Genomic DNA, 277,643 nt, shown 5'->3' on the forward strand with positions numbered 1-277,643 from the left:
AGTGAACTGCGGAAGACTATATACATAGTCGTGAAACTTGTCGATGCCAGTCAACAGGCCTAGGCACTCCTTCTCAATCTGCGCAAAGCGTTGTTCTGTGGGGGTCATGGCCCGCAACGCATAGGCGACCGGGGCCCATGATGAGGTGTTGCCTCATTGCAGGAGTACCGCCCCAATGCCAGACTGGCTGGCGCCAGTTGAGATCTTTGTTTCCCGTGTGGTGTCGAAAAACGCCAGTACCGCGGTGGTGGTGAGCTTGACCTTGAGCTCCTCCCATTCACTCTGGTGTGCGAGCAGCCACTGGAATTCCGTTGTCTTTATGACCAGGCGGCGAAGAGCAGTCGTGTGCGAAGCAAGGTTAGGAATAAACTTCGCCAGGAAGTTGACCATCCCGAGAAAGCGCAGCACTGCCTTCTTGTCTGCCGGTTGCTGCATGGCTGCGATGGCTGCCACTTTGTCGGCATCCGGCTGCACACCCGATCAGGAGATGTGGTCCCCCAAAAACTTCGCTCAGTCTGGCCATTTGGCTCGGTTAAGGCGCAGGCCCTGTATCCATGCAAAGACACTCTGGAGACGACTGATGTGCTCCTGCGGTGTGGTGGACCAGATGATAATGTCATCTACGTAGACGCATACCCCTTCGATGCCCTCCATCATCTGTTCCATGATGCGATGGAACACGTCGGAGGCCGAAATTATGCCGAACGGCATCCTATTGTAGCTGTATCTGCCAAATGGAGTGTTGAAAGTGCACAGCTTCCTGCTGGACTGATCCAGTTGAATCTGCCAAAAGCCCTTTGAGGCATCAAGCTTGGTGAATATTTTTGCCCGTGCTATCTCGCTCGTGATTTCTTCTCGTTTGGGTATGGGGTAGTGTCCCCTCATAATGTTGTGATTGAAATCTTTTGGGTCGATACAGGTCCGGAGCTCGCTGGAGGGCTTCTTGATGCACACCATGGAGCTGACCCATGGCGTTGGCTCCATGACCCGGGAAAGCACTCCTTGGTCCTGCAGGTCCTGCAGCTGCTGCTTGAGGCGGTCCTTGAGTGGTGCTGGGACTCTACGAGGTACGTGAATGACCGGGTTGGCGTCCGGTTTGAGCCGTATTCTGTACGTGTAGGGCAGTGTGCCCATGCCCTCAAAAACCTCCTGGTTGTGGGCGAGGAGTGAGTGGAGCTGTGCCCTAAAGTCTGCATCCGGGAAGTTGGACGTGCCTTCTGGAGACAGAGTGTGTACCGCCGAACGAGGTGGAGGACCTTGCACGCCTGTGCGCCTAACAGAGAGTCCTTTGAGGATCCTATGATTTCAAATGATAATGTGGCTTTGTGTGAGTTGTGTGTAACATCGAGCTGGCAGGGCCTCGTGGCCGGGATGACGTTTCCATTGCAGTCAACCAGCTGACAGTGCGATGGCAGAATCGGTGGTTTAACCTTCAAGGTCTGGAAGGCTGACCACGCGAGGAGATTGACGGAGGCTCCAGTGTCCAGGCGAAATGTGATCTGTGATCGGTTGACCGTTAGGGCGGCACACCACTCATCGCCCGGATCAATGCTGTGCACTGGCAGCGGCTGGTGGTTCCGACTTGGGGACATCCGGTTCTTGTGGATTACCGCAACGCGGAAGGGCTCCTGTCTTCGGTATCGCTGGTCTGCATACTATCTGGATATGACTCAGTGTAGGGGGGCTGAATCGCTCGCACGTCCCTGCGAGGCTGGCAGAATTGTTAGGAGTTGGCAGGGTGAGCTGCTCGACAGCAGGCAGCATAGTGGCCCATCCTGCCACATCGTAGGCATTGTCGCGCTTTGGCCGGACATTGCCGCTTTAAGTGGGCGGAGCCACAGTTGCCGCATGTTGTGATGTCATGGCGTTCGTTGCGTTCATTGCGCCACCGCGCATGCGCGATGCGGTCCTGCGTAGAGCGCGCCTGCGCATCACGTTCCTCTGCGTCAACGACCCCTCTTTTGGCGCGTACAAGCGCGGGAGGCCTCGGAAAGCGTGTGAAATGGCCGCCCTCGTCCAGGCCGCCGGCCGGGAGGCACTCGATTGACTGTACCCGCTCCGCCTCTTAGGACCCCTGCCGTGCCGTTTTGGCCGCCTGGATTTGGGAGTACCGGCTGGTCGCGTTCTCATGGAGGACGCAGGTCTCGATGGCAGTCGCTAGGTTGAGTCGCTTTATTTTAAGGAGCTGCTGGCGTAGGGTGTCCGAGATGACTCCAAAAACTATCTGATCCCGTATCATGGAGTCGGAGGTGGCCCCGTAGCCGCAGGACTGCACGAGGATTCGGAGGTGTGTTAAGTAAGATTGGAAAGGCTGCTGGAATAGGTACCTCTCGAAGCTCTCATTGACTTCCACGCTGAAGTGTTCATCGAACTTCAGAAGGACCGTCTTATATTTTGTTTTGTCTTCGCCTTCCACGAATGCCAGGGAGTTGTAGATGTGGATGGCGTGTTGCCCCGCCGTGGAGAGGAGGAGGGCATTCTTCCTGGTGTCCGATGCATTCTCCCTGTCTGTGGCTTCTAGAAAGAGCTGGAAGCGCTGTTTAAACAGCTTCCAGTTGATGCCAAGATTTCCAGCGATTCGGAGCGGCTGCGGCAGGCTGATGTTTTCCATGGAGCAGGATGGCGGATTTTTGAAAGGGTGCAGGTAGGTCTCACAGTCGCTGGTTAGCTTCCACTACGGGTATCATGTTGTGTTGGGTGTTCTGATGCACAAATGATCCAACACAGCTGTAGATGGTACAACTCTGTTTTATTGTCTAATCAACGGTAATAACTAACTACTGGCTTGGGTACGTGCTTCACCAGCTAAACTGTGGACCCAGCCCTATCACTATCTTAGTGAGGCACTCAGCACATGGTCTATGTCTAAGTGGCGCGCTGTGAGCTCTGTGCTCTGAGCTATCTCCTGGTAGAATGAGCGGGAACTGTGGTGTTCCCTGTTTTATAGTGCGTGTGCTCTCACTGGTGATTGGCTGTGACGTTATGTGTGTGCTGGTTGGTCCAACTGCCTGTCCATCAGTATGTGTGTGATTGCACCATGATATGCTGATCTGGATATCATGACAGTACAGATCCCTCTGCTCAGCCATAGTGAGGCGCCACAGGTATAGCGGTCCCCCTCCTGTCTCATCCTGCTCCCAGCGATTGTGCACAGCCTTATCCTGGGCGGGGCAGGTGGGGGAACAGAAAACGGCAGCGTTAGACAGTCCGATACATGCAGCGCAGGGGGTGGGCAGCTGATGGCCTCAATGGCCAGGGCACCCGGCCATGACGGCAGTATGGGTGCCAGCATGTGGTGCAGTGTGGGGGTTCGGCCGCCCTCCTGGTTTGGGGGGGTAGGGCTCCTGACGTGGGATGCGGGTTAGTGCCAGGGACACAGTGTTACTCACCCTGGCCACCCTGAGGAGGTTGTGCACTGCTGGCCAGTCCAGATGGGGTTACTGGTGGCGCTGACTGCCTCTGCCACCTGCACCTAGGCACGACAAAGGGCAGTAGCTGGCAGCCTCCTTCCTGGACCGGGATACAGGGTTATCCTCCTCTCCTCCACGGCGTGCAGGAGGGTCTCCAGCTCGGCATCAATGAAATGGGGTGTCGCTCTTCTTGCTTCCATCTTGTTGGCTGGGATGGTGTGTGTGGGGAGTGAAGTGTGTATACGCGGCTGCAGCTTGTCAGCCTCCTGAGTGTCAATCGCGGAACTGGCGTATCCGCCACAGTTTCTCATTAGAATTGATTGTGTTCCACATGGTGCCAGTTCCAACCCCTCAACAGTAGCAGAATCGGTCCAGGTGCGTTGTCAGTTTTGCTGTCGTAAAAGTCTACGAATTCTGTCTTGGTGTCAACACTTAGGGCGGGATTCTCCGATCATCAACGACGTAATTGCGTCCTGCGATCGGCGGAGAATCCATTTTTATGTCGAATTAGGAGCGGCGCCATTTTTCCGATGCGCTGCCACCTCAAAAATGGCGTCAAAAATGGATGTCACCTGAGGCCCTCCTCTGATGCTCCAGCCCCAATGGACCAAGTCCCCGATGGAGTGTGGCGCGTGTCCTCTCACTTTTCAGGAACCACATGTGGCAGCTGCAGACTGCGTCCAGCGCCATTACAGTTGGCGGGGGGGGGAGCCATTCCGCTGGCACAGGGGCTTTGGCGGGGGCTGGGGTGACTGGTGGGGTGTGGTCTGGTGGTGGCGAGGGGGGTTACAGGGTGGCAGTTTTTGGCAGGCCGGGTCCACGCGCTGCCGGCGCCATGTTGCATGGCGCGGCCGCCGCATGCTGCCACCGTGCGCATGCGCGGCCACGAACATGGCCATTCTGCGTCCCTATCAGCAGGTAAAGCCGGGGACTTTACATGGTGCGGCTGCTAGCTCCCACCAGGTGGAACAGAGGTGAGGGAGCGGCGCCGACATTTTGGTCGTAAGACCAGGCGGATCCTGCGGACATAGTCGCAATGTCGGAGGATCCAGCCCTAGGTTTTGTGTGTTCGTCGGGTGTAATTTAAACTCGAAGGGCTGGATTCTCCATTTCTGAGGCTAAGTGTTGACTCCAGTCGAGGATGTGTGCCGTTTTATGACAGGAAAAAAGGTGCAACAGCTACACAAATTCAGCTCCTTTAAATGGGCTAGCACCTTGGCAACGTGGAATGCAATCAATTCCATGGAAAACAGTGCCGGATTCGCCGGCTCTGTGATTGGCGCACATGAGGCTTACACGCTGCAGCCGCACTTAAGTGGCCCTTCCCCCCCACACACCATCCCAGTCAACAAGATGGCTGGAAGGACAGTAGCGCCACGGTTCAGGGATGCTGAGCTGGACACCCTCCTGGACGCTGTGGAGGAGAGAAGGATGACCCTGACCCTATACTGTGCCCGAGAGGAAGGCTGCCAGGCACCACCTTCCACCATGCCTGGGCACAGGTGGAGAGGCGATCAGCGCCATGGGCAACGTCATGCAGTGGCAGAAGAAACTTCACAACATTCTCAGTGCGGCCAGGGTGAGTTGGCTGCTCTGTGCCCCTGGCACTAACCCCGACCCCCACTCATCGGTAACCCGGCCTCTCCCCCCCTGGAGGATAGCCAAACCACCACCCTGCCCCACATGCCAGCACCCATGCCATCCGCCATGACCGGGTGCCCTGGCCAGTAAGGTCACCATCTACCCAACCCCTGGACTGCATGCGTCGGACCGTCTAACAGTGTCATTGTTTGTGTTTGCCTGCCCCCTTCCCAGGAGAAGGCCGCGTACAACCGCCGGGAGCGGGAGAAGACCGGAGGGAGACCAGCAGACAATGGTGTTTGGCATTCAACCAGCAATGGTGGCTGCCGTGGTGATGTGGCCACTCGGAGAGGAGGGAGAAGCTGCAGTAGTGGAGCGGGCAGCAGAGGACCGGGCTGCAGAGGAACGGGTTGCAAAGGGGCAGGTGGCGGCCGCACAGGCTGGAGGGCCGACCGCCCAACAGGTCGAGGAGGAGGAGGTGCCAAGGAGGCGCCGCATGAGGCCTTGTGCGGCCTCTCACCGTGCCCGAGCAGAGATCCCCGAACGTGCCCGGTGGCCCGGAGGAAAGGGATGTCGCCGGGGTGGAGTGCGGTCACGGGCAAGCAAGTGAGATTCCACTGAGCAGCGGTTGCCCATGACACGTATGTGGGTACCCCCCCCACCTCACCACCCTCACTCCCTCCCCCCACCCCCCTTCACCTTCCTCACCCCCTCGCCCCACACCGCCCTCACTCTCCATCCCCCCCCCCACCCCCACCCGGCCCGCTGTCCAAACATATATGTTGTCTTGTGTCTTACAGAACCTGCCGGAGATGGGGCCGATCCATTCGCAGTCCCCAGCCAGTGCCAGAGCACTGACGGAGGGAGCAGCTCTCCGCCCGAGACTCAGGACACCGTGGAGCTCGGGTTGGAGGATGACACTGACTTTCCGTCGCAGCTGTCTCCAACACCCTCCACCATCCCATAGACTACCACCTCGGTTAGGCACATTAGTGAAGAGGCTCCTGGGACACTATCTGGTGCGCACCACAGATCGCATCCAGTACAGCAGTGGAGGTAGGAGCAGCCGAGGGGCCGGACGGTCGGAGGGCAGGCCAACTCCAGGAACCAGCTGCCGTCCAGACGGGTCCAGGGCCTCTGGAACATCCAGTCCCAGCCACAGTGCAGATGCATTCAGAGACCCAGGGACTACAAGAGGGGATGTCGCCGGGCATCCAGCACCTGCAGGGGTAGGTGGAGGAGGCCATTTGAGTGCAGGAGCAGCGGGTGGTGCCGGCCATGTGTGCCATCTGGGCCGACACCGCATGGGTGGTGTCTGTGGTGGAGGCATTGGTGGTGACGGTTTTGGCTATGGATCAGCGTGCCTACTATCGCACTGTCTCTCTGCTCATCTGCAGTCCCTGACAGCATGCCCGGTTGGGCAGGTCCTCGAATGACTGGCCGCCCCGGTACGCACAAGGCCTCATGCGGCGCCTCCTTGGCACCTCCTCCTCCTCGACCTGTTGGGCGGCCGGCCCTCCAGCCTGTGCGGCCGCCACCTGCCCCTTTGCAACCCGTTCCTCTGCAGCCCGGTCCTCTGCTGCCCGCTCCACTACTGCAGCTTCTCCCTCCTCTCCGAGTGGCCACATCACCACAGCAGCCACCATTGCTGGTTGAATGCCAAACACCATTGTCTGCATGGGGTGAAAGGCCAAAAGGCCAACATGTTAGCATGGCACCCATACGGGCGTGTCACTGTGTTGAACCAGGGGCCAAGGTGGGTGGTCAGTGGGTACCTGTGCAGCGCCCCAGTCCTGTCCGGGGGGGGGGGGGGGGGGGGGGGGGGGGGAGCCCGCAATCACTCCACTCCATTTCCTATCTCCTCTCTCCCGCTCAGCAGCCACGACGCCAGGTTCACGATTTATGAAACCACAAGTGAACCACGCCATCGGGAATGCAGCCCATCAGAGGCGGTGAATCGGAGGCCCCGGAGCATAGGGTGTCAGGCCCGCTAATGATATGCCTACTGTACTTTAATGCTGCGCGGTGAGTGACCCATTTACACCATTTTCGGGGTGCCGGACCATCCGAGATGGCGTCAAACCAGCGCCTACCCCGATTTTGGCGTCGGAGGCTATTCTTCGCCCAATTGGGTTTCGCGATTTTGCCGTTGGCAAAGGGAGAATCCAGCCCGGAGTATCTTTTGGGGAATGCGCAAACATTAGGCTGGAGATTTCACACCATCTGTTCTAGAATTCTGAACTGTCTATCATTTTAACTTGGCCTGCCACACAGCATTACCTATTTTAAGGGAACATTCAGTGGAAATTACCTGTTCCAATATTTGTATGGTGGTCTCCAGAAAAGATTTTTAAAAGTTTTATTCGGAAATTTTCAGTGTCAGTCTCGGAATATTTCTTTTCAAATGTTCTTTGCCAATTCTCCCCCTTATCCCTTCTTTCCTGCTGGAATTGCTGATGAACTGCTCTAGAGTTCTTAGTCATTTCAGGCGATTCATCCAAGGAGTCATTATTCATGGCAAACCTTGGCAGTGAGGGCTAAAAGTGGGATCGTGTAGGTTTTCAGGCACAAGGATCACAATGCTCAGTTTCCCTGCCCCTGATCGAGATGATGCTGTTAGCATACAACCTTTATGAAGTCTTCTTATCAGCCTGATTGCAATGTGCTGTCCAGCTCTACATGCACTGCTGCCTGGCTATACGCTCAGCAGAACGCCGGTGTGTTGGTAGCACAAGTTGCAGCTCGCCTACATTTCTTAAAGTCAACCTGCCCCTGCTAAACAGGCGGTGCCCCCTGACTGTAGCAGGTGGCACAACTGCCTCCAAAAGTGTTTCTGAAAATTCATAAAGGGTACCAACAGAGCCCCTGGCCAGGGCACGTGCTGCTAGGTTCCCTGGTTCTGTGCTGGAGGCTTTAACCTTGGAGCTGAAATGGAGGAGAGTGCTCATAGCTGTTGGGATTCTCTGTTCCTGCTGGTAGTGCGCCTCCGTGGGTTACCCGGCGGCGTGGGGGTGCTTTCAATGGGAAATACCATTGACAAGAGGCGGGAGGAGACAATCCCGTCACCAATGAATGGCGTGCTGCCAAGAAACACACGGCGGTGGGACCGGAGAATCCAACCCTATATTTCCACTTGGGACACACTGTGAAGGGAATGGGAGCAGATGGCCAACAGAGGTCAATGCAAAAGGCAAGGCACCGAGCACCTGGCTGCAATGTCGGAAATGTCTCAAAGGCCTCGCCCGAGTGGTCACGGTCAGTGAGGCATTTTCAAATGTCATCTCCTTCCCGCCACACCCTCATCACTCATCCATTAGCAATCTCGTCATCAGGACTTGTAGTGATCTGTATATCTGCTGGTATATAAGGGGTTAACATCTGAAAGGAAGTGCTAGACAACCACTAAATGGCAGCACCAGATCTATGTCTATAAGCTACACTCAGAGGAGATTCCCAACTCTTCGTATCAGGAGGCATGAACAGTGTTCGAGATATCGCTTTGTAAGCAGGTGTAGTTGAACATTATATATACTTAATCTTATTTATCTAATCTTCAGTTATAGTTGTAGAAGAGTGAACAAACTCTTGGTTAATTTATAATCATTACTCAATAAACAGTATTTGCTTAATTTGAAGACTGAGAGTTTACTGAACATCAACCATCAGACCATTCTGGACGTAAGCAAATGAGTAACAAGATATTACAATAACGTAATAAAACAGGACTCAGGTTGAACTTTACACATACTTATGTCATGTGAGAGTACCTTTAAGAAATGGGTGTTTATTAGATAGCTGCAGTTATGTCAGAGTGTGGGTGGAGCTGGGCTGTCTGGCTGCTTTTACTTTCGCTTTGGACTTGCATCTACAGGGTATGTTTAGTTTCGTTTTGCAGATTGCAAGCTGCATCCAGCAAAACCAGGTGTAATCCTGATTTCTTTCTGCATGAAAGGAATGTTTTCAAATCACTTGCTAGTTTAATAGTGATAACTGCTCTCAGCAGTGAATTTAAACCTGATCTCTGTGTTAAAAAGGGTCTTTTGTCTTATGGATGTTAATAAGGAAAGATTAAGAGTTACTTAGAGAGTTCTTTAGGGGACTTATTGGTGTTGATAGTTGTTAAAATGCTTACTGTGGGTTTATAAAGTGCTAACTGGTTTCATAAATAAACATTCTTTTAATTTCAAAGTACTGTAGATTTCTGTTGCATCACACCTGCAGAGTAGGCCCGTGTGTTTCCCCATAACCACAATCTATTAAAAGTTGTGGGTCAGGTGAACTCCATGTTACACTTTGGGGTTCTCTAAACCCTGGTCCATAACACTTAACATTCCTGCAAGCTTCACACTCACAACTCGCAGCTTCTACACTATTCAGCTGTGATGGCCACATCACCCAAACAAATTGCAATACACTCACTCATATTCTTCCCTTTCTCTTTCAGGGTAAGATAGCACATAATAGTCGGCAGGAACAGAGAACCAACAGGGAACAGGCATTGACCCTTTGGAGGACCTGTTGCTGTGAATTATTGAATCGAGCAGTCTACAACCATTGCAATCAATATTGTTGAGAATATCCGGTCATGGTATATGCCTTATGCATCTTCTCAAAATCTACTTCACTCTTATTCTGCTCTCTGTCATGAAGTGTAAACTGCAAATGGTGAGACCATGAGCTTCTTGCTTTCCACTCCCTACCTTCATCCCAGACCACCCCTCCTGCATTTATGCATCAAGATTCTCAAGAACTTCCCCCTATAGGTTATTGCAATGTGCTTTCTGTCTGGTTTGGGAAACCAGAATAATCTGTCAATTTCTACATTAAACAGCAAACCTGGTGATATGGGAGTTATTGTTAGAGGTGCTGTGAACATTAGACATCAGCCAGAGCATTCAATGGGAGACCAGCAGAATCCCCGGAAAATGGAAGAGATCCAACGCAATCAAGCTTGCGCTGTTTCCATGGGTTTGACTTTTAGCCCCATATGGTCCAGGAATGTAGGTGGCTGGCACAGGAATTTGCATTGCCATCCTGCTTCATCGTGCAGTGAGCCATTTTGCCGGAGGCAGGCTGGGGGAGCAGGTGTCGCTGGACTCACTGCCTGCAAAAGGCAGTTACCTATTCAGCCAGTTAAAGGTTTATTAAAGGTATTATTGAAGGGCAGCTGGGATTTTCCAGTTGACCTCCTGATCCCACAGGTGGAGCATAGCATGACAGGCTGAAGGAGGCCTCCTCTCGCAGGGAAGGGAAGGCAAGCATTCCAAGCAGGCTAAAGACCGCCCCATAATCCATGGTAGAACAGCATCCACAGGTAGGCCTGTGGAGGGACTCTGTCCTCCTCCCTGGCTGTAAAAGCCATTTTCTTATTAAAGTTCGAAAAGTTGGAAGACGACGTTGGGGCCCACCCTCTCCTTTCACTTATTTGCCATGAAATCCTGCTGCTACTGTCAAGTTGGAAGGCTTCCTCTCGTGCCAACCTCTGACCCGGATTTCAGCATGGCAGTAAGGTTCGGATGCCTATAGGGAAAATCCTGCTTCATACGTTTCTTGTTGCCTCAGCCAGCCTTTTCCAAGGAAAATGATGGCGAAGTTACCTGAGAACATGGAGGTGGGGAAGTAATCAAGAAAGGCATTGGAACTGAATAGGATCACAGCTAGTGGGGGGGCCCTGATTGCTGGGGAAGTTAAAGGTTTGATTGGTGGGCCGGGGAAAGCATTCCGGCTCTTTCTGGCCCACAAGCAGTTCTTAAAGGACACTGATAATAATAATCTTTATTAGTAGGCTTACATTAGCACTGCAATGAAGTTACTGTGAAAAGCCCCTAGTTACCACACTCCAATGCCTGTTTGGGTATACAGAGGGAGAATTCAGAATGTCCAATTCACCTAATAGCACATCTTTCGCAACTTGTGGGAGGAAACTGGAGCACTCGGAGGAAACCCACGCAGACACGAGGACAACGTGCAGACTCCGCACAGATAGTGACCCAAACTGGGAATTAAACCCCGGGTCCCTGGCACTGTAAAGCAGCAGTGCTAACCATTGTGCCACTGAGATTTGTTCCATGCAGAAGTGCTCATCTGTCTCCAGCTGTTGCATTAAAGCTGGAATAGAGAAATAAAGGAGGTTCAAACCTCAGTAACATATTTAAATGAGGGTTCTACTTCTTGGAAGTAGATAAGAGATATTCTGTTCTTAACCAACCTCTGTTAATATTGGTTCGATGAAGGTTGGGGGATGGGTTGGAAGTTCTTTACATTCTTACTTCCCGCCCAACCAAAACCCACCATTTTGGCGAGGTAAAGGTCTGCCCACTGTTTCTGTGGTGGTTAATGTAATGTTGCAGGATTGGGGTGCAGAGGGAGGCATTGCATATCAGGCTTCAGAACCGTGTATACCGAACCCAGTGGAACAAGATCCGTTGTCTTTCTTAAGAGGCGCAGTAACTTCTGCACAGCCGACAATGGAATAAATAACATATGAATAGGTTAAGTGAATGGGGAAGAAGGTGACTGATGGAATATAATGGGGGAAAATGTAAAGTTATTCACTTTAGTAAGAAGAATAGAAAAATAGAATGATCTAAACCTTCAGTCAGCATTGGAATCATTGTGGCCAAGGCTGAATAGTCAGAGAATTGCCCACTCACCTGGCTGCGTTTAAAAGGGCCAGATGTCTGACCTTTCAGACGAAATCCCTCAGCACGGAGATCCATGGAGAGATGGGTGAAGGTGATCAGAGCAATGTACATGCCCCTTTTTTGGAGCACCACCTGTTGTATTCCGGTAAGCGTTTAAATGTCCAGGCATTCAATGAATGAGTATGGGTTAGTGAATGGATGAGTGAATGGGTGAGTGGGTGAATGGGTAGCTTCATGGGTGAATGGGTAGGTGGATAGGTGGGTGAGGTGGGTAGATGGATAGATAGTGAGGTGGGGTAGGTGGGTAGGTAGCTAATGTGGGTGGGTGAATGAGTGGATAGTTGGGCTGGGAGTGTAGTTGGGTGGCCAGGGGTCAGTTGGGCCGGGTCAATGAATAGTCATTGGGTCAAGGGATTGCCTGGAAATTGAGGAGTCAGGAAGTGTGTGTGTGTGTGTGTGTGGGGGGGGGGGGGGGGGGGGGGGGGTGGGGGGGGGGGGTGGTGATGTCAGTCAATTGTGGAGTAGCCTAGGTATTAGACCAGGTTTTACTCCAACATCTCCTGGGTAACTATCAAGGTACGTTGTCCCAAGTCTCTGACTCTAACTCAGGGGACATTCATGGAGAGATCTAGGCAGCAGGGAATGAGCCCATCTGGGTCAGATACCCAGGATAAAGGGATGAGCCACTTGGGCTGGAGACAGGAAAAGATCCCTTGACTCAAAGGGTTTGCGAATCTTTGGAATTCTCTACAGCATAGGGTTGTGGATGCTCAATCATTGAGTATATTCAAGGCTGAAATTCATTAAGGGATGAAGAGATAAATGGATGGACAGGAAAGTGGAGTTGAGGTCAAAGATCAGCCATAATTTTACAGAACGGTAAAACAGGCTCCTGGGTCCATATGGCTTACTCTTGCTCTTATTTCATGAGTCCTAATGTTCTCAAATGAGACAGAACGTTACAAACTAAATGGAAATGTCAAATTCTGTGATGCTGCTTTCAGTGATTGCCCATAACTAGATGCCATCTAATAGTAGGTTTTATTTGGTCTCTATGGTTACTAATGTGTTTAAAGTGACCAGTTGTCATTTCTCTCTCCTCAATTTAAGAAGGACATGACAAACATGTCATGACTTGCTCGTAAGTAAGGAAAACTATTATGTCTGCAGGCTAAGAAGCAAGCAGGTCATTACAATGATGAAACCCATCATTAACAATGGTTGTTTTTTAAAAAATTGGATGCAAGTTGGTGACAGACTAAGATAAATTAAACAACTATCCAGTTTGTTGATTTTGAATTCTGGAAACAGACAGTTTTCTGCTTGCTGCTTTCCAAATGAATTCACTGCCAAAAATCTTTTCTTCCATCAGCCCAAATCTGGACCTTTCCATTCTTTCTATCTAGGAGCAAGCAGACCAGTCCCACACGTATCCTGCTGCTGCATCCTATACATTTGGACGCAATTTCTTCCAGAGTCCACCCATAATATTGTTGGGCAATGTGAAAAGATTTATCTTCTATTCTGTTCGACTGGGAAAACTGCGACAGCTTCCATGTTGCTTTCATTTTACTTCAACTGCTCTTTTCTTTACAGCAATCGGTCTAGTAAGAATATAAAGTTTGTACGTAATTTGCATGAGATAGCCATTTAAATTTATTTTGTTACATTTTGGTTTAATTGTAACATCTGCTACTCATTTTTTTAGTCCAGTCCACATCTGTCTCTGGGCGATTTGCCAAAAATATTAACCTTCCAGTTTTCTTTCTGCTACATCAGATGAACAAATGGCTTAATAAATCACTGGATATTTTAATAAAAACAAATAATTCTTTCAATGTGGTACTTTTATGTGGCGAAACACTCCAACCATGCACTGTACTGCTCTCAGCGGCTTTGAGACAGGCAAGAGCTTTATGAGTTGCCAAGAAAGTTTCAGAATGTCTTTCAGCTCTCTGAAGCCTCATTCTCATTGCAGTTTAAATGACTGATGTTGTGGAGTAATGCATTCATTTTACTCCCGGACATCAGTAAGACAAAGGCCCAACTGACCTGGTTCTACTTTTAATTCTGCATAAATCTATTAGTGGTGTTGTCAATAATGGGGTGCAAAAGGTCCATGTCTGCAGCCTACATGAATATCTTACTAACACCTTTGAAATTTAAAATGCTGACCTTGGAGAAGTCGTGATCAGTCCTAACCATGGTAAATATCAGTACACAACTTACATAGAATTACAAAGCAGAAATGGACTACTTGGCTGGTTTTTCACCCAATAAGAAAATTCTGCTATCCCTTGTCACCGAACACTATCAGCATAACCTTTTACTCTTCTCCCTCATGTGCTGATCTAGCTACCTCTTACATGCACCGACACTATTTGTCTCAACTAATACTTATGGCAGTGATCACACATGTTACCTAATTCCTGGGTATGGAAGTTTCTCCTGAATTCCCTATTACATTTATTCATGACTGTCTTATATTTATAGACCTGAATTCCAGAAGTGGAAACACCTTCTCTGAGTCCAGCCTGTTCCTACCCTATCTCCATGAGATCATCTCTCAGTAAGAACCAAAGTCTGTTCAATTTTTCCTGACAGCTATAACTTCACAGTTCTGGCATTATTCTTGCAAGTTGTTTTTTTGCACATTCTCCAGTGCCTTTATGTCCTTTTTTAAACTTTTGTGAGAAAAATTGTTCAAAGTGTGCCAAGGGTGGTCTACACAATGTTCCATTGAAAGTTTAATATAAATTGTCCACTTTTCAATTCTGTCACTCTAGAAATAAAGCACAGTATTTTCTTTGTTTTTTCTTAGAGCCTTATTAACTTGTGTGTTTACAATTAATGATTTGTGTGTCTTTACCTCCCAGCTCCCCTTGCTCCTCTCTCATTTCGAGACAGAGACCGCAAGTCCCATCATGGCCACTAAATATTGCGAGAGGCCAAAAATGGGATTTGCACTGGTGAGATTTCAGAATGTGGTCTTCCTGGGCTCGTCTCGATGATGTGATCAGGTTCACACCCAGTAAAGGCGCGAACGTGATTAACATGAATTTGAATCCATTAGGATTGGCCAAGTGGGCATCTTCAGCACTCATCAAATCTTCCCACCCATCAGTCGTGATGTCACGCTGGAATGTATCACTGCAGCTCTTTAAAAATGGGAACCAGGCGCTATGACCTCCAAGAGGGATGGAGGAGGTGAGCACCACTGAGCACCAGGGAGTCCAAGGGGACAGAGAGGATACAGGGAGAACTTACCCTGGCAGAATGTAATGGGTCATTCTTCTTCTTGTGGCATTGCACCCTCCTCTTGTGGAGGCTGCTGGCACTGACTAGAGTGGCCAGCATCTTCCAGGCGGGGTTTGTCATCTTACTGAAGGGTCTCCTGCCAGCCTGACAGTACATTGTTCCCCTCTTCTCCTCTACAGAATCAACCAGACGTAAGAGGGCCCCCTCCTCAAAGTGGTGAGCAGACCTTTTCACTGCTATCCTCCTGACTTGACTGTGAGCTAGTGCTATGGAGCTGTTTAAATCTAGCACCCCCTTGATAGAATAGCTCAGATGATCCCCGGTCAGGTGAATCAGAAGGTTCCTACCACAGGTATGGCGTTTTACGTGTCGGGAATTTTTTTTCCCAAGTGCCTAAAAGTTGCTGTTTGGCCCACGAGGCCAGGGCCATCACGATTCGCACCGGTTTCTGCCCTGATACTGGCACTTAGCCCAATTTTATACTTGACCCCTGCTTAAATGATAGGACAAACCAACCCCACTCTGGTAGCTTGCTCTGCAGAGATTTAATGGTTAGAAGTCCATTTGGTATCGTTCTTACACAATCCATTGATTTCTTCCTGTATACCCTGTCCTACCATATAGCTGATTCGAAATCTTGGTCTTTCAAACCAAAATCATCTCTCACTAATGTGCTAATGACATCCTCAATTAACAGAGCTACCCCACCATCTTTTCCCGGATTCCTATCCTTTTGAAATGTCAAATACCCTCAGGGATCCGTCCTGGTGATCCAAATGTTTCTGATTTATATTTAGACCTGGATGAAGGGATTGACTGTATTGTAGACAAATTTGCCGATGCTCCAAAGATTGGTCGGAAATCAAGTTATGAGGAAGATACAAAGGGTCATTGATAGCTGGTGTGATTGGGCAAAAAATTGGCTGATGAAGTATAATATGGGAAAATGAGAGGTTGTCCATTTTGAAGGACGAATTAAAAAAACGAGTATTATTTAAATTGAGAGACTACAGAGAGCTGCACTACCAAGGGATCTGAGTGTCCTTTCACATTAAATGCAATGAAGTTAGCATGCAGTGATTAGGAAGGCAAATGACAAGTTAGTGCACGGGGTATGGAGTATAAAAGTAGTCTTGCTACAACTGCACAGGGCATTGATGAGACTACACCTCAAATACTCTGTACAGCTTTGGCCCCCTTACTTCAGGAGAGATCTACTTGAATTCAAAGCCATTCAGAGAAGATTCCCCAGAATAATTTCTGGGATGAAGGGATTCTCTTATGAGGAAAGATTGAACAGGTTGGGCCTATACTCAATGACGTTTAGAAGAACAAGAAGTGATCTTATTGAAACCTACAAGATTCTCATTGGGTTTGACAGGGGAGATGCTGAGACGATGTTCCCTTTTATGGGGAAGAAACAACTAGGGGGGCACAATTTCAAAATAAATTCCCGGGCTCCACCAAGGCCGATCTCAGCGTGACTAGACCGCGGGTGTTCGAGGCCTCGCCAGCGAAGCGGGAATGACCGAGCCAACCCCGGAGCGACAGGTACCTGCCCGACCCCACCGGAAGGTGAACCCAACCTCACCGCCCCATGAGACCAGACCGGCCCACGTACAACCCCCTCCAGTGAGCCTGACACAGCCACCATCATCCAGGACCCCTCCGAACGCAATCACTTACCTTACGCAAAGCCAGCCCTGCCATCCAAGAGCAGCCGCCAGCCCAGGAAGTAGGGAAAATGAGCTGGCCTGAAGGTGAAACTTAAATTATGTGGCTTCGAGACTCCACTCCCCAGCGTACTCCTGGCGAAAGTCCAAGCGATTGAGAACAAGCTGGATGACCTCAACGCTAGACTTACCTCCCAGAGAGAAGTGAGAAACTGCTGTGCGCTCTGCTTCACCGAGACATGGCTTACTCCAGCCACACCAGACTGCGCCATCCAACCTGAAGGTTTTTCAATCCACCGAATAGATCGCACGATGGCCTCAGGCAAGTCGAAGGGCGGGGGTGTTTGCCCCCTCATCAACACCTCCTGGTGCTAGGATGTGGTGTCCCCAGCGTGCCACTGCTCCCAGACCTAGAATACCTGACCCGTGAAGTGTTGTCCTTTCTACTTCCCATGTGAATTCACCTGTGTACTCATCACAGCCACCTACAGCCCACCCCAGGCGGAAGTGAAGAAACTATATTAATGAACTACATGCCATCATCAACAATCAAAAAAACACATCATCCCGAAGCCCTGACAATCATGGCTGGAAACTTCAACCAGGCAAACCTCAGGAAGGTCCTACCTAAACTCCATCAACATATCTCCTGCCCCACCAGAGGTGCAAACACCCTTGACCGCTGCTACATGAGCATCAAAGGTGCCTATCACTCCATTCCCCGACCATACTAGATCAACCTAGAGTCCCAGGCCAACGTTACTAACCCATGACGATTATGGCAGAGCCGTCACGAGATCACAGGCTACAAAGCAAGGCCTGCGGAATATCTGGGGCTGGAGCATCCCTACCCGATGAACTGACCAGGTTCTATGCCTGCTTTGAGCAGTCAGCCAATGCATCAGTGCCACCCGCCCCAACACGCTGGACACACCTATACCCACCATTACAGCCTCAGAAGTAAGAGCTACTTTCTTGAAAATGAATCCGCGGAAAGCGACGGGCCCTGGGCGAGAACTCAGTGTGCGCAGACCAGCTGGTGAGTGTATTCGCAGATATCTTCAACACCTCACTCCTCCGCTCCGAGGTCCCTACCTGCTTCAAGAAGACCACCATAATACCAGTACCAAAGAAGAACAAGGTAGCGTGCCTCAACGAATACTGACCGGTGGCCCTGCTGTCTGTTATCATGGAATGCTTCAAGAGGCTAGTTATGAGACGGATCAAGGCCAGCCTCCCAGATGGTTTCGATCCACTGCAGTTCGCCTACCCCGGCAACCGATCAACAGCAGATGCTATCTCTCTGGCCCTACAATCAACTCGCGAACATCACGACAAGGACACCTACGTCAGACTGCTGTTCATAGACTACAGCTCCGCCTTCAACACCATTATCCCACAAGACTAATAACCAAACTCTGCAATCTTGGACTTCACCCCTCCCTGTGCAGCAGGGTCCTTGACTTCCTCGCCAACGGACCGCAATCTGTCAGGATAGGTAACAGCACCTCCTTCACATTAGTCCTCAACACCGGAGCCCCACAAGGACATGTGCTCAGTCCTCTACTGTACTCACTTTACACTCACGACTGTGCGGCAAGATTTAACTTCAACTCAATCCGTAAGTTTGCGGATGATACGACTGTGATGGGTTGTATCTCAAACAACGATGAATCAGGTTACAGAAGGGAGATAGATCACTTGGTTGCATGGTGTATCGAAAACAATCTCTCTCAATGTTGGAAAGACCAAGGAACTGAACATCAACTTCTGGATACGTAGCACGACACCCCCCGCCCCCGTCTGCATCAATGACTCCGAAGTGGAGATGGTCGATAGCTTTAAGTTCCTGGGGGGTCACCATCACCAACAGTCTGTCCTGGTCCACTCATGTTGATGCAACAGTCAAGAAAGCACAACAACGTCTCTACTTCCTATGGAAGCTAAGGAAGTTCGGCATGTCAGCATCGACTCTCATAAACGTCTACAGTGCCAGAGAGAGCATCCTATCCAGCTGCATCACAGCTTGGTATGGCAACTGCTCGGCCCAAAATCGCAAGAAACTTCAGAGTGTGGTGAACTCAGCCCAACGCATCACACAAGCTTGCCATCCTCCCATTGATTCTGTCTACACCTCCCGCTGCCTCAGGAAGGCAGACAGCATTATCAGAGACCCCTCCCACCCAGGCTTTGCCTTCTTCCAGACCCTTCCATCAGGCAGAAGGTACAGAAGTCTGAAGACCCACACATCCAGACATAGGAATAGCTCCTTCCCCACAGCTACTAGACTCCTCAACGACTCCCCCTCGGACAGATCTATTCCCTGTAAGAACACTATTCACGACGCCCGATGCTGCTCTTGCTCATGTATTTGCTTTGTTTGGCCCCTTGTTCCGCACTGTAACCAATCACTGTTTGTTGATGTACCATTTGTCAATGTACTCTGTTGATTATTCTTTTTGTCTATTATGTACGTACTGTGTACGTTCCCTCGGCCGCAGAAAAATACTTTTCACTGTACTTCGGTACATGTGGCAATAAATAAAATAAAATAAAATAAAGGGTCTGTCATATAGCTCAGAATATGAGGAAGAATTTCTTCTCCCATACAGCTGTTAATCTTTGGAATTCTCTCCCTCAGAGAACAGTGGAAGCAGGATCACTGAATGTATTCAAGGCTGAGTTAAACAGATGTGTAATTGACAAGGGAGCCAAGGGACAGACAGCAACGTGGAGATAAAGCCACAATCATAGCAGCCATGACCTTAATGAATAACAGAGGGGGCTTGATGGGCCGAATGGCGTACCCTGCTTTTATTTGTAATGATGTTACGATCAATGTACATAAAATATGCACTACAACAACTCACCAAGCCCCCATCGGCATCACCTTCCAAACCACAAGCTGCACCATCAAGAAGGACAAGGATAGTGGACACATGGGGATGGATTTGGCAGTGCTCAATGGGATGAGGAAGATGGAGCAGAAAGTGCATGTTCCACCCAGTCCCTCCCCTGCCATAGCAACACAGTTGCTTCAGGAAGGGGTGCTCTGCAGCCAATCCAGCAGCTAGGTTGAGACATTAGGCAGGAGAGAGCTATGCTGTGAACTGGAAGTTGACTACAGCCACTCATTTAAAGGCCCCTTGCCCACTCATTTTCTCATTATTTATCATGGTTGACTAAAAACAGTAAATAAATAGTCTAATAACATACAAATGCTGCTAGCTTTACCAGCAGACTCGGCTGCTATGTACAATCAGTTTGCAGTCTTTACATCTGCCCTTATGCCACCTCTTCATACCTGGTGTAAATTACTCCCAAACGTTTATTTTTCTGACTACCAACGATTGGAGTGGGCAAAAAAAATACAGTACATTGGGCCTTTGACAAGCTCAAAATCTTACTCATCTTTTTTCAATATAATGGATGAGGTTTTGAATTTGACACCCGCACTGCAGTAATATCGGATATTGGTGTGATGACATTGGATTCTGACACAAACACATCTTGCATGTTTTACATAAGCATAGGGAGTGGCCTAATTTGTGGCCATAAAATCCAGACCATGGTAATACCTCCACCTGCAAGTTTCCTTCAAAGCCACACAATACCCTGAGTCGGAACTATGCCCCATCACCTCTGAGCTCTCCAGCATTGGATTGGGGGATTATCCCGAGAATGTACTGTGGAACCCGACTTGGAATTTCACCGTTAAGGGTTTGCACAGATGTTGCCCAGAAGCGCAAATTTCCTCTGGACAATTACCCCCTCCACCCCCCACGAACACTCATGGGATTCCCACCCCCACGGGACTCTCATCCCCACACCCATCTGAGGCCTGATCTGCCCTAACACAACCCAACTTGAGACAACTCCCCCACTCGACCCAAACCAAACACCCCATACAGACCACCTCCTGGCCCAACAACAAACCCCCCATATCGACCACCCCACAGGCCTGACCCGCTCGACTCTACTCCTGCCTCCCGTGGTCCACCACCAACCCCTCCAACCTGATAGCTGCCTCCCCGCCATGCCACCCCCAAGGTCTGCCCCCTCCACCCGTGATGATCCAAACAGGCCACTTTATTTATCTTACATCTAAGCTGTTAATTCTCAAAACTGAACATTGGGCTGGATTCTTGATTTTGAGGCTATGTCCGGAGCATGTATCTAGTCTTACGACCAGAAAGTTGGCATCGCCCCCGCACCAATGCTCCGCCCGGTGGAGGGCTAGCAACCGCGCCACGTAAAGCCCCGGCATTACCTTTTGGGTCGGTCTTCACAGTGGAAGACACAAATAACATGCCAGTGACTGATGGAAATGAGGCTATGACAGGTGAGGACCTGGAGAGGATTGATATCACCAAGGAGGTAGTGATGGGCAAGCTAATGGGGCTAAAGGTAGACAAGTCTCCTGGCCCTGATGGAATGCATCCCAGAGTGCTAAAAGAGATGGCTAGGGAAATTGCAAATGTACTAGTGATAATTTACCAAATTTAACTAGACTCTGTGGTGGTCCCGGCGGATTGGAAATTAGCAAACGTGACACCACTGTTTAAAAAAGGAGGTAGGCAGAAAGCGGGTAATTATAGGCCAGTGAGCTTAACTTCGGTCGTAGGGAAGATGCTGAAATCTATCATCAAGGAAGAAATAGCGAGGCATCTGGATGGAAACTGTCCCATTGGGCAGGCGCAGCATGGGTTCATAAAGGGCAGGTCGTGCCTAACTAATTTAGTGGAATTTTTTGAGGACATTAACAGTGCGGTAGATAACGGGGAGCCAATGGATGTGGTATATCTGGATTTCCAGAAAGCCTTTGACAAGGTGCCACGCAAAAGGTTGTTGCATAAGATAAAGATGCATGGCATTAAGGGGAAAGTAGTAGCATGGATAGAGGATTGGTTAATTAATAGAAAGCAAAGAGTGGGGATTAATGGGTGTTTCTCTGGTTGGCAATCAGTAGCTAGTGGTGTCCCTCAGGGATCAGTGTTGGGCCCACAACTGTTCACAATTTACATAGATGATTTGGAGTTGGGGACCAAGGGCAATGTGTCCAAGTTTGCAGATGACACTAAGATAAGTGGTAAAGCAAAAAGTGCAGAGGATACTGGAAGTCTGCAGAGGGATTTGGATAGGCTAAGTTAATGGGCTAGGGTCTGGCAGATGGAATACAATGTTGACAAATGTAAGGTTATCCATTTTGGTAGGAATAACAGCAAAAGGGATTATTATTTAAATGATAAAATATTAAAACATGCTGCTGTGCAGAGAGACCTGGGTGTGCTAGTGCATGAGTCGCAGAAAGTTGGTTTTCAGGTGCAACAGGTGATTAAGAAGGTGAATGGAATTTTGTCCTTCATTGCTAGAAGGATGGAGTTTAAGAGTAGGGCGGTTCTGCTGCAATTGTATCAGGTGTTAGTGAGGCCACACCTGGAGTATTGTGTTCAGATTTGGTCTCCTTACTTGAGCCTTACTGGCACTGGAGGGTGTGCAGAGGAGATTCACTAGGTTAATCCCAGAGCTGAAGAGGTTGGATTACGAGGAGAGGTTGAGTAGACTGGGACTGTACTCGTTGGAATTTAGAAGGATGAGGGGGGATATTATAGAAACATATAAGATTATGAAGGGAATAGATAGGATAGATGCGGGCAGGTTGTTTCCACTGGCGGGTGAAAGCAGAACTAGGGGGCATAGCCTCAAAATAAGGGGAAGTAGATTTAGGACTGAGTTTAGGAGGAACTTCTTCACCCAAAGGGTTGTGAATCTATGGGATTCCTTGCCCAGTGAAGCAGTAGAGGCTCATTCGTTAAATGTTTTTAAGATAAAGATAGATAGTTTTTTGAAGAATAAAGGGATTAAGGGTTATGGTGTTCGGGCCGGAAAGTGGAGCTGAGTCCACAAAAGATCAGCCATGATCTCATTGAATGGTGGAGCAGGCTCGAGGGGCCAGATGGCCTACTCCTGCTCCTAGTTCTTATGTTCTTATGTTCTTATGTACCTGCAGGTACGGATTGAGAACTGCTTGGTCCGTGGCCGCACATGAGCACGGCGGTGACATGCGGCGACCACGCTGTACAACATGGTGCCGACCACGCGCGGACCGGCCTGCCAAATAGTGCCTCCCTGTAATCCCCCTCGCCAACACTGGACCAACCCCCACCAGTCCCCCAGCCACTTCCGAAGCTCCCTGGCCAATGGAATGCCCACCCCCCCCAGACGATGGCGGCGCTGCACACAGTCTGCAGCAGCCACGCGAGGTCCGCGGAAACTATGAGCACACGCGACCGACGCCGTAGGGAAGTCGGCCCATCGGGGACAGAGCATCGGGGGAGGGCTTCGGATAACGTCCTGAGGCTTTCTCATTGGTGTGCGGTGCACTCAGCAGCGATTATGCCGTTTTTGAGGGAGTGGACATCCAAAAAACAGCGACGTCCCCGATTTTGGGGTAAAAACGGATTTTCTGACCAATCGTCGAACACGATTTCAGCATCAGCAATCGGACATTCCCTCCCATTACCTTCCAAAAGATATGGGGCGGGATTCTCTGGTCGCCGACGGCAAAATCGCATTCGGCGATCGGCCGGAGAATCCCTGCTCACGACCAAATTGGGAGTGGCGCCGCTTTCGCAATGTTCCGCCCCCTCCAAGGCGGCGTACCGAGAGCCTCAGGCTATTGCCTGAGACCCGCCCCTCGATGCTCGGCCCCCGACCGGCCGATTTCTTGAGGGCGTCGCTGACGTGTGGTCTCATCCTTCTGGAACTCCGCGTGGCAGGAGTTTCCAGGGGAAAGGTAAGAGGGAGAGTTCCCCTTTTCTTCCCCACCACTTGGCTGACCAAAGAAGGCATTTGAAAAAAAAAATGTTTTACCCTGAGCGCTGCAAATGTCAGGAATAGATAAATGTCAGGACTGTTCAAAGGTTTTCAGGGTCCGTTCGCCATGGGTGCAAATCTCATTATGGCCGCTAACTCTCATGAGAAGCCATAGAGGGGTTTGCGACACCGAGATCCCTGGTTGAGATCTTCCCCACCCCACCAGCGATATAAGAACATAAGAACGTAAGAACTAGGAACAGGAGTAGGCCATCTGGCCCCTCGAGCCTGCTCCGCCATTTAATGAGATCATGGCTGATCTTTGTGGACTCAGCTCCACTCTCCGGCCCGTACACCATATCCCCGAATCCCTTTATTCTTTAGAAAGGTATCTATCTTTTTCTTAAAAACGTTTAAAGAAGGAGCCTCAACTGCTTCACTGGGCAAGGAATTCCAGAGATTCACAACCCTTTGGGTGAAGAAGTTCCTCCCACACTCCGTCCTAAATCTACTTCCCCTTATTTTGACGCTATGCCCCCTAGTTCTGCTTTCCCATACCAGTGGAAACAACCTGCCCGCATCTATCCTATCTATTCCCTTCATAATTTTATATGTTTCAATAAGATCCCCCCGCATCCTTCTAAACTCCAATGAGTACAGTCCCAGTCTACTCAACCTCTCGTCATAATCTAATCCCCTCAACTCTGGGATCAACCTAGTGAATCTCCTCTGCACTCCCTCCAGTGCCAATATGTCCTTTCTCAGGTAAGGAGACCAAAACTGAACACAATACTCCAGATGCGGCCTCACCAACACCCTATACAATTGCAGCATAACCTCACTAGTCTTGAACTCCATCCCTCTAGCAATGAAAGACAAAACTCGATTAGCCTTCTTAATCACCTGTTGCACCTGCACACCAACTTTTTGCGACTCGTACACCAGCACACCCAGGTCCCTCTGCACAGCAGCATGTTTTAACATCTTACCGTTTAAATAATAATCCATTCTGCTGTTATTCCTCCCAAAATGGATAGCCTCACACTTGGCAACATTGAATTTCATCTGCCAGACCCTAGCCCATTCACCTAACCTATCCAAATCCTTCTGCAGACTTCCGGTATCCTCTGCCCTTTTTGCTTTACCACTCATCTTAGTGTCGTCTGCAAACTTTGACACATTGCACTTGGTCCCCAACTCCAAATCGTCTATGTAAATTGTGAACAACTGCGGGCCCAACACTGATCCTTGAGGGACCCCACTAGTTACAGGTTGCCAACCAGAGAAACACCCATTTATCCCCACTCTCTGCTTTCTGTTAGTTAGCCAATCCTCTACCCATGCTACCACTTTACCCTCAATGCCATGCATCTTTAGTTTATGCAGTAACCTTTTGTGTGGCACCTTGTCAAAAGCTTTCTGGAAATCCAGATATACCACATCCATTGGCTCCCCATTATCTACTGTACTGGTAACGTCCTCAAAAAATTCTACCAAATTAGTCAGACACGACCTACCCTTTGTGAACCCATGCTGCGTCTGCCCAATGGGACAATTTCCCTCCAGGTGCCCTGCTATTTCCTCCTTAATGATAGATTCCAGCATTTTCCCTACAACCGAAGTTAAGCTTACCAGCCTATAATTACCCGCTTTCTGCCGACCTCCTTTTTTAAACAGTGGTGTCACGTTTGCTACTTTCCAATCCTCTGGGACCACTCCAGAGTCTAGTGAATTTTGATAAATTATCACTAGTGCGTTTACAATTTCCCTAGCCATCTCTTTTAACACTCTGGGAAGCATACCATCAGGGCCAGGAGACCTGTCTACCTTTAGCCCCATTAGCTTGCCCAATACTGCCTCCTTAGTGATTACAATCATCTCAAGGTCCTCACCTATCATATCTTTATTTCCATCAGTCACTGGCATGTTATTTGTGTCCTCCACTGTGAAGATTGACCCCAAAAACCTGTTCAGCTCCTCAGCCATTTCCCCGACTCCTATTATTAAATCTCCCTTCTCATCTTCCAAAGGACCAATATTTACCTTAGCCACTCTTTTTTGTCTTCTATATTTGTAGAAGCTTTTACTATCTGCTTTTATGTTCTGAGCCAGTTTACTTTCATAGTCTACCTTACTTTTCTTTATGGCTTTTTTAGTAGCTTTCTGTTGTCCCCTAAAGACTTCCCAGTCCTCTAGTCTCCCACCTATTTTTGCCACTTTGTATGTTTTTTCCTTCAATTTGATACTCTCCCTCACCTCCTTAGATATCCACGGTCGATTTTTCCCCTTTCTACCGTCTTTCTTTTTTGTCGGTATGAACGTTTTCTGAACACTGTGAAAGATTGCTTGGAAGGTTCTCCACTGTTCCTCAACTGCTTCACCATGAAGCCTATGCTCCCAGTCTACCTTAGGAAATTATCCCGGGCACATTCTATAAAATCCTCCTCAAGGCTGCCTTTACCAACCTGGTTAAACCAATCGATATGCAGATTAAAATCTCCCATGATAACCGCTGTATCATTTCTACATGCATCCGTTATTTCTTTGCTTATTGCCTGCCCTACCATCCTGTTACTATTTGGTGGCCTATAGACTACTCCTATCAGTGACCTTTTCGCCTTACTATTCCTGATTTCCACCCAAATTGATTCAACCTTGTCCATCATAGCACCAATATCATCCCTTACTATTGCTCGGATGCCATCCTTAAACAACAAAGCTACACCACCGCCCTTACCGTCCATTCTATCCTTTCGTATAGTCTGATACCCTTGGATATTTAACTCCCAGTCGTGACCATCTTTTAACCATGTTTAAGTAATGGCCACTAAATCATAGTCATTCACGATGATTTGCGCCATCAACTCATTTACCTTATTTTGTATACTACGAGCATTCAGGTAAAGTACACTTATGCTGTTTTTTTATGTCTTTGTTATGAATCCTAACACCTTGATCAGTAACTTTTCGCAATTTATTTTTCCTCTTACCCTTTCTCCTAATTTTCCTTGTCTTTGAACCCATATCTCTACATAGTAACCTGTCACGTAACCTGCTGCCTTGATCTCCATTAACCATTATACTGTCCATAGCTTTACAATTCCCTTCCCCCCAACTTGCTAGTTAAAAGTCTTTGTGACCAACCTATGTATCCTATTCGCTAGAACACTGGTCCCAGAATGGTTCAGGTGAAGACCGTCCCAATGGTACAGGTCCCTCCTGCCCCAGTACTGATGCCAATGCCCCATGAAATGGAATCCCTCTTTCCCGCACCACTCCTTTAGCCACGTGTTAACTTCCCTAATTTTCTCAACCCTATGCCAATTGGCACGTGGCTCGGGTAGTAATCCACAGATTATATCCCTGGAGGACCTGTTCTTTAATTTAGTCTCTAGTGTTTGATAATCCCCAAACAGGTCCTCTTTCCTAGTCTTACCTATGTTGTTAGTCCCAACGTGGACCACAACAACTGGATCCTCCCCCTCCCTCTCCAAAATCCTTTCAAGCCGATCAGAGATGTCCCTCACCCTGGCACCGGGCAGGCAACATACCATGCGGGACTCTCGATCTGGCTTACAAAGGATGCCATCAATCCCCCTAATTATAGAATCCCCTACAACTACCACTTGTCTTTTTGCTCCCCCCTCTTGAATGGCTTCCTGTACCACGGTGCAGTGGTCAGTCAACGCATCCTCCCTACAGCCCTCTTCCTCATCCACACAGGGAGCAAGTACCTCATACCTGTTGGACAAGGTCAAGGGCTGAGGCTCCTCAACTCCTAAACTCAGGATCCCCCTACCTACCTCCCTTGCAGTCACACCACTCTGTCCCTGACCACTGTCCGAATTAACAGTACTTATTCTACCGGGTGTGACTGCCTCCTGAAACAAAGTGTCCAGGTAATTTTCCCCCACCCTGATGTGCAGCATCAGGTTCACACCCAATGAGCTGGATTCTCCGTTTTCGGGACTATGTCCTCACAACAGCGTCAAAACTGTAGACTTTCACCCCAGAAAAACTGGCGTGAAAGGGCCATATATTCCTAGCCCTGCTAGGTGGTGCACGCAGGGACCCGGCATAAATCTAGCAGCTTTTGCTGCAGATACGGGCCCCCGCACTTCCGGGTCTGAGGCCGCGCATGGCGGATCCTGAAAATAGACCCCCCGATTGGCAGCGTGCCTGACCCTGACATTGCCCGGCTACATAAAAGGCCCCCGCCCCTGACCAGGGCGGCCACAGACTGAGTCCACAGCCGCCACGGTAGTATCCCGGCCGGCAGGAACACACTAGATCCACGCCATCGGGACTTCGGCCGGTCAGGGGGGTAGAATGTTGGGGCGGGCCTCCAGCAACGGCCCCAGGTAGGTGCTGGGCGGCGCGGCTTACTCTCCGATTACGTCGCTTTTCAGGGCCCGCAGAATCGGGGAACGGGCGCCGGTCCCGATTCCGTGCAGGGAAATGGATTCTCCGCCCTGGTGCCGGCCGCAATTTCGGCTTCAGGGTGCGGAGAACCCAGCCCAATGACACCGCTCTTTCAAGTGAGAATAAGGAAAACATTGAGGGCGATTCTCCAGCCACATTACGCCCACGATGTAGGGAAAATTGTTGGAGAGCACCAAAACACGATTTATGCTGGGTGCAAATCAGTTTCCGATTCTCCCAGCCCACTTCAGCTGGTGTGATCAGGATCTCGAACAGAAAGGGCGAGAAATTGGTCACAGCCAAATTGCATTTAATTTTAATATCATTGGAAATGAAAGAGATTATTCGAGTTTAGGGAAGTCACCCGGATGTGTATCACCCGTGGTCCTTAAAAACAAAGACTGGGCAGCCTCAAGGTGTAGCAAGGAGGTGAGTATGCCTCGCCACTCACCTCCAGGGAGCACAGGGACACAGCAGCCGCTGACAAGATGCCATTGCTGGGGGGTGGGGGGGGGGGTTCATTCCAGGGAGATGAGAGTTGGGGGGCTTGGGCTAGAGGGCAAGTCAGGGGTTTCCCTTGGGATAGGGTCTCTTTAGGTCTGTGAAGCCTTGAAGCCTGATTTCTTTCACATTGAACACCCCATAATAGGGCAAAGTATAGCTGAAGCCTGTCTGTCCCAAAATCTTCTCACAAGACAGAGCCATTCAGCAGCTTGTTTCTTGAAGAAGCATTTCAATCCCCTTGATGTTTTCCCTTTGTTCTTGTTTGTTTACATTTCATTTCTCTCCCCTTGAAGTTTTAAGAGGCTCTGATGTTCCATTGTGGTAACATGCCTATTTTTATCCTTTGCTCTTGGTTGTTTACAAAAAATTTCACACCCCATCGACTTTTACAAGCCTCTTGATTGACAGCTGACAGCTATCTCAAAGGCTTAGTTTGTTTTTATAGTCCATTATCTCTGAAGCGCTTCCTCTTTTCAGCAGGTGTCCTGCCCAGGTGCTTTTATTCACAGTGGTTTTTTTTTTCTACTCTGAAGTGCTCCCTACAAAGAGCATGTGTGCAGTCTGAGAGCAATTTTTTTTAGACTGGCTCTTTTTCAACGTCTGATGCCTGAACAGCATGCCAGGTTGGCACTGCCATGGTGTCAGTGGGCAGTGTCTGATTGGCACTGCCAAGGGGCAGGCCAACAGAGGGACTGAAGGGTGGGGGAGCTTAAGGGATGGCCTGAAAGCTGGTGCGCCCTGAAGTAGGCAGGGGCTTTGTCAAACCCATGGAGGGGTGTCGCACACTTCGGAGGGGGAGGGGGAGGGGAGGGGGGGGGCCCTTCACCAGTGTTTATGGGAGTGCTGTAGGATTATTCTGAGATTGGACGCCCTTCAAAAAAGATGCCCCGATCTCTGAGAATCCAACTTTGCTGGTTTCTAAAGGTCACACACGTGAATCACCCTGGCTCCAAAATAATTTCTAAGTGTGGGTGGATTGCGATCTACGTCGCTCCGACCCACCCGATGGGAATCGCACCTCATTTTTTATTGGAGACCACACTTAGAAATGTTTTGGGAGCATTCTGTCCATTGCCTAGCCACTCGTTGACTAGTTTTGATGTACTGCATTGCATCAGCATCCATCATGACCACTCACTTTCAGCTTCTTCGGGCACCCACAGGATGTACCTCAGTCGACCACTTCAGTTCTGTTAAGACAAATGAGGCACCTGAGAAGTAGCCAGAGGTGCCTTTCATGCTGGAAAACAGTGGGTAGGCCTTTAACCTCACTGGAAGTGGTGCTATGCAAATATTTTTCAATCCCAAACTGTTTTCGGTGACAGATGTGTTAGTAATCGGAAGTCACAGAGGATGGGCAAAAGAATCAGAGGGGACATGTGTAAACCTAGTAAGCTGATATGATCTGGAATGGAATGTCTGACAAAGTGATAGAACCAGGGGCTGGATTCTCCGCAGCCCCGCGCTGAAATCGCGTTCGTCACGGGGGCGGAGAATGGCCGTTTATGAGGAAATCAGGACCGGCGTCGCTGAAGTGATTCTCTGGTCCCAGGGGAAATCGCTCAGGAATCGCTCGCGCACGATCTACGCGGCACGACTAGGGGGCCATTGACAGCGGCCCCCGCGATTCTCCGTGCAAAACTGGCCGAGTTCCCGACGGCGTGGTTCTAACCACGTATCGGCCGTCGGGAACCTCAGTTGATGGCTGCAGACTCAGTCCGCGGCCGCACTGGGTGGGGGGCGGGGGGGGGGATCGATCACCGGGGGGGAGGGGGCCTCATGGATGACCAGGGGAGCGATCGGGCTACATGGACCCATGGGCACGCGCGATCTCGTGGGGGCCTTCAGTTTGGATGACGGTCCGCGGTCCAAGTCCGCCATCGGGCACAGCGCGGCCACTGTAGGCCGCCGTGCGCATGCGCGGACTCCTGACCGGAAGTGTGGGGCCCCGTATCCGCAGCCAGAGCTGCGAGGAGCACTCCGGGGCCTGCCAGCCCCCTGCAAGGTAGGAGAATCACTCAGGACTTTCTTAAGGAAAGTGAGGACATAGCGCTATTTTTGGAGAATCCTGCCCCAGATTTAATAAGAACTTAAAAAAGAGAATTAAATAAATAATTATTCAGAAAATAAACTATGGAGCTATGAGAAAGGAGTAGAAGAGAGAGATTGATTGGAAAGCTCACCACAGAATCAACACAAGCATGATAGACTAAATGGCCTCTTTGTTTGATACATCATTCCATGACTCTATGATTGAATGCTTCTAATTCACTGTCTTCTGCCTCAAGCAATAATCTGTCAGATTAAAATCAAGGGCAGAAACAATAGATGACTTTTCTTCCTCTCTCGGAATTTGCGATCTAACTTGGGTGTCTTTCAGTTTTCAGTGGTCCAGTACCGGACAGACCATTTAATTCATCCACTTGTCAGCCACAGTCTGTGGTCAACTAACAGAAGACAAGGCTGTAGAAAGTGTTAGACGTTTTAATTGCTGTGATATGAAGAGTCTAAAGTTCAGTTCCTTTTTCACAAACACACATTTATTTCATTCCAACACCCTTTGCACAAAACTCTAACTATACATCACCTGACAGAGGCCACCTGAAGCCCCTTTACATATCAGTGTCAATTAATGGATACTTAACATAAATGAGACAACTAATTGCAATGTCTCTTAACCCATTACTTAACAGTCTCCCCTTCCTTGGAGAAAAAAAAAAGAATTAGGTGAAAACAACATTTCAAGAAACTCAAAAACAACACACATGATTTCCCCCCCCCTTTTTTTTGGACGAGAAAGAAAAAAAACTGTCACAGAAACAACCGCCCTTCATTAACAATATCCAAAAGTTTCTGTGAATTCGCCCCTCATTTCGTAAAACAGTCTGACAGTTGCGAGCTCCTGTCGACCCATTTAATTTTTGTTATTTCCCCTCTGTCCAACATCTGCTTCAAACTTGCGATGTCTATCCGTAACCTCTTTTCATTGACACTTTTTGTAGAGTGCACATTTTCCCACAGGGATTTATTGTCAATGTGACAGTCAATATGTATATTACCCAAATCCCCTAATCCCAAAATTTCTGGCAATATCATACCTATATAAAAGACCATTTCCACCACCTCTACAAGGCTTAACGTCTCAGCAGCCAAAGTGCTTTTTACCACTCTCCTTATTTTCTTTGTTTCCCACACAAGCGGGCAACATTTACCATTGTTCCCCAAAAGGAAAATTATAAAACCTCCTGCGCTTGAAACCCCATCACATAAATTTGCATAGGACGCATCACTATAAACTATGAGTTTCAAGTGCCTAAGGTCACCTAAAACCGGGAACTTCAAAACACACTCCTGCATTTTTAGTTTGGCCAACTCCTGTCAAAACCAGGAGCCTATCCATGGTGCTCACTCTCGCACAGTCAAGTAATTTAAAGGCCAACACAGACTGTGGAAATTCCAGATTGTGTTTCTGCAACCTTTTATATAGTCTGCCAAATTCCATTATATAGTCTTCCATGGAGATATCCTCCATTTTCCGGAACTTATCAAAATCCGACCATGCTTCATACGCACTTAACAAGTCATCTTTCTTATAAATCATATCCATATAATGTAATAAAGTCTCCAGACCTTCTTCTGAGTCTAACTCTTCCAATTCCAGCTCAGAAAGCACTTTGTTTCGGATTTTACTGCCATATGGTAAAGAAAGAGCCAATGCCATACCTTGTTTTCTCTTTCCCAAAGCAGTTACCTTAGTCCACATAACTACTGCACATCTCCATTGGTCGTACGATTCCCTTTCAGAAAATAAGGGAGGATCGTCATATCCAGCCATCTTTATCCTCGGTTCAGCCATATATCCCTTTTTTTTTCTTTTCTCACTCACTCCTTGGTTTGATCTGGAAAAGTTGTATCTTTCAACCCTTCACATTTACACAGTGTGGTAGTATGCATTAGGGGTCATGTGGGACTGTGAAGCCGTGATGTTATTGGCTGACAGATCCCGGGTCCTGGTTGGCCGTTGACCTCTAGCTCCGCCCTGAAGGCGGAGTATAAGAACCAGGAGTCCTCCCCCGCAGGCAGTCTACTACTGAACTGCGGGGGAACAGTCACACTTAATAAAGACTCATCGACTTCACTCTATTCGTCTCTCGGAGTCTTTGTGCACTACAATTTATTAAGCGCGACTAAAGGACTATGGAGCTCAGGATCATCCCGGAATGCCTGAGGATCAGCCTCCACGCAGTGAACGCAGCAGCAGCTTTCAAGCACTGGCAGACTTGTTTCGAGGCCTACCTCAGAACGGCCCCCGGCCGGGTCACAGAAGACCAAAAACTACAGGTCCTGCACTCGAGGTTAAGCACGGAGATTTTCTCTCTCATCGAAGATGCAGAGGATTTCCAGACGGCGTTCGCAGCACTAAAAAGTCTCTATGTTCGCCCAGTAAACCAGATCTACGCTCGCTATCAACTCGCAACGAGACGGCAAAGTCCCGGAGAATCGATAGATGAATTCTACGCCGCGCTACTAATTTTGGGACGGGCCTGCAGCTGCCCGCCGGTGAACGCAAATGAACACACGGACATGTTAATGCGCGATGCTTTTGTGGCAGGTATGAACTCCTCCCAAATCCGCCAAAGACTTTTAGAAAAAGAGTCGCTAGGACTCTCAGAGGCACGGGCCCTAGCAGCCTCCCTAGACGTGGCCGCGCGAAACACCCGCGCATACGGCCCGACCGCGCGGCAGCTCATTGGGCTCCGTACGCACCCATCGCGACAAACCCACCCCCCCCCCGGACACCCCACAGGCTTGCGCGGTTCAAACGCCAAGTCGCACCGGGGGAGCCCGCTGCTATTTCTGCGGCCAGGCGAAACACCCCTGGCAGCGCTGCCCGGCCCGCGCAGCGATCTGTAAGAGCTGTGGGAAAAAAGGCCATTTCGCGGCTGTGTGCCGGTCCCGGGAGGTCGCCGCGGTCCCAGGAGAACAGGGAGCCCTGCACGCCTTTTACGCTCCCCAACCCCCCCAGCGCCCCATGTACGACCCGCAGGCGCAACCACCTTGGGTCCCGACCACCGCTCTCCCCAGAGAACAGGGAGCCCTGCACGCCTTTTACGCTCCCCAACCCCCCCCCCACCCCCCGCGCCCCATGTATGACCCGCCGGCGCTACCACTTTGTGTCCCGTCCACCGCTGTCCCTAGAGAGAAGAGGGAGTCCTGCGTGTTCCTAACGCTCCCCAACCCCCCCAGCGCCCCATGTGCGACCCGCAGGCGCCGCCATTTTGGGTCCCGGCCACCACGAGGGGAGGAGGGGCGCCGCCATCTTGGACCACCCCAGACCTGTACGACGCATGGGGGTGGCCATTTTGTCCACCCCAGCCGCCATCTTGTGACCCCCCAGCCATGTGCGATGCATGGGGGCAGCCATCTTGTTCACCCCCGACGCCATCTTGGACGGCAACAACGGACCCCAGCGTCGACGGCTCCACGGGGTTCGAAGAAGACGCTCAACCATTACAACCACGGCTGGCTTCAATGACGCTGGACCAAGCACGGCCCCGATCGCTCCAGACGACGACGACAACGGTGCTGATAAACGGGCACGAGACACCATGCCTGGTCGACTCCGGGAGCACGGAGAGCTTTATCCACCCCGACACGGTAAGACGCTGTTCTTTGACCATCCGTCCCAGCGCACAAAAGATTTCCCTAGCTGCAGGATCCCACTCCGTACAGATCAAAGGCTTCTGCATAGTTACCCTAACGGTGCAAGGGAGGGAGTTCAAAAACTACAGGCTCTACGTCCTTCCCCAACTCTGCGCCTCCACATTACTGGGATTAGATTTCCAGTGCAATCTACAGAGCCTAACCTTCAAATTCAGCGGCCCAATACCCCCACTCACTATCTGCGGCCTCGCAACCCTCAAGGTTCAGCCCCCATCCTTGTTTGCAAACCTCACCCCGGATTGCAAACCCGTCGCCACTAGGAGCAGACGGTACAGCGCCCAGGACCGGACATTCATTCGGTCCGAAGTCTAGCGGCTACTGAAGGAAGGCATAATCCAGGCCAGCAATAGTCCCTGGAGAGCACAGGTGGTAGTAGTAAAGACACGGGAGAAGCAAAGGATGGTCATAGACTATAGCCAGACCATCAACAGGTACACACAACTAGACGCGTACCCTCTCCCCCGCATATCCGACATGGTCAATCGGATTGCCCAATATAAGGTCTTCTCCACCGTGGACCTCAAGTCCGCCTACCATCAGCTCCCCATCTGCCCAAGTGACCGCAAGTACACAGCCTTCGAGGCAGACGGGCGATTATACCGTTTCCTAAGGGTCCTATTTGGCGTCACAAACGGGGTCTCGGTCTTCCAACGAGAGATGGACCGAATGGTTGATCAACACGGGTTGCGGGCCACGTTCCCGTATCTCGACAATGTAACCATCTGCGGCCACGATCAGCAGGACCACGACGCCAACCTCCAAAAATTCCTCCAGACCGCTAAAGCCTTGAACCTCACATACAACGAGGACAAGTGCGTTTTTAGCACCAACCGGCTAGCCATCCTGGGCTACGTAGTGCGCAATGGGACAATAGGCCCCGACCCCGAACGTATGCGCTCCCTCATGGAATTTCCCCTCCCGCACTGCTCAAAAGCCCTAAAACGCTGCGTGGGGTTCTTTTTATACTACGCCCAGTGGGTCCCCCAGTATGCAGACAAGGCCCGCCCCCTAATACAGACCACGACCTTCCCTCTGTCGACAGAGGCTTGCCAGGCCTTCAGCCGCATCAAAGCGGATATCGCAAAGGCCACGATGCGCGCCATCGACGAGACCCTCCCCTTCCAGGTCGAGAGCGACGCCTCCGACGTAGCTCTAGTGGCCACCCTTAACCAAGCGGGCAGACCCGTGGCCTTTTTCTCCCGAACCCTCCACGCTTCAGAAATCCGCCACTCCTCAGTGGAAAAGGAAGCCCAAGCCATAGTGGAAGCGGTGCGACATTGGAGGCATTACCTGGCCGGCAGGAGATTCACTCTCCTCACGGACCAACGGTCGGTAGCCTTCATGTTCGATAATGCACATCGGGGCAAAATCAAAAACGACAAGATCTTAAGGTGGAGGATCGAGCTCTCCACCTTCAACTACGAGATCTTGTATCGTCCCGGAAAGCTGAACGAGCCGTCCGATGCCCTATCCCGCGGCACATGTGCCAACGCACAAATTAACCGCCTCCAAACCCTCCACGAGGACCTCTGACACCCGGAGGTCACTCGGTTCTACCACTTTATTAAGTCCCGCAACCTCCCATACTCTTTGGAGGAGGTCCGTACAGTCACAAGGAACTGCCACATCTGCGCAGAGTGCAAACCGCATTTTTTAAGGCCGGATGGTGCGCACCTGATTAAGGCTTCCCGCCCCTTTGAACGCCTTAGTCTGGATTTCAAAGGACCCCTCCCCTCCACCGACCGCAACACATACTTCCTTAATGTGGTGGACGAGTACTCCCGCTTCCCATTCGCCATCCCCTGCCCTGACATGACCGCGGCCACAGTCATTAAAGCCCTGAACACCATATTTACACTGTTCGGTTGCCCCGCATATGTCCACGGCGACAGGGGGTCCTCCTTCATGAGTGATGAGCTGCGCCAGTTCCTGCTCAGCAATGGTATAGCCTCGAGCAGGACGACCAGCTACAACCCCCGGGGGAACGGGCAAGTAAAGAGGGAGAATGGCACGGTCTGGAAGAACGTCCTACTGGCCCTATGGTCCAGGGACCTCCCGGTTTCACGGTGGCAGGAGGTCCTCCCGGACGCCCTCCACTCCATCCGGTCACTACTGTGTACTAGCACTAACCAAACGCCTCATGAGCGCCTCATTGTCTTCCCCAGGAAGTCCTCCTCTGGAACGTCGCTGCCGACCTGGCTGGCGGCCCCAGGACCCATCTTGCTCCGAAAACATGTGCGGGCGCACAAGTCGGACCCGTTGGTCGAAAGGGTTCACCTCCTTCACGCGAACCCGCAGTGCGCTTACGTGGAGTACCCCGACGGCCGACAGGACACGGTCTCCCTGCGAGATCTGGCGCCCGCCGGCAACACACACACCCCCCCGACACCAATCACCCCCTTCCTGCCACCGCCGCACCCCGCAACCGCCCCCTTCCCAGGAGGATCGGTCCTCCTCCCAGGCCCGACCAGGAATGAAGCCCAAGCTGAAACCGTAAGGCTCCCGGAGACGACAACACCGGAACAAGCACCACCACCGGGGCCGAGGCGATCGACACGGACGACCAGACCACCCGACCGACTCGTGGCGTCGATCTAACACTACAATACGTGGACTTTTAACGAGAACATTTTGTCTTTTTCTCCTGACGATTACTGTAAATAGTTTGAAAGAAAAAAAAACCTTGTACATACTGTAATAACATGCGAAAGCTTTCCTCCCAGGACCAGCCTTGTAAACCCTTACCACCATGCGAAGCATCACCCCGCCAGGTTCATTTTTAACAAGGGGTGAATGTGGTAGTATGCATTAGGGGTCATGTGGGACTGTGAAGCCGTGATGTCATTGGCTGACAGATCCCGGGTCCTGGGTGGCCGTTGACCTCTAGCTCCGCCCTGAAGGCGGAGTATAAGAACCAGGAGTCCTCCCCCACAGGCAGTCTACTACTGAACTGCGGGGGAACAGTCACGCTTAATAAAGCCTCATCGACTTCACTCTATTCGTCTCTCGGAGTCTTTGTGCGCTACACACAGCAACCATCCTCTGCTACCAATTGTTAGACGTTTTCGTTGCTGTGATATGAAGAGTCTAAAGTTCTGTTTTTTTTCCACAAACACATTTATTTCATTCCAACAGCCTTCGCACAAAACTCTAACCATCCATCACCTGACAGAGACCACCTGAAGCCCCTTCACATATCAGTGTCAATTAATGGATACTTAACATAAATGAGACAACTAATTGCAATGTCTCTTAACCCATTACTTAACAGAAAGGAATAAAACAAAGTTCTACTTTTCCCCACATTGTTGAAGAATATTTTACAATCGCATATTATCACAATTGTGGTAGTTATGAGTGATAGGAAGCCCTGGGATTGTAAGCCATGTTAAGTTAATTGGGAAAATAAATGATAGTGTGCTGGATGAGCTGCGATGCACCCAGGCTAACTTTTACAAGTTGATTTTCACAGCACTGGTGTAGTGAATATATTTAGCAGGTTGTAATAACCCTCACGAGACCCACGGGGACACCCCAATTGATCTTCCCATGGGACTCGTGAAATGTGAGCTCCCCAGATAGTAGGCCGAAGCCCAGCAGCTGGGTTTCATAAAATTACCTAATCAAAGCCGACCTGGACTAGGACTGGCAAGGTCAGAAGTCCTGATTGGGACATTTGGACTGTGAGTCATGTTGAAGCCTTTGGTTTGATGTTAAATTAAACTTTTAAAAATTAAGCCTGAACTAAATTAAACCAAAGACGTGCAGGTTAGGTGGATTGGCCATGGTAAATTGCCCTTAGTGACCAAAAAGGTTAGGAGGGGTTATTGAGTTACGGGAATAGAGTGGAAGTGAGGGCTTAAGTGGGTTGGTGCAGACCCGATGGGCTGAATGGCCTCCTTCTGCACTGTAAATTCTAAGTTCTATGTTCTATGTTTGAACTGACCTACTCGGGCCTCCTGTGCTTTTATACTGGTGATGAGGAAAACAACGGCTGCCATTCCAGACGTCCTGTTTGCACTGGAATTCCCCAGTACGAGAGCGAGATCAGCAAGACTATAAAAATGCAGCTTTTCTGAAGGCTTGAGGCCTTTGATGCGGGTATGGAAGACTGGGCCTAGTAAACTGAGGTGTTTCTTCCAGGCAAATGGTATTGTTGGAGACGACCGACAAAAGGTATACTCCTGACCGTCTGCAAGGCCACAACATTCAGCATAATTAAGTTCCTCACCTACCTGATGGCCCCAGACTCGAGTACCTTTAGTGAACTCGTAAACTTGTCACGAATCATTGCGACCCTAAGCTGTGGGTGATAATGCAGAGATAGTGGTTCAATACAGCTGGACGAACTCCGAGGGAATCGGTTATGGAACTTCTGATGCTCCTTCACAAGTTCGCTGAACATTGTGACTATGGCCCATCCCTCCCTGACATGTTGGGAGATTGTTTGTTATGTGGAATTAACAATATGGCGACTCAAAGGAAGCTGTTAGTGGAACCGACCTTGGATCTGAAAAGGGCCATAGATCTATCACTCACACGCAAGAACGCAGAAAAAGGGCTGGAGCTCCAGGATTCCATGAATTACGACGTACACAGCATTGGCGGGCCCAATTCCAACAAGCGATGGCCCCCAAGAATGGAGCTTACATGACCCAGTCACCACCAAGACAATGTTGTGGTCAGACCTAATGGCCAAGGGGCACCACATCTCCCTGGAGGACAATAAGAGCACCCACAAAAGTGCAGCACTTGCAGTCCCAGGAACCATGGCAGTTGAGGCTATCAGAATCGGCAGTGAACACATTTCCCTGGCCAGGTGACACACCTACCCCGAGCCAGGGCTTTACACATTGCCCCACCCATGGAACACAACTTAATGGAGTTAAACTGAACCACAGCCCCCAAAGTCGCCCCAGTCAGAATAGCACTCCAAGTTAACGGTCACCCCTTGGACATGGAAATCAATAATGGGCTGCTGTTCTATTATTGGACAACAAATAATCCATTGGCTCCGTTTAGAGATCAGAGATTCGGCACCTCGGCTTAAAGGATACCAAGGACCAGCTGGCAACATACACTGAGGAACCATTGATCATCAATGGGACCATGGTGGCCCTGCTTACCCACAGATAGCAGTCGGTCTGGCTACCACAGATAGTGGCACAAGGAGCCGGATCCAGGCCCTAGGTCATGATTGTTTCAAAGACTCCACATGGACTGGCAACTAATCCTCCGGATGGGTACTGGCAGTTTGTACAAAGTCCTCGGAAAGTACCCGGATGTTTTCCAGGACAGACTGGGAAAAATAAAGGGGGCCAAAGCCAAAATCTACGTTGACCCTGAGGCTGAACCCAAATATTTTAGATGCCGACCGGTCTCAGACTCCCTTCTTATGAAAGTGGATGATGAACTGAGCCAACTGGAGAATTTGGGCATATACCAGGTCCAGTTCGCTGAATGGGCAGGGCCAATGGTCCTGGTGTTGACCAGCCAAGTCTGTTCATCTGTATGACAACTGGAAAATGACCGTGAACAAAGCCTCACAATTGGATAGGTACCCCATGCCATGCGTACAAGACCTATACGATAAATTGGCCAGGGGTCACTCATTTACAAAGCTGGACATGAACCATGCGTACCTCCATTTGGAGTTAACCATGGTATCTCAAAAGCACGTCACCATCAACACCCACAGGGGGTTGTACAAGTGCACCCAGCTTTCATTCAGGGTACAGTTAGCATTTTCCACTGGCTAATGGAAAACATCCACCAAAGGCTCCCCGGGGTGTCTGTCTACCTGGACGATGTGCTCATCACAGGAGCCACTGAGAAGGAACATCTGGGCAACCTAGAAGGGGTCCTCTGATGATTACTTGACATGGGTGCCCGCCTGAAGAGGGACACGGCATCGATAAGGACGGGTTGCACCCAGTAGAGGAAAGGTCCGGGCTATCAAGGGAGTGCCGACACCTGAGAATGCGACAGAGCTGAGGTAATTCCCAGGACACATCAATTATTATGAGAAGTTCATCCGGAACCTGATTACCTTGCTGGAGCCCTTGCACGTACTTTTAAAGAAGAACCAGAAATGGTCATGGAAAGTGCCTCAAGTAGAAGTATTCATCAGAATGAAGCGGCAACTATTATCTTCCAAACTGTTAACGCATTACGACCCGACAAAGCCACTCGCCTTCACATAGACACCGATCCAAATGGCATTGGGGCAATGTTGTCCCACTGGTGGAACGATGGGACGGAGCAGCCGGTAGCTTATGTTTCCAGAACTCTGGCCAATGCAGAGCGTCACTATGTGCAGATTGAAAAGGAAAGAATGGCCATGATTTTCGCAGTTATGAAATTCCATCAGTAACTCAATGGGCCTCATTTTACGGTGATGACGGACTGTAAACTTTACTTGCCGTTTTTAAGGAAGGTGTTGCCCAGACCTAATTGCCCTTGAACTAATGATTTTAGAGGGCAGTTAAGAGTCAACCACATTGCGGTGGGTTTGGAGTCACATGTAGGCCAGACCAGGATAAGGATGTAAGATTTCCTCTCCTGAAGGGGCAGTCGTGAACTAGATACCTCTGTACAACAATCAATCTTAATTTCATGGCCACCATTACTGAGACTATCTTTATGGGCGACAAGGCAGCACGGTGGTTAGCACTGTTGCTTCACAACTCCAGGGTCCCAGGTTCGATTCCCGTCTTGGGACACTGTCTGTGCGGAGTCTGCACGTTCTCCCTGTGTCTGCGTGGGTTTCCTCCGGGTACTCCGGTTTCCTCCCACAATCCCAAAAGACGAGCTGTTAGGTAATTTGGACATTCTGAATTCTCCCTCCGTGTACCTGAACAGGCGCCGGAGTGTGGCGATGAGGGGATTTTCATAGTAACTTCATTGTAGTGTTAACGTAAGCCTACTTGTGACAATAAAGATTATTCCTATATTCTAAATTTACTAATTGAATTCAAATTCCAACAGCTGCCTTGGTGGGATTTGAAATAATGTCCTCAGAGCATTAGACTGGGCCTCTGGATTACGAGTTCAGTGATGTTGCTACTATGGCACCATCTTCTCCTGGAACCATCTCCCACCTGCCTCCAGTGCTTCTGAGCTCCCAGCGTCACTGTAAAAGCCATTGTGGGGGCCCACCTTCTTGTAAAGGGCAGGAACCCCTAACACTCAGAACAGGAACTACATGGGTGTAATCAATTACATTCTGCTCTTGCGGTCTGAGACCGTAAAAACTACGGAGAGTTACAAACACAGCCCAGCCCATCACCTCCCATCCACTGACTCTGTCCACACCTTCCACAGCCTTGAGAAAGTAGGCAGCAGAATCAAAAATCCCTCCCATCCGGGCTATTCTCTCTTCCAACCTCTTCCATCAGGCAGAAGATACAAAAGTCTGAGAACATGCACTAACAGGTTCAAAATCAGCTTCTCCCGAGCAGTTACCAGATTCCTGAATTGGCCTCTTATGGACTGAACTGGGGCAAAATTCTCCGTTATCGGCGGAAAGTCCGCCGATCGGCGCAAAAAACGACGCAAATCCGACTTGCGTCACGTCGGAAAAATGGGTCGATAGTCTCCGGCCCGAAATGGGCTAGCAGTGAAGTAACGGGATCCGCGCTTGCGCAGTGGTTCACGCCGTGCAGCGTCATACGCGCCGCACGGCGTGACGGCTCATAAGGCCGCGCTGCTCCCCCCCACCCGACCGCAACACCCGACCGCAACACCCGACTGGATGGCTGGCCGCCGCTCAGCCCCGAGGTTCGAGTCACGCGATGTGGAGGCGCTCCTGGACGCGGTGGAGCAGAGGAGGGACGCCCTGTATCCCGGGCACGGCCGCAGAGTTGCCCCACGCCACAGCCGGCGTCTGTGGAGGGAAGTGGCAGAGGCTGTCACCGCTGTGGCCCTGACACCACGGACAGGCACCCAGTGCCACAAGAAGGTGAACGACCTCGTCAGAGCAGGCAGGGTGAGCCTCCCCCATATCCCCCCTCCCCCATATCCCCCCTCCCCCATATCCCCCCTCCCCCATATCCCCCCTCCCCCATATCCCCCTCCCCCATATCCCCCCCTCCCCATATCCCCCCTCCCCATATCCCCCTCCCCCATATCCCCCCTCCCCCATATCCCCCCTCCCCCATATCCCCCATATCCCCCCCTCCCCCATATCCCCAAGTGAATCCAGCCCTAACCTTAACCTCTGCAATGCACGGGCAACCGATGGTGTGCATTCATATACCTGCCTAACAGTGTTGCCTTTTACCCCTGCCACCCCCCCCCCCCCCACAGGAGAAGCACGCACACAACAATAGGGAGCATGTGAGGACTGGAGGAGGCCCCGCTGATGAGAGGCCACTGACCGAACACCAGGAAAGGGCCCTGGAACTGGCTGGTGGACCTGAGGACCGGGAGGTTGCTGATGCAGAGGTCGGGGGCGTACTAGTAAGTGAGCCACCGACAGCCCGTCCCCATATCCCCCCTCCCCTATATCCCCCTCCCCCGTATCACCTGATCACTGCCTGATGTCTAACCATGCATGCTTCATTGTGTATCGCAGGACCAAACGTCCAGGCACCCATCCCCGCAGATGCAGACCGCCCGCAGGATGCCCCTCGGAGACCACAGGAGACGGAGAGACCCGGACCCTCCGGCATGCGACGTCCGCAGGATGCCCCTCGGAGACCACGGGAGACGGAGAGACCCGCACCGTCCAGCATGCGACGCCCGCAGGATGCCCCTCGCACACCACGGGAGACGGAGAGACCTGGAGCAACAGGGAGACGACACCCCCGTCACGTGCGGGAGCGACCACCCAGCGATGAGGGGGGCAGCCACAGGCCCCCGTCACATCCGAGCCAGGACACCACTACCCAGGACACCACTACCCAGGACACCACTACCCAGGACACCAATACCCAGGACACCACTACCCAGGACACCACTACCCGGGCAGCAGTACCCGGGACAGCACTACCCAGGAAGACGAAATACCGGACAGTGACTCAGAGTGGATGGGTGGAGACGAACCCCCACCCCAAAGTGCCATGGACTCAGAGTGGGACGAAGAGCACGACACAACGCCACTGCTGTCACCAACACCCTCCACCATCGCAGAAACACTCACCTCGGTTGGGCACTTTAGTGATGAGGCGTCTGGTACACTCACTGGTGCGCACAACACAGCCGTCCCGGTACAGCAGGTGGAGGTAGGAGCAGCAGAGGGGCCGGGCGGTCGGAGGGCAGCCCAGCCCAAGCGAACATCTGCCGCCCAGATGGATCCCGGGTTCCTGGAGTTACCACACCCACACATAGATCCGATGCAACCACCGACCCGGAGACAAGCGAAGAGGGTGACGGGCGGCTTGCGACGGCTGCGGTCGCAGGTGGAGGAGTCCACCCGCGTCCAGGAGCTGGGAGTGGTGCCGGTCATGCGTGCCACCCAGGCCGAAACCGCACGGGTGGCGTCCGCGGTGGAGGCAATGGGTGCGACGGTGTCAGACATGGGGAACGGTTTGCGAGGCCTGGGGCTTTCCGTGCAGGCGGCGTCTGTGGCCCAGGAAATGGCTGCCCTCTCACAGGAGGCCATGAGCCAGTGCCAGCGCCAGATGGCAGAGGCGCTCAACGCCATAGCCCAGTCTTAGCAGGCCATGGCCCAGTCTCTGCAGACCATAGCCCAGTCTCTGCAGGCCATCGCTGAGGGCATCGGCGCCAATGGCCATGTGCGAGCCGGCGTCGCACTGTCACAGACAGGGTTTGCCAACCCCCTGGGCTCCATGGCTGCAAACCTGCAGACCCCTGTCGATACCAGCACGGGCCTCCAGGACTGGCAGCGCCAGATGTCGGGGGGGCGTTGGGTGGCCAGTCCGTTCGCATCCCCCACCCATGTAGAGGCCTGGGGGCCATCGGGCACCCCGAGGGAGGAGGAGGTGGTGTGGTCCATCCTGGCTCCCTCTGTAGGGGAGGTCCCGGTACACCGCGACACCTCGGACTCCCCCCCTTCCATCCCAGGTGCATCGGGTGGGCAACGGGCAGGACAGGCTGGCAGCTCGCCATCCCAGTCGCCCGGGCCGCAGCCTGGCCCATCTTGGCCAGGACGCCCCAGGAAACGGCCGCCAAAGGGATCCAGTGTCAGAGGGCAGGAATCACAGGAGTCCACCTCCAGTTCTGCTGTACCGTCTGGGGAACCACGTAGATGTAGTCAAAGGGCCCGTAAGGCCAAACAATTAGACACTGAGTAAGTTGGCATGGTTGCAGGGCACAGATGAGTTTTAGGGACTCGGGCACGTGCATGAATTCCTTTGGTTATTAAAGTCAATGTTACACCTACAGAAGCTGCCTTTGTGCTCTGTCCAAAGTGTGCGTGGGTGTCATGTACGTTGAGCGCAAGTGTGTGTGTGAGGGGTGGTCTTACTTGAGCCCCAGGTGAGTCTGCCCCCTTCCCCCTGGGCCGCCATCAACATCCCCCGGGCAGAGAACGGGACCGTGCGCTGCAGTGTCACAGCCGCATGCAGGGATGGTCTGGGTGGATGGTGGTACTGTGGCCATGGGTCAGACATAGTCCAACGATGTAGAGCCAGGAGCTCACCGCAGGGCGGGTTGTCATCATCCTCCATGGCCTGCGATAGACACGCGTCCACCCGCAACTGTGTGAGCCCGGCCCGTTGTGCCGCAGGTGGATCGGCAATGGGGGGGGGGGGGCGGGGGGTGGTGTGCATGCGGGTGGGGTGGGTGGGGTTGGGGAGGGGGGTGAGGGTGCTGGGTGGGTGGATGGGTGGGGGGTGTGGGTGGTCGGCTGTTGCCATGGTGTGCGGTCTGTGGCCATACTACCCGATTCCCACGCCCATCTAGTCAGTGAAGCGGGCGTCTATCAGTCTGTCCCGTGCCCGCTGGGCCAGCCGGTAACGGTGGACAGCCACCCGCCTGTGTCTACCCCGTCTGCCCTGACCATTACCCCCATCCCCCTCATCTGGGAGGACTGCGCCTCTTCCTGCTGCTCCTCCACTCCGCCCTTCTCTGCCTGCGGCTCATCGCCCCTCTGTTGGGCTATGTTGTGCAGGACGCAGCACACCACAATGATGCGGCCGACCCTATCTGACCGATACTGGAGGGCGCCCCCAGAGAGGTCCAGGCACCTGAAACGCATCTTCAGCACGCCAAAGCACCTCTCGATCACTCCCCTTGTCGCTACATGGGCACCATTGTAGCGGTTCTCCGCCTCATTGCATGGCCTCCGTATAGGCGTCATCAGCCACGATCGCAATGGGTAGCCCCTGTCGCCCAGCAACCAGCCCCTCAGCCGGGGATGGCGTCCCTCGTACATGCCGGGGATGGATGACCGCGACAACACGAATGAGTCGTGTACACTGCCTGGGTGATGGGCGCAGACGTGCAGGATCATCATGCGGTGGTCACAGACCACCTGTACGTTCATCGAATAGGTCCCCTTCCTATTAGTGAACACGGCCCTGTTATCTGCAGGTGGCCGCACAGCGACGTGCATCCCATCGATCGCGCCCTGGACCACAGCAGAGAAGCCCACGGCCCGGGCACCTTGGCCGGGGAAGCGGATGTAGAGGTGCGCCATGGCATATAGGGCATCTGTCACTGCCCGGATGCACCGGTGCACCGATGTCTGCGATATGCCGGACAGGTCCCCACTCGGTGCCTGGAATGACCCCGTTGCATAAAAGTTCAGGGCCACCGTAACCTTGACGGACACGGGGAGAGGGTGTCCCCCGCCAGTGCCACGCGGTGACAGGTGTGCCGGCAGGTGGCAGATGTGTGCCACGGTTTCCCGGCTCATCCGGAGTCTCCTCCTGCATTCCCGGTCCGTGAGGTCCTGGTATGACTGCCTGGGCCGGTACACACGGGGCGCCCTCGGGTGCCTGCGTTGCCGTGGGGCCACGACGTCCTCCTCCCCCTCCTCGTCCTGTCGGTCGGGTGTCCCTCCAGCCTGGGCGGCTGCCGCCTGCCCCTCTGCAGCAGCCTGCGCCGCCGCTCAGGCACGCTCCTCCTCCTCCTCCTCCTCCTCCTCCTCCTCATCCAGGGCAACATAGACATGAGCGGCTGCCGCCACGGCGGCCAACATCGCTGGATGATCGGAAAACATGACGGCCTGGTGGGGGGAGGGGAACGACGACATGTCATCATTGCCCAAATCCCCTCCTGCCCCCAGCCAGGTGGCATGGACCGCATGGGTCCAACTGTTGGAGGCTGGCACCTGGCCAGGTGGACCAACTCACTTGCCCTCCCATCCCCCTCCCCAGCAGGCACCCCCCCCCACCCCCGGAACGGACCCCCCCCCCAACCTCCACCCCGGCACGGACCCCCCCCCATCCCCCTCCCCGGCACGGACCCCCCCATCCCCTTCCCGGCACGGACCCCCCCATCCCCCTCCCCGGCACGGACCCCCCCCCCAACCTCCACCCCGGCACGGACCCCCCCATCCCCCTCCCCGGCACGGACCCCCCCCAACCTCCACCCCGGCACGGACCCCCCCATCCCCCTCCCCGGCACGGTCCCCCCCCCCATCCCCCTCCCCGGCACGGACCCCCCCCCAACCTCCACCGCGGCACAGACACCCCCATCCCCCTCCCCGGCACGGACCCCCCCCATCCCCCTCCCCGGCACGGACCCCCCCTCCCAACCTCCACCCCGGCACGGACCCCCCCATCCCCCTCCCCAGCACGGACCTCCCCCCCCCAATCAGCCTCCCAGCACGGACCCCCCACCCAACCTCCACCCCGGCACGGACCCCCCATCCCCCTCCCCAGCAGGGACCTCCCCCCCGCAATCACCCTCCCCAGCACGGACCCCCCCCCCAACCTCTACCCCGGCACGGACCCCCCATCCCCCTCCCCGGCACGGACCCCCCCCCATCCCCCTCCCCGGCACGGACCCCCCCCTAACCTCCACCCCGGCACGGACCCCCCCATCCCCCTCCCCGGCACGGACCCCCTCCCGGCACTCCCCCGGAGCCCAGCCTATTCTACCCACCCCCCCCCCCACCCCCCCCGCCGCACACACACACACACAAGCCGAGACACACCTCTCCTCACGCATTCAGACTGCGGCCACGCCATCGCCTGCCCAGAGCCAACCCCCCAGGCCGTCACTCACCTCCACGCTGGTCGGCGTGAACCTGGAGCACCGGGTCTCGCCGATGAAAAGGAGGTTTGATTGACCGTTCACGTCGACGGGACTTCGGCCCATCCGGAAGGGAGAATATCGGCAGGCCGTAAATCGGCTGCCTTGCGCAGACCCGTGACATTCTCCGCGGCAGCGGCGACATTAACGCCCTGCCGACTTTTCTCCCTTCGGAGACTTCGGCGGGGGCGGGATTCACGGCGGCCAACGGCCACTCTCCGACCCGCTGGGGGGTCGGAGAATGACGCCCCTGATCTTTTCTTGCATCTTCATTACTGTGTAGCGCTACAGTTTGTATGCTCAATCGAAGTCTATGTCTATGTACTTACATTGTGTTTTTATCATATGTCCTATGTTTTTCATGAATGGTATGATCTGACTGGACTGTATGAAGAACAATACTTTTCACTGTACCTCAGTACACCTGACAATAAATCATAGAATTATAGAATCCCTACAGCGCAGAAGGAGGCCATTCAGCCCATTGAGTCTGCACTGACCCTTTGAACGAGCACTCTACCCATGTCCACTCACCCATCCACCCTGCCCTACCCCCGGAACCCCACAACCTAACCCGCACACCCCTGGCCAATCCACGTAACCTGTACATCTTTGGGCTGTGGGCAGAAACCGGAGCACCCGGAGGAAACTCATGCAAACACGGGGAGAATGTACAAACTCCACACAGACAGTGACCCAAGGCCAGAATTGAACTGTGCAAGTGTCACATAGAGTCATAGATGTTTACAGCATGGGAACAGGCCCTTTGGGGCTGGTTTAGCACAGGGCTAAATCGCTGGCTTTGAAAGCAGACCAAGGCAAGCCAGCAGCACGGTTCAATTCCCATACCAGCCTCCCCGAACAGGCGCCGGATTGTGGCGACTAGGGGCTTTTCCCAGTCGCTTCATTTGAAGCCTACTTGTGACAATAAGCGATTTTCATTTCATTTCATTTTCATTTTGGCCCAGCTTGTCCATGCTGCCCAGTTTCTATCAGTAAGCTAGTCTCACTTGCCCGCATTTGGCCCAAAGCCTCTATTCCCAGCCTGCCCGTGTAACTGCCTAACTGCTTTTTAAAAGTCAAAGATGTCCGGGTTAGGTGGATTGGCCATGATAAATTGCCCAAAAGGTTAGGTGTGGTTATGGGGATAGGAAGGAGGAGTGGACCTAGGTGAGGGTGCTCTTTCCTGGGGTTGGTGCAGACTCGATGGGCAAAATGGCCTTCTTCTGCACTGTGGGGATTCCATGATTTTATGATTATATGACAGGAAGGTGGAAGGGTGGCTCTCTCAATTAATTATGTCAACGGCACATTATAGAGGGATCACCTAGGTTAAGGAAACCAGGAGTGAGATGCGGTTTGGGTTGGGATGAAAGCTGAAGGCAAGAAGTTATTTGTGGGAGTGGTGCTTGGCCCCCTAATTGTAACTAAACGGTAGGACAGTGTATTAAAAAATAGATAATGGGAGCTGGTTGGACAGTTACTGCAATAATCATGTCGGGATTTTAATCTTCAGGAAGATTGGAAAAATCAGTTAGGCACAGGTAATGTAGATGATGAGTTCAAAGAATGTTTTCGGAATTGTTACTTAGAACAACACATTCTGGAACAAATCAGAGGGCAGGCCAAACGAGACCCGGGGCATGATTCACCCAAAAAAGTCTGGGGGCTCGATGTACCGGCCACGCTGCGCAGGAAAAGCAGCTCGTCGTGGCGCAGCGTGGCCGGTAAAAGCCGGGAGACCCTCCTCCCAGAATTTACCGGCTCGCAACGCCTCGTGAGATTCAACACAATCTCGTGAGACGTTGCAAGAGGAATTCTGCCCACAGTGGGTGAGGTAAGTTTTCGCAAATCTGCATATTAGAGCAATGCAGTAAGCCTTACTCTAATGTGCAGATTCCCGTGGTACCTGAGGCTTTGGGATTCAAACGGGGACCAGATGGAATGGCACTCACGGGGGTCTCCAAGGGGATCGTAGGCCCCCAGCTGCATGCCCTTTAGGCAGGATGGTGCCCTGGGCACCCTGGCAGTGCCACCTGGGTGCCAGCTTAGCACTGTCAAGATGCCCATGTGGCACTGCCAGATGGCAAGGGCACTGCCAGGGTGCTAGGTTGGTATGGTCAAGCTGGCATTTTTTGAGCATACCAATGGCCTCCAAAAGGCCAGTAGATATAGGAGTAGATTTAGGCCAATCAGCCCATGAGATCTTCTCTGCCATTCGATCATGGCTGATGTCTTTCTCATCCCCATTCTCCTGCCTTCTCCCCATAACCCCTGATCGTCATATTAATCAAGAACCTGTCTATCTCGGTCTTAAAGACACTTAGTAGCTTAGCCTCCACAGCCTTCTGTGGCAATCAGTTCTACAGATTCACTACCCTTTGGCTGAAGAAATTCCTCCTCATATCTGTTTTAAAGTATCATCCCTTCAATCTGAGGCTTCCAGTGGGTTCCAATTTCTTCCAGCCCTTGGGTCCCAGTTTCGTCTCCTAGTGGACACATCCTCTCCAAGTCCACTCTAACTAAGCCTCTCAGTATTCTGTATGTTTCAATGAGATCCCCCTCATCCTTCTAAACTCCATCGAGTACAGACCCAGAGTCCTCAGCTGCTCCTATGTGATAAGCCCTTCATTCCTGGGATCATTTATGTGAACCTCCTCTGGACTCCCTCCAAGGCCAGCACATCCTTCCTTTGATACTGGCTGCAAAGCTGCTAACAATATTCCAAATGGGGTCTGACCAGAGCCTCATACAGCCCCAACAGTACATCCCTGTGAGCAAAGAGAAAATGCTGGAAAATCTCAGCAAGCCTGGCAGCATCTGTCGGGAGAGAAAAGACCTAATGTTTCGAGTCCAATGACTCTTTGTCAAAGCTTTGACAAAGAGTCATCTAGAATCGAAACATTAGCTCTTTTTTCTCCCTACAGATGCTGTCAGACCTGCTGAGATTTTCCAGCGTTTTCTCTTTGGTTTCAGATTCCAGTATCTGCAGTAATTTGCTTTTATCCAGTACATTTCTGCTCTTTTATTCCAGCCCTTTTGAATTGCATACTAACATTGCATTTGCCTTCCAAACTACCAACTGAACCTGCATGTTAACCTGAAGAGAATTCTGAACTAGAGAACCCTTTGTGCTTCTGATTTCTGATTCCCGAAGCCTTTTCCTCAATGGAAAAAGTCTATGCCTCTATTCTTACCAAAGTGCATAACCTCACACTTTTCCAAATTGTATTCCGTCTGCCACTTTTTTGCCCACTCTCCTAGCCTGTCCAGGTCCTTCTGCAGCCTCTCTACTTCCTCAACACTACCTGTCCCTCTTCATATCTTTGTATCATCTGCAAACTTAGCAACAATGCCCTCAGTTCATTCTTCCAGACAATTAATGTATATCGTGAATAGTTGTGGCCTCTGGAACACCATGAGTTGCCAGTTGCCATCCTGAAAAAGACCCCTTTATCCCTACTCTCTACCTTCTGCCAGTCAGCCAATCCGCTATCCATGCCTTTGCCTTTGTTGTAACATCAAGGGCAGCACGGTAGCACAGTGGATAGCATTGTGGCTTCACAGCGCCAGGGTCCCAGGTCCAATTCCTCGCTGGGTCACTGTCTGTGTGGAGTCTGCACGTTCTCCCCGTGTCTGCGTGGGTTTCCTCCGGGTGCTCCGGTTTCCTCCCACAGTCCAAAGACGTGCAGGTTAGGTGGATTGGCCATGCTAAATTGCCCTTAATGTCCAAAAAGGTTAGGAGGGATTATTGGGTTATGGGGAAAGGGTGGAAGTGAGGGCTTAAGTGGGTCGGTGCAGACTCGATGGGCCGAATGGCCTCCTTCTGCACTGTATGTTCTCTGTTCTATGTTCTTATCTTAGTTAGCAGTCTCCTGTATGGCACCTTGTCAAAGGCCTTCTGGAAATCCAAATAGATTATGTCCACTGGCTCTCCTTTATCTAACTTCCTTGTTACCTCCTCAAAGAATGCAACAGATTTGTCAGGCATGCCCTCCCCTTAACGAAGCCTCCCTGACTCCAGTGATTCCAGAAAGACCACCACCAATGTCTCCACGGTTATCTCCTTCAGAACCCTGGTGTGTAGTCCATCTGGTCAGGGTGATTTATCCACCTTCAGACCTTTCAGCTTCCTCAACACCTTCTCCTTAGTGATGGCCGCTACACTGACTCTGCCCCCCGACTCTCTTGAAGTTCTGGGGCTGTATTCTCTACCCCGCCGCGCCACATTTCTGCCTCAACCCTCCGGCAGGATTCTCCGTTACGCCAGTCGGTCAATGGGGTTTCCCATTGTGGGACAGCCCCACGCCGTCGGGAAACCCCCGGGCGCCACCAAAACGGAGCATCCCGCTGCCGGTATGCCACTGGTGTCTTCCACCATGAAAACTGATGCAAAGTAACTATTCAGTTCCTCTGCCATTTCTTTGGTCCCCATTACGACTTCTCCAGCCTAATTTTCCAGTGGTCCAATGTCCATTCTTGCCTCTCTCTTACCTTTTACATATTGAAAAAACTCTTGCAATATTCTTTTATATTACCAGCTAGCTTACACTCACATTTCATCTTTTCCCCACTTATTGCTTTTTTAGTTGTCCTCTGCTTGCTTTTAAAGGCTTCCCAATCTTCCTGCTTCCCACTAATGTTTGCCACTTTGTATGCTTTTTCCTTTGCTTTTATGTTGTCCTTGACTTCCTTTGTTAGCCATGGATGCCTCGTCCTCCCCTTAGCATGTTTCCTACTTCTTGAGATGAATTTCTGTTGTGCCTCCCAAATAACCCCTGCCATTGCTGTTCCACCATCTTCCCTGACAGGTACCCCTTCCAATCAACACTGGCCAGCACCTTCCTCATGTCTTTGTAGTTATCTTTACTCATTTGTAATGCTGTTACATCTAATTCCAGCTTCTCCCTCTCAAACTGCAGGGTAAGTTCGATCATATTGTCATCAATGGCCCTGAAGAGTTCCTTCACCTTAAGTACCCTGATCAAGTCTGCCTCATTACACATCACCAAATCCAAAAATTGCCTGTTCCCTAGTGAGCTCTACCACAAGCTGCTCCAAACAACCATCTCGTAAACATTCCTTTTCTTGGGATCCGCTCCCAACCTGATGTTCCCAGACCACCTGCACATTGAAGTCCCCCATGATTATTGTTATCTTGCCTTTCTTTTTTGCATTTTCTATCTCCTGATTTATTTTGTGCCCCACGTCCTAACTACTGCTAAGGGGCCTGTACCCATAAATCTGAGCAAGGCCTTTTTTCTTTGCAATTCCTCAACTCTACCCATACAGATTCTAAGCCTTCCAACTCAAATCGCTTCTTGCTATCAATTTAACTGCCACTCTGCCCATCTGCTTGTCCTTTTGCTGGGACACATATCCTTCGATATTTAGATCCCAGCCCTGATCCCCTTTTAGCCATGTCTCTGTGATGCCCACAATATCATACCCACCAATTGCAATGTGCACTACAAGCTTATTTACCTTGTTTCTCTGCTTGTGGAGACCAGTACTAATTGGTGGCTAGGTGAGGCCTCGCGGTTGCAGTTGGCGACTCCCGGACACCGGGAGAATGCTGCCTCAAGTAGGCCACACATATAAATATCATTATCTGGAAGGGGCTGGTTTAGCACAGTGGGTTAAACTGCTGGCTTGTAATGCAGAACAAGGCAGCAACGCGGGTTCAATTCTCATACCATCCTCCCTGAACAGGCACCAGAATATGGCGACTAGAGGCTTTTCACAGTAACATCATTGAAGCCTACTTCTGACAATAAATTGTCAGATTAAAGATGTTATAGCGGGGCATTTCTAATAATTCAAAGCAATAAGTCAGAATCAACATGATTTTGTGAAAGGGAAATCAGATTTAACCAATTTATTGGAGTTCTTTGAAGCAAACCCATGTGCTGCTGATAAAGGGGAACCATTGGATATCCCAGAAGGCATTTAAAAGGTGCCACATCAAATTTTATTGCCAAAATTAAAAGCTCATGCTGTAGAGGGTAACATATTGGCATGGACTGAAGTTTGGCAAGCTAACAGGAACAGAAAGCTGGCATAATTGGGTCTTATTCTGGTCGGCAGGATGTAATGAGTGGTGTGCCACAGGGATCAGTGCTGGGGCCTCAAACATTTTGCAATTCACATAAATGACTTGAATGAAGTGACTAAATAATAATAATAATCATTATTATTGTCACAAGTAGGCTTACATTAACACTGCAATGAAGTCACTGTGAAAAGCCCCTAGTCGCCATACTCCGGCGCCTGTGCGGGGACACAGAGGGAGAATTCAAAATGTCCAATTCACCTAACAGCCCATCTTTGGGGACTTGTGGGAGGAAACCGGAGCACCCGGAGGAAGCCCACGCAGACACGGGGAGAATGTGCAGACTCCATTCAGACAGGGACCCAAACCAGGAATCGAACCTGGGCCCTGGTGCTGTGAAGCAACAGTGCTAACCACTGTGCTATCGTGCTGATATCACAAAGATAAGTAGGAAAGTAAATTGTGAAGAGGCTGTAACAAGGCTACAAAGCGACATAGACAGGTTAAGCGTGTGGGCAAAATTCTGGCAAATTGAGTATAATGTGGGCAAATGTGAAATTGTCCATTTTGGCAGGAAGAATTAAAAGGAGGCTTATTATCTAAGCGATGAGAGATTGCAGAGCTCGGAGGGATCTTGCATAGATCAAAAGACTGCTATACAGGTATAGCAAGTAATTAAGAAAGTTAACGGAATGTTATTGATTGCTGTGAGAGGAGTTGAGTACGAAAGTTGGGAGGATATGTTTCAGCTGCACAGGGAATTGGTGAGACCAGATCTGGAGTATTGTGTACAGTGCTGGTCTCCTTATTTAAGGAAAGATGTTGGAAGCAGTTCAGAGAAGGTTTTCTAGACTCATACCAGGAATGGGCAGGTTGGCTTTCGAAGAAAGCTTGGAGAAGTTAGGATTGTATCCACTAGAGTTCAGAAGAGTAAGAGATGGCTTGATCAAACCTTTAAGATCCTGAGGGGATTGACAGGGTGGGTGTTGGGAGGATGTTCTCTTCTGTCGGAGAATCTAGAACCAGGGGCCATTGTTTGAAGATAAGGGGTCACTTATTTAAACAGAAACAAGGAGACATTTTTTTCTCAGAGGGTCATGAGTCTCTGGAACTTTCTTCCTCAGTGGAAGCAGAGTCTTTGAATATTTTTAGAGCTAGATAGATTCTTGACTAACAAGGGGATGAAAGATCGGGGCAGCACAGGGGTGCAGCAATGACCCAGGTTCGATCCCAGCCACTGTCTGTGTGGAGCTTGCACATTCTCCCTGTTTCTGCATGGGTCCTACCCCCACAACCCAAAGATGTGCAGGATAGGTGGATTAGCCATGTTAAGTGGCCCCTTAATTGCCAAAAAACAATTGGGTACTCTAAATTTTATAAACGGAAAAAAACCAAGGGGGTGAAAGGTTATCGGGAGTAAGCAGAATCATGGGGTTGCGGTTCCAGCCAGATCAGCCATGATCGTATTGAATAGCGGAGCAGGCTCGAGGGGCCGAGTGGCCTACCCCTAATTCGAATATTTATATGCTCAGGTCCTCTGTGCTTCCCCTCAGCTTCTCCGCACAGCTGCTCAGCTGAGTGAGTTTGTTGACCTGCTCTCCCTTTTTGGCAGCAGTTTCCAATGTCTTTAGAAAGAAGGGGAAGATGGTGGCCCAGTGGTAATGTCACTGGAAAAGTAATCCAGAAGTGCAGGGTCTGAGAGCATGGGATCAAATTCCACCATGGCTGCTGGAAATTGAAAAAAAAATCTGAAATGTACAAAATAGTATCACTCATGGTGACCGTGAGATGATTGACATAAAAACCCATCTGTCCCTGTCAGGAAGGAAATCTCCCATCATAAACCGGTCTGGCCTACATGTGATTGAAGCTTAATTACCCAGCAAGCTCCTCAGTTCAAACACACTTCAGGATTGGCAACAAATGCAGGCCTTGCCAGTGATGCCCACATCCCATGAAAGAATAAATTGAAAATAAATTTGAAGGCAGCTCCACAATAGCTGCCTTTCCTCTCAGGGTCTGCGGTCTCGCCTGGATACCACCACCTATGAATGGTCAGGGATCTGTTGCCCATGCTACTAATGCACTGTACATTTAATTCACAAGGGACCACCAAATTCCATTTGACTGGATGCAAATGAGATGTAAGTATTTCTGAAAGTGGCTTACTTGGCTTCCTATGCCTTACTGCCTTCCATCCCGTTGGGACAATGCTGCCCAGACCTCCCGGAAGTGGGCTTCAGACATTCAGTGCTCCGGCAATGCACCTGCAACTATGGGTTTCCTGGGGGAACGGGACAGTTTCAATGGGAAAGCCCATTGACAAGCGGCGAGAGTATAGCATTCCACGGCCAGTGAATGGCACGCCGCCGAGAAACATGCAACTGCGTGACCGGAAAATCCAGTCCAACCTCCTGTATGATTCTATGGAACCCACCTTCTACACGCCTTCAACCTCACTCCTCTGGGCTCTTTGAAAGTCCATCTGTTGAAATAGTTCAATTCATCATTTCGGAGTGAAAGGATGAAAGTCTTCTTTCTTTGTTGGAGTAGGGGACAGACAATGATTTGTCTTGGCAGTAGCACCCTTAAAGTTACAACACTAATGTGCATAGTGGACAGGACAAACCTTTCATCCATCCCATTGCTTGCTCAAAATTCAAATTGAAGCCAATTCCTGGTCTCCACAAGAGAGACATACAAGGTCCAAGCTGACAAGAAAAAGCATTGCAGCTCATCCTGAGCTTGATCTGATGCTTCATCTTCACCTTAAGGCCGAGTGCAGGTTGCCCGATAATTCTTTTTGTTGCAGTTAACAAGAATCGAGATGGGTGCAAAACGATCCACTCACATTATCACACGCTTTGCAATGCTGCTCAAAATGAATTTAATATCACTTGCAGATAAATATGTGTTTTCAAAGCTCTGGACTCATAACAAAATAAATCATAATTTATTTCATATTTAACAAGATATAACAACAACATTGTACTTGAATGCGGAATAAAATCAGATAAATTGCACATGCAATTTTGAGGCTATTGCTCAGCTGAGGCCTCAGCAAAATGATTTTTCTGTTGCACTTTAATACATTAGAGCTTGTCAGCTTGCAGTTAATCTATGGTTCCCGAGTCATCCAACTATGTGGAAATTGTCTCACTATCTATTGAAGTAATTCAGTGTGAGTAAATCATAGTCGAGCATCCATGATTCTAATCTGCTCCATTATTACTATAATGTATGATTCATTTCATTTCATTCTCTTTTTTTAAGAGTGAAAATCACTCAGTTGCCTGCCACATTCTGGTTCAGAACGGAAACCTTTCATTTGCCAAGATCCTTGCATTGAACTTCAGCAATTTGACACAATAAAAATAGCTAAGTTGATACCGATATCAGAAGCCTTTGCGTGTATTCTTAAAATTTCTAGCTAATACACTAAATGCAGAAAGTCGGTGATGTGTTGGGTGCTCTGGATCCGTGGAACACATACAGGCCACCAACACTTAAAATAGTGCAACACTATTTTATTAAGTTAGATAGCGTTGAACATACTTTCACTGTGGGTTAACACGATGTTAGATTAAATTAAAGACCTATGCCTGTCCTAACCAGTCTATGCACTCAGCACATGGTGAACATCTGTGCTGTAAGCTGTAAGCTCTGTCCTTGTAGGAGGCTGCATCCCGAATAAGCGGGAACTCTGATGGCCCCTGTCTTTATAGTGCGTGTGCTCTAACTGGTGATTGGCTGCGGTGTTGTGTGTGTTGATTGGTCTTGCTGTGTGTCCATCAGTGTGTGTGTATCTGCACCATGATATACTGGTATATATTATGACAGTCGGTATTACCATTCTTGGATGAAAACAAGAAATTTGGAAGCAAACATTTCATTTTAAGTTTTTGAAGTAATCAATTTAAATTTAAAGATGGATCAAGGCAGCTAAGGGAAATTTGTCTTTTACCTCTGGGAAAAGGATTCAGATCTGGCTCAGATGGATCACATGACTCTTTCCTCTGTCTAACAGTCGCAAGTATCCAATGTGAAATATGTTTGTACAGTCACAATGGGCAGAATTCTCCCACGGCTCCACTGGCGGGTTCAACGGCGGGCAGGAGTGGGTAAATTTGGCGGGAATGCAGAAACCAGTTTCACGCCAAGCGTTATCTTCCGTTGGACTCCACCATGCCAGATCGTCAAACCTGATGGATGCCGATGTAAAACTGATCTGCTTCCTGATATTGAGGTGCAGCTGAAGGCCTGTCTTAAATCTTCCACCCATGTCTGATTCTCCGCGTCGCCAGTGGGAAAGCAGTGCCAGGTGCAAAACAGGTCAGCAAAGACTTGGCGTGGAGATGTTGGAACTTACCGGAACAATGCATGGGCTGCCTCCATTGTTCTGAATGGAGGCCTGCGGCAACCTTGGACCCCAAGAGACCGCATTAATGGGTGGGGAGAGCCTATACAGATGGACCTTCCAGATTCATTGTCATCAAGGGGGCCCATCGTCCAGCCTCAGAATATTCCTGGAAATCCAATTTCTTTCTCGGAAGACTTATCTTCCAGCCTCAGCAGGCTCCTAGAGATCCATCTTCATTTTCAGGAGGTTCACCTTCAATAGTGGGCCAGTGATGTTGGGACCTTTCCAATATAGTGTCCAGAGTCGATGGCATAAGAAACAGCGCCTAATGCCCGGTTGCATAGTCAATGAGGTTGGGGCCAGAAGATATTGTACTGCTTCCAGTCAGCCTCCACTGTGGGAAACACTCCATGTCCCCACCCATGCCAAGGGACGAAGGGAGGAATTTTCAGACTGCATTAACCATCAGCGTAAACAGTGACAGGGGCCGAAAATCTCACGAGAGTCAAGAAATGTGATTCAGGCGACATCCTGTTTCTCAATTTTTCACGCCCCTCACCCATGTTGCAATGAGGTTCCAACCCAGAGAAGTTGGGAATCCCATTTAAATACTTTTGCACCTCATTTGCAAGTCGTCCCACCAGGACTTTCACCCTCTCTGAGTATTCATTACCAACCGGCTTGGCAGCACACCAGCACAGTTGGTGAGTTGGTGAGCTTTATAAAAATGTGAGTTCGCAGGTCACCATTACCCATCAGGGGGTCCAATGGAGAGGGGGCACCGGAGAGGATGTGGGGGAACAAGCTTTAATATTCTTTGATTATGTTGATGTTGAATCTTGATGTGGTAGTGTTAGCAAAGAACATTTGTTTTACAATAAAATTATTTATTACTAACACTACTCTGAAGGATTACTATAATGTCTAAGATTAATACAGTTGGAAATAATGGTCTGACACTAATTTATACTGAGATTCTCCAGAGTACTCTAATATGCGACTGCTATCAACTCCATACTAACACCTTGGCCCCTGAACACATGGTGGGTCCAGGTCACGTGCCTGCATACTTGCACCACCAGTTGGTTGGATGCTAGAACTAAAACATATAACTTATAATACACATACAGATGATGATGATCTACTCATATTATATACAGATAATCCCGTTTTTTAGGCGGGAACAGGAAGTTGACCCGCGGACGTCTGGGAAGACCCTCACCAATAAATTCTGGTGGAGAGGAAACCCGAGACACTACACGTGTAGTGTCTCCCACCCGCCCTCCTCCTCTAACCTAATAATAAAACCCATTGGTCTGAGGTAAGTACCATATTGGATTATATTATTATTATTTTTTATAAAAATGTAATTTAGTTGTTAGCCAGATCTTGGTAGAAAGTTAGAGGAATGGCAGGGAAGGGAGTGCAATGTTCCTCCTGCAGGATGTTTGAGGTGAGGGATACAGTTAGTGTCCCTGCTGATTTTACCTGCAGGAAGTGCTGCCATCTCCAGCTCCTCCAAGACCGAGTTAGGGAACTGGAGCTGGAGTTGGTAGAATTTCGGATCATTCGGGAGGCAGAAGGGGTCATAGATAGCAGCTTCAGGGAATAAGTTACACCAAAGATTGGAGATAGGTGGGTAACTGTAAGAGGGACTGGGAAAAAGCAGTCAGTGCAGGGATCCCCTGCGGTCGTTCCCCTGAGAAACAAGTATACCGCTTTGGATACTTGTGGGGGGGGGGGACTTACCAGGGGTAAGCCATGGAGTACGGGCCTCTGGCACGGAGTCTGTCCCTGTTGCTCAGAAGGGAAGGGGGGCGAGGAGCAGAGCATTAGTAATTGGGGACTCTATAGTCAGGGGCACAGATAGGAGATTTTGTGGGAGCGTGAGAGACTCACGTTTGGTATGTTGCCTCCCAGGTGCAAGGGTACGTGATGTCTCGGATCGTGTTTTCCAGGTCCTTAGGGGGGAGGGGGAGCAGCCCCAAGTCGTGGTCCACATTGGCACCAACGACATAGGTAGGAAAGGGGACAAGGATGTCAGGCAGGCTTTCAGGGAGCTAGGATGGAAGCTCAGAACTAGAACAAACAGAGTTGTTATCTCTGGGTTGTTGCCCGTGCCACGTGATAGTGAGATGAGGAATAGGGAGAGAGAGCATTTAAACACGTGGCTACAGGGATGGTGCAGGCGGGAGGGATTCAGATTTTTGGATAACTGGGGCTCTTTCTGGGGAAGGTGGGACCTCTACAGACAGGATGGTCTACATCTGAACCTGAGGGGCACAAATATCCTGGGGGGGAGATTTGTTAGTGCTCTTTGGGGGGGTTTAAACTAATGCAGCAGGGGCATGGGAACCTGGATTGTAGTTTTAGGGTAAGGGAGAATGAGAGTATAGAGGTCAGGAGCACAGATTTGACGTCGCAGGAGGGGGCCAGTGTTCAGGTAGGTGGTTTGAAGTGTGTCTACTTCAATGCCAGGAGTATACGAAACAAGGTAGGGGAACTGGCAGCGTGGGTTGGTACCTGGGACTTCGATGTTGTGGCCATTTCGGAGACATGGATAGAGCAGGGACAGGAATGGATGTTGCAGGTTCCGGGGTTTAGGTGTTTTAGTAAGCTCAGAGAAGGAGGCAAAAGAGGGGGAGGTGTGGCGCTGCTAGTCAAGAGCAGTATTACGGTGGCGGAGAGGATGCTAGATGGGGACTCTTCTTCCGAGGTAGTATGGGCTGAAGTTAGAAACAGGAAAGGAGAGGTCACCCTGTTGGGAGTTTTTTATAGGCCTCCTAATAGTTCTAGGGATGTAGAGGAAAGGATGGCGAAGATGATTCTGGATATGAGCGAAAGTAACAGGGTAGTTATTATGGGAGACTTTAACTTTCCAAATATTGACTGGAAAAGATATAGTTCGAGTACAATAGATGGGTCGTTTTTTGTACAGTGTGTGCAGGAGGGTTTCCTGAAACAATATGTTGACAGGCCAACAAGAGGCGAGGCCACGTTGGATTTGGTTTTGGGTAATGAACCAGGCCAGGTGTTGGATTTGGAGGTAGGAGAGCACTTTGGGGACAGTGACCACAATTCGGTGACGTTTACGTTAATGATGGAAAGGGATAAGTATACACCGCAGGGCAAGAGTTATAGCTGGGGGAAGGGCAATTATGATGCCATTAGACGTGACTTGGGGGGGTTAAGGTGGAGAAGTAGGCTGCAAGTGTTGGGCACACTGGATAAGTGGGGCTTGTTCAAGGATCAGCTACTGCGTGTTCTTGATAAGTATGTACCGGTCAGACAGGGAGGAAGGCGTCGAGCGAGGGAACCGTGGTTTACCAAGGAAGTGGAATCTCTTGTTAAGAGGAAGAAGGAGGCCTATGTGAAGATGAAGTGTGAAGTTTCGGTTGGGGCGATGGATAGTTACAAGGTAGCGAGGAAGGATCTAAAGAGAGAGCTAAGATGAGCAAGGAGGGGACATGAGAAGTATTTGGCAGGAAGGATCAAGGAAAACCCAAAAGCTTTCTATAGGTATGTCAGGAATAAGCGAATGACTAGGGAAAGAGTAGGACCAGTCAAGGACAGGGATGGGAAATTGTGTGTGGAGTCTGAAGAGATAGGCGAGATACTAAATGAATATTTTTCGTCAGTATTCACTCAGGAAAAAGATAATGTTGTGGAGGAGAATGCTGAGCCCCAGGCTAATAGAATAGATGGCATTGAGGTACGTAGGGAAGAGGTGTTGGCAATTCTGGACAGGCTGAAAATAGATAAGTCCCCGGGACCTGATGGGATTTATCCTAGGATTCTCTGGGAGGCCAGGGAAGAGATTGCTGGACCTTTGGCTTTGATTTTTATGTCATCATTGGCTACAGGAATAGTGCCAGAGGACTGGAGGACAGCAAATGTGGTCCCTTTGTTCAAAAAGGGGAGCAGAGACAACCCCGGCAACTATAGACCGGTGAGCCTCACGTCTGTAGTGGGTAAAGTCTTGGAGGGGATTATAAGAGACAAGATTTATAATCATCTAGATAGGAATAATATGATCAGGGATAGTCAGCATGGCTTTGTGAAGGGTAGGTCATGCCTCACAAACCTTATTGAGTTCTTTGAGAAGGTGACTGAACAGGTAGACGAGGGTAGAGCAGTTGATGTGGTGTATATGGATTTCAGCAAAGCGTTTGATAAGGTTCCCCACGGTAGGCTATTGCAAAAAATACGGAGGCTGGGGATTGAGGGTGATTTAGAGATGTGGATCAGAAATTGGCTAGCTGAAAGAAGACAGAGGGTGGTGGTTGATGGGAAATGTTCAGAATGGAGTACAGTCACAAGTGGAGTACCACAAGGATCTGTTCTGGGGCCGTTGCTGTTTGTCATTTTTATCAATGACCTGGAGGAAGGCGCAGAAGGGTGGGTGAGTAAATTTGCAGACGATACTAAAGTCGGTGGTGTTGTCGATAGTGTGGAAGGATGTAGCAGGTTACAGAGGGATATAGATAAGCTGCAGAGCTGGGCTGAGAGGTGGCAAATGGAGTTTAATGTCGAGAAGTGTGAGGTGATTCACTTTGGAAGGAATAACAGGAATGCGGAATATTTGGCTAATGGTAAAGTTCTTGAAAGTGTGGATGAGCAGAGGGATCTAGGTGTCCATGTACATAGATCCCTGAAAGTTGCCACCCAGGTTGATAGGGTTGTGAAGAAGGCCTATGGAGTGTTGGCCTTTATTGGTAGAGGGATTGAGTTCCGGAGTCGGGAGGTCATGTTGCAGCTGTACAGAACTCTGGTACGGCCGCATTTGGAGTATTGCGTACAGTTCTGGTCACCGCATTATAGGAAGGACGTGGAGGCTTTGGAGCGGGTGCAGAGGAGATTTACCAAGATGTTGCCTGGTATGGAGGGAAAATCTTATGAGGAAAGGCTGATGGACTTGAGGTTGTTTTCATTGGAGAGAAGAAGGTTAAGAGGAGACTTAATAGAGGCATACAAAATGATCAGGGGGTTGGATAGGGTGGACAGTGAGAGCCTTCTCCCGCGGATGGATATGGCTGGCACAAGGGGACATAACTTTAAACTGAGGGGTAATAGATATAGGACAGAGGTCAGAGGTAGGTTCTTTACGCAAAGAGTAGTGAGGCCGTGGAATGCCCTACCTGCTACAGTAGTGAACTCGCCAACATTGAGGGCATTTAAAAGTTTATTGGATAAACATATGGATGATAATGGCATAGTGTAGGTTAGATGGCTTTTGTTTCGGTGCAACATCGTGGGCCGAAGGGCCTGTACTGCGCTGTATTGTTCTATGTTCTATGTTCTATGTTCTATAATAGTCTACCTATCATCACACAAGCTAAATCAATCTCGGGCCGGGAGGTAGGGTTGAGTCAAGTTATTGGGGGAGGTGGGGGGGCGGGGTGGGGGGGCAGGGGGTAAGATTTGCTGCGCACATGCTTTAGTGTTCCTCCATTATTGTGGACCTCTAGGTTTTCAAGGGATCTGCCGCTGTGTATGGACTTTGCGCTTCTCGCGTCCCCTTACTAGCGTCTAAGGGATGTTCCCTTGGAGGGACGGCCTTTCTAGAGTGGCAGCTGGAAGTGGATGGGAGCTGGTAAATTCTCAGGGTCAGCACAGGAGGTGACTGTGAGGTCGCAGGATGGGGTTCAGTGAAACGCCAGGCTGCATGGACAGTGTGGGGGTCTCTGGCATGGGGTGGTTATTAGCTCCACAATGGAAAAAAGAACCTGACACAGAGGGGAGGAAGAGACGTGTCACAGTTATCCCCCAGTCTCACGGTGGAAAGGACAGCCAGAGGACATGAGGAGTGCAGGAGTCCACTGCTGATGGTCATAGAGTCCAGTCTATCAGGGATGCTATCATGGGTGGCTGGCTGTTCAGGGTGGGGACTCAAATGGTGCACAACCCATGAAAGCTTGGGAAATGCAAGTTAAAGGTAAGGATCAAGTTGAGTGGAATTTGGAGTCTTGGGATGAATCAGGTATGTCTCGCCTGCCACAGGAGGAAATTACTTCACGAATAGCGGGTGGGATTCTCTCAGCCTAGGCCGGGCCGGAGAATCGCCAGGACCGGCGCAAATCACGCCACGCTGCTCCGACGCCGGTCCGCCGATTCTCCGGGGAGCGGCCCCCGCCAGCGATTTTCCACCCGGGATAGGCCGAGCGGCCACGCAAAATAAGCCGAGTCCCGCCGGCGCCGTTCGCACCTACTCTTACCCAGCGGGACCTCGGCGTGCATGCGTCCGGGGCGGCCTGGTGGGGGGAGAGGGGGTTCCGACTCCGGGGGGCCTCCGCTGTGGCCTGGCCCGCGATCGAGGCCTACCAATCGGTGGGCCGGCCTCTCAGGCTGGGGGCCTCTTTTGTTCCGCGCCGGCCCCTGTAGCCCTGCGCCATGTTGCGTCAGTGCCACCACGGAGAAGGGAGCCACTGCGCATGCGCAGACCCGTGGCGCCCATCTGTCGCCGGGGATCAGCAGCTGGAGCGGCGTGTGTCGCTCCAGTGCCGTGCTGGCCCCCGTTAGGGGTCAGAATAGCTGATCCTGAGGCCATGTTGACGCCGTCGAGAAACGCGACAGTGTTCACGACGGCGTCAGTACTTTGCCTCAGGATCAGAGAATTCCACCCAGAATTCCTGGCCCTTTCTTGGTGAGTCAGTTATGTCCATTAAGTCAGCATTTCAATGCATGAATCTGTCACTGCTTGGCACCCACGAGTTAACCTTTTGGGAGCTGGGCCCCCAAGCATTGAACTCCATGGCTTACACTCACCTCTCAATAAGAGAGGGGTGACAGAGATTTAGCGCTGCATACAAGGGGAAAAGATAACAGAGCTCAGCAGGCAGCCTTGAAACATGAAGTACTGTGGCAGAATTTCAGCATTCCGGGAAGTCAGCACACAGGTCAGGTCAATGTATACAAGTGCACTCAGTCCTTACTCTTGAGTGGTTCTGCAGACCACTAAGTCTATCCAAGGTAGGTGTCTGAAGGGTAATGGCCCAGGTTATTGTCAGGACTCCTCAACTGCTCACATACCTGTTTCCTCCCTTTCAGTTCTGGGAGTGTGGGGATAATGAACCAGTGGAGTTGGCTGTGCATGAGATTACAGTTGGACAGGAGAGAGGATGTCAAAGTGGTGCTGCACATGGAGAGGAGCAGAGCAGGGACAGGGTCCACTAACCTACCAGACGGGGCAGGGTCACACGTTGAGGTGACGCTGAGGAGAAATTACCTGGCCCAGGTGTATCGATGAGAATACCATACCTCCAGATGATGGACATCCAGCGCCGGAGACGACTGTGTCTGTCCTGAGGGACAGTCAACCACCTGTTCCAGGTTATGCTGCCGTTGGCACCACATGAGCTGGGAGGTCACCCATTGCCAAGGCCCTGAAGATCACAGCTGCATTAAACTTTTCTGCCAGCGGCTCATTTCAGAGCTGCATGGGGGATGTTTGAGGCATCTAAGTGCATAAGGACCTCGCGGGATGCCCTGATTGACCCTCACCTCAGCGAGAACCAGGACAAGGGTGGCCAGAAATGTCCTCTCCCCCCTCCTTGGAGTCAGAGACCTCCTTTGTGAAATGCCAGTGGGATATGTTCTTGGTGATCGCTCCTTTGATGGGCAGGGTGCGGAAGCCCAAAGACCGGACGATGCAGGAGTACGATTATGACTTGCAGTGAGGACAGAGTGATGCTCCTCAAATCTGCTGCGTATGCGTGACTCCTGCCTGACAGAAACCTGAGCGTGATCTGCCACTGAATACGGTGACTTGTGGGCAATTAGACACTCAATAACACATCTCTGCTGATACCGCCTCCTCCAAGGTTTGGGGTCCATGTCTTTCCCTATCGTGCAGGTGGATGGGCTATCAGAAGCTTTCAGCTGATGGCTTCCTCATGCGGAAAGAAAATTATCACAGATATAAGGCCTGTGCGTTGGCCTGGGTTGGGGTGAGGGTGTGTGCGTGGGGGGGGGGGGGGGGGGGGGGTGGGGCAATGGTGCCCACAATCTGTATTACATTAGCATGACTGCATCTCTCCTTGGACAGCCATTGAGCTAACTCACTTGGATAGATAGCTGGTTCATGATGTAGAGCGAGGCCAGCAGTATGGTTTCAATTCCCATACCGGCTGAGGTGATTATTCATGAACCTTATTCGTGAAGTCTACTTCCCTCTGTTCCCCGCCCGTTCATATATCTGTCTAGATGCATCTTAAATGATGCTATCGTGCCCGCCTCTACCACCTCCGCTGGCAAAGCGTTCCAGGCACCCACCACCCTCTGCACGCAGTATTCCAAATATGGCCTAACCAAAGTCCTATACAACTGTAACCTGACCTGCCAACTCTTGTACTCAATACCCCGTCCGATGAAGGCAAGCATGCTGTATGCCTTCTTGACCACTCTATCGACCTGCGTTGCCACCTTCAGGGTACAATGGACCTGAACTCCCAGATCTCTCTGTACATCAATATTCCCCAGGACTCTTCCATTGACCGTATAGTCCGCTCTTGAATTAGATCTTCCAAAATGCATCACCTTGCATTTGCCTGGATTGAACTCCATCTGCCATTTCTCTGCCCATCTCTCCAATCTATTTATATTTTGCTGTATTCTCTGACAGTCCTCCTCGCTATCTGCAACTCCACCAATCTTAGTATCATCTGCAAACTTGCTAATCAGACCACCTATACCTTCGTCCAGATCATTTATGTATATCACAAACAACAGTGGTCCGAGCACTGTTCCCTGTGGAACACCACTAGTCACCTTTCTCCATTTTGAGACACTCCCTTCCACCACTACTCTCTGTCTCCTATTGCCCAGCCAGTACTTTATCCATCTAGCTAGTACACCCTGAACCCCATACGACTTCACTTTTTCCATCAACCTGCCATGGGAAACTTTATCAAACTTTATTCCTGTTACCCTTCTTAAACAAAGGGACAACATTAGCAATTCTCCAGTCCTCCGGGACCTCACCCATGCTCAAGGATGCTGCAAAGATATCTATTAAGGCCCCAACTATTTCTTCCCTCGCTTCCCTCAGTAACCTGGGATAGATCCCATCCGGACCTGGGGACTTGTCCACCTTAATGCCTTTTAGAATACCCAAAACGTCTCCCTTCCTTATGCCGACTTGACCGAGAGTATTTAAACATCCATCCTTAGCCTCAACATCCGTCATGTCCCTCTTCTTGGTGAATACCGATGCAAAGTACTCATTAAGAATCTCACCCATTTCCTCTGACTCCACGCATAAATTCCCTCTTTTGTCTTTGAGTGGGCCAATCCTTTCTCTAGTTACCCTCTTGCTCCTTATATACGAATAAAAGGTTTTGGGATTTTCCTTCACCCTGTTAGCCAAAGATATTTCATGACCCCTTTTAGGCTTCTTTATTGCGCGTTTGAGATTTGTCCTACTTTCCCGATATTCCTCCAAAGCTTCATCAGATTTAAGTTGCCTAGATCTTATGTATGCTTCCTTTTTCATCTTAGCTAGTCTCACAATTCCACCCGTCATCCATGGTTCCCTAATCTTGGCATTTATATCCCGCATTTTCACAGGGACATGTCTGTCCTGCACTCTAATCAACCTTTCCTTAAAAGACTCCCACATTTCAATGTGGATTTACCCTTAAAGAGCTGCTCCCAATCCACATTCCCTAGCTCCTGCCAAATTTTGTTATACTTGGCCTTTCCCCAATTTAGCACTCTTTCTTTTGGACCACTCTCGTCTTTGTCCATGAGTATTCTAATACTTACGGAATTGCGATCGCTATTCCCAAAGTAATCACCGACTGAAACTTCAACCACCTGGCCGGGATCATTCCCCAATACCAGGTCCAGTATGGCCCCTTCCCGAGTTGGACTGTTTACATACTGCTCTAAAAAACTCTCCTGGATGCTCCTTACAAATTCTGCTCCATCTACTCAAATTTAAATTGTTTTTTCGAATTAAGCGGCAATTTAGTGTGGGCAATCCACCTACCCTGCACATCTTTACATTGTGGGGCTGAGACTCACGCAGGCATGGGGAGAATGTGCAAAATCCACACGGACAGTGACCCGGGGCTGGGATCGAACCCAGATCCTTGGCGCCATGAGGCAGCAGTGCTAACCACTGCACCACCGTACCACCCCAGCCCTGCCTTCTAAACCCTGCCCCTCGCCTGAGGTGTGGTGATCCTCAGTTTAAATCATCACCAGTCAACTCTCCCCCTCAAAGGGGAAAGCAGCATATGATTATCTGGGACTATGGTGACTTTACCTTTAACTTACCATCCGCTCAGGTAAAATAGAGAATGTGCTGGCATTGCACTTCAAGCCTAAACTTTGGGTTGAGTGCGCATGCTTCAGTGAAATGAAAATGGGGAGACACTTATACAGTCCAAAATGTGACTTTGAATACATTCAATGGTGCCAATATGGGTTATTACTCTCTACTCATGCTTACACTCACCCGTGGCCACGCTGTGACTATAATCTCTTAACCTTCCTCACCCTACCTCTACGTTTAGATGTTTCCTCAGGATCCACAGCTGAGGATGAGAAGGCCTGATGAATGCCAAATCCGGTTGTCTGAGATGACCTTCGCAGGTGCCCCTGGAGGACAGGGACGTTGAGGATTCGGGTCTGCTTTCAGGCAGCACGGGTGTTTGCGTACTGCCCTCCTCAGTGGGCTGGGGTGGAGGTGTATCGTTCACAGGGAGGTTGATGTAAGATGTGCTGAACACCCCAAGGTTCTCGGTTCTCTGGGTGGAGGGCCCCAGGCTGTGCATTGGACAATCCTCTTCTCTTTGGTTGCACAGGGCCCCTGTGCTCCTCCATGGGATAGAGGGGCAGCTGGATTGAGAACCTGAAGCCCCACCTTCCTCTGGCACTAACACTCACAGGTTCCCACAAGTGCCCGCATCACAGAGCTCATGCCATCAGCCATGGAGGCCATGGCCTGCATCATGGAGTGGATATGCCCTGCCATCGAGTGCACACCCTGCACGAAGGTCTCCACTGCGGACGCCACCCTCGCAGTGTTGGTCTGGTTGCTTTGGAGTGACAGCACCATCTGACATCCCTCTCCGATATTCACAACTCTGTCTTTACAGTTCCAGCAGATGTGGGAAGTCCAAGTCCAGGGGCACGTCATCTGATCAGGGCTCAGCAGAGTGCTGGGCTCCGGAATCCCTCCGAGTGCCGGTCCCCTGGGATGTCCTTGCCTCCAACTGCTGTGGATCATCAGCTGTGAGGTGCGCACCGGGGAGTGAGCCAGAGGCCTGCCTACTAGTTATTCCCATTGAGGTGTGAGTGCCTGCGCTGGTGGAGGGTGCGGGTGACGGATGTGACCCTTCTTCTACGTTTGTCTCTGAAAGGTTTCCCTCGAGTTGCTCGGGTGCATGGTTTCCAGAGGGCCAGAGGGGGATCTGGGCTGGTTGACAGATTGACCTGCAAGGTAAGTGAGATGGCATTACTGCAGGACCGGGGCATAATGATAGTAGAAACCAAACTCACGTGAGGATAGCGCCATGTGTTGAGGGTTCTCACTTTTGTCTCATGCCCCCACCTAGCCCTCAGCACAGGTGCAGTCCAGCTCTCCCCGGCCAGCTCTTTCCTCAACTGGGGTGAGGGTTTTCAGCTTCGGCATTACACCGGCTGGCTGTGCCCGCCCATGCCTATTGTGCCTGAATTTGTCCTGTGATGAGACAGATGGTGAGGATGTAAGCAGGATTCCAGTCAGGTCAGATGGTAATCAGGGTTGGGATTCTCCATTCCCCACCATTGCAATCGGGAATCCCGGTTGGGTGGAGAATGGAGTGTCGCCATTGGCCACAGCATGCTACCCGCCCCGCGCCAGCAGGAAGATGCAAATTCTGTTTTAGCATGTACAAGCAAGCAATTAACATGCTGGAAGCCTGATTGCCCCCCATCTCCACCCCTTCTACCAATGTTCCGACCCCCACTTCACTGGGCGGGCTTTGGTGCTCGGTTCACCAATCACAACATAGCTGCTGTGTTTTCCAAGGGGTACAAAGGGGGTCCGGGCACTCATAATGTGCCCCTCTGCTGCTGCCAGGCTACAGTGGGAGGAGGGGGCTCTCCGGGTCCAGGGGATTGGGTGGGTGGGGGTGATGGGTTCACCCCAGGACTCCACACCCCCACCCCTGGAATACGGGACCCGCGTCTGGTCTGCCCCTTACAGCCCTGCGCAACCTGGAGATCATCCTTGGCATGGTGATCTCAGGCATCCCTCAGCTGTCAAGTGAAGAATCAATGCAGAAACACTTTCCCCATACTAACATCTGCTCTACAGAGCTGTCAATCATAGCATGATTGTTTATAGATATTGTGGTTAGCATCAAAGTAGGTATCTGCCATGAATTCAAGCATGAAGGGCAAGATAAATAAACAATCCACCAAGTAGCTGTGTCTAAACTATTAAACTGTCAAAACCATTCATCTTCTTCCTGCCTTGGATCCCGTCCTCATATGCAAAGAGCTTGCGCTCACTATGGCTGCCACTCCCTTCCACACGGGGTTGGTCACCTTGCTGACTGACCATCTGCCCGTGTGAGGTGAGAGGGTGTAACGCATTTGCTCAAACCCACCAAAATCCTCATTAGAGCTCCCTCTGAGAAACATTGACCTGTCTTCCTGACTGCCTTCCCCCGACTGGACTTGGAACAAGCGCTGGGTGGTGCTGGGGAGACATTTGAATGACCGCCACCACCATCCGCCATGAGCGGGTCGTGATAAACATGTAAAGAAAGCATTTTTTTAAAAACAGTGACTAAACATTCGATGATTTTTCTCACCGACGGTGCCAATGGATTCTCTCTAGTTTTCTCACTGAACCGAAACTTTGAAAAAGTATTGGATAATTCCGCCCAAATCCCAGTTGGAAGAATTCCGTTGAATATCTCTAGTGAGCACAACGGGCTGGATTCTCAGTTTTTGGGGATGATGCCCCCACACCAGCTTCAAAACTGTGGACTCTCACGCCAGAAAAACTGGCGTGATAGGGCCACATATTCCTCGCCCTGCAGGGGGCGAGCAGGGGGCTAGCAGGGACCTGGCGTAAATCTAGCAGCTTTTGTTGCAGATACAGGGCCCCCCTCCCCGGGTCAGAGGCCATGCATGCGCACGGCGGCAGCCACCGGCGGCCGCACCGTGCTCCATGGCGAACTTGGACCACGGAGCTGGACACTGAAAATAGACCCCCCCGATCGGTCGCGCGCCCAACCCTGACCACCCGCACAAACATTGCCTGGCCACGTATAAGGCCCCCCCCAGCCTTCCAATCAGCCTGCACCCGACCTGGACGGCTGCGGACTGGGTCCCATAGTATCCCGACCGGCAGGACCACATTAGATCCACACCGTCGAGACTTTGGCCGGACAGGGGCGGAGAATGGCGGAGCGAGCCTCCAGCAATGGCCCCAGGTAGGTGCTGCGCGGCGAGTACGCCGCTTTTCGGGGCCCGCAGAATCCCCACCCCCGCGCCGGCCACGATTTCGGCGTCGGGGTGCGGAGAATCCAGCCCAGTGGGTTTGGAGTACTGCTCTCACCTCTGAGCATTCTCAATGGTTTTGAAAAAGCTGTTCGTCAGAATTCTCCGTTCTTGAGACGTGTCGACGCCAGCGCAGGATTCGTGGAGATCCACGACAGCTAAACTGGTACCGCACCTGGACCAATTCAGCTACTATTGTAGTGCTAGTACTGGCGCCACATGGAACACAATCGATTCCAATGGGAAACGGTGCCAAAATCACCGGGTTCGCGATTGACACTCAGGAGGCTGACAAGCTGCAGCTGCATATACACACTGCACTCCCCACACTCACCATCCCAGCCAACAAGGCGGCAGTGACGAGAGTGGCACCCCATTTCACGGACACCGAGCTGGAGACCCTCCTGGATGCAGTGGAGGAGACGTAGTTGACCATGTACCCCGGCCCAGGAAAGAGGCTGCCAGCCGCTGCCGTTCGTCATGCCTGGGCTCGAGTGGCAGAGGCAGTCAGCACCACAAGTAACACCGTCCTGACGGACCAGCAGTGCCGGAAGAAACTGCACAACTTCCCCAGGGCAGCCAGGGTGACCAGGCAACACTGTGCCCCTGGCACTAACCCATGTCCCACACACCCGCAGCCCAACCCCTCCGCCACCCCCCCCCCCCCCCCCCCGTCACCCAGAGGGTGGCTGAACCGCCACCCTGCGCCACATGTCAGCACCCATACCGGCCGTCATGGCCGAGTGTCCTGGCCAGTGAGGCCACCAGCTACCCACCCACTGGGCTGCATGCATCAGACTGTCAAATACTGTGCATTTCCTGTCCCCCCCCCCCCCCCCACCCCGCCATGAGGAGGCCGCTCATAACCCCAAGGAGCGGTAGAAAACTGGAGGGGGATTGCCGGACCTGCTGTTGCTCGCTGTGGCAGAGCAGAGGGCCCTGGACATAGTTGACGGCCCGGAGGAAGGGGAGGTCGCCGGGGTGGAGGTGGCCAAGGGCAAGTGAGACTCCGCTGAGTTGTGGTTGCTCTTAACACGTGTGTCAACACAACCCTCAGCTCCACCACCTTCACCACCTGTACCACCCCACGACGCCCCAGTGCCCGAGTCTGAAGATGACACAAATTTCAGTTCACAGCTGTCTCCAACACCCTCCACCATCACAGAGACACTCACCTCGTTTGGGCACTTGAGTGAAGAGGCACCTGCGACACTATCTGGTGCTCACCACACACATGCTCCGGTACATCAGGTGGAGGTAGGTGTTGTGTTATGTACTCTGGGATAACACAGGCTGCAACTCGATGCAGCTTTGACCAAAAGATACTCCAGACTTTGAAGTAAGTTCAATGTGATTTATTGAACCATTAGCACAGTTCTCTATGAGTTCGACTCTCCTGCTAATCTTGCTTTTGTAACTCAGTCGAACTAACCAGTCTGCTCTAAGCCACGTGACGGGTGTGATGCTTCTGATCTGCCCCTGTTCTACTCTCTAAGTGTCGCCTGTGGAAAGAGACAGAGCACGTGTGCCCTGTCCTTATATATGGGTTGCGTAATGCCCCCTTGTGGTAGTGTCACCTCTGGATGTCTTGACTGCCCTATCGTGCTATCGTGGGCAGGAGTCAGACATTGCCATACGATGCAGAGCACCAGAGAACATCATCCTCCATCCCATGGACCAGGCCCCGTGTTGCTGCCAACCCAGGGCCCGCACCCTGTAGTGCGGTAGGTATCACGGAGGGAGCTACAGGCTGGAGGGAGGGGCAGTGGCCGTGAGGGGAGAGTGCCTGGTGTGGGGGTCGCCCCTGGCCAGTCTCTCTCCCTCCCCCCCCCCCCCCCCTGCCCCCAAACCCCAATTGGTGAACCTGGAGGCTATGAGAGTGTCCCATGCGTTTTGGTCCTGGCTCACATGTTGTGCGTCCTCCCGTGCCTCCTGGGCACCATGTCCTGCCCACCCTCCCACTCCCGCACATCCTCCTCATTGGACGAGGCCTGTTGTTCATCCACCTCCACCAGCACATCGTCCCTCTGCTGCGCGATGTTGTGGAGGATGCAGCAGAACGCCATGACTCGGGCAATCCTTTCAGCATCATACTGGAGGGCCATGTACCTCAGCCACATTTTCAAGAGACCGAATCACCATTCCATCATGCCCCTGGTCGCTGCATGGAGGTCTTTGTAGCGGGTCTGTGTGTCGACCTGTGGGGCGAAATTCTCCGGTATCGGCGCGATGTCCGCCGACTGGCGCCCAAAATGGCGCAAATCAGTCGGGCATCGCGCCACCCCAAAGGTGCGGAATGCTCCGCATCTTGGGGGGCCGAGCCCCGACCTTAAGGGGCGCCGGACGAATTTCCGCCCTGCCAGCTGGCGGAAAAGGCCTTTGGTGCCCCGCCAGCTGGCGCGGAAATGACATCTCCGGGCGGCGCATGCGCGGGAGCATTAGCGGCCGCTGACAGCATTCCCGTGCATGCGCAGTGGAGGGAGTCTCTTCCGCCTCCGCCATGGTGGTGACCGTGGCGAAGGCGGAAGGAAAAGAGAGCCCCCACGGCACAGGCCCGCCCGTGGATCGGTGGGCCAGGCCACCGTGGGGGCACCCCCCGGGGCCAGATCGCCCCACGCCCCCCCCAGGACCCCGGAGCCCGCCCGCGCCACCTTGTCCCACCGGTAAGGTAGGTGGTTTAATCCACGCTGGCGGGACAGGCATTTTAGCAGCGGGACTTCGGCCCACCCGGGCCGGAGAATCGCGGGGGGGGGGTGCCCGCCAACCGGCGCGGCGCGATTCCGGCCCCCGCCAAATATCCGGCGCCGGAGAATTCTGCATCCGGCGGGGGCGGGATTCACGCCAGCCCCTGGCGATGCCGGGTCGGAGAATCTCGCCCCAGGTCTCCAGATAGGCGTCATCAGCCACGACCACAGCAGATAACCCCTGTCGTCCAGGAGCCAACCTCCCAGCCGGGGCGGTATCTCGAATATGTCAGGAATCATCGAGTGTGCCAGGATACAGGCATTATGATACTGTCCGGGTATTGGGTGCAGACGATCATGATGCGCATCTGATGGTCACATATCAGCTGCATGTTCATCGCATGGAACCTCTTTTGATTGGTGTAGAGCGGCCTGTCATCTGTAGGTGCTCGGGGGGGGGGGCATGCATCCCCACACGATCACCTCCTGGACCCGGGGCATGTCGGCGATGGCAGCGAACCTCGATGCACAGTCATCTTGATGGGCTCGGTCCACATTGAAACGGATGTATTGAACCGACTGGGCATATAGAGCCTCCATGATGGTGCGGATGTACATATGCACCAAAGTCTGTGAAATGTCAGACAGTTCCACACTCGGCACCTGGAAGGACCCCATCGCTAATTGTTCAGGGCGACCATCACCTTGATGGTCCCCACCCCCATTCCCCCGAGGTGCCAGGTGTGCCATGATCTGGCAGATATGTTGCACTGTCTCCCTGCTCAGCCAGAGTCTTCGACAGCACGCCTGGTTTGGCAGGTCCTCGATGACAGGCTGTGCCGGTACACGCCGTGCCTCATGCGGCGCCTCCTTTGTCTCTCTTCCACCTCCTCGGCCTGTTCGGCTGGTGGCTCTCCATCCTGGGCGGGTGCCTACTGTCCCTCTGCTGCACGCTCTGCTGCTGCAATTTCCCCTTCCTCCTCAAGCAGTTCCAGCTCGCACAGCCGCAGACATCCCCCAGGGCTGCGGCGACTAACAGGAAGGCCACGATTGCAGCTGAATTCCAATATCCATTGTTTGCAGGGGGTGAAAGGCCAACATGGTAGCATATGCATATTCCCTTGCCCACTCAAGTCCATATGGGCGATAAGGTGGCCCCGGATGGCACTGCGGGCTCTGCTCCTGCATGTTCTCCCCCCCCCCCCTCATCTCTGCACCCCTGGCCATGTTGTTGCCCGGCACCATGGGGGCCTCTGGCACTGGCAGCCATCCCTTCTGCCACGGGTACCGCCGGCTGGCACTGCCCTTGCCAGTGGTATACCCCACGGCCACCGCCCGGTGCCCCGTATGAGCTACAGTGGGCGTTCCCCTTGAATGGGCCGCCTGATGTCTCGTCGGCGGGTGGTGGCTGGTTTGAGGGGGGTATGGCAGAGGGTGGTGTGCAGGGGTAGAGAGGTGGGGGCACCCATACAGCCGGTGTCACTCTCCAGAACCAGGGGCCAAGGTGGGTGGTCAGTGGGGTGCGCAGCAAGATGGCTGCCTTGCAGCCTCGGCAATGGCAGTCCATGCCTTGTCACCGCCCCAGTCCTGTGGGGGGGTCACCCCTGGCCACGTGGCCAGCCCCCCTGTCACCCCCCCTCCCCTCCAGCCCTGGCAGGGCACCCACACCCCAGCCAGCCCGGTCAGTGTCCAACTAAGAAGCCCATGGTCGCGACTCTCTGCGTTCTACATAGAACATACAGTGCAGAAGGAGACCATTCGGCCCATCGAGTCTGCACCGATTCAATTAAGCCCTCACTTCCACCCTATTCCCGTAACCCAATAACCCCTCCTAACCTTTTTTGGTCACTCAGAGCAATTTATCATGGCCAATCCACCGAACCTGCACATTTTTGGACTGTGGGAGGAAACCGGAGCACCCGGAGGAAACCCACGCAGACACGGGAAGAACGTGCAGACTCCGCACAGACAGTGACCCAGTGGGGAATGGAACCTGGGACCCTGGCACTGTGAAGCCACAGTGCTGATCACTTGTGCTACCATGCTGCCCCAATGTCCCCAATACCTCCTCCCTCTCCCTCAATGTCGGTTTCACAATTTGTAAAAAGCACAAGTGAACCGCATCATTGGGATCTTGGGCCGTCGGAAATGGAGAACTGCAGAAGTCCTGGAGAATACCGGGTCGGGCTCGCTAATATATGCAAACGGTGTTTACTGTACGTGCGTTCCAGACCGCATTGGCTCCGCTGTCGAGGTGACGGAGAATTGCAAATTGGCATCAAATCGGCGCCCGCTGATAATTCAGCGCTGGAACCGATTCTCCGCCCAATCCCGTTTCCCGATTTTGATGTCAGCCAACGGAAAATCCCGCTCATTGGGTCAGATTCTCCGATTCTGAGGCGAAGTGTGGAGGATGCATGGCATTTTACGTGGAAACAATCAGCTGCGCCCCCTCACCGATGCTGCGACCAGTTAGGGGCTAGCAGCTATGCCACGTAAAACACCCAGCCGCCATAAAATAAAGGGCCGGATAATGACCCGGTATGGTCGCTCATGCGCACGGCGACGACCTGCAGCGGTCGCGCTTCGCAATATAGCGCCAGCCGTGCGCAGACCTTACCTGCCAGATAGTGCCCCCCTGGACACCCCCTCGCCACCCCCCGCCAGTCCCCCCAGCCCTCCCGGACGCACCACCCAGGCCAGCAGCACAGCTCTTGCCCGACTGTGGCGGCGCTGGACACAGTCCGCTGCCACCACGCCGGGTTCCCGCACGGCTGGGACCAGAAGTGAACCGCGTTGTTGTGAACTCGGCCCATCGAGGGCGGGGCATCGTGGGAGGGCCTTCAGGTGACACACTGAGGCCGTCCCAATGGCGTGCGGTGCACGCCGCGATGATGTTATTTCAGAGGGTGTGGAGCATACAAAACCTCCGTCAAACAGGTACCGCCCCCGATTTTGTCGTAAAAGGCCCCAAAAAATGGCAATGTACCAGCGAACAAGTTATGGGGTGAATGTTGGTGCTGCAGCAGTCGGAAAATGGCCCACCAAACGCGCTCGAAACGGGACATAGCTTCAAGTTCACTGAATCACTCCTGAATTTTTTTTCAAAGCTGGTGTATGAAAAGAAACTACTTTCTGAGAAAAAAAATCACAACAGTAAACTGACAATTAAACAAAATTAATAGTAACTAAAGATGCCCATTAGAGTGTGCAAGGGTGAGAGTGTGTATGTCAAGTTTACTCCTCGTCTCAGGGTGCTCATTCACACACAGTCGTCCCCTGAGAGATTGGGTGAGAGTAATTATAATAATTATCTTTATTATTGTCAAAAGTAGGCTTACATTAACACTGCAATGAATTTATTGTGAAATCTGTTGCTGTGTGGGAGAGAGAGTGAATGACAAGCCTGAGATGGGAGTGAACTAGACACACACTCGCTCCTCTCTCTCTCTCACACACACCCATTCACTGCCTCTCTCTCACATACACATTCACCCTTCTCACTCACTCACACTCACCCACTCACTCACCTACCTTCACACACTCGCCCACCCTCACACACTCAAACATCCTCACACACACTTACTTACTCATCTTCCCTCACTAAACTGGCTGTGGGGGTGGGGTGGGATTGGGGGAAGTGGGGGATGATGTGTTCGGCAGGTCGGTTCGGTGTGGACTGCACTTGATGCAGCGATGCGAGAAACAGACCTCTAACACTGTAGAAGATCCAACACGGTTTTATTGAACGATAGAACTAACATACATATTTAACTGTGGGTCGACACTATACTGAACTGACTGGAAGTGACATCGAAACAAACCTGTTGGACTTTAACCTGGTGTCGTAAGACTTCGTACTGTGCTCACCCCAGTCCAACGCCGGCATCTCCACATCAGAACTGACTGGAGACCTTGTCTAGCCTGACCAGACTTACTAGCTCCCGCGTGATGTTTGCACTGTGCTAGCTCGTGGACTCTGACCGTCTCAGTGGCTGGGTCCAGAGAGAGCGGGAAACCTAGTGCCCTCTGGCTTTATAGTGGTGGTGTCCTGTCTGGTGATTGGCTGCACTGTGCTGAGTGCTTACTGGTCATCCTGTGTGTCAATCACTGCCTGTCTGCATCTCATTATATACATGAGTGGATATTATGACATCTCCCCCCCCTTTTTTTAAAAATAAATGCTAAGGTGTGGAAGCTTATAAACATACATATATATATATATATATGCCTGACTATGTACAGAAAGATGTCTAAATGAACGTATATACATAGGAAGGTTGCAATAGTGCAGATACGTGGCAAACAAAACAATATTTACAGAGGTCCAATTGGTGAAGTTACAAAAATGTTCAAAAGCTCAGTCTATAGATTTAGTCTCTGTGGTGGGCGCCGAATTCTAGTTGATCGCCGCAGAGGCGGATTAGGAGTCACATGCGCTTGGAGAGGCGGGATCGCTGGCATCGCGGTGGGCGCATGGATCGGCAGGATTGCTGGTAGATCGGTGGCCTCGTGGTAGGGTACATCCGGAGGAGGCATCGTAGGCGGCGGGGCATGCCGGTCAGGTAGCAGGCGTGGAACTCTTCGCAGTGCCCATCTGTTGTGCCGTAGCAGGGAGCAATCAGCCGTGCGGACAAGGAATGATCTTGGGGCCACTTGTTTGAGCACGAAAGCTGTGGCTGACCAGCCGCCCTCAGGCAACTGTACGCGAACATGATCAGTTGGGGCCAGCTCGGGCAGATCCGTGGCATGGGCATCGTACGTGGCTTTCTGTTGGGCCCGTGACTGCTGAATGTTCTGTAGGACCGTGAGGTGGTCAAGGTCGGGAACGTGGATAGCTGGAACTGTGATCCTCAGAGTGCGATTCATGAGCATGTGGGCTGGAGACAATCCAGTGGACAGTGGGGTCGCCCTGTATGCCAGCATCGCTAGGTTAAAATCGGAGCCTGAATCTGCAGCTTTGCACAGTAGCCGCTTTACAATGTGGACCCCTTTTTCGGCCTTCCCGTTTGACTGCAGTTAGTGGGGACTGGAGGTAATGTGATGGAAGTTGTAGGACTGTGCAAAGTCAGACCATTCCTGGCTGTAAAAGCAAGGACTGTTGTCGCTCATTACCGTGAGCGGTATCGCATGCCTGGCGAACGTTTCTTTGCAGGCTTTGATTACTGCCTTCAACGTGAAGTCGGATAGTTTCACCACTTCTGGGTAACTGGAGTAGTAGTCGACCAGGAGTATGTAGTCACGCCCCTTTGCGTGGAATAGGTCGACACCTACTTTGGACCACAGAGAGGTCACAATCTCGTGCTACTGCAATGTTTCTTTGGGTTGAGCTGGCTGAAACTTCTGACAGGTAGGGCAATTGAGGACTGTGTCAGCAATGTCCTGGCTGATGCCCGGCCTCCCGAGCTCTGCATCGGCATTTCTCGACCCCAAGATGACCCTCATGGAGTTGGCCCAGCACCATAGCATGCATACTCTGAGGAATTACGATTCTGTCGAGTTTCAGAAGGATTCCCTCCACCACCGTGAGGTCATCTTTTACGTTATAGAACTGGGGACATTGTCCCTTTTGCCAGCCATTGCTGAGGTGCTACATCACACGCTGCAGCAGAGGATTCTTGGCTGACTCCTCACAAATTTGGACCACCCGTTCGTCGGAGGCCGGAAGGTTCGAGGCACACAACTGCACTTGGGCTTCTATGTGGCAGATGAAGTCACTTTGTTCATGTGGTGCGGTAATGGACATGGACATGGCATCTGCAATGATCAGCTCTTTACCTGGCTTGTAGAACAGTTCGAAGTCGTAGCGGCGTAGCTTTAGAAGAATACGCTGTAACCGAGGTATCATGTTGTTTAAATCCTTCTGGATTATGTGGACTAGAGGCCTGTGGTTCGTCACTATCGTGAATTTTGGCAGGCCATAAACATAGTTGTGGAACTTGACTATCCCTGTTAGGAGGCCCAGACACTCCTTCTCAATCTGAGCATACCGTTGCTCAGTGGGCGTCATGACCCTGGAGGCAAATGCCACTGGAGCCCAGGACGAGGAGTCATCCCGCTGAAGGAGCACCGCCCCAATGCCGTCCTTGCTGCATCAGTTGATATCTTGGTTTCCTTCGTTGGGTCGAAGAACGCTAGGACCGGGGCTGTCGTGAGTTTTGCTTTCAGCTCACGCCATTCCTCTTCATGCGTGGGCAGCCACTGGAATTCCGTCGACTTTTTGACGAGATGGCGGAGGGCCGTGGTGTGGGATGCCATATTGGGAATGAATTTCCCGAGGATGTTGACCATTCCGAGCAAGGGGAGGACTGCCTTTTTGTCCTCCGGGGTCTTCATGGCATTGATCAGCGAGACCTTGGCGGCGTCTGGCCGTGCGCCCTGCTGCGAGATGTGGTCACCGAGGAATTTGATCTCTGATTGACCAAATGAGCACTTGGCCCTGTTGAGCTGAAGACCATGTTCATGGATTCTTTGGAATACCTGCTTGAGGCGAGTGACGTGTTCCTGGGACATTGTGGACCAGATAATGACATCGTCAACGTACACCCGCACCCCCTCGATGCCCTCCATCATCTGTTCCATGATGCGATGAAATACTTCGGAGGCAGATATGATGCCAAAAGGCATCCGGTTATAGCAGCAGTGACCGAACGGGGTGTTGAACGTGAACAACTTGCGACTTGACACGTCCAGTTGTATTTGCCATAAACTCTTGGAGGCGTCGAGCTGTGTAAAGAATTTGGCATGAGCCATCTCACTGGTCAACTCTTCACGTTTTGGTATCGGGAAATGCTCCCTCATGATGTTGCGGTTTAGATCCTTAGGGTCAATGCAAATGCGAAGCTCCCCTGACGGCTTCTGGTTGTAGTCAAGAAGCTGGCAGGCCGGTGGAAGGATGCTTCGTTTGGCGCGGATGGTGTCGAGGTCGGATTTCGAGATGAGGTTCGCCGATGTGCCGGTGTCCAGGTTGAACCAGATGCGAGCCTTGTTCTCTGTGAGGACAGCAGACCACCCGTCGTCAGGATCCACACTGAGGATCGAGAGGCGTTGCGTAGGTGTGGTGGAAGGCAGCGCATGTGTAGTTATGATGCTCACCCGGTATGGGGACTTGAGGCACTCAGCATCAGGGTCCGTTGGGCTGTTGGGATCGTAATCTGGCATGCCTTGTTGTGTTGAGTGGACACTTCTGCACCTCAGCTGGGATCGCTAGCTGCTGAGCGGTGGAGCAGATCTGAAAAGGGCTGCGTAGTGGCCAAGCTTGCCACACTGTAGACACCAGCGTCCTTTTGCCGGCCATAGCTGCTTTAAGTGGGCGGAGCCACAATTCGGACACGTCATGACGCCAATGTCAGCGCGGTCCATGCGCCATCGCGCATGCGCAGTGCGGTCGGTCGACGTACGCACCTGCGCAGTCGGGTTGTCGGGCTCGTTGTCCACTCGGTCGTGGCACGCATGCGCAGGGACCCAGGAAAAGCGCACAAAAGGGCCACTCTCCTCGATGCTCAGGCCCTGCATTTGTGCAATAGCCTGCACCCGTTCTGCCTCGTGGGAGGCCAGCTTCGCAGTTTCTGCCGCCCTGATGTGGGAGTAACAATTCTTAGCATGCTCATGGACAATGCACGTCTCGATAGCGACAGAGAGGGTCAACTGTTTGACTTTCAGGAGCTGCTGCCGAAGGGAGTCGGAGTGGACCCCGGAAACGATCTGATCCCGGATCATGGAATCAGCCGTCGAGTCATAGTTACATGACTGTGCTAGGATGCGGAGATGGGTGACGAAGGACTGAAAAGGTTCATCCTTACCCTGAAGCCTCTGCTGGAAAACGTACCGTTCAAAGCTCTCATTCACCTCAATGTCACAGTGGCTGTCAAACTTCAGCAGGACTGTTTTGAATTTTGTTTTGTCTTCGCCGTCAGCGAACGTGAGGGAGTTGTAGATGTGGATGGCGTGGTACCCGCGGTGGAGAGAAATAGCGCGATCTTCCTGGCATCCGATGCTGCTTCGAGGTCGGAGGCCTCGATGTACCAGAGGAACTTTGCTTGAAGAGCTTCCAATTTGCGCCGAGGTTGCCGGAGATGCGGAGCTGCGGAGGAGGCTGGATGTTTTCCATGTCCCCGGATGGCTGCTTGCTGGTCAATGCTGATTCACTCGAGGTAGTTTCGTCAATTTTCAGTATCACTAGTACCATGATGTGTTAGGCAGGTCAGTTCGGTGTGGACTGCACTTGATGCAGCAAAGCGAGAAACAGACCTCTAACACTGTAAAAGATCCAATACAGTTTTATGAAATGAAATGAAATGAAAATCGCTTATTGTCACAAGTAGGCTTCAAATGAAGTTACTGTGAAAAGCCCCTAGTCGCCACATTCCGGCGCCTGTTCGGGGAGGCTGTTACGGGAATCAAACCGTGCTGCTGGCCTGCCTTGGTCTGCTTTCAAAGCCAGCGATCTAGCCCTGTGCTAAACAGCCCCTTGAACCATAGAACTAACATACATATTTAACTGTGGGTCGACACTATAATGAACTGACTGGAGACCTTGTACTAGCCTGACCAGACTTACTAGCTACCGCATGGTGTTTGCACTGTGCTAGCTCGTGGACTCTGACTGTCTCAGTGGCTGGGTCCAGAGAGAGCGGGAAATCTAGTGCCCTCTGGCTTTATAGTGGTGGTGTCCTGTCTGGTGATTGGCTGCACTGTGTTGTGTTGTATGCTTACTGGTCATCCTGTGTGTCAATCACTGCCTGTCTGCACTTCATTATATACATGCGTGGATATTATGACAGGGGACAGACGTGATTAAAGTGGAGAAGAAACCTGGAGCGGGGTCTGAGACCTAGCAGCGTCAAGGGGAGTGCCAGGAGCTGGGAGGAACATGACTGGAGCCAGGAGGGACGCAGCTGATCAGCAGCAAGCGCATGAGAGAAACAGGCTGTGATTGGAGGGGGAGTCCCATGCAGAAATCTTCAACCCATGACCCATCTTACCAGCATTTTCAACAAAGGACCCAAGGGCACATAGGACCTGCAATGTGGGTCGCAGCAGGGCTAGCCTGTGATGTTCTATTCACACCATATATCTTTGAATAGTGATAACCTGGCAGTGTTGACAGAAATAGACTGAAAATCTAATTCATATTTTCTCATAACACAAAGGGTGGCATGGTGGCACAATGGTTAGCACTGCTGCCTCACAGCACCAGGGGCCTGGGTTCAATTCCGACTTTGGGTGACAGTCTGTGTGGAGGTTTTGCATTCTGCCCGTGTCCGCGTGGGTTTCCTCCCGGTGCTCCGATTTCCTCCCACAGTCCAAAGGTGTGCAAGTTGGGTGGATTGGTCATGCTAAATTGCCCCTTGGTGTCCAAATGTTTAGGTGCAGTTACTGTGTTATGGGGATAGGGAGAGTGCTCTTTCAGGGGGCTGGTGCAGACTCAATGGGCCAAATGGCCTCCTTCTGCACTGTAGGGAGTCTATGAATCAAGAGAAAGAATAGGTGGATAGGCAAATGCAGAAATGTGTATAGAATCAGCAATCAATTTTCACAGGGATTCAGTCCTGCGTCCACTATCATTTTTATGGAAGATCCTTTAAAATGCCATAGAATTTATATACCATCTTAGAATTTTTCACAGTTCTTCCACTGAGGTCATGACAGGCCATCAAGAGAAATCCTGAGGAAAGGAATAGTAAGCAGGCTGCCCTAAGGATGCGTCTGTGACGAATGTTAGTTCAACAATGGCAGGTTGCACTGAATCCAAACAGTGAGTCTTCTTTCAGTGCGATACACAGCAAAATAAAACTGTTTGCGCACAAGATTGACATTTTAGAAGAGTTCTCCTTATCTTCCACAGTCAATTTTGACAAAAACGCCACAGAAGCCCTTGAGAAATAGCGCAAACACCGTTTATGTTGCTCCTCCCGAATTTTCACGCCAAGGGCACGATTTTCCCATGACGTTGTGCCCAGTGACGATCAGGTGCGGCAGGTGCATCATGGGAGATGCTCAAAACTGGCTTCATGTGCGAGTCACCTGACCTGCGGTGCCCAGCGCGATCTAGATCACGCCCTCGCTGGGCATGATCCAGATAATCATGTTTAAATCAGCCATTAGGCTCAACAAAATATGTGCAGCCGGTTTGAGGTCCCAGTCGCTGGAATCCGGCGAAGCCACAAGGGAAGATCAGGCATGATGGCCATTCCTTGGTCTCGGAGGTCAATGGAGCTCCCGGGATGGCTGGGGCCTGGGCAAGGCAGTGCTCTGGCACCGCCCATGACACGCGGGCATCCCGGCAGTGCCAACGTGGCAATGCCCAGGTGCCAGGTTGGCAGTGCCAGAGTTCCAGGCTGTCAGGGTTTCAGTGTCAAGGGCTGGGGCCTGAGGGGGCCATGCCCATGAAAGTAGGGATGAAGGGAGGGTAGACAAGGTGGGGGGGTGAAGTGGGGATATGAAGGGCGCCTTAAAGTTTGGGGGATAAAAGGGGTGGGTCCTGAAAGGAGAAGGTCATGAAAGGGCGGGTGAGACTGAAAGGGGGGCCCTAAAGGGGGGGAAATCCCATAGCAGGATATGCTCACTTGGGGGGGGGGATGATGTCCCAATCCCCATAAGAATGGATGGGTGCAGGGCAGGGTTACTCTTATGCACATGCATGGGTAGCAGGGGAGTGCTTACATTTACTTTTATTGATGGGGTTTGGCTGCACCTCGAAAATCGAGGGTTGGAGTGTTGCCTATGCCTGAGGGGTCCGTATTGTTTGGGAGGTGTGGGGGACCTCAAGCTCACCTGAGATCGAGGCAGCCTTTCAAAATGGTGCCTAGATATCTGAGGAGCTGGTCTGGCTGACTGGTTTAGTTCCACACTGCAGAAACAAATTCTAAGGGGGTGATTCAGCCACCACATTGTGCCCGGCACGGATCGGGATGTGCCAGGTGAATAGCGGGAAAGGCCAAAATCAAGATTCACGGCAGGCACAAGATTCACTCAGCCCGCACCAGGGGCGAGATTCTCCGACCCCCCGCCGGGTCGGAGAATCACCAGGGGCTGGCGTGAATCCCGCCCCCGCCGGTTGCCGAAGTCTCCAGCACCAGAGATTCGGCGGGGGTGGGAAACGCGCCGCGCTGGTTGGCAGGCCCCCCCCGCGATTCTCCGGCCCGGATGGGCCGAAGTCCCGCCGCTAAAATGCCTGTCCCGCCTGCGTAAATTAAACCACCTACCTTACCGGCGGGACAAGGCGGCGCGGGCGGGCTCCGGGGTCCTGGGGGGGCGCGGGGCGATCTGGCCCCGGGGGGTGCCCCCATGGTGGCCTGGCCCATGATCGGGGCCCACCGATCTGCGGGCAGGCCTGTGCCGTGGGGGCACTCTTTCCCATCCGCCTCCGCCACGGTCTCCACCATGGCGGAGGCAGAAGAGACTCCCTCCGCTGCGCATGCGCGGGAATGCCGTCAGCGGCCGCTGACGCTACCGCGCATGCGCCGCCCGGAGATGTCATTTCCGCGCCAGCTGGCGGGGCACCAAAGGCCTTTTCCGCCAGCTGGTGGGGCTGAAATTCGTCCAGCGCCGACCTAGCCCCTTAAGGTTGGGGCTCGGCCCCCAAAGATGCGGAGCATTCCGCACCTTTGGGGCGGCGCGATGCCTGTCTGATTTGCGCCGTTTAGGGCGCCAGTCGGCGGACATCGCGCCGTTTCCGGAGAATTTCACCCCAGATGTTGCGTTCCTGGGGCGAAATTCTCTGGAAACGGCGCGATGTCCGCCGACTGGCGCCCAAAACGGCGTAAATCAGACAGGCATCGCGCCGCCCCAAAGGTGCGGAATGCTCCGCATCTTTGGGGGCCGAGCCCCAACCTTAAGGGGCTAGGTCGGCGCCGGACGAATTTCCGCCCCGCCAGCTGGCGGAAAAGGCCTTTGGTGCCCCGCCAGCTGGCGCGGAAATGACATCTCCGGGCAGCGCATGCGCGGGAGCGCCAGCGGCCGCTGACAGCATTCCCGCGCATGCGCATTGGAGGGAGTCTCTTCCACCTCCGCCATGGTGGACATGATGTGGAGATGCCTGCGTTGGATTGGGGTGAGCACAGTACGAAGTCGTACAACACCAGGTTAAAGTCCAACAGGTTTGTTTCGGAGCGCTGCTCCTTCCTCAGGTGAATGAAGAGGTATGTTCCAGAAACACATATAGAGACAAATTCAAAGATGCCAAACAATGCTAGGAATGTGACCATTAGCAGGTGACTAAATTTTTGCAGATCCAGAGATGGGGTAACCCCAGGTTAAAGAGGTGTGAATTGTATCAAGCCAGGACAGTTGGTAGGATTTTGCAGGCCAGATGGTGGGGGATGAATGTAATGCGACATGAATCCCAGGTCCCGGTTGAGGCCGCACTCATGTGTGCGGAACTTGGCTATAAGACCGTGGCGGAGGCGGAAGGGAAAGAGTGCCCCCACGGCACAGGCCTGCCCACGGATCGGTGGGCCCCGATCGTGGGCCAGGCCACCGTGGGGGCACCCCCCGGGGCCAGATCGCCCCGCGCCCCCCCCCCTGAACCCCAGAGCCCGCCTGTGCCACCTTGTCCCGCCGGTAAGGTAGGTGGTTTAATTTACGCCGGCGGGACAGGCATTTTAGCGGCGGGACTTCGGCCCATCCGGGCCGGAGAATCGAGCGGGGGGGCCCGCCAACTGGCGCGGCATGATTCCCGCCCCCACCGAATATCCGGTGCTGGAGACTTCGGCAACCGGCGGGGGCGGGATTCACGCCAGCCCCTGGCGATTCTCCGACCCGGCGGGTGGCCGGAGAATCTCGTCCCTGATCTCGCCCTGAAATGGCGAGAAGGTCATTAAGTTTAATTTTCATTTATTTCCATCTCACTAGCAAGATTGAAGTCGAATGCAGTGGCCTCCCGGGAGTCACCTGACTCCCCAGTGAGAAGTCAAGGACGAGAATGGAGAATCCCCAAGTCTGCGAGAAATCGTTTTCACCCAAACTTGCTGCCAAAGAAAAGTATTCGTCCCATTCTACACCAAAACAGAACCCAAGAGTGCAAGGGATTTGGGGACTAGTTTTGTTTGCAATTTATCAATACCTGTTCATAGTAACTATTTGATAATAATAATCTTTTTTGTCACAAGTAGGCTTACATTCACACTGCAATGAAGTTACTGTGAAAATCCACTAGTCACCACATTCCGGCACCTGTTTGGGACTTGTGGGAGGAAACCAGAGCACCCGGAGGAAGCCCATGCAGACACCAGGAGAACGGGCAGACTCCACACAGACAGTGACCCAAGCCGGGAATCAAACCTGGGATCCTGCAGCTGTGAATCCATAGTGCTAACCACTATGCCACCTTGCTGCCATTGGTATGGCCAATGAAGAAATTTGTGGGTATTTTTTTAGCTTTCTGATTTTACTTTCCTTTCATGATATTTTTCAATTCCTCTAATAATAATCAATTCTCATTACTATTGTTTTTGGTATGCTCTTTTATGATTCCTATATGTGCGAACAATACTGCATATTTGTTATGAATTTGCACGAGCCAAATATGAAATGTAAAGAGCAATTTTACAAATTGTACTTTGGAACAAAAGGCCCTGAGTAACATGGAACTGTAATGGATGAGAATCACATAAGTTAATTCAAATGTTGATATTAAATTAAGTTTATTTTGCGTCCCTTCATAAAAGTTCAGTGGCCTTAAAATGTACCAATTAATGATTTTTGTGCAGAGACCTTCGATTGTTTTGTCAGTCATATGGGCATGTTGATCCGCTTATTTTAATGGGTTAAATGCCTCTGTTGCAATAGCCATTTGGGGATTTCAAATAAACACATTAAGTGTTCATGCACGAAAATTTGTACAGTGTTTTGCAGGCAGAAATGTGATATATAACCCACATGAGGTGAGTTGTGACACCTGTCAACATAAAATACACAGCATGGTAATCAGATGAAGTCATGCTGACCCTCATTGAATGCAAACTCCACAGGACAGAAACTATAAAAAGAATATTCATGTTCTGATGTTCTGCTTATGTAAGGGATGAACCATAAATGATGGACAATTAAAATTTTACTGTCAATTCAAGCACTCTGTCATTATCAGATGAGACTTTTTCTTCCAATGTGTACAATTACCATGAATTATTTTCATCCATGTGTGATATCTGATGGATGATAATTTGATTCAAGTTACAAAATGTAAATAGTACTCAAACTTTTTTAAATTGTACAACGTTAAAGAATCATAAAATGTAACAGAGCAGAATAACGGCTGGGATTCTCCGAGCCGAAATCATGCAGAGCGCGGGGGCGGAGAATGGGGCGTTGGACCCGCAACACCTTTGCACGATTCTCCGGCAACCGGAGAATCGGCAACAATTGCGCGCACGCGGTTGATACAGCGCCGGTCGGGAGCCATTGAAAGAGGCCCCCGCGGCGATTCTCCGCAGACGACAGGGCAAGTACCCGCTGTCGTGGTTCTAACATGGTCCCACCCGGCGGGAGCTCGGAGTCACGACTGTGGTGGCCATCCTGGTGGGGGCAGGGGATCTGTCACTGGTGGGGGGGGGGCCTCCACGACGGCCAGGCCTGCGATCGGGGTCCACCGATCTGCGGGCGCACGCAATCTGGGGGGCGCCCTACTTCTTCGGTGTCAGTCCGCTGTGTTAGGCCGCCATGTCACGCGGGCCGTCGGCCAGAAGTGCAGGGCCCCGTATCGCCAGCAGGAGCTGCGTGGAGTACTCTGGGGTCCTGCAAGCCCCCTTAAAAACGCAGAAATCACCCCAGACTTTATAGAAATTTAGTCTGAGTGATTCGCGCCCGTTTTCTCGCAGGCGTGGGGCCATGACCCCATTATCGGAGAATCCCGGCCAATATTCGTACTATACAAGTGGCAAAAATGATCATCTCCAACAAGAGAAATTCTAACCATCTCACCCTGACATTTAATACCATTGCTGAATCCCCCACCATAAACATCCTGGGTATTTCCATTGACCAGAAACTGAACTGGACAACGACAGGGTCACGCAGGTAGAGACCACAAGTGCTCCTTTCCCGCATGATTCCCGGCCCCGGAGATCAGAGAATCATGGAAGGCCTGAGCATAAGGTGCCGGGCTCACTAAATAGGTGTAAACGAGTAATTAAAACAAACTGACATGTATTTACACCCTCCCACTGGTGCGCGGTTGTGGTCCTCGATTACGGCACCAGCAGCAGGTCGGAACATCGCGTTCTAATGGGCCCCTGCCAAAGCCTGACATCGATCCCGATTTCTGGATTCTCCGCCGCACCATGGATCCTGATACCAGCGTCTGCCGACGGAGAATCTGTGCCGTAGTCTCCCAAATGGAGAATCGCATCCTGTGTCCGCTTTTGGCCGCACATAAGTAATTTCCTGCTGGGCCATTTGTCTGGCTGCCCCAATCTTTCTCCCCTTTCAGCACTCCCTCCACCCTCTATTTTTGAACCCCCTCCCCCCCAACCTCAGGGAGGCCTCTGGGAACATCTCTCACCCACCTGCCCACCTGTTAAGGCCACCCACGAGCCTGAATCCTGGCAGCACGACCCTGGCACCCTGAAATGTCCCTTGCACCCTGACAGTGCCACTCAGGCACTCACCCCTGGCAGCACCATCAAGCTACCAGATTGTCCTAAAAACATACGTGGTTCACTAATGAAGGAAACCTGATGTCCTTATCCAGTCTGGCCGATATGTGACTCCAGACCCTCATCAATGTGATTGACTCACAACTGCCCTCGGAAATAGCCCATCAAGGCACTAATTTATCTCAAGAGAAATGAAGGATGGGCAATAAATTTGGCCTTGCCAGTAATGTCCACATCCAAATTAGGAGCAGGAGTAGGCCTCTCAACCCTTTGAGCTCACTCTATTATTCAACAAGATAATTGCTGATATCCTTTCACCCCCTTGCCAATCAAGAATCTAGCTAGCTCTGTCTTGAAAATCTGCTGCCACAGCCTTTTGAGGAAGAAAGCTTCAGAGATTCCGAACCATCTGAGGGAAAAACATTCTCCTCACCTCTGTCTTAAATGAGTGACCCCTTATTTTTAAACAGTGACCCTCTTGTTCTTGATTCTCTGACAAGAGGAAACATCCTCTCCATGACCACCATGGATCTTAAAGTTTTCAATTAAGTAATCTCTTCCTCTTCTAACACTGTAAGATTCACCTGAGGAAGGAGAAGTGCTCCGAAAGCTAGTGATACGAATCAAACCTGTTGGACTTTAACCTGGTGTTGTAAGACTTCTTACTGTGCTCACCCCAGTCCAACGCTGGCATCTCCACATCTTCTCACATTAGTGGATACAAACCTGACCTGTCCAAACATTCCTCATAAGAAACCCGTCCATTCCTGGTATTCATTCAGTAAGCCTTCACTGAACAGCTTCTAATGCAGTTACATATTTCCTGAAATAAGGAGACCAATACTGTACACAATACCGGTATTGTTGTAATTGGTTTATTTGAGGTATTTTGAGCTGGTTTAGCTCAATGGGCTAGACAGCTGGTTTGTGATGCAGAACAAGGCCAGCAGCCAGTTTGTCCCCCCGTGTACCCGAACAGGTGCCGGAATGTAGTGACTAGGGGCTTTTCACAGTAACTTCAATACAGTGTTAATGTAAGCCTACTTGTGACAATAAAAAGATTATTATTAATTAATTCCCCTCACAATAAATGGTAACATTCTATTTGCTTTCCTAAGTGTTTGCTGTACCCGCATACTCGCCTTTTGTGATTCATGCACTCGGACACCCAGATCCCTCTGCATCTCAGAGCTCTGAAATCTCTCACCATTTAGAAAATATGTTTTTTTTATTCTTTCTGCCAAAACGGACAATTTCAAACTTACTCACATTATACTTCAATTGCGAGAATTTGCCCACACACTTATGCTGTATATGTCCCTTTATAGCCGCGTCATGTCTTCGTCACAGTTTACTTTCCCACCTATCGTTGTATCATTAGCAAATTGAGCAACTATACTTTCGGTCCCTTCACCCAAGTCATTTATATAAATTGTAAAGGGTTGAGGCCCCAGCACTGACCCCTGCGGCACACCACTCGTCACATCCTGCCAACCAGAAAAAAGACCAATTTATGCCTTCCCCGTCTACAGAAACTCTTACTGTCCATCTTTATATTACATGCTAGCTTCCACTTGTCCTCTAATCTTTCCCTCCTTATCAATCTGTTTATCATTCTTTGATGTTCTTTATATTCTTTCCAATCTTCTGATCTGCCACCCGCCTTTCCATAAATATATACATTTTTTAATTTAATAGTGTCTTTAACTTTTTTAGTTAACACAAATGACAGGCCCTCCCATTGGAATTTTTATTTCTCATTGGAATGTGTCTATTCTGTCTCTTCTTAAATATCCCTTTGAACATCTGCAACTGTTGTTCTGTCCCTGAAGCATATTTGCCAGTTCACTTTAGCTAGCTCAGTTTCCATTGTTTCTCATTGCTGCCATTATTTAAATTCATAATACTAGGCTTGGATTCATTCTTCTCCCCCAGAAACGGAATGTGAAATTCAATCACTACATTATCTCTGCAATCTAAAGGTACCTTCGCTTTGAGATTATGAATTCATCCTCTCTCATTGCACAGTATCTGGTTGGCTCCTGAATGTGCTGTTCAAAGAAACTAAGCTGAATACCTTCTATGAACTCTTCACCTACACTACTTTTACCCATCTGATTTTTCCAGTACATATGGAGATTAAGATCCCCCATGATTATCGGCAGACCTTTCTGACAAGCTCCCATGATCTCTTCTTTTATACTCTGCCCTATCATGTAGTTACAATTAGGAGGCCTGTGCATCATCCCAACAACTGACTTGCCTTTATTAGTTTCATCTCACCCAGAACGGTTCTACATCCTGGTTTCCTGAACTTAGGTCATCGCTCACTAATGTGCTAAACCATCAATAATTAACAGAGCCACCCTTCCATCGAAGCCAAACTTTCTGTCCTTCCTAAATGTCATGAACCATTCAATATTCAGGTCCCAGTCTATGCCATCTTGCAGCTATATCATATTTAATATAATTTTGGATTATTTTTATCGAGTATCTCTTTTTACTTTACTTTCTCCCTCTAGATAGATAACCTAAATGCTTATCCCAAATACTCATTTGTTTATCATTTTGCAATACTTAATTTCGAGGATGAGTAGAATCACTGGAGGTCCTGATTAAATTAGCAAATGGGGTTACAAATCAAGAGCTAATAAATTAACTACTTTGATTATTATTTCATTCTTGTTTCCCTTTTAAGATAGTCATTTCTCCAAGCAATACAGTCAAACTTATTTGGCTAGAAATTGGCATGCCCCAGTTTTTGGACATGTTGTTGTACTCAGTAATCTTCCCACACCGGTTATGAACAAGGTGGACAATATCTACAATTGGTGCGCTGACCTATTTTCAATGATTCTAACACGGCCACTCACTGCACTCCTCTCTGTGGCCGTGCTGCTGGGGTCAGGCTGCAAAAACACATGTGGCAGGCAACCTTCTCTTTTTAAAGATGCAGTTGCGATAAAAGGGAAATTGTACTAATGGAGTGATGGCTGTTGGATAATCATTTTGTAAGAGTCAGGTTAAAGACAGATGTCATAGCGTGCCAGGAAAAAGGGCTCTCTGCTTCAGAGATGACACCCTGGAGACACTGGTGAGACAAATGCTGACCATGCCTTGTGCTGGTGAGCAGGAAGCCTTTGAGGCATACCCTCAGAGAGGAACGAGAGAAGATGGCAAGGACAGTTAATGCCCAGATTGTCACCCTGGAGACATGACAGCAGTGCTGAAAGAGGTTTATTGTCTTCATTCGATGTTCAAGGTGACTGCGTGCATCTGCAAACCACATCTCAGACCCATTACACCACACATTTCTCACACAGCTTAATGTTCCATCACTGTTCCAGAGCACACACTAGCACTCAGAACTCCTCTATTTTCCTCTTAGTGCACCTCAACAACTCACACATTCCAACCATGTAAAACACCACACTCCTCCACAGGCCTTTGCAATCCTCCAGCTATTCAGCTGTGGTGGGTACTTCACCCAAGCACACTGACAACCCGTCACCGACATTCTTGTCACTCTCTCTCACGAGAAGCTGGCCCACAACATACAGAGGACAGGCAGAGTATTGACATGTCTGTATCCCTTCAGCACTCTCGAGGAAATTGTCCATGAAATCATCGACCAGTGCTGAGATTTAATTGAATATTCAAAAAATAAATTAAGTGTGTGCCATGGAGAATAAAGTTGATAACTTATTATTGGTAAATGACTATTATCTGTTTGTGAACAGAAGTTAGGATGAGGTGCCTTATTGCTTCCTACTGTAAGGATTATTACTCATGCCTATGTGGTAACATCTACAACTGCAACAGTTATAATGGAAAACAAACTGGAAAGTAATCAATACAAGCACAGCACAATGGCACAGCGGTTAGCACTGCCGCCTCACAATGCCAGAGACCCGGGTTCAATTCCGGATGACTGTCTGTATGGGGTTTGCATGTTCTCCCCCGTGGGTTTCCTATGGATGCTCCGGTGTCCAAAGGTGTGCAGGTTAGGTGGATTGACCACGCTAAATTGTTCCTTAATGTCCAAAGGTTGAGTAGGATTATGGTTTGAGGCGGGAGAGTGGGCCTGGGTAACGTGCTCTTTCAGAGGGTCGGTGCAGACTCGATGGGTCGAATAGCCTCCGCTGCACTGTAGGGATTCTAGTCTATGAGTGTAATACAACACCCATCACTCATTGGATGGCTGCTCCCATAAAAATACTCAAGCAGCTCAACATTTTGCAGGACAAAACAATCCACTTAATTGAACTGAATTTCCTCCACAAGTGCACTTTAACTGCTATATGCCTTCACTACAAGATGCACAATAGTCACTTTTGAAGCTCACTTTGACAGCACACACTCCCCACTCAACATTTTCTACCAAGGAATGAGGAAAATAACATCACCGGGAAGCTTTCTTACTGCCTTGGACACATGATTGTCCTTTTATCATTGCTGGGTAAAAATCCTGGAATTTCCTATGGAGCACTATAATGGAAGCATCATTACTGCAAGCAAACGGCTCAGAGAAAGCCCACCATCACTGCAAGGCAAATATGGATGGGCAAGTAATGTGTGTCATGATATTCAAACACACACATCATGATAGACACACCAACAGACAATTCAGAACACACAACACCACAACCAAGGACAACGGCAACATCGAGGGACGCACCGCGCAGGCGCACCCAATGCAAGATCGCACTGCGCATGCGCAGTGGCGCAACGAACGCCGTGACGTCATGACGTGCGGCAACTGTGGAGCTGTACACTTAAAAGGGCATTGTCCTGCTAAAAACCGACAGTGCCTCCGATGTGGCAAGGTGGGCCACTATGCTGCCTACTGTCGTGCGGCTCAACCCATGGATCCTACACATCTCCGACAACCTCGCAGACACGTCAGGACCGTCTAGCCCACGCATCAAGACTTCCAGCTAAATGATGCAGATGACCAGGATGCCTTCCGGGTTTCCGTCATCGATGTAAACAGGGTCAACGCCATCAATCCGGCCGATGAATGGAGTGCCACCCTAACGGTCAACCCGAATTCGTCGCACACCCATTAGACTGGACTTATAACACTGTTCATACGTTTAAAAAGTTAAACACTACTGTATTATAACCTGTTGTTGTTTATCGTTCCAGATATCGTTTGACCGGACCATTATTCAAAGTTTTTTTTCGCATTCATGTTTTGTTATGGTACAACCTCGTTAGCATGACGCACCCGACATCGCCCCATGTAAATAGTTACGTCATATGCACATGCTGTACACAACACACACACACTCTTAGATGCACTCACGGCACGATTATATTTATAACCACGTAGGCACATATCTTTGTAAAAAGGGGGATGTCATGGTATTCAAACACACACATCATGATAGACACACCAACAGACACATCAGAACACACAACACCACAACCAACAAAGACAGGGACAGTATAAAAGGACAAACACGACACCTGGTGGGTAGTAGATCTGGGGTCAAGGACAACGACAAGACCTGTTTTAACATCACAGACAGGGAGTCTCCACGTGCAGAGTATCAAGACAAAACTGTAGATAGTAAGTTTGAATAAAACAGCGTTGTACCAAATACAACTGTGTTGGCTCATCTGTGTGTCAGAACGCCCAACACCACAATGTGGTCCAGCTAGTGCGTCACTCACACGCCAAAGAGAAATACAGTGATTAAAAAACAGAAAGCATTCTGCTAAAGACACTAATCTGATGAAAGGATCATACTTGAAATGGCAACTAACCCTTTCATTGTGTTCATTTTGATTTTCGTTTCAGCTTTTATCCAATTATAACTATTCAGGAAAATTGATTAAGCTCGTAAGGTTGCAGACAAATTCAGCAAGAAAGCAAATCTTTGGGGCAGCACGGTAGCATTGTGGATTAGCACAATTGCTTCACAGCTCCAGGGTCCCAGGTTCGATTCCGGCTTGGGTCACTGTCTGTACGGAGTCTGCACATCCTCCCCGTGTGTGCGTGGGTTTCCTCCGGGTGCTCCGGTTTCCTCCCACAGTCCAAAGATGTGCAGGTTAGGTGGATTGGCCATGATAAATTGCCCTTAGTGTCCAAAATTGTCCTTAGTGTGGGGTGGGGTTGCTGGGTTATGGGGATAGGGTGGAGGTGTTGACCTTGGGTAGGGTGATCTTTCCAAGAGCTGGTGCAGACTCGATGGGCCGAATGGTCTCCTTCTGCACTGTAAATTCTGTGAAAATCATCTGAAGAAAGTGGTGACAAATTAAACAGCACCGTGCTGTTTCCCAGTTGTTTTCCTGCAGCTCCCACACCTTGGCAAGAATTTCTGCTGAGAGTATACGTAAATAAGTCAGGGGTAACGGCAACAATACAGAGGAAGATGCACTGAATACAAGGTGGCCCTGAGTATCAATGCATTCAAGCAGGTTAAATGACCTGTGCCAAGAAAAATAATTGATTCCAGAAGTTTAAATTAATGTAGTATGAAATCAATGGTTATGTTAATAAGCAGGTCAATTGAACTGTTACTTGGCCATTTAAGGACAGACTTTTAGCTGTATGTCGGTTGCACATCCTGTGGGAGGTGGCAACTCTGAACTTTCATTGAGCAAGAGCAGTCTAATATCCAGTGACATTCCTTTTGGAGTAAGTGCCCTAAGTTAGAGAGATAACTTTGATCACTGCGGGAGGTGCATGAAATTTAATTTGATGACTGCTCTGCTGTGAATTGTATTACACTGAAAGACTGAAACAATCATTTCAATGAACATAAAACTTCAGCTTATCTGAAATAGATGAATTATGCTTAAATATTACCTTGGATGCACTCAAACAAGAAGTTGTTTCCTCACAAATGTGTAGGTGAACACAGGCAAGTTGTAAACACAAAAGGAGGAGAGGAATGTAATATGATGTGTCCAGCACAGCATGTTCATTATTCTCAGTTTATGAGTTATGTTGCCTGTGCTACTCAATGATTATTTTTGCATACTGGCCTACTGTGCTCCCTTAATTTATCTTATACTCGGTGACAGGGCAACATTAGAACCATTTGAGAGTCACTTCCCTGAATTGAGGACAGAGACAGTTTTGCCTTCCATGCTACTGAGTCTGGTTTGATCTAAAACAGAGGACCAGATTTTCAAAGGCCACAAACCTTTAAAAATGGTGGGTGGGGTCGGATGCTGAAGTCTCAGCAATTGCCGTCATCCAATTTTTGGTAGCAGTGGGAAGTGGGCGGGGCAGGAAAGGTGAACTCAGCATGGCCATTGGAACTTACAGCTGAGATCAGACAGACCGCATTTAGACTATTCCAAGAGCCTTAACTCAGTGTGTGGTCACAAATTGATGAAATAGACAAAATTGCACTTTGAAGGCAAGAAACGGTTTATTCAGTGTCATGATCTGAAGTTTTTGAAAAAAAATGTCTTGCTCTTTAAGCTTTAAGAAAAGGCTGAGGCTGAAGCTGTCACTGACCTTTTAAAAAATAGAAAAAAACCTGCATCTGGTCATGCAGTTTCAATACAGTTCTTTGTTAACATTTCCACAAGAGGTATTACAACATCATTCCGAATGCTTAACTGAGGGTGAAAAGCTATAATCATCTCGGCAGGAGATTCTGAGTTCACACTTTATTGACAGTTTAAAGATGCTATTAAAGGATTAGTTGTCTTTGATGTGGGTTCTGAATGGAAGTTCCTTTGTTGTTGTAAGATATTAACCACCCCAAGCACTTTCAGCCAAGAAAATAATTTGCTGCAGGATTCTCCATCAGCAGGATTCTCCACTTCACCGGCATCACACCCATGCCCACGGGGTTCCCAATGGTGTGGGGTGGCCACAATGGGAAACCACATTGGCTGGCTGGCGGAATGGAGGATCCCACTGCCGGCGGGGGCACGCCGCCCCGGAAAACGGGGCTGGCGGGACAGAGAATCCCGTCCTTGAAGTGTATTTACTAGAAGCACAAAATCATGCTTGGACAATCTCTGGGACGTCCAGGTGATTGACTAAAGGATCATTGGCAATAGCTTGTGAGTTGGTCTTGAACCTGGCTCTCTATCGAATGCAAAAAGGAATTCCTAGGCAAGCGACCACTCAGAAGCGATGACTGTAAGAAATCTCCAATTTTTTATACCTATTATATTACATCTCCTACTCCCCAAAGGGTCTCTCGCACCAGGCTCACACTTGGGTTGGGGTTTTTATGTCCCAGAGGTTGGAGGCGAACCAGCAAGTGAGACCCCCCTCACCCCATGCCCCACTGCACCCCCCTCACCCCATGCCTCACTGCACCCCCTCACCCCATGCCCACTGCACCCCCACACCCCATGCCCCACTGCCCCCCCACCCCATGTCCCACTGCACCCCGTCACCTCGTGCCCCACTGCACCCCCCTCACCCCATGCCCCACTGCACCCCCTCACCCCATGCCCCACTACATCCCCCCACCAAATGCCCCACTGCCCCCACACTCCATGTCCCACTGCACCCCCTCACCCCGTGCCCCACTGCACCCCCCTCACCTCATGCCCCACTGCACTCCCCTCACCCCATGCCCCACTGCACCCCCCTCACCTCATGCCCCACTGCACTCCCCTCACCCCATGCCCCACTGCACTCCCCACACCCTATGCCCCACTGCACCCCCCTCACCCGATGTCCCACTGCACTCCTCTCACCCCATGCCCCACTGCAACCCCCTCACCCGATGTCCCACTGCACTCCTCTCACCCCATGCCCCACTGCACCCCCCTCACCCCATGCCCCACTGCACTCCCCTCACCCCATGCCCCACTGCACCCCCTCACCCCATGCCCCACTGCACCCCCCTCACCCGAAGCCCCACTGCAACCCCCTCACCCCATGCCCCACTGCACCCCCTCACCCCGTGCCCCACTGTACCCCCCTCACCCCATGCCCCACTGCACCCCCACATCCCATGCCCCCCTGCACCCCCCTCACCCCATGCTCCACTGCACCCCCACATCCCATGCCGCCATGCACCCCCCTCACCCCATGTCCCACTGCACCCCCTCACCCCGTGCCCCACTGCACCCCCCTCACCCCATGCCCCACTGCACACCCACATCCCATGCCCCCTGCACCCCCCTCACCCCATGCCCCACTGCACTCCCCACACCCCATGCCCCTCTGCACCCCCCTCACCTCATGCCCCACTGCACTCCCCTCACCCCATGCCCCACTGCACTCCCCACACCCCATGCCCCACTGCACCCCACACCCCATGCCCCACTACATCCCCTCACCAAATGCCCCACTGCCCCCCACAACCCATGTCCCACTGCACCCCCTCACCCCGTGCCCCACTGCACCCCCTCACCCCATGCCCCACTGCACCCCCTCACCCCGTGCCCCACTGCACCCCCCTCACCCCATGCCCCACTGCACCCCGACATCCCATGCCCCCTGCACCCCCCTCACCCCATGCCCCACTGCACTCCCCACACCCCATGCCCCACTGCACCCCCCTCACCTCATGCCCCACTGCACCCCCCCACCCCGTGCCCCACTGCACCCCCCTCACCCCATGCCCCATGCAACCCCCTCACCCCATGTCCCACTGCACCCCCTCACCCCGTGCCCCACTGCACCCCCCTAACCCCATGCCCCACTGCACCCCCACATCCCATTCCCCCCTGCACCCCCCTCACCCCAAGCTCCACTGCACCCCACATCCCATGCCCCCCTGCACCCCCCTCACCCCCTCACCCCATGCCCCACTGCACCCCCACACCCCATGCCCCACTACATCCCCTCACCAAATGCCCCACTGCCCCCCACACCCCATGTCCCACTGCACCCCCTCACCCCGTGCCGCACTGCACCCCCTCACCCCATGCCCCCCTGCACCCCCTCACCCCATGCCCCACTGCACTCCCCACACCCCATGCCCCACTGCACCCCCCTCACCTCATGCCCCACTGCACTCCCCTCACCCCATGCCCCACTGCACCGCCCTCACCCGATGTCCCACTGCACTCCTCTCGCCCCATGCCCCACTGCACTCCCCTCACCCCATGCCCCACTGCACTCCCCTCACCCCATGTCCCACTGCACCCCCCTCACCCCATGCCCCATGCAACCCCCTCACCCCATGCCCCACTGCACCCCCTCACCCCGTGCCCCACTGCACCCCCCTCACCCCATGCCCCACTGCACCCCCACATCCCATTCCCCCCTGCACCCCCCTCACCCCAAGCTCCACTGCACTCCACATCCCATGCCCCCCTGCACCCCCCTCACCCCCCTCATCCCATGCCCCACTGCACCCCCACACCCCATGCCCCACTACATCCCCTCACCAAATGCCCCACTGCCCCCCACACCCCATGTCCCACTGCACCCCCTCACCCCGTGCCGCACTGCACCCCCTCACCCCATGCCCCACTGCACACCCACATCCCATGCCCCCCTGCACCCCCTCACCCCATGCCCCACTACATCCCCTCACCAAATGCCCCACTGCCCCCCACACCCCATGCCCCACTGCACCCCCTCACCCCGTGCCCCACTGCACCCCCTCACCCCATGCCCCACTGCACCCCCCTCACCTCATGCCCCACTGCACTCCCCTCACCCCATGCCCCACTGCACCGCCCTCACCCGATGTCCCACTGCACTCCTCTCGCCCCATGCCCCACTGCACTCCCCTCACCCCATGCCCCACTGCACTCCCCTCACCCCATGTCCCACTGCACCCCCCTCACCCCATGTCCCACTGCACCCCCCTCACCCCATGTCCCACTGCACCCCCCTCACCCCATGTCCCACTGCACCCACTCACCCTATGCCCCACTGCACTCCCCTCACCCCATGCCCCACTGTACCCCCCTCACCCCATGTCCCACTGCACCCCCTCACCCTATGCCCCACTGCACTCCCCTCACCCCGTGCCCCACTGCACCCCCCTCACCCCATGTGCCACTGCACTCCCCACACCCCATGTCCCACTGCACTCCCCTCACCCCATGCCCCACTGCACTCCCCTCACCCCATGCCCCACTGCACCCCCTCACCCTATGCCCCACTGCACTCCCCTCACCCCATGCCCCACTGCACTCCCCTCACCCCATGCCCCACTGCACCCCCTCACCTTATGCCCCACTGCACTCCCCTCACCCCATGTCCCACTGCACTCCCCTCACCCCATGTGCCACTGCACTCCCCACACCCCATGTCCCACTGCACTCCCCACACCCTAAGCCCCACTGCACTCCCCTCACCCCATGTGCCACTGCACTCCCCACACCCCATGTCCCACTGCACTCCCCACACCCCATGTCCCACTGCACTCCCCACACCCCATGTCCCACTGCACCCCCCTCACCTCATGCCCCACTGCACTCCCCTCACCCCATGTGCCACTGCACTCCCCACACCCCATGTCCCACTGCAACCCCCTCACCGCTGTCCGCCTGTCTAATGATACGTGCTGTCTTGTGTCTTACAGGTCCAGCCGCCAGTGGTCCCGGCCCGTCTAGCATTGCAGGCCCATGGCCAGTGTCAGGCCCAGTGGCCCCCAGGGACAAAGGCCATGGCGAAGAGGCCAGACACCATGGAAGCCCTTCTGCTGACACAGAGACCCAGGAGACAGAGACACAGAGGATGGACACCCAGGACCGAGATGCACACAACACCGAGAACACTGACACACAGAGCACACCAACCCAGAGGACAGACACACAGAGGACGGTAACCCAGAGGACTGACAGACCGGATAGTGAAACGCAGACGGGGGCGAGCCAGGGCCCGACGCAGGACACCCCGGTCTTTGGCTCGGACGATGACCTTGACTTCTCGGCACTGCTGTCACCCACACCCTCAACCATCGCAGAGACTCACACCCTCCACCATCGCAGAGACTATCACCTCGGTTGGGCACATTAGTGATGAGGCTTCTGGGACACTGACTGGTGCACCACACAAGCCATACCGGTACAGCAGGTGAAGGTAGAAGCAGGCAAAGGGTCGGACGGTCGGAGGGCAGCCCAGCCCCAGCAACCAGCTGCCGCCCAGACGGTTCCCGGGTTCCTGGACTTACCAGACCCACCATACACCCGATGCAGTTAGACTCCCAGGGACTAGACAATGGGATGACGGCCGGCGTCCAGCAGCTGCAGACACAGGTGGAGGAGTCCATCAGTGTCCACGAGCAGGAAGTGGTGCCGGTCATGGCTGCCACCCAGGCCGACACCGCACGGGTGGCGTCCGCGGTGGAGGCAATGGGGGCAATGGTGTCGGCCATGGGTCAGGTTACGCAAGGCTTGGGGCTTCATGTGCATGTGTCATCCATGGCCCAGGACAGGGCTGCCCTCTCACAGGCAGCCATGTGCCAGAGCCAGCTGGACATTACAGCCGTGCTACGCAGTCTGTCCGGGTCTCAGCAGGCCATCGCTGAGAGCATCAGCGGCATTGCCCAGATGCTGGATGGCGTCGCACAAGCCCAGAAGGAGGTGGCGCAGTCCCAGACAGGGATGGCTCACGCCCTGAGATCCATCGCTGCTAACGTTCAGACCCTGGTTGATACCACAGCGGGCCTCCAGGACTGACAGCGCCAGGTGTCGGTGGTGCCTCGTGGCTTGTCTCCGCTTGCACCCCCATCCCATAGAGAGGCCTGGGGACCACCGGGCACCCCGAGCGAGGAGGAGGGGCTGGGGCCTGTGCCGGTGATTCCTGCAGGGGAGGACCCAGAACACCGCAGCACCTCGGACTCCCCCCGTTCCGTCCCTGGTGCATCTGGTGGGCAGCTGGCAGAACAGGGTGGCACCATGCCATCCAGGACGCCTGAGGAGCAGCCTGGCCCATCCAGGCTGGGGTGCCCCAGGAAACGAGTGCCAACGTGGAGCCAAGTCGCAGGGCAGGAGTCTCAGCAGTCCGCCTCCACCCCTGCTGCACCATCTGGGGAGGCACAGAGACTTAATGGTAGGGCCTGTAAGGCCAGGAAGTTAGACACCAAGTAAGTTGGCATGAGTGCAGGGCACAGATAAGTTATAGGGGCTAGGGCACGTGTATATAACCTTTCTAATTAAACTCCCTGTTACACCAATGCAAGCTGCCTCTGTGCTGTGTCCGATGCCGATGCCTGCGGGGTCGGGTAGGGGACTGAGTGGCAATGTGGTCGAGGGGTGATGGAACGCTGAGCCCCTGTGGGTGTACTTTGCGCCCCCCCCCCCCCCCCACTGGATGTCCATGCCACCCCGCCCCCAGCGATTCGACAGGGCCATGCGATGGAGTGTCCAGCACTCAGACAGGGACAACCCAGGTGGAGGGCGTAAATGTGCCATGAGCCAGACATTGTCTAACAATTTTGAGCTCACAGCTCATCGCAAAGCGGGTTGTCATCATCCTCCATGGCATCGAGTACACCCGCTTCCACAAGCAACCGTGTGAGCCCAGCCCGTTGTGCCGCAAGTGGATGTGTAATGGAGGGGTATGGTGCATGAGATCGTGTGGGTGTTGTGAGAGGTGGGGGTGCGGGGTGGAGAGGTGGTGCCGTACAGTGGGGTCAATGCCCGTGCTCAGCGAGGCCCTACCACCTAATTGCTGAAAGGTGCGGCGACCAACGCCTCCCGTGCTCGCTGGCCGAGCCGGTGGCATCGTGCAGCCTCCCGTCCATATCCAGCTCCCATGTCCCATCAATTCCCCCCCCTCCCCATCCTCCTCATCTGGAGAGCCGTGCCCTTCCTCGGGCTCCCCCTCGGCCTCCTCCTCCTCCAGCACATCGCCCCTCTGCTGGGCTATATTGTGCAGGACGCAGCAGACCACGACGATGCAGCCGACCTGCTCCGACGGGTACTGGAGGGCCCCTCCAGAGCAGTCCAGGCACCTGAAGCGCATCGTCAGCAGCCCAAAGCACCTCTCGACCACACCCCTGGTCGCTGCATGGGCATCGTTGGAGCGGGTCTCCTCGTCGGTCTGTGGCCTCTGTATAAGCGTCATCAGCCAGGACCGCAACAGGTAACCCTTGTCGCCCAGCAACCAGCCCCTCAGCCGGTGGGGGGGGGCATACCTTGAACATGGCAGGGATGAACGATTGTGCCAGGATAAACGCTTCATGAACACTGCCCGGATACCGATGCGCAGACGTGCAGGATCTTCATATGCTGGTCGCAGACCACCTGAATGTTCATGGAGTTGGTCCTCTTCCTGTTCATGAACACGTCCCTGTTCTCCGCTGGTGGCCGCATGGCGATGTACACCCCATTGATCGCCCCCTGGACCATGGGTATCCTGGCCATGGCTGCAAATCCTGCTGCCCGGGCATTCTGGTGGGCACGGTCCACAGGGAACTGGATGTAGCGGGCCGCGATGTTGCACAGGGCGTCAGTCACTGCACGGATACACCGGTGCACCGATGCCTGGGAGATGCCGGACAGGTCCCCACTCGGCGACTGGAACGACACTGTGGATAAAAGTTCAAGGCCATCGTAACCTTGAGGGCCACCAGGATAGCATGTCCTCCCCCTGTCTCATGCGGTGCCAGGTGTGCCATCAGGTGGCAGATATGGGCGACGGTTTCCCGGCTCATCCGGAGTCTCCTCCTGCATGCGCTGTCCGGCAGGTCCTCGAAGGACATGCGGCGCCGGTAGACACGAGGCCTCATCAGGCGCCTCCGATGCCGTGGCACCTCAACCTCCACCTCCTCCTCCTCCACCTCCTCTTTCACCTTCTCCTCCATCTTCTTCTCTTCCTCCTCCTCCTCCCCCCCATCCTCATCAGTATCCTCATCCTGTGCCTCGCCCCCATCGTTGTCCTCCTCCTCCTCCTGCACCTGTCAGGCGGGCGGCCCTGCAGCCTGAAGGGGTGCCAACTGGCTCTCTGCAGCCCATCCCTCTGCTGCAGCCACTGCTGCCACCGGCTCACCTCCTGCCTCCGGATCGTGAGCCAGCTCGACAGGCTCCCGATTTTTAAAAGCAGGTTAGAACGGCGCTGGTGTGACCTGGGGTCATGCCGTCGGGACTTCGGCCCATCCAGGTCACAGAATCGCTCGGGCCCCGGAGAATCGCTAAACGGACCCCCTCTGGCGATTCTCCGGGCCGCTCGGCGCCGATCACGACCACGCCGTTTTGGCTTATTGGGAGAATTGCGAAACGGTGTTGGACCGGCGTCGCGCCAAAAACCGTCGGGAACGTGAATTCTCTGAACCGGCATGGAATGAGAGTATCCCACCCCACGTGTCTAGAAATCCTGGGCGGGATTCTCTGATGCTGAGGCTAAATGTTGACGCCGTCGTAATCGCCGCCGCGTTTCACGACGGCGTCAACTTGGCCCCAGGAGCATCGCTTCTGACCCCTAAGGGGGCCAGCATGGCACTGGAGCGACCCACGCCGCTCCAGCTGCCAATACGGGTGTCAGATGCGTGCCGCGGATTTGCACATGCGCAGTGTGACCGGCGCGATTGCGCACATGCACGGTGGCTCCCTTCTCCGTGCCAGCCCCATCGCAACATGGCACGGAGCAAAAGAGGTCCCCAGCCTGAGAGGCCGGCCCGCCGATCGGTAGGCCCCAATCACAGGCCAGGCCACAGTGGAGGCCCCCTCTGGGGTCGGATCCCATCTCTCCCCCCCCAACAGGCCGCCCCCGGATGGATGCAAGGCGAGGTCCCGCCGAGTAAAGCCACACGTGGACGGTGCCGGCGGGACTCGGATTTTTTATGCGGCCACTCAGCCCATCCCGGATGGAGAATCGCCGGGGTGGGCCGGACCGGTGTGGAGGGGGGGGGGGGGGGGGCGGCACGCGATTCGCACCCGGCCCGGCGATTCTCCAGTCTGGCGTGGGCTGTGAGAATCCCGCCAATGATCACATTAAACTGGTGTAAAATTGACTCTCAAGCACCCGCATGGCAGTATGGCAAGCTCATTCTGCAGCAGAAATTTACCACCTTCCATATTGGATTGGGCTTCTTCATAGGAATGCCAGAAACATTTAAAACATTTAATGCAATATTTTAAAACTAGCTTGGCATTTGTAGTGTTCCGACCCTTTTGTGAAATCAGGTTGGCCCCAGCACCTGATTCACCTCATGATAAGTTCGCCCAGCAAATCACAGCAGTAGTAGGCAGCAACTTAACTGCTGGTCTTTGTTTTTCCAGCAATTTGACAGCATCACCTTCTTTTATTTATTCAGTAAATTAATCTGGCTGTCTCTTCAGCATTGTTGTTATCACAAGTCCCGATTAGTATTTCTTTGGTAATTCTCCAGTCACTTACATTGCTTCTGATTTTTCTGTTTCTTGTCTCTTCAGAGTTTGAGTCAATCAGCAAATGGTTCAAAAATGTCCAGCGAGAAAGTGTGACAGAAAACCTGACAGGAAAAGGCTGAGCGGAACGTGGTACAAGAATTAAATATATATTTGTGCAGTAAGGAAGGATGTTATTTTTACCAAGATATTGGAAAGAATGTAATTAGAATAGGACATCATCTCCTTCCATACGGCTGGCAGCAAAACAGCAACATAAATAAGCAGTTGCTTGTGCCACCAGGCCTGATGGTTTTGGATGGACATCAGTGGTGCTTCTGATGGCAGAGTGCAGACAAAGTGATTCGTTGTTGAAGTTGGCCATAATATTTGATTGCAAAATAGAAGCCATCCCCAGATCCATGAAGGCCGGTGATGTGATTGTTGACATTGTTTTTCACAGAGTTGTACCTGCCATCAGGCAAAGCACCAGCGATAAAATCATAATCACAAAGCAACAACTTTCAGATAATTGCACATGCACAAACCAGCAACTGCGTTTCTTCTTTAAAGTGTATCTGATAGCCCTAGAAACTGTTCTGCTATGGGCACCAGACAGTTTCTATAAAAATAAGGAGGAGCAGCCGGCGTTATAGACCTGTTGCTGGAAATAATTCTGCAATATTAGTGCAACATTAGACTGTTGTAACAAAATTCAGTGCGGGTGTCTCCCAATGCCAGTAAGTCATGCTGTACTGTAACAGTGACATCGATGTTGGTCAATCATCAGTGTCACTAAGTAAAATGACATGTCAATGGTGGAAGGTTTTTCTGCATGATTACTGGGAGCTAGGTTGAAACTGCCCAAATTAATTTTGTTTAAGTCTCTTAGCGGAAAGAGATTTATATCCCATCAGTCTGTGGGATTTGACTTAAAATCCCACAGGGAGTGGAACAGTCCTAACTCATTGTGTCACATTGTCCATTCATTATAATGAATGTTATACAGGATTTTTTTTAATGTGGACAACACTGATTTAGTAATTATCATAGAATCCCTACAGTGCGGAAGGGCACATTCAGCCCATTGAGTCTGCACTAACCCTTGGAAAGAACACACCACCTAGGCCCACGCCCCACCCTATTCCTGTAATCCCACCTAAACCTTTGACACAAAGGGTCAATTGATCATGGCCTATCCACCTAACCTGCTCATCTTTGGACTGTGGGAGGAAACCGGAGCACCCAGAGGAAACCCGTGCAGGCACAGGGAGAAAGTGCAAACTCCACACAGACAGTCACCTGAAGCCAGAATTGGACCGGGGACCCCAGGCTGTGAGGCAGCAGTGCTAACTACTGTGCCACCGTGCCGCCCTTATTGAGTTTTGCGTAGTAATTCAAGCTCACATAAGATAAAAGCATTGTTTGCACTTTTGTGGAAGCTTTATTGTTGTTCACAAACATTCAACACTCATTGCATAAGAATTTGCCTTTGTTTCTATGGAAACCCTAACCCTGCAGAGCTTTGTCATTAACAGATAGTGATTAGGAATTGAGTGAAATAGCTATCCTCTCTCAGTCTGCTATTGAAATTCAATTTACTAGGTGCTGGGAAAGCATTGGGAGCTCAGTGAATACTTTATTAGCTAGATGCCTCTCTCTGTTAGTAGCAACAAGAATGGTACTATTTTTACAAGCCAATGAAAAATATTCAATGTTAGCATACTGTGCAACTACAAATGAAGGTCTGCCAGATTGTCACTGACATTTCCCCAGGGTAATGAATATCTTCTTGAAATAATCATTTGATGAAAAATTAAAATTGGATTATGTATTAACTACTCTTCCTAGTCACCGAGCAAGTTTGAATGCATCGAGTATAATGCCCTGGTTATTTGGAGCCCAGAACTTCCTTTAATTCAAAATAGAGCGTGAGTAGTGCATCTGCCCTGTGGTCAGTTCTTATTTCTTAAATCTCTTCCTTCTCACAGTAGAAAATGTTCCAGGGCTGCCTCTCCTATGGGCACACACTTCTACTGGTAATAGGTGAAGATGTAGAATTCAGAAATGTAGATATGGCTGTGTTGAATCATACTGCCTTACAGATTTACCAACTTGCCCTATAGTCACATAATCATTGTGATTTTACACAGAAATCTAACCATTGCACAAAATACTATTGTGAAACAGTGCTGTCTACTCCATTTTAGAATAATTGTTGGGCAATTCGGAAAGCAGGCTAGGCCACTTCATACACAATGACAGGAAACGTGGGTGCTTCTGATTTGTACTGGCATTCGTACCATCTCTAAATGTGGTCATGTAGGAATAAGATTGCGATTCGGTAATCAATCGTGACAGGTCTGTGTTTTTGCAGTGATTGTATTACCTCCAACTGTGGACAGCCTAAAGGCAAGGTTTCTATAAAAAGATGAAAATTGACTAATACTGTATGGACAGCTTTACAAACGACAGGTTTTGCAGAACAACAGATTTGTCTTATCAACTTGTTTACTTACAGTGATTGTGCAGATAATATACCATCATTTTTAACAAAAACTCAGGAAATAATTGATTTTGAAACGCATCAAACATGAATTTCAAAACTGCAGCTTAAAATAAATTGAAGGAAAATGGAAACAAGAGAAAATTTCTTGATTGTGCCTCTCGTCGATGACATTGGTCAAAATCTTTCAGCCTCCGGATCTTCAGAGGCTTGACGTATGACTGGTGATGCGAATCAGGATCCTGCAGAAGTCCTGACACATGAACCCACGCATGAATTGTCCAGACTGTTTAAACCTCTTATAAGCAATTCCCCTTCCCGTAGGGCCCGGCGCAAATGTCTTTGACTGAGTTATACTCAGAGTACTTATGTTGATAGTCATCCAGGAAATCGTTAAAGGGTATCCCGATTCCCAACACCTAATAAATTAAACTGAATTGAGGTATATGGGGCATCCGCCCCCTCCCCCTTCCCCCACCCCCCCACCCACACCACCACCTCCCTCCCCAGGCAATCATAGAGGGCTCCCTGCCCCCACTCACTGCCAGACGATCATTGGCGGTTCCCTTCTTCTCAGCACCACGGAAGAATCATGGCATGCACCCCCTGTACCCTCTCCCTCCCCCCATACCTGCAACTTCCCCCACTCAGAGCTAGTTTCCCCAGCCCCTCACCACACAGTCATGGACCCCCCTCCCCGTCATGGGACTCACAGGTTGGCACTGCGAGGCACCTGGCAGTGCCAACTTGTACCAGGAGGAAGTGCCAAGGGGCAGTACCCTGCATGTCCCTCGGGGACTAAACTTAACTTTACACCCCCAGAGATAGCTCCTCAACTGTTTCTTGTTTTTCAATACCTGTTATAAACCTCGCTGAGGTGACTATTAACATTTATTGAGGGAGGGATCATGTGGCAGGGTGCCAATTAATAATATAAATATTTATTAAAAATGCATTTGAATAAGATCCCCGCCCTTTGTAGGTGTGAACCTCGTGACATCCCGTTTCCCAATTCTCTCTGGATTTTCCACCCACGTTGCCATTCTCATCCATGCATTCATCCATCTACCCACCTTATCATATAATCACCTACCCATTACCCATTCACCAATCCATTCCCCCACTTGTCCACCTCAGCCACTCATCGACCTATCCATCCACTCAACAATCCACTCATTAACCCACAATTAAAGATTGGACATTTAAACTTACCAGACAAAATACGGTGGCTAGTGCTGTACAAAGGAGTGTACTGTCTTCCCCTCACTCTATTATGCTATGACACAATTTCCTAAGTAATGCTGCACTGCACATTTCAATGACAGCCAGGATCAGAAGATCCCAGAACAAAATTGTAGCAGAGCATGGTTGAGAGAAACTTTGCGCACAGCTGCAATGCATGCAATATTCTTCACTGATATGAATGCATTGCAGCTGCATCCCCTGTGTGCGTCCAAACATATTGAATTGATGTTAACTGTTGTCACCAGCCCAACCAGCTGATATGGTGTCAGGATGCCTTCTTTGACCAATACAGGTCTGTGCTACCCACTCCTGGAAAAATAAGCAACACACAGCAAGGTGGGCCCCACAGTAGAATTGTTTAAAGGGGCAGGTACCCTGATTGCAGCCAAGTGAAATTTATGGAATGCTTTGGCTCATTTGCCAGAGAGCCTTGCAACATCCTCATAAAGAATGACAAGGAGTAGGTGAGTTGTCGAACAGATAAAAGGATAGAAATGACAGTTACTCTGGATCAGCAGTACCATAGGGTGATGGTGCAGATGCTATGAAAAGGACAAGCCCAACACAATAACCTCTATCAACTTGGAGCCTGACCCCTTCTATGCTCCTTAATAGTGACAGGAGCTGCCTAGAAGGTCAACCAAAGTGGCCGGCATCTCAATATGCATGTTTATTCAGCACTCTCCTGTATTCTACTCCATTAAAGCCCTCATTGAGTAATCTATAGCAGAAATCACCTTGCAATCTGGTGAATTGGCGCACAAGTTATCCATTATCCCATGTCTGGTGGCACCTTCTGTGACTTACCATGTGCTGATTCCAAATCTGCACTGGCCTCAAAAGTAAATGCAGTGCCAGTGTCTGAGCTGGAGCCTGGAAGTGTCAGGTCAAGTGATTGGGACCATTTTATCAGTGTTGTGTCTCTTTGTCTCCTATTCCTGTGATTGTTGTGACTGGACAGGTGGGAGTTCTTGAGTGTCTGAAAACAGGAAATCAGAAGGGAAAGGGGAAGGGAATAGGGTGGGATGAAGGAGCCCTATGGTGGCACCTGCAGCTTGCTCATCACGGCAGATAGCAGGATGAAGGGGAGGTGGGGACTGTGGTGTTCTCTGCTTTGCTTTACCTGAATGGATTGGATGCGTAATGTTGAACAAAGAAAGAACCATTGTTTGCAGCAAACTACCCAGTCTTCAGAACAGTGACCACGACACCACACAACCCTGCCATGGCAATCTCTGCAAGACATGCCAGATCATCGACATGGATACCACTATTACACGTGAGAACACCACCCACCAGGTACGCGGTACATACTCGTGCGACTCGGCCAACGTTGTCTACCTCATACGCTGCAGGAAAGGATGTCCCGAAGCGTGGTACATTGGCGAGACCATGCAGACGCTGCGACAACGAATGAACGGACATCGCGCAACAATCACCAGGCAGGAATGTTCCCTTCCAGTCGGGGAACACTTCAGCAGTCAAGGGCATTCAGCCTCTGATCTCCGGGTAAGCGTTCTCCAAGGCGGCCTTCAGGACGCGCGACAACGCAGAATCGCCAAGCAGAAACTTATAGCCAAGTTCCGCACACATGAGTGCGGCCTCAACCGGGATCTGGGATTCATGTCGCATTACATTCATCCCCCACCATCTGGCCTGCAAAATCCTACCAACTGTCCTGGCTTGATACAATTCACACCTCTTTAACCTGGGGTTACCCCATCTCTGGATCTGTAAAGATTTAATCACCTGCTAATGGTCGCATTCCTAGCATTGTTTGGCATCTTTGAATTTGTCTATATATGTGTTTCTGGAACATACCTATGCATTCACCTGAGGAAGGAGCAGCGCTCTGAAAGCTAGTGACATCGAAACAAACCTGTTGGACTTTAACCTGGTGTTGTAAGACTTCGTATTGAACAAAGAACACCAAGCTTTGTCAGCGAACAAAACTAATTAATTAACACTACTAAGTAAGATTCGTACATATTCCGAAAGAACAAGGTTACTATATTAAACTATGCTATCTCTAACTACAGAACTCACAAATACACAACTGATCTCCTTCATGCCTAACCATCTTCGATCCAGAAGTCACATGATATATATATGACTACTCTGTGGTTCCCTCTCGTGGTAAAAAGCATTATCATTAACTTGTTAACTCTTTACATCTCAGTTAATATACATATCATGATAGGGATTGAGATGCACTTCACGGGGTACGGGGAGGAACGAGTGATCGATCTAAGGCTGGCAGCATATGTAGTTCTAGAGGGTGAGGTGGGGTACCCAATATTAGGCATGATATTGGGCATGAATCCTAAGTGCCTGAGAATGCTGCTCTTTCAGTAATGGGGATAAAGTGTATTGAGCTGTGTGAGAGGCTAATGGATCACTCATGTGCCGTGTAGGAAATGCAATGCAAAGATGCATTCACTGATGTTGACAACCCGTATGAGGTCATTGGACATCTTGTGGCATTTCAGGTACAATAGTACCTCTGCCCTTGCCTACCTCCGCTGTCATTGCTTCAAAGATAGGGGTGCTGAGAGCAGGCCAGGTACTGGGAATGCTGGCAAATAGACTTTGGGAGATTGTTGTAAGTTATAAAGCTTTCCTTGCTCAACAACAACACTGGCCCATATTCAAAGCCTTTTCAAATTTTCCTACTGTATTTACCCTGTCTATCAAAAGCAGGATAAATCCAGACTGCCAATTACCACACCATCAGTCCACTCTCTGTCAAGTGATGGAAAGTTTCATTACAATGCTATCAAGCAGCACTTACGCAGCAATAATCTGCTCACTGATGCTCAATTTGGATCCTGCCAGGGACACTTAGCTCCAGACCTCATTGCGTCCTTAGTACGAACATGGCTAAAATAGTTGAATTCAAGAGGTGAGGGGAGAGAGACTGCCCGTGACATCAAGCATTTGACCGACTGTGTCACCGTGGAGCCCTTCAAAATTGAAATCAATGGGAAGAAAGAAGAAAACTCTCCAGTGTTTGGAGTTATACCTTACAGAAATGAAGTTGGTTGTTATTGCTGAAGATCAATCATCCCAGCTCCAGGACATCATTTCAGGAGTTCTTCAGGTTAGTATCCTAGGCTCTACCATCATCCGGTGCTTCAAGACCTTCCCTCATGATTGCACAATGTTCAGCACCATTCTTGACTTCTTGGATACTGTATCCATATGCAGCAAGACCTGGACAACATTCATGTTCGGTTTAAGAAGTGGAAATAAAAATTGGTTCACTCATGTGCCAGGCAATGATCATCTCCAACATTCTTGCGTTCATGCATAACTGATTTCCAGAAGCTATTCAGTTAAAAACAATTCCAGCTCAAGTAGTGGTGGAAAAGTTGACGTAGTTCTTCCCAAGCTATGGCCTACCTTTAGGAGAACGATCTGACCAGGGTTTTAACTTTATGTCTAAAATTTCTATCTGGCAAATTTAAATATTGGTGGATGTTCAGGATAATGGCTAAGAAGGTGCATGGGCTAGCAAATAGAGTAAAAGCATGAAAAGTGCAGTCATGGAGAGGTAGTAATGGAGAGACTGGAAGTGACTTGTGTCACAAAATGATCATAAGCTTGAAAAACAACATCTGATGGTGCAAGAGGCAGATGGAGATCTTGCAGTAGTAGTCTATACATACAGACAGAAACTTGTAAGTAGAGGCCAACATTTGAATAGATTATACGATGAAACAAAGACCACAGAACAGGCAAGCAACCGAACGTGACACACAGGTTCTCAATATTGTGAAGTTTTCATGGCTGTTAATAAACATGACAATTGATTAGAAATAAAATGCCTTTATTACAAGAAAATTGGTGTAATATAATAAAGATGTCTTGCCACAATAGTGTGAGACTTTGGTAAGACCACACCTGGAGTCTTGTGTGGAATTTGATCTCCATATTTAAGAAGGGATATACTCGCATTGTAGGTGGTACAACGGAGATTCACTAGGTTGGTCCCTGGAATGAGAGGGTTAGCCTATGATGAGCGGCTGAAATAATTGGGTTGATATTTTCTGGAGTTTCCAAGATTTGTTCTTATTGAAATATGCAATACATGGTAAACACTGAGAGATTGTTTCCTCTGGCTGGGGAATCTATAACACAGGACAAAGACTTAAGAAACAAAATCTGAGAATACAATGTCCTTGCAAGAAGGCTGTATCAACTGTGGTTAAAGTTCTGATGTGGGAAATCATTCCCCAGTATGGCATACCAGCTCAGTTAAGTTCTGATAATGGGCCTCATTTTATTGGACAGATTAACAAGGAGTTCTGCTCCCAGTTGGGCATACGCCAGCAGTTACACTGTGCGTACAGACCGCAGGCGGCCGGGTTGGTTGAGAGACACAATCAGACCCTCAATACTAAATTGGCTAAATTAAGAGCAGACACGGGACTGACATGGCTTAAGTTGCTCCCCGTTGCCCTCTTCCAGCTGCGGGTTACACCTGCGGGACCGGACCGGCTCTCTCCTGCAGAGATCCTTTATGGCAGGCCCCTTAGATCTCCCTGGAACCTGCATGTTCCCAGACTGGTTCAGTTTCACCATATGACTGAAGAAATGACCACCTATGTTCTAGCCCTCACTAAGGTCCTCAAGGAGCTCCATGGCCAGGTCCGTGCGGCTCACCCATCACCGTCCCCATTACATAGCTCGCTTTCAGTGCAGCCTGGTAGTTATGTCATGGTCAAAAATTGGACTCGGAAAGGGTCAGAGCCACGATGGGAGGGGCCCTTCCAAGTTCTCCTTACCATCCCCACGGCAGTTAAAGTGGAGGGGCGGAGTGCTTGGGTCCACCTCCACCACTGTAAAAACGTCGGTCACTAACCTGCCTCCCTTCCCCAGCGCTGTTTTACAAGTGTGAAGCATGATGGGGTGTCTCCGCTCCGCCTGTGTAACCTTCGGCCTCGCCTCACTTGGAGTGACATCGGCGACGGAAATGGAAAACGGAAATATCACCTACATCTGTAACCCCAACCAAACTACAAGGACATTTCACTTATGCGGAGGTGACGTTCTTCGCTGCCCCCATATACGAGGACATGGTATCAACTTATGGAAGGCCATCAGGTTAACGGACAATGCAGGACTCATGAAGCAATTGCATCGGTCCCGGCGATGGGAAGGGAACATTACATGGACATTGCCTTGTTTTTGGAGTACATGTAAATTTGATTTTGGCTGTGTTAAGATTGGTGCCATAAAGGTAAAGTCAGACTGTACGGAGAGGGTAGGAAGAGGTTGTGAGAGGGAGAGGGGGACTAGAGAGAGGACGGAGCGTGTGAGAAGGGGAGTACAACTAGAACATAGGTTATCAGGCGATATACTTAATTCATTTAGGACCCGGAATGAGGGAAACCGGGGCAGTATGAATCTCTTCTACCAGATTTACCACCGCTTGTATGGCCAGGGACGGGTTGTCTGCTACCCGAACCCCGCAGCGGTGTCTATGTTATTTTCTGTTTCACCGCTTTGGGGCACTCCCCAAACGGCGGTTCATTGTCAGCGTTCGGAGACACCGCCCGAGCAAGTCACTCTTCCTTACGATCCGGGTTCAGCACCACCGGCTATTTGCCTTCCGTGCCTCGGGATAATTCCCACTCACAGTATGATAAGGTGCTTGGGCTAACTGGGGATTAGGAGGTTGGAAGGACTGGTTGATAAATATGGCCATGTATTTAGCAGTGGCACTCGGCTGCATCTTTGTGGGCCTGGCAATCCTTAAATGCGTGATGGGTAAAATGCAGGGTGCACTGGAACAGATCACCGCCCCTAGAATCTAGGCTGTTAGGATCCACGAGGGTGCAGCGGATGACGGGGTGTTGCGACAGGAATTGGAAATGCAACGACAAATCTTCTTAGTTGAGAGGCCATAGCTACGGATTGGACCGATAGGTTATCATGAAATGATAAACGGAGGGAATGAGGAATTGAACAAACAAATGTGATATAAAATAGTTAGTTCAAATATTAGTTACAATAATGTAGATGTGAGTCAGTCTGATAGTAGTGAGTTCACAAACAAAGGACAAAGGGATTCAGAAAGCATGGCAAAGATGGGGAAAAGGATGCTGGGTAAAATGAGGCCCAGGGTTAAGGAATGCGAAGTGAGCCAATCAGGATATATGGCCAGGTCAGGAGGTGTATATCTTAGATGTGAAACTTGATGCCATTTGAATGAGATTTGTAAAGATTTCTTTGTCTCCGATCTCACTTGGTTCTGGAGCTCCAGGAGACCGCTTGTGTGTTCTGAATTTCTGTGGAGCGAGTCAGCCTTGCAAGTTGGTTAAAAATAAATAATACAATACGTACAAATCCATCTCGAGTTTTATTGAGGCCAGACTGACGAGTAAAGAATTCAATATTGTCAACAGCGCCTCATGAGTGCCCAGTTTTGAGCTGCTGTATCTGTTCTGCACTTCCCTGCAACAATGTGGAGGATGTCCTCAGTGTGAAAGCAGGACTTTGTACCGACAACAAATGTGCAAGGGTCACTCATCCCAATACTGTCAGGGTCAGATGCATCTGCGATAGAGTAGATTGGTGAGCACGAGGTCCAGTGATTTTCACCCTTGTGTTGTTTCTTTCATCAGCCAGCCTGGCAGATATGGGGCTAGATTCTCCGATCCCCGACGCCAAAATCGCGTTCGGCAAGGGGGCGGAAAATCCCCGATGATGCCCAAATCGGGGGCAGTGCCACCTTTGCGATGCTCCGCCCCCTGAAAAGTGGTGTACCCTGCACGCTGTATCCACGGCCTCAGACCATTGCCTGAGGTCCGCCCCGCGATGCTCCATCCCTGACAGGCCGAGTTCCCAATGGCGTGGGACACGTGTGGTCTCACCTGTCGTGAACTCAGCATGGCGGCTGCAGACTCAGTCCGGCGCTGCCACAGTCGGGGGAGGGCCGATCCGCGGGCTTCATTCGGGGCTGGGGGCACTGTGGGCAGGCGGTCCAGGGCGTGCGCGCGGCCAAGGGGGGGACTACTTTTGCGGTCCGGGTCCGCAGGCTGCGTCCGCCATGAAGCTCGGCGCCGCTGCAGGCCACGGACCCAGCAATGCTCTGGACCATATCGGCAGGCAGAGCTGGGAGTTCTACACTGCCTCCTTGCTAGGCCCACCCGGAGCAGGGAATCGGTGGTCATTCTGCGCCAGTTTTCCTGGCGTAAAACACCACTGTTATCAAGCCGGCGTGGGGACTTAGTCTCCCAACGGATAATCCAGCCCATGTTATCATTCAGTGACATTTATGTCTCCTAACCAGAATGCATTCTGTTCCCTTGCTACCTTCAGTTTTTCTTCTAAGTGGAGTTGAAAATGGAGGATACTGTTTGATCAGCTGAGAAAACGTGGCAATCATAAGAGATTTTCTAGCCCATGTTTGGCATGATGCTGGGAGAAGACATTGGCTGGATTCTCCGCCGGTGGGATGTTCCGTTTTGCCGGCAGCCCGGGTGTTTCCCGACGGCCTGGGGCTGCCCCACAATGGGAAACCCCATTGACCAGCCGGCATAACGGAGCATCCCGCCGGCGGGGTGAAACAGAAATGTGGCGGGGTAGGGCGGAGAATCCAGTACATGGAGTTTGGAGTCAATATTGAGGACTCCCTCCCAACGGTACACCACTTTGCAGCTGCACCACGACATACTCAGGAATGGTATTGGAGGAGTCGTGCCAATATTTGATAGATGTGATTCTGTGAGTATGATTATGTCAGGCTTTGTTTAATTAGTCTGCGAAACAGTGCACCCAGCTTTGGTGCATGTAAGCCTCCATATGTTAGAGTGGAGGACTTTAGTGTTAGCTGGTCAGGTGTACATTTGTCATGTCAAAATTTATGCCTAGGTTAATTCGACATGGTCTGTCTGGTCTTATTCTTTTTGTAAGTGTTTGGTATAATGACTAGCTTGGTAAGACATTTCAGAGGGCAGTTAAGAGCTGACCATCGTGGGTCTTAGGTCATTTTTCGCCGGACAAGTAAAGATGGCAAATTTCATTTCTTAAAGTATAACAGTGAACCAGTTAAGATTGTATAATCATCTGGTAGTTCTATGGACACATTGTTATGTAGGCTGGTAACTTCCAAGATCTAGGGGTGGAACCTGGGATGTACTCCAGATTTAAATCAAAGTCTTTGAATGGTTCCAGTTCTCTTAACAGAATAGTGATCCAGGAAAGGTTAGAAGAATTCAAAGTGCTTCTAATTCCTAGGTAACTACAGTACTGCACCCTTCTGTCACCTGCATTGTACCCCCCAAATCTCTGACTAACCCTCAACTCCCCTGGCTCTCTTCCAAATGACCAGAAAATCCCCCCAACTGCCCTCCTGACCTCCTGACTACCCTTCTTCCTCCTCAATTTCCTCCCCCTCTGGACTACCCTCCTCAACCCCCAAAATGTCTCTCAGGCCCAACTACCCTCCCCAGCCCCTAACTATGTTCCCAGCTCCCCGACTACAGCCCCACCCCAGACTGACCACCTGACTCCCCAACGGACTATCCAACCCCCGCCGACTGACCATCTGACCTCTCCTCCGATTGACCACCTGACCCTCTAATCCTATCCACTTACCTTGCACAGTTACTTTCACCCTAACTTCTCAAAGTGGCTGAGACATACCTGCTTTATGGTCGCTTGTGGCTTACTCCGCGCCCCCCCCCCCCTCCCCGCCCCGATTCTGCTGTGCTCAACTGATCTCGGGAGCCCGTCGGGCTGCTTGATCCTCACCCAGTTGAGTTGGAAGGCCAGGTGAGAAATGTACTGCTGCATTCCAGTGTAGATTAGAAGGAGTGGAGTGGCAATCTACCTATGATTGCCGCTCCTTGGAAGCTCTGGCCCTATCCTGGATTCCAGATTTATTTATTGAACTGAATTCACACTCACACTGCAATGGTAAAATTTGAACTCAAGCCTTTAGATTAGTAGTCCAGTAACATTACCATTTTGCTACCAAATCGGATAAATTAATTGTTTAAATCGTCATTTTAAATATCTAGCAGAAATATTTAAAAACCATCAATAATTCATTCATGTTAAGTAGATTAATGATTTAGGTACAATAATTTATTAGTTGTTTACATTTATTAAACTCAGGATGATAACTGAAGGTTCTAAGGAATAGTGAGCCTAGGGGCAGCAAAAAAACAGACATAATTCTGGTAAATCCACAATGTACTCTCTCCACGGCCAAAATATCCTTCCTAAAGTATGGTACCCAGGACTACTCACAGTACTTCAGCTGTAGTCTAACCTGGGCTTTACCTCCAGATTCAATGGGAGGACCATCAATAAAATGTTAGTGTCCTCCATGAAGGCAACTCCACAAGCATCAGACAAAACCTTTGCAAAATCAACTATGATGGACTGGGCACTATGTCCGAATGACCACAAAGCACCTCCCACACCAGGTCTTGTTTTATCAACTCTCAGATGGCCAGTGTTCCAGGGAAGGACAAGGAAAACTTGTCAAAGACACTCTGATGCTCTCTTTGAAGCTCAGCAGCATTGACTGGGAGGAGCTTGCTATCAATCGTTCAAAATGGCAACAACGTGTCCATCAAGCTGCAAAACGGTTTGAGTCCAAACACCTTCGTGATGAGGCAGAACGGCGACAGAGAAGAAAAATAAATCCTGCACTTTGGATCCTTGCACCTCGTGCAATGTCCTCCTGCATTCATCCAAAGATCTGTGGATCGGAAATCAGCCTATTCAGTCACATGAAGGCCCATGGCAGAAACTTGCAACCCTGAGTAAACTTCATCCTCAAATCGAGGGACTGCGCTGATGATGATGATGATGACTGATGCATGACTTCTACACTTTGGGCTTTATTTCTCTGGATATGAATGCCAGCGTTTCTTTCTTTTTGATTATTTTATGTCCCTGTAATGACATTTTAATAATCAATGTACCTGCACTTTGGACCTCTACGGTTTCTAGTCTTTCACCTTTTACATAGGACCCAATTATATATTTTTTACGTCCAGTGTGAATGACCTCATATGTGCCTATACTGAAGTTCATTTGCCACAGTTTTGTCCATTCACTGAACTCATCAGTATCTCTATGCAATTGTATGCTTCCAGCTACACTGCTTACAGGATCACATATCTTGTTATCTTGTTATCATAACATTTGAATATGTGACTTTCTACAGGGGTCGTAGTGTCTTAAGAAATAGAACATCGAACATACAGTGCAGAAGGAGGCCATTCGGCCCATCGAGTCTGCACCAACCCATTTAAGCCCTCACTTCCACCCTATCCCAATAACCCAATAACCCCTCCTACCCTTTTTTGGTCATTTAAGGGCAAGATTCTCTTTTAATGGTGTTGACTGGAGGTTAAACAGATATCCTGTGCTCCTTTGGACCTTGGTAGATTAATTAACCTGAGGAGGCTGGAAAGACCTCAACTTAATGTTTTATGTGAAAGATAGCTCCTGCTAAAATACAACACTCTTGCAGAGCTGCATTGATGTGCCAGCCTGAATTATATACTCATGCATTGGTCTGGGTCTCTCAACTCAACCTTCGTTATGCCTCAGAGGGAGAGCTGCCAGCACTGAGCAAAGACTAAACTGGTGTGCCAACAATAGTGAGATGGCACCTAAAACAAATTCAACACCAAAACACAAAGCAGTTCTCAGTGTAGCCATTCAAATGTTTTGCATACAGTTCCATACCAATCATTTCAAACAATGGAACATAGTCTGTGGCAAGAGACATGAAAAATAAAACTGCAAATATTTTATGGTTAATTTACAGCCAAACTGGCTGGAGTTATTTGTAAAGCAAACATGATTCAGTGCTGAGTTTGTGATGACAGAACACTTTAAACTTCAAGCTCTGGCCACTGGAATAACATTGGAGCAACAAAGTCACCAAGGTTCATCTAAGGCTGAATGAGCCACTGTCGAAATGTTTTATTGTTGTGTGCTCTGCATGGCACTGTTTGTTTCTCAAAGATTCATCTTCTGAAAATGTCAGAATGATTAATATAAAATTCTGATGGATGCACAAGTACGTCATCTTCTAATACATCACCCAGTTTGAAGAAACAACAATGGGCCAGACTTTACAGTCAGTGCTAGCTGTCCACTGGAGGTTACTGCGATTTGAAGGCTATTTCAACCCAGGGTCCTCTGCAAGGGATCTGAGATCTGTACCCTTAACCAGTCAAATGGAAGAATTATTCCTGAGTCGTGCACAATTTGAACCAGGCAGCATGGCCTAGATTTTCATCCTTGAGGAGGGCAGGAGGAGTCAGGAAAATCTCTGGCTCAGGACATTTGCCTCGGGAGAAAGTGTCTGAGAAGGTGGGACCTTCATTGCTGGGGTCTGGGTGAGCTGGAGACAGGCCAGTCGACCCGGGAAGAAATGTGGAGGCAGCCACAGGGGCTGCAGAGTGCTATTTACATAGAATTTACAGTGCAGAAGGAGGCCATTCGGCCCATCGAGACTGCATCGGCTCTTGGAAAGAGCACCCCTCCCAAGGTCAACACCTCCACCCGATCCCCATAACCCAGTAACCCCACCCAACACTAAGGGCAATTTTGGACACTAAGGGCAATTTATCATGGCCAGTCCACCTAACCTGCACATCTTTGGACTGTGGGAGGAAACCGGAGCACCTGGAGGAAACTCACGCACACATGGGGAGGATGTGCAGACTCCGCACAGTGACCCAAGCCAGGATCGAACTTGGGACCCTGGAGCTGTGAAGCAATTGTGCTGCCCACACTGCTACCATGCTGCCCCTTGCTTCCCTTTACAAGGCTTGCTTCATTGCTTTTGGGTTTTGCACCATTGGAAAAAAAGTACAAAGCCTCTGGCCCTCACCCCTCACACTCCCTTCAGCCTCCAAACACTCCCCATGCTCCATCCACGTGACCTCATTCCCCTATCCATCCCTATGTCTCCACATGCCCCCTATGCTACGCTGTGCACTTCCATCCACCTCTATGTCTCCTCATCCCCTAGCCAGGCTCTGCCCTTCCATCCACTCCTATGTCCCTTCATGTCCCCACGCCAAGCTCTGCCTTTCCACATATGCCAGGCTCTGTCCTTCCATCCACCACTTACGCCCCCTATAGCAGACTCTCCCCTTCCACTCACTTTCTCAGGTACATAGTGCCCCCTATACCAAGCTCTGGTGCTTCCATGCCCATTTATCCACTGTAAATTATCTGGAACAGGAGAACACCACAATGGAAAGGGAATTATGTTGAACAAAAAGCTTTGAAAAAAATTGACAGTGAGCTGACAGAACTGTCAATATTCCAGCCCCTTTGAAGCTTCAAAAGCCACAAACACTGGAAGGCACTTGATTTATGTTCACAAACATTGTGAAATCCACCACAGAGGTCAGAGAGCCTGAACTTTTGATGAGCTGAGCTTGCATTTCAATACTGTCTGATCATTTGGCAGGCTGAAAACAATTCCTGTCCAGCCATCAAACGTCAAACTTCAAAGTCCAGGTGGAATGAATCAGCAGGTGAAAGGTTAGATCACTGTCATTCTTCATCACAAGGGGGGAGACATCACAGTGATCCCATATATCTTGTGCAATCAAAGCATGTCTTTATTCAGCAGAAATGCAGACACATAAATGGGCATTATGCAAAACGTGGATGGAGCCTTCCAACCAGATATCAGAACTGAATTCCGTCAGGAATTCCCACAGCTCTTCTAGGGGTTTGGTAAGCGCAAACATAAATACCATATTTCATTTCTTCCAAATGGTATGCCACTGTATCTATCCAGGAAAGTACCACATCCACTGCTGCCAGTGGAACTTGACCAAATGCTGGACAAAGCAGCTATATATTCGGTCACAGAGTGAACCCAGTGGTGGCCGGGGTCCATAACAGTCCCAAAACCAAAGGTTCAGCTCAGGCTTTGCGTTAACCTCCCGCAGTTCAACAAAGTAGTCCTGAGAGAAATCCATTTTATGGCCTGAGTGGATTCTGGTTTGGCAAAATTTGCCAACAGTGTCCTCTTGATTAAACACAATGTTAATAGTAGGTTTTGGTAAATACATCTCGACCAGGAGCCCAGGTTGTTCACAATATTTATCACGCTTTTGTTTTAGTCGTGTTCCCTTATGGATATTGTCATCTCTGGAGATATTCCGGCGAACCATGCCTGGTATTCTAGAAGGTAAACAAGGGCTGGTTTTTGCACGCAACCCACTGCGTGTTTCACAACAGTCGAGATGGCCCAAAATTGGCCAACAGTGGAGTCCTGCGATTGTCAACGGGCCTATTGTTGATAAGGTTTGTCCAAACACAGTCCTGGTGACCAGGTCCTCTGCAAACGGCATGAACAATGGCAACATCTAACAATACTGGATAACATTCTGGTTCAACCACTGCCTGGTCATTACCAAACGAGAAGCAATCTTCTGTGAGCTCCATGGTAGTCATTTGGGGAATACAAAGTGCTCAGCACGTGTATGGCAATCTGAGTGGTGGCTGGGAATTTCACAGGCTAGCCAAGATAATGGCCCGTAACTTGCTCAGAGTGGTAATACAAGTAGGGAATATACAGTGAATGGTGGAACCCTCAAGAGTATTGACAGTCAGAGAGATCTAGGTGTACAGGTCCACAGGTTAATGAAAGGGGCAACACAGGTGGAGAATGTAGTCAAGAAGGCATACGGCATGCTTGCCTTTATTGGCCGGGGCATTGAGTATAAAAATTGGCAAGTCATGTTGCTGCTGTATAGACCTTAGTTAGGCCACACTTGGAGTACATTGTTCAATTCTGGTCGCCACACTACCAGAAGGAATGTGGAGGCTTTAGAAAGGGTGCAGAAGAGATTTACCAGGATGTTGCCTGGTATGGAAGGGCATTAGCTGTGAGGAGAGGTTGAATGAACTCGGTTTGTTCTCACTGGAACTAAGGAGATTGAGGGCGACCTGATAGAGGTTTACAAAATGATGAGGGCATAGATAGAGTGGATAGTCAGAGACTTTTTCCCAGGGTAGAGGGGTCAATTACTGGGGGGCATAGGTTTAAGGTGCGAGGGGCAAGGTTTAGAGCAGAAGTACGAGGCAAGTTTTTTACACAGAGGGTAGTGGATGCCTGGAACTCGCTGCTGGAGGAGGTGGTGGAAGCAGGGACAATCGTGACGTTTAACGGTCATCTTGACAAATACATGAATAGGATGGGAATAGAGGGATACGGACCCCGGAAGTGTAGAAGATTTTAGTTTAGATGGGTAGCATGGTCGGCGCAGGCTTGGAGGGCCGAATGGCCTGTACCTGTGCTGGACTTTTCTTTGTTCTTTGCTCTTTTCTTTGTAATCTCCATCGGATTGCCCATCTCTCCAGACTTACCTTCCCTAGGATTCCGAAGCCCCTGTCTCGTCCAATCTTCCTCACTCAGGCCTGGTGAGACAGGAGCTGTTTCAAGTTTCCCTTTGGAATTAGGGCAGCTCGCCATTTGCCATCCGCCATGCCTTAACAAGTTCATTATGTATATAGTGTACATAAGGTAAATAAACCTTGCTCCCGTGCTCACATTTTTGTCCTCAGCTTGCTACAATGTTCCAGTGAAGCCCAACACAAGCTGGGTGAACAGCACCTCATCTTCCAATTAGCCACGTTACAGCCTTCTGCACTCAACATTGATTTCAACAACTTCAAACTATGAGCTCTGTCATCTATTTTGATTTCCTTTTCCCCAAAGTGCCAGTCTGTATCTTGTTCTCTTATTTTTGCTTTCAGAGAGTGCTGACTGTTTTTCTGCTATTAGCACCTACACTAGACAAAAGCTTTAGTCTTTAATACTATCATTCCCTTTGTCTCGCGTTCCATAGTATCCTTGTCATTTAATCTTACCTGTTGTCTAACCTATCCCTGACTGACTATTTTGTTCTGCCTGCCCCTCCCTACTTTTTCAACAGACGCCATCATATATTTACCTCTCTCCAGTTCTGGGGAAGTCATCCAGACTGGAAACATTGTACAGGATTCTTTGCCCTCACAATTATGTGTTTCTTGACAGTGGGAACCAGTCGGTCGTTCGCTGGTGGTGGGGTTCTCTGCTCCCTCTGCTGTTAATGAGAAATCCTATTGAAGCCACCCCACATCACCGATAAACCCGTGGATAGGGATGTGCTGCCAATAGAACATAGAACATAGAACATACAATGCAGAAGGAGGCCACTCGGCCCATCGAGTCTGCACCAATCCACATTAAGCCCTCACTTCCACCCTATCCCCGTAACCCAATAACCCCATCTAACCTTTTTTTTAGACACTAAGGGCAATTTATCATGGCCAATCCACCTAACCTGCACGTCTTTGGACTATGGGAGGAAACCGGAGCTCCCGGAGGAAACCCACGCACACACGGGGAGAACGTGCAGACTCCTCACAGGCAGTGACCCAGCGGGGAATCGAACCTGGGACCCTGGCGCTGTGAAGCCATAGTGCTATCCACTTGTGCTACCGTACTGCCCACGGTACCAGAGAACCAGAGGACCAGAGAATCCCGCCACCAGCGAATGGACAGAAAATTCCGGTCATTAAATTTGTTTCTCTCTTCGTAGAAGCTGCCAGACTGATGAGTGATTCCGACATCGTCTGATTTTGTTTCAGATTTTCAGCATCCACAGTATTCTGTGGGAAGGTTTGCTGGACAGGAGCGTTTGTAACATGGTTCAGGTGATGCACCAGGCACCGACAATTTGCACCTGGGGACACGGTCCACATCCAGAACTTTGACGATGGTGCCACCTGGGTACTGGGTGCTGTGGTTTGTCGGACGGGACTGGTGTCGTGTACAGTCCACATATGGGACTGGCAATTGAACTGACATCTGGACGATCTCCGCAGCCGCACACCTGTGCAGCACAACCCCCTTGTGGACGACCCAACACCGCCCTCTCCACTGCATGCCCCGGGGCATTTCACTGACAAGGTGTCGGAGCCTGAGAGTCAGAATCTGAGATGGAGATGCAGCCGCTGGCTGAGGCCAGAGAAGACGGCCTGAGCGACCAGCCGCTGGAGGCTGTTCTGCCATGCTGATTGACTCAGAAGCCGAGGTCTCCCGATTGTTATACACCACTGGTCCTGCACCACCGACGCCCGAGTGTCACCCCAGGGTGAAGAAGTACAACGGTCCTCCTCTGCACCACCGTTTACAGACTCTGTAATTTACACGAGGGTCACGAGACCGGGCCAATCAGGTTGCCCGTGACCTCAAAGAATATGGGTGGGATCCTCGGTCCCGCAGTACCCGTTTTGCGGTGCGGGGCGCCCTGCCGGCAGCAGGACTCTCCGTTCCGGCAGCTGACCAATGGGGTTTCCCATTGTGGGCAACCCCACGCCATCAGGTAATCTGCGGGCATGAGTGCACTGCTGGTGAAAGGGAGGATCCCGCCGACGGAGAATCCAGTCCTATGAACTTCCCTGCTGAGGGGCAGGGTTCCCTCAAGAGTGGAATCATCCCGGATATAAAAAACCCAAGTCGGATGTGGGCCGGGGTCACGGGAGTCCCTTCAGGGAGCGGTATGTACAGAGTTTGTTTGTGTTCATTAAGCCTTTTAATTTTCCTTATGCTCTTGTGTGGTCACTTCCTCACAACTGAAGAAAAACATGGGGCTGGATTCTCCGGTCCTCCAGCCTCATGCTCCTCAGAGACATCAGCGCCAGCTGTGGGATTCTCCCTTCCCACAGCCAGCCAATGGAATTTCCCTTGTTGTCCACCCATTTAGCCGGGATACCCGCGGGCGGGGGTGCGCTGCCAGTGGAACGGAAAATCCTGCCGGCAGAGAATTTATCCCTAATTCCTTTACTTTACTCGGTGTGGACTCCCCATGTCCTTATTAAAGTGAAATGCTTAGAGTTTGTTTTCCCTGGCTGGGGAATCTAGAAAACAGCAACACAGTTCAGGATAGAGGGTCACTCATTTAGGACTGAGAAAAGAAGAACCTTCTTCACTCAGATGGTTGTGAATCTTTGGAATTCTCCACCCCAGATGATTTTGAATGCTGCATCATTGAGAATACTTAAGATTGAGATGGACAGACGCTTGGTCTCTCAGGAAATCACAGGATATGGGAACTGGATGGGAAAGGGTGCTAGAGGTGTGAAACTCTCTCCCACACACAGCAATTGAAGCTCGAGGAGTTGTTAATTTTAAATCTGAGTTACATATTTTTGTTATGCAAATATATTAAGGGATGTGGGTCAAAAGGCAGGTATATAGAGTTGGCCAAAGATTAGCCATGATCTCATTGAGTGGCAGGGCAGGTTCGAGGAGCTGAATGGCCCACTCCTGTTCCTATGTTCCTATGAAAGTGAATTTAAGGCTGATGATCATCCCTGATCGTATTGAATAGCAGAACAGGCTCGATGGGCCCTATGTTATAATCCTGCTCTTATTTCTTATGTCCTTAGATAATTCTGCAGGCATTTGTAATTCTATTTTACTTTTACTGCTGTGTTGCGATTTCTTAACCAGTCATGCAGTCCCCTATATCCCTATCTTGTTTTTTGCAACTTTATTTGTGCAATTTTAGTTTTATCATCTGAATCAAGTTAAGACCCACTACTGCATTTGCTTTTCACTTCATCGGTTAATAATCGGTGGCACGATGGTACAGTGGTTGGCACTGCTGCCTTACAGCTCCAGGGACCCAGATTCAATACTGACTTCAGCGACCGTCAGTGTGGAGTTTGCACATTCTCCCCGTGTCTGCGTGGGTTTCCTCCGAGTGCTCCGGTTTCCTCCCAAAGCCCAACGATGTGCAGGTTAGCTGGATTTGCCATGCTAAATTTCCCCTTAGTGACCAAAAGGTTAGGCAGGGTTACAGGGTTACGGGGATAGGGTGGAGGCGTGGACTTCACTAGGGTGCTTGTTCCAAGGGCTAGTATAGACTTGATGGGCTGAATGGCCTCCTTCTGCACTGTAAATTCTATGACTCTATGATTATTGTAACATCTTGGCTCAGCTGGTATCTCAGTGAGAAGGAATACTGAGACTTGAGCATCAAGGCTAACATGCTGCCAGTTCTGTAAACAGGAAATTTTGCATCACCAGAGGCACTTTCTTTTAGTTATGATTTTAAACTGTGGCCTTTTCTACCAATTTGAATGGGTGACAAAGGTCCCATGACAATATCTGAAGGACAGCAGGGAGTAGATCTGGCTGACAATTCTCTAACAAACATTGCCACCAGAAAATGATGAGCCCGACATTCATTTCATTGCAATTTCTGGAAATCCAGGTACCTACTTTTGTTGGTCGCTTGCTAGGAATCGACTATTTCCTGATAGATGTGATAGGTAAAAGAAGGCTATTTAGTGTAAGTATTAAGCCCCAGTTTTAATACATTTTAAATTGAGGATTTCAGCACTCATAACCTCAGGTCATGATAAAACACATAGCTTCAACAGAGATACAAAAAGCCTGACACATGCATAAACTCATTGGAGATGTAGCGATCTCAGATGGCTACCTGCATAGGACCATGGGAATTATGGCCAACCCAGGACTCAGACACACTCAGAGCTTGTGTGTTCATTTGCAACCCAGATAGCTAAACACGATCGAAACCCCCGCTCGTTTGCATTCTGATGGCCCATTTCCCAGAACAAAAGGACTGTACACAGGTAATCGATACAGATGCAGACTAACCGGCGCCACTCCCTTTGCTAAGAAAGCCCAAACAGCCAAGCTCAATGACCGCTCAGGACACGCCCAGCCATCAAGGCACTCGCCTCTTTATTGGCCAAAATCAAAGGCAGTGATCGAAGCCTGTCGAATTATTGGGTCCAAAGCTAAGGACCGCCCCAAAGAGTGCAAAATCCCAGAAGGATAAAAAGAGACACAGCCATGTGTTCGGTCTCTCTTGGCCCAGGCCTACGCCTAAAACCAAGTGTAGCATTACGACCAGAAGACAAGTTCAAGACCAACGATCGCTACCAGACGGATGAGCCCAGCAGAAACAAAGCCACTTCTAATACCCAGCCACGCACAATCCAAACTAAGGCCTTGTTCATCTGCCAAGAGTTGGTTGCTCTGAAGTTAAGTATAGGATATTGTAGTTGTTAGGTGTAGTTTAACTTGTAGTGTTTTATGTTGCATGTCGAAGTAATCCTTGTGTGTAAATAAACTATCTTTGAACTTGAACTGACTAACTGGTTATTTGGTCTTTGATCGATATCCGGTAAAGCCTTGTGGTGGTATCATTTGATACCTGGCGACTCTGAAAAGCAATATTATCATTAATAACTGCCATATCTAGTTAATTTGGCAACATTATTGGTGACTCCGGTGCAAATTGGCAACAGAGATTAAAACAACATTTTTACTAAGCAAAGATGAAAAAGCTATTGTGCTAACCAACATATTTTCAAAGACAGTTTGACATTAAAACATGAGCTGTACCAGTCATCTGCTCAAGGACGAAGCAGGCACCATAGCAACATGAAGGCACTATTGTTCATAATGTGGCTAACAGCTAAGTCAGCAGAAGTCCAGTTTAAACTGGTCATGATAACAGCACAGAATTGCATTCCATAAAATGCACAAGTATTCAAACATGAAATATTTAAAGCTAATGTTGCACATTAAAGATTGACAGCTAACCGTCAAATCAAACTCATTTGATTCTAACCCAGACCAATTATGATGACTTAGAGGCGTAGCTAGATGGCTAAAGACTGATATGATTTCCTATAACCGTGAAGGTCCGTATGGCCATCTTTATCCGGATCATTCTATACTTTGATCTAAACTATTCGCTATCTCTATTTTTCACTTTTCCACTCTAACTCTTGAAGTAAATGCAAGCTGTTGTGCCGTAAGCAAGAAACCATTTCTGTATTATTTTAAAAGTTAAATTGTGTACAAGTTGCTTCTCTTTAAGTCCTTTTTGCTGGCTGGACTTATTAGAGAATAAGATTTAAGTGACTCTCAATTGTAATCGAATAGAGGCAATAAACGATTCATGTTTGCATCCGAGAAGTTTTAATTCAAATTTCTACTGAGTTTTAGTGTCGCAGGTTCCTCACTAATTCCGCATGGTAGATCTCTTACATCGCTGTACTTCAAAGCAATTAATTGTAAGAAGGTAAGAACATAAGAACTAGGAGCAGGAGTAGTCCATCTGGCCCTTCGAGCCCGCTCCACCATTCAATGAGATCATGGCTGATCTTTTGAGGACTCAGCTCCACTTTCCCGGCCAAACACCATGAGCCTTTATTCTCCAAAACACTATCTATCTTTATCTTGAAAGCATTTAATGAAGGAGCTTCAACTGCTTCACTGGGCAGGACATTCCATAGATTCACAACCCTTTGGGTGAAGGACTTCCTCCTGAGCTCAGTCCTAAATCTATTTCCCCTTATTTTGAGGTGATGCCCCCTAATTCTGTTTTCACCCGCCAGTGGAAACAACCTCCCCACATCTATCCTATCTATTCCCTTCATAATTTTATATTTTTAAAGCGATGTATTTCGAGGTTTTTCTGAGATATGTGATGGTGTGCTATATAAATGGAATTATTTTTCTGTTTTTTAGCTGTTCCACAATGAACATGGGTAGCTAATCCAAAGTTAAAATAACCAAGTGGCTTTAATTGATTTATACTGAATGGTCCTGAATCATAGCTTATGTTTTCTGACACATTTGACAGCACAGCTACAAAGCACACATTTTCTATAATAGTGTTATCTTTCTCAAAATGCATTGCAAAGCGCTGGCTAAAAATATACCGTAGATACTTGCAAACATATCCAGACTCTGAGGTGTGTATTTGATTTAAATTTGGTAGCTGTTGGACTATTTTAAAGTTTTTATGTGTAAACATCCAATAATAGAGGAGATAAAATGATTAACAGTTGGGTAAAGTGTGATTTAGATGTTTACTGCTGGAGAGATGACCTTTAAACTGATGTTTAATGGAAGAAAAAAAACAGCTTAATTGGTAACATCTTACTGAATTAGATGGAAGAAATTTTTTACGAAAATGGAAAAGATTTTGACTAATGCTTCTGGAATGTTGGATCCCATACTCCGATTTTGATCTCTTATAACTGGGACACAAGGTGAGAGCCCACATGTGCAAGTTTTAATGCCAACAGAATTAGTTTCCAAACGTTCCTTTTTCAGGATTCTTTCCACATTTCCTTAATCGAAATAAATTAAACTAATCTTTTGGATTATACTGCATTACGAGCCTGAGATTGGTGGCTGTATGTGCAAAGTACAGTAGGCAACATCCAAGATATATTGTTGGCTGTACCTAACTGGCAATAACACAGTATCCATCAAAATGAGCTCTGTGAATCCATGTGTATGCACATGTGCTGAGCTCTACCCACCTGGTGGCTATTTGTTGACATTGGGCGTGCGCAGCAGAGGGTAGCACTTTGTCCAGCGTTAAATGTTCAAAGTGCGCAGGAGACTGTTTTATTCCAATTTTCATAGAGTAATGGAGTTGCATTGCTCACAATGTCCACTTCTGGGTGGGTTATGACAGTGCTTGAAATAAGAATGGCACTTGGCTGCAGTTATGCTGTCACTTTCATATAAATTTGCACCTCAAGCAGTACATATTCGAGCAGTAGATTAAGATGTGACAAAGAATAATGAAGGAAGGGGTCCCAAAGTGCAGGTAAGAATTTGATGATTAATCATAAGGCAGTCTAGCTCCCAAAACCCTATTTGATAGCTGCCATAACTGAATCTATATGGTAACCATAGGGATCCTTGCAGCAAATAACACAGTTCCTGGCTCTCTGTTGACGAAGACCTGAGAAGGCAGTCTACCATAATCTGGTGAAAAGACACGATCTAAAACATTAACTTTGTTTCTCTCTCCACAGATTCTGCTGGACCTACTGAGTATTTCCAGCATTTTCTTTTTGTAGTCAACCAGAATTTTTGTCAGGTCAGTGTTGCCATGGCGTGAAGAAATGATTGGTGGTAGGGTACCAGGTGCTTCCATTGAAGCAATGTTGGATCTCCAGAATCCAGGCATGTCGTCTTTCATTGCTTTAGAAAGGAATCATGACAGCTAGCAGAGGGATGAGCATTTACACTCACTATATTGTATCGGTCACAACAACGTGAATGGGGGGGCCATTTAATATTCAAGAAGGGGATAAATTTGAATGTCAGGGTTCGCATGTCATCAGTAATGACCTTCATTTGTGCAAACCTGTCAACTGGAAAAAGTGAAAGCCTCTCTCTCCTGCTGCGAGCTGGTTTCAATGGAGAGATTGTTGAAAATCTTACCTTGGCAAACAAGGCATCTGGCGGCCGTTTAACACTAGTAATGAGATTTAGCACTTTTCTCTTGCTGGTGGTTGGATAGAGCCAGCCACTTAAAGTCTCTGACCCCTGATTTCTTTGATAGCCACTGCGGCCATCCCCTGACCTGGAACTGGCTTGACAGTCTGGCACCAGGATAAGACATATTTCCGCAATATCCACCTCAGGAATTCCCTTAGAGCACGTGGTAAGGCATCAATTCTAGACTGAACACAGTGAGCTGGATTGTCCGTTTCAGTGACTAAGTGTTGATACCAACAGAACATGTGTGGTCTTTTACGACCAAAATTTCTGCGTGAAACCCTACTGATTCCGGGACTGGTGAGGGGCTAGCAGTGGCGGCGGGAGAAACTCCCGGCTCCAGTGCTGAAAATGGCCAGAGAACGGCCGGGTCCGTTGCCGTTGCATTTGCACGGCTGACGACCTGCAGCGGTTACACCATACAACATAGCATCGGCTGTGGGCGGACCCAACCCGCCATCCACGACCTCACAGCCCACCCCCTGGCTACCCCCTGGCCACCCCCCACCAGTCTCCCCATCCCTCACGGATGTTCTCCCGGCCAGTGCCACGGATCCCAGCCCATTGTGACGGTGCTGGACCCAGTTCGCAGCTGCCACATCGGGTTCCCGGGCGGCCGAGACCAGACATGTCCTGCGCCATTGGGAACTGGGCCCACTGGGGGCGGAGCATCGCAGGAGGGCCGGCCAATGACGTTGCAACGGCACACACCATGTGATGCGATGACACCATTTCCAAGGGGGCGGAGCACAGCTGACCAGCGTGAAACCGCCGCCAGCCCTGATTTTGGGAATCCAAGTCGATTCACCGCCCGGCTGCTTATTACAATAAAGGCTTCAGCCAATGGAGAATCCAGCCCAGTGATTTTGGAAATAACCTGCTCTTTTATTGCAGCACTGAAGCCTTTCAAACCAGTCCCGGCTGAGGACTGAATTTGTTTGCTCAACCCTGCCAGGTCTTTTGACTCTGCACTCTATGGGCACAATGGAGTTCAATGAGATCCTGTGGAGTCCTCAGCTGCACAGTGAAGTTTTTTCTTCTGCCTGTCTGCTTTCAGATCTGCAATGGAGCTTCTTTCAGGTGACTCCAACGTTGTAGGTCTCACAAAGAGGTTCTGAGTCCTGTATGGCGGAACATCAAGGGGTGTATTCTCTGTCACAGAATGCCCGAAGCGCATTTTCCGATGGGACAGAGTGTCATAAAATCGGGGTCGGTGCTGGGCGTCGACGGGAGCTGATTCGTTTCCGAAGCCCTCATGCCTGCACGCCAACAGGAGTTTCACGCCCGCACGCCAACAACGGGAGGATGTAAATGAATGTAAATGGATCTTAATGATCCATTGATTTGATTTGATTTGATTTGATTGATTGTCATATGTACCGAAGCACAGTGAAAAGTATTTTTCTGCAGCCGAGGGAACGTACACAGTACGTGCATAGTAGACAAAAGAATAATCAACAGTGAACATTGTCAAATGGTACATCGACGAATAATGATTAGTTACAGTGCGGAACAAGGGGCCAAACAAAGCAAATACATGAGCAAGAGCAGCATAGGGTGTCGTGAATAGTGTTCTTACAGGGAACAGATCAGTTCGAGTGGGAGTCGTTGAGGAGTCTTGTAGCTGTGGGGAAGAAGCTGTTCTTATGTCTGGATGTGCAAGTCTTCAGACTTCTGCACCTTCTGCCTGATGGAAGGGTCTGGAAGAAGACAATGCCTGGGTGGGAGGGGTCTCTGACAAAGCTGTCTGCCTTCCTGAGGTAGCGGGAGGTGTAGACAGACTCAATGTGCGGGTGGCAAGCTTGTGTGATGCGTTGGGCTGAGTTCACCACACTGCAGTTTCTTGCGATCTTGGACCGAGCAGTTGCCATACCAAGCTGTGATGCAGCTGGATAGGATGTTCTCTATCACACATCTGTAGAAGTTTGTGAGAGTCGATGCAGACATGCCAAATTTCTTTAGCTTCTGTAGGAAGCAGAGACATTTGCATCCACTTAATGGGCCCGGCATCCTAATGTCTGGTCCTCCGTGATTCACTGGTCCCCAGGGCCGGGAATCACTGGGCGAGGATTACAACAGCTCTCACCAAATGTGAACCTGACATAATGGTCCTCATGGTGGGCCAAGGGGGTAACTCCATAAGGGGGTTTCCCCCAAAGTCTATCTGTAGGGCACCCCCCCCCCCACAATGCACTACCTGCCCACCCACCCTCTACAGACCCCCCCCCCGCTCCTCCCAGAGACCCCAAAATGGGAGATCCCCCAAGAGACCCCTTTAATGGGGAGACCCCCAAAAGACCCCTTAAATAGTGAGATCCCCGAGAGACCCCATGAATAAGGAGACTCCCCCAGAAACCCTCTTAAAGGGGAGACTCCTCCCATGTGTCCCCTAAATAAGGAGAACCCCCCCAGGACCTCCCAGCGGAAAGAACAAGAACCCCCCCCCCCCAGGGACCCGCTTACTAAAGAAACCCGCCAAAGAGATCCCCTAACTAAAGGTACCTCCCACAGAGACCATCTAACTAAATGAACCCCCCACAGAGATCCTCTAACTAAAGAGACCCCACATGACCTCCTAATTAAAAGTATCCCCACAGGCATCCCTGACTAAAGGGACCTCCCCGCACAGACCTGTCTCAAGCCCCATGAAATAGACCCTTGTCTGGAAGCTTTAAAGCTGTGCAGGCAGGCATAGTGAAATGAATTACAGCTGTAACTCTGATCTGGAAACTGTATGTGTCCAGTTGTGGAAAGAGAACAGCTGTGACCTGTGTTTCACCCCCTCAGATCCATTAGCTGCAAGCCATTCATTCATGTCTAGTAGTGGGATGTGATGACAGGTTCCACAAACTAGCTGCAGCCTTGATTCATTCATCTCTCTTCATGGATGAGCGACTCTAAGCGCTGAAAACCCAATGTTCACAAACATCAACCACATCAACGAGAGCTGAGTGCATTCCAAGCACCCAAGCGTGTAATTGCACTGCACTTACCACTCTAATTCAGCATCCTATAAAATGTGTGCACTGACCTGGATGTCATTGGGTGTGATTCAGCGGACTGAAGTTAAAGTCCGATGTCGGGCATGTTTTGTGAGGTGTTTCCAGGCGGCTGCAGTGCTGAGAAACACCCTGTTATCCAATGGCACTTTGTTGTTTCCTTTGACCTCAGGGAGTTTCTGCCCGCCGAGGCCACACTTAGGGAGATTTCCTGCTGGTGATCTGAAGCTCGCCAGCAGGAAAGGCTGCTTGCAGATCGGGGACCATTTTGTCCGGTCGCCCCGATCTTCCCCCCCACACCCCTCACACTTCTCCGTCTCCCTCCTGCTTTATTTACCCCCTCTCCCCCCCAACATAGGGGAGACATCCAGGAACACCCCCCCCAAGTAGCAAAGCCCCCCCGGGCCTAATCCCTGTCAGTGTAAACCTGGCACTCTGTCATTTCCCCTGGCACACTGGCAGTGCTGGTCTGGCACCCCTGGGATGCTCCAGCCCCCACAGCCAGCAGTCCCGCTTGTGTAAATTGTTGCAAATCCTGAGAAATGGATACCTGGCGGCTTACACTCCAAGGGTTGGCAAGGGGGAGAATCCCCTCCTTATAATTGCCTCCAGGGTGCTGAGGGGGTGTCCTTCATATGAAGTGGGGGTCAGGGAGGCTTGTACTGGGCTGGAGGGCTCAGGTCAGGTGTTTCCTGGAATAGCGGTGGTCTGGCTGCTCAGCCTTTAAACCCTTTGCAGCCTGTCAGCATCCCAAGTTCAAAAACCTGTGACATGAAGCAAAGATTTTCCCTTTAATGTGGTGGAAACCTTTGAAGTGCTTTTTTCACAGTCAATTTCATTGCCCTCTCACATTTTCTGGCCTGTTTGTATGTCTAGAAGCCTAAGAGCTTCGAACTGCATTGTTTACATTTAGTTACACGGACGTTTGCTTTTTATGAGCTTTTTGATTGACAGTCCCAAGCAGTGTCAAAGGGAGGATTAAGGTTGTGTATTTACATAGGTCTTCAGGGCTCCATTAACTCAGAGGAGCAGCTGCTTTACTAAGCACAGTTTTCTGAAGAGGGTATCTCTTTGTTCTCAAATGTTTCCAAGTGCTCAGAACAAAGAGACAGTTTAAAAAAATAAACTCACCCCCTTGCCACCCTTCGGAGTGCAAGCCGCCAGATGGAACCTGAAGGAGAGGACTGGAGGGGCAGATGGAGAGATGGGCAGGGCTAAATTGAGGGATGGGTGGGCCATTATCAATAATCCAGGGGAGGAGTTGCTGCGACAGCATTCTGAGATCAGGGTAGCCGTTAAAAATGGCACCCTGATCTCTATGGAGTGGGATCTGTCAGAGAGATTGGGCATCGCCCCTTCCAGGTCCAGCAAGAACCCTGATGTGATATTGAATGGCACAGAAACCCTGATCCTCGGTTGTAAAATTCCAAGTGCCATTGAATGGCACATTGGGTTCGCTGCTCATGCCAGTGGGAATCATTGCGGCTTTCCCACAAGCGGGAGCGTTTACTCTCCAATCGGGAGAACGGTGTCCCCTGAAAATTGCTATATAAATGGAAGTGTTTCATTCTTTCTTAAAACAGGGCAAAAGATTTGACAAACAAAAACATGTTAGCAAATACCAATGAACATACCCAAATAAAAAAATCATGAATTAACTTGCAAAACCAGCATGTACTCCTTTCAGAGAACAAGCACCAAAATGGATGAAGAGACTTCCAGGCTAGTTTACATTTTATAGGATGCTGAATAACATCATGTAATCCTGTCTGGTGCTGATCATGGTTGTGGGGCTAGTGCTTGATTTGTATATTTTCAAAGTCTTAATTAGGGAAGTGCACAACATGTTTTCTTGCCTTCTGCACCCAGGCTGCTGTTTGGTTGCATGATTCTATGCTGAGTATTTAATGAAACTATTATGCTTATGTCCAGCAAATTGGTTGCCTGATTGATGATAACACTGTACATGCTCGACGTTAATGAATTCAACTCTTATTTTGGGCTAAAACACGAGTGTACAATCCTCCATCCAGCATTAAAGCCACTTCTTGGCTTGGGGATTGGTGCTACATGCCACTTTGGTCAGAACAAGCATATCCAGATTGTTGATAGATGGCTATCTTTCTCAAGATATTACATAGCCAAATAGATCTTTATTTGTAGTATTATGTAAGTAAAAAGAAAAACGGTATTGTTGCCGAAGTCAGTTTTGAGTCGGCGCAAAATAGTTTAGCTGCTGTGTTTCAATTCTTTTCATGATCAACAAGCCTTATTTGGCTAATACCCTACTCGCTTAGCAGAATTTTAAGAGGTAATGTAATATCTGAGTTTCCACATCTGCATCAGTCAGAACAAGATTAATATATCATATACAAAAAAGGCCAACATGTTATTTAAATCTATGGAAAATGGGTTTAATTAAAACCATGCGAGAATTGTTTGCTATGTGTAGCAAACTCAATCACTGAAGAAGTAAATCGGCTTGTCCATCTGATAGACAACATCATCTCCTAGCTTAGCTGCATAATCTGTGAATAGAATGTCAAAACTTAGAGCGTTTTGTATCTATGCTATTTGTGAGTTGATTTCATAATCCCACTGAAATGATATAAAATGTTACCACCTTCCTTTGCATTTAACTCACCACATTTTTCATTGGGTAAATGCCTGATTTAGTATACAGAGCAGTCAAGAATACCAAGGTCCCAGATGTAGTGTCAAAGCAGGTGGATTAAGAGACCCCTCACTGAGTAGAGAGTGAAGGGGGTGTTATGAATCCATATGATTCTTAGAAGATCCATTTCAGCGCATATATAAGAATGAAGTAAGAATTATATAAGGCTAAAGTGCCATATCGCACAGTGAAATAACTTGCCAACGTTCACTATCCAAAAACACAGTGTGGGCCCATAACTTCCTGGTTCCCCAGCATCACATATAGGGGGTAACCAATGATGTTCTGGTGGATCCCTCTAGGAAGTTCCCACATAAGGGTTTATCCAGCAATTGGCCAGAAGTGCAAACTTCCTCTGGCAATTGCACTGGGCCGGGGAACGTCTGACAGGAGTGATTTAAATCGTGAACTTCAGATGGTTCTGTCAGTTTTACCCTGATTGTTACTCTGAAAGAGTCAGAGGGAAAAAAACACTTCTAACTCCAGAGTAGCAATTAAAAACACTCTGACCCAGCCTTGCACGGGACACCCCACACCCACACAACCCCCTGTCATGATATTCAAACACACACATCATGATAGACACACCAACAGACAAATCAGAACACACAACACCACAACCAAGGACAGAAAGATATAAAAGCACAGACACGACCCCCGGTGGTCAGTATTAGCTGGAGAGGATGGCCAGGACAGATCTGCTACCAAACACACTCAGGGAGACAGCACGTGCAGAGTATCCAGAACGAACTGTATTATAAGAGTTAAAATAAAATAGAGTTGTACCACATACAACTGTGTTGGCTCATCTGTGCACCAGAGCACCCAACACCACATGGTACAGGAGTGGATCGATACCTGCCGGCATACCTCAGTGTACACAGACAATCAGCAGTGCCCAGGAAAAATGATAGAGGTCCCGGTTCCGCAGCCGCTCCAGTGCCACGGCGATCTCCGCGAAAACTGGCGGCGATTCCGGCAAGTGTTCGAATTGTTCCTGGTGGCAGCTGAACTCCAAGACCTGGATGATAGCGAAAAAATTGAATTTCTCCTCACCATCGCCGGTGCAAGGGCAAGAGAAATATTCACAAGGTTCAGGTTCTTCAGGAGGCAGCAAAGGTACGATTACCAGGCAGTCCTGGACAAATTCGCCAAATACTGTGAGGAAAACTCACTCCAATCGGCAAGTAAAGGTAAGAAAAGCTGCAGTACTCACCTCGTGGCCGGGATCCCGGAGCCCGAATTCCCAGAGGCCGAAATCCTGGGCCTGAGAGAGGGCTGGGTCGAGGTCGGCGGCCATCTTGCTAAAGGTATCACGCTAGCACAGTTGCGCGAGCAGTGCGCAGAACCGGAAGTTTCGGTTGCGCATGCGCGAGATACTGCGCATGCGCAGTCAAGAAAACGGCCATCGGTAAAGGAACAGCGATCTGGGCATGCGCAGTCGCTTCCTACGTGCTACATACCGAGCGTCAGGATGTCAGAGGCCCCAGACTGCACCAATTTAAAGGGGAAACGTCCCAAATCCAATTTAAAAGGGAAACGTCCCAAATCAAAAAAACAAAAATCTGTTAAAGCTGTAAAACAACCCTCCCTCACCTGGAATGACAGCACATTGCCGCAAATTGACCCAGGAGATGAATTTGACCTCCGAAGAACCCTCCGACAAGCAGTTACCTACGCACAAGCCGATGATTCCGACCTCGAATACATCGATGACGATCTTTACAGTGTTTCCGGACCTCGCGAGCCCAATGATAGCTCCGTGGTCCTATACGACTATGACTCGGACGAACCTTTCGTGTTGCACATTGGCGGCCCCCACATTGAATCCGACGCAGATGCGGATTCATTTTTCGGATTTGAGGATCTTCAATCCAGCAGATATGACGTCCCAACTTATCAGTACCGGATGATGCTGCAGCCTGACATTAACAGACAGGGAGCGCTGCAAGCACACGGAGAGCGCCCTGCTGCCACACAGAGCGTGGTCCATGTCCCGCTCAACGTTCCCGACTCTATGAAAGAAGACATGCAAGACTCCAGAGCGCAGTCCTCGCATGAACCAGAAGTGACTCCAGTGTCACAAGCCTCCACAGAGAACTCGTGGACAGCCTCCACGATAGAAGCAACGCAAGACTCCAATGTGCAGTCCTTGCAGGAACAAGACCTTGAGGGTCTAGCAACCTCTGCTGACCAACCAGCGGCAGACGATGCAAGTCTGCCATGCTCACACGAACAGCAAGATGGCTATAACAGCCTACCATGCTCCACTACACAGCAGCATGACCATGACGGTCTCTCATGCTACATTGAAGGACACAGCGCTGAAGACTGTTCAAGCCCAACTGAAGACAAGCCAAAGGAATCGCCTCGTCCAAGCCCGAAGAAAAAAGGTTTATGCGCTGACCTTCAGGATCATTATAGCCGAACAGAGATTAATAATGCTGCACGGCCACAGAAGGATGCTGAGGATTTGCTAAAGAAATTAATTGAATGTTTAACTTGCAAGGAGCAGACTGAGAATAGCCAGTGTTTTAGTACGGATCGAAAAAATGGACAAGACATTGATCCTCAGGTAATGGAAATAACACAACCCGAATCATATCTACAGCAGGGATGAATGTCTCCCTTCAACACAACGCCGCAAAGTCCCAACTTCGGAGGCCAGCAGTTAGTCAGTAATGACTCTTCAAACCTTGAGGGGAACATTAATTGCATTGAACCTATACACACTCCACTGATAAATGAGCAGAACATGGGAGCAAGAATCCTGAGGACACCGACATCGAGTAGCCAGATAACGGATTTAAAACCCACAGCAGTTTAAAGTGAACCAAGTGTGCTTTCCACTAATGGTGAAGATGCAGATAAGGTCGACCCGATTATCCATTGTACCACACTAACCCCAGTGATTAAACAGTTATGTATGGGGAGTATAATGTGGGCAATTGAGAACAGTAAAAGAGAGACTGTGGCCATGCCAGTCCCAGCAAAATCAGACCCAGAGACCATGAAGGCATGTACATTAGACAAAGATACATATGAGGCACCTGAGAAGAAAAGTGAAACGGAATGTTCTTTGGAAAATAGTACAATGTCGATAGAAACATTGGATCCTATATTCGAGACCATACATATGGGAGAATTTGGGGGTAATAAACAAGGTTCTGCAATGTCTGGGGGAAGATTTAAAATTCCAAAGAAGAAAAGCCCAAATGAAGGACAACGGCAAGACAATGACAGTCCACCGACATGGTGTGCACCACCAGATGAAAACTCTGACAATTTACCCAACCCTAGTGAACAGCAAGCTGCTAATGAGGATCTATCCACGGGATGTGAGACGAGTGACGACAGCATCCCACTTCCCATGCAAAAGGTGCAAGGTGACAGACCTCGCCTAGTGCGTACTGAGGCACTCGACGATCACGGTGGGACCACTGACGACTGCGGTGGCGGCGCACCGCTTCCACCCTCGATGGCGCGAGCCTCTCCACTGGTTGGTGCATTCCTGCATGCTCCGACTCCAGAAGTGCAGCTTCAGGGAATCTCGGCTGCCTCCAATGAACCTGTTGGGACTCCGGACGGGGGGCATCGACGGAAGGCAGACCGGACTCCAGATGGGGAGCAGCCAAGCGCCGACTCTGATTCGCGCACGCCAGACCTTGCTCCGGATGGGCGGTGTCGCGGCCTCGGTGATGGCACGCTCAGGGTGACGGCGGATGCCATGGCGACAGGGAATGGATCGCGTGGCAGTCCCATTGGGTCGGCAGTAGCAACCAGCACCGGCGGTCCAAGATGGACACACCAATTCGCGCAATCGCCAGACGTTGATGCGAGCAACAATTCTCTCTCCAAGGCGACATGCTTCGACGTTTCTCTGCGGAGTCGCCCTTCCGGCACAGCAGGTTGCCGGAACCAGCGTGCACGGTCTCGGCCAACTTCCACATCTGGCACAGTCATCGCCTTGCATGATATTAGTGATGGTGCTACTTCGATGGCAACGACCCATCGGCTACAAGATGCCGTCCACCACAAACATAAAAAGAAAAAAGACTCCACCTTGTTCCTGGCATGCAGGGCGGATGGATTGGTGCGTAGGCGCAATCAGCGAGCTTTGCGCCGCCTTCCACGCTCGCAATTGAACCGTACGCACACGCCGGATCCTCCACTGGTTCCCAAGGATGACTTCGTGGAGATGCCACGGATCATGCCCCTTCCATCGCCACCAGAACCAAACCACAGCCAAGGCAACACTAACAAAGATGTTGAATGTTATATTTGCACGAATAAAAAACCAAGCACTGCACGAAGTACAACAAATGGTAAAGTAGAGACTTCGGCAACAGCATCACCTCCAACAGTCCAAGGTGAACCAGTGTGAACCCAAATCTCCACAGCTGAACCGGCTTGAGGACCAGCCCATTCTTGAGGCGGTCACCCATTAGACTGGACTTATAACGCTGTTCATACGTTCAAAAAGTCAAACACTTCTGTATTATAACCTGTTTGTTGTTTATTGTTCCAGATATCGTCTGACCGGACCACTGTTCAAGTGTTTTTTTCTCTCGCATCCATGTTTTGTTATGGTACAACCTTGTTAGTGTGACGCACCCGACATCGCCCCATGTAAATAGTTACGTCATATACACACGCTGTACACAACACACGCACACACTCTTAGATGCACTCACGACACGATTATATTTATAACCACGTAGGCACATATCTTTGTAAAAAGGGTGGATGTCATGATATTCAAACACACACATCATGATAGACACACCAACAGACAAATCAGAACACACAACACCACAACCAAGGACAGAAAGATATAAAAGCACAGACACGACCCCCGGTGGTCAGTATTAGCTGGAGAGGATGGCCAGGACAGATCTGCTACCAAACACACTCAGGGAGACAGCACGTGCAGAGTATCCAGAACGAACTGTACTATAAGAGTTAAAATAAAATAGAGTTGTACCACATACAACTGTGTTGGCTCATCTGTGCACCAGAGCACCCAACACCACACCCCCCACCCCATTCTGGTACAAACTGCCCCCTCCCCACGGACTAAACCCCCACCCCCCGCCCCAATCCTGGACTCTTCTCCCACCCCACTCCATCCGGACTGACTGAACCCCCCTCCCCGCCCACCTCCCTCCGGGCCGCCCCACCTGAAGTCTGACTCCCTCACCACCTCCAGCCTGACCCCCCATTCCCCCACCCTCCAGTCCGACTCAGCTAGTGTGGTATAAAGGAGGAGTTTGTTACCTTTCTGTGCCCCATTTACTCCACGATAATGCTGCCGGGGGAAAGCTTCACCCAGCCTTAGTGAGGAAGGTTGGGCTAGAAAGGGGCTTCGGAATCCCAACGTGGGTAAATCCATCGAAAATGGCAATCCGCCAGAGATTCTGGTGAGAATCTGGCCAGTTGCCATTGCTTGTGGAGCTGTGAGTTTGATGTGTTCGAAGAGGAGGGGAGACGATTTAGGGAAGAAAATCCCAAAATCATTCTTTTCTTTGTGTATCAGGGAAGCAATGGAGAGTGTAACTAGCCCATTGCAGCTGAATATGTGTGACTGTAATGTGATGCAGGATGTGTAGACGTTAACCTGCCTCACCCAAACATTTTGTGTATTCCTGATGCTGACGAATCAGATGCACATTCCCAACACTTAGTTTTCCAGAATTCATGGATAATTTAACACTTGAAATGAATTTCTGGAGATTCTATGAATTTATACATTTGTAAAAGAAAATGTAAAGCCTGTGAAACCACATTGACTTGGAGGCTACTTTGAAAGCTGACAATTCTGGTTTCCATTAATCTGACTGGTGGATTGTCAGCATATCACTGTTCATTAAAATGGCCGCTGATTCTTTTAGTCTGAGGATACTGCAGTATTTGTCCGGTCACTTACATTTAACTTTTCACTTTGCAATTAATTGGCCAAATTAAGTTGTCACATATCAGAATAATGCTCTGTCAAATGAAATTACTTTTTCATCTGTATTCATCTTGCCAGGCAAGATGATGAAGCAATAACTTTTGATTTCCTTGGTGTGGATAAATGTCACGAATGTCAAATATTTCCCAACCCCAGAGATCAGCATTTTAAGCAAACAGCTTGGGATGTTAATGCAGAAAGCAGTCCACAGAAATAGAGATACTCATTGGCATCAAGGAGTGCTATGAACAGAGTTAAATGAGTAAAATAAAGTAGCAACAACATCATCATTCAGTCAAATTGGTAGATGTATCCAGTGGAGAAATGCAAATGCAAGACTGAAATCTAACAGTGAAGTTCATTTTTGAAAATTAAACCTTTTTCTTGCTCATTTTTAATCTTGCTTGCCATAATCCATTTCTTACAATCTAGTTTATTTCCCCAATGACAATATATTGTACAAATTCAGTGTTAGATTTTCTGGTTCGGGTATTAATCCAAAGCAATAATGTGGATAGTAACCACCCGGGCATTATTCCAATATACTTTGGACCACAAGTATATCTGTACCTCTAATTCCCCATGGTGGCTACCTGATTTTAATTACATGACTGTATGTCTTTTCCAAATGGATGGATGGTATTTCACCCAAGGAAAAACAATACAGAACACATCGCTCTGTTAAACAGTTCTACTTCACTTTAGAAAAGCTGGAAATCCCTTCACCCTCGAATAGAGAGTACCAAATTCCTTAAAGTAATATTAAACACTGGCCTGGATGCACAGTACTGGCAAAATCAGCTGTGTAAATTTTATCATTCAGTGCACCAATCTCATCGTTGATAACTTATTCCACATTGGTGGCACGGTGATTAACACTGTTGTCTGACAGTGATCGGGACCTGGGTTCAATTCTGACCTTGGTTGACTGTATGGAATCTGCACGTTGCCCCCATGTCTGCATGGGCTTCCCCCAGGTGCTCTGGTTTCTTCCCATAGTCCAAGGATGTGCAGGCTGTCATAATATACACCAGTATATCATGGTGCAGACACACACACTGACGGACACACAGCAAGACCAATCAACACACACAACACCGCATCCAATCACCAGTTCGAGCACAATCACTATATAGACAGAGGACATCAGAGTTCCCGCTCATTCGGGATGCAGCCTCTCAGAAGGACAGAGCTTACAGCTTACAGCACAGATCTTCACCATGTGCTGAGTACATAGACTGGTTAGAACAGGCATAGGTCTTTAGTTTAATCTAACATCGTGTTAACCCACAGTGAAAGTATGTTCAACGGTTTCTAACTTAATAAAATAGTGTTGCACTATTTTAAGTGTTGGTGGCCTGTATGTGTTCCACGGATCCAGAGCACCCAACACATCATGGTACCAGTAGTTGAGGGATGTTAGAACTTCTTAGACCTACCTACAAGTGATCTGCCTTCCACCAGCATACAGCCATCCTGCAAAATGGACAGCGTCCGCCCGCCGCCGCCGCTCCGCATCACCGGTAACCAAGAGGCCAACTGGAAGATATTCAAACAACGCTTCCAGCTCTACCTTGAAGCCACAGATCGGGACGCTGCCTCAGACACCAGGAAGATCGCTCTCTTCCTATCCCCGGCCGGGGAACATGCCATTCACATTTTTAATTCTCTCACCTTTGCTGTTGGTGAACATAAATCAAAATTCAAGACGGCCCTCCTTAAGTTTGGTAGTCACTGCGACATCGAGGTGAATGAAAGTTTCGAGCACTATGTATTCCAACGGTGTTTGCAGGGTAAGGATGAACCTTTCCAGTCCTTTCTCACCCATCTCCGCATCCTTGCGCAGTCCTGTAATTACAGGCCCACCTCCGACTCCATGATACGCGACCAGATCGTTTTCGGTGTTCAGTCGGACCCCCTATGCCAGCAGCTCCTCAAGGTAAAGCTGCTCACCCTAGCGACTGCCATCGAGACCTGCGTGCTACATGAACACGCCACTAGTCGGTATTCCCACATCCAAGCGGCTGAAACGGCGCAGCAAGGTCCCCATGAGGCAGAACGGGTCCAAGCAATCGAGCAACTGCAGGGCCTCTGCCTGGATGAGGGCGGCCATTTTGCGCGCTTTTCACGGACTCCCCACTTGTGCGCACCGAACGAGGGGACGGCGACGTCGATGAACGTACTGTGCAGGCGCGCACCACGTATGACCGCACCGCGCATGCGCGGCGGCGCAGCGAACGTACTGCCGCTACAACGTGCGGCAACAGTGGCTCCGCCCACTTAAAGCGGCAATGTCCTGCCAAAACCCGACGATGCCTACGATGTGGCAAACTTGGCCACTATGCTGCTTTATACAGATCAGCTCCGCCTGCCAACTCTCGTCGCTCAAGCCAGCCCCGCAGGAATGTCCGGGCCATTCAACCCACGGTCACCGAGCCCGATTCGGACCTGCTACCCGAAATTGACACCGAGGACCCGAAGGCGCCTTTTCGAGTCAGTATCATTACAAAAAACAGGGTGCCCCGAAGCAAAGAATCCAGCCTCTATCAGTATACAGCATCGATCCGGACGATGAGTGGTGTGCCACCCTTACGGTCAACTGGTCCCAATACGATTCCGCCTGGACACCGGTGCCTCCGCCAATCTCATTGCGCGGTCTGACCTCCAAAGTATTCGTGTCAAACCAGCCATCCTGCCATCAGCCTGCCAGCTATTAGATAATAATGTCAATGCCATTGCTGCCAGCGACTCATGCCAACTTGAAGTGATGCACAGGTCACGCAAAGCCTACCTTCCCTTTGAAATTGTGGGCTCCTCGAAAGCCTCCCTGCTGGGCGCGCAGGCATGCAAGCTGTTGAACCTAGTTCAGAGAGTTCACTCTCTCTCTCCTGCTGACGCGTCTGCCTTTCAGGACACTGACTTCAGGGCGCAGCTCGATGCCATTATCAACCAGTACCATGACGTCTTCGAGGGCATGGGCACGCTCCCGTACACCTACAAGATTTTATTAAAACCGAATGCCACGCCTGTGGTGCACGCACCTCGCAGGGTCCCAGCACCCCTTAAGGAGCACCTCAAGCAGCAGCTGCAGGACCTCCAGAACCAAGGAGTGATTTCCAAAGTCACAGAACCGACTGACTGGGTCAGTTCCATGGTATGTGTAGAAAAGCCTTCCGGCGAATTGAGAATTTGCATTGATCCCAAGGATCTAAATCGCAAGATGATGAGAGAGCACTATCCAATTCCCAAGCGCGAAGAGCTCACATGTGAGATGGCTCGCGCCAAGCTCTTTACCAAACTCGACGCCTCAAAAGGATTCTGGCAAATCCAGCTCGATAAATCCAGCAGGAAACTCTGCACATTTAACACCCACTTTGGAAGATATTGTTACAACAGGATGCCGTTTGGGATCATCTCTGCATCAGAAGTGTTCCATAGGATTATGGAACAAATGATGGAAGATATTGAAGGTGTTCGCGTCTATGTCGATAACATAATCATTTGGTCCACCACCCCGCAGGAGCATGTTAATCACCCCCACCGCGTATTCAGACGTATACATGAGCATGGCCTCCACCTCAACGGGGCCAAATGCTTTTTTGGTCAGACAGAACTTAAGTTCCTCGGGGTCCACATCTCCCAATTGGGTGTGCAGCCGGATGCGGACAAGGTAGCTGCCATCACAGCTATGAAAACACCAGAGGACAAGAAGGCGGTCCTCCGATTTCTGGGCATGGTCAATTTTTTAGGGAAATTCATCCCTAACCTTACCTCTCATACCACGGCTCTCAGGAACCTGGTCAGGAAGACGACAGACTTCCAATGGCTCCCTGCCCATGAGCGCGAATGGAGAGAACTCAAGGCAAAACTGACCACGGTCTTAGCTTTCGTTAATCCAGCAAAGGAGAACAAAATTTCGACCGATTCCAGTCAATCCGGCATTGGGGCAGTGCTCCTTCAACGTGATGAGGCCTCATCATGGGCCCCCATTGCACATGCGTCACGCGCCATGACCCCCACGGAGCAGCGCTACGCACCGATCGAAAAGGAGTGCCTGTACCTTCTGACCGGTGTGGTTAAGTTTCACGATTATGTCTAAGGACTTCCTCAATTCACCGTCGAGACCGACCATCGCCCGCTGGTCAATATAATACAGAAAGACTTGAACGACATGACGCCTCGCTTCCAGCGTATTCTTCTCAAACTCCGGCGATACGACTTCCAGCTGGTATACACCCCAGGCAAGGACCTCATCATTGCTGACACTCTCTCCAGGGCAGTCAACACTCCATGTGACCCAGCGGGATTTGTCAGCCAGGTTGACGCCCATGTGGCATTCGCGGCCTCCAATCTACCTGCCTCGGATGAACGCCTCGTCTAAATTCACCGTGAGACGGCGGCTGACCCCTTGCTACAGCGTGGCATGCGCCACCTAACGGACGGGTGGCTCAAGGGCCAATGCCCTCAATTCTATAACGTCAGAGATGATCTGGCGGTAGTAGACGGGGTTCTTCTAAAACTGGAAAGCATTGTCATCCCGCATAGCATGCGCCAGCTTGTCCTGGAACAGCTACACGAGGGCCACCTTGGCGTGGAAAAGTGCCGCCGACGGGCCGAGAGGCAGTGTACTGGCCCGGCATTAATGAAGACATAGCCAACACAGTGGTCAACTGCCGCACTTGTCAGCGCTTCCAGCCGGCCCAACCACGTGAGACCCTGCAGCCCCATGAGCTGGTCATGTCACCATGGACCAAGGTGGGCATCGACCTGTTCCACGTGCTGGGTAGAGACTATGTCCTGATCGTGGACTACTTTTTGAATTACCCGGAGGTGATACGGTTGCACGACCTCACCTCGTCTGCAGTCATTCGTGCATGTAAAGAAACCTTTGCTCGACACGGCATCCGCTCACGGTTATGTCGGACAATGGCCCCTGCTTCGCCAGCCAGGAATGGTCCAACTTTGCCAGGAGGTACAATTTTGCCCATGTGATGTCCAGTCCCCTGTACCCCCAATCCAACGGCAAAGCAGAGAAGACATATCGTCAAACGGCTCCTATGCAAGGCTGCCAATGCTGGGTCTGATTTCTGGGTCTGATAGGCCTTGCTGGCCTATCGGTCCGCCCCATTGTCCACTGGCCTGTCGCCAGCCCAGTTACTCATGAGTCGCATCCTGAGGATGCCGGTGCCGTCCATCCATGTCCCAGACCTCGACCATGTTCCGGTCCTTCACTGGATGCAACTGTCTCATGCACAGCACAAGGCGGCTCATGACTCCCGTGCAGCTGATCTCCCTGCTCTGGCTCCAGATGACAACGTCTGCGTCCATCTTCCGGATGGTGGCTGGTCTGCAACCACTGTTGTCGTTCGGCAGGTAGCCCCCCGCTCGTTCCTGGTTCGTCTACCGGATGGCTCTATTCTGCACCGCAATCGACGTGCCCTTCGTCTCGTTCCACGCTCGACACGTGATCCTCCAGTGTCGCCTCGCCCTCCTGCTGACCCTGCCACGGACTTTGCAGAGCTCCCTGTCACTCTGCATCCCCCTGACTTTGATGCAGTCCAGCCCGCTCCTGAACCGGCGGCTCTCGCCCACCCTTGAGGCGGTCAACCAGAATTCGTCACCCACCTCAGAGACTACATTTATGAACTTTTCGAATTTATGGACTCTCTGAATTGTTTTGTTGCTTTGTTTGGTCGTTTACCTGGTTTGTATATAGTGTTGATCTCGTTACTCTTGTTGCATACTGCTTCTCTGCACCAGGCACCTTCCCATGTAAATAGGTTAGTTCTCATGTACGTAGTCCTGTAAATATGTCTTTGCACCCCACACGTAGTTAGGAACATTCTCACCACACATTATTTATTGCCACACACAAACATTTTTTTATAAAAGGGGGGATGTCATAATATACACCAGTATATCATGGTGCAGACTCACACACTGATGGACACACAGCAAGACCAATCAACACACAACAACATCGCAGCCAATCTCCAGTTAGAGCACACTCACTATGTAGATAGAGGGCATCAGAGTTCCCGCTCATTCGGGATGCAGCCTCCCAGAAGAACAGAGCTTACAGCTTACAGCACAGATCTTCACCATGTGCTGAGTGCATAGACTGGTTAGGACAGGCATAGGTCTTTAGTTTCATCTAACATCGTTGAGGTGTTGGGTACTCTGAGACACAGACAAACCAACACGATTGCAAATGGTACAACGCAGTTTTATTTCATTTAACTATTGACATAGTAAACTCTGGTACTCAGCACATGGTGACTGTCTGAGTGGCTGGCAATGAGGTCTGTGCCCTGAGCCATCTCCTGATGGACTGCCCAGGAAGTGTCGTGTTCCTTGTTTTGTACTGTGTATGCTCTTGTCTGTGATTGGCTGTCATGTTGTGTGTGTTAATTGGTCCGTTGATCTGTCCATCATTATGTATGTGTGTATGTGCTGTGATGTTCACTTGAATATCATGACACCCCCCCATTTTTACAAGATTATGTGCCTACGTGGTTATAAATAGAGATGTGTACTGAGTGCAGCTAAATGTGTGTGTGTGTAATATTTACAGCATGTACATGGGGCTTAACTATATACAAGGGGCGATGTCGGGTGTGACATACTAACGAGGTTGTACCATAACAAAGAACGGGGAAATGTGGAACGATAAAACAAATTCCTGTAACGATAAGAACATAAACATGTTAATACAGTGGTTGCATGAGTTCAATGTACAAGCAGTCTCATAAGTCCAGTCTAGTAGGGGGGTGACGAATTCGGGTTGACCGCCTCATAGGTAGGTCTGGAACCACCGGCTGAGGTGCGGGCCTGGCTACAGGCGACGACGGAAGGGGCATCATAGCAGGCAGCTCCACAAAGTCGCTATCAGGAACAACAGGAGGACACGGTGTCAGTGTAAGGTCTCGCTGCGAGCGTGGAAGTAGGCGAAGAGACCGCTGCGCCTACGAACGGATCCATCAGGCATGCGAACCAGGAACGAGAGGGGAGCCATGCGTCGGAAAACTTCGGCAGGTGCTGACCAGCCACCTTCTGGTAGGTGGATGCAGACTTCGTCTCCAGGGGCCAGGGCGAGAAGATCAGTTGCCCGTGTGTCATATGACCTCTTCTGGCAACCGCTCTGCAGTTGCATCCTATGCAGTACCGGAGCATGGTCTATTGCGGGTGCCAGGATGGAAGGCACAGTGGTCCTGAGGGCGTGACCCATCAGCAGCTGGGCTGGTGAGAGACTAGTGGCTAGTGGGGCTGAGCGATAGGCCAGCAGGGCGAGGCAGACATCCGATCCGGCAGCAGCAGCCTTGCAGAGGAGCCGCTTTACAATGTGAACGCCCTTCTCCGCCTTTCCATTTGACTGGGGGTGCCGAGGACTGGACGTCATGTGTGTGAAGCCATACTAGGCAGCAAACGATGACCATTCCTGGCTGGTGAAACAGGGCCCATTGTCCGACATGACAGTCATCGGAATGCCGTGGCGAGCGAAGGTGTCTTTGCAGGCCCTGATGACAGCAGATGACGTCAAATCGTGCAGGCGTATGACTTCTGGGTAGTTGGAGAAGTAGTCAACGATGATGACATAGTCCCTGCCGAGCGCGTGAAATAGGTCCACACCCACTTTCGTCCAGGGGGATGTCATCAGGTCATGGGGCAGAAGCGTTTCAGGAGGTTGCGCCGGCCGAAACCTTTGGCAGGGGGGACCGTTGAGCACCATGTTGGCAATATCGTCACTGATGCCTGGCCAGTATACCACCTCTCGGGCCCTCCATCTGCATTTCTCGACCCCCAGGTGGCCTTCATGTAGTTGGTCGAGAACCAGCTTGTGCATGCTGTGCGGAATCACAATCCGGTCCAGCTTCAGAAGGACACCATCAATGAGGGCCATGTCATCTCGGACATTGTAGAACTGCGGGCACTGCCCTTTGAGCCACCCTCCCATCATGTGGCGCATCACACGTTGTAGAAGGGGGTCGGCCCCAGTCTCTCGACGAATACGGGCCAGACTGGAGTCGTCAGCTGGCAGATTTGCTGATGTGAAGGCCACCTGCGCCTCGACCTGACATACAAACCCCTCCGAGTCAGGCGGTGTGCTCACTGCTCCAGATAGGGCATCCGCAACGATGAGTTCCTTCCCTGGGGTGTAGACCAGTTGGAAGTCGTACCTCCTGAGTTTCAGTAGGATGCGCCGGAGGCGAGGGGTCATCTCGTTCAGGTCCTTGTTTATGATGCTGACCAGGGGGCGGTGGTCAGTCTCAACAGGGAACCGGGGAAGACCATACACATAATCATGGAACTTGTCTAAACCGATTAGCAAGCCCAGGCACTCCTTTTCGATCTGCGCGTAGCGCTGCTCTGTGGGGGTCATGGCTCGCGATTCATAGGCAACTGGGGCCCATGACGCCGTGTCATCCCGCTGCAGGAGCACTGCTCCAATGCCGGACTGGCTGGCATCAGTTGAGATTTTGGTGGCACGAGACGTGTCAAAAAACGCCAATACCGGTGCAGTGGTGAGTTTGAGTTTGAGCTCTTCCCATTCCTTCTGGTGTGTGTGTTGCCACTGGAACTCTGTGGACTTTTTGACGAGGTGGCGCAGAGCCGTCGTGTGGGAGGCAAGGTTGGGAATGAACTTCCCCAGGAAGTTGACCATGCCAAGGAAGCGTAGCACTGCTTTCTTGTCTGCCGGCTGCGGCATGGCTGTGATGGCGCTCACCTTGTCTGCATCCGGATGGGCCCCTGACCGGGAAATATGGTCACCCAGGAACTTCAGCTCGGTTTGGCCAAAAGAACACTTGGCTCGGTTGAGGAGCAGGCCGTTTTCCCGTATGCGGGCAAAAACGCGTTTGAGACGATATATGTGCTCCTGTGGTGTGGTGGACCAGATGATGACGTCGTCCACGTATACGCGCACCCCTTCGATGCCTTCCATCATATGCTCCATGATCCTATGAAAGACCTCGGATGCCGAGATGATGCCAAATGGCATCCGGTTGTAGCAGAACCTGCCGAAAGGGGTGTTGAAGGTGCACAGCTTTCGGCTGGAGGGATCGAGTTGGATCTGCCAAAACCCCTTAGAGGCATCCCGTTTCGTAAATATTTTCGCCTGGGCCGTTTCGCTCGTGATCTCCTCCCGTTTGGGTATGGGATAATGTTCCCTCATGATATTGTTATTGAGGTCTTTTGGGTCAATACACATCTGGAGCTCGCCGGAGGGCTTCTTGACACACACCATGCAGCTGACCCACGGCGTGGGCTCCGTGACCCTGGATAGGAGCCCTTGGTCCTGGAGATCCTGCAGCTGCTGCTTGAGGCGGTCTTTAAGTGGCGCAGGAACCCTGCGAGTTGTGTTGGCGACCGGGATGGCGTCCGGTTTGAGGCAAATTCGGTATGTGTATGGCAGTGTTCCCATGCCCTCGAATGTGTCCTGGTTGTGGGCGAGGAGCGACTGGAGCTGTGCGTTGAACTCTGCATCCAGGAAGTCAGACGTGCCGTCTGGAGAGAGAGAGTGGACTCGTTGCGCGAGGTGGAGAGCCTTGCATGCCTGTGCGCCCAGCAGGGAGTCCTTCGATGAGCCGACTATCTCAAACGAGAGTGTGGCCGTGTGTGTGTTGTGTGTCACCTGGAGCTGGCAGGATCCCATAGCCGGGATAACGTTCCCGTTGTAGTCGACCATCCTGCACCAGGACGGACGGATTGGTGGTCTGACTTTCATGGCGTAGAAGGCTGACCATGCTATGAGGTTGGCGGAGGCGCCAGTGTCCAGGCGGAAAGAGATCGGCGATCGGTTGACCGTCAGGGTGGCACACCATTCATCACCCGGATTGATCGTGTTGACTCGGTTCCCATCAATGACCGCAACCTGGACGGCGTCTCGGTCATCTGTGTCACTGGTCTGGATGTCGTCTGGGCCCAATTCGTAATGGGGAGGCTGAATGAGCCGCACGTCCCTGCGAGGTTGTCGGAGATGAGGAAGATCGACAGGTTTAGCTGCTCGACAGTAAACACCGTAGTGGCCCACCTTGCCACAGCGTAGGCATTGTCGGGTTCTTGAGGACATTGCCCTTTTAAATGTGCAGCTCCACAGTTGCCGCATGTCGTGACGTCATGGCGTTTGTTGCGCCACTGCGCATGCGCAGTTCGGTCTTGCGTCGAGCGCGCCTGCGCATCACGTCCATCAGTGTTGCCGTAGGTTTTGGCGTGCACAAGCGCGGGAGGCCTCGAAAAGCGCGCGAAACGGTCGCCCTCGTCCAGGCCACGGGCCAGGAGGAACTCGATCGCCTGGACCCGTTCGGCCCCATGGGGCACCTGGCTCACCGACCCGGTCACATAGGTCCCCCTCCGCGCCGATTCCGTCGCCTGAAATTGGGCATAGCGGCTTGTCGCGTTCTTGCGCAGGACACAGGTGTCGATTGCAGAGGCTAAGGTTAGGCCTTTTATTTTTAAAAGCTGCTGGCGCAGGGTGCCCGAGGCGATCCCAAAAACGATCTGCTCCCGGATCATGGACTGTGAGGTGGTGTCGTAACCGCAGGACTGCGTGAGTATGCGGAGATGCGTCAGGAATGACTGAAAGAGATCATCCTTACCTTGCAGGCGCTGCTGGAAGACATACCTCTCAAAGCTCTCATTGACATCGACGTTGAAGTGTTGGTCGAGCTTGAGGTGGACCGTCTTGTATTTAGATTTGTCCTCGCCTTCCGCGAACACCAGGGAGTTGCAGACATGGATGGCGTGCTGACCTGTGGTGGTGAGGAGGATGGCGATCTTTCTTTTGTCCGAGGCGCTCTCTTTGTCGTTGGGTTCCAGAAAGAGTTCGAAACGCTGTTTGAACAATGTCCAATTGACGCCAAGGTTCCCAGGGACTTGCAACGGCTACAGTGTGTTGGCGGTGTCCATGGCGCAGGATGGCAGATTTGTGGGTAGGTATTAATTCACTTCTGGTCCCATGAAGTGTTGGGTACTCTGAGACACACACAAACTAATACGGTTGCGAATGATACAACACGGTTTTATTTCATTTAACTATTGACATAGTAAACTCTGGTACTCAGCACATGGTGAACCTCTGAGTGGCTGGCAATGAGGTTTGTGCCCTGTGCCGTCTCCTGATGGACTGCCCAGGAAGTGTCGTGTTCCTTGTTTTGTACTGTGTATGCTCTTGTCTGTGATTAGCTGTCGTGTTGTGTGTGCTAATTGGTCTGTTGATCTGTCCATCATTATGTATGTGTGTATGTGCTGTGATGTTCACTTGAATATCATGACAATCGTGTTAACCCACAGTGAAAGTATGTTCAACAGTTTCTAACTTAATAAAATAGTGTTGTACTATTTTAAATGTTGGTGGCCTGTGTGTGTTCCACCGATCCAGAGCACCCAACACATGACAGGCAAGGTGGATTGGCCGTGTTATAATTGTCCAATGATTAGATAAGGTGGCGGGGATAGGACGAGGCAGTGGGCCTAAGTGGGATGCTCTTTTGAAGGGTCGGTGCAGACTCAATGGGCCGAATGGACTCCTCCTGCACTGTGAGGATTCCATGATTTAAACTGAAATAAGTGACAGCATAGATACTGATGAATTATAAGTAGTGTAGCTAATGACTTGTACCTGCAGGGACAAAGAGATCTGTATTGCATGTCACATGCACTTTGGTGTCAGGGGTTTGTACCTACATTTGAGATTAAGGGCTGGCTTTTCAATTGTCCTTGGGACTGAGTGCAGGCACAGGCAGGCATTGATAGTTATTCTAAGAAGATGTCATTAAAGCCTCATGTCTCTGTAAAATGACACAATTTTCAAAGGGAGGGACACAAAAACCAACATGCATCCAATTAAATGGTTACTGAGCTCATTGTAGAGTTCCTTAACAATCTTTGAAGCAGCAGTTTAAACAATCAGGAGACAAGGGGAAAATGCAATGTCTGGGAAAAGTCAGGGTGCGACTATTGTGAACACAGCAGGAAACCAGGGAGACCCATGGATGCACTCGTCAGAATAATCAAAAAGGGGAGAAACTCGTGTCGAAGAGTTGTCATCGCTGGTGCTGAGGGGCTTGCACTTGTAATCAGTGAGTGGCAGGATTCCTGAGATGAACACAAGTCAGGTGGAATTACTCAGGTGTCAGAGGTGGGTAAAAGAAGCCCTCATAACCCCACGAGCAGCAGGTGAAGGAATTGTAATGGGATCACGGCACTCTGACAATAGACAGAGTAACGAAGAGGAACTTGAGTGGATACCTCCTTCTCCCCAGAGGAACATCATGGGGTGCCAATGGGAAGAAGACACTTTCTAAAACATCAGGTGAACTGCCGATGTATCTGCTATCTGCAAGGGACAGTGTGCCAGTGCTGTCGGAGACTGCATTTGTCCAGACAATTAGCCTCAGGCATTTGTACTCTGGGCCATAATGACCCGAGGCTTTGCAGCCTCCCTGGCATTCCTCTACCTGGAATGGTAAGGGTCACAGTCACCCTGAAGTTTCATGCTTCCAGGTTGTCCTGGGATCTTCTGCAGACTGAGGTGGCATCTCACAGTTAGAAGCTCAACACATTTTTTGATAGATGACAGATGCCCTCTTCCGGTGTCACTGGTGTTAGTGTATGTGGGTGTGTGTGTGGGGGGGGGGGGGGGGGGGGGCGGGGGGGTGGTGATACTATATTCACTGGGACAGTGAAATCACAATGGCCATTGGATTTGCTGCCATTGATGGATTCCCTCAGGCCCAGGGAGATGTAAATTGTATCCACGTAGTCATCAATACACTGGCAAACCAACCAGCCATATTCCTGAACACAAAACGTTTCCACTTCATGAATGCCACAGAACCTTGCAGATGTGCACTCAGTTCCCAGGTAGCTGTCCTGATGCCTTCATCCTTTGAGAGTCCCAGACATTACAGCTCTTGAGGGTCAATATCTAATCTCAGTGTTTGTCTGCTAGGGCAGGGCTTTTCAAAGTGCAGGTGGCGGGTCGCAGTCACAGGGTTGTGGAGCAATCGATCGCAGAATTCCCAATTGCAACAACTGTAACTGGCTTTTAAATTCAGAATGCCAACCATGGCCAGCTTTTAAATGAAGCGATGCAGTCTGCCGGCCAGAAGTGAAAGCAGAGAGCAGGTCACATGCCTGTCATATACACTGATGTCATGCTCCCTGTACATCCGTGCTTTTGGTGCAAAATCATGGAGGAGAAGTTCCTCCATTTTCTGGCTACGAACAAGCAAGGCAAGGAACAAGGAACTGTGAAGAACTGAAGATGGATTATTTTGTTATAAGAAAGAGAGGGCCAGAGACACAAACAGACAGTGTGCCTTCTGGTCAGGAACTCACAGCTGAATCTGCTGGAGAGAGCTGTTCAGGAGACTCCACGGCAGAACAAAGCAGTGCTAGTGTTAGCTCTGTATAGAGCTCCAGAGCCAATCATCAAAGAAAATACTGAAATCAGGAACAAAGCAGTATGAAGATGATTACTTAAAGTATGGTTTTGTTAATTGTGCCAATGCAAATCAGGAGGTGCAAAGCCCATATGTGTTATATGCAGGGACGTGCTGACAAATGAGAGTTTAAAACTCTTAGAAGTTCAAAGTAATTTGAAGATTCGCATGGCGAGTTCAAGGACAAACCTCTTGGTTTTCTTTCAAAGGATGCAGCGAGAACTTGAATCATCAGCTGAAGTCCTTAGCAGAAACGTGACATTGAATGACAAAACAAGTGAGATTGTGAGGACCAAGCAGGCTCACCTGTCGCATTAAAGGTAAAAGAAAATGGTGGGTCGTGAAGGTCGGATGGTTGGTAAAAGTGGGTCCTGGGAAAAAAAGTTTGAAAAACACTGTGCTCGGGGATCAAGATCATCCACTGAGGAGGTGACTCATGACAACTGTTTCATAGCCAACCATGGATAGAAGATACACTACAACCAGAGCCATCTACTAACATTGAATAGACCATTGAGATCATGACATTTCCATTGCCTTGATCACTCACGAGGGTACCCTCCAGTAAGAACAAGCCAGCGTCGCTCATGCTGTGGTCACTTGCAGCACGATGCTCAAATTGACAATGCTAAATGTTCTGGAGCTGAATGAAGAAGAGGACCGGAAACATCATTCTTTCTCTGAGGAGGGTGCGGAGGAGGAAGAAGAGGATGAAGAAGAGGTTGAAGGCTGTACTGCGGAGGTGCCTGGCAACCAGAGATTGGAGGAAAACTGCCAAGGCTGTTCCAGGCCTCACAGTGATTGGCAGGCTGCCATGAACCAAAGGGCCAATTGAATTCAGCAATGTTTCAGTTGCCAGCCTCTCAGTCCTTATGGCAGGAAACCAACTTTCAGCAGAGGGAGAAATTATTCAACAAACACAGACTCTGGAGAATCCAGTTGCCACCTAAAGACATTAAGAATCGGGTCTCCATTGTTGCAGCATTCGCCCCAATATAGACCGTAGAATTACACAGGACCCAGCAGCCCCCAGCCCCTGCCCCCCACCCCCCCCCCATCGATCATACCCTGCATCTAAGCACCATTTCCCTTTTGACATCAAAAACATGAGCACTTATTATAAAGGAAAAGTAAATGCTGCACAAACTGAGAAAAAAAATGCCAAAGTGACTCTTAAAGTGGCCTGGTGCCTTGGGTTCTTGTTCACCACCATGAGTGTTGTCTCCGTGGCTGACGCCAAGGCAGCTTGCTCCTTTGTCTCATGACTAAGGTACCTTTAGCTCCTCATCTGAGGCTCCTCCACAGGTTGCATTGCCTACCGTATTGTAGGGGCAGCCTGTGGCTCAAATCCTGGAGACACGGATGGTCCCTCTGTCAGGAGGGCAGAGGAGGCAAGAGATTAACACCAGTTCCCAGTGAGAGGTGATCCCCCCATTAACTGCCTCACGCCTTTCATGGCGTCCTTGCAGCTGGATGCGGCCTACAGCTGGGTTACAGTTGGCATCCATTGTAAGCAGATCTGCACCATCAGTGACACTGGACAGACAATGCTACAGAGAGTGTCACTCTTGTCAGCGCGCTTTTCCTGCATCCACTGAGAGTGGTGCTGCATATAACTCTCCAAGAGGTTGACCATTCCTTGAATGGAGGGGCTCAAAACCCTGAGTCATCACAGAACATATGTGCTACACAGATTCCCCCATTGTCTTCCCATGGCTGCACACTGCCTGAGGGATCGCCGAAATTCGAGAACTCACCTGCCTCTGATTCTTCAGAAGCACCATTGTTGTGTGTGACAACTGATGCCCAGGATTTTCACCCAGTGGAGTATGGCTGTGAATACCCTCCATCCTCCAAAGCGGTGTTCCCACAGCTGATTCTTCTTCAAGGCCAGGTTGCCAAGCCTCAGCAAGACCCCTGACCCCGGGCCTACCCAGGTCATTGGTGTGATGGGACTGCCTGTAGACCCAGTATTTGCCATTGATGCTGCGGGTACTAGAGAACTGCCAGCCATCATCTCTCTCAGGTGGGACTTTCTGCTGAGATAGGGGCAGTCTCACTTTAAAGCTCCCAGCATTAAATTGCTGCTGGACAGCCATGGGTGGGCTCCCTTTTGATGTTTTAGCATGGCGGGAGGGGGGTAGGGACTCCAGCTCCCCGTAAAATCTACCTGCTGAAACCAAACATTGCTGCCACTCACCTTTCCAGACTTTATCGAGTCATTGAATGTTTTTTGAGTTTGGATCCTCATCTATCCCCAACTGCTGACCTCTGCTTCACCTCCATCCAGGTCATCTTTGGGTGGATTTCCTCTTCCTGAGACTGAGACTCTCACCTGTCTATCACTGCATTGGTTAAAGCTCAAATGAGAGGTCGGGCCTATGTTATTCTCTAAGCCTGAATAAAGATTGTAGACTTCCAGTTAACACAAATACTTTATTCAATGGGTTTGTTCTGTTTCCAGAGCTTAACTAGATATAATACAGTCAAAAGGTATGACCAGTGAAGCTAAGGTAAGTTGCCTATGCTGAGCTGTCTCTGTCTGCTGCTGCTGCTCCCTAGCCCTGAGCTTCTGAAAGAGGCGGATCCTGCCTTGGGCTCGACCCTTTATACCCGTCTCTGATGCTGCCCTCTAGTGATGCTGTGGCTGTTACATCTGTGCTGCAGTCTCTGGTGTATGTGCAGATGTATGTACAGATGTACAGATCACTACACCCCCCCCCCACTTTTGATTTGATATGTTTTCTAGACTGGCCGCAAGAAAACTGTACATAACAAGTGGTGAGAATATGCAAATCTGCACACTGTGAAAATGATAAAGTAATACAGAAACAATTAACTGTGTTGTGAGTCCATCGTGAGAAATGTTCATATTCGTCTTGTGGGTGTGTTGAAGTGTCGTTACAAATCTAGCCGGTCGGGTGCCTTACGGCTTCTGCTGGAGCGTCTTAACGGTGGTAGTAGGGATTATGGTTTGATGTCATCAAGAGTACTGTCTGCCGTTGTGTGGCGAGGAACGTCCTGTGGACATTTGGACTCGGTCAAGTCCAGTGTGGGAAATACTGGCGTTGTAGGTCGAATCTCTAATAGTTCCCGGTGGTTACGGCGAAAAGGTACTCTCGCAGACGATTTGACCATGTAGGACCGTGGTGCCACCTGCCCGATCACCGTAGCTGACTCAGACCATCCGCCTTCTGGGTCCCTGATTTTGATGGCGGCACCTATTGTCAGTGGCTTGAGTGGGATCGCATGTTGATCGTAGTATAGTTTTTGTTTGGAGCATAGTGCCCACATGTTGTTGAGAACCGGTGCGTTGCCGGTGTCTCGGAATTGGTTTGCCGGTAGGGTTGTCCGGATGTCTCTGCCGAAGAGCATTTGCGCTGGCGCCAGTCCTGAGCTCAATGGGGTTGCTCGGTACGATAACAGAGCTAGGTTGATGTCGGTACGTGACTCGGCTGCTTAGCAGATGAGTCATTTAATGATGTGGACACCTTTTTCCCCTGTTCCATTTGATTGCGGGTAGCGATTCTGTGTCGCACCATTGTCTGACCTCGACTTTTTCTTGTGTTTGTGGTATTGATTCTGTATGTCATTGTTCGTGAAAGCTGTTTTGCTTGTTTGTCCTGGAGTAGATGTGAATTTGTGAGATTCTTTATTATGCCATGGCATGTTTGTAGTCTTGTCATTGTTTCGCAGGTTGCTGTGGTATTGTCTTTCATGTGCCGAGTTCTACCATGTTGTACAGGTCGTTGTTTCATTGTTGGTGTTTCTGTCTTTGTTGTTTTCGCTGTCATTCTTGTTTTTGTTGTTTCTGCCTTGGTTGTTTTCGTTGGCGTTCTTGTTGTTGTCGTTCTTGTTGTTCTTCTTGTCGCACTTGTTGATTCTGTTTTCGTTGTTTTCGCTTTAATTCATGTTCTTTTTCTTGTCGTGCTTGTTGTTTCTGGGATGCTTCTTGTTGCTTTTGTCGTTCTTGTTGCACTGCATGTTGTTTTTGTTGTTCTTGTTTCTGCTGTGCTTCTTACGGTTTTTGTTGTTCTTGTTGCGCTCAATGAGTGTGCCATGTAGATGATTTGAGTCATTGTCACAGTGATTGGTGTCCGTGTCCTTTGTGGTCTCTGCTACATTGAGCGTTTCTTATTGAGCATTGTGAGAATGATCTGATATTGCATTGATGTTGGTGACATCAGTCATTTGTCGTGGATTCAATTCCTCTTCTTTGCTTACTTGCTACTCCTCTTCTAGCATCATTTCTGGTTCACTTGAATCACCATTGAGTTCTTGGTGCTCCACTTTTGGAATCATTTCAAGGTCATTTGAATTATCATTGATTTCTTGGTGCTCCTCTTTTGGAGTCATTTCAGGTTCATTTGAATCATCTGTGATCTCTTTGTGCTCCTTTTCTGGAGTCAAAATCTTCAGGATTTCTATTGACGTGGTCTCTCTGGACTCTTGGTGCTCCTCTTCTGGAGGCAAAATCTTCAGGATTTCTATTGACTTGGTCTTTCTGGACTCATGGGTGGCCGTCCTCTGATTATTGAGTGCTTCTGTGTAGACGAGCTGAGATATGTCAGTCTCGCTGTGATCCTGCACATCCTGTATGGGAATTGTGATTTCTTTGTCACTTGTCTCACAAACAGTGGGTAGACATTCAATGTCTTCTTCTGGTGGCGCAAATAAGCTTGATAGACCTTCATGGTCTTGTACATGCATGGCGTTCGTTATGGAGTGTTTGCTTGCTTCCATTTTTGAGTCTGTCACCGAGCTGTCTGTGGAGGCTTGCATCACTCTCTTTGTGGAGGCTTGCGTCGCCCTCTTTGTGGAGTCCTTCATCGCTCTCTCTTTGGAGTCCTTCATCACTCTCTCTGTGGAGTTTGTCATCGCTCTCTGTGTGGAGTCTGTCATCGCTCACTCTGTGGAGTCTGTCATCGCTCTCTCTGTGGAGTCTGTCATCGCTCTCTCTGCAGAGCCTGTCATCGCTCTCTCTGTGGAGTCTGTCATCGCTCTCTCTGTGGAGTCTGTCGTCGCTCTCTCTGTGGAGGCTGTCATCGCTCTCTCTGTGGAGTCTGTCATCGCTCTCTTTGTGGAGTCGTGCAGTGTTCTCGCTGTAGAGTCGATCTGTGCTCTCTCAACTGAGTCGTTCTGTGCTCTCTGTGTGGCGTCGTCTTCATCTTGGGTATTACTGTCAACCAATGTATCGGCAATCTGCCATGGTACCATGGTATTGGATTCATCTACCTTGAGAAGAGTCGTATTGAGCTTTTCAACCATGTTGCTGATGCTGTGACCAAGATCACCGAATAACTCAGCCATGTCTGAGCAGTATTGTGTGTATTGTTCGTTGGACAAATCATCGCTTTCTGTTTCGGAGTTGTGATCGTTCTCTTCATGTTCAATGAACAAATCATCTTGTGTGGAGACTGAGACCCTTCATGGTGCGTGGACCACTCTCTGTTTCTTGGCGTCAGGCCGCAGCATAATCCTGCACTCACGAGTCGGGCTGGAGATTCCCCAATCCGAAGAACTCATCGTCGGGGTCTTCACGGTACAACACCTCTAGTTGCGGTTCGGATTTAGAACTGGGGTAGCCATCTCCCAAGATGAAATCTTTGTCTGAGTCATAGTCTACCAGGACCATATCATCTTCTAGTGCTAACTGCTTGTTCCAGGGTGTTGTGAAAGTTATTTTCAACTGCTGGTGTAAGTTCGGGCATTGTTTTGTCTTTTGAGGCAAGAAAATTGGGTTTTGCAGCTTTAAATTTTTTTTTGTTCATTTTTGTACATTTCCCTTTTAAGTGGGCGTGGTCCTGGTCCTCTGACGTCATGATGCTCATGACGTGATGCGTAGGACTCGATTTCCCATGCGCACTCCGAGTTTCCTGTACTGTGCGCTCTTTTGTCAACTGCGCATGTGCGGCTCCTTTCTCAAGATGGCTGCCGCACAGAACTTCCTTCAATCCTGCCTCTGCCTCGTGGTAAGTTTTGGCGCCGTTTTTTCCGATTTTCTTTTCTAGACACTGATTCTGTGTTTGTAAAGACTGACAGTATTGACTTTGTTTTTGTTCATAAGCAAGGCATTTTTGTATAGCAGTTTCTAGAGTTAGATGCTTATTTTGTGATAGTCCTCCCCTCAAATGTTTATCAGATAGCCCAGAAATTAATTTCCAGCCAGAATGACAGGACTATTTTCAGTTCAGAAAACCACTTGATTAATTGGCAAGTTTTGTCGAGGCGATTTAACCCAGCTGCAGCATTGGCATCCCACCTCGATGTTCCCTTGACGAATCAGGGAAGCTGAGTGGGATGGCAATGCCCATTCTGTCAAAGGAAGGTTTTTCTAATTAAAAGCTTTGATGTGGAGATGCCGGCGTTGGACTGGGGTGAGCACAGTAAGAAGTCTTACAACACCAGGTTAAAGTCCAACAGGTTTGTTTCAAACACTAGCTTTCGGAGCCCTGCTCCTTCCTCAGGTGAATGAGGAACAATCACCTGAGGAAGGACCAGTGCTCCGAAAGCTCGTGTTTGAAACAAACCTGTTGGACTTTAACCTGGTGCTGTAATACTTCTTACTGTTTCTAATTAAAGACACCAATACACAGGTTACACGGGTTCAACAGCACTTGGAGTTTTGAGGCAGTAGCAACCAGAGGAATGGAGAGGAGACCAGAGGAGGTTGTTCCCCTACTTTCTCACCCTTACCTGGAGACCCGCCTGCAGGATCTGAGGGGCTACAATGAGGTGAGCTCTCCCAAGACCAGGAGAAAAACAATAGCCTTTCCGACCAAGTAAGCATGGGTGGAATTTTTCTTTATTTTGATCAAGACTCGGTTTCAGTGAGAAAACTGGAGAACCCCGCCGGGATTTTTGGCGAGAAATCGCACCAAGTACTTTGAAAAAAAAAGTTCCACGAGTTACATGCCACATCTGTGGTGGCCTGCCTCTGATTCGCTCGTCCCAGCATCACTTGAGCTTATCAATCAGTGGGGTGCAACATTTAACCACCTCCCCAGCACTCTCCAGCACTTGTTCTAAGTCCAATCGGGGTGATGGCAGTGAGGAAAACAGCTCCGAGGTTTTCGGAGGGAACCCTCGCGAAGATGCTGGAGGCGAGGGGAAGCAGATACGGGACATCCTCCACCCTCAAGCAGGCAGACAGACTGCCAGCAAGGTTACCAACCATGCATGGGAGGCAGTGGCATTACTGAGTGCCAGCTTGCTGCACAGGCACGTGGCTATCCTGTGCAGGATAAAAATGAATGACCATCTTCATACCGCCAGGGTAAGTCATTCTTCTCATTTGTCATTGTGGTGAACCACTGTATTAGGAGATGTAAGGTAGGACCTGCACTACAGGTTCGCCGGTAGCTCCTGCCGGCTGGCTCCGCCCACGGAGGGCGGAGGAGGTCACGCATCTGACTGTAATAAAGCCACAGTTGTACCCAACTTTAATCTTTCTGCAATTGATTGTGCATCAATTTATTACAGTCCGATTTTCCACAGAATGGATATCAGAATTAAGCCCGATCGCCTGCAGCTGGATCTGCACTCGCCCGACGCCAGAAAAGACTTTACTCACTGGCTAGCATGTTTTGAGGCCTACATCAAGGCTGCAGACCCCGAGCCAACGGAGGCTCAGAAGATAAACGTCCTGTACTCCAGACTGAGCTCCAGCATGTTCCCGTTGATCCAAGACACCACGAATTACACAAAAGCAATGGAATTCCTTAAGGAACACTACGCGCAGAAGGCGAACACGCTCTTTGCCAGGCATGTACTCGCCACCCGCTCGCAACTACCTGGCGAGTCTATCGAAGACTTCTGGCGGGCCCTAATTCCACTCGTCCGGGACTGTGACTGTCAGGCCGTTACGGCCACCGAACACGCGAATCGCCTCATGTGCGATGCCTTCATGACGGGGATTGCGTCGGACCGCATCCGAGAACGATTACTGGAAGGGGCCACGCTCGAACTGGCGGAGACGAAAACCTTTGCTCTCTCCATGACGGTCGCATCCCGTAACATGCAATTGTGCCCCTCCCTCCACGCTGCCGACCCTTCTACTCCTTCCTACCCCTCCTGGAACCCGCCGACGACCTCCTCAGCCGGGGCCCTGCCTTCCCAATACGCCTGCGCCGCACGCCGATCCGCGCACCCCGGGGGCCCCGCTGCTACTTCTGGTCAGCAGAAGCACCCCCGCCAACACTGCCCGGCCCACACTGCAGTTTGTAAAGCCTGCAGTAAAAAGGGCCACTTCGCGGCTGTGTGCCAGGCCCACGCAGTCGCTGCGCTTGCGCCCGCTATCACCCCCTCCCCCACGCCAGACACACAATGGGAGCCGCCATCTTCTCCTCCCGGGTCCATGTGCGACCAATGGGCGCCACCACCTTGCCCCCCTGTCAGCCATGTGCGCCCCATGGGCGCCGCCATCTTGAGCCGACCCCGCAATGTGCGCACCATGGGCACCGCCATCTTGTCTCCCACAGGGTCTCCGGACATCCCGACGACGGAACCACACACGCTCGCCACCTGAATCATCCGATGGCTACCCGCAGCTCGCTTCAATGACGCTAGACCAATCTCGCCCGCACAACCTGGCCACCGCGTCGACGACGGTTAAAATGAACGGCCACGCGACCTCGTGCCTGCTGGACTCCGGGAGCACCGAAAGCTTAGTTCACCCAGATACGGTAAGGCACTGCTCCCTCGCGGTCCACCCTGCCAATCAAAGGATCTCCCGAGCCTCCGGATCCCACTCCGTCCCGATCCGAGACTTTTGTACAGTCACCCTTCCGGTCCAGGGCGTAGAATTGAGTAACTTCCGCCTTTACGTCCTTCCTAATCTCTGTGCTGCACTCCTGTTGGGCCTGGACTTCCAGTGCAACCTCCTGAGCCTCACCCTCAAATTCGGCGGGCCTTTACCTCCCCTTACCATTTGCGGCCTCGCGACCCTCAAGGTCGATCCCCCCACCCTTTTTGCCAATCTAACTGCGGACTGCAAGCCCATTGCCTCTAGGAGCAGACGGTACAGCACCCAGGACAAGACCTTCATCAGGTCCGAAGTCCAGCGGCTGCTTAAGGAGGGTATTATCGAGGCCAGCAACAGCCCCTGGAGAGCCCAAGTGTAGTTGTTAAAACTGGGGAGAAACACAGGATGGTCGTGGACTACAGCCAGACCATCAATCGGTACAAGCAGCTCGACGCGTACCCCCTCCCACGCATATCTGATATGGTCAATCAGATTGCGCAGTACCGGGTCTTCTCAACAATTGACCTGAAATCCGCCTACCACCAGCTCCCCATCCGGAAGTCGGACCGGACATACACGGCCTTCAAGGTGGACGGTTGCCTCTACCACTTCCTTAGGGTCCCTTTTGGTGTCACAAATGGGGTCTCGGTCTTCCAAAGAGAGATGGACCGAATGGTCGACCAGTATGGTTTGCGGGTCACCTTTCCGTACTTGGATAATGTCACCATCTGCGGCCATGACCAGCAGGATCACGATGCCAACCTCAATAAATTCCTCCGCACTGCCACTCTTCTCAACCTGACCTATAACAAAGAGAAGTGTGTGTTCAGCACGACCCAGTTAGTCATTCTTGGCTATATAGTCCAAAACGGACTTCTTGGGCCTGACCCCGACCGCATGTGCCCCCTCATGGAACTTCCCCTCCCCCACTGCCCCAAGGCCCTCAAACGCTGCCTGAGGTTCTTTTCCTACTACGCTCAGTGGGTCTCAAACTATGCGGACAAGGCCCGCCCACTCATCCAGTCCACCCAATTCCCCCTCGCGGCCGAGGCACAACACGCTTTCGCCCGCATCAGAGCAGACATCGCCAAGGCCGGGATGCGCGCAGTGGACGAGTCACTGCCTTTCCAAGTAGAAAGCGACGCTTCAGACGTCGCCCTTGCCGCCACTCTAAATCAGGCAGGCAGACCCCGTGGCATTCTTTTCCTGCATCCTTCATGCCTCTGAAATACGACACTCATCCGTCGAAAAGGAGGCCCAAGCTATCGTTGAAGCTGTGTGGCATTGGAGGCATTACCTGGCCGGTAAGAGATTCACTCTCCTCACTGACCAACGGTCAGTAGCCTTCATGTTCAATAACACACAGCGGGACAAGATCAAAAATGATAAAATCTTGCGGTGGAGAATCGAGCTCCACACCTATAATTACGAGATCTTGTATCGCCCCGGTAAACTCAACGAGCCCCCAGACGCCCTTTCCCGAGGTACATGTGCCAGCGCACAAGTGGACCAACTCCGGGCCCTACACGACAGCCTTTGTCACCCGGGGGTCACTCGATTGTACCATCTGGTCAAAGCTCGCAATCTGCCCTACTCCGTCGAGGAAGTAAGGACAGTCACCAGGGACTGCCAGGTCTGTGCGGAGTGCAAGCCGCACTTCTACCGGCCAGACCATGCGCGCCTGCTGAAGGCTTCCCGCCCTTTTGAATGCCTCAGCGTGGATTTCAAGGGGCCCCTCCCCTCCACCGGCCATAACACGTACATTCTCAGTATGCTCGACGAGTACTCCAGATTTCCCTTCGCCATCCCATGCCCCGATATGACATCTGCCACCATCATCAAGGCCCTCAGCACCATCTTCGCTCTGTTCGGTTTCCCCGCCAACATCCACAGTGACAGGAGATCCTCATTTATGAGCGATGAGCTGCGTCAGTTCCTGCTCAGCAGGGGTATAGCCGCCAGCAGGACGACCAGCTACATCCCCCGGGGAAACGGGCAAGTAAAACGGGAGAATGGGACGGTTTGGAGGGCCGTCCAGCTGGCCCTATGGTCCAGGAACCTCCCAGCCTCTCGCTGGCAGGAGGTCCTCCCTGATGCTCTGCACTCCATCTGGTCACTACTGTGCACCGCCACTAATAACGCACCCTACAAACGTGTTTTTACCTTCCCCAGGAAGTCCACACCCGGGGTGTCGCTCCCGACTTGGCTCGCAGCTCCAGGACCGGCCCTTCTCCGTCGGCACGTCCGACTCCACAAGGCGGATCCCTTGGTGGACAGGGTTCACCTGCCCCACGCCAACCCTCAATATGCCTACGTTGAGTTCTCCGACAGCCGCCAAGATACTGTCTCACTCAGGGACATGGCACCGTCAGATTCCACCCCAACACCCCCCGCCACCCATGCACCCCCCCCTCTCACCGCGCCGCCAATATCGACCCCACCAGACCACCCCCCTCCGCTTTTCCGCACAAGAGGACGAAGAGACCTTCGGCACGCTCCCGGAGTTCCCCGATGACTGGCCAGCATCCGCACCGCCACCACCGGCATCGGTGCCACCTCCACCACCGCCACCACCGACTTCGCCGCCACCGTTATGCTGCTCCCAACAAAGCACCGGACCGACTGAACCTTTGACGGACTCCGGACCGTCAACGTGGACTTTTCTTTTCCTACCACTGTACATAATCACACTAATTGTATATAGTTTCACGTCACCCCCGCCGGACTCGGTTTTAACAGGGGGTGAATGTGGTGAACCACTGTATTCGGAAATGTAAGGTAGCACTACAGGTTTGCCGGTAGCTCCTGCCGGCTGTCTGCGCCCACGGAGAACTGTATAAATTTGCATGACCTCCAGTGCCCTGCCATTTCACCAGCTGCAGCAGGAGGCCTCACATCTGACTGTAATAAAGCCGCAATTATACCCAACTTTAGTCTTTGTGCAATTGATCGTGCATCAGTCATCATGCACCCGCTCAGCAGCCGTCACATTTCCACTGGGAACAAACTCACTGACTGCCAACTCACCAGGTCCCACCACTCATCCAACCACACCATTCCTTGTCACTGCTCCCCCCCCCCACCCCCCGCCACTCCTAATCTCATCACATCCCAGCACCCACTCAATAACCGCACATACCAGGCATCCTTACTTTCTGACCTGGCGCACATCCTACCTACACTCTCCACACCTGTCTCATTGCAGGACAAACTTGAGCACAATCAGCATGAGCGTGCACAGCGGCAGGAATGATGTCCGAATTGAAAATCCTCACGGCCTTTGAGGAGAGAATCCTAGAGCTGGTCGGTGAGGAGCAGGACCACTCCTGTGCTGAGAGTGAGGTGGGGACAAGAGACAAAAGTGAGAACCCGCAACAAATCCAGCCATGGCGGCAGCCCCGTATAAGTAATATTTTTCCTACCCCTATGCCCCTACCATGCACAATACTGTCTCTCTTCCCTTGCAGGTCGATCATTGGCCAGCCTGCCCATCCTCTCGGGATCTGGTGACCCAAGCAGCTCTGAGGAAGAGATAGCGGAACGCAGCATGGGAGAAGCATCAAAGCTGACACCTGCCCTCTCCACAGATATTTGCACCTTGATGGGCCATATTTGAATGCAACCTTCTGGTTCACTCACTGGCGAGCAGCTCATTGCTGACGATCCACAGAAGGCGGAGGCAGGGATGTCCCAGGAATCCTGCACACAGAGAAATTATGGAGGACTGGACTCTTCTGTGCCCTGGTCAGATGATGTGTCCCTGGACTCAGTCGACCCCCAGCTGCTACAGAGTCGCCAACATCAGGAAGCGACCAAGATTGTGTCAGGATCCTAGCCTAACTCACCTTCATGGGATTTATTTCCCTGCATGCAAACCCACTTCCCCTTGTCAGGTGGTTGGAGTTGGGAATTAATCCAAATTAATTCTTGGGAGTTGGACTACATCTATCTTCAATAATGACTGAATAAAATAATACTGTTTAAGTTGTGTCAAAATGATGCAGCAAAAAAGATCTTAACCTTGTTAATTATATTAATCTTTGTGTCGTGACAGCGAACATACATGTGGTCAAACAATAAGAATTTTCCTGTGAGATTATATAACATGAACAATGATGTTTCCTGTCAATCAAATTCGTGCTTTAGCTATGTCAACCAGTGACAACTATAATTATACAGCCGTCTGGCTGTTAATTTGATAAGTCAGCGATATGAAAACAATGCTCGACTTGATAATAAGCCCATTTATCACACGATTGTAATCACACTCTGGGTTGTGTAGGAATGATGACAAGGACTACAATTTAAACAGTTTTCATCAACTCTTGTACACCATGCTTGCAGCCACACTGATGAGGATTCCTACACTAACGACACATCACTTCCTGTGCACTGATCACAGCAATGCGTTCATGACTATACATTCTACATCTTCCCCATTTTAGTTGGGGCAATCCATACTCAGATGCAAAGAATCATGTTGAACGCCGGTAACAGAACATTGAATATTTAAATTACACGGTTCATGAGCTTGAGCCACAAAACCTGGCGCAAATGCAAAGTATACCCCTTCCCCCACCTTTCAAAAGTAAAACGGCATATATATTTACACCAAATTCAGTATGCGGTCCTTGAGCTTGGGGTTTGGTCTGCTCAGCAGCCCTGAGCATGTACTCACAACAGTTGGTTGTGCCTGTGATGCGCTGGTGTTGCTATCCACATAGTGGGTGGCTTCAGGCATCCCTGGGGTGTGCACAGTGGCTGCAGGGCTTGCTGTATTGGGAGGAGGGGGGGGGGGGGGGGTCTCCATCTCCACTGGGCAGGAGGAGCAGATTGCAGACTTAGTGTATTAACCTCTTGTGGCAGTTGGCGGTGCTGGTTCATGTATCTGTAACGGATGATGCCAGTTCCTGTCATCCAGTATACCATCTTAGGTGACCATGTAACTATTTGATTGGTGGCATGGCTGTGGGCCACTGCCAGTTTGTCCCAGCCACGTGTGGTTTACATTCTCCAGCATGCACAGTCAGCGGGTGCTGCAGTCATGAGGATCGGCATTCTCTGTTTCTGAGAGTAAACGTTGACGCCAACGCAGAAATTGTCGACTTTCACGACAGAAAAATTGCCGCCTCACCTGGACCGACTCAGCAACGGTTAAGGGACTAGCACCGGCGCCACGTGGAGCACAATCGAATCCAATGAGAAGCAGTGCCCGATTCGCCAGTTCCGTGATTGACGCTCAGGAGGCTGACAAGCTGCATATACACACTTCATTCCCACACACACCATCCCTGAAACACTCACCTCGGTTGGGCATGTTAGTGAAGAGGCTCTTGGGACACTGGTGCTCACTACACAGCTGCTCTGGTACAGCAGGTGGAGGTAGGAACACCCGAGAGGGTGGACGGTCGGAGAGTAGGCCGACCCCAGGAACTAGCTGCCATCCAGATGGGTCTCGAGAAGGCCAAGTGACCATGGAGATGCCGTCGCAGAGCCAGGGACTACATGAAGGCTTGTTGGGGAACGTCCAGGAGCTGCAGGTGCAGTTGCAGGAGTCCAAACATGTGCAGGAGCAGGAGGTGGTACCAACCATGCGTGCCACTCAGGCAAACACCGCACGGATGGCATCCATGGTGGAGGCATTGGGGGCAATGGTTTTGGCTATGGATCGGCTTGTCCAAGGCCTGCGGCACTCTGTGCATGCGATGGCTGAGGCCCAAGACAGAGTTGCCACCTCTCAGGAAACCATGTCCCAATGTCACCTGGAAATCGCAGCAGTGCTCTTCCATGTGTCCCAGTCACAGCAGGCCAGGGCTGGGAACGTCGGTGGCCATGCCCAGGCGCTGGCCGACATGGCGCGGACATAGAGGGAGGTGGCCCAGTCCCAGAGGAAGATGGCGCAGCACTGAATGATGTGACACAGACCCAGAAGGTGGTGGCACAGTCGCAGACGGAGATGGTCCATCCCTGTGCTCCATGGCTGAGAGCGGACCTTTGCAAAGACCAGAGCGGGCCTCCAGGACTGGCAGTGCCAGGTGGCAGGGGAGCATCTGAGGATAACTCCGCTACCCACAGAGTAGTCCGGGGGCTATTGGGCACCCCTAGGGAGGAAGAGGTGATGGGGCCCATGCCAGTCACTCCTGGAGGGGAGGTGCCGTAACACCAAAGCACCTCGGACTCCAGCCCCTCATGTTCCTTACGCATCTGGTGGGCAGCGGGCAGAACAGAACGACACCACACCACCTGGGACACCTGAGCACAGCCCAGGCCCATCCAGGCCGATCGCCCCAGAGGACAGTGCCAATGGGGATCAAGGTCACAGGGCAGGAATCACAGCAGGCCTCCTCCACTCCTGCTGTACCGTCTGGGGATCCACCTAGACGTTAGGGCCCGTAAGACTAGGATGTTACGCACTAGTTCAGTTGGCATGGATGCAGGGTACACTTTGGTTGTAGGGGAACAGGGTACAAACTTGTATATATTTGTGCACAATAAACACCTCTTACCATTGTTACAACCTGCCTCGGGGCTCTGTCTGAGTTACAGGCGGGACGGGGGTGGCTGGAGATCGAAGTGAGGGGGTGTTACATTGGGATGCGGTGTCCGTGTCCCTGGCCAGTACCCCTCCCCTCTACCCCCACTCCTAGACGGTGAATCAGAGCGTCCCGTGCGCATTGGCCCTAGAAGACACATGGTGCGGCCTCCTCGTCGGACGAGGCCTAGCATTTCTCCTCCTCCTCCAACACATCGCCCCTCTGCTGCACGACGTTGTGGACGACGCAGCAAGTCACGATAATGTGGGCGGCCCTCTCAGCACCATACTTGAGGGCCCCTCCAGAGTGGTCAAGGCACCTGAACCGCATCTTCAGGAGGCCAAAGCACTGCTCGATACGCTCCTGGTTGCTGTATCCGCGTCGGTCTGTGGACTCCGGATAGGCTTCATCAGCCACGGTCGCAGTCAATAGCCCCTGTCACCCAGGAGCCAACTCCCCAGCCGGGGGGCCGTCTCGAACATATCAGGAATCGTCGAGTGTGCCAGGATGAATGAGTCATGCAAACTGCCCGGGTACCGGGCACTGACGTGTATGATGCGTAGCTGATGGTCACATAACAGCTGCACGTTCATCGAGTGGAACCTCTTTCGGTTTAAGTACAGCATGCCTGTTATCTGCAGGTGTTCAAAGGGGGACATGAATCCCGTCGATCATCCCCTGGACCCGGGCATCCTGTCAATGGCGGCAAAGCCCGCTGCCCAGGCATCCTGGTGGGCTCAGTCCATATTGAAGAGGATGTATTGATTCGCATGGACACATAGGCCCTCCGTGATGGCATGGATGTAGCTGTGCACCTAGGTCTGTGAGATCCCGGACAGGCCCCCACTCAGCGCCTGGAAGGACCCAGTCGCGTAAACGTTCAGGGCGACCATCAAGTTGATGACCACCGGGAGTGGGTGTCCTCCTCCATGCCTCCACAGTGCCAGATGTGCCATCATTCAGCAAATATGTCACACCATCTCTCTGCCCAGCCGGAGTCATCAACAGCATGCCCCGTCCGGCATGTCCTTGAATGACAGGCAGTGCAAGTACACGCGACGTCTCATGAGGCATCTCCTTGGCACCTCTTTGGCCTGTTGGGCAGCCGGTTCGCCAACCTGGATGGCTGCCACCTGCCCCTCTGCTGCATGCACCACTGCTGTTTCCCGCTCCACTGCTTGTTGCAGCCTCCTCCTCCTTCTCCTCGAGTACGCACACTCGTAGAGCTGCAGGGCATCCCCCAGGGCTGCAGCGACTAGCAGGAAGGCCACCATTACTGGTTGTATTCCAATATCCATTGTCTGCAAGGGGTGAAAGGTCAACATGTTAGCGTGGTGTGTACCCCATGCCTAAACAGGCCCAACTGGCTACATGGTGGCCCCAGTTGGCACTGTGAGCTCTGCCCCTCATGTTCCCCCACCTGCATCCCTGCACCCCTAGCCCCGTCGATGTCCGGCACCATGGGGCACTCTGGCCCTGGCGCCCATCCCTGATGCGAGGAAAACCTTTGACTGGCACTGCCCTTGCCAGGGGCTACTGTGGGTGTTGCCCTGGGTGGGACACCAGTGGGTGGTGGCAGGGTATGGGGGAGCTGGGGTGGGGGGGGGAGGTGCTGTGACGAGGGTGGGGTGCGTGCGTGGGGGGGTGGGGGCACCCATACGGCCGATGTCACTCTGCAGATCCAGGGACTAAGGTGGGTGGTCAGTGGGTGTGCAGCAAAATGGTCACTGTAATGGCGGTCCATGCCCGTGCACCGCCCCAGTCCTGTGGGGGGTCACCTTGGTCACTCGGCCTGTTCCCCCTGTCCCCACCCATCCCCCAACCCTGGCATGGCCCCCCACACCCCAGCCAGCTTGGCCAGTGTCCGACCCAGCAACCCACAGTCGCTCCTCTCCAGTTCCCACCTCCTCTCTCTTCCTTAGCAGCCACGACGCCAGTTTCACGATTTTTAAAAGCACAAGTGAACCGCGCCATTGGGCACTCGTCCCATCGGAGGCGGAGAATCGCAGAGGCCCCGAAGTATACCGGGTCGTGCCCGCTCATGATATGCAAACTGTGTTAACTGCACATGTGTTCCAGTACGCATTGACGCCGCTGTCGAGGTGATAGAGAATTGCGATTTGGTGTCAAATCGGCACCTAACGCAATTTTAATAATAATAATCACTTATTGTCACAAGTAGGCTTCAATAAAGTTACTGTGAAAAGCCCCAGTCGCCACAGATTCTCCGCCCAATTGCCTTTCCCGATTTTGCCATCGGCCAACAGAAAATCCCGCCCCAAATCTCTATTTATTCGTGCAATCACTCCTGGAATGAAGTGTTCTTTCCACACAGTCTTACAAAAATAAACCAAAATGTTAGCGTTTCAGTCCAGTATCCGAGCCACATTTGGGGCCTGGTCGGGGATCATAATACCCGTATCTTGGGAATTCTGGAATTGGTGAAACTGGAAAGCCCTGTCAGGTCTCTCTTTCTGTTAAGTGGGAAAATAGGGGGTGAATTCTTCAGTGCCTGCTGCTGGTAGTGGGTTATCCGTTCTGGTGAAGAAGAGAGCGCCAGGCGTCCTCTTTTTCACACCAGAAAGCACTTAGCTGCCTTTTATGTGATTAGGAGCTGTCAATCAAAGCAAGAATATTTATAAACTTTGTGGTTAGCATAAAGCAAGCTAATGGAGATTTAAATATGAAGGGAAAGATTAATAAACAATCCACCAAGCAGCAGTCTCTGGAGTAATAAAACTGTCAATATGTGGCTAATGCAATGTATTGCTGTGTGAAATTAAATGGAAGATCTGCATTTCAAAGGCTATCAAGAAATTTCAAGCCATTTGAAGTGTACTGGACTTCTGAAGAAGCCTCTGACAATAGTAACAGCTGTTGCTTTAAACACCTCTGTCCAAGATAGCAGATGTTAAGAAAGGGTATGGAAAAATTCAGTTCAACCTACTGCATGGGCCTCTCCAGCTTTCAGATAGGAATCTCTGATTGGTGGGGGGGTCTGATGGCTGTCTCTGAAGGGAGGTCTGATGGGGTTTGGGGGTCTGATGGGGAGTGGTGGGGGGGGGGTGCGATTGTCACCCTCTTGCGTGCTGACTGTGGGAGGGTGAACTGTAATTCCTGTGGCGGAGGGGATGCCCCCTTCTTGTCAGCGGGGGAGGGGGGCATCCCAACTATGCTAATCCATGCCACCTCATGGTCTCCACCACTATCTATGTCCCTTCATACCCTCCATTCTACCTGATGCTCCTCTACTAATCCCATATCCCACATGCCAGTTCATAACCCTCTGGTTCTTTATTGCCCCTATTCCCTATGACCCAGTATCACAATGGGCAGATCTCAGGACCCCTGCTGAGATTAAATAAAATTTGTAAATGTCCATTTCCAAATTCACTATTTTAAAAATTAGTGATTAAAAACCCATTGACTACATTTAACTTCCTGTAGTTCCTGCAGGATCAAGCATTTGTATGTGTATGTAGACTTTATAAGCACTTGGCGCTATCAATCAATCTGTGAACTGGCAGACACACAACTGTGATAGTTATAGGTTGTGAAATTACTCATGCAACAGAAATCCTGTAAAAGTAACCCTCAGGCTTATGTAAGTGAACAGATTGAAATAGCAGATAGTTTTTATTCCCCAAATATTTAAGTGTCCTAACAGCTCCCTTTGATAGCTTCCTTTCATAGCTCCATTGACACTTCCCTTTGACAGTTCCAATGAGTTTATCCTCTTTCTACACACATTCACACCGACTTTTAACAACCCAAAGGTAACATCACCTCTCCCAAAATACACCTCACCTCTCCCAAAGGTTTCCTGGGACTATATCCAAAAAGGAACTTTACCACTCCAAACGGGAACACTTCCTCTCCAAACAACTCCAACAGGTTTAGACCTTCTCCCACCAAGTGTTTTCTACATGTGGTATTGTCTGATTTCTCCTTGTGAAAATCAGATCAGATGGAAGGCAGCTGCAATTTAACATGTGCAGCTGCATCCATGAATGACGCGAGGCAAAGTTGGATCCATCTCCATTCCTCTAACCCCAGGAAAATGTTGGGGGTGGGCTCCGGAGGCTGGATTTCTGGAGTTGGCATCCAGAGCCATTTTTGCAAAGAGAGAGAGCTGGATTCGCCGTCCCGCCGCTCCAGATTTCTGGTTCAGCACGCCAGCGGGATGCTCCGTTTTGCCGGCTGGTCAATGGGGTTCCCCATTGTGGGGCAGCCCCACGCCGTCGGGAAATTCCTGGGCTGCCGGCAAAACGGAACATCCCGACAGCGGACAATCCTGCCCAGAGAGTCTCTCAGATGTCATTCATGGTTAGACATAAGTAATGCTGTTACTTGCTTTCTTACCAGTGGTGGAACTGTTTCTGCTTGCCCAAATTTTGACATGACAATCCACTTTGGATTTTAATATCAATTACACGAGCAATAATTCCCATATCAAATATGATTTTCATTTATACAGCTGCAATGCCCATGAACCAATTATTTCATAGAAGAATTTGCCAGTATGATAGTTTGGAGGAATTGTAAGCTGCTTTGCACTTGCAGCATTACTTCTACTAACCATGAGTAGCATACATATTTATTCCAACAGTAGGACTAATTTCCAGGTCACAATGTTTTCTGATGCGCAACACAGTATTCTCTGGCGCAGTGACAAACTTTTGTGTTATTGACAGCACACTTCATTTTCAACGATGAACTTCGAGATTAAATACGCTTGGATAGAATCAAAAAATATTCCTGTGTCATAGTTGCAGGGAGCACAGATGTTTCAAATAACATCAATAGCTCCTCGGGCATAGATTAAGTATAAATGTTATGGCTGTAGAAATGTAATTTTCCACAATGTCAAGTTTTGTGAACAATGAAAGTTGACTATACTCTACCAGTAATATATTTCAGCTGAGTGACCTAAGGGACTTTGTTCAGATTGATGGCTAAGGCGCTGCTATATAGGCATTCACAATCGGCATCTGTGTCACTATAGAAACTGAATTATGCAACTGAATGCCCATTTCCATGGCAGCTGGCAGCAATCCTTCATCCAACCGTAGTGTACATTGCCTCTATGACATGGAGCATCACAACGAAGGCAGGGATGGTTGCTAAGCGATGAGTGAGTCAATCAGGCAGTTGAGGAAGAACTACTAAAACATGATGGTAAAAGATCCAAAGCTTCTTCGACATGGTTTATTGTCTGTGTACAACATAACGGGTTACAAAGTGAAGCCGAGCAAAATCTCCAGCAGCAGCGCACGCCTCCGCGATGAACTCAATGCATTCTATGCTTGGTGCGAGCAGGAAATCATCAAACCACTGTCAACTACCCCATCAGCCCATAACACACCCATACCCACCGTCCCAGCTTCCGACCAAAGTCAGATCGGCCTTCTTGAAAGGGAATCCTCCGAAGGCGATGGGTCCGGACGGGGTCCCTGGTCATGCACTCAGATCCCGTGCGGACCATCTGGCAGATGTGTTCGCGGACATCTTCAACCTTTCCCTACTCCATTCCGAGGTCCCCACCTGCTTCAAGAAGACCACCATCATACCGGTGTCAAATAAGAACCAGGCAATGTGCCTCAATAACTACCGTCTGGTGGCCTTGACATCAATGGTAATGAAGTGCTTAGAGAGGTTGGTCATGAGGCACATCAACTCCATACTTCCAGAATGCGTAGATCCACTGCAATTGGCATATCGCCACAACCGGTCCACAGCAGATGCCATTTCCCTGGCCCTACACTCATTGCTGGAGCATCTCGACAACAAGGACTCCAACATCAGACTCTTACTTATTGACTACAACTCTGCCTTAAACACCATAATCCCAGCCAAGCTCATGTCAAAGCTCCAAAACCTAGGACTTGGCTCCCCACGCTGCAACTGGATCCTCAACTCTCTAACGCATAGACCATAATCAATATGGATAAACAACAACCCCTCCTCCATAATAGTCCTCAATACAGGGACCCCGCAAGGCTACGTACTTAGCCTCTTACTGCACTCCCTATACACACATGACTGTGTGGCAAAATCCGGCTTCAACTCCATCTACTAGTTTGCTGATGCCACAACCATAATTGGTCGGATCTCGAACTATGATGAGTCAGAATACAGGAGGGAGATAGAGAACCGAGTGGAGTGGTGGAACGACAACAATCTCTTCCTCACTGTCAGCGAGCTGGTCATTGACTTCAGGAAGCAAAGTATTGTACACACTCCTGACAGGATGGATGGGGCTGATGTGGAGATGGTTAGCAGCTTCAAATTCCGAGGTGTACATATCACCAACAATCTGTCCTGGTCCACCCATATCGACGCTCCAACCAAGAAAGCACAACAGCGCCTATACCTCCTCAGGAAACGAAGCAAATTCGGCATGTCCACATTGACTCTTCCCAACGTTAACAGATACACCATAGAAAGCATCCTATCCTATCTGGCTGCATCACAGCTTGGTATGGCAACTGCTCGGCCCAAGACCGCAAGAAACTACAGAGAGTCGTAAACAGAGCCCAGTCCATCCCATGAACCTGCCGCTGCCCGGGGAAAGCGGGCAGTATATTCAAAGACCCCTCCCACCTGGCTTACTCACTCTTCCAACTTATTCCATTGGGCAGGAGATACAAAAGTCTGAAATCACGCACTAACAGATTCAAAAACAGCTTAATTCCCACTGTTACTAGACTCCTAAATGACCCTCTAATGGATCGATCTGATCTCTTCACACATCTTCTCTACTGAGTAGCATGACACCCCTGTATGCTTCACCCGATGCAAGTGTCTATGTATTTACATTGTGTACTTGCCCTATTTTGTATCTTCTTTTCATGTACGGAATGATCCGTCTGAGCTGCACGCAGAACAATACTTTTTCCTGTACATCGGTACATGTGACAATAAACAAATCCAATCCAATCCAAATGATAATGTTGTTCAAGTTTCAGTTTGATATGGTAAGAATAAAGTGTGTTGATAGTGTGAGCATGGATTTTAAGGCGATCAAGTTTTGTTTTGTGAGATATTAGTATGCAGTCTCAGTCATGTTTCAACAAAGTCAGTGGAAATTTTTTGTGGTGTGCATGGCTTGTCTTTTTAATTGATAAAATGGCTGATCATATCGTGGCATACCCCCTGAGCAATCACATGTGAGGATTTTTTTTAAAGGGCACAGCCGGCGCGGAGGGAAAGAGTGCCCCCACGGCACAGTCCCGCCCACGGATTGGTGGGCCCCGATTGTGGGGCAGGCCACTGTGGGGGCCCCCCCCGGGGCCAGACCTCCCCGCGCCCCCCCCGAGGACTCCACAGGCCGCCCACAAAGCCAGGTCCCACCGATACTGATCTGGTGCCTTTTACGCTGAAAACGGGAAGCCAACCGGCCCATTGCGGGCCGGAGAATCGCTGGGCGGGGGCCGTTGGCAGCGGCCCCCGACCTACGCGGCGCGATTCCCGCCCCTGCCGAAAAACCGGCGCCGGACAATCCGCAGCCGACGTCAGGGCAACGGTACAGGATTCACGCCGCCCTCCCCCCCCGCCCCCGGTGATTCTCCGGCCCGGCGGGGGGGGTCGAAGAATCCCGCCCAGTGAACTTCAGAATAAGGCATAGGGTAGAATTCTCTCATCTGCAACCGTGCCCTTTGGCGCGGGCATGGGCAGGGAATGTTTCCCGCTGCAGAGGCCATGAGAGAACCATGTCATATCTTCCGGCTGCATACTCACAAATTATGCATCCAGGTATTTAGTGCCAAATTGTGTGGTGGGGCGGGCATGATCGCACAAGTCCAACCATCATATCTGCATGCCATATTTTAAAGATGCCCCAAATCACTGACCCACCATTGAAGAAAGAAGATGGATCTTCAGGAACATTCTGTGTCTGGAAGATGGATCTCTTCAATGGCACGGAAACTGTCATCCACCTGATAGATTCTCCCCCAACCGACTGCTGTGGTGTTCACAGGCTCCGGGTCATGAGCGGCCTCTATCCTGGACTCCAAAGACATTCTTCTGATAAGTCTTGACTTCTGCATTCCATGTTGTTCTAGACTTGTCCTGGACTAGCATATTATCCCGCCAAGAAATGTCACTCAAATCAAAGGAAGCTGAAAGGGATGGAGAAAGCCAGCCAGGATCCGTCAGAGTACAGTGAATCTACAATGGCTCTGAGGTCTTAAAGAAAGCAGTAGAGCAGGTAAGGGTTGGAGTAGCTGGGCATTGTCATGTTAAGCACACTGAGATAACACGGGCTGCCACTGGATGCAGCTTTAACTGAAAGATACCCCAGACCTTGAAGTTAGTTGAATCTGATTTATTGAACCTGTCACACAATTAGCACAGTTCTCTGTGAGTTCGACTCTCTGCTAACCTAAGTGTGATTACTCTGTCTGACTGAACCAGACTAGCTCTTAGCCATGTGCTGGAGGTGTGAAGTTAAAAACTCATCACTATTCTTAGAATTCCCCCTATACCAAAAAGGGTCGATATTCTAAATAGTGAACAGGGATTCCCACTCCCTGACTCCTATGCAGGCTTCAGTGGGTGCTATTCAGGTCAAACTATGTTTTCAAGTTATCCCCCAGTATAACCCATACCTACACAGAAGAATTGTACCTACTTACCCCTTAGTAGCATTGATATCCTGGGTCCTGCATTGCTAAGTAAGTAAAGTAGGCTAATAACCACTGTTTCAGGTTAAAACCTTTAAGGTATTTTATAATTATATATTTTTTCTTTTAAAAGATGCAATCACTGTCTTTACAGAAAAGTAAAAAGATCTTGATTCTGGATCCTTCTGGATGGTTGAAGGGACCTTCAGGCCCAACTTGACAATCAACCTTCTTTTTAAAATCTGTTCTTCTTTAGATGTTTTCGCTGGTGAGCTCAGTTGTTATGTCCTATCTTTCCCATGTACCAAGCTGTGAGAGCTGGCTCTGCTGGCTGTCACCTTTCTTCGGGTTTATATATTTTTCTAACAGTTGTGAAGTTTTTATGACTTTATTGTAAAGTAACTTTTATTTCACTTTTTGTAAAAGGTACCTTTAATCTGAATATTTCTAACACGACTAAGTCTTCATTTTGACATGACCCCAGCCCATAGATCTGATTACATTGTCCTTTGTGATGTTCAAAATGCTTTGATTTCAAGAGGGGTGTGAATCTTGGTTCCTGTCATTTCTGTAGTTTTATTTTCCAATTATGTCCCCAGCTCATAATTTTGACTTTTATTTTAGCTTTAAATGATGTTTCTCGTAGACTGATAGTCTCCAATTTTCTTTAATTTACTTGGTGTCAGCAGAATTTCACACCTATATATTTGACCCCCCCTAGTCATTCTTTTCTATCTGCTGATTTTACTTCAATGAAGGTGTGAACCATTGTTTTTAGCTTCATACAAAAATCCTGTGTGTTTGCTGAGCCTGTTTGGGAGAAAGAATCTGCATTTTATAATCCCGCTCTTTGCAGCTGCTGTTAACCCTTTGCGGGATGTTTCCCTACATTCTCTCATATTTCTTAAATCAGGTATTGCAAGACTTCCATGTTTCAAATGACACATCTTTCCATATTATCAATTACACCCCATCTTGACATTTGAAACATAACTATATCACTTGGTCAATTATCCCCCATCTAATTGTACTGACTAACATTTATCCCCAATCTTTCTCATTTGTATGTACATGTTGTGATTTTAAATTGTGCACCGAAATCAATTTGTAAATGTATCCATATCACAGACCAGTGTCAATAAGAGTCTTTTTTCATTCTTTCCTCAAGTCCAATTACCGTGAACCATAGCTGCAGCCACTCAGGGAGATAACACAATTGCTATATCCGTGTGTTCCACCACCTCCAAAGGGGTAGCAGCACCGTAAGAGCTTCCTCATGTCCCTTAGAGACAGCACACAACTCAGTCCATCAGTAACCAAAAAGGTCTTTTGTCCATCACTGGCTGTCTAGTGTCCCATTTTTCCGTCATCCAAATTGCTTTCCGTTTCTCATTGAAATGGTAAATTATGATATCATGTACCACCCACTGATTCCCTTGCTTCATTAATTTAAAAGGTTCAATTGATCCTGCTTCTATTCCTGACTTCCTCACATCAATGTCTAACATTGTCCTGAACCATGTATGTTTGCCAGCCCCTGGTGTACATGAGAGAATATCTTTCTGACAAATTTCCTTCAAATCCCTTTCGTCTGTCATCATTTCCCTTACAACATGAAAGTGTATATTTTCCATTACAATATTTGCAACATAATAAGCCAACAGTATTCGCAAAACCACATCGAACTGTCACTTTTTCCAAATAAATTCTCCCAATAGTTAAATACACAGTAAAAAAAATTAAGTCTTATCTTAACGCATTACTCATCACCTAACCACACAAATAGACCGTGTGTTACAACTTTACATATTTGCAACTGCTATCACAATTTCAATACCAAAATTAAAGTACAATATCGACACATCCCTTCGTGGCTTTGGGATCAATAGTCATTACATACTAAATATGGCGTGTGAAAAAGATCAATATTATTTGTGATGTTCTATGCAGTTCAATCAAGTAAACACACTAAACTAGCACTATTCCCCCTCTATTAAAACATTCACACAGTTTAGAAATGCTGATCAAGTTCTCGAATGGCACACATACCCCCGTTATCATACATAACAGTCCCTACCAATTTACATGACATTTCTTCCTTAATAACTATTACAGCTCGTCAATGCAATATTGTTTGCTGCATTGGCAATAATTTTCCCGCCGTGGCATCAAGCGACAAAAATTCTCAAACTATTGTCATTTATCATGTTGGGGTTCTGATGCGCAATCAATTACTCTCGAGACAAGGTGAGTCGTAACTAATAGACTTTAATCAGCTAGAACTGTTCCCAGCAGCTTTGATACAGAAAGTGAAGGCTGCTGGGATGGCATTGGTTCTTATATTCCGCCTCTCAGGGCGGAGCTATGTACATCAGCCAATGGTAGGCTTCTGGGTCTAGCCAATGGTCATCCACCTCTCAGGTACTGCAATACCTGGTATTACCACAGGTTCATCGTCAGTCGCTGCTGTCTGACGAGACCCTTAATAACTCCACCGCGTAGTACATACCCCGTGGAGACCGCAGATCATCCATCAGCTGATGTGCAATTAGAGATGTCTCACTGGAGGTTTCACTGTTCAGTAATAATTTGATATTTTGATTTGTTTCTAACCCGTAAAGTTTTCTTCCGGGTTCTGTCATTTAATTCTCTCAAGTATGTAGCCAATTATATCATTAGTTTTCCCCCAATCCTGTCTAAAACATTCTTTTCTAGGGTGTAGTTCTCTTCCTTCTTGTGAACTGGTTTGTCTGTTATTTATTTTTTCCATCTGAAAAATCAAATGAACAGGTCAAGGTGGAGAGGGCCCTAATCTTTAATTTGTATTTTCTATCTTCGTTTGGACACTCCAGAAGTGCCCTCTCCAGGACTTCTGGATTTCTTTTGCCACTATTTCTTTCCTTTTTCTTTTTGAACTGGTTTATTTTCCTTATCATTGATGTACATCATACAATTAAGAACTGTTAACGGGTTTTAATTCACTGTCTTCCCACAATTGGGTCATGTGTTTTAATTGTGATACAATTTCTTTTGCTCCAGACACCATGGGCGTCATTCTCCGCCGGCGGGAGTCTCCGTTTTGCGGCGCCCGGGGGTTTCCCGACGGCGTGGGGCTGCCCCACAATGGGAAACCCCATTGACCGGCTGGTGTTACGGAGACTCCCGCCGGCGGGTCGGGGCAGAAATGTGGCGGGGCGGGTAGGAGAATTTCGCCCCATGCCTCTCTAATTCAACAGTATGCTTACCCAGATTCTGAACAATCTTGTCTTTACATTTCACAGCTTCACTGATTATTTTCCCTTCAGTCTTAGTTGGTAGCTTCACCCATACTTCCTCTCCTACTTGATAGTTTCCAGATTCACTTGGGTCCCCTTGTCTCTGGGAGACAGAGGTTCTGAGATGACTATTGAGATCAAATACTATTCTATCAATGTCTTTATCCCAGCCTTTATCATTCTGATTCATAAGAACATAAGAACATAAGAACTAAGAATAGGAGTAGGCCACCTGGCCCCTCGAGCCTGCTCCACCATTTAATGAGATCATGGCTGATCTTTGTGGACTCAGCTCCACTCTCCGGCCCGTACACCATATCCCCGAACCCCTTTATTCTTTAGAAAGGCATCTATCTTTTTCTTAATAACGTTTAAAGAAGGAGCCTCAACTGTTTCACTGGGCAAGGAATTCCAGAGATTCACAACCCTTTGGGTGAAGAAGTTTCTCCTACACTCCGTCCTAAATCTACCTCCCCTTATTTTGAGACTATGCCCCCTAGTTCTGCTTTCCCCAACCAGTGGAAACAACCTGCCCGCATCTACCCTATCTATTCCCTTCATAATTTTATATGTTTCAATAAGATCCCCCCGCATCCTTCTAAACTCCAATGAGTACAGTTCCAGTCTACTCAACCTCTTTTCATAATCTAATCCCCTCAACTCTGGGATCAACCGAGTGAATCTCCTCTGCACTCCCTCCAGTGCCAATATGTCCTTTCTCAGGTAAGGAGACCAAAACTGAACACAATACTCCAGATGTGGCCTCACCAATACCCTATACAATTGCAGCATAACCTCACTAGTCTTAAACTCATCCCTCGAGCAATGAAAGACAAAACTCGATTAGCCTTCTTAATCACCCGTTGCAACTGCACACCAACTTTTTGCGACTCGTGCACCAGCACACCTAGGTCCCTCTGCACAGCAACATGTTTTAACATCTTACTGTTTAAATAATAATCCATTCTGCTGTTATTCCTCCCAAAATGGATAGCCTCACACTTGGCAACATTGAATTCCATCTGCCAGACCCTAGCCCATTAACCTAACCTATCCAAATCCTTCTGCAGACTTCCGGTATCCTCTGCACTTTTTGCTTTACCACTCATCTTAGTGTCGTCTGCAAACTTTGACACATTGCACTTGGTCCCCAACTCCAAATCGTCTATGTAAATTGTGAACAACTGCGGGCCCAACACTGATCCTTGAGGGACCCCACTAGTTACAGGTCACCAACCAGAGAAATACCCATTTATCCCCACTCTCTGCTTTCTGTTAGTTAACCAATCCTCGACCCATGCTACCACTTTTCCCTCAATGCCATGCATCTTTAGTTTATGCAGCAACCTTTTGTGTGGCACCTTGTTAAAAGCTTTCTGGAAATCCAGATACACCACATCTATTGGCTCCCCGTTATCTACTGCACTGGTAACGTTCGCAAAAAATTCTACCAAATTAGTCAGACACGACCTACCCTTTGTGAACCCATGCTGCATCTGCCCAATGGGACAATTTCCCTCCAGGTGCCCCGCTATTTCCTCCTTAATGATAGATTCCAGCATTTTCCCTACAACCGAAGTTAAGCTTACCGGCCTATAATTACCCGCTTTCTGCCGACCTCCTTTTTTAAACAGTGGTGTCACGTTTGCTACTTTCCAATCCTCTGGGACCACCCCAGAGTCTAGTGAATTTTGATAAATTATCACTAGTGCGTTTACAATTTCCCGAGCCATCTCTTTTAACACTCTGGGATGCATCCCATCAGGGCCAGGAGACTTGTCTACCTTTAGCCCCATTAGCTTGCCCAATACTGCCTCCTTAGTGATTACAATCATCTCAAGGTCCTCACCTACCATATCTTTATTTCCATCAGTCACTGGCATGTTATTTGTGACCTCCACTGTGAAGACTGACCCAAAAAACCTGTTCAGCTCCTCAGCCATTTCCCCGTCTCCTATTATTAAATCTCCCTTCTCATCTTCCAAAGGACCAATATTTACCTTAGCCACTCTTTTTTCTCTTCTATATTTGTAGAAGCTTTTACTATCTGCTTTTATGTTCTGAGCCAGTTTACTTTCATAGTCCACCTTACTCTTCTTTATGGCTTTTTTAGTAGCTTTCTGTTGTCCCCTAAAGACTTCCCAGTCCTCTAGTCTCCCACTAATTTTTGCCACTTTGTATGTTTTTTCCTTCAATTTGATACTCTCCCTCACCTCCTGAGATATCCACGGTCGATTTTTCCCCTTTCTACCGTCTTTCTTTTTTGTCGGTATGAACCTTTTCTGAACACTGTGAAAGATCGCTCGGAAGGTTCTCCACTGTTCCTCAACTGCTTCACCATGACGTCTTTGCTCCCAGTCTACCTTAGCTAGTTCTTCTCTCATCCCATTGTAATCGCCTTTGTTTAAGCACAAAACACGAGTGTTTGATGTTACCTTGTCATCCTCCAGCTGTATTTTAAATTCCACCATATTGTGGTTGCTCCTTCCAAGAGGATCCCGAACTACGAGATCATTAATCAATCCTGCCTCATTACAGAGGACCAGATCTCGGACCGCTTGTTCCCTTGTAGGTTCCATTACATACTGTTCCAGGAAATTATCCCGGGCACATTCTATAAACTCCTCCTCAAGGCTGCCTTTACCAACCTGGTTAAACCAATCAATATGCAGATTAAAATCTCCCATGATAACCGCTGTACCATTTCTACATGCATCCATTATTTCTTTGCTTATTGCCTGCCCTACCATCCTGTTACTATTTGGTGGCCTATAGACTACTCCTATCAGTGACCTTTTCGCCTTACTATTCCTGATTTCCACCCAAATTGATTCAACCTTGTCCTCCATAGCACGAATATCATCCCTTACTATTGCCCGGATGCCATCCTTAAACAACAAAGCTACACCACCGCCCTTACCGTCCATTCTATCCTTTCATATAGTCTGATACCCTTGGATATTTAACTCCCAGTTGTGACTATCTTTTAACCATGTTTCAGTAATGGCCACTAAATCATAGTCATTCACGATGATTTGCGCCATCAACTCATTTACCTTATTCCGTATACTACGAGCATTCAGGTAAAGTACACTTATGCTGTTTTTTATGTCTTTGTTATGAATCCTAACACCTTGTTCAGTAACTTTTCGCAATTTATTTTTCCTCTTACCCTTTCTCCTAATATTCCTTGTCTTTGAACCCATATCTCTACATAATAACCTGTCACGTAACCTGCTGCCTTGCTCTCCATTAACCATTATACTGTCCACAGCTTTACATTTCTCTCCCCCCCAACTTGCTAGTTTAAAGTCCTTGTGACCAACCTATTTATCCTATTCGCTAGAACACTGGTCCCAGAATGGTTCAGATGAAGACCGTCCCAACGGTACAGGTTCCTCCTGCCCCAGTACTGATGCCAATGCCCCATGAAATGGAATCCCTCTTTCCCGCACCACTCCTTTAGCCACATGTTAACTTCCCTAATTTTCTCAACCCTATGCCAATTAGCACGTGGCTCGGGTAGTAATCCAGAGATTATAACACTGGATGACCTGTTCTTTAACTTAGTCCCCAGTGTTTGATAATCCCCAAACAGGTCCTCTTTCCTAGTCTTACCTATGTTGTTAGTCCCAACGTGGACCACAACAACTGGATCCTCCCCCTCCCTCTCCAAAATCCTTTCAAGCCGATCAGAGATGTCCCTCACCCTGGCACCGGGCAGGCAACATACCATGCGGGACTCTCGATCTGGCTTACAAAGGATGCCATCAATCCCCCTAATTATAGAATCCCCTACAACTACCACTTGTCTTTTTGCTCCCCCCTCTTGAATGGCTTCCTATACCATGGTGCAGTGGTCAGTCAACGCATCCTCCCTACAGCCCTCTTCCTCATCCACACAGGGAGCAAGTACCTCATACCTGTTGGACAAGGTCAAGGGCTGAGGCTCCTCAACTCCTAAACTCAGGATCCCCCTACCTGCCTCACTCTTTATGATCCAATCCTTTACTTTTCTTACAGACCTCTCAGCCATTCGATTACTCTCAGGCGCATATTTCATGGCCCAATTGATTGCTATTCCTCTGTCAGCACAAAAGTTAATAACGGTATTATTTCTAAAGTGCGACGCATTGTCCATCCGGATCGATTCTGGCCTACCTCTTGAGGTCATCATTTCTGCCAATACCTTTTTGGAGGTGGCTCCATTTGCTTTGCTGGTTGCTCTGAGGTCAATTTCTCCCGTGCAGCTATCAGTTTTGACTAAAAAGTCCAAATTACCTTTGCTGCTTCGAGGAAAAAGTGGTCCTGCATAATCTAATGACCATTCTTGCTTTGATTTCTCAGTTTTTATGCTCCCATATGTTTTATTCCCTCTCTGTCCTCCACAGGCCATACATCTTTCACATTTTCTCCTTACTGCCGTTAAGTGTTGTCACCAATAGGCTATTTTAATTCCTAACTTTTTCAACTCCCTTGCGACCACAACATGACCTCCATGCCCTGTGGCTTCATGTATTTACTTAATTACCATTTGAAGGTCGGCTGCCGTGTTCCCAAGAGTCCCCAAGATTATCGTTCTAAGTCTGGCTAATTCATCCACTTCCTGATTCCCCTTACACAGTTCCCCAGTTCCTTTTGTGTGTGCTTTTTTATAAATTGTCTGGATTTCCATATCTGCTAAAATTTTATCTATCTCTTCCCATTGTTCTTTCTGTTCCAGTAGTTTATTTCTACCATTCGTCCAACCGTTTAGTTTCTAAAACTTCAATTCTTTCTCCAATCCTTGCTGCATGAAAAAAGTATCTGTTACAATGGTTACTTCCTGCAGCTTTCTCTGCTGACACTCCTTTAACCCTTGCAATACTCCCTCTACCTCGGCTGTCTGAACTGACCCAATGATTATTCCCTGTTCCTCCACTACTTTCTTTCCTGAATTTTTTTAAATGAATGCCCATCTAGCTTGTTCTTCATCCTCCTTGACTTTACTACCATCAGTGTATAATACCCAAGCATTCACCAACTCCATTTTACTAACTGGTTCATCAAGTTTCTGTCCCTTTTTAATGTTATGAATAAACATTAAGTCAGGGTTTAGAAGAATGGTTTCCCATCTTTCCCATCGAGCTGTATTCGCGCCTTGCTGGCAAATCTATTTCTTAGTTAGCTCTTTTAGTAAAAACTCAGTTATGACATAAATTTTCTTACCAACCGACACGTTTTCTATCTCTGCTATTCTTTTTGTTTTAGCTGCCAGACATTTCTCGATTGCTGAAAATTTTTGTTCAGCTCTCGACCAGTTTCCTGTCAGATGTTTGATAGGTGTCTGATTGCTATGATTAGCGAGCACCATACCATATCCATTTTTATATATGTCTAATTTAATACTTAAATCATCCTCTTCTTGTCTCCCAACTAATGGTCCCGATATTGCAACTGCTGTCTTTAACTGATCTAACCCCCTGCGGGCCTCGCTGGTCCAAATAAAATTCCCTTTCAATGTTTCACAAATGGGTTTAGCATAAAGACTGAAGTCCTTCACTACTGGCCTTAAATATCCCAATATTCCCATTATTTTTTGAACCCCTTTTCTCAAAACGGGCACAGTAATTTCAGCTACCTTCTTCCTCATTTCAATACTGGCCTCTCTATCTTCCTTCGATACTGAATTACCTAAATAGTTGACTTCGCTTCTCCCAATTTGACATTTCATTAGTCCTATTTTAAGGCCTGCCTCACTAAGTGTCTTAATAATCCTTGCCACTCTTTCCACATGTTTGTCCTGATCGTCATCTCCAATTAATACATCATCGATATATACTAAAACAAAATTGTCTTTAATCAGTTCTCTGACTATTGCCTGAAAGTGATTCGGAGAATTAACATATCCCTGTGGCAGTCTACAATATACGTAATGCTTAGTGCCAAAGGTGAATGCTGTTTTCTCCCTGCTGCCTGGGTCTAATGGAACACTCCAGAATCCATTCGCCAGATCTATACTAGTTCAGTAAATTTTTCCCGCTACTTGCTCTCAGGTAGTTTGTGGATTTATCAAATATCTCTTATCATTTTTTGTGACTTTATTTAGAGCTTTGTAATTTGTTACCATCCTAAATGTACCATCTGGTTTACTTACTACTTGAATTGGACTATTTGTCGATGCATATGTGACCTCTTGAATAATCCCCTGCTGCTCTAATTCCTTGATTGTTATCTCCACCTCGCTCTTAGCTCCTCGGGTCAAAGGATACTGTTTCTGTGATCTGTGCTGTCCTCCGTGTATTGTGTGTTGGAACCGTTTGCTAATTAAACCTGTGTCATTCTTTCCTATCGCTAGGTTTGCTCCCATTAATACTTCTTCCATCTTCTTCCAAGCCGCGTCATTTAAAATACTTTTTTCTTTCTGTTTCCTTATTTCCTCCATGTTATCAATTGGTTTTAATATCCTTATTTTCCTGTATCTATTTTTATTAAATCTTTTCCTGCCATCAGATTCTCATTTCCTGATATTGCAAGTAATTCTCCTAATCTAATTTCTGGTCTAATATCCTTATTCCCTAATGCTCCTTCTACTATGTATTCTTTTCCTGTAAGATTTCCAGCTTCTTCCCTTATCATTGATACCTCAGCCCGTGTCCACTATAAATCTCTTTCCCCTGTATTCTACGACTAATTCCCTTTTTCTGTTTCTGTTGTTTGATTTTGGATAACCTGTTTAAGGGGAGAAGCCAAATCTGTTCAATTTATACCGGGGCCTCCTCTGCCTCTTCCTCAGAATCCCCCGCGCGAGGGTCCCGAGTACCACTCTGGTGGTTGATATCTACCTTGCTCAATCCTCCCCTGACCAGCTGCTCTTCTTTTCCTATCCTCAATGAATCTGTCTCTTTCCTCCCGACTGAGGGCTAGGAATTGTTCCCTTGGTAAGTAATTTAGATTTTGTGGTGGGGGTGGTCCTTGTGACTGCAGTTTATACCCGTGTTGTGGCATTGCTGGTTGGGCTAGATTTTGTCCCGTTCTGTCGGGTATCTGTTGATTCGGTGGTCTGGTCTAAGTACTTTGTTTTGAAGCATAATTTTGGCCAGCTGCTGCTCTTCTTTGTTCCCTTTTTGTTTGTTTATCCTTAATTGCTTTGCCTGCCAAATCAAATTTGACCAGTGCTCTTCCTATTTCTTTTCAGGGGGCTGTTAGCAGTATTGTTGAGAAGCTATTCCCTCCTGGAACCTTGGGTCCTAACTCCCTCAGGAATCTGACTACATCGGCCCCCTCTTCCTTATTAACCTCATATATTCAGTCGACATATGTTGTGAGGTGTTCCCCTGCATATGCTGCCTCTGTCATTTCTTTCATTAATTTAGCTCTCTCATTTCCCAAATCTAACTCACTTATTAAATCTGAGACTTCGCCTGTAACTATTTCTCCCACTGTATGTAAATCAATCAATTTGGTGGATTCTCTTGATGCCCCCATTTTCTTCGCTAACTGTTTTACCCTTTATGAATACTCAATTATACTCTCCCCATGTTTCTTTGGGCCTGCTGTCTTCATTACTGCTGCTACTATTTTATACAGTACCATACCTCCCTGTCCTTTCTCTGGACCTGAAATAAATGACTGAACGACTTTCTCTCTTCTGGGGCACGCCATTCTTAAAGGGGCACTTCTATCTGGTTCCCTATATTCTGAGAAATGTATTTGTCGTTGTACCGGTTCTTCTTCAAGATAGGGGGTACCCTGTTGTACAAAATCTTCCACCGGTTCTATATATTCATCAAACATTGCAATTGGTACTTGGCTATCCCATGGAGCAAAACTTACCCTATCTATGGGAGTAGGTGCAGTTATTCGGGGTCTTCGTAGATTCTATATCCTTTCTTGTGGTCTTAATGCTGCTATTATCTGGCCTTGTGTTTTTGTTCCTTACTCTACTCATGGCTCTTCCGAAACTATCATACCTTTTGCTCATTTGCCAAATTTTTGGGGGTAACGTTTGGTAATCCCAGTAGTTTTGTAGAATCAATTTGTTGACTTCCTCCTAATATTTCTCCTATTTTAAGTCCCCTAGATATAACCTCTCTTTCCCATCCTTCCAAATCTCTGTGGTGTACCATTTTTGCCTTAGGATTATACATATAATACGGTAAATCCTTATTTATTGGTCGATAAGTGGAAGGTTGTTGTTTCCAGTAATCGCTATAATCCCCTATTTCTAATGGTTTAGAATGTTTTCTATTCCCTTTTCTTCTCCTGAGTTTTAATATTTCCTCATTCTCTGATGAGGACTATGATTCTTCCTGCCCCAGCGCAGGAGGCGCAATAATCCCAACTAGGCTTTGTTCCTCTTCACTTTCTTGTGTTTCAAAAAAATAATCTATAAAAGCTCCTTCTTTATGTGTGGCAGATTGCCTAGGCCAATTTTCTTCCCGAAATGGACTTAAATCTGGGTATTGTGAATGGTATCCCTTTGGGAAATTTTCAAAGGGGTCCGAGTTCCCTTGGTTATCTGGAGCACTGGGACATGTTTTTTCTGTCTCTGACAGGGGTGCTGGCACTTGGTTGAATTGAAATTCAGATTGCTGTCTTGTTCCTGCTGTATCTAAAAGGACTTGTGGCCATTGCTCTCGCCAAATCCTTATTATCTGACCTGCCCGAACTGGAGGGGTTAATGCACAGGTCTTTATTATTGCTCTCAGAGATTCCCTTGAGTTATTTTTGAATATTCCGTCTCCTAATAATGTCATATCAACATCTCTCCCTACACTATGTCTCAGGATTCCTTCCATGTTTGCTTGATTTACTTCTGTCTCATCCATCATACTATACTGCTGTCCGGAATTGTTTAGTGATACCACATGTATAATCATTGTCCCGTGGCTCAGAGTTGTGGATCTAGCTGTCCCTTCTTTAAATTCTCCTCTTAGAACTACCTCCTCATCCATTTTTAGCTGTAACTCCGGATTGTATCTATGAGCCAATACCCCTGAAATTCCTGCCCCTAATTTCCCCTTTCTATTGGAAGGATTAACTTGTACTTCCTTTTGGGCATTTGTAAAGTCTCCTTCCACCTACTATGTGCAATTTTTTAATAAGTCCTGCCGCTCCCATTCATCTTCGATTTTACTTGGCGCATTTGTTTGAAGCCCAACTGTTTTTACTGTGCTGTCTGATTCTAGGACTGATTCCTCGTCATTATCCATTTCTAAAGCTTCATTTTTCTGCAGCTGTTTTCTATATTCGTTTGCCACTTCAGACTTACTTTTGTGTTCACTAGGGATCTGTATTATTTCTTTCATGTTTTCTTCGTGAATGATTTTAACCAGTTTGGAGCACTCTTTGCCCACTTGAGCAGCTGCATGCTTCTGTCTGTGTCCGAACAAAATTAATGATTCAGCTTGCTTTTCGAATGCAAATTTACAAAGTGCTTTAAGAATCCTGACTGGATCTCTATATTGCAGGTCTTTAGGCACTCTAACAAAGAAGGAGATGTCTCCGTCTTGATACATCTCACACTTCCAGGATTTTTTTAGCTCTTTTAATTTCTTCCATTCCTGTTTCATTGCTTCATCTCTCTTGACTGTATTCCAGGGCAACAGAATTACCCTAATTGCCATTTTTTGGATTTCTAACTTTTGTTCCTGGTTGTCCCTTTCAGGTGCACTCTGAAATTAAGGATAAGTACCCTTTCTGGGCCCTATCCAAGGCGAACTAAAGCACTATCATCCTGATTTTGTTAAGGGTTGATTGGTTATTGGTCTCTAAAGGTTTCTAGGCATCCCCTATTTCTCTAGGATGTCCCTCACAATCTGCCTCACTCAAAGGATGATTTATTTTTTGGCCTCCTTTTACCAGTAATGGATGCAAGATTTTTAGTGCTGTCACCAAAATGTCTTGCAGACTTTTTCTCAGGGTCAGTATCTTTTAGTCTCCTGATTTTCACACCCAACCTGAGTTTTATGTCCCCTCGATCCACAGAACATACTTACAAAAGTTAAACACACATGACTTTCCAAACTAAACTCGGCAGGTAAAGTTTAACTCACACATAGACCAGAAACTTCTAATATTCTAGCCTTTGTGCCGGTTAGAAACTTCTAATATTCTAACCATTGTTTGGAACTAGAAACTTCTAATATTCTAGCCCCCACTCTGCTTAACTAGAAACTTCTAATATTCTACCCTCGCTTTACCTAGAAACTTCTAATATCCTAGGCCTCCATGCTGGGCACCGTGAAGTTAAAAACTCACTACTATTCTTAGAATTCCCCCTATACCAAAAGGGGTTGATATTCTAAATGGTAAATAGGGATTCCCACTCCCTGACTCCTATGCAGGCTTCAGTGGGTGCTATTCAGGTCAAACTATGTTTTCAAGTATAACCCATACCTTCACAGAAGAATTTTACCTACTTACCCCTTAGTAGCATTGATATCCTGGGTCCTGCGTTGCTAAGTAAGTAAGTAAAGTAGGCTTATCACCACTGTTTCAGGTTAAAACTTTTAGGTTATTTTATTATTATATATTTTTTCTTTTAAAAGATGAAATCATTGTCTTTACAGAAAAGTAAAAAGATCTTGCTTCTGGATCTTTCTGGTTGATTGAAGGGACCTTCAGGCCCAACGTGACAATCAATCTTCTTTTTAAAATCTGTTCTTCTTTAGATGTATTCGCTGGTGAGCTCGGTTGTTATGTCCTATCTTTCCCATGTACTGAACTGTGAGAGCTGGCTCTGCTGGCTGTCCCTCGTCTCAGGGTTTATATATTTTTCTAACAGTTATTACATTTTTATGACTTTATTGTAAAATAACTTTTATTTCACTTGGATTGTAAAAGGTACCTTTAATCTGAATTTTTCTAACACGACTAAGTATTCATTTTGACATGACCTCAGCCCATAGATCTGATTACATTGTCCTTTGTGATTGTTCAAAATGCTTTGATTTCAAGAGGGGTGTGAATCTTGGTTCCTGTCATTTCTATAGTTTTATTTTCCAATTGTGTCCCCAGCTCATAATTTTGACTTTTATTTTAGCTTTAAATGATGTTTCTCGTAGACTGATAGTCTCCAATTGTCTTTAATTTACTTGGTGTCAGCAGAATTTCACACCTATATATTTGCCCCCCTAGTCATTCTTTTCTATCTGCTGATTTTACTTCAATGAAGGTGTGAACCATCGTTTTTAGCTTCATACAAAAATCCTGTGTGTTTGCTGAGCCTGTTTGGGAGAAAGAATCTGCATTTTATAATCCTGCTCTTTGCAGCTGCTGTTAAACCTTTGTGGGATCTTTCCCTACATTCTCTCATATTTCTTAAATCAGGTATTGCCAGACTTCCATGTTTCAAATAACACATCTTTCCATATTATCAATTACAGATGTTATGTGATATATACACCCTGACTCACTCTGTAGATGTCCCCAGCGGAAAGAGGTGGAATGTGAGTGCCTTGTGCTTTTTATAGTGGGAAACCACCCCCAAGTGTTCTGCCTGCTGATTGGTTGTGTCCTGTTCTCTGTGTTCATTAGCTGTCTGTCTGTATCTCATTATGTGCATGTCTGCATATCATGACATCCTCCCTTTTGAAATGTTTTTCTGTAGCATATGTGAAAGTATTTACATATGTAGGCCGAAAAACTAACTTATTTACATACTATGGCAGATGGGTACATATGGATATGTGAAAACAGGTGTCTATTGTGCGAAAACAGAACATAGCAAACAAAACAAATGTTCATAAGTCCAGTCTCTGGGGCTTGCGTCTGATCCTGGTCGACCGCCGGAGAGGTGGTGGTGGGGACGACGGCGCCTTTACAGGCGGGATGGAAGCCTGACTGGTGGCCTCGTGGGTCGAGGTATCAGGAGGTGGCACAATAACAGATGGAAACAACAAAGACTGGTTGCGGGCAAGCAAATGTGCTCAGTGCCCGTCTGTTTCGCCGCGCAACAGAGCCATCAGCCATACGCACAACATACGATCGAGGAGCAGCCTGTCAAACAACAACAGCTGGAGCTGACCAGCCTCCATCAGGTAGCTTGATCCGAACAGCATCCACCGGGGATAGCACAGGTAAATCGGTGGCATGAGCATCATAGCCCTGCTTCTGCTGGTCCCTGAGTTTCTGAACCTTCTGCAGCACTGGGAGGTGATCCAGGTCAGGCAAGTGTATGGCTGGAAGAGTCGTCCACAGGTCCCTGTTCATCAGGATTTGAGCCGGTGACATGCCGGTAGACAGAGGGGTTGCCCTGTATGCAAGCAGAGCAAGGTTGACATCAAAAGCAGAATCCGCGGCCTTGCAGATGAGCTGCTTCACTATGTGCACCCCTTTCTCAACCTTCCCGTTGGACTGCGGGTAATGCCGGCTGGGAGTAACATGGTTAGACTGATATGACTGGGCAAATCTTGACCACTCTTGGCTGCTGAAGCAAGGACCGTTGTCACTCATGAGAGTGAGTGGAATACCATGCCTGGAGAACGTCTCCTTACAGGCCTTGATGACGGTCTTGGATGTGAGGTCTGAGAGCTTCACAACTTCTGGGTAGTTGGAAAAATAATCAATGATTAACACATAATCACGACCATTGGCGTGAAAGAGGTCGACGCCCTCTTTGGACCACGGGGAGGTTACGATTTTGTGCTGCTGAAGCGTCTCCTTGCTCTGTGCTGGCTGGGAGCATTGACAGGTTGGACAGTTGAGGACCATATTCGAGATGGCCTGACTAATCCCAGGCCAGTAGACAGCTTGCCTGGCTCTGCGCCTGCATTTCTCAACACCCAGATGTCCCTCGTGGATTTGCCGGAGCACCAAGCTCTGGAGACAGAGTGGAATGACAATGCGGTCCAGCTTGAGGAGGATACCATCAACCACCGTCAGGTCGTCCTTCACATTGAAGAATTGAGGGCACTGCCCTTTTTGCCAGCCATTGGCGAGGTGGCGCATGACACGCTGCAGAAGAGGGCCTTTGGCTGTCTCGTCGCAAATGCGAATCACCTTTTCATCCGACACCGGGAGGTTGCTAGCCCACAGCTGCACCTGTGATTCAATCTGTTGGATGAATGCCGGCGGGTCAACAGGCAAGATTATGGAGCGGGACAAGTCATCCGCAATAATGAGCTCCTTGCCAGGCGTGTGCACTAGTTCAAAGCCATACCTTCTGAGTCTGAGGAGGATGCGCTGCAGCTGGGGTGTCATGTCGTTCAAGTCCTTGTGGATAATGTGGACCAGAGGCCTGTGGTCCGTCTCGACGGTGAACGGCGGCAGGCCGTAGACATAATCGTGGAACTTGATAATTCCAGTGAGAAGGCCCAGGCATTCCTTTTCAATTTGGATGTACCGCTGCTCGGTGGGTGTCATCGCCCGTGATGCGTAGGCAACTGGTGCCCAAGATGAGGTGTCATCGCGCTGGAGCAACACTGCATCGATGCCGTCCTGGCTCGCATCTGTCGAGATTTTTGTTTCCCTGTCAGGGTCAAAAAATGCCAATACAGGTGCAGTGGTGAGCTTGGATTTCAGCTCCAACCACTCTGCTTGATGAGCTGCCTGTCACTCAAAGGCAGTGGAATTTTACACCAAGTGTCTGAGGGCCGTGGTGTGTGAGGCCACGTTTGGGATAAACTTGCCCAAAAAGTTTACCATGCCTAGGAAGCGCAGCACCGCATTCTTGTCTTCAGGGATCTTCATGGCTTCGAAGGCCTTGACCTTGTCTGCGTCCGGGCGCACACCCTGCTGAGATATCTGGTCACCTAAGAACTCGAGTGTCGACATGCCAAAGCAACACTCGGCCCTATTCAGCTTGAGGCCATTGGCATGGACACGGCGGAATACCTGCTGGAGACGAGAGATGTGCTCTTCGGGGGTCGTGGACCATATGATAACGTCGTCCACACACACACGAACCCCTTCAATGCCCACCATCATCTGCTCCATGATTCTATGGAAGATCTCCGAGGCCGAGACAATACCAAACGGCATACGATTATAGCAGTACCTGCCAAACAGTGTGTTGAAGGTGCAGAGCCTTCTGCTGGACTCATCCAGCTGGATTTGCCAGAATCCATGTGATGCATCTAACTTTGTGAAAAACCGGAAGTGTGCCATCTCACTTGTGAGTTCTTCCCGCTTCCGGATGGGGTAGTGTTCCCGCATTATATTCTGGTTGAGATCCTTGGGATCAATGCAGATGCGCAGCTTCCCCAAAGGCTGTTTTACACATACCATCGAGCTGACCCAGTCAGTCGGTTCTGTAACTTTGGAAATGATGCCCTGGTCCTGAAGATCCTTTAGCTGTGCCTTCAGACGCTCCTTCAGTGGAGCCGGGACCTGGCGTGGTGCAGGATATTGTACCGATATGGCAGAGTGCACATCCCGTCAAACACTGAGTGAGGATGTCTTCAATGCCGGTTTGAAGATCCACATTGGGGGAGGTCATTGTGTAGACCCGCTACACAAGGTTTAGCTGCTTGCATGCATGTGCACCGAGCAGGGAGGCCCTGTCTGGCTTGACAATTTCAAACCTTACCCTTGCGTGAATGCTCCTATTGGAGACGAGCAGATCGCAGGATCCCAGTGCTGTGATGGCATTGCCATTATAGTCCAGGAGCTGGCAGGCTGCTGGAAGGAGCTTGGGTGGCTTCTTGATGCGGTTGAAATCTGCCTGTGAAAGGAGATTGGCAGAAGCACCTGTGTCCAGCTTGAACTGGATTGAGCATTGATTTACTTGCAGCACCGCACGCCATTCCTCCGCAGAATCCACAGTGCGGATGGGCAGGCGTCGTGATGATGTCGGTGAGGCATGTTCACGTGTGGTAATGATGCCCACACGGTAGGCGGACTCCAGGCAATCATCTTCTGGATCCGTTGTACTGCCAGGATCAGAATCCTGTCAACCTTGTTGTACACTCTGAACGCGCCTGCGTTGGAATTGGGAGCGTTGGCCCTTGACTGGTGGTGCAGACCTGCACAAGGCTGCATAGTGTCCAGGCTTTCTGCAATTTAAACATCGCCTGCCTCTTGAGGGTAGTGTTTCTATAAGTGGGCGGTGCCACAGTTCGGGCACGTCATGACGTCGTTACGCTCCATGTGTCGTCGCACATGCGTAGTGCGGTCGGCAGACGTTCGCACCTGCGCAGTGTGGTGTTGGTCGCTTCGTTATCCATTTGAATCGCGCATGCTTGGGGCTCCGGGAAGAGCGCGCAAAATGGCCGCTTTCATCAATGCTGAGGCGCTGCATCCGGGCGATGGCCTGCACACTCTCTGCCTCGTGGGAGGCAAGTTTCTCATTTTCAGCCGATTTGTATTGGGAATACCGATTTTTGGCGTGCTCATACACTGTGCATGTTTCAATCGCGACTGGCAGGGTCATATTCTTGATTTTTAGGAGCTGCTCTCTCAGAGGATCAGAGTGAACTCCAAACACGATTTGGTCTCTGATCATGGAGTCAGCAATATCACCAAAGTTGCAGGACAGCGCTAGTAAACGGAGATTAGTTAAGAAGGAGTTGAAAGATTCATCTTTACCTTGTAGGCGTTGTTTGAATATATAAAGCGCTCGAAGATTTCATTGGTGTCCACTTCACAATGACTATCAAACTTGTCCAGGATGGTCTGAAACTTTGCCTTGTCCTGGCCTTCGGTGAAGTTAAACGAGTTGAAGAGTTGGATGGTTTGATCCCCCGCAGTTGAGAGGAGAAGCGCGATCTATCTTGTATCAGATGCACCCTCGAGGTCAGCGTTGCGCAGGTCAAGGAGACACAGCCTGAGTGAGTGAGACACAGACAGAGTGAGAATTTGAAACTTGGTAATTTGGTGCAGTGAGGTAACCAGGAAAGGTAAGTGATAAATCTAATTCTGTTGTTTTTCAGTTAAAAGTGCAGTGTAGATTAGTGTCTGATTGGCTGAAGCTTCCCCGACCCTAATTGCTGAGAGGCAGTTATCTGGCAGTCACCTGAGGCATGTTTTGGGGACACAAAGGTACACATTGTATTATTTTCTTTGAAGTGTAAGTAGTGTGAGTCATCCTAAAGTCTGTATAAAAGACAGACAGAAAGCGCACTTGGTAAGCGTTGCGCTGGTCAAGGAGACACAGCCTGAGTGAGTGAGACACAGACAGAGTGGGAATTTGAAACTGGGTAATTTGGTGCAGTGAGGTAACCAGGAAAGGTAAGTGATAAATCTAATTCTGTTGTTTTTCAGTTAAATGTGCAGTGTAGATTAGTGTCTGATTGGCTGAAGCTGCCCCCACTCTAATTGCTGAGAGGCAGTTATCTGGCAGTCACCTGAGGCCTGGTTAGGGGCACAAAGGTACACATTGTATTCTTCTCTTTGAAGTTTCAGTAGTGTGAGTCATCCTAAAGTCTGTATAAAAGACAGACAGAAAGCGCACTTAGTAAGCGTTGCGCTGGTCAAGAGACACAGCCTGAGTGAGTGAGACACAGACAGAGTGAGAATTTGAAACTTGGTAATTTGGTGCAGTGAGGTAATTCGGTGCAGAGTCGGAGAAGGTGCTTTTTCCCTACTGTTTTGTTCTCTCGCTTTCTTCTGGCCTGTAAGTTTTAATCAGCAGGGAGAGAACCTGAGAACATCTGAGACCCTCAGAAGGTAAGTAAATGATTGTTACTCATTTTTACTATTATTACCTTTTCAAATTGTGTGTGTGTGCGGGGGGTGGGGGGGGGGGGGAACTGAAGTGACATCACAGAAAAGCTGTGAGCTGAGTGGCTGGTTGGGAATCAACACTAAATTTAAAAAATTAAGCATTGGTAACTAATTCAACATAATTACGTAATTATAATTTAGAGTGGTATCTGAGCCAGAGATCGGAGAGTACTATATTTAGCTTTCACATTTATAGTAGAAATCTAGTGCTAGGAAACAGATAGTTAACAGTACCTTTTTTTTATTGTTAACTTTTAACTTTAATTTACTAATTAATTGACGCAATGTCAGTTAGAGGGGTGCAGTGCTCTGACTGTGAGATGTGGCAGGTCCTGGAGGCTTCCAGCGTCCCGGGTGGCTTCATCAGCAGAAAGTGCACCCAACTGGAGCTCCTCACAGACCGCATGGTTCGGTTGGAGCAGCAATTGGATGCACTTAGGAGCATGCAGGTGGCGGAAATCGTCATAGAGAGCAGTTATATAAATGTGGTCACACCCAAGGTGCAGGCAGAGAAATGGGTGACCACCAGAAAGGGCAGGCAGTCAGTGCAGGAATCCCCTGTGGTTGTCCCCCTCTCGAACAGGTATACCCCTTTGGATACTGTCGGGGGGGATAGTCTATCAGGGGAAAACAGCAGCAGCCAGAGCAGTGGCACCATGGCTGGCTCTGATGTTCAGAAGGGAGGGTCAAAGCGCAGAAGATTAATAGTAATAGGGGACTCTATTGTCAGGGGCACAGATAGGCGCTTCTGTGGACGTGAAAGGGACTCCAGGATGGTATGTTGCCTCCCTGGTGCCAGGGTCCAGGATGTCTCCGAACGGGTAGAGGGCATCCTGAAGGGGGAGGGCAAACAGGCAGAGGTCGTTGTACATATTGGTACTAACGACATAAGCAGGAAGGGGCATGAGGTCCTGCAGCAGGAGTTCAGGGAGCTAGGCAGAAAGTTGAAAGACAGGACCTCTAGGGTTGTAATCTCGGGATTACTCCCTTTGCCATGTGCCAGTGAGGCTAGAAATAGGAAGATAGAGCAGCTAAACACGGGGCTAAACAACTGGTGTAGGAGGGAGGGTTTCCATTATCTGGACCACTGGGAGCTCTTCCGGGGCAGGTGTGACCTATATAAGAAGGACGGGTTGCATCTAAACTGGAGAGGCATAAATATCCTGGCCGCGAGGTTTGCTAGTGTCACATGGGAGCGTTTAAACTAGTATGGCAGGGGGGTGGGCACGGGAGCAATAGGTCAGAAGGTGAGAGCATTGAGGGAGAACTAGGGAATAGGGACAGTGTGGCTCTGAGGCAAAGCAAACAGGGAGAAGTTGCTGAACACAGCAGGTCTGGTGGCCTGAAGTGCATATGTTTTAATGCAAGAAATATTACGGGTAAGGCAGATGAACTTAGAGCTTGGATTAGTACTTGGAACTATGATGTTGTTGCCATTACAGAGACCTGGTTGAGGGAAGGGCAGGATTGGCAGCTAAAATTTCCAGGATTTAGATGTTTCAGGCGGGATAGAGGGGGATGTAAAAGGGGTGGCGGAGTTGCGCTACTGGTTAGGGAGGATATCACTACGGGAGGACATCTCAGAGGGCAGTGAGGCTATATGGGTAGAGATCAGGAATAAGAAGGGTGCAGTCACAATGTTGGGGGTTTACTACAGGCCTCCCAACAGCCATCGGGAGATAGAGGAGCAGATAGGGAGACAGATTTTAGAAAAGAGTAAAAACAACAGGGTTGTGGTGATGGGAGACTTCAACTTCCCCAATATTGACTGGGACTCACTTCGTGCCAGGGGCTTAGACGGGGCAGAGTTTGTAAGGTGCATCCAGGAGGCCTTCTTAAAACAATATGTAGACAGTCCAACTAGGGAAGGGGCGGTACTGGACCTGGTATTGGGGAATGAGCCCGGCCAGGTGGTAGAAGTTTCAGTAGGGGAGCATTTCGGGAACAGTGACCACAATTCAGTAAGTTTTAATGTGCTGGTGGACAAGGATAAGAGTGGTCCTAGGGTGAATGTGCTAAATTGGGGGAAGGCTAATTATAACAATATTAGGTGGGAACTGAAGAACCTAGATTGGGGGCGGATGTTTGAAGGCAAATCAACATCTGATATGTGGGAGGCTTTCAAGTGTCAGTTGAAAGGAATTCAGGACCGGCATGTTCCTGTGAGGAAGAAGGATAAATACGACAATTTCCGGGAGAGATATTGTAGGCCTCGTCAAAAAGAAAAAGGAGGCATTTGTCAGGGCTAAAATGCTGGGAACAGACGAAGCCTGTGTGGAATATAAGGAAAGTAGGAAGGAACTTAAGCAAGGAGTCAGGAGGGCTAGAAGGGGTCACGAAAAGACATTGGCAAATAGGGTTCAGGAAAATCCCAAGGCTTTTTACACGTACATAAAAAGCAAGAGGGTAGCCAGGGAAAGGGTTGACCCACTGAAGGATCGGCAAGGGAACCTATGTGTGGAGCCAGAGGAAATGGGCGAGGTACTAAATGAATACTTTGCATCAGTATTCACCAAAGAGAGGGAATTGGTAGATGTTGAGTCTGGAGAAGGGTGTGTAGATAGCCTGGGTCAGATTGAGATCCAAAAAGACGAGGTGTTGAGCGTCTTAAAAAATATTAAGGTAGATAAGTCCCCGGGGCCTGATGGGATCTACCCCAGAATACTGAAGGAGGCTGGAGAGGAAATTGCTGAGGCCTTGACAGAAATCTTTGGATCCTCACTGTCTTCAGGTGATGTCCCGGAGGACTGGAGAATAGCCAATGTTGTTCCTCTGTTTAAGAAGGGTAGCAAGGATAATCCAGGGAACTACAGGCCGGTGAGCCTTACTTCAGTGGTAGGGAAATTACTGGAGAGAATTCTTCGAGACAGGATCTACTCCCATTTGGAAGCAAATGGACGTATTAGTGAGAGGCAGCATGGTTTTGTGAAGGGGAGGTCGTGTCTCACTAACTTGATAGAGCTTTTCGAGGAGGTCACAAAGATGATTGACGCAGGTAGGGCAGTGGATGTTGTCTATATGGACTTCAGTAAGGCCTTTGACAAGGTCACTCATGGTAGACTAGTACAAAAAGTGAAGTCACACGGGATCAGGAGTGAGCTGGCAAGGTGGATACAGAACTGGCTAGGTCATGGAAGGCAGTGAGTAGCAATGGAAGGATGCTTTTCTAATTGGAGGGCTGTGACTAGTGGTGTTCCGCAGGGATCAGTGCTGCGACCTTTGCTGTTTGTAGTATATATAAATGATTTGGAGGAAAATGTAACTGGTCTGATTAGTAAGTTTGCAGACACAACAAAGGTTAGTGGAATTGCGGATAGCGATGAGGACTGTCAGAGGATACAGCAGGATTTAGATTGTTTGGAGACTTGGGCGGAGAGATGGCAGATGGGGTTTAAGCCGATAAATGTGAGGTAATGCATTTTGGAAGGTCTAATGCAGGTAGGGAATATACAGTGAATGGCAGAACCCTCAAGAGTATTGAAAGTCAGAGAGATCTAGATGTACAGGTCCACAGGTCACTGAAAGGGGCAACACAGGTGGACAAGGTAGTCAAGAAGGCATACGGCATGCTTGCCTTCATTGGCCGGGGCATTGAGTATAAGAATTGGCAAGTCATGTTGCAGCTGTATAGAACCTTAGTTAGGCCACACTTGGAGTATAGTGTTCAATTCTGGTCGCCACACTACCAGAAGGATGTGGAGGCTTTAGAGAGGGTGCAGAAGAGATTTACAAGAATGTTGCCTGGTATGGAGGGCATTAGCTATGGGGAGCGGTTGAATAAACTCGGTTTGTTCTCACTGGAACGACGGCGGTTGAGGGGCCACCTGATAGAGGTCAACAAAATTATGAGGGGCATAGACAGAGTGGATAGTCAGAGGCTTTTCCCCAGGGTAGAGGGGTCAATTACTAGGGGACACAGGTTTAAGGTGAGAGGGGCAAGGTTTAGAGTAGATGTATAAGGCACGTTTTTTACACGGAGGGCAGTGGGTGCCTGGAACTCGCTACCGGAGGAGGTGGTGGAAGCAGGGACGATAGTGACATTTAAGGGGCATCTTGACAAATACATGAATAGGATGGGAATAGAGGGATACGGACCCAGGAAGTGTAGAAGATTGTAGTTTAGTCAGGCAGCATGGTCGGCACGGGCTTGGAGGGCTGAAGGGCCTGTTCCTGTGCTGTACATTTCTTTGTTCTTTGTCTTTGTTTGTCTGACGCTTCAATGTACAGCAGAAACCTTTGCTTGAAAGTCCGCCAGTTGGCACTGAGATTGCCGGAGGTCCGCAGCTGTTGAGGAGCCTGGATCTTTTCAATGGTGCCGGAATACATTTGCTGGTCGTCACGGAACAGATTGAGGTGAACCACCTAGGGATAGCAGTCTACTGGTATCATGTCGTGTTAAACATACTGAGATAACACGGGCTGCAACTGGATGCAGCTTTCACTGAAAGATACTCCAGACCTTGAAGTTAGTTCAATCTTATTTATTGAACCTGTCGCACAGTTAGCACAGTTCTCTGTGAGTTCGACTCTCTGCTAACCTAAGTGTGATTACTCTGTCTGACTGAACCAGACTAGCTCTTAGCCACGTGCTGGAGGTGTTATGTGATATACTCACCCTGACTCACTCTGTCGATGTCCCCAGTGGAAAGAGGTGGAATGTGAGTGCCTTGTGCCTTTTATAGTGGGAAACCACCCCCAAGTGTTCTGCCTGCTGATTGGTTATGTCCTGTTCTCTGTGTTCATTAGCTGCCTGTCTGTATCTCATTATGTGCATGTCTGCATATCATGACAGACAAGGGCTACTTGCAATCAAAGAGGCAAACACACAGCCAAAGTCTGCAGAGAGGCAGAGAGCTGGAGAGTGTTCCGGAGTCCCTGAGAAGGCAATAGAGAGTGAGGGTTGAAGTCGTTAAGAAACAGCTTCTGGAATTTAAAAAGGGCAAGGTTTGGCCTGGTGAAGTTACTGGTGTCTAGACAGGGCCACTGGAATTTAAAACAGGGAAATCTGGAGATTGAGTTAGTCGGTACATTTTTTGCAAAGTTGAACAGGGACCAGGTGAGTTCTGAGACAAGTAAAGAGACAATGAAAGAAGTGCAATGCCCAGCTACAGAAATACTGGATGTTAATGAGACCAAAGGCAGGCCAGCAAGAGTGCAAAGAAGCAAGGTGGAAATGGATCAAAGCTAACCCAGCAGTAATTAAAGAGGCTCAATGAGGGACCTGAAAAGGTTAAAAAGGAAGATGGGAGTAGAGCAAAGATTTGTTTGGCAGACAGTTTATGGCAGGAATAAACGAGTTCAAGGGGAGTCCCCAAGCCGAGAAGCAGATAGTGATAGTGATGTCTCACACAGCTGGGACCTAAGAATCAGCGCGGGAATTTGAAAAAGCGCGGGAGCTGCGAGGCAGAGGGGACCGTTTAAAAGGTCGCTGCCTGGGGTGAGGTAAGTACTGATTAACTTACTTACCTTGCAGGCCAAGTCGATTTCAGCAGGAGCGGAGCAGGCTAGTCCATTTCAGCGGGGGCAGTGCGGAAGTGATTTCTGGGAGGTAAGTCTCTCCTTTAAATTTTTTTTTTTTAAATTTTAGTGTTTAAGGTGGGAACAGGAAGTCGACCCGCGGACTTCTGGGAAGACCCTCACCAATAAATTCTGGTGGAGAGGAAACCCGAGACAATACACCTGTAGTGTCTCCCACCCGCCCTCCTCCTCTAACCTAATAATAAAACCCATTGGTGTGAGGTAAGTACCATATTTTATTATTGTTATTAATATTTTTTTTAATATAAAAAATTTAATTTGGTTGTTTGCCAGATCTTGGTAGAAAGTTAGAGGGATGGCAGGGAAGGGAGTGCAATGTTCCTCCTGCAGGATGTTTGAGGTGAGGGATGCCGTTAGTGTCCCTGCTGATTTTACCTGCAGGAAGTGCTGCCATCTCCAGCTCCTCCAATACCGAGTTAGGGAACTGGAGCAGGAGTTGGAAGAACTTCGGATCATTCGGGAGGCAGAGGGGGTCATAGATAGCAGCTTCAGGGAATTAGTTACACCAAAGATTGGAGATAGATGGGTAACTGTAAGAGGGACTGGGAAAAAACTGTCAGTGCAGGGATCCCCTGCGGTCGTTCCCCTGAGAAACAAGTATACCGCTTTGGATACTTGTGGGGGGGGGGACTTACCAGGGGTAAGCCATGGGGTACGGGCCTCTGGCACGGAGTCTGTCCCTGTTGCTCAGAAGGGAAGGGGGGAGAGGAGCAGAGCATTAGTAATTGGGGACTCGATAGTCAGGGGCACAGATAGGAGATTTTGTGGGAGCTTGAGAGACTCATGTTTGGTATGTTGCCTCCCAGGTGCAAGGGTACGTGATGTCTCGGATCGTGTTTTCCGGGTCCTTAAGGGGGAGGGGGAGCAGCCCCAAGTCGTGGTCCACATTGGCACTAATGACATAGGTAGGAAAGGGGATAAGGATGTCAGGCAGGCTTTCAGGGAGCTAGGATGGAAGCTCAGAACTAGAACAAACAGAGTTGTTATCTCTGGGTTGTTGCCCGTGCCACGTGATAGTGAGATGAGGAATAGGGAGAGAGAGCAATTAAACACGTGGCTACAGGGATGGCGCAGGCGGGAGGGATTCAGATTTCTCGATAACTGGGGCTCTTTCTGGGGAAGGTGGGACCTCTACAGACAGGATGGTCTACATCTGAACCTGCGGGGCACAAATATCCTGGGGGGGAGATTTGTTAGTGCTCTTTGGGGGGGTTTAAACTAATGCAGCAGGGGCATGGGAACCTGGATTGCAGTTTTAGGGTAAGGGAGAATGAGAGTATAGAGGTCAGGAGCTCAGATTTGACGTCGCAGGAGGGAGCCAGTGTTCAGGTAGGTGGTTTGAAGTGTGTCTACTTCAATGCCAGGAGTATACGAAATAAGGTAGGGGAACTGGCAGCATGGGTTGGTACCTGGGACTTCGATGTTGTGGCCATTTCGGAGACATGGATAGAGCAGGGACAGGAATGGATGTTGCAGGTTCCGGGGATTAGGTGTTTTAGTAAGCTCAGAGAAGGAGGCAAAAGAGGGGGAGGTGTGGCGCTGCTAGTCAAGAGCAGTATTACGGTGGCGGAGAGGATGCTAGATGGGGACTCATCTTCCGAGGTAGTATGGGCTGAGGTTAGAAACATGAAAGGAGAGGTCACACTGTTGGGAGTCTTCTATAGGCCTCCAAATAGTTCTAGGGATGTAGAGGAAAGGATGGCGAGGATGATCCTGGATAAGAGCGAAAGTAACAGGGTAGTTATTATGGGAGACTTTAACTTTCCAAATATTGACTGGAAAAGATATAGTTCGAGTACATTAGATGGGTCATTTTTTGTACAGTGTGTGCAGGAGGGTTTCCTGACACAGTTTGTTGACAGGCCAACAAGAGGCGAGGCCACATTGGATTTGGTTTTGGGTAATGAACCAGGCCAGGTGTTGGATTTGGAGGTAGGTGAGCACTTTGGGGACAGTGACCACAATTCGGTGACGTTTACGTTAAGGATAGAAAGGGATAAGTATACACCGCAGGGCAAGAGTTATAGCTGGGGGAAGGGAAATTATGATGCCATTAGACGTGACTTGGGGGGGATAAGGTGGAGAGGTAGGCTGCAAGTGTTGGACACGCTGGATAAGTGGAGCTTGTTCAAGGATCAGCTACTGCGTGTTCTTGATAAGTATGTACCGGTCAGGCAGGGAGGAAGGTGCCGAGCGAGGGAACCGTGGTTTACCAAAGAAGTGGAATCTCTTGTTAAGAGGAAGAAGGAGGCCTATGTGAAGATGAAGTGTGAAGTTTCAATTGGGGCGATGGATAGTTACAAGGTAGCGAGGAAGGATCTAAAGATAGAGCTAAGACGAGCAAGGAGGGGACATGAGAAGTATTTGGCAGGAAGGATCAAGGAAAACCCAAAAGCTTTCTATAGGTATGTCAGGAATAAGCGAATGACTAGGGAAAGAGTAGGACCAGTCAAGGACAGGGATGGGAAGTTGTGTGTAGAGTCTGAAGAGATAGGCGAGATACTAAATGAATATTTTTCGTCAGTATTCACTCAGGAAAAAGATAATGCTGTGGAGGAGAATGCTGAGCTCCAGGTGAATAGATTAGATGGCATTGAGGTACGTAAGGAAGAGGTGTTGGCAATTCTGGACAGGCTGAAAATAGATAAGTCCCCGGGACCTGATGGGATTTATCCTAGGATTCTCTGGGAGGCCAGGGAAGAGATTGCTGGACCATTGGCTTTGATTTTTATGTCATCATTGGCTACAGGAATAGTGCCAGAGGACTGGAGGATAGCAAATGTGGTCCCTTTGTTCAAAAAGGGGAGCAGAGACAACCCCGGCAACTATAGACCGGTGAGCCTCACGTCTGTAGTGGGTAAAGTCTTGGAGGGGATTATAAGAGACAAGATTTATAATCATCTAGATAGGAATAATATGATCAGGGATAGTCAGCATGGCTTTGTGAAGGGTAGGTCATGCCTCACAAACCTTATCGAGTTCTTTGAGAAGGTGACTGAACAGGTAGACGAGGGTAGAGCAGTTGATGTGGTGTATATGGATTTCAGCAAAGCGTTTGATAAGGTTCCCCACGGTAGGCTATTGCAGAAAATACGGAGGCTGGGGATTGAGGGTGATTTAGAGATGTGGATCAGAAATTGGCTAGCTGAAAGAAGACAGAGGGTGGTGGTTGATGGGAAATGTTCAGAATGGAGTTCAGTCACAAGTGGAGTACCACAAGGATCTGTTCTGGGGCCGTTGCTGTTTGTCATTTTTATCAATGACCTAGAGGAAGGCGCAGAAGGGTGGGTGAGTAAATTTGCAGACGATACTAAAGTCGGCGGTGTTGTCAATAGTGTGGAAGGAAGTAGCAGGTTACAGAGGGATATAGATAAGCTGCAGAGCTGGGCTGAGAGGTGGCAAATGGAGTTTAATGTAGAGAAGTGTGAGGTGATTCACTTTGGAAGGAATAACAGGAATGTGGAATATTTGGCTAATGGAAAAGTTCTTGAAAGTGTGGATGAGCAGAGGGATCTAGGTGTCCATGTACATAGATCCCTGAAAGTTGCCACCCAGGTTGATAGGGTGGTGAAGAAGGCCTATGGAGTGTTGGCCTTTATTGGTAGAGGGATTGAGTTCCGGAGTCAGGAGGTCATGTTGCAGCTGTACAGAACTCTGGTACGGCCGCATTTGGAGTATTGCGTACAGTTCTGGTCACCGCATTATAGGAAGGACGTGGAGGCTTTGGAGCGGGTGCAGAGGAGATTTACCAGGATGTTGCCTGGTATGGAGGGAAAATCTTATGAGGAAAGGCTGATGGACTTGAGGTTGTTTTCGTTGGAGAGAAGAAGGTTAAGAGGAGACTTAATAGAGGCATACAAAATGATTAGGGGGTTGGATAGGGTGGACAGTGAGAGCCTTCTCCCGCGGATGGAAATGGCTGGCACGAGGGGACATAACTTTAAACTGAGGGGTAATAGATATAGGACAGAGGTCAGAGGTAGGTTCTTTACGCAAAGAGTAGTGAGGCCGTGGAATGCACTACCTGCTACAGTAGTGAACTCGCCAACATTGAGGGCATTTAAAAGTTTATTGGATAAACATATGGATGATAATGGTATAGTGTAGGTTAGATGGCTTTTGTTTCGGTGCAACATCGTGGGCCGAAGGGCCTGTACTGCGCTGTATTTTTCTATGTTCTATGTTCTACAGTTGAAGAGCCATAAGGGAATATAACAGGAGTCAAATTCACTTGGAGAAGGTAATTATCCAGGAGACAAGGAACAGGCAAAGAGAAGGCAATTCCCAGGAAAACAAAGGGCAGTAATGACCCAGTGTTCTGTTTGGCTTCATTGTGAATTTAAATGGGGAACAGGGAAATTCCCAAATGTGAGACAGCATCGGAAGCAACGAGAGACTCTTGGGACTGGACTCGCGCACACACACAGGCATTGCCGAAGTATCACCACCGATGTGGAGGTTCAACAAAAACGTTTTTGACAGAAACTGTGAGTAAGAAGGTCGCCAGTCGAGGAAGACGTACTTGCGTTGAGGTGAGTGGGGTCTGGGCTGCAGGGATGGCACAATTGACGAATCTGCACAGGCTGCAGGACCCGGGGATTTCAAAGTCTGCCAGCTCTGTACGAGTCACTACTTGGGAGAAAAGTTGAAAGACTCAGGCAACAAGGGGAAACATTTTCGAATTGCTTGTTCAAGGGATTGTTTGTGCCAGACTCTCCACGCTGCCGGGATCCAAAAACGGTGGGAAAAACAGGCGCCATGGACAGGTTTGATGAGGATTATGAAACATGGAATTTATATGAAGAAAGATTCTAATTGTTTTAATAGCTAATCAGACACTGGATGACCTAAGGGTCACAAACAAACAAACAAAGAACAAAGAAAAGTACAACACAGGAACAGGCCCTTCGGCCCTACAGGCCTGCGCCGACCATGCTGCCCGTCTAAACTAAAATCTTCTACACTTCCGGGGTCTGTATCCCTCGATTCCCATCCTATTCATGTATTTGTCAAGATGCCCCTTAATTTGTTTATGTCTCTGGTCTCCATTCCAAAGTGTAGCTCTCCAGCGGTTCTTAAGAAGTTGCTGTAAACTCATTTCGTGCAGCAAGTAACTGATCAGCATGACGTTGGCAAACTTTTTCATCATCTGTCTGTATGGTATATGATATTGGAGCTGTTTTCACTAGGATTATAGCTGGTACCCATTTCGCGGTAATGTAAGTATCAGGTAGAGTTAACAAATCAAGTTAACAAGGAGAGTAGCCAGCCCCCGCACTGCAGGCTGGACGTTGGACAAGGAGAGTAACCAGCCCCCGCACTGCAGGCTGGATGTGGGACAAGGAGAGTAACCAGCGCCCGCACTGCAGGCTGGACGTTGGACAAGGAGAGTAACCAGCCCCCGCACTGCAGGCTGGATGTGGGACAAGGAGAGTAACCAGCGCCCGCACTGCAGGCTGGACGTTGGACAAGGAGAGTAACCAGCCCCCGCACTGCAGGCTGGATGTGGGACAAGGAGAGTAACCAGCCCCCGCACTGCAGGCTGGATGTGGGACAAGGAGAGTAACCAGCCCCCGCACTGCAGGCTGGACGTTGGACAAGGAGAGTAACCAGCCCCCGCACTGCAGGCTGGATGTGGGACAAGGAGAGTAACCAGCGCCCGCACTGCAGGCTGGACGTGGGACTTTCAGTTGACGAAGAGGTGTGTGGACGGCTGAGGAAATGTGTTCAGAACTACCTGGAAGTTAACGACACAGTGAAGCTTCGGCGGCGGTGGTCTGGGAGGCATTGAAGGTGGTTGTTAGAGGGGAGCTGATCTCGATACGGGCCCACAGGGAGAAGGCAGACAGTGCAGAGACGGACCAACTGATAAAGGAGATATTGCAGGTCGACAGGAGGCAGACGGAGGCTCCAGAGGCAGGGTTTCTAAGGGAGCGACAGAGGCTACAGGCGGAGTTTGGCTTGTTAACTACAGGGAGGGCGGTGGAGCAGCTGAGGAAGGCGAGGAGGGCGATCTATGAACATGGAGAGAAGGCCAGCAGAATGCTTGTGCAGCAGCTTAGAAAGAGGGAGGCAGCCAGGGAGATTTGGAAAGTAAAGGACAGGGATGGGAACCTGGTCGGACATTCAGCAGGGTTTAATAAGGCGTTCAAGGAGTTTTACAGCAGGTTGTATGAGTCGGAACCCCCAGCTGGGCCGGAGGGGATGGTCACAATGGACGCAGAGAAGGCATTTGATCGGGTGGAATGGGAATATCTGTGGAAGGTACTGGGGCGGTTTGGATTTGGGCGGGGCTTCATTGACTGGGTCAGGCTGCTGTATCAGGCGCCCGAGGCGAGTGTACGGATGAACAGGTTGACATCGGACTATTTCAGGCTGCATCGGGGGATGGGACAGGGATGCCCCCTCTCCCCACTGCTGTTCGCGTTGGCCATAGAGCCACTGGCAATTGCGCTGAGAGCCCCAAGGGGCTGGAAGGGGCTGGTCCGGGGAGGGGTGGAACACAGAGTCTCGCTATATGCGGACGACCTGCTCATTTATGTTCCGGCCCACTAGAAGGGATGGAAGAAATTATGAGGATCCTGGGGGAATGTGGCCGGTTTTCGGGGTAGAAACTGAATATAGAGAAAAGTGAGATGTTTGCAATCCAGGCAAGGGGACAGGAGAGGCGATTGGAGGAGCTGCTGTTCAGGGTGGTAGGGGGAAGCTTTCGGTACCTCGGCATTCAGGTGGTGCAGAAATGGGAACGGCTACACAAGTTAAATTTGGCCCGATTAGTAGACCAAATGAAGGAGGATTTCCGAAGTTGAGTCACGCCCCCGTTGTCACTAGCTGGGAGGGTGCAGACAGTGAAAATGACGGTCCTCCCAAGATTCCTGTTTGTGTTTCAGTGTCTCCCCATCATCATTCCGCGGTCCTTCTTTAGACGGGTCAGTGAGGTGACCACTGGCTTGGTATGGGTGGGTAAGACCCCGCGAGTTAAAAAGGGGATGCTGGAGCGGAGCCGGGGGGGAGAGCGGGCTGGCACTCCCGAACTTTAGTAATTATTACTTGGCGGCGAATCCCTTGATTAGGAAGTGGGTGGTGGGGGGAGGGTCGGTGTGGGAGTGTGTGGAGGCGGCATCATGCAAGGGCACTAGTTTGGAGCATTGGTAACGGTGCCTCTGCCATTCCCGCCGGCACGGTACTCTACCAGCCCCATAGTGGTGGCGGCCCTGAGAGTCTGGGGGAAATGGAGGAGACATGTAGGAGCAGAGGGAGCATCGGTCTGGTCTCTAATCTGTAATAATCACCGTTTTGCCACGGGGAGGCTGGATGGAGGGTTCCGGAGATGGCAGAGAGCAGGGATTGAGAGGATGGGAGGTATGTTTATAGAGGGGAGCTTTTCTACCTGAGGGAGCTGGGGGAGAAATTTGGGCTGACGAGAGGAAATGAATTTTGGTACCTGCGGGCACGGGACTTCCTACGCAGGCAGGTCTCAACCTTCCCGCACCTGCCACCAAGGGGGATACAGGACAGGGTAGTTTCCAGAATGTGGGTGGGAGAAGGGAGGCTTTCTGACATTTACAAGGAGTTTATGGGGTCAGAGGAGACGTAGACCGAGAAGTTGAAACGCAAGTGGGAGGAGGAATTAGGAGGAGAGATAGAGGATGTCTGTGGGCAGACGCGTTGAGTAGAGTCAACGCGTCCACATCATGTGCCAGGCTCAGCCAAATACAGTTCAAGGTCGTTCACTGGGCTCACATGAAAGTGGCTCGGATGAGCAGGTTCTTTGGGGTAGAAGATGGGTGCGCAAGGTATGCGGGAGGGTCAGCGAACCATGTCCATATGTTCTGGACATGCCCAAAGCTTAGGGGATTCTGGCAGCGGTTTGTAGGTGTCATGTCCAACGTGTTGAAAACAAGGGTGGCACCGAGTCCAGAGGTGGCGATTTTCGGAGTGTCGGAAGACCCGGGAATCCAGGAGGAGAAAGAGGCAGACGTTGTAACCTTTGCTTCCCTGGTAGCCCGGAGACGGATACTATTAGCTTGGAGGGACCCAAAGCCCCAAAGACGGAGACCGGGCTAACTGACGTGGCTAGCTTTCTCTGTTTGGAGAAAATCAAGTTCGCCTTGAGAGGGTCAATGTTAGGGTTCGCCCGGAGGTGGCAGCCGTTCGTCGACTTCCTTGCGGAAAATTAATCGTCAGCAGAGTGGGGGGGGGGCGTTGGGGCTGAGCTTAGTTTAGAGTAGGGGGGTTAGTAAAGCTGGGACCTGTAAGGGAGGAAGACGGCTTTTGCACTATGTTTATATTCTCATGTACATTGTTTATTCTTTTGTTATAAAACCAAAAATACCTCAATAAAATGTTCAGAAAAAAAAAAGATTGCCATTGCCCAACTTTCTCTTCAATTTAAGCTTCTAATCCTGGCCACCAAAAATAACTGTATGCTAATTCCTTCATCCTTATCACATTAAGATGTCCCTCATGCAGTTTTTCAAAGACTCTACGATGTAAGCACAGAGGAATAATCACACGGATTGCTTACAATAGAACTCCATTCTGTGCTGTCAACTCAAGTCTTCATGTCATGTAGGGCATGAGATCTGGATTTTTCCGATGAATGTCTGACAGCGTTTCTTTTTGGACCAAGTCCATCACCTTCCCCATCACTGGATCGGGTCTTGTACATTTGAAGTTTAGATGAAGTCACAGGGACACTATGTGTGAGCGAGGGATACAAAAGATTGACAAAATGTTCTTCAGGTTCATGCTTACTCGAAACAGCAATCGTGATAAATCCTGGAACTCCCTTCCTAACATCACTCTGGGTGGACCCATAGGGCAGCACAGTAGCACAGTGATTAGCACAGTTGCTTCACAGCTCCAGGGTCCCAGGTTCGATTCCCGGCTTGGGTCACTGTCTGTGCGGAGTCTGCACGTTCTCCCCGTGTGTGCGTGGGTTTACTCCGGGTGCTCCGGTTTCCTCCCACAGTCCAAAGATGTGCAGGTTAGGTGGATTGGCCATGCTAAATTGCCCTTAGTGTCCAAAATTGCCCTTGGTGTTGGGTAGAGTTACTGGGTTATGGGATAGGGTGGAGGTGTGGGCTTGGGTAGGGTGCTCTTTCAAAGAGCCGGTGCAGACTCGATGGGCCGAATGGCCTCCTTCTGCACTGTAAATTCTATGATTTTATAAGAGAATAACTGTAAAAAAAAAACAAATACTTGCCACACTGGAATGCCTTGTTTTTCCCGAAGGCTTACATCCCATTTTCAAGAACATGGAGCAGTTCGGCACCAGAGTGGCACACGGCTTTGGGTAGAACTTGGAGCCCATTCTTTCAAGCATGGAGCTTGAAGTCACCCCCATTCGCACTTTATGGAAGCCGTTGTCATGTGTGAGTACCTTTAAGAAATGAGTGTTTAAGAAATGTCCCATTAAGAAATGGGTGTTTATCAGTGATGTCAGAGTGTGGGTGCAGCTGGGCTGTCTGTCAGCTTTTTACTTTTGTTTTAGGCTGTTTGCTGCAGGGCGTGTTTTAGTTTCGGTTTCAGAGCTGGATAGCTGCAGTCACAGCCAGAAGGTGTATGAGTCTCTCTCTCTGTAATCTAAAAACTGTAAATCGATCCTTTGGTGATTTAAAACTAATAACTGCTCTCAGTAGTGACTTTAACCTGATGTGCTTCTGTTGAAAGTTCTTTTTTAAGTCTTCTGGATGTTAAAAGGACAGCTTAAGGAGTACAAAGAACAAAGAACAAAGAAAAATTACAACACAGGAACAGGCCCTTTGGCCCTCCAAGCCTGCGCCAATTCAGATCCTCTATCTAAAACTGTCACCTATTTTCTAAAGATCTGAATCCCTCTGCTCCCTGCCCATTCATGTATCTGTCCAGATACATCTTAAATGACGCTACCTTGCCGCCTCTGCCACCTCCGCCGGCAATGATTTCCAGGCACCCACCACCCTCTGCGTAAAGAACTTTGAATGCATATCTCCCTTAAACTTTTCCCCTCTCACTTTGACCTCGTGACCCCTAGTAATTGAGTCCCCGACTCTGGGGAAAAACTTCTTGCTATCCACCCTGTCTATACCTCATGATTTTGTAGACCTCAATGAGGCCCCCCTCAACCTCCGTCTTTCTAATGAAAATAATCCTAATGAACTCAACCTCTCTTCATAGCTAGTGCCCTCCATACCAGGCAACATCCTGGTGAACCTCCTCTGCACCTTCTCCAAAGCATCCACATCCTTTTGGTAACGTGGTGACCAGAACTGTACACAGTATTCCAAATGTGGCCGAACCAAAGTCTTATACAACTGTAACATGACCTGCCAACTCTTGTACTCAATACCCCTTCCGATGAAGGAAAGCATGCCGTACGCCTTCTTGACCACTCTATCGACCTGCGCAGCCACCTTCAGGGTACAATGGACCTGAACACCCCGATCTCTCTGGACAACAATTTTCCCCAGGGCTTTTTCATTTACCGTATAGTTCGCCCTTGAATTGGATCTTCCAAAATGCATCACCTCACAATTGCCCGGATTGAACTCCATCTGCCATTTATCCGCTCAACTCGCCAATCTATCTATATTCTGCTTTATTCTCTGACAGTCCCCTTCACTATCTGCTACTCCATCAATCTTAGTGTCATCTGCAAACTTGCTAATCAGACCACCTATACCTTCCTCCAGATCATTTATGTATATCACAAACAACAGTGGTCCCAGCACAGATCCCTGTGGAACATCACTGGTCACAGTTCTCCAATTTGAGAAACTCCCTTCCAACACTACTCTCTGTCTCCTGTTGCCCAGCCAGTTCTTTATCCATCTAGCTAGTACACCCTGGACCCCATGAGACTTCACTGTCTCCATCAGCCTACCATGGGAAACTTTATCAAATGCCTTACTGAAGTCCATGTATATGACATCTACAGCCCTTCCCTCATCAATCAACTTTGTCACTTCCTCAAATAATTCTATTAAGTTGGTAAGACATGACCTTCCCTGCACAAAACCATGTTGCCTATCACTGATAAGCCCATTTTCTTCCAAATGGCAATGGATCCTATCCCTCAGTATCTTCTGCAGCAGCTTCCCTACCACTGACGTCAGGCTCTCCGGTCTATAATTACCTGGATTATCCCTGTTACCCTTCTTAAACAAGGGGACAACATTAGCAATTCTCCAGTCCTCCGGTACCTCACCCGTGTTCAAGGATGCTGCAAAGATACCTGTTAAGACCCCAGCTATTTCCTCTCTCACTTCCCTCAGTAACCTGGGATAGATCCCATCCGGACCTGGGGACTTGTCCACCTTAATGCCTTTTAGAATACCCAACACATCCTCCCTCCTTTTGCTGACTTGACCTAGAATAATCAAACATCTATCCCTAACCTCAACATCCATTATGTCCCTCTCCTCGGTGAATACCAATGCAAAGTACTTGTTAAGAATCTCACCCATTTTCTCTGACTCCATGCATAACTTTCCTCCTTTGTCCTTGAGTGGGCCAACCCTTTCTCTAGTTACCCGCTTGCTCCTTAGAGATGAATAAAAGGCTTTGGGATTTTCCTTAACTCTGTTTGCTAAAGATATTTCATGACCCCTTTTAGCCCTCTTAATTCCTCGTTTCAGATTGGTCCTACATTCCCGATAGTCTTCCAAAGCTTTGTCTGTCTTCAGTCGCCTAGACCTTATGTATGCTTCCTTCTTCCTCTTAGCTCGTCTCACAATTTCGCCTGTCATCCATGGTTCCCTAACCTTGCCATTTCTATCCCTCATTTTCACAGAGACATATCTGTCCTGCACTCTAATCAACCTCTCTTTAAAAGCCTCCCACATATTAAATGTGGATTTACCTTCAAACAGCTGCTCCCAATCCACATTTCCCAGCTCCTGCCGAATTTTGGTATAGTTGGCCTTCCCCCAATTTAGCACTCTTCCTTTAGGACCACTTTCGTCTTTGTCCATGAGTATTCTAAAACTTACAGAATTGTAATTACTATTCCCAAAGTAATCTCCGACTGAAACTTCAACCACCTGGCCGGGCTCATTCCCCAACACCAGGTCCAGTATGGCCCCTTCCCGAGTTGGACTATTTACATACTGCTCGAGAAAACCTTCCTGGATGCTCCTTACAAATTCTGCTCCATCTAGATCTCTGACACTAAATGTACCCCAGTCAATGTTGGGAAAATTAAAATCTCCTCTCACCACCACCTTGTTGCTCCTACATCTTTCCATAATCTGTTTACATATTTGTACCTCTATCTCACGCTCACTGTTGGGAGGTCTGTAGTACAGCCCCAACATTGTTACCGCACCCTTCCTATTTCTGAGCTATGCCCATATCGCTTCACTGCTCGAGTCCTCCATAGTGACCTCCTTCAGCACAGCTGTGATATCCTATCTGACCAGTAATGCAACTCCTCCACTCCTTTTACCCCCGTCTCTATCCCGCCTGAAGCATCGATATCCTGTGATATTTAGTCGCCAGTCTTGCCCTTCCCTCAACCAAGTCTCAGGAATAGCAATAACATCATACTCCCAGGTACTAATCCAAGCCCTAAGTTCATCTGCCTTACCTACTACACTTTGTGCATTAAAACAAATGCACATCAGACCACCAGTCCCTTCGCGTTCATCATCTGCTCCCTGCCTACTCTTCCCCTTCGTCACGCTGACTTAGTGATCTAGTTCCTTACAGGCTTTAGTTACGACCTCCTTACTGCCTACTAACCTCCTCATTTGGTTCCCATCCCCCTGCACATTAGTTTAAACCCTCCCCAACAGCGTTAGCAAAAGCACCCCCAAGGACATTGGTTCCAGTCCGGCCCAGGTGTAGACCATCCAATTTGTAGTAGTCCCACCTCCCCCAGAACCGGTCCCAATGTCCCAAAAATCTGAACCCCTCCCTCCTGCACCATATCTCAAGCCACGCATACTGTAAGGTTTTCGGGCAATTCGGCCCTTTTGGAGAAACTCAGAGACTGTAAACTGACTTTCCAGCCAAGGGAACAGAACCAGTTTTCCCAGCAGGCTTGGCCCGCTGAGCTGAGTGGGGACATAAGCACATAAATATTTACAAACACCCCCCTAGGAGCTACAAGGAAGAAGGAGCCAGACAACAAGATAACATCAAGACACAGACAAAGGGGCACGGGAATACACAGGAGGCTTGCATGCAAGCAGGACAATGGGATGGTCATAGCCCCATGCAAATGTAAATGACCTGGCCTCCACCAGAGCAGAATCCAATCAACACCCCATCAACATAGCAGCATCTCCGGAGCAGATGGAAGTCTTTGAAAATCTTCAAGGGAGCTCAACCTCGTTATCTCAAAAAACAGACTGGAGGCGGACCTAGGGGAGGTACTCCCATCTCGACAGCTCTGACCGGCTCAAAGGGGGCGGGACCAGCGGGAACTTTAAAACTTACCTTTTCAATGCAAAAGGGGCTGGCCGATCACAGAACAAAGCCAGGTAAAGCAATATAAAAGGGGCTGTGTTTTCAATTGGGGGTCTCTTCGTTCCTGGCTCGACCTCTGCACCCCTGACTTGACCTCTGCAGCCTGTGACCGTAAGTAACCCGCAGCAGCTTGCGAAACTCCCTTGATTTTAATAGTGGTTGAGGCTTTGGGGAAGGGAACTTGTTTTGTGCCTTGTGATTTTGCTAAAACCTGTGTAACCGTAAGAATTTTCGTTGTGTCCGCTATATTACCTTTTGAATAGACTTAGTTGTATTAGAGCATAAGATTTTATTGTGTTTCTTCTGTTGATGATTTTGACCTGGGTTTTACAATAAACCGTGATTTGATGCTAATTGGAGTCGTTTAAATTCTTCAATCCTTCACCAGCGATCTCTGACCAAGTCATTGTTAAAATACTCCTCACCTTAATTCCGGGTTCAAGAATCGAGGGTCATCTTGAGCGATTCACTCAGGACAGACTGCTGGTTAGGAAATAAACAGCAGTGTCCTATTCTCTCTCTTGGGAAAGCTACTCTAGTGGAGTAGGAACCGGGTGGGTGTTGTACCACCGGCAAGAGAGAGAATCACCTGGGTATTGGTAGGGGTCTGGAGATCTGTGTGATATAAGTCTCAGGCTGTCGGTTAGGAATAAACGGCAGGCTTGAATCAGTGCTCTCTTCAGTGGAAGTGTCCCAGTGCGACATCCCCTGGCCTCTGAAGTTTCAGTGCCGGCTGGAGAGAGACACACACAGATATTCAAACCCCAGATATCGGCCCAGTAGTGGAGTAGCAGAGATGGCACCCTCTACAATGGCGACCGCGGCAGGACCCCGGTGGTTTGGAGTATGTGACTTGGCAGAGGGGGTGAGGGAACGAAGCAAAATGGAGGAGAGAATATCCTCGTATTTGTGGCAAAAGGTCAACCTCACCAAACCTTGGGTTTCAGAATTGATCAATGCGGAGCAACCGGTAATGGCAGCGGCTGCATGGACAGAAAGCAAGGCGCACAAAAGGCACTTGGAGAAGGCAGTTTGGCTGGTTTGCCTGTCCGAGCAGGTAGTCAAGACAGAGGATAGGGTCGAAGAGTTAGAGCAGGAGTTGAGAGAAGTGAGGGCCAGCGCAGGGGACAGCGCTAGCGCAGCGGAACGACTGCGGGAAGAAATGACAGAAATGAAACAGGAAAGCGAGTCTAACCGGTGTGAGAAGGACTATCTCCACTGCCAGATAGTGGAGGGTAAAGAAAAGGAACGGAGGCTCCAGGAACTATATGCTCGGAGTACAGAGCAGTGTAGGAAGCTGGAGGGGAAGTTCCGGGACATCCAGGCAGCGTACCGGGTGGCTCGCGAGGAAGTAGGGGACTGTGCCCATGGGCCGTGCCAGGCACGAATAACGGAGTTGGAGGAGACCTTGTCCAAGTTCAGGGGACAGATACACCTGGTAGGTCCAGGGGGGGTCCCAAGGGGCAAGGTGCTCCTCGCAGCGGATGATTCCCCAAAGGCCAAGGGGAATAGACCGCCTCCTGAGGCACCGGGATCGTGTCCGGGTCGGCAGGGGGGGATCGGGCTGCACGTTCAGGGGCAAGTCCAAGGGGGGTCGGCAGTGTATCCCCAGATAGCGGCGTCTCCTATATGGGTAGCTAGCCCGGGGACAGGGGGGCTACCCAACGAGGCAGGAGAACTGGACAGTGGGGAGGAGGAGCAGGAACCCCAGGTAGGGCAGATGTGCCCTGTCAGGCAAAGAAGGTATGGTCCCCCGGCGGGGATGGCAAACAGGGGACCGGTTGAGGGCGACATTATCGTTCCTCATGGGGCATCCGCGCTCAGGGGGATGGTGGCCCACGTTCCCAGACTAACTCCAAAGGGGGATCCGTCGCTGCATTTTATGGAGGTGGAACAGGCTGCCAACATCAATGACTGCGACAAAGGGGAGCAAATAAAGATGCTCCTGATGACCCTAGATGCACAGCTATGCAGGACAGTGACCTCTGGGAATGGGGGAAGACCTGACACATGGGCGGCCGCACAGACTGCTGTTCTGGAGGCGATGGGCTTGAATCTGGGGAGCCCTTTCATGAGAGTGGGGGAAACCAAGCAGCAACCAGGGGAATCTCCCACCATGTTCGCAGACAGGCTGTGGATTGTCTATATGGAGGCATGCGGGGTTCAAGCGGATAGACGGAATTTAGGGGAAAGAACCGCCCACTGGCTGAAGACCCTAGTTGCCAACTGTCTCCCTAACGTTAGGGCAAAAGCCGAACACTGGTTCGACCCGCAGAGTCCGGACCTTAATGAGGAAGAGGTCCTTAGGAAACTTACCCTCGCATATCGTAATGGGGAGAGGGGTGAGGACAAGCCCCTTAAGGGTAGGGTGCATGAAATCGCGCCAGCAGCCCCTAAGAGAGAGTGGAAGCATGAGGGCACCCGGACCTCCGACGAGAAACCGGTATGCTACGGGTGTGGGAAGGCCGGGCATTTCAAGAGGGAATGTAAAAACCCTAGCAAGCAGGAGAGGGCTCCCGCAGTAGAGAGTCAGACCCCGGCGGCAGGAGCAGCTGCCCCGGAAACCTTCGAGGTAAAGAAACTTTTAGCCTTTTTGCAGAGCCTAACAGCTGGGTCGGGACAGGTGGCAATGGCAACGGGCCAGGGCCTGCCCGCACCCACACCACAAGAACCCGTATGACTACCCAGGGAGCAGCCTCAGGAAAAAGGGAGCGCAGGGGTAGTTCTAGCCCCAGACCCTGGTCCGGTCCAGGTGCAGGGTCCCATTCTGGAGGCTGCCTCAGCGGCTATTTGCAGTTTAAATCCCTTAAGGTGGGACCCATGCGAACGCCACATCAGTCAATTTAAATTGTTCCACCCCATAAGGGCAAGAAAGAGCAAGGTGGGGGGAAGACTGGGGGTGGTAGTGGAGAAACCCCCCGTAGAATTAACGACGGTGGGGGAGGTCCCTGACTCCATGGTCACACAACCGGTGACAAGGTGCTGTCCCGAAGGGGCAGTCCCAAAGATACCGACAGTGCTGCAAGCACCCAGCCCAGGGACAGTGATAATTCCCAAGCCCTTACCTGTGGGTCAGGTAGCCTGCCTTAGTATAGAGGCTAAGGAGGCGGAGGAAGTGGAGGTATCACCTTGGGCTTGGGAACCAGTCGGGGGACGAGGGAGCAATCGGGTCTCCAAGCCCCCGGTAAGATGGTCCCCATCACACCTCCCTGTCACCCGGTCCCGCAGTAAGGGGGCCCGAGTAGAAGGGAGCGATGAGGGATCACCGAACCCTGTTGGGAAAGGAGAGGCAAGGGGCAGCCCGAACCCCCGGGAGGGGACGGCCTGGCCCGAGCCGTTGGACCAAACAGGTGAACTGCCCCAGTTTAGCGGGGCACAGTTTTAATTTGGCCACCCGGAGACGGGTGGCATTGTATATAGCATTCCCCCCCTGTTAGTTCTAATTAGTGTGTAGTTGTGTGTGAAGTATTTAGGATCGTGGGAACACAGAAGCGCCTGGTGCAAGGGTAAAATGATGAAGCACCAGGCACTAGGACCCTGGTGCAGCCGGGCTGTAAAACACAGAACCCCAGACAGGCTGCGGCAACTTCAAAGCAGGAGCTGCTGCTGCCACCGGATAGCGGCAGGCACTAGGACCCTGGGGAGCCGGGCTGTAAACACAGAACCCCAGACAGGCTGCGGCAACTTCAAAGCAGGAGCTGCTGCCGCCACCGGATAGCACCCATGCACTTCAAGGTAGGTAGGGCTGTAGAGGCAAGAAGGTGTTTTGGTTTTACAGATGGGGCACCCGACGATGTGGAGTTTGCTGATCTTGGCGATGGTGGGACCGGGAGAACTCCGCAGAGGCGAGACAGAAGAGTCCTTCGACTGACCGGGTTAGGGTGACTGAGGGCAGGCGGGTGTGTTCAACCTGTGAGGGGGACGTTCCTTTGGGGAGACGGTGGTGGCCCAGGAAGCTGAGGCTGGACATGAGGGATCGGTCCTCGGACTGGGAACGGACTGGACAACACCTAACGGACCATCACGGGGTCACCGGGTAGGATCACCGTTTGCGGGGATAAGGGGTGGGCTTCTGACCAGGGCATTTATTTGTGTTCATGGGGATCTACCAAGGCATGTCCACAAGGGGCATTAATCACTTTTGTAAGGTGGTGGCAGAACCCAGGGAACGGGATAAATTGACCGCAGTGGGGAGGGATGTGTAACGCCCAGGGAAGGGATGACTGTAGAAGCTACCGAACTGCTGGTTCAGGTAAAGCGACCCCTGCCCACAGCCCAACCGATCGACCCTCACAACTGTCCGATCACCACCAGGGGGGAGCCTGAGAATGGTTTAGTGTTTGCCCCCACAAAGGAAATGTTGTACAGGGGGTACATTATGCTGCCGCCTCAGTTGGACTAAACCTTTCAGCTGCAGGTATCGACGATGGAGGATAAATGAAGAGCCCTCAACGGGAAGAAGCGAAGTGCAGCCAAGAAAGGAGGATCCTTGATGAAATAAACAGATGCAATTGTAAATAGTTGTATGGATTCGCGGGTCCCAGTTACTTGACTGGGATATAGGTACAGGGACCCTTACGTTTGGGGTTCCGGTGAAATGTGTACTTGAGTGGGATATATGTACAGGGACCCTTACGTTTGGGGTTCCGGTGCAATGTGTACTTGACTGGGATATATGTACAGGGACCCTTACGTTTGGGGTCCCGGTGAAATGTGTACTTGAGTGGGATATATGTACAGGGACCCTTACGTTTGGGGTTCCGGTGCAATGTGTATATGTTACTGTCTGCTTGAATTAAGTATGGTCTTGTCTTTCCCTTTCATTGAAATCAGGGGTAGCCTAGATTAAGGGAACTGTCTTGGGACTTGTAGTTTCGCATGTTGTTGGGGGGGGGACCTACGGTCCACACAAAAGGAAATAATTGCCCTTCACCTGTGTCGATACGGTCCAAGCAGGTAGGGACGTATCGAAGGGGCATCTGTAAGGTTTTCGGGCAATTCGGCCCTTTTGGAGAAACTCAGAGACTGTAAACTGACTTTCCAGCCAAGGGAACAGAACCAGTTTTCCCAGCAGGCTTGGCCCGCTGAGCTGAGTGGGGACATAAGCACATAAATATTTACAAACACCCCCCTAGGAGCTACAAGGAAGAAGGAGCCAGACAACAAGATAACATCAAGACACAGACAAAGGGGCACGGGAATACACAGGAGGCTTGCATGCAAGCAGGACAATGGGATGGTCATAGCCCCATGCAAATGTAAATGACCTGGCCTCCACCAGAGCAGAATCCAATCAACACCCCATCAACATAGCAGCATCTCCGGAGCAGATGGAAGTCTTTGAAAATCTTCAAGGGAGCTCAACCTCGTTATCTCAAAAAACAGACTGGAGGCGGACCTAGGGGAGGTACTCCCATCTCGACAGCTCTGACCGGCTCAAAGGGGGCGGGACCAGCGGGAACTTTAAAACTTACCTTTTCAATGCAAAAGGGGCTGGCCGATCACAGAACAAAGCCAGGTAAAGCAATATAAAAGGGGCTGTGTTTTCAATTGGGGGTCTCTTCGTTCCTGGCTCGACCTCTGCACCCCTGACTTGACCTCTGCAGCCTGTGACCGTAAGTAACCCGCAGCAGCTTGCGAAACTCCCTTGATTTTAATAGTGGTTGAGGCTTTGGGGAAGGGAACTTGTTTTGTGCCTTGTGATTTTGCTAAAACCTGTGTAACCGTAAGAATTTTCGTTGTGTCCGCTATATTACCTTTTGAATAGACTTAGTTGTATTAGAGCATAAGATTTTATTGTGTTTCTTCTGTTGATGATTTTGACCTGGGTTTTACAATAAACCGTGATTTGATGCTAATTGGAGTCGTTTAAATTCTTCAATCCTTCACCAGCGATCTCTGACCAAGTCATTGTTAAAATACTCCTCACCTTAATTCCGGGTTCAAGAATCGAGGGTCATCTTGAGCGATTCACTCAGGACAGACTGCTGGTTAGGAAATAAACAGCAGTGTCCTATTCTCTCTCTTGGGAAAGCTACTCTAGTGGAGTAGGAACCGGGTGGGTGTTGTACCACCGGCAAGAGAGAGAATCACCTGGGTATTGGTAGGGGTCTGGAGATCTGTGTGATATAAGTCTCAGGCTGTCGGTTAGGAATAAACGGCAGGCTTGAATCAGTGCTCTCTTCAGTGGAAGTGTCCCAGTGCGACATCCCCTGGCCTCTGAAGTTTCAGTGCCGGCTGGAGAGAGACACACACAGATATTCAAACCCCAGATATCGGCCCAGTAGTGGAGTAGCAGAGATGGCACCCTCTACAATACACCTGCCTATTCTTTCATTTCTACTCTGACTACCATGTGACATTGGTAGCAATCCTGAGATTACTATCTCTGAGGCCCGACTTTTTAACTTGGCTCCTAACTTCCTAAATTCTGCTTGTAGGACCTCATCCTGTTTTTTACCTATATCATTGGTGCCTATATGCACCACGACAACTGACTGTTCACCCTCCCCCTTCAGAATGTTCTGCAGCCGATCTGAGACATCGCTGACCCGTGCACCTGGGAGGCAACGTACCATGCGGGAGTCTCATTTTCGACCACAGAACCGCCTATCTACTCCGCTTACAATTGAATCCCCTATGATTATAGCCCTTCCACTCTTTTTCCCGCCCTTCTGTACAGCAGAACCAGCCATGGTGCCATGAACCTGGCTATTGCTGCCTTCCCCTGGTGAGCAATCTCCCCCAACAGTATCCAAAACGGTATACCTGTTTTGGAGGGAGATGACCGCAGGGGACACCTGCACTGCCTTCCTGCTTTTTCTCTGCCTTTTGGTCACCCATTCCCTTTCTCCCTCAGCAATCCTAATCTGTGGTGTGACCAATTCGCTAAACGTGTTATCCACGACCTACTCAGCATCGCAGATGCTCCAAAGTGAGTCCATCCGCAGCTCCAGAGCTGTCATGCGGTCTAACAAGAGCTGCAGCTGGACAAACTTCCTGCACGTGAAGGAGCCAGGGACATCAGCCACGTCCCTGAGCTCCCAGATTGAGCAAGAGGAGCATTCCACGGGTCTGAGATCTCCTGCCATTTTTAATCTTAAGGTTAACTTAGTCCAACTATAATATCAAATAATAGATAAATGAAAAAGGAAAAAAAAAAGAAAAATTGTTACCAATCACACAATAAAAAAAAATAGTAATAGAAAAACCCTACCTTATCCACACACCTCAGGGAAAAGAAAAACTACTTACCAGTCACCAGCCAATCACTTACCTGCTGGCTGTGACATCACGGTTCAACTTCTTTCTACTTCTACCTGCCCTCGAGTCTCCCTCTTGATCTTTACTCGGCTGGGATCTTTATAGTGATTGTTTTTGTTGGTTAGAGAGGAGGTAGGGAGGGAAACACTGAAGAAGTGTTTGGGGTTTACCTGTCACTTGACAACAGCTACTCCACAAACCACCTTCTGGATACAGTGACCGCAATGCACTGATGCAACATTTCCCTGCAACAGCCAATCAGCGGCTCCGCTCTGCTGCCCTCTGCTGGATGCTTGCCTTCACTTGAGCATGGAGGGTGTCTTGCTCAGGTACACCATCTGGATACAGTGACCACAATGCACTGATGCAAATTTTCCCCACAACAGCCAATCAGCAGCTCTGCTCTGCTTCCCTCTGCTGGATGCTTGCCTTCACTTGAACATGGAGGGTGTCTTGCTCAGGTACACCTTCTGGATACAGTGACCACAATGCACTGATGCTAATTTTTCCCGCAACAGCCAATCAGCGGCTCTCCTCTGCTGCCCACTGCTGGAGTACTTAATGTTGTATTCTTTGGGGGTTGTATTTGAATTAATGGTTGCTAAGATGTTCACTGTATGTTTTAAAAAAGGTTAACTTGAGTTCATGGAATAAACATTGTTTTGCCTTAAAAAAATAATTTTCCATTTCTGCTGTGCCACACCTGTAGGGTGGGCCGTATGCTCCCCATACCACAATCTATTAAAAGTTGTGGGTCAGGTGAACTCCATGATGCACTTTGTATCCAGATGGTGTACCTGAGCAAGACACCCTCCATGCTCAAGTGAAGGCAAGCATCCAGCAGAGGGCAGCAGAGCGGAGCCGCTGATTGGCTGTTGCAGGGAAATGTTGCATCAGTGCATTGCGGTCACTGTATCCTGAAGGTGGTTTGTGGAGTAGCTGTTGTCAAGTGACAGGTAAACCCCAAACACTTCTTCAGTGTTTCCCTCCCTACCTCCTCTCTAACCAACAAAAACAATCACTATAAAGATCCCAGCCGAGTAAAGATCAAGAGGGAGACTCTGCCCTCTGCTGGATGCTTGCCTTCACTTGAGCATGGAGGGTGTCTTGCTCAGGTACACCATCTGGATACAGTGACCACAATGCACTGATGCAAATTTTCCCCACAACAGCCAATCAGCAGCTCTGCTCTGCTTCCCTCTGCTGGATGCTTGCCTTCACTTGAACATGGAGGGTGTCTTGCTCAGGTACACCTTCTGGATACAGTGACCACAATGCACTGATGCTAATTTTTCCCGCAACAGCCAATCAGCGGCTCTCCTCTGCTGCCCACTGCTGGAGTACTTAATGTTGTATTCTTTGGGGGTTGTATTTGAATTAATGGTTGCTAAGATGTTCACTGTATGTTTTAAAAAAGGTTAACTTGAGTTCATGGAATAAACATTGTTTTGCCTTAAAAAAATAATTTTCCATTTCTGCTGTGCCACACCTGTAGGGTGGGCCGTATGCTCCCCATACCACAATCTATTAAAAGTTGTGGGTCAGGTGAACTCCATGATGCACTTTGGTGTTCTCTGAATCCTGGCCCATAACAAATTGGGGACTCGGCGGGATAAAAGTCTATCTATTGGATTGGCTTAGTGAACTTAAAGACAGTGTGCCAAAGAAGCAAATCCGCATGTGTCCCAACCGGAAACCCTGGATGAACAGGGATATCCACTGCTTGCTGAAGTCTAGGTCTGAGGCGTTCAAGTCAGGCGACCCTGACCTATACAAGAAAGCCAGATATGATCCGAAGAAATCCATCAAAGATGCCAAAAGACAGTACTGGACAAAGCTCGAGTCCCAGGCTAGCGACACGGATCCCCGCCGTCTATGTCAAGGTCTGCAAGACATAACGGGCTACAAGATGAAGGCATGTAAAATTGTCAGCTCCAACGCACCCCTCCCTGATGAGCTCAACGCATTTTATGCCCGCTTTGAGCAAGAGGTCAGAGAGAGAGAGCCCTCCACCCCAGAAGCCTTGGATGAACTCGTATCTGAGATCAGCAATGCCGATGTCAGAGCAGCCTTCTCGAAGGTCAACCCACGGAAAGCCGCTGGCCCGGATGGGGTACCCGGACGGCACTCAGGGCTTGTGTGGATCAGCTGGCGGGGGTATTCGCAGACATCTTCAACCTCTCTTTACAACAATCTGAGGTCCCTATCTGCTTCAAGAAGACGACCATCATCCCTGTACCAAGAAACAGTCAAGTAGCGTGCCTTAATGACTATCGTCCAGTGGCTCTGACATCCATCATCATGAAGTGCTTCGAAAGGTTAGTCATGGCACGAATCAACTCCAGCCTCCCAGATTGCCTTGATCCAGTACATTTCGCCTACCGCTGCAACAGGTCCACAGCAGACGCCACCTCCATGGCCCTGCACTCTACCCTGGAACACCTAGATAACAAAGACACCTATGTCAGACTCCTATTTATCGACTACAGCTCAGCCTTCAACACCATCATTCCTACGAAACTCATCTCCAAACTCCATGGCCTTGGCCTCGGCTCCTCCCTCTGCGAATCATCCTGAACTTTCTAACCCACAGGCCACAATCAGTAAAGATAGGCAACAACACCTCCTCCACGATCATCCCCAACACCAGTGCCCCACAAGGCTGTGTCCTCAGCCCCCTACTATACTCCTTATACACCTATGACTGTGTGGCCAAATTCTCCTCCAACTCAATTTTCAAATTTGCTGATGACACCACCGTAGTGCGTCGGATTTCAAACAATGATGAGACAGAGCACAGGAATGAGATAGAGAACCTGGTGAACTGGTGCGACGAGAATAATCTCTCCCTCAATGTCAACAAAACGTAGGAGATTTTCATCAACTTCAGGAAGCGTAGTGGAGAACATGCCCCTGTCTACATCAATGGGAACTCAGTTGAAAGGGTCGAGAGCTTCAAGTTTTTAGGTGTACAGATCACCAACAGCCTGTCCTTGTCCCCCCCCCCCCCCCCCCCCCCCCCCCATGCCGACACTATAATTAAGAAAGCCCACCAATGACTCTACTTTCTCAGAAGACTAAGGAAGTTTGGCATGTCAGCTACGACCCTCACCAACTTCTACAGATGCACCATAGAAGCATTCTTTCTGGTTGTACCACAGCTTGGTATGGCGCCTGCTCTGCCCAAGACCGCAGGAAACTACAAAATGTTATGAATGTAGCCCAATCCATCACACAAACCAGCCTCCCATCCATCGACTCTGTCTACAATTCCCGCTGCCTCGGAAAGGCAACCAGCATAATTAAGGACCCCATGCACCCTGGACATACTCTTTTCCACCTTCTTCCGTCAGGAAAAAGATACCAAAGTTTGAGGTCACGTCCCAACCGACTCAAGAACAGCTTCTTCCCTACTGCCATCAGACCTTTGACTGGACCTACCTCGTATTAAGTTGATCTCTTCTCTATACCTTGCTTAAACTGTAACATTATATCCTGCCATCTCTCCTTCCTTCCCTATGTACGGTATGCATTGTTTGTACAGCATGAAAGAAACAATACTTTTCACTGTATACCAATACATGTGACAATAATAAATCAAATCAAATCAAATCAGTGAGGGTTGAGCATATTGTGGTTGCTTTTCAAGTGTGGTATTCTCATTTAAGTGGGGTGTGTGTTGTGGACAATGGCTCTTTCAGAGGCCCTGAAGTTTTTGGGAATGGAGAGGGTCACACGCAGTACCTTACGGACAGAGACTAAAAACAGGCTTTTAGAGTTGGTAAAAACATTGCAGTTAACATTACCTGACAAAATGTGAAAAGATGAGGTAATTATGGCGGTGGCTAAGCATTTAAAGTTGCCTGAGATACAGTTTGACTCATTGGAAATGGCAAAAAATTCAGTTACAAATTGAACAAATGGAAGATAAGAAAGAATTAAAGCAGCTTGAATATGAAAGAGAGGAAAAAGAAAGAGAGGACCTGAAGAAGAAAGAGAAAGAGAGAGAGAGGAAAAAGGAAAGGAGAGAGAAGAAAGGAGGAAAGAAAGAATAGCCCTAGCAGAACAAAAAGAAAGAGAAAGGGAGATACAGATCAGGGAAAAAGATAAAGAGAGAGAGTTTGAACTTCAGAAAATGGCCAAGAAACATGACGGTCAGTTAAAATTGGCAGACGTAAAGGGAAACGTTCAGTTGGATGATAGTGATGAGGATAGTGAGAAATAGCGTCAAAGTCGAAGGCTTGGTGGGAATCTATTTAAATATGTGCAAGCATTGGACCATAAGACCGTAAGACATAGGAGCGGAAGTAAGGCCATTCGGCCCATTGAGTCCACTCCACCATTCAATCATGGCTGATTTCAACTCCATTTACACACTCTCTCTCCATAGCCCTTAATTCCTCGAGAAATCAAGAATTTATCAACTTCTGTCTTAAAGGCACTCAACGTCCCGGCCTCCACCGCCCTCTGTGACAATGAATTCCACAGACCCACCACTCTCTGGCTGAAGAAATTTCTCCTCACCTCTGTTCTAAAGTGACTCCCTTTTATTCTAAGGCTATGCCCCCCCGGTCCTCGTCTCCCCTGCTAATGGAAACAACTTCCCCACGTCCACCCTATCTAAGCCATTCATTATCTTGTAAGTTTCTATTAGAACTCCTCTCAACCTCCTAAACTCCAATGAATATAATCCCAGGATCCTCAGACGTTCATCGTATGTTAGGCCTACCATTCCTAGGATCATCCGTGTGAATCTCCGCTGGACCCGCTCCAGTGTGTAGCCATGTAAAATGGCTGCGTTCCGATTAATCTGGCCAAAACCCAGTTTAAAATGGCTAACCTGAAAGACTGCTGGGAAAAGCAGCCAAGAAGACACAGGCAGGCAGCTGCAGACAGGTTTGCATATTCAGCTCTGGGAACGTAGCCCAGATCGATACTCAGGGCTATCAACAGCCCTTCAACCCAGGTATCCGCAGTTTCATTCAGGACTGTTTACACCTAATCAACTCAGACATCCACAGTTAAATCGGCTATCCCCGGGAACAATTGCAACATATTAGCAATTGAATACCGGGCCAGACCTGTCGGCGCCTGCAGTGGCCGAAACAAAGACAGGTGAGTGACCACCCCCCCGATCGAGGAATCGCCTCACCATTGGACACATCGACCCCAGAGACTGGGGACAGAATTCAATCACTTGGGACTCAGGGTCAAGGGCCGCCCCGGGAGGCAGGAAGCCCCTGGGCCCTATAAAAGTAAAGGTCCAAGTTCAGATCTCTCTCTCTCTCATCTTCGCCTGCTCGAGACCTTCGGAAGACCAGCCACCGGTAGCAGTAAGTGTGAATCCAACGATCGCTATCCAGTAGAGACACCTAGCCACCGACCTGTAGCAGCCCTTTTGAATCCCGCGGGCCAGATTTGATTGGACAAGCCATTCGTTTCCCTGACCTGGTGGGCTCTTCCTAAGTTAAGTATTGGCCAGTAGTGATAGGTTTGTTATATAGAAAGTAGTAATAGGGTATTAATATTGCTTGTTGTATATAATAAATGACCGTTGTTTTAATCCTTACTAAGCGGTGTGCTGTGTTATTAATCATAACCTAAACTTGAACCACGTGGCGGTATCATAAAGATACCTGGCGACTCATGAGCAAAGGTGACCTAAACAGAGCAAATAGTTTAAAGCTAGAAAGAGCAACAAGTGCCAGTATGTCCTTCCTGAGGTGTGGGGCCCAAAATTGCTCACAGTATTCTAAATGGGGCCTAACTAGTGCGTTATAAAGCTTCAGAAGTACATCCCTGCTTTTATATTCCAAGCCTCTTCAGATAACATAGAACATAGAACAATACAGCGCAGTACAGGCCCTTCGGCCCACGATGTTGCACCGAAACAAAAGCCATCTAACCTACACTATGCCATTATCATCCATATGTTTATCCAATAAACTTTTAAATGCCCTCAATGTTGGCGAGTTCACTACTGTAGCAGGTAGGGCATTCCACGGCCTCACTACTCTTTGCGTAAAGAACCTACTTCTGACCTCTGTCCTATATCTATTACCCTCAGTTTAAAGTTATGTCCCCTCGTGCCAGCCATTTCCATCCGCGGGAGAAGGCTCTCACTGTCCACCCTATCTAACCCCCTGATCATTTTGTATGCCTCTATTAAGTCTCCTCTTAACCTTCTTCTCTCCAACGAAAACAACCTCAAGTCCATCAGCCTTTCCTCATAAGATTTTCCCTCCATACCAGGCAACATCCTGGTAAATCTCCTCTGCACCCGCTCCAAAGCCTCCACGTCCTTCCTATAATGCGGTGACCAGAACTGTACGCAATACTCCAAATGCGGCCGAACCAGAGTTCTGTTCAGCTGCAACATGACCTCCTGACTCCGGAACTCAATCCCTCTACCAATAAAGGCCAACACTCCATAGGCCTTCTTCACAACCCTATCAACCTGGGTGGCAACTTTCAGGGATCTATGTACATGGACACCTAGATCCCTCTGCTCATCCACACTTTCAAGAACTTTACCATTAGCCAAATATTCCGCATTCCTGTTATTCCTTCCAAAGTGAATCACCTCACACTTCTCTACATTAAACTCCATTTGCCACCTCTCAGCCCAGCTCTGCAGCTTATCTATATCCCTCTGTAACCTGCTACATCCTTCCACACTATCGACAACACCACCGACTTTAGTATCGTCTGCAAATTTACTCACCCACCCTTCTGCGCCTTCCTCTAGGTCATTGATAAAAATGACAAACAGCAACGGCCCCAGAACAGATCCTTGTGGTACTCCACTTGTGACTGGACTCCATTCTGAACATTTCCCATCAACCACCACCCTCTGTCTTCTTTCAGCTAGCCAATTTCTGATCCACATCTCTAAATCACCCTCAATCCCCAGCCTCCGTATTTTCTGCAATAGCCTACCGTGGGGAACCTTATCAAACGCTTTGCTGAAATCCATGTACACCACATCAACTGCTCTAACCTCATCTACCTGTTCAGTCACCTTCTCAAAGAACTCAATAAGGTTTGTGAGGCATGACCTACCCTTCACAAAGCCATGCTGACTATCCCTGATCATATTATTCCTATCTAGATGATTATAAATCTTGTCTCTTATAATCCCCTCCAAGACTTTACCCACTACAGACGTGAGGCTCACCGGTCTATAGTTGCCGGGGTTGTCTCTGCTCCCCTTTTTGAACAAAGGGACCACATTTGCTATCCTCCAGTCCTCTGGGACTATTCCTGTAGCCAATGATGACATAAAAATCAAAGCCAAAGGTCCAGCAATCTCTTCCCTGGCCTCCCAGAGAATCCTAGGATAAATCCCATCAGGTCCCGGGGACTTATCTATTTTCAGCCTGTCCAGAATTGCCAACACCTCTTCCCTACGCACCTCAATGCCATCTATTCTATTAGCCTGCGGCTCAGCATTCTCCTCCACAACATTATCTTTTTCCTGAGTGAATACTGACAAAAAAATATTCATTTAGTATCTCGCCTATCTCTTCAGACTCCACACACAATTTCCCATCCCTGTCCTTGACTGGTCCTACTCTTTCCCTAGTCATTCGCTTATTCCTGGCATACCTATAGAAAGCTTTTGGGTTTTCCTTGATCCTTCCTGCCAAATACTTCTCATGTCCCCTCCTTGCTCGTCTTAGCTCTCTCTTTAGATCCTTCCTCGCTACCTTGTAACTATCCATCGCCCCAACTGAAACTTCACACCTCATCTTCACATAGGCCTCCTTCTTCCTCTTAACAAGAGATTCCACTTCCTTGGTAAACCACGGTTCCCTCGCTCGACGCCTTCCTCCCTGCCTGACCGGTACATACTTATCAAGAACACGCAGCCTACTTCTCCACCTTATCCCCCCCAAGTCACGTCTAATGGCATCATAATTGCCCTTCCAACAGCTATAACTCTTGCCCTGCGGTGTATACTTATCCCTTTCCATCATTAACGTAAATGGCAACATTTCATTTGCTTTCTTAATTACGGACTCAACCTGCAAGTTTACCTTTAGAGAATCCTGGACTAGGACTCCCAAGTCCCTTTGCACTTCAGCATTATGAATTTTGTCACCGTTTAGAAAATAGTCCATGCCTCTATTCTTTTTTCCAAAGTCCAAGACCTCGCAATTGCCCATGTTGAATTTCATCAGCCATTTCTTGGACCACTCTCCTAAACTATCTAAATTCTTCTGCAGCCTCCCCACCTTCTCAATACTACCTGCCCCTCCACCTATCTTTGTATCATCGGCAAACGTAGCCAGAATGCCCTCAGTCCCGTCATCTAGGTCGTTAATATATAAAGAGAACAGCTGTGGCCCCAACACTGAACCCTCCGGGACACCACTCGTCACCAGTTTCCATTCCGAAAAAGAACCTTTTATCCCAACTCTCTGCCTTCTGCCTGACAGCCAATCGTCAATCCATGTTAGTATCTTGCCTCGAATACCATGGGCCCTTATTTTACTCAGCAGTCTCCCGTGAGGCACCTTATCAAAGGCCTTTTGGAAGTCAAGATAGATAACATCCATTGGCTCTCCTTGATCTAACCTATTTGTTATCTCTTCAAAGAACTCTTAACAGGTTTGTCAGGCACAAACTCCCCTCACTAAATCCATGCTGACTTGTCCTAATCCGACCATGCACTTCCAAAAAGTTTGAAATCTCATCCTTAACGATGGATTCTAGAATCTTGCCAACAACCGAGGTTAGGCTAATTGGCCTATAATTTTCCATCTTTTTTCTTGTTCCCTTCTTGAACAGGGGGGTTTAACAGCGATTTTCCAATCCTCTGGGACTTTCCCTGATTCCAGTGACTTTTGAAAGATCATAACTAACACCTCCACTATTTCTTCAGCTATCTCCTTTAGAACTCCAGGATGTAGCCCATCTGGGCCCGGAGATTTATCAATTTTTAGACCTCTTAGTTTCTCTCGCACTTTCTCCTTCGTGATGGCTACCATATTCAACACTGCCCCCTGACTCTCCTGATTGTTGGGATATTACTCATGTCTTCTACTGTGAAGACTGACGCAAAGTACTTAAGTACTTATTTAGTTCCTCAACTATTCCTTGTCTCCCATCACTAGATTACCAGCGCCATTTTGGAGCGGCCCAATGTCTACTTTTTCCTCCCATTTGTTTTTAATGTATTTAAATAAACTTTTACTATCATTCCTAATGTTACTGGCTAGCCTACCTTCATAATTGATCCTCTCTTTCCTTATTTCTCTCTTTGTTATCCTCTGTTTGTTTTTGTAGCCTTTCCAATCTTCTGACTTCCCACTACTCTTTGCCACATTATAGGCTTTCTCTTTTGCTTTGATGCATTCCCTAACTTCCTTTGTCAGCCATGGCTGCCTAATCCCCCCTCTGATAACCTTTCTTTTCTTTGGGATGAACCTCTGTACTGTCAACCTGCATTGCCAAGGTTTGATGAGGAGGAGGTGGAAGTCTTTTTCATTTCATTTGAGAAGGTAGCTAAACAAATGAAATGGCCACAGGACATGTGGGTATTACTGATTCAAACAAAGCTGATAGGTCGGGTGAGTGAAGTGTTTGCATCACTACTGGAGGAGGTATCTGGGACGAATGAGGACGTGAAACAAATCCATCTTGGGTGCATATGAACTAGTGACTAGCCTGCAGACATAGGTTTAGAAATTTAAGGAAAGAATTTGGTCAAACATACATGGAGTTTGAAAGGCTCAAACAGAGTAATTTTGATAGGTGGATAAGGGCTTTGAAAATAGACCAAACGTATGAAGCTCTCAGAGAAATCATCCTTTTGGAGGAGTTTAAAAATTCAATTCCTGATGTAGTGAGACCTCATGTGGAAGAGCAGAGGGTTAAAACTGCGAGATTAGCAGCAGAATGGCAGATGATTATGAATTAGTTCATAGATCAAAGCTTGGTTTCCGACATCAGTTTCAGCCTGTGAGGGATAGAAACTGGGGACATGCAAAATACTCAAGTGGTAAAGGTGATCTGATGGGAGATAATAAGGGGGTGGATGATAATAAGGAAAGTGTACCTCAGACTAAAAAAGAAATCCAGGATGGTGGAAAAGAAAGGAAAAATTTCAAATGTTTTCACTGTAATAAATTAGGCAACGTAAAGTCACAGTGTTGGTGGTTGAAGAAAAGCACTGGGAAGACTGATGTGGTAAAACAGGATAAGACAATGGGGTTCGTTAATGTGGTCAAGGAAAGCCCAAGTGAAGCGAAGGAGGTGCAAAAGATTGTACAGCCTGATCAAGAAGTGATTGATAAGAAGGTGCCAGATCTGTTTAAAGAATTTACTTGTGTGGGTAAAGTTTACTCATGTATATCAGGAGGAGCAGGTAAAGAAGTCACAATTTTAAGAGATACGTGAGCTAGTCAATCTTTAATGGTGAGAGATGAGGAGTTATGTAGTTTGGGAAGAATATTGCCAGAAAAGGTGGTAATATGTGGAATTCAGGGTGAGAGGAATAGTGTTCCATTATATAAGGTAAGGTTGGAAAGTCCAGTGAAGAGTGGTGAAGTGATAGCAGGAGTAATTGAGAAACTATCTTGTCGAGGAATACAGTTTATCTTGGGTAATGATATAGCTGGATCGCAGGTGGGAGTGATGCCTACTGTAATTGATAAGCCAGTGGAAAATCAGACAACTGAAGTGTTGGAAGGACGAATATCCTGGGATTTTTCCGGATTGTGTAGTAACAAGGTCGCAAAGTCACAGGTTAAGTCAAGAGGAGAAATCAAAGAGTGAAGATGACGTTTAAGTGCAATTATCAGAAATGATTTTTGATCAATTGGTTGTAAAAGAACAAGTGGAGGATGAGGCGGATATTTTTAGTTCAGGAAAATTGGCGAAGTTACAACAGAAAGATGTTGAAATAAACCAGATGTATCAGAAAGCATAAACAGAAGAGGAATCTGCGTGTATACCAGAGTGTTATTACCATAAAAGTGATGTCTTGATGAGAAAATGGAGAACTTTATATATGCAGGCAGATGAAAAGTGGGCCGAAGTTCATCAAGTAGTATTGCCGGTAGGGTATAGAAAGGAAGTGTTGCGAGTTGCACATGAGGTACCAGTGGGAGGTCATTTGGGAATAAGGAAAACTCAAGCTAAAATCCAGAAACATTTTTATTGGCCTGGACTACATAAAGATGTAGCTAAATTTTGTCAATCATGCCACACATGTCAAGTGATAGGGAAAGATGTAGGAGCAACAGGTGATAGGAGATTTTAATTTTCCCAACATTGACTGGGATATACTTAGTGTCAGAGGTCTAGATGGAGCAGAGTTTGTAAGGAACATCCAGGAGGGTTTTCAAGAGCAGTATGTAAATAGTCCAACTCAGGAAGGGGCCATACTGGACCTGGTGTTGGGGAATGAGCCCGGCCAGGTGGTTGAAGTTTCAGTCGGGGGTTACTTTGGGAATAGTGATCACAATTCCGTTAATTTTAGAATATTCATGGACAAAGATGAGAGAGATCCTAAAGGAAGAGTGCTAAATTGGGGGAAGACCAACTATACCAAAATTTGGCAGGAGCTGGGGGGAATGTGGATTGGGAGCAACTGTTTGAAGGTAAATCCACATTTGAAATGTGGGAGGCTTTTAAAGAGAGGTTGATTAGAGTGCAGGACAGACATGTCCCTGTGAAAATGAGGGATAGAAAGGGCAAGATTAGGGAACCATGGATGACAGGTGAAATTGTGAGATTAGCTAAGAGGAAAAAGGAAGCATACATAAGGTCTAGGCGACTGAAGACTGACGAAGCTTTGGAAGACTATCGGGAATGTAGGACCAATCTGAAACGAGGAATCAAGAGGGCTAAAAGGGGTCATGAAATATCTTTAGCAAACAGGGTTAAGGAAAATCCCAAAGCCTTTTATTCATATATAAGGAGCAAGCGGGTAACTAGAGAAAGGGTTGGCCCACTCAAGGACAAAGGAGAAAAGTTATACATGGAGTCAGAGAAAATGGGTGAGATTCTTAACGAGTACTTTGCATTGGTATTCACTGAGGAGAGAGACATGACGGATGTTGAGGTTAGGGATAGATGTTTTATTACTCTAGGTCAAGTCGGCATAAGGAGGGAGGATGTGTTGGGTATTCTAAAAGGCATTAAGGTGGACAAGTGCCCAGGTCCAGATGGGACCTATCCCAGGTTACTGAGGGAAGTGAGCGAGGAAATAGCTGGGGCCTTAACAGAATCTTTGCAGCATCCTTGAACACGGGTGAGGTACCGGAGGACTGGAGAATTGCTAATGTTGTCCCCTTGTTTAAGAAGGGTAGCAGGGATAATCCAGGTAATTATAGACCGGTGAGCCTGATGTCAGTGGTAGGGAAGCTGCTGGAGATGATACTGAGGTATAGGATCTATTGCCATTTGGAAGAAAATGGGCTGATCAGTGATAGGCAACATGTGCAGGGAATGTCATGTCTTACCAACTTAATAGAATTCTTTGAGGAAGTGACAAATTTGATTGATGAGGGAAGTGCTGGAAGGATTTCAGTAAGGCATTTGATAAGGTTCCCCATGGTAGGCTGATGGAGAAAATGAAGTCTCATGGGGTCCAGGTTGTACTAGCTAGAGAGATAAAGAACTGGCTGGGCACCAGGAGACAGAGAGTAGTCGTGGAAGGGAGTTTCTCAAAATGGAGAACTGTGACCAGCGGTGTTCCACAGGAATCCGTGCTGGGACTACTGTTGTTTGTGATATACAGAAATGATCTGGAGGAAGGTATAGATGGTCTGATTAGCAAGTTTGCAGATGACACTAAGATTGGTGGAGTAGCAGATAGTGAAGGGGACTGTCAGAGAATACAGCAGAATATAGATAGATTGGAGAGTTGGGCGGAGAAATGGCAGATGGAGTTCAATCCGGGAAAATGCGAGGTGATGCATTTTGGAAGATCCAATTCAAGAGCGCACTATACGGTAAATGAAAAAGCCCTGGGGAAAATTGATGTCCAGAGAGATCGGGGTGTTCAGGTCCATTGTACCCTGAAGGTGGCTGCGCAGGTCGATAGAGTGGTCAAGAAGGCATACAGCATGCTTTCCTTCATCGGAAGGGGTATTGAGTACAAGAGTTGGCAGGTCATGTTACAGTTGTATAAGACTTTGGTTCAGCCACATTTGGAATACTGCATACAGTTCTGGTCGCCACATTACCAAAAGGATGTGGATGCTTTGGAGAAGGTGCAGAGGAGGTTCACCAGGATGTTGCCTGGGATAGAGGGCACTAGCTATGAAGGGAGGTTGAGTAGATTAGGATTATTTTCATTAGAAAGACAGAAGTTGAGGGGAGACCTCATTGAGGTCTACAAAATCATGAGAGGTATAGACAGGGTGGATAGCAAGAAGTTTTTCCCAGAGTGGGGGACTCAATTACTAGGGGTCACGAGTTCAAGGTGAGAGGGGAAAAGTTTAAGGGAGATATGCATGGAAAGTTCTTTACGCAAAGTTGATGGTTTATTTTTTTGTTCTTGGGAGGAGGTGTCATGTGAGAGCACCTTTAAGAAATGAGTATTTAAGAAATGTACCTTCAAGGAATGGGTGTTTATCAGTGATGTCAGAGTGTGGGTGGAGCTGGGCTGTCTGTCAGCTTTTTATTTTCGTTTTAGGCTGTTTGCTGCAGGGTGTATTTTAGTTTCATTTTCAGAGCTGGGTAGCTACAGTCACAGCCAGAAGGTGTATGAAAGTCTCTCTCTGTAATCCAGAAACTATAAATCGATCCTTTGGTGATGTAAAACTAATAACTGCTCTCAGTAGTGATTTAACCTAATGTGCTTCTGTTAAAAGTTCTTTTTTAAGTCTTCTGGATGTTAAAAGGACAGCTTAAGGAGTACTTAGTGTTGTATTCTTTGGGGGTTGTATTTGAATTAATGGTTGCTAAAATGTTCACTGTATGTTTTAAAAAAGGTTAACTTCAGTTCATAGAATAAACATTGTTTTGCTTTAAAAAAATACTTTTCCATTTCTGCTGTACCACACCTGTAAAGTGGGCCGTGTGCTCCCCATACCACAATCTATTAAATGTTGTGGGTCAGGTGAACTCCATGATACACTTTGGGGTTCTTTAAACCCTGGCCCATAACACCATCATGATGCAAATCAACACCTGAGAGCCACAATGGAATCTCCGACTCCTGCCTTGCAAACTCAGTATCATCATGACTGTGGTTACTAGGATTCAAAGGTGCTTCCGGGGCATCACAGCCCATCAAATTGTTCTCCAACAAAAATACAATGGGTTTTAAGTCTCTTCTAAAGAGCGTGGAAGTGGAGCCATGGAAAAGGACCCTGTTCACGACTCTCAAAACAACAGTATTTCTCATCCTATTCTTGCCACTCCAGTGCCATTATGGTGGCCTGCCAGCCACCCAACCCACACTGCACCACTGATGCTAAGACGGAAAAGCTGGGCTTCTCCAGGTCATACTCCAGGACCATCGGCGTCTGCTCCACTGAATATCAGCAGCCTTCCACGAGCTATGCTGCAGCCTTTGGAGTTGCACTGTGTGGTAATACCAGGTATTGCAGTACCTGAGAGGTGGATGACCATTGGTTAGACCTAGGAGTCTACCATTGGCTAACGTACATAGCCCCGCCCTGAGAGGCGGGGTATAAGAACCAATGCCGTCCCAGCAGCCTTCACATTCTGTATCGAAGCTGCTGGGTACAGTTCTAGCTGATTAAAGCCGATTAGTTATGACTCACCTTGTCTCGAGAGTAATTGATTGTGCATCACTTTAATCAGCAATTACTTCTGAAAGGATGGATCTCCGCATCAAGCCGGAGTGCCTTCAGCTCAGCCCCCACGCAGACAACTCCACTGCTATTTTCAAGCATTGGCTGGCGTGTTTTAAGGGCTACCTTGACACGGCCGCCGACACCCCCACAGAAAGGCAGAAAATGCACCTTCTACACTCGCGGGTCAGCCCTGCGATCTACCCTCTGATCGAAGAGGCGGCGAACTATGCTGCAGCTATGGAGTTGCTAGAAGGACATTACATCCGTCCGCTGAACCAGGTCTACGCCCGTCACCTGCTGGCAACTAGAAGGCAGAGCCCAGAAGAAACACTGGAATACTTCTATCGGGCACTACTCGTGCTGGGCCGAAACTGTGGCTGCCCAGCAGTTACGGGGAACGAGCACACGGAACGTTTAATTCGGGATGCTTTCATGGCAGGTATGACTTCCCCTGACATCCGCAGAAGGCTCTTTGAAATGGACACACTGGGCCTCACTGAGGCACGGGCCCTGGCAGGGTCCATGGACGTTGCGTACAAAAACGCACTGGCTTTTGCTCCCAGACGCACAGTGCCCCCCTGGGCTGCGTGGCACCCCATCGCGGCAGCCCCCCAGACTTTCCCGCTAGCCCCGCAGGCCTGCACGGCAAGATGGCCCGTTTTCACCGCCGGCCAACGCTGCTTCTTCTGCGGCCAGGCAAATCATCCCCGCGCTCGCTGCCCGGCCCGCACCGCCACCTGCAAAGGGTGCGGCAAGAAAGGCCACTATGTCGCGTCCCGGCGCCGTGGCAGCGGTCTCCAGCGACTATCGGCAGCCTTTGTTTCAGGTCCCGGCCGTCCAAGGCCCACCGCCGTCCTTCTATCCCCGGCAACGTGCGACCCACGGCCGTGACCATTTTGCCCCCCGGCCACCACGCTGGATGGGTGGGCGCCACCATTTTGTCCCTCACTGCCGCCATCTTCGGCATCCCCGGACTGCATGTACGACCCGTGGCTGACGCCATCTTGGATGGGGCCTCAAGCGCCCAGCACAGCCGACTCCACGCTGCCCGACCAGACCTCTCCCTTGCAGCAGCTGGCCTCCGTAACTCTGGACCAGAGTCGGCCCCTGACGCTAGCGAAAGCCACTAAAATGATCGCCATCAACGGCTCGTGACATCGTGCCTGATCGACTCCGGGAGCACGGAAAGCTTTGTGCATCCCGACACGGTAAGGCGCTGTTCTCTTGTCACCCATCCCGTAAACCAAAGGATCTCCCTGGCCTCCTAGTCCCACGCAGTGGAGATAAAGGGGTTCTGCCCAGCGAACCTCACTGTCCAAGGCAGGGAATTCCGCAATTTCCGCCTGTACGTTCTGCCGCACCTCTGCACAGCCACCCTTCTTGGGCTGGATTTCCAGTGCCACCTACAAAGCCTGACCTTTAAACTTGGCGGCCCTATACACCCCCCCCCCTTACTGTCTGCGGCCCCGCGACCCTTAAGGTCGACCCGCCTTCCCTGTTTGCAAACCTCACCCCGGATTGCAAGCCCGTCGCCATCAGGAGCAGATGGTACAGTGCCCAGGACCGGACTTTCATCAGGTCGGAGGTCCAAAGGCTGCTGAAGGAAAGGGTCATCAAAGCAAGCAACAGCCCCTGGGAGGCTCAAGTAGTGGTGGTAAAGACCGGGGAGAAACATAGGATGGTCATCGATTATAGCCAGACCATCAACAGGTTTACGCAACTGGATGCATACCCTCTCCCCCGTATAGCCGACCTGGTAAACAGGATTGTGCAGTACAAGGTTTTCTCACGGTGGATCTCAAGTCTGCCTACCACCAGCTGCCCCTCCGTCATGGTGACCGCCAGTACACTGCCTTCGAAGCAGATGGGCGGCTCTATCACTTTTTAAGGGTTCCCTTCGGTGTCACAAATGGGGTCTCGGTCTTCCAACGTGAGATGGACCGAATGGTTGACCGGTACGGCTTACGCGCAACGTTCCCGTATCTTGATAACGTCACCATCTGCGGCCATGATCAGCAGGACCACGACAGCAACCTCCGAAACTTTCTCCAGACCGCGAATATCCCTAATCTGACCTACAATAAGGATAGATTTGTGTTTAGCACCGACCGTCTAGCCATCCTAGGCTACGTAGTGCGAAATGGAGTCATAGGTCCCGACCCTGAGCACATGCGCCCCCTCATGGGGTTCCCCCTCCCTCACTGCCCCAAGGCCCTAAAGCGCTGCCTCGGCTTCTTTAGCTATTATGCACATTGGGTCCCTAATTACGCAGACAAGTCTCGATCCCTGATCCAGTCCACAACCTTCCCCCTGTCGATGGAGGCCCACCAGGCCTTCTGCCGCATCAAAGCAGACATTGCAAAAGCCACGATGCGCGCCATCGATGAGTCCCTCCCCTTCTAGGTCGAGAGCGACGCGCCCGACGTAGCTCTGGCGTCCACCCTCAACCAAGCGGGCAGGCCCGTGGCTTTCTTCTCCCGCACTCTCCATGCTTCCAAAATTTGCCACTCCTCGGTCGAAAAGGAGGCCCAGGCCATAGTAGAAGCTGTGCGACACTGTGCGACATTACCTGGCCGGCAGGAGATTCACTCTCCTCACGGACCAACGGTCGGTGGCCTTCATGTTCGATAATGCACAGCGGGGCAAGATTAAGAACGACAAGATCTTGCGGTGGAGGATAGAACACTCCACCTACAATTACGAGATCTTGTACCGTCCCGGGAAGCTGAACGAGCCTCCTGATGCCCTGTCCCATGGCACTTGTGCCACTGCGCAAGTGGACCGCCTCCGAGCCCTCCACGAGGACCTCTGCCACCCGGGGTTCACTCGTTTCTTTCATTTCATTAAAACCCGCAACCTGCCCTACTCCATCGAGGAGGTCAGAACAGCCACCATGAACTGCCAAATCTGCGCGGAGTGCAAGCCGCACTTCTACCGGCCAGAGAGAGCGCACCTGATAAAGGCTTCCTGTCCCTTTGAACACCTCAGCATGGATTTCAAGGGCCCCCTCCCCTCCACCGACCGCAACACGTACTTCCTGAACTTGATTGACGAATACTCCCTGTTCCCATTCGCCATCCCCTGCCCGGACATGACCACGACCACCATCATCAAGGCCCTCCAGGGTATTTTTACACTGTTCGGTTTCCCCGCATACATTCACAGTGATAGGGGGTCCTCCTTTATGAGCGACGAACTGCGTCAATTCCTGCTCAGCAAAGGCATCGCCTCCAGCAGGACGACCAGTTACAACCCCTGGGGAAACGGGCAGGTAGAAAGGGAGAACGGAACGGTCTGGAAGACCGTCCTGCTGGCCCTCCGGTCCAGGAATCTCCCAGTCTCCCGCTGGCATAAAGTCCTCTCAGTGGCCCTTCGCTCCATCTGGTCGCTTCTCTGTACGACCACAAACCAGACACTTCACGAACGTCTCCTTGTTTTCCCCAGGAAGTCCTCCTCCGGGACCTCGCTCCCAACCTGGCTAGCGACACCCGGACCCGTCCTGCTGCGGAAACATGTGAGGGCGCACAAGTCGGACCCGTTGGTCGAGAGGGTCCACCTGCTGCATGCCAACCCCCAGTACGCCTACGTAGCGTTCCCCGACGGCTGCCAAGACACGGTCTCCCTTCGGGACCTGGCGCCCGCCGGAGCCCCACGCGCACCCGCAGCATTGCCCCCACCCCCACCCTCCCCGCAGCACCTGACCGGAGGGTCAGTACTGCCGCCGCCCCTACCCAGCGCCGAACAGGCACCGACGCCCCTACAGGCGCCCCTCCCCCCTGCCCACCTTTCACCCCAACTAGGGGTGACGAAGCTGCCTGGGAGGAAGACACCACGTTCCCGGAGCCACAACCGCCGGGGCCCCCACCAAGATCATCGCCGAAGCCCAGACACTATGAAGGACGAGCAGGCCACCCGATTGTTTGATTGCTGCACCATAAACAGTTCTTCTGTTACCCTTGACATCACGGTACCTCCATACCTGGTCCTACCATGCAAAAGGCGACAGTAACATTGGCCATCACCCCGCTGGGTTCTTTTTTTAACCAAGGGTGAATGTGGTAATACCAGGTATTGCAGTACCTGAGAGGTGGATGACCATTGGCTAGACCTAGGAGTCTACCATTGGCTAACGTACATAGCCCCGCCCTGAGAGGCGGGGTATAAGAACCAATGCCGTCCCAGCAGCCTTCACTTTCTGTATCGAAGCTGCTGGGTACAGTTCTAGCTGATTAAAGCCGATTAGTTATGACTCACCTTGTCTCGAGAGTAATTGATTGTGCATCACACTGCTCAGAAGCAGTCAGATAGGCAATGACACGAGGAAGATGGACACCAAAGGAATGTCTAAGGGTGATTCATTGACTTTGATATGCTTACTTAATGAGTGAATTAATAAATTTGGATTGATATTTTCAGTTCCTGGTGGTGATTATTTTTCTTTTACGAGAAAGAGAGTGATCTGTTGTTTAGCGATAGAGAGAAAGACTAGGAAGGTGGGACTGTTGGTGAGCAGAACAGTGCAGTTAAAATCAGTGGCATTCCTCCTAAATAATATGATCAAGCAGAAACTGAGCAGAAAGATGCTGCCTTTGTTGCAGCCTCCCTTCCGTGCAGGGTGTGGGCTGGGGGCGGGCTTGGTGGGTGGTGCAGGGCTCTTCATTCTGTTTAGTGTCACGTTCAGTTCTGTGAGGTTAAAGCAGGACATCGTCTGGAGTGTAGAGTTGGAAAATGGCAGCAGTAACTTCAAATCAGTGTTGTACATTGATTTGTGCCAAACTGCCGGTGGTTGTTAGGTATACATGCCCAAAGGCCTTTTCCATCGATGATCTCACACATTTCATACCCCTGATAAAGAATAAAGAGTAAAGAACAATACAGCACAGGAACAGGTCCCTCAGCCATCCAAGCCTGCGCCGACCATGGTGCCTGCCTGATCTAAAACCGCCTGCACTTACGGAGTCCTAACCCCATTTTGTAGTCTTAGCTGACAGCAAAATGCCAAAGGAAAGAGTGATGTGGCCTAATTTTTCCTCATCCTAAGTTAAATACGGTAAAGAAATACACTTTTGGTTGCTACCCATCCTGAAAGCAAAAGCTCGCTGTTATTATTTGAATGTTCAGAAGGAATATCTTTGCTGCACTTTGTCAATCAGGACTGGTGTAGAAGTCGACAAGAGCGGCAGATTAAAATAAGTCAAAATGCTTATTACATACACTTACATTTCATGCTTCATTTATTTTTGACATTCCTCAGTCTGTTACGTTAATGCACGCATAAACTGTCTTTTGAACATAATAGCACCTCTGCTAAAATACCATGCGGGGGAATGTCCTGTGAACATTTTAAGTGATCATCTGTTTTTGTCATCTGCATTCATTTCTTGCCTTCTAACACAGGTTTCAAGGTCGCGGCCGGCACCAAGAAAAGACCCTTTCAGTTTCACTTACGTTTCATATTGAGAAAATTGGCTCCTGACTTTATTCCAACTTTGGTTCAAACATGGACAAAAGAGCTGAACTCAATGAGAATGACTGCCCTTGATGTCAAGGCAGCATTTGACCAAGTGTGGCATCAAGGAGCCCGAGCAAAACTGGAGGGAATGGGCATCAGGGGGAAAACACTCCACTGGTTGGAGTCGTACCGAGCACAAAGGAAGTTTGTTGTGATTGTTGGATGTCAGGCATCTCAGCTCGAGGATATTACTGTAACAGGCTAGTGTCCTAGGCCCTACCATCTTCAGCTGCTTCATCAATGCCTTATCTTCCATCATAAGCAGACATTCATTGATGAATGCACAAACTCCTCAGATAATGAAGCAGTCCATGTCCTAATGGAACAAGACCTGGACAATATCCAAGCTTGGGTTGACAATGACAAATAACATTTGCATCAGACATGTGCCAGGCAATGGCCATCTCCAACAAGAGAGAGTCTAAACTCCACCCATTGACACTCAGTGGCATTACCATTGTTGAATCCATTGTGGATAGCACAATTGCTTCACAGCTCCAGGGTCCCAGGTTAGATTCCGGCTTGGGTCACTGTCTGTGCAGAATCTGCACATCCTCCCCTTGTGTGCGTGGGTTTCCTCCGGGTGCTCCGGTTTCCTCCCACAGTCCAAAGATGTGCAGGTTAGGTGGATTGGGCATGATAAATTGCCCTTAGTGTCCAAAATTGCCCTTAGTGTTGGGTGGGGTTACTGGGTTATGGGGATAGGGTGGAGGTGTCGACCTTGGGTGGGGTGCTCTTTCCAAGAGCCGGTACAGACTCGATGGGCTGAATGGCCTCCTTCTGCACTGTAAATTCTATGAAAACTATGAAAACTATCAACATCCTGAGGGTTGCCATTGACCAGAGGCTGAACTGGACTAGCCAAATAAATACTGTGGCTATAAGAGCAGGTCAGAGGCTGGGAATTCTGTGGTGGGTAACTCAACCCTTGCTTCCCCAAATCTGTCCATAGGAGCAAGCCTTCCCTGGTTCACTTTGACCCAGGGAAGCCCATCATGCTGACTTGTGATTCATCATCATATGGAATAGGGGCAACACTATCCCATAAAATGGAAGATGGCTCAGAGAGACTTGGCATCTAGAACTCATTCTGATGCTGAGCAGAAATATGCACAGATCGAGAAGGAAGGCCTTGCTGTAACATATGATGTCAACAGATTTCACCAGCATATCTATAGATGACATTTCACAATAATAACGGACCATAAGCCTCTGCTGGGGCTCCATCGTTAAGACAAGCTGAAACCTCCTGACCCCTCCAGCAGGGTACAACAGTAGGCCTGTTGATGGTGGCCTATGATTACATCTATAAGCTGAGGCCAGACACACAAATTTCAAATGCTGATGTGCTGAGTTGGCTCCCAGTTCCAAAGATCCTGGAACCACTAACAGTACCTCAAGACATCGCCCTGGCACTGAACTTTGCCAGTATCATCAGACCGTTTAAAGAATTTGACACAACACGACCCAGTCCAGTCCAAAGTGAAGTGCATGACCTTAACCAGGTGGCACCATGATAAATCTGACCAGTTAAGACCTTTCTTTACTCGTAAGGACGAACTCAGTTGTGAAGATGGAATCATATTCTGAGGTTCCCGAGTGCTGATACCACTCCCAGCCAAAGAGCCCCTGTTGCAAGAATTGCACAGTGCCCATCCGGGCCAAAGGAAAATGAAAATGTTAGCTTGAAGCTACATTTGATGGGCCGGCATAGATAAGGATATTGAACACATGGTGCGTCAGTGATACCCCTGTCAGACACAGCAGATGTCACGGCCCACAGCCAACCACCACTCTTGGGAGTGGCCTTGTCACCCATGGTCGAGGATACATGTGGACTTTGCTGTCCCTTTCTTGGGCAGAATGTTCCTCGTCTTGGTCGATGCCCACTCAGAGTGATTGGAAGTTGAAAAGATGCGAACGGTGACCTCGGCGGCCACAGTAGAGGCCGTGCTGCGGTTGTTTGCTTCCCGCGGCCTCTCCAAAGCATTAGTATCTGACAACGGCACTCCATTCACTGGAGAAAAGTTTCAACACTTTGTTCGAACAAATGGCATTCGCCATACAAGTTCAAACCCTATCACCTGCCTCCAATGAGTTGGAGGAGAGAGCAATGCAGACGATCAAGACAGCCATGAAGAAGCAGTCTAGCAGACCACCACCACTATCTTATAAAACAACCAAGGGTGTCACACCTGCAGAATTACTCATGGGTCTTCACCTTCGGATCCAATTGGACTTAGCTTTCTCAAATTTGATAGGGACGGTGGAGGCACAGCAGGCCTCCCAGAGAAAATATCACGTTTCGTACAAAGGAGGCAGCTCATTTCAAGTGGGTGACCTGGTCCTCATCAGGAACTTTGCCTCAGATCCACTTCGGCTATCAGGCAGAGTTTTATCAGAGTCAGGACTGCTCTTGTCAGTGGTGGATTTGAACGGCAGTACAGTGCAGAAACATGTTGACCATGTAAGAAGTTGGGGGACTGCAACAATTGGACCAGCAGGCAGCAGCCATGCTCCTGTGGTGGAGCCAGAACAGAGGGAATCTTGGAGATCTGAGGAGGCCCCATCGATAACCCAGGAGGGAGATAGAGAAGGGAATGCCCCTGCTGTGGTGGGCGAATCTCAGTGACAATCTTCCACGGATGCAACGTTACTACCTCAGAGTTGGAGGAGCCAGTTGGGGGAAATAAGGTGGTCTGCGAGACCAGAAAATTCCCTAACAGTTGTGATAAACTGTTACGTATTCTCTTCCTTTGTGTTTTATTATATATAGTTACTGTACATAGCCTGTTCTGTAAATATGTTAGTGAGGGACTTGAGGGGGAAGGAAGTGGTAGTGTTGCTCCTTTAAGGGGCGAGCCCTTGCAGTCCAGGTGACTGTCTCTGGGCGTATCATGCAGAAGTGATTAAGCTGACCATTAGGGTAAAAGCACAGGGCCCTGGAAGCGGGACCCCGGGCAGAGTACATTCTGGAGCCAGAGAGTAGAGACCTGTTAATAATAATAATTGAATAATAATCTTTATTAGTGTCACAAGTCGGCTTACATTACATTGCAATGATGTTTAGTGACTCTGTGAATAGTTTACCTTTGCTTGTTACCAAGAAACCCTTGTTCAGCAATTTTGGAATTCTCCCTAGTATTGCCGCGAGCCACCACACCCTTCAAGCTGCTCACCATGCTGACATGGAAATATATCGCTGAACCTTCACTGTTACTGGGTCAAGATCCTGGCACTTCCTCCCAAGCAGCACTGTGGGTGTAGGTACACCTTCAGTGCTGTTAAGAGGAGTTCCAGGACTTTGACCTAGTGACTGTGAAGGAACGATGATTTAATTCCAAGTCAGGATGGTATTGTGTTTAGAGGGGAACATAAAGGTAATGGTGATCCCATGCATATCTGCCCATGTCCTCCCAGGCGGTAGAGGTCAGCGATTCAGTAAGTGCTGTAGGAGACATGGCGAGTCGTTCTAGTGTGGATGGTCAACCCTTCTGCCACCGTGCGTCAGTGTTGGAGGGAGTGAATGTTGAAGGTGGTGGATGGGATGCCAATTAAGTGGGATGCTTTATCCTAGATGGTGTCAAGCTTCTTGAGTGTTGTCGGGGCTGCACTCACCAGGCAAGAGGAGAGTTTTCTAACATGGTCATGCTTGCCACTTGTCAGCCCAAGCCTGGATGTTTACCAGGTCTTAATGCATATGGATACAGACTGCCTCAATATTTTAGGGGCTGCGAATGGTGCTGAACATTGCGCGATCATTAGCAAACACGTCTGACCATTTGATGAAGGGAAGGTAATTAATGAAGCAGCTGAAGATGGTTGGGCCTAGGACAGTACCCTGCGGAACTCTTGCAGGGATCTTCCTGGATTAAGATGATTGACCTCAACCACAACCACATTCCTTTAAACTTGATGTGTGATGCACTATCAATTACGACGAGACGAGAGTAGAATGTAATCGAGGCTTTATTACACAGAGATGTGTGACCTCCTACAGCAGCTTACGAAATGGCTGCTGTTCGGAGAACACACACATTTATACTCCGCCTCCTGGGCGGAGCCAGCAGGCAGGGATCTACCCCCGTACCTGCAGTACAGGGGCCTTACCGTAATACCCATAAATACAATATAATACAAAAGTGGTGACTACCACAATGTGACTCCAACCATTGACATGATTTTTTCTAGGACTCCTTGATACTTCAGTTGTTCAAATTCTGCCTTGGTGTAATTCAGTCTCTGTGTAAGGGCAGCCTCTCTCACCAGGCCTCTTGAGTTCAGCTCGTGTGTCCATGTATAATCAAGACTGTAAAGAAGTTAGGAGCTGATTGACACTCACGGAACCAAAATTGGGGGTCATTGAGCAGGTTATTTGTTAGCCTTTAATAGCATTATCGATACCCCCCTCCATCACTTTACTGATGATCAAGAGTAGCCTGCTGAGCCAGAAATTGGCTGGTTTGAAGTAGTGAACAGGACATAACTGGGTAATTTTGTACACTGCTGTGCTAGTGTTGTAGCTGCACTGAAACAACCTCGCTAATGTTTGAGGGTGGAAGGAGCAGCTAGTCTGGAGCACAAGTCTTCAGTCCTTCTGCCGGAATGTTGTCATGACCCACTGCCTTTGCATTACCTAGTACTGTACCTTCAGCCTTATCTTGATATCACGTGGAGTGAATCAAATTGACTTAAAACTGCCAAGTGCGATGCTATGCTGTTCGAGATGCCCTTGACACGGCACTGAAAACAAACTGATTTCAGGGAATCAGGATTTCACCCCTCAAAGATTGCTAGAGCTTTGTTGGTAGCTTTGTTCGAGACCTGCGGCAAGTGCCAGTGCTTCACTAATGACCGCCAAATCCTGCCCATAAGCTCTGTTGCTCGCTCCACAGATACTGCTTAATTATGTTTGTGTTTCCAGCATTAACCTTGTCACCACTGGATACATAATTCTGGCATCACATCATGCCACGCCACACGGAAAGGAAAAACCTCGTACAAGCTTCCATAGGGACTGCTGTATTGAAACTAGCTGTGATGCAGAAAGCGTGAAGGCAATCACACTATGATAGTTGGGCTGGTGATAAGGTTTTAATGAAAGAAAACTGAAGGTTTTACAGCTTTTACTGCAGGCTCTAATCCTACCTCAGTCTGGAAGCAAATTGGAGATGTTAGCAGATTAAGGAGATTAAAGTGATGTTGTTGTGCTGTGAAATCTCTTTTAAGACAGAAACGCCATGGTCCAGGGATATTTAACACTGCAGCACTCTAGGAGACTGGAGCCATTTTTCTCACAACATATTTGGGCATTTGCAAGAAAAAGGTTAATCAGCAGCATTCTTCCTTGAACAGTGGAATAAAGTATAGCACTGGTCTTCTGGATGTAGGGAAAATGCATGTAACCTCTCGGTTAAACATAATAATGCATAATTGGATTGGATTGGATTGGATTGGATTTGTTTATTGTCACGTGTACCAAGGTACAGTGAAAAGTATTTTTCTGCGAGCAGCTCAACAGATCATGAAGTACATGGGAAGAAAAGGGAATAAAAGAAAATACATAATAGGGCAACACAACATATACAATGTAACTACATAAGCACTGGCATCGGATGAAGCATACAGGGTGTAGTGTTAATGAAATCAGTCCATAAGAGGGTCATTTAGGAGTCTGGTGACAGTGGGGAAGAAGCTGTTTTTGAGTCTGTTTGTGCGTGTTCTCAGACTTCTGTATCTCCTGCCCGATGGAAGAAGTTGGAAGAGTGAGTAAGCCGGGTGGGAGGGATCTTTGATTATACTGCCCGCTTTCCCCAGGCAGCGGGAGGTGTAGATGGAGTCAATGGATGGGAGGCAGATTTGTGTGATGGACTGGGCGGTGTTCACGACTCTCTGAAGTTTCTTGCGGTCCTGGGCCGAGCAGTTGCCATACCAGGCTGTGATGCAGCCTGATAGGATGCTTTCTATGGTGCATCTGTAAAATGTGGACATGCCGAATTTCCTTAGTTTCCTGAGGAAGTATAGGCACTGTTGTGCTTTCTTGGTGGTAGTGTCGATGTGGGTGGACCAGGACAGATTTTTGGAGATGTGCACCCCTAGGAATTTGAAACTGCTAACCATCTCCACCTCGGCCCCGTTGATGCTGACAGGGGCGTGTACAGTACTTTGCTTCCTGAAGTCAATTACCAGCTCTTTAGTTTTGCTGGCATTGAGGGAGAGATTGTTGTCGCTACACCACTCCACTAGGTTCTCTATCTCCCTCCTGTATTCGGACTCATTGTTATTCGAGATCCGGCCCACTATGGTCGTATCGTCAGCAAACTTGTCGATGGTGTTGGAACCAGGTTTTGCCACGCAGTCGTGTGTGTACAGGGAGTAGAGTAGGGGGCAAAGTACGCAGCCTTGCGGGGCGCAGGTGTTGAGGACTATTGTGGAGGAGGTGTTGTTGTTCATTCTTACTGATTGTGGTCTGTTGGTCAGAAAATCGAGGATCCAGTTGCAGCGTGGGGAGCCAAGTCCTAGGTTTTGGAGCTTTGATATGAGCTTGGCTGGGATTATGGTGTTGAAGGCGGAGCTGTAGTCAATAAATAGGAGTCTAATGTAGGAGTCCTTGTTTTCGAGATGCTCTCGGGATGAGTGTAGGGCCAGGGAAATGGTGTCTGATGTGGACTGGTTGCAGCGGTATGCGAATTGCAGTGGATCAAGGCGTTCTGGGAGTATGGAGGTGATGCGCTTCATGATCAACCTCTCGAAGCACTTCATTACGACAGAAGTCAGGGCCACTGGTCGGTAGTCATTGAGGCACGTTGCCTGGTTCTTCTTTGGTACCGGTATGATGGTGGTCTTCTTGAAGCAGGTGGGGACCTCGGAGTGGAGTAGGGACAGGTTAAAGATTTCCGTGAATACCTCTGCCAGCTGGTCCGCGCAGGCTCTGAGTGCATGACCAGGGATCCCGTCTGGGCCCGTCGCCTTCCGAGGGTTCACTTTCAGGAATGCCAATCTGACTTCGGAAGCTGTGATGGTGGGTATGGGTGAATTATGGGCTGCTGGGGCACTCGCCAGCGGATTGTTTGTTACCTGCTCGAACCGAGCATAGAATGCATTGAGTTCATTGGGGAGGGGTGCGCTGCTGCCAGAGATACTGTTCGACTTCGCTTTGTAGCCTGTTATGTTGTTTAGTCCTTGCCACAACCGCCGAGAGTCTGTCTGTGAATCGAGCTTGGTTTGATATTCTCTCTTGGCATTCCGGATGGCTTTGCGGAGGTCGTACCTGGATTTCTTGTATAGGTCAGGGTCGTCTGCTTTCAACGCCTCAGATCTGTCCTTCAGTAGGGAGTCAATCTCGCGATTGAGACATGGTTTCTGGTTGGGGAACGCACGTACTGCTTTCTTTGGCACGCAGTCATCCACACATTTGCTGATGAAGTCTGTGACGGTGGTGGCATACTCATTTAAGTTGGCCGTTGAGTTCTTAAATATGGACCAGTCCACTGTCTCTAAGCAGTCACATAAGAGCTCTTCTGTCTCCTCGGACCAGCACTGCACAACCTTCTTAGCTGGATTCTCCCGCTTGAGTTTCTGCTTGTATGCCGGGAGAAGGAGCACCGTCTTATGGTCTGATTTCCCAAAGTGCGGTCGGGGGATGGAACGGTAGGCGCCCTTGATTTTTGAGTAGCAGTGGTCAAGAGTGTTGTCGCCCCTGGTGGGACAAGAGATGTGCTGGTGGAAGTTTGGCAGTACACTCTTGAGGTTGGCCTTGTTGAAGTCTCCGGCCACGATGAACAAGGCCTCCGGGTGTTCTGTTTCATAGTTGTTTATTACTGTGTATAGTTCGTCCAGCGCCTTCCTCACTACTGCCTGGGGTGGGATGTAGACCACTGTGATAATGGCTGAAGTGAACTCACGTGGAAGATAATATGGCCGGCACTTCCTCGGTCGGCGGCTGCTGCTGGATGATCCTGGGATCCGATGGCCGATGTCAGCTCTTGTGGAAGGTAAGTGGTTGCGTCTGGCGGGGTCCAGGGCGCTGGCGGGGACCAGGGCGCTGTTTACGTATCTGGGGTTGCATCTGGCAGGGTCCCGGGCACTGGTTGAGGTAGAGGGATTGCTAGGGGGGCATGTTTGCGATCTGGATGGGTCCCGGCGTTCTGCGGGGCGGGAATACCTTGCAGCGCGTTCGGGTCCTTGTGCGCGGTCTCCGCCGTTTCGGGGGTCCTGGGTCATGGGCAGGGGCTTCCTGAGGCAGGTTGGGCTGGGTCCCATGATCTGTTCCTTCCCTGGGCGCTCCTGGGGTCGGATCTTGAAGTAGGCCCGGTCGGGCCTCCACGTGGATTTTTCTTTCTTCCATCACCGGTCGCTGGGCGGGCCTCTCCGGGTCGGGTCGCTGGGCGGGTCTCTGGGGAGCGCGTTGGGCCGGGTCTTGCCGTCGGGGGTCGGGTCGGGAGCTCCGGGGACTGGGCAAGGCGATCCGGGGGCTGGCATCGGTAGTTAGGCCGGGTTTGGAGCTCCGAGGTCCGTGTCGGCTCCAAATCGAGGTTGGGGCTTCACTTCCGGTTCAGGCCCGATCTTCTTCCAGGTCGCGGAGGTCAGGTCGGGTTGGGTCAAAAGGTCTCCAAGGGCCTCGGAGGATGTTCAAGCCTGCAAGAGAGGATAAAAGAGAGAGGTGAGTAATAATGTTAGTTTTAGAATTAATTTTTAAAAGATTAGAACGAGTATAAGTTAAGTAAAAAGTGGATCTGTTTGGGAGAGCTCACAGAGAGTCGCCTCGCTCCGGCGCCATCTTGGTAAATTCCGAAAGCTTCAGAAAATTGAATCAAAATTCTACGAGTTGATTATGAATTTCAGAATTTATCAGTGCTCAATTACAGATTTATTACAGTCTTGTTTTAGTAGTGATGGCATTACTTCCCATCAATGGCATTTTTTGAAGAAAGCCCACATGGTGTTGAACGTTACCTAATTTCTGTTATTATGTGATAATAGAAATTAAGGCCACAAAGTTTGTCTCCATAGCACCAGCTCTAGACTTTTATTGAACTCAAAGTTCACCAGGATCCTGGTAAGATTCAAACCTGGGCCCCCCACACATTTCCCTGCGTCTCCGGATTATTAAATCCAGATTATTTAATCCACTGCGCTAACATCTCTCCATAGATTTGACTCTATGGTGACATTTCATCTCGAGTTGGTATCCATGTCTTCCATACACATTTCTGGCATGGCCTACAGTGAATACGATCTTAGGGAGGTCAGCAAAATGAGTGTTAAAGGCGTGCACCATAAGTATATGGATAAGGTAGACAATGATAGATGAGTCAGCATACATTACTGATTTTGATATGACACATTGTGGCGCAGTAGTAGTGCCCCTACCACTGGATCGGAAGCTCTAGGTTTGTGTCTAACAACGGGACATGTGGAAGGAGCATTTGATCCAGTTCAAGAGGCTGATAATCAGCTTGGAAATTCTTCCACCACTTCTCCCACTATTCCCCAAAGGGTAACAGAAAAGTATGGGTTTCCTCCCCATTCTTATCCCGAAGGCCTTCTTTAGGCGGGTCAACAGGAATATAACGGGGTTTGTGTGGGCGCGAGGGACTCCGAGGCTGAGAAGGGTGTTCCTGGAGCGGAGTAGGGATGGGGGGGGAGCTGGCGCTGCCCAACCTCTGCGGGTACGACTGGGCCGCCAATGCGGCGATGGTGCGCAAGTGGGTGATGGAGGGGGAGGGGGCGGCATGGAAGAGGCTGGAGATGGCGTCTTGTGAGGGTACGAGTCTGGAGGCGCTGGCAACGGCGCCGCTGCCACTCCCTCCAATGAGGTATACCGCGAGCCCGGTGGTGGCGGCTCCCTCAAAATCTGGGGGCAATGGAGGCGGCACAGGGGGGAAGTGGGGGCCCCGGTGTGGACCCCGATGCGGGGGAACCACCGGTTTGTCCCAGGGAGAATAGATGGAGGGTTTTCGGGGTGGCATAGGGCAGAGATAAGAAGGTTGGGGGATCTGTTTGTGGATGGGAAGTTCGGGAGCCAGGGTGAGCTGGAGGAGAAGTACGGGCCCCCCCCCGGGAAACACCTTTAGGTATCTACAGGTAAGAGCGTTTGCCAGGCGGCAAGTGGTGGAATTCCCGCTGCTGTCGCCACGCACGGTACAGGACAGGGTACTCTCGGGGGTGTGGGTTGGAGAGGGGAAGATCTCGGCAACATACCCGGTGATGCAGGAGGAGGAGGAGGCCTCGGTGGAGGAGCTGAAAGGTAAGTGGGAGGAGGAGTTGGGGGAGGAGATCGAGGAGGGTTCGTGGGCAGATGCCCTAGGGTGGGTGTACTCTTCCTCTTCGTGCGCGAGGCTCAGCCTCATACAGTTTAAGGTGCTGCACAGGGCACACATGACCGGGACAAGGATAAGCCGGTTTTTTGGGGGTGAGGACATGTGTGTTAGGTGCTCAGGGAGCCCAGCAAACCACACCCATATGTTCTGGGCATGCCCAGCGCTGGAGGAATTTTGGAAGGGCATAGCGAGGGCGGTGTCGAGGGTGGTAGGATCCAGGGTCAAACTGGGCTGGGGGCACGCAATATTTGGGATAGCAGAGGAGCCGGGAGTGCAGGAGGCAAAAGAGACCGTATTCTGGCCTTTGCGTCCCTGGTAGCCCGGCGATGGATTCTTCTTCAGTGGAAAGGTGTGAGGCCCCCAAGCGAGGAATCCTGGATCAACGATATGACGGGGTTTATTAAATTGGAGAGGGTGAAATTTGCCTGAAGGGGAACGTTGCAAGGGTTTTTCAGGCGGTGGCAACCGTTCTTAGACTTCCTGGCAGAACGGTAGACAATGGTCAGCAGCAGCAGCCGGGGGGGGGGGGGGGGGGGGTGTTCTATTTTATTTTTGTTTGTCTATACTGGGGATCTGAGGGGGTGTATATATTTGCTATGTTTACTATGTGTTTCGGCGGGTGTTAATATATTATTTATGTATAGGGGGAGGGGGGCACTGGGTTTTGTTTTGTTTGGTATTTAATTCTATTGTGTTCCTTTTACATTTTGTTGTTGATATTTTGTGAAAACTTTAATAAAAATGATTTTAAAAAAAAGAAAAGTATGGGTGTGCAGATACAGCAACAACAATTTTGATGCCAGCACTGACACTTTCAAACTCACTGTTTTATTTATTGCTCCCTCTTAAACACGGAGAGGTGAGCATGTTTTCAAGAGCACCCCATCCCAACCGCATCAGCATTTGGCGGCACGGTGGTTAGCACTGTTGCTTACAGTGCCAGGGTCCAAGGTTCGATTTCCGGCTTGGGTCACTGTCTGCATGGAGTCTATGTGGGTTTCCTCCGGGTGCTCCGGTTTCCTCCCACCAGTCCTGAAAGACGTGCTTGTTGGTGAATTGGGCATTCTGAATTCTTCCTCTGTGTACCCGAACAGGCGCCGGAGTGTGGCGACTAAGGGCTTTTCACAGTAACTTCATTGAAGTGTTAATGTAAGCCTACATGTGACAATAATAATAAAGAAGATTCAAAAAATGCTAGCTGGGTGGGCTAGTTAACAGGAGTGAAGTGGGGGGTTGCCAGGAGGAAAGCATGGGGGAGGGACAGGAGGAACAGGAGGTGGGGGGGGGGGCAGAAGGGGGGGAGTGTTGCTGACATGGGCATGGTTGGTGTGCCGCAGTTTGGAAGCGATTAATGCCGGTGGACATCCGAGGGCAGGCCTGGCGGGGAGCGTGATGCGGGCCGGGACTGGCTCAAAAGCGGTATGGCTGATCAGCGGGGGAAGGGAGTGGGGTGCACCCCGACCTGGCTGGTCACGTGGAATGGGCAGTTAAAAGGTCGCGTGTGTTCACGTATTTGGGGAGTTTGAAGGCAGACGTGGCTTTTTTGAAGGAGGCACACCTGAAGTTGGGGAATCAGACAAGGCTGAGAAAGGGATGGGTGGGGCAGGTGTTTCATTCGGGGCTGGATATGAGAATGAGGGGGGTGGCGGTGTTGGCCAATAAGCGGGTTGCTTTCCAGGTGGGGAGGGTTGTGGCCGATCCAGGGGAGATCGCTGTCGGCGAGGGTGGCCAACTCAAAGTATTCACCGATTGTCATTTTCCGACCACATGCCGCACTGAGTGGATTTGCGTGTGGCCTGGGGGGGAGGGGGCAACACCCGCTCTGGAGGCTGGATGTTGGGTTGTTGGCGGATAAGGAGGTGTGCGAGGGGGTGAGGGCTGCTATTCGGGGATCCATGGAGCTAAATGATATGGGCGAGGTCACAGCCGCCACGCTGTGGGAGGCACTCAAGGCGGTAGTCAGGGAGGAGTTTATATCAATTTGGGCGCATAGTGCGAAAACGGAGCGGGAGGAGAGGGCAAGACTGGTGGATGGGATTTTGAGGGTGGGCAGGAGATTCTTGGAGGCCGGGCTGTTTAAGGAGAGGCAGAGGCTCCAAATGGAGTTTGGGCAAGTTTCTACGGGGAAGACAGTGGGGCAGGTAAGGAAGGCCAGAGGGGCAGTGTATGAGTACGGAGAGAAAGCGATAGAATGCTGGCCCATCAGCTGAGGAAGCAAGAGGTGATGAGGGAGATTAGCAGAGTTAGGGATGATAAGGGTAAGGTGGTGATGGACCCGGAGGGGTTGTTTGAAGCATTTTATAGGAGGCTCTACAAGCCGGAGCCCCCAGTCGAGGAGGAGGGGATGAGATGGTTCCCAGATGGGTTAGAGTTTGCCAAAGTAGGGGAGGGCCTCGTTCAGGGACAGGGGGCCCCAATTTTGCTGAGGGAGGTGATGGAGAGTATGGGGACGATGCAAGCCGGGAAGGCCCCATTGTCGGATGGGTTCCCAGTAGAGTTCTATAAAAAGTTTGGGGGGGAACTGTGGCCACAGTTGGTGAGGGCGTATAATGAAGCAAGGGAGAGGGAGTAACCCCCCCCTACACTGTTGCAGGCTTCCATTTCCTTGATTTTAATGAAGGATGAGGACCCGGAACAGTGTAGGTTGTACCGCTCAGTATCATTATTGAATGTGGACGCCAAGCTTTTGGCGAAGGTGTTGATCTGGCGAATTGAAGACTGTGTGCCAAGGGTGATGGGCGAAGATCAAACCGTTTTATGAAGGGGTTGCAGTTGTCAGTGAATATGAGGAGGCTATTCAATGTAATCATGATGCCTTTGGACTGACAGGAAGTGGAGGTAGTGGTGGCGATGGATGCGGAGAAGGCATTTGACCGGGTGAAGTGGGAGTGTCTGCTGGAGGTGCTGGTGCGGTTCAGGTTCGGCCAGGGGTTTGTGGACTGGGTCCGGCTGCAATATCGGGCACCGGTTATGAGCGTACGGATGAACCAAGTGAGTTTGGGGTACGTTGGGCTGCATCATGGGACAAGGCAGTGGTGCATGCTCTCCACGTTACTCTTTGCCTTGGCGACAGAGCCGGTGGGTAGTATCGGAGGCATCATGGGGATCCTGGGGGAGTTTGGCCGGTTTTTGGGAAACAAATTGAGTATGGGGAAAAGCACAATGTTCCTGACGAATGTGATATAAAATAGTTACTTTAGAGATATTAGTTAATGTAATGTAGAGGTAGGCCAGTCTAATTCTGGTGAGTTCACAGACAAAGGATTTCAGACCGCATGGAAAAGCAGGAAGAGGTGTGTCCACCAAAGCAGGAGAAAAGGATGCTGGGTAATAGGGACCAGAGGAAGGGATTGGAAGTGAGCCAATCAGAATAGATCAACAGGTCAGGAGGGATATAGGATGACCTATGGGCATCGTGTATGTGAAACATGATGCCATTTGAATGTATCAGTACAGATTCCTTTGTTCCATATCCTCACTTGATTCCAGAGGTGTACGAAGCAAGATGTGCTTTGTACTTGCTGTGAATTGAGAAAGGCTTGCAAGCCAAATAAAATAACTAATGCTGTACCTGCAAATCCATCTCAACGTTTATTGAGGCCAGACTGACGGGTAAAGAAACTTGGGATTCTACATTTGGTGCCGAAACCCGGGATTTCTCAAGACGGTTCTGACCAACTGCGAAATCAGAATTAGACTGATTATGAACAGGAGGCTGGGGAAAGAGGGCCCACAATGCAGAACTGGAAAATGACCACGCATTGATTTTCCCCCCTTCTTATCGTCTGATTAGTCTGGTCACTCACGGTTAGTACGGAAAGATCGTCTCGACGAAATCAAAGGTTAGTCTGGGGATTATCAATTTAATTGATGGGATTTCATATTGTTGATTCGGCTTGGGTTAGGTTTTTGGGTTGATGTGACATCTCAAATGATGATTCAATTCCAAGTATAAGTGTTTTTAAGGCTGATGCGACTTCAGTAGTGAAGGTTCAGTCTAGTGTATTGGTTCAGGGGCTGATGGGACTTCAGTAGTGAGGGTTCAGTCCAGTATAACTGTTTTTAAATCTGAAGATGGTTCAACTCCATGTGTGAGTTCTGATTCGGCTTGGGTTAGGTTATGGGTTGATGGGACATTTGAAATTGAAGATGGTTCAACTCCATGTGTGAGTGTTTTAAATATATAGTTGATTAAGTTAAAAATTGTACCCTTGGACTGTGGTGGCGAAGGGCGCAGTTCTGAGGACTAGTTGAGATTGTGGGGAATGCTGCATATTGGTTGAAGCAGAAGTCTCTCAAAGGGTTAACAGCAGCAGCCAAAGTTAAAAGACGACAGACTGTGCTTCTCACTCAGGCCTTGAGATAACAGCAGCAGCCTGTAGTGTAATCGGATACCTTTCCTTTGAGTCAATGAACTCCAGCAAAGTTACGTTTTGAATTAATTAAAGGAAACCAGTGGGTTTCTCCACCTCTTTGATAAAAGTTATTATTTTCGAAAGCAATTGATTGAAATTGCCAGAATCTTAAGTTTTACTTACTTGAAATAATGTTTATCTCATTTTATTTGTGAATTAATAGAAACTTAAAGAAGATCACGGACACCATTTTAAAAAGTGTAAATCTGGAGATGATAGTTGACTTTGCCAACATTTTTGTGAATGTAAGAAAAACTTGTTAAAAGAAAAATTGTTAAGATAAAGAATTAATTAAGTTGTAAATATTATACAAGTTTGTGTTAAGCAAATCGTAAATTTAATTCTGAGTTGAGATCAGAGCTAAGCTTGCAAGTTACAGTAATTCAATTTGAATTTTCAAACATTTTTAAGTTAAAAAAAAAACACTGTTAGAACCTTTTCAATCGGTTTGCCAAGAAAAAAAACGGGAAAAAAAACGCGTAAGTAGAGACAGGAAAGGCACGGGTCAAACAAAAGATGAGCTACGTAGTTCAATGGCTGGCCTTGAATTGACAGAAAATGATAAATTCAATAATTTAGAAAAGTCATTAAAAGTTCCGACTGCACCTGTAGCATGGCCTGCACTAATTCCAGATCCACCAGAGTATAATAATTCATATCCAGTCATTGCTCCCCAGATTCCAATTATGCCAGTAACTCAAGCCCTTTTGGGTGATGGTGTGGGTCCTGATTTACCATCTTCACGATCAGTAGAGAAAGAGGAGCTCTGTTCCGCAAGCCCAGTTAGCTCTAGGACCAGATCTCGGACAGTGAGAGAAGGGCTTGATCCTAACCAGAAACAATTAAGTATACCACCTAAATCCCTCCAAACTAAGGAGAAACCGCAAGGTTCGAGAACAAAGGAAGCTGCAACAGATGATTTTGAAGAGAAAGAACTCCCTCTAGTGACAGGGAGAGACGTCGAAGTCTTGGAAGAACCAGAGGAAATAGCTGGAGTGCCCCCTGGTGAGACTCGGAGACAGTTGCCGATTAGGAGGATACCAAACCCACCCAAAGGGACCCTCAGCTCCTTTTTATGGCCCACCGTATGCATCAACAGCTTTACAACCGCCGCCCCCTCTGAGGGGCCATTGGTCTACTGGGGGAAGAGGACGGGGCAGATATAGAGGGAGCAATGCATGTTTTAATTGCGGCCGTGCAGATCACTGGCAACAGGAATGCCCCTTTAAAAGACAGGCAGCAGAAGGAGGGGGTACCCACCAAGGGGAAGACAGACGAGATACACTGATTTCTCCCAGGCAAACCCTTTCCCAACACAGGATTGACTAGCTAATTTAGTCATAAGGACTCTCCAATTGGACAGGGAACCTATTATCTCTCTGCAGATAGGAGATGAACATCACTCATTTGTAAACGACACTGGAGCAGCCATGTCTTCTGTGCAATCAGAACTTCGACTACCATTATCCGACCACACGCAGCAATTGTCGGGGTTCTAAGGACAGGTGTGTGAGTATCCTATTTCTGAACCTGTGACAGTCACTTACGAGAATAAGTCTGCAGATCATCAGTTTGTGGTGACTACTGGATTGGACTGTAACTTGTTGGCCCGAGATTTACTGTGTATCTTCCAGCTACAGCTAGAGTGCGGAGACGAGGGGGTAACGGTTAAATCATGGAGGATGAGACAACAGTGCTATATTTCTATCACCCCCCAGTGGTGGACGTTAGACATTGAACATTCACTGCATCACGTTACCCTGGCCTATGACAGAACTGGACAAAACAGGGAGTTGGAGGACAAATACCGGCTATTAATTGGGACTGAATGGCCAGTCAAGGTTACAGCCACAGTCATGGGAAAAGAAGGTACAGCCGATTTTGTTACAATATCACCACATTTATGGCCACAGTCAGCTTCAGTAAGCCCTCATATTACACGTCAGGTCCACGACCAGTACCATGCCAGGGATATGGGGCGAATGGTAAGGAGGGCAGTGGATCATTCGGATCCAACAGAGTACGCACTTCAAATCATGCCGGACGGCACTACCATAAAATATTTTGAGGTCTCTGAAACAATTGACACTCGACTGCAGCATCACAGGGGACATGATGTGTTGGAATATGTCAATCCACAGGTCTGGGCGGAATACCCATCACAAGTGGGAAAGACAAATGTTACACCTATTAAGGTAATGATTAAGGATCATGTAAAGCTACCTTCCATTCGGCAATACCCCCTGAAATCCCAAGCTGCTCCGTCTATAGACAAATTAATTCAAGAGCTGTTGCAACAGGATATTACGGTGTATAGCTCCCACTCGGTAATCGCACTATTGGGGCAACTGCAGACTCAGCATCTTACCGCAGCTCGTCAGAAGAGGTATGAGATATACCTTTTGAACAATCCACGTCTGACATTTAAATATTGTACCACTATCAATCCAGCCTGTTTTCTTAGTGGTCCCCCTGTCCATGAGGACGCACCTGGTCACGACTGTTTAGCCTTGATTCAGGAAACTACAACAATAAGGGACGATTTGAGTGACATTTCGTCAGAACAACCTGACATGATTATGTGTGGTCAAATATCCCACCGGGGTTTAGTTAATGACCTACTGCAGGCCCTTCTTATGCCCGCGCAGATTTCCGTTATTAAATGCGCTGCCCACACAAATGGTAAGACCCCAGTTGACGTTGGTAATGAACGAGCAGATTAGGCAGTGCGGACAGCCGCGCAAATTCAGCAAGTGATGGTGCCTGAAATGTTAAGTCAGACTAAACGATCTACTATAAATATGTCTGCTTCTGACAAGTCAATGCCAACCATCCAAGACGTCATAAGGTTACAGGAGGACGCTCCTGAGAGTGATAAACAAATGTGGAAACGGTTAGGTTGTACATATGATTCTGTTTCCTCTTTATGGACCACGCCAGCACATCAGACTTCGATGTCTGATGTACTGGCTTTATGGGTCATCGAATGTGTACACTTTGCAACTCATTGTGGGGCTCGGGGGACTAGTGATTTGTTGCTGGACACTTGGTGGCACCCTAAAATGCAGGGGTTGGCCCAGAGTATCAGTAATCGGTGTTTGATTTGTCAGCAATATAACACCGGAAAAGGTATCCCTTGTGGGATGGGGCAAACCCCGTTGCCCAGTGGTCCCTTTGAGACGCTCCAAATGGATTACATTGAGTTGGAAAGGTGTCAATGTTATAAATATGTTTGGGTCATTGTGGATGTGTTCAGCAGATGGGTTGAGGCGTATCCGACTATCGATAATAAAGCTGCTCCTGTGGTTAAAGTCTTGATGCGGGAAATCATTCCCCGGTACGGTATACCAGCTCAGTTAAGTTCTGATAATGGGCCTCATTTTCTTGGACAGATTAACCTGCCTCCCTTCTCCAGTGCTATTTTCCAGGTGTGGAGCATGATGGAGTGGCTACGCACCGTCTGTGTGATATTTGGCCTCACTTCGCTTGGAATGTTATTGGCGATGGACATGGAAAAGGGGAATATTATTTATATTTGTAACCCCAACCAATCTACAAGGATACATCACCTATGCAAAGGTAATGTTCTTCGCTGCCCCCATATACGAGGACATGGCATCGACTCATGGAAGGTCGTCAACAGTTAAGGAGAATGCAGGACTCATGAAGCAATTGCACCGGTCCCGGCGATGGGCAGGGAATATTATATGGACATTGCCTTGCTTTTGGAATACATGTAAATTTGATTTTGGATGTGTTAAGATTGGTGCAATAAAGGTAACATCAGGCCGTCAGGAGAGCGTAGGAAGAGGCTATGAGAAAGAGAGAGGGACTAGAGAGAGGACGGGGCGTGTGAGAAGGGAAGTACAGCTAGAACGTAGGTTACCGGGAGATACACTTAAGTTAGTTAAAGGCCAAACTGAGGAAAACCTGGGTAGTATGAATGTCTTCTACCAGATTTATCATCGCTTGTATGGCCACGGACGGGTTGTCTGCTACCCGAACCCCGCAGCAGTGTCTAGGTTATTTTCTGTTTCACCGCTTTGGGGCACTCCCCAAATGGTGGTTCATTGTCAGCATTCCAAGCCACTGCCCGAGCAAGTCACTCTTCCTTATGATCCGGGTTCAGCACCACCGGCTATTTGCCTTCCCCTTCCTCGGGATAATTCCCATTCACAGTATGATAGGCTGCAACGGTGGAGGGCGTATATACCTAGCCATTTCACTCCCAATAGGGATTCCCGGTCGTACGAGAATTGTTTCCGCAGTGAAGGATACGGCTGTTTGCTGGTAGAGGTGGAAACGAATATAACATGTCTGTTCCCCACCTGTACGGACAGGAGGTGCCATATCACCCAGGCGTCTGGCCAATGCGTTTGTTACAACACCACTTGCGTTCCATTGAACGCCGGCCTCCAGCTCCTTTGTGGCTGGGCGAATGTCTCTCATATCACTGTTGGGACTAGGGCTTTCCGCATTGCTAGGCGGCCCGAATGGGCGTTTCGAAGCTGGATAAACTGGGCTACTGGGGGATCCTTACAAAACCGATATACTGATTGTGATGCTAGCCTGCACACGGAGCAAGGATACTACTTTTTATTTAATGGCACAGCGACCAACGTTTTGTCACCCCCATTTCCCCGCCAAATTGCTATAGGGACTCTAGTCCCTACCACAGTCCCCTGCCCTTCGGCGTGGAAGCTGCATAATCAGTTAGCACGCCGGGCAGTCTCTGCAGAATTTTGCGAGAACTGGAAAAAACCTCAGGTTCTCGCACCCAACCGGGGCCACTCAGCCGGATGGGGGATTCTGAGCGTCTTGACACTGGGAGGTGTGGGGGGTTCCTTGGCTGTCAGCAATAGGAATTATTTTATTTGTGGCCTTACCATCTTGAGAAATGAAACCTTGGGAGCCCTCGGGGCAATAACCAAGGAATTGTCTCAGCTACGGTTGTTTGCAATGCAGAACCGGTATGCTCTTGACTATCTTCTGGCCCGTGAGGGTGGGGTATGCGCCATAGTGCAGGGCAAGTGTATCATGGGAGTTCAGGACTTGACCGCTAACATCACGAAATTTATGGATCACATACGGGATCACCTGGACGGAATGCAGGATCCTGGCTCTTGGGGTGACTGGGGATTTGGGGGTTGGAAGGACTGGTTGATAAATATGGCCATGTATTTAGTGGTGGCTATCGGCTGCATCTTTGTGGGCCTAGCTATCCTTAAATGTGTGTTGGGTAGAATGCGGGATGCACTGGAACAGATCAACGCCCCTCAAATCTTAACTGTTAAAATCCATGAGGGTGCAGCAGATGAGGGGGGGGCTAAGCCAGGAATTGGAAATGCAGCGACGGATCTTTTTAGATGAGGAACCGTAGCTATGGATTGGATAGTTCGGTTATCATGGAATGATAAAAGGAGGGAATGACGAATGTGATATAAAATAGTTACTTGAGAGATATTAGTTAATGTAATGTATGGGTAGGCCAGTCTAATTCTGGTGAGTTCACAGACAAAGGATTTCAGACCGCATGGAAAAGCAGGAAGAGGTGTGTCCACCAAAGCAGGAGCAAAGGATGCTGGGTAATAGGGGCCAGAGGAAGGGATTGGAAGTGAGCCACTCAGAATAGATCAACAGGTCAGGAGGGATATAGGATGACCTATGGGCATCGTGTATGTGAAACTTGATGCCATTTGAATGTATCAGTACAGATTCCTTTGTTCCATATCCTCACTTGATTCCAGAGGTGTACGAAGCAAGATGTGCTTTGTACTTGCTGTGAATTGAGAAAGGCTTGCAAGCCAAATAAAATAACTAATGCGGTACCTGCAAATCCATCTCGACTTTTATTGAGGCCAGACTGACGGGTAAAGAAACTTGGGATTCTACATTCCCAGTTGAGACTAGGGGCAGGAAAGGAGGCTGGGCAGTTTGCCATTTAAGGTGGTGGGGATGAGCTTTAGGATTTTAGGTATCCAATAACCCAGTTATTTGGGTAACGGAGCTGGGCGCAGTTGCGCAAGCTGAATTTGGCTCGGTTGGTGGAGCAGATGAGGGTGGACTTTAAGAGGTGGGATGTGCTGCTGCTGTCGCTGGCATGGTGGGTGCAGATAGTAAAAATGACAGTGCTGACAATGTTTCTGTTTGTGTTTCAGAACCTCCCAATCTTGGTCCCCAAGTCATTTTTAAGAAGGTCAATGTACTGATCTCTGGGTTTGTGTGGGTGGGGAAGAGCCCTTGGGGTAGGAGGGCTTTCTTGGAGCGGGGGCGAGAGGGGGGGAGCTGGCACTGTCGAATATGAAGAATTACTACTGTGCGGCGACTATCGCTATGGTTAGGAAGTGGGTTGTGGGGGAGGGTTCGGTGTGGGGACGGATGGAGGCGGCATCGTTTGGAGTATGTGTTTAAGGGCTTTGTTGTTGGTGCCTCTACCATTCTCACTGGCCAGGTACACCATGAGCCCAGTGGTGGTGTCGGCCCTGAGGGTATGGAGACACCATTTGGGGCTGAAGGGTGTACCTGGTGTGTGCACCAGTCTACAATAACCACAGGTTTGCACTGGCGGGGCTGGACGTAAGGATTCGGGGGTGGCGGCAGGCAGGGATAGAGTGTTTTGGCGATCTGTTTATATTTGCAAAGTTAGAGGACCTGGAGGAAGAATATGAGTTGCCCAGGGGAAATAGTTTCAGGTACTTGCAGGTTCGGGGCTTTGTAAGGAGAGAGGTGCCATCCTTTCCTGGGCTGCCGCCTCTGGGGTTGCAGGACAAGGTGCTGTTGAGGGACGAATTAGGGAAGGGGAAGCTGTCAGATGTCTATAAGGAGTTGATGGACTGGGAGGGGCTCTGGTCAGGGATATTAAGCGTAAGTGGAAGGAGGTGCTGGGTGGGGACCAAGATGTGAGCGGGGGCCTTGTGAAGGGTGAACGTGTCCTCATTATGTGCCAGGCTAAGCCTCATCCAGTTCAAAGTAATACATTGGGCTCATGTGATCGTGGCGAGGCTGAGTAGGTTCTTTGAAGGGGTGGAGGATATCTATGGGCGGTGCTCGGGGGGGCCGCGAATCATATCCACATCGTCTGGGTGTGTTCAAGATTGAGGGGTTCTGGCAGGGGTTCTCGGATGTGATGTCGGGGTGTCGGGGTGGTCCCAAGTCCGGAGGTGGGGATATTTGGGGTGTCGAAAGATCCAGGAGTCGAGGGGGTGAGAGAGGCCAATGTTTTTTTGCCTCCCTGATAGTCCAGAGACGGATCTTACTCGGGTGGCGGGATGCAGGGCTGCCGAAGGTTGGAGAGTGGGTGAGTGACCTGGTGGAATTCCTGAGAATGGAGAAGGTTAGGTTCACATTAAGAGGGTTGGCGGATGGGTTCACCCAGAGGTGGAAGCTGTTTAAAGATTTATTTCAGGAAGTTTGCGAGGTGAGCAAGGTGGGGGCAGGATGTGGGTGGGGGGAGGTGGGGGGGGGGGGGGTGGGGAGGAGTGGTAAGGGGTTTAAAATGGGGAAGGTGGGTTGTGAGGAGGAGTGACACCAGATGAGCAGGTGGGGGAGTGGATGTTGGTTGTTTATTGATTTGTTTTGGTTGTTCTTCTGATTCTGTTTGTAGCTATCGAAATGCTTGAATAAAACATTTTTTTGAAAAGAAAATCTTTCTGGAGATTTTGCGGCCAGTTGTCGGGATTCTCCGTTTCCCAACGTCAATTTTGTAACCGCCGATAGGACAGAGAATCCATTTTTCCGGCCAAATCGGGGGCGGTGCCTGTTTAACGCAGGTTGCGCTGCCCCTCAAAAACGACGTCATCGCGGCACTCACCGCACGCCATTGGGACGGCCCCAGGACATCACCTGAAGGCCCTCCCCCAATGCTCCGCCCCCGCTGGGCCGAGTTCCCGACCACACGGTTGACGTGTGGTCTCAGCGGTCGGGAACCCGGCGGGGCAGTTGCGGACAGCGCTGCCACAGTTGGACGGGAGCCGTGCTGATGGCTGGGGGACATCGGTGAGGACTGGGGAGACTAGTGGGGGGGTGGCCACGGATGGCCAGGGGGGTGTCCAGGAGGCACTATCTGGCAGGTCGGGTCCATTCATGGCTGGCGCCATGTTGTACGGCATGACCGCTGCAGGTCGTCGCCATGCGCATGCACGGCCACGGACCCGGCAATTCTCCAGCCATTTACTTCATGGAGGCCCGTGCGTTTTACGTGGCGTGACTCCTTGCCCCTCAGTGGTCGGAGGATCGGTGCTGAGGCGGCGCCAATTTTTCCCACGTAAAACTCCAATGCAGAATTTGTGGACTTTCATGATAGCAAAACTGGCGCCACACCTGGACCGATTAAGCTACCGTTAAGGGGCTAGCACCGGCACCACGTGGAACACAGTCTATTCCAATGGAAAATGATACGGGATTCGCTGGGTCCGAGATTGTCACTCAGGAGGCTGACAAGCTGCAGCCGCATATTACACTTCACTCCCCGCATACACCATCCCAGCCAACAAGATGCCACACGTTGAGCTGGAGTGCGCCCATACAGTTGATGGGTTGGCTGGGGCCATAGGGCACTCAGGGGGATTGGCTGGGGGACACCTGGATGACCTGTGGCCCTATTTCCACAGTGGGCAATCAGCGGCGTGTAACTGCATGGCCGTCTTGCCAGCTGCGTCAATAATGTTCCATGCCCATCCACTCCGACCCCTCAGCCCACCCCCTGGGCCCCCCCTGCTACTCTCCCCGGCCCTGGCAGAAGCCCCCCGGCCAGCAGCACGACTGTCAGCAAATTATGGCGATGTTGGACACTTTCCCCAGCCCCTCTCCCTCAGCAGCCACCACGCCCGCTTCACAATTTTTAAAAGCACAAGTGAACCTCGCCGTTGGGAACTCGGCACATCTGAGATGGAGCATCATGGAGGTCACGGAGAATACTGGGTCAAATCCGTCAATGATATGCAAAAGGTGTCCACTGCATGTGTGTTCCATTATGCATTGAAGCCGCAGTCGACGTGATGAAAAATTGTGATTTGGCGTCAAATCAGCACCCACCTGGATTTTGTCATCGGAACCCATTCGACCTATCATATTTTGCGATTTTGGCATCGGCAAATGGAGAATTATTATAGAATTTACAGTGCAGAAGGAGGACATTCGGCCCATCAAGTCTGCACCAGCTCTTGAAAGAGCACCCTACCCCAAGGTCCACACCTCCACCCTATCCCCATAACCCAGCAACCCCACCCAACACTAAGGGCAATTTTGGCCACTAAGGGCAATTTAGCACGGCCAATCCACCTAACCTGCACATCTTTGGACTGTGGGAGGAAACGGGAGCAACCGGAGGAAACGCACGCACACACGGGGAGGATGTGCAGACTCCGCACAGACAGTGACCCAAGCCGGAATCGAACCTGGGACCCTGGAGCTGTGAAGCAATTGTGCTATCCACAATGCTACCGTGCTGCCGAGAATCCCGGCATAGTCTTCCAAATGGAGAATCCTGCTCTAAGTATTCCCGCCGGAACTGAATCGCATGCAATTCGAGTGTCCACAGGGGACACTATTACAATAATGTTCAGAACATGCAAATGGACAAGCACTGTGCCGATATGAATTGGAAGCAATTCCAATGCCTGCTGGCATTGGAATCGCTGGGGCTAGAAAGTGCATTAAAGAGCCGAACAAGCTGGAGCTGCTTTAAGCACACCACTCATCAAACTCTCAATCCAGCCAAGAAGATGGCCCAGAGAAGATCTTTCCCCTGGTTTCGGGAGTCTGAAGTGGACAGACTACTTGATACCATTGAGGAGAGGAGGGACAACATCTTCCACAGTGTCAGCTGCAGACTCATGCCCGCCCTCCTGAACAGCGCCTGGGAGGAGGTGGCAGAGGCTGCCAACATCACCAGGAGGACCAGCACACGATGCCAGAAGAAGATGAATATTCTCCTTAGGCCAGGCATCCTGGTGGGTCTTGTTGCCAATCAGCACCGGAGTAATGTCACCAATTAATAATGATGCTCTTTATAATGAGTGGAGTACTATCCCACCAGCGTCACCAACAATGTTGCCAGATTAACTAGATATGGCAGTTATTAATGATAATATTGCTTTTCAGAGTCGCCAGGTATCAAATGATACCACCATGAGGCTTTACCGGATATCGATCAAAGACCAAACAACCAGTTAGTCAGTTCAAGTTCAAAGATAGTTTATTTACGCACAAGGATTACTTTGACATGCAACATAAAACATTACAAGTTAAACTACACCTAACAACTACAATAACCTATACTTAAATTCAGGGCAACCAGCTCTATGCAGCTGGACAAGGCCTTTGTCTGGATTTTGCGTGGCTGGGTGGAAGAAGTGGCTCTGTTTCTGCTGGGCTCATCCGTCTGGTAACGATCGTTGGTCTTGAACTTGTCTTCTGGTCGTAATGCTACACTTGGTTTTAGGCGTAGGCCGGGGCCAAGAGAGACTGAACACATGGCTGTGTCTCATTTTATCCCTCTGGGATTTCCCGCTCTTTGGGGCGGTCCTTAGCTTTGGACCCAATAATTCGACAGGCTTCGATTACTGCCTTCAATTTTGGCCAATAAAGGGGCGAGTGCCTTGATGGCTGGGTGTGTCCTTAGCGGTCATTGACCTTGGCTGTTTGGGCTTTCTTAGCAAAGGGAGTGGCGCTGGTTAGTCTGCATCTGTATCGATTACCTGAGTACAGTCCTTTTGTTCTGGGGAAATGGGCCATTAGAATGCAAACGAGCTGGGGTTTCGATCGCGTATCACTATCTGGGCTGCAAATACACACACAAGCTCTGAGCGTGTCTGAGTCCTGGTTTGGCCATAATTCCCATGGTCCTTCGCAGGTGGCCATCTGAGATGGCTACAGTCTGGTCCAGGCTGAAGGTGATGCAGTCTGATGCCCAGGCGCATAGGTCACAGTGCAGATGCACCTGTGTGCAGACATTTGCAAATTCCCACACAAGCCCCTGCTCGGGTCATGGAATGAGCCAGAGGCATAAAGTTCAGGGTGACCGTTACCTTGATGGGCACCAGGAAAACTATTCCTTCCCCCATACCACCGTGGTGTCAGGTATGCCTCCATCTGGCAGAGGTGGCACACCATCTTCCTGGTGAGCCAGACTCGCTGTCAGCACATGCAGTCCTGCAGCTCCTCAAAGGACAGGCGCCGACAGTATAAACATAGCCTGATGTGGCGCCTCCTTTGCACGTCCCCCTCGGCCTGTTGGACGACCGGCACCTGAGCCTCAGTGGCTGGCCCCTGCTCTTCTGGTGCAGGCTCCTCTTGTGCAGGGTCCTCTCTGAGACTGCCCTGGTGCTCTAGCCTCTGTGCATCCACAATGGCATCAGTGGCCAGGTAGATAGCGAGCATAGCTGGCTGTATCTGAAATCCATGTCTCTTCAGGGGGTGTAGGTGGGGCGGCGGGGGGGGGGGGGGGATGTTGGGGAGGGCTGGAAGGAAGAGACAGAGAATGTTGGCAAGGTGAGGATTCCCCTGACCATCCAAAGCCACCAGGTTACATGGTCACTCTGAGTTGCACTGCTGAACCACTTTCAACCCCCACCCCATATCCAGCCCCTTTGATATGTTATCATCCGCACTGCACTCTTGTCCCCAGTGCATTGCACCTGACCTGTGGTGAGGGGAGTCTCTATCTTCACCACCCATCCCTGTCAACAGATGTACCGGTGGTTGCCGCAACCCGTGTTTGTGATAGACTTTGTGGCCCCTGTCCCGTTTCCTCCATTGGGGTCTATGGCATGTCTCCTCACTGGGTGGGCCATGTATCATCCTGCCAGCCGCGTGGCAACTGGTTATGTGGTGGAGGAGGTCAACGTGGACTCACCCCCATGCTTCTAAGTTTATGTGTGGGCAGGTCCTACAGATGGGGGTGAGCGAGGGAAGTGTGCGTTTGCTGGGACCCCAAGTGCAGAGACCTGTCACCAGGTTGTTCCCCGCTACTCTCTGTGGCCCAGGTAGCCACCCCACTGCAAGCCCGACAAGGAATAAGTTTTTACCTTCTCAGTTCCTCTCAGCAGCCATGGCACCCAGGCCCCATTCGCAAACACTTGCAGCAGTTCACACCCAGGTGACTCCCAACTGAGAGGGGTGGAGCCTCACAGAGAAGCGACATAAATCAAGCCACTAATGAAATTAAAATCATTGCAAATGACACATTTGCAGGGGCCTGCCGGTATGAGGAGCGAACTTCACCAACGCTGCCAGCAGGGGACTGGATCATTGCAACGGAATTGGCCGTGGGCGCGAATTCTGGGGCTAGATTCTCCGTTTGCCGACTCCAAAATCGCTAAACGCGTAGCTTCCGACACCAAAATCGTGGAAGGCGCTGGTTTGACCCCAAATCGGGATGCTCCGGCGTAAATGCAGTGCTCGTCGCACGGGCTGAAAGTACAGTAGGCATATGATTCGCGGGCCTGACACCCTATTCTCCAGGGCCTCCGAGATTCACCGCCTCCGATGGGCCGAATTCCCGACGGCGTGGTTCACAGGTGGTTATAAAAATCATGAAAATGGCGTCCTGGCTGCAAAGTGAAAGAGAAGAGGCAGGAAATGTCGTGGAGTGACTGTGGGCTGCTGGGCCGGATACCGGGGGGCCAGGGGAGGGGAGGGGGGGGACAGACCGAGCAGCCGGCGTTCCCGCCCCAGGTCTGGGGTCGTGGGGTCGTGCCCAGGCACTGACCGCCATTACAGCGGCGATCCTGCTGACCACCCACCCCGGCTCCTGGTTCTACTACTAAGTGACACGGCCGTATGGACATTTGGCAGCCCCCCCCGAATACCCCACCCAACCGGCTGTCACCCATCGGGGAACTACCTAGGGCCACACCCGCGGCAGCCCCCAGTGGGGCAGTGCCAGCCAACGGTACCCCTGACAGCAGGGACAGGCGCCAGGACCAAGGGCACCGACGGGGCCGGGGTGCAGGGGTGGGGGTGGGCATGCGTGGGCGGGGCCCGCAGTGCCAACTGGGGCCACCATGTAGCCCATGGTACCTGGATGGGCACAGGAGTGTGGACCATGTTAACATGTTGGCCTTTCATCCCCTGCAGACAATGGCATTCAGACATCAACCTGCGATGCTGGCCGTCATGGTGATGGCCACAGCTCTGCAAGATGCTCTGCGACAGCATGAGCGGAGGCCACTCAGAGAGGAGACAGAGGCTGTAGCAGAGGAGCGGGCTGTAGAGGGGCAGTTGGCAGCTGCACAGGCTGGAGGGCCTGCCACCCAACAGGCCAAGGTGGAGGAGGAGGTGCCAAGGGGACATCGGATGACGCCGCGTGTGCACCGCCACCGCATGTCATTCAAGGAACTTCCAGACCGGGCATGCAGACGGATACTGCGGATGAGCAATGGGACTGTGAGACACATATGGCAGATGATGGCACACCTGGCAACACAGGGGTATGTGGGAGGACACCCTCTCCCGGTGACTGTCAAGGTGACGATCGCACTAAACCTCCATGCAATGGGGTCGTTCCAGTTGCCAAGTGGGAACCTGTCCGGGATTTCGCAGACATCGGTGCACAGGGCACATCACCCTGGCCGCCCTGAGGAGGTGGTGCAGTTTCTTCCTGCATTGGATGCCAGTCTGGACGACATTGCCCACGGCGCTGACTGCTTCTGCCCAGGCACGGAAAATGGCGGCGCCTGGTGGCCTTCCTCACGGGCCGGGGTACAGGGTCATCCTTTTTTCTTCCACGGTGTCCAGCAAAGTCTCCATCTCAGCGTCCCTGAACCGTGGCGCTGCTCTCTTTGCAGCCATCTTGTTGACTGGGAGGATGTGTGTGGGGGGATGGATCGTTTAAGTGTGGCTGTGGCGTGTCAGCCTCATGTGCACCAATCACGGACACGCAGAATCCAATGCCATTTCGCTTGGAACCGGTTGCGTTCCACGTGGCAAAGGTGCCAGCCCATTTAGAGTTGCTGAGTCGGTGCAGCTGTAATGCCATTTTTGCTGCCATAAAACACCAGTTTCCACGCTGGCGTCAGCACTTAGTCTCAGAGATGGACAATCCAGCCACGCAACTTGGAGCATTAAAATCCTATTGGACGACACTGCACTAGGGCACTGTCACTTGCAGTTGATCCAACTTCAGTGTTCACGACGGCTGCATTTCACAAGATGGGAGCCTGTTTATTTTTTTCTCTTCGGAGGTTTTGAGCTTTTCCACCGTTTTTTGGTTCTTTCAGGGTTTCCAACATTTCCATCCTTTTTCTTTTTATGATTCTGACAGCTGGTGAATGGTTTGGCAATGCCCCAGTATAGTGTGTCATGCATGAATTCAGCAAGACACATTGAGAAAAGGCTGATCGAGATGATCAGGAAGCAGTAGCACTGAACTGTTTGTTTCACCATGATGCTGCCAATATCGAATCTGCAGAATTGGGCGCAGCTAACTTGGGCCCGCTGTTGTCAATGTTATTTCCAGCTTCATATAGTGAACTGAGTGAAAATGGGAAATGGTGGCTGGAAACTGTGATAATTTGATTGGTTGCTTTGGTGATATTTGCTGGTTTGTGAGTGGCAGCTTTAAATAAATTGCATTGGTCATCATTCTGCTGGTCCATTGTCGTACATTGATAATTTTAGTTGATTTGTTCACCTTTAATATAACAGTTATGTGAATTGGTGACTGAACACAGAAATGCTAATGTGAGCCAGTAGCTCAAGACCCAGTCACATTGGAGCTTGATGCCTTGCGGCCACACTTACAAATATCATTGACCGCCTGATGCATTATATTTGCGCGAGATGGAACCATTTTATTTAATGAGCAAGAGAGTAGAAAATAGCATTACAACTGCCGATCGCCTGAAGAAGAAAGCAACAGCCTGGCATTAAAAGGTTTCGCCTCAAGCTGTGTTGAAAGCCTCTGTTTATGCTTAAAACCCTGGAGTGATCTGCTGTGAATCTTGATGCTGACAACATTTCCAGGGCTTTCGATTAACACTGTATGTTTTGTTGATGTTTGTTATTTTCAACTGGATAAAATAAAAGCTGTTAACCTTCTTGTTTCCCAATTGACACCAACATCTACATGATTCTGTGCCAGCAATGTAAAAAAATGAGCATCTTAGGACAGTATCAGAGTTCACCCAGAGGTCAGTGATTTTCATCACACACGCATACATTAATATATTGTATCCAGCTTGTTAATGCCAGCTGGGCGACATTAAATGCAAAGACAAGGCTAATTTAGTGAATGAGGTGGCCTGCGAAACTTCAAAATTTACTGCTTTTCAAATTTCACCTCACAAACATGAGTCTATGAATATTAAAAATTCGCATGAAATGAATGGGCGAGATTCTCTGTCCTCCCCGCCGTGACGTGTTTCTCGGCTGCGAGATGTGGCCTGTCGATGGCCGGTGGTGGGATCTTCTGGTTCTGCCGCTGTCAATGGATTTCCCATTTAATCTACCCCATGTTGCCAGGAAACCCGCGGCAACGGGTCTGCCATTGGTGGGAATAGAAGAATCTGCCGGCTTGAACGGCTGGAAAATCTCACCCAAGCGGCAGGATTCTCCATTTCCGAGACTATGGGCTGGGTTCTCCGATTTTGAGACTAAGTGCCGACGTTGATGTGGGAACCGTGGGCGGGATTCTCCGACCCCCCGTCGGGGGGGGGGGGGGGGGGGGGGTGTAAATCCTGCCCGGCCGCACTGCGATATTCTCCGGCCCACAAAAAATCACGGTGTTGTGAATCGCGCCGCGCGCCTTGGAGAATGTCGAGCACTGGCGCGACGCAAC

At 49.7% G+C, this 277,643-nt stretch overlaps 1 long non-coding RNA gene across 2 annotated transcripts; it reads left to right on the top strand.

Annotated features, from left to right (window-relative positions):
• Positions 1 to 107,470: 107,470 nt before the first annotated feature.
• LOC140425766 (uncharacterized) lies at positions 107,471 to 227,611 on the top strand. 2 transcript variants are annotated; one of them, XR_011947989.1, is made up of 4 exons: positions 107,471 to 107,522; positions 206,054 to 206,128; positions 215,356 to 215,495; positions 227,546 to 227,611. It is a non-coding gene; the product is annotated as an uncharacterized lncRNA (long non-coding RNA). The 2 variants fall into 2 exon arrangements; XR_011947988.1 differs by having other exon boundaries at positions 227,223 to 227,565.
• The last annotated feature ends 50,032 nt before the right edge of the window (positions 227,612 to 277,643 follow it).

This window comes from Scyliorhinus torazame, chromosome 6 (assembly GCF_047496885.1).
Source record: "Scyliorhinus torazame isolate Kashiwa2021f chromosome 6, sScyTor2.1, whole genome shotgun sequence".
NCBI lineage: Eukaryota > Metazoa > Chordata > Chondrichthyes > Carcharhiniformes > Scyliorhinidae > Scyliorhinus > Scyliorhinus torazame.